The sequence below is a fragment of the Delphinus delphis genome, chromosome 7 (assembly GCF_949987515.2).
Source record: "Delphinus delphis chromosome 7, mDelDel1.2, whole genome shotgun sequence".
NCBI lineage: Eukaryota > Metazoa > Chordata > Mammalia > Artiodactyla > Delphinidae > Delphinus > Delphinus delphis.
The window spans coordinates 45,027,447-45,315,804 of record NC_082689.1 but is presented as its reverse complement, the minus strand read 5'-3'; the positions used below and the strand labels follow the sequence as shown (position 1 = coordinate 45,315,804).

General features: G+C 35.6%; 2 protein-coding genes and 1 pseudogene across 2 annotated transcripts; 1 reads left to right on the top strand and 2 right to left on the bottom strand.

The window, feature by feature from the left end:
- Nucleotides 1-40,305: 40,305 nt before the first annotated feature.
- Nucleotides 40,306-40,643, bottom strand: LOC132427858 (large ribosomal subunit protein eL33 pseudogene; annotated as a pseudogene).
- A 5,771-nt stretch (nt 40,644-46,414) lies between these two features.
- Nucleotides 46,415-85,145, top strand: COL3A1 (collagen type III alpha 1 chain). The gene is made up of 51 exons (XM_060016454.1): nt 46,415-46,592; nt 56,397-56,599; nt 56,845-56,895; nt 57,332-57,445; nt 58,696-58,773; nt 60,561-60,614; nt 61,077-61,130; nt 61,893-61,946; nt 62,604-62,657; nt 62,814-62,867; nt 63,779-63,832; nt 64,261-64,305; nt 64,445-64,498; nt 64,948-64,992; nt 65,568-65,621; nt 66,033-66,131; nt 66,677-66,721; nt 66,868-66,966; nt 67,168-67,221; nt 67,344-67,451; nt 67,640-67,693; nt 68,300-68,398; nt 68,735-68,788; nt 68,947-69,045; nt 69,372-69,425; nt 69,538-69,591; nt 69,923-69,976; nt 70,535-70,588; nt 70,920-70,964; nt 71,543-71,641; nt 71,729-71,836; nt 72,246-72,299; nt 73,813-73,866; nt 73,961-74,014; nt 74,737-74,790; nt 75,538-75,645; nt 76,093-76,146; nt 76,429-76,482; nt 76,677-76,838; nt 76,948-77,055; nt 78,015-78,122; nt 78,864-78,917; nt 79,006-79,113; nt 79,591-79,644; nt 80,020-80,127; nt 80,424-80,477; nt 80,570-80,677; nt 81,539-81,833; nt 82,441-82,628; nt 83,009-83,251; nt 84,014-85,145. Exons 1-51 carry the CDS (start codon nt 46,514-46,516, stop codon nt 84,158-84,160), a joined length of 4,395 nt encoding a protein of 1,464 aa, XP_059872437.1. The 5' UTR covers nt 46,415-46,513; the 3' UTR covers nt 84,161-85,145.
- A 10,985-nt stretch (nt 85,146-96,130) lies between these two features.
- Nucleotides 96,131-241,052, bottom strand: COL5A2 (collagen type V alpha 2 chain). Its single transcript, XM_060016451.1, has 54 exons — nt 240,518-241,052; nt 172,692-172,916; nt 168,241-168,254; nt 163,885-163,917; nt 162,472-162,504; nt 160,771-160,824; nt 155,668-155,778; nt 154,444-154,521; nt 152,749-152,793; nt 151,697-151,750; nt 151,226-151,279; nt 149,945-149,998; nt 146,955-147,008; nt 145,906-145,959; nt 144,948-144,992; nt 144,276-144,329; nt 135,750-135,794; nt 134,595-134,648; nt 132,238-132,336; nt 131,849-131,893; nt 131,633-131,731; nt 130,316-130,369; nt 129,975-130,082; nt 128,864-128,917; nt 128,179-128,277; nt 126,897-126,950; nt 126,072-126,170; nt 125,912-125,965; nt 125,764-125,817; nt 124,701-124,754; nt 123,920-123,973; nt 122,291-122,335; nt 121,652-121,750; nt 120,526-120,633; nt 120,195-120,248; nt 117,861-117,914; nt 117,594-117,647; nt 117,123-117,176; nt 116,597-116,704; nt 116,431-116,484; nt 115,841-115,894; nt 114,871-115,032; nt 114,102-114,209; nt 112,855-112,962; nt 111,371-111,424; nt 109,306-109,413; nt 108,677-108,730; nt 106,473-106,580; nt 106,028-106,081; nt 104,866-104,973; nt 102,669-102,960; nt 100,839-101,026; nt 98,562-98,801; nt 96,131-97,876 (listed from the first exon to the last, which is right to left on the bottom strand). Exons 1-54 carry the CDS (start codon nt 240,612-240,614, stop codon nt 97,730-97,732), a joined length of 4,500 nt encoding a protein of 1,499 aa, XP_059872434.1. The 5' UTR covers nt 240,615-241,052; the 3' UTR covers nt 96,131-97,729.
- Nucleotides 241,053-288,358: the final 47,306 nt, after the last annotated feature.

The window sequence follows — 288,358 nt, the reverse complement described above, 5'->3', positions numbered from 1 at the left end:
TCTTAGCATTTTGCTTACCTTACTGTGTTTGGGGTCTCCTTTTTGCAGGCTGCAGGTTCATAGTTCCCGTTGTTTTTGGTGTCTGTCCCCAGTGGCTAAGGTTGGTTCAGTGGGTTGTGTAGGCTTCCTGGTGGAGGGGACTAGTGCCTGTGTTCTGGTGGATGAGGCTGGATCTTGTCTTTCTGGTGGGCAGGTCCACGTCTGGTGGTGTGTTTTGGTGTGTCTGTGGACTTATTATGATTTTAGGCAGCCTCTCTGCTAATGGGTGGGGTTGTGTTCCTGTCTTGCTAGTTATTTGGCATAGGATGTCCAGCACTGTAGCTTGCTGGTCGTTGAGTGAAGCTGGGTGCTGGTGTTGAGATGGAGATCTCTGGGAGATTTTTGCCGTTTGATATTATGTGCAGCTGGGAGGTCTCTTGTGGACCAGTGTCCTGAAGTTGGCTCTCCCACCTCAGAGGCACAGCCCTGACTCCTGGCTGGAGCACCAAGATCCTTTCATCCACACGGCTCCTTAATTCGGGATGATTCATTGTCTATTCATGTATTCCACAGATGCAGAGTACATCAAGTTGATTGTGGAGCTTTAATCCGCTGCTCCTGAGGCTGCTGGGGGAGATTTCCCTTTCTCTTCTTTGTTCTCACAGCTCCCAGGGGCTCAGCTTTGGATTTGGCCCTGCCTCTGCGTGTAGGTCACCGGAGGGCGTCTGTTTTTCGCTCAGACAGGACAGGGTTAAAGGAGCCGCTGATTCAGGGGCTCTGCTCACTCAGGCGGGGGGGAGGGAGGGGCACGGAGTGTGGGGCAAGCCTGCGGCGGCAGAGGCCGGCGTAACATTGCAGCAGCCTGAGGCGCTCAGTGCATTCTACCGGGGAAGTTGTCCCTGGATCCCGGGACCCTGGCAGTGGCGGGCTGCACAGGCTTCCCGGAAGGGAGGTGTGGATAGTAACCTGTGCTCGCACACGGGCTTCTTGGGGGCGACAGCAGCAGCCTTAGCATCTCCTGCCCGTCTCTGGGGTCCGCGCTTTTAGCCGCGGCTCGCGCCCGTCTTTGGAGCTCCTTTAAGCAGCGCTCTTAATCCCCTCTCCTCGCGCACCAGGAAACAAAGAGGGAAAAAAAGTCTCTTACCTCTTCGGCAGGTCCAGACTTTTCCCCAGACTCCCTCCCAGTTAGTCGTGGTGCACTAACTCCCTGCAGGCTGTGTTCACGCCGCCAACGGTCCTCTCCCGGCGCTCCGACCAAAGCCCGAGCCTCAGCTCGCAGCCCCGCCCGCCCTGGCGGGTGAGCAGACAAGCCTCTCGGCTGGTGAGTGCCGGTCGGCCCTGAGCCTCTGTGCAGGAATCCCTCCGCTTTGGCCTCCGCACCCCTGTTGCTGTGCTCTCCTCCGCGGCTCCGAAGCTTCCCCCTCCGCCACCCGCAGTCTCCGCCCGCGAAGGGGCTTCCTAGTGTGTGGAAACATTTCCTCCTTCACAGCTCCCTCCCACTGGTGCAGATCTCGTCCCTATATTTTGTCTCTGTTTTTTCTTTTTTCTTTTGCCCTACCCAGGTATGTGGGGGGGGGGGGTTTCTTGCCTTTTGGGAGGTCTGAGGTCTTCTGCCAGCTTTCAGTAGGTGTTCTGTAGGAGTTGTTCCACGTGTAGATGTATTTCTGGTGTATCTGTGGGGAGGAAGGTGATCTCCGCGTCTTACTCTTCCACCATCTTCCCGGAAGTCCACTCTTCTTTAAGCTTCCTTTCACCACCTTAGTATAGTCATCCATTTGCCCAAGACTTGATTTCTGAATTGCCTAATGATTGATCTCTTCATAGTCACTCTTATTCCAATCCTTTCTTCATATTACTTCATGAAGCTAATATTTCTTCATGAAACTGATGTTTTGAAAGCTAAAATTTCGTCATTTTTTCTTCTTTGCTTAGAAACTCTTCAATGGTTTTTCACTGCCACTGAGAATGAAGACATAGCCTTTATACAGCACAAAATAATACCTTACGTGGTTTCAACCTCACCTACATCTCCAGCTTCGTCTTACACCATCCACCCTTGCTCTTTGCTCCAGCTTTAGTGGCATTGTCTCACTTTCTCAAAATGTCATGTTCTATCTCATTGCAGGGCTTTTGCTAGAACTCTTCTCTCTGCTTAAGATATTCTCTGTTATTGTCTCAAATTTGAAGAATAGTAATTCAGGTCAAACTTCACTTCCTGAGGGAAGAATTCCCAAACACCACAGAGCAGATCAAGACCCTTTTATTATATATTCTGGTAGCACAACATGTCAGTTCTTCATAGCACTTAGCATTATGTATTAAATAAAAATTTGTGCCTTAATATGATTAACGTCTCTCTTTCCCAGTACCTCTCTGTGATGGCAGACACCATGGCTGCTTTTGTCACTATTGCATACCTAGAGTCTAGCACAAGTCTTGTCATATAATTAATGCTTAATGAAGTTTCATGGGATGAAAAACCAGATGAACTGATTCTGTAGAGATGGAAATTGATACAGTGAAATAATCGAATGTCTGTCTTTTCAGTTTTATACCTCTGATCTACATGGATAGATCTTGATCAAGTAAAACTGACTCAAAAAATGCTAATTTGGGCTTCCCTGGTGGCGCAGTGGTTGAGAGTCCGCCTGCCGATGCAGGGGACACGGGTTCGTGCCCCGGTCTGGGAAGATCCCACATGCCGCGGAGCGGCTGGGCCCATGAGTCATGCCTGCTGAGCCTGTGTGTCCGGAGCCTGTGCTCCACAACGGGAGAGGCCACAACAGTGAGAGGCCCGCGTACTGCAAAAAAACAAAACAAAACAAAATGCCAATTTTGTCACTGATGTACATATTAATGTTTCTGAATGACTCGTTGGCAGAGAGCAAGAAAGAGTGATGTAGAACTTTGTACTTGTACCACTTCTGCAGTTTCATGATGCAAAATTCCAGCTCCTATTATTTATATATGAATTGAAACATATTGTTGATATATATATATGTAAACATATTTTTATCATAAAACATAGTAATACAATATTTAAGAGAGCTGGATCCTCCCCATCTCTAACAGTGAAATTTAGATATTGAGTGGTCTTTTTTAAATTTAGGAAGAGATATTTTTGACATCTTCTTGATACCAGTAAGCCCCACAGTGACAGGACATCATACTTAAATGTGACTGGAGAGAAGTAATGGGAATTCTCTGGCCAATGCTTTACTATGCTTTTCAGAAAGCATCTGATTTTAATTTTGAATGGTAAAATTTGAACATAGTTGGCTAATTTACCGGCCACACAAGGAAAGAAGAGGCTTCATTTTAAGTGGTTTATACCATTTAGGATGGTTACTGCCAACTTTGAGCTGAAAAAATTGGAGGCCACTGACCGAGAATGTATATCCACAAAACTATATAGCTAATAGCCAACCATAATCAATGCTTTGGAAATTGATATATAAATTCAATGCATATGTAATATCTATTAAAATACAAATATAACTTTTAATCATCACACGAGATCTGAAAATTTACTTTATACCTTTATTTTATTAGGTATTCATTGACTGTAAGATTACTTATTTGTCATAAAATGTTCAGTTCAATGAGTCCTATAATATAATAAAGAAATTATTATGTACCACTTTACTGCTAATATCACTGAATCAAAATTTGTATAAGACAGTCTCTAACTTCTTTTTTAAAAGCTATAAATATGATTACACAGGAAGAAACACTAAAACCAGATTCTGAGCACTTTCAAATGAGAAAAATGGCAAATGCACATTTAGCTTACAAACTGAAGACATTTCCTCATTCATTCAGCAAATAAATCTGCCAGGTACTACATTGACAGTTAAGGATGTTCCTAACTTCACAGAGCTTAATCTAATTTCTTCCCAAAGAATCTTAATCTTAATTTTGTTAAATCCCATCATATAGAGATTTATTTTTTAACCTCAGTCGTTGAGCTTGTATATGATTCTTATTATATCCAAATATTATGTGAAGTTGATAGTTAATAGTTCATATTATATAAACCAAATAGAGACAATAAATGTTTTGATTTCTCGCTAGTTGATTGTGTTTTTTTCAAGTATTAAAAAAATTTTTTTCATATGTACATACAATATAATAAAATAAAAAATAGCTACAGCACCTAGAAGTTAAATTGTTTTTTTTTATTCCTTTCAGTAACAGAGGTTTCATATTTTAAATTACTCTAAGTCATTTATGAAAACATATTTCTCATCTCTTCCTCATCACTATTTATACACCTTCCAGATCCACCCCACAGGTTGGCAAGAATCTGCCTGGTTATGTTCTTGGAGAGAAGTGTTCATGCGGCTGGAGGGAAGCATGAATGAACAGGGTGTGCTCAGGGATAAGCAGAAGTGTTTTTCTTGAACTCTATTGACTGTTCTTTAACGTCAATTGACTCATTGACTCATACAAAATCACACGCACTTCCAGCACAATGAGGGAGGAAAGTGTCTATTCTCCATCCATGTTATTTGAGTGAATTTGGAAAACCAGCCGTCCTATCCAAGAACTGTTTTCTTTTAACTGTTCGTCACAAAATGATATACTACATCCAGGTGAACTATATCTGGATAGATAGAAATGCTCCATGCACAACTAGTACTATAGATGAATAATGTCAGTGGGCAAAATCAGCCATGCATGCCTCGTCTGGACAATCTTCCCATTGTCTTATAAGCTTCATTGACAAGAATGCCTCCTAATCTGACCCCACCATGACAGGAAGTTCCTTAAGGACAGGGTATACATGTTATTTGTATTTATATTAACGGTGTTTAGCAAATATTTAGACTTTTAGTAGACAAATAAATTTGTAAAAGTAGGAGCAAAATGTGCCAATTCTCCATTTAACATTCTGATCAATTAATAAAGGAACTCACAAGATATGGAAGAACTCACAAGATACGGAAGAAAGACACCAGAATTGTGTTACCCGATAGCTTAGATTCTTGCCATCAACCCTGCCTACTTTGTTGATCTTGCAGTGGTTCTCAATTTTACCCTTACAATGGAATCATCTAGGGAGTTTTTTTAAAAGATCCCACCCAGATCACATCTCAGATTAAATAAATCAAAATCTCTGAAAGTGAGATGCAAGGACCTGTATTTCTTAAAGCCCCCATGCTGATTTCAATATGCAATTAAGTTTAAAAAACACTTTTGTAGAGAAACCTGAAGAATACAGTTATTTCATTGATATACCTTAAAAAGTAAAAGCTAAGCTAATTTCAAGATTGATAATAATGACAATAACTACTTTAAACAGACTTAGAATGTCTTAGAGGAGAATGATTAATATTTCAGTTCCTCAATCCTAAACTGCAGGATATTTTCAGATCAAAAAGTGAAAGTTATGTGTACTTGAAAAGTTGCATTATGTGATACAATATATGTTAAACCTGGAGGATGTGTCCTGGGTTTTCAAGACCTTCATCCATAAATTAAGCTGTGTATCTCTGTTTCCTCACCTGTAAAATAACCAGGTTGGGATGAATGATCTCTATGATTCTCTCCAGCCCTACAATTCTATAACTGGTTTGAGGAGCATCCTGAATGATTATTTTAATGTTTCTAAAATGTACAACTTTTCATTTGAGAGAGTATCCTTTATAATTATGATGAAGTAGGCCTTTTGTGGCAATGAAAGTTCTTTGTTTTATACTTAAGAGCTCTATTAAATAAAAGAAAAAAGAAATAATAAATCTGGAGTCCTTTGATTTTGATGAAGTGTTTTCCTTGGATCAAATTCATTAAAGTTGAGTCCAAATACCAAAATCCCTGCCCATAATCCACATGAATAATTCCAACACTGCTGGCTATCATCTTCTGCAAACCAGAGTTAATGGAATAAGGTTGATTCTGACCAAGAAAGGGCTTTGCCAACTAAAGAGAACTGTAAGAATTAATTCTAGCTATCACCAGTGTGCAGAGAAATGATGTTAATTATATTATGATAAATATATCAGAGTTAAGCATAAAATTAAGTCCATTGTTGAAAGTTTCATTCTGAACCTTAATATCATATTTAATCTTTCATCTTTCCTTCATACTTTCATAATTGCTCATGGGGTTAAGTGCCAACATCTGTGTCCAAAGTCAGTCAGTGGCAGAGCCAAGGCTTGTATACCATGTTCTTGACTCAAATCTTGTGTTTCTTGCTATGTCTAGCTGTCATAACCAGGCATGTTGTTAGTCATGCTGTTCTTTTAATTTTTATTTTAAATGGACTCAATTTTTAATTTGGTTTACAGTGACTACTTCTTCAGCTCTTTTCAAAGCAGAGGAAGGGACTAAACAGATTCTCACACTCGTGCTTCGAATCCAGTTGGGACGATGGCATGAGACAATGAGGATGTCAGTCATGTAAAGGAGTAGCAAAAGAAACAAAGTTCTGGGATCAGAGATAGGAACTGTAGTCTCAATTCTGTCATCAAACGACTATATCTTCTTGGGCAAATCACAATCTCTCTGGATCAGTTTCCTCAAGAGTTAAATAAAGAGGTGTAGATTGAGAATTTCTTGTACTTTCTTCTTCAATCCCTAATTCTAATATAAATGTAATTTTCTCAGTTGCAAACAATAGATGGTACTCAAAGTGACGAGGTTGTCACTTTTAATTAAATTTGTTTCCTTCTGTGTAGTACAGACTTCAGCTAAATTCTTTGTCTATAGTGAATACAGTATAGATCATCAAACAATTTTTCCTTGAGTAGTTGTTTAATCAAATAATTAAAATGTCTCATTATGTCTTTCAAAACCATAAGTAGGTTAATTGAAATCTTTTCTCAGTAGTTTTGATTAAATTGCCAGAAATGAGTACCAGGTACCCGATTTCCCTATTTACATTGCATTTATTTCTTTACTTATAATATATGTTATATTTCATTTCCCTTGATCTTATAATATTAAATATTGAACTAATTTACAAATTTGTAGAAATCACATTCTAATACTCTAATTATATAGGTATTAACAGGCCTGTCTGTATCTAGAGATCTATGTAAAAATATCACTGTGGTAGACGGAATTCTAAGATGTCTCCCAAAATATTCTATCCTAATCCCTAGGATTGTGAATAAAACAGATATTACTCCTATGATTAGGTTACGTTATAATGTCATAATTGACTCAAGTAAAGAGAGATTATTGAGGTGAGCTTGACCTAATCCCAAGAATCTTTTAAAAGCCAAGAGTTTTCTGGGCATTCCCTCGTGGTCCAGTGGTTAGGACTCTGCACTTTCACTGCGTAGAGAGCGGGTTCAATCCCTGGTTGGGGAACTAAGATCCCACAAGCCATGTGGCACAGCCAAATTTTTAAAAAAAAAGAAAAAAAAAGCCAAGAGTTTTCTGAGGCTAGTAACAGAAGAGGAAGTCAGAAATTCAAAATCCAACCATTGCATGTTTGAAGATGGAAGAGGCCACTTGACAAAGAATGTGGGTGACCTCTAGAAGCTGAGAGTAGGTCTCTGTTGACAGCAAGGGAATGAAGACCTCAGCCCTTCAATGCCAAGGAACAAGAATGAGCTTAGAAGTAATATTTCCACTGATCCTCCAGATAAGAACTTAACCAACCAATGTCATGATTTCAGCTTGTGACACCCTGAGCAGAGAACCCAGGCACACCAGACCAGACTTGTGTCTGACAAAACTGAACTAATAAATGGACATTGTTTTAATCCATTAAGTTTGTGGTGATTTGTGAAACAGAAATACAAAACTAATACATTCCACCTCGGCCTCAATTTTCTTTAGGTAAAGCTAACAATTTTAGATGAATGTTATACATAAAACTATCATTCAAAAATAAATAAAACTTTTTTTTTATGAGAGAGCTGTGCTATGGCATTTATTCATACTTTCCTTAGCAAACATAAATCTATTCTCCCACATGATAAATCATTTTACTGCTAAGCCATTCCAAAAAGGCCTTTCGTAATACATTCTGTGCTAAACAATTCATCATTATGAAATTTGTTCTTAGTCTTCGTTTCCTCCAGATAGTGAAAATTAGTGAAATTCATGCACACTATCTGTTGCCCCTACTGAGGCATATTACCCTTTATACAATAATTTATACATGCTGTAGTTAAAAAATAAAAACACATAAATAAACTTCTTGAAGTTGTTAGAGATGACAAGGGAAGGACTATAATGGGAATCATAATGGTGGTAAGTATCCAGGGAATATTAGTGACCATGTTGTTTTTCTTACGAGCTACTGGATTTTTCTCTTAATGCATTTTTCACAACCGATTTCCTCTGATTTCTCATAATTTTAGTTTTATCTATATATGTGCTATGCTCACATGTATAGCATTTTTTTCAAGTTTTGTCCTTTTATTTAATTGGTAAATTATTTCCATAGTCTGATCCAGAGTTGTAAGAGGGAACCTGACTGGATTAGTACACTATTTCAGCAGTCCATTGTTAAGACCAGTAGCCAGCCTAAGGATGGCTGCCACTGGATCCCTGAGGCAAGAGAGGGGTGAGGTCACAAACTGTAACATGTTTGTCTACACAGGCAGCAGAGATAGCAATCCACAAGAATAGACTTTGTCCAACGATCACTAGCTCTAATAGAAACCTCAATTTTCTTCCTCTCTCTGACTTACAAAATAAAATGAAGGGGACTTCCATGGTTGTCCAGTGGCTAAGCCTCCACACTCTCAATGCAGAGGGCCCAGTTTCCATCGCTGGTCACGGAACTAGATCCCACATGCTGCAACTAAGAGTTCTCAGGCCACAACAACAACAAAAATGATCCCGCACACCGCACTGAAGATCTTGCATGCTGCAACTAAGACCTGGTGCAGCCAAATAAATAAATAAACATTTTTTTAAATAAAATAAAATAAGAATGAAGGATGAAAATTTACCTTATCTCCTCCTACCGAGATAAAAGGAAACCATACTTATCTAATAGGTGGGAGGTGCAGGTACAAAAGAACAATCTTTTGAGAAATTACACTGCAACTAGTTTTCCCATAGAATATGTTACTCAAAAAAAATTTCTGGAATGTTACTGTAGCTATACTATGATTATATATCTATGGAAGTAGATGGGAAAGGATACTAAGGCAAAGTCAATTTTGAAACCATCAGATAATCAGAACTGAGCAAGGAATAAAGTTATTAAATTGTGCCTCTCAATCCTTCAAAAAATATTTACCAACAGATAATAATTTTGATTGTTACACAGTTTATATTAAGATAACCAATTTGGTCTTGATTAGAGACCTTTCTAAATTTCAAGAATACAGTAAATACCATATGAGCTCAAAGGTAGATTAATGATATCACTTCTTTCTAAGGCAACTTATAACAACCTGTGAAACTGATCTTGCCTTTGGGTGATGTATAATTCCTGGATGCATGCAAATAGGTGAGAAATGAAGGGATCATAGTTTGAATAAAATGATGACAATGAAGAGAATGACATCAACTGCAATAATATCAAGACCTGGAGAAAAGCATTCCTAAAGTGTTTTAGAACTTGATTTGTTCTAGATGGGGCCATCAATACAAAGGAAGTCTAGATAGAAAGATGGAAAAGAAATGGTCTTAACAATTTCTTGAATATCAGACAATGAATTTAATAATAATTACTAACAGTTATCCAGCCTTTACTTTTACTTTAGCTATATACCAGGATCTATTCTCTCTCTCTCTCTCTCTCTCTCTCTCTCTCTCTCTATATATATATATATATGATATATTTTATATATTGATATATATATATTCATGTAATTCTCATAAAAATCCTTTGAGATAGATGTTGTTTTTTTCAATTTTAAGAAAATTGGCTATATAAAAAAATAATTGGCTACAGTATATAAAGAAATCCATTATATTCACATGTATTTGTGGAAATGTATATGAGGATATTTCTCTGTTATAACTTTGAGTTAATAGAAGAGAAAATGGCAACATGCAAACATGTATTGGACCTAGCACAAACTTAGTGAACTAAAAACAATATTCATTTCTTGGAAATTCATTTGAAAAACTAATAAGCAACAACTGTTTTGTGGGTAAATTTGCTTGTGAGCCCTTTTAAACCCTGAAATACTCTGAATATCCAAGGCAACATTCAATATGCCATTTATTTCAAAGAGCATATAGTTTATAACTCTGAGATGTCGTTTATCCCTTGTTCCCACAATTTATCACTCAGAAACCACAGACTTGAATATTCTTTTCAGATTTAGCTGGGGTTTCTTTAATCTGTTTTTTATTTTGTTGTTGTTGTTTTAATTGAGATCTATAGAAATGTCTTGTCAGTTTGTTCTTTTCAGGCCAATAATTTGTGATAGAACTAACCATAAAAACAAGATTAAAAAGCTGATTATTGTAAGAAAAAAAAGAAACAGCATTTTATGTAGTAGTTGCCTGTGATTCTTGATTGTACTAAAATGGAAAAAGAAACATCAAATTGATAAGCAAAGTGATTTTTTTTTTCTAAATTTGTGCTTAGCTGCTAATATACATTGAACTTGTTTCTTTCATCAGTCAAGTTCAAAAGCTGGAGAAGCATACTTCCTGACCACTCCATTTGGCCTATCAGATACTAGACATTTATGTATTATTGATGTATTTTATTCCAATGATAGGTTTACACTCTTCGTTGAAAGAGAAAAATTTTCATTATCTACTTCTGTACTGAATTTAACTGAAAGTTGGAAACATCTCAAAGAAGTAAGACCACCAAAACTTGCATAAATATTTAGAGGTACTGACCTATTTAAATGACAGTTGTTTGTGATAGTAAATTAAATTTTTATTTAAAAAACCTATGGAAATGAGTAAAATTTGAATAATTTGTATTTCTCAAATGAAAGTTATTTGAACATAAAAACTTCTATAACTTGGTTGAATTTGATGGTTTTACTTTGACTCAGGAAGCCCCTCATGTGGTCTTCTCATGTTTTCCTTGTCTTTAAGTTCACTTGAAATGTCTAACTGAACCAAAGAATTCGGCAACTTTAGAGGAAACCACCATGGTTTACATGGTTTTATTAGACATTCCTCTAAAATTGTTTTGTTTCTAACGACCTTCACTGCATAAGTCACTTTCAAAAGGCATATTTGTTTTCCTTCATCTTTCCGCCTTCTTAAAGGTCTTATGATTTTCTAAGATGAGTATCTAATGATTACATTACAATCCAACACCTAAAAGGAAAGCTGAATGCTTTAATGTTTTAGACTCAATTTCCTGCAAAGATGGGAAGTAGCTAGTTTCCTATACCATGAAATATCTACTTTTACTTATGCAGTGTTCAATAAATGTCATCTAAATGGCCTCTCAGTGGTCTGTGCATATGTAAGTAACCTGATATGGAATATTTACTAGTTTACTGGAAAAAAATTTCCAGTGTTTTCTTCTGGAAGTTTTCTTCTGAAGGCACACCTCAGGTAATATTATCTTCTTTAGCCCATGAAAGATGATCAGAAGTGGCATGCCAATTACTAATGAGAACACTTAAAACTTGTCCGATTCTCCATATTCTCTTCAGCTGATGGGGGAACCCTGTCTCCTGTGAACAGCAAAGGCTCCATTAGTCTGATTCCTTGAGCGACCATGATGAGCAAAACCCCTACCAATCTGTATTGAAATGTAGCATAAGTATAAAATAAATCTGTTGTTTTATGAGTTCTTTGCCTATTCCAGGTTCGAGTCTTTTATCAAATATGTGATTTGCAAATATTTTCTCTCAACCTCTAGCTTTTCTCTTTACACTCTTAACAGTATCTTCCATGGAGCAAATGTTCTTAGTTTTAATAAAGTACTATTTTCTTTCATGAATGGTACTTTTGATGTTGTATCTAAAAATTCATAACCAAATACAAGGTCATGCAGATTTTCTCTTATTTTGCTTCTAGAAGTTTTATAGTTTTTCATTTTACATTATATCTTTGGTCCATTTTGAGTTGATTTTGTGTAAGGTGTGAGATCTGCAAGTAGGTTCACATTTTTGAATAAGGGCATACAACTATTTCAGCACTATTTGTTGAAGAGACTAGCCTATCTTCATTGAAATGCTTTTGAATTTTTGTCAAAAATTTGTTAGCTCTATCTGTGTGGGTCTACTTTTGGGCTTTCTATTCTGTACCATTAGTCAATATATCTATTTTTTGTCAATAACAGACTGTTTTGATTCTAGTTGCTTTATAATACATCTGGTATTGAGAACACTCCAACTTTATTTTTCTTTTTCAGAATTGTGTTGACTATTCTAGTCCCTTTACCTTTCAACATAAATTTTAGAATTTTTTTTTCTGTCTACAAAAAAGCTTGTGGGGATTTTGATTGGGATTATGTTTAATCTTTAGATCAGGCTGGGAAGAACTAACATCTTAACACTGTTGAATTTTCCAATTCATGGACATGGAACTATCTTTTCTTTCCATTTACTTAAATATTATTTGATTTCTTTCATCAATAATCTGCAGTATTCCACATGCAGATTCTTACATATTTTGTAGATTTATAATTGTTTTATTTTTCTTTTTGGTGCTATTGTAAATGCTATTTTTCTTTAATTTCAAATTCAAATTATTAATTGCTGGTGTATAGGAAGGCAACTGCCTTGTGCCTCTGTTGCTTTAAACCATTGGAACATTTGGGTTATTTTTTACCCATTAATTATCTTGATGAATATGAAGGTTGTACCTAAAGCATGCTGATTCCCTAATAAAAACCTAAAATATGTCTTACTGTCTTAGGGATCTAATAGCTGCTGGTGGGGAAAAGTATTGGAAACTGAGAAGATGGAGATTTGTGCTCTACAGCATGGTGAAATATTTGCTAAGACCTATAAAAACATGAAAGGTAGATTATGTTCCCGATGCACTTGTAGCTCTAGGGGAGTATATTGGAAAGCAAAACGTTAATTGTGTGTTTTGGTTACCACTGGATAGTTTGGCAATAAATTGCAAGATACAAATGAACTCAGAAAAGAACTAGACAGTTTCCAAAACAGAGAAAAAGGGGAGTCGAATGAGTCCAGAAACTACTTTTCCATCTCAAACTGTGAAAGATGAGATTGAGAAATGCTTTGTGAGATCAAAATCCATTAAAACCTTTCAATTGATTAAATTACCTCTGGGCCAGGAGCAAATTAGGAGTATCATGTTCTTAAGTCCTTTAAGTTAGGAAAAAAAATTATTAGATCCCAGGCCTCAAAGTACCTGACACTAAAGAGAGAGAGAGAGAGAGAGAGACAGAGAGAGAGAGAGAGAGAACATGGAAGAGAAAACTAAGTAATGTAGCAGTTCTGGGAACTATGTCTTAAAAAATATCGTTGGTCAGTTATTGGCCCAAGGAGCTGACTAAAAGCAGAGAGATGATAATCTTACTGAGTTTCTGAGGAGTCTGTTCCTCTTCCAGACTTTAAATGCTCTTTAGGCACCCAACCATATATAGGCAGGAAATGAGTTAAGAAAGCAGAAATGCATATTCCCCAGTGTCCACTTAAGATGTGGCCAAGAAATATATTGGAAAAGGAATACTCTCCCAGAGGGTCTAGCTAGTGACTTAAAAAACAATGAACAAAGTTCCTCCCAAGGAATAGAATCAGGGCATAAACAAGGAACATTCCATACCCCCAGGGAAGGGAGTCTCATAATATCTTCCCATTGGAATTTTAGAATTGCTGTGAGCCAGAGTCTGTAGAAAGTCCCCATTCTTCCTCTTTCTGAATGGAAGTAATTTTTTGTTTGTTTTTCTTTTCCACCATTGCATATTATGGGTGTATCTGGTTGGGAAGGTGGTGCATTTTAGCTCCTTTTAGCTCACTATTCTCCAGACCAAGGGAAGCCACATTATGACCTGATGGATAAACCAATGCACATTACTCAGAGATCTGGATTTTAAATTCCATACCATGACTGGAATAGGCTTTTGGATTTTCTTTTTTGAGGCGATGATGTCTAAATTCTCATGTGGGAAGGAAAGTGAACATAATACTTGCTGATGAAAAGAAAGCAAGTTGTGATAAATACTACTATTATTCCCAGAAATTTCTGTTTCTCCTCTCCTTCCACGAAGATTCACTCTAAGTTATGCATTGCTGTGGGACTTGTTTTGGCCAATGGAATGTGAATGAAATTGATGTGTCACTCCTGAGTGGAAGTACTTAAGAAATTCAATTTTCTGTGTTCTTTGATCCTACCATGTCTAAGCCTGAAACCTCAGGTTCAGATGACAACAACACCTTGATCAATGTGGTCTTCTGAGCAACTCCAATAAGCAGCTTGCCCTTTGCCAACCTGGATAACACATGTAACATGAAAAAGAAATATATTTCTTCTCTTTTAAACCACTAAAGTGTGGTGACTCTTTGTTTTGCAGCCTAAGGTAATCTACCCTGATTATTGCACCAGGTAAATTGCTTAACAACATTTGATACTTTGATGAATTAAAACTCAACAACTTTGTAGATAAGTTAAAAATGTCCAGATTCTGCGTGAAATTCTCAGAAAAAAAAAATCATTATTTTAGTCAAGTTTCTATATCCCTCCAAAATGCAGTAGCCATAAGTATACAAGAAGAACAAGATATACAGATCTGGAAAAAGGCAACCTTGTGAAATTTTGGTTTTTGAAACTTTCTGCTTCCCCTCCCTATGGTTATTCAGTCTCCAGAGTCCTAATCTCCACCCACCTACCCTAACCTCTAAATACATAATTGTACACAACTTAGAGCACAGTAATGTAAAAGTGGTGCCATTTGGAGTTAGTGCAAATTATCTCTATTGTTTTGTTTGGAAAGCTTGGAGAAAATGATATGGGATGTGAAAAATAATGAACAGGTTTATACACATCTCCAGTAGAAGCAGTATTCAATCATACTCCCCCCTCTTCTTTTCTTACCCTCCTTTTTCCTTTTCTCTTTTTCTCTATTTTTCTTCTTTTATTTTCCTTTTACTATGCCTCAAAAAAATGGAGTTTTAAAATAAAAAGCAACAATTTGATGTCATATCAGGAAAATATATGTGTTGATGTGTTCATTTAAGGTTTATTTTCTCAGAAATTTATGTTTTAAGACATCTTATTTACATATTATATAAGAATCAGAATAAATTCTATTTTAGAATTTGAGAATTGAAACAGAGAAGCTCATTTGTCTGGAGTTTCATGATAACAGGGAACTTAGGGTACTCTCTAACTGGTGGAAAAAAAATACAACTAAATAGGAATGCAGGATCTCAGATTTTATAGGCATGAGGTTTACTACTCATTATACTGAACATTTTCACTAAATGTTAAAGGAAATAAGTATTAGCATTTTATTCTGAAATGAGGGCAGATATTTTAAGAAATACATCCCAAGATGTTATCCTATTTCCCAAAATATAATTAAGTATTACCCACTAAAACATTTTCTTGCAAGTTGTTTAACACCTAGATATGATCTAAATTTCCCAAAGTCTTTTGGGTATAAGAAATTCAATGCATACTATACTAATTTCCAGTGACAAGAAATTAACAAACACATATTTGTGAACAGTATTTTTTCAATATGATGTCAGCATTAAATGGAGTACATATTGATTTCAAGAAAATGATTTTAAAAGTATGAATTTAAAGAGCTATAAAGTGTCAACACAAAATACATACAACAAAGTAAGATTTTTAGTGTAGAAGGCATTTGAGTCTCTTAGGACTTTGTTCCCAGGATCAGACTATCGACTGAGGGCTTTTTTCCATGGCTGTGATGAGACTCAGCTGGACCGCTAACAATCCCCTCCAGGGAGCTGGCAAGTCCGAAGGAGAAAGCTGCAATTGGCTCCCCTGCACCCACCCTCACTGTGCTGCCCTCGGTGAAACTGACTGTCTGGGAAGACAAAAGTATACAGACAGGGAATTTGACATCAAGTTTAAAGCAGTGCCAAAACCCACTTTATTTAATGTAAGCAGTGGCTTTCCACCCACAGCTTCCATCTCTTCTAAATGTTCCAGTCATGTGGGCTCATGAACAATCCTTTCCTGTGGACCAGTGCCAGCTTCTTGATTATTATATTTTCTTTTCTAACTTTGAACTGAATTATCTTTCACTGGTTGAAAATCTTTCAGAAATGTTCCCCAATAAAAGTAAACTCTTTCTTTTAATCTTTCCTTTTATGTATGGAAAACGTAAGCATATGAGGCCAGCCAGCGCTAAAGTGAAATTAGATTTAGAAAAGTAAAATTGAATCTACATATTTTATTGGCAGAGGGAGGAGACTGGTTAGTTAAAGAAAAGTGATTCATATTTTATGCTATATATTACTTCTTTCATTGTAGACCTAAAACTCTGATACTATACTTTTTTTTCAACTTTTTAGAAAGTTGCATTTAATTTCTTCTCATATTCACTAGTATAAGCCCCACAGAGGCTGGTTTTCTCTCATCCATTTTTTTTCTTAACATTCTTCATTATAGCTCATCTTACTTCACTATATATGACTTTATATATAATTCAATATGGCTGAATAGAGTGAATTATATAGAATTCAATAGTCAGAATAGAATGAGAAAGTGTAACCAAACTCATTAAAATCTTATTACTACCTAGTAAACTTGATAATAGGGGATATGGGAATGGTAATGAGAAACTTCAAACACTGGATATATTATCAAATCAAGAGAATACACATGAATGTTCTGGAATTCTCATCCTTCATGAAAAAGTACAATAAAAACTAATCACCAGGGACTTCCCTGGTGGTGCAGTGGTTAAGAATCCACCTGCCAATGCAGGGGACACGGGTTCGAGCCCTGGTCCAGGATGACTCCACACGCAGCAGAGCTACTAAACCAGTGCACCACAACTACTGAGCCTGCGCTCTAGAGCCCGTGTGCCACAACTACTGAAGCCCACGCGCCTAGAGCCCGTGCTCCGCAACAAGAGAAGCCACTGCAATGAGAAGCCCGCACACCGCAATGAAGAGTAGCCCTTGCTTGCCGCAACTAGAGAAAGCTGGCGTGCAGCAACGAAGACCCAGTGCTGCCATAAATTAATTAATTTAAATAAAAAAACGAATCACCAGTTCTAGTTTACCTAGACCAACTGGTTTTCTACACAAAGAAAATTCCAAATTTTTAAACTATATTTCATTAAGAAAGTATTGTTTGAGATGCAAATCTCAGGAGGGGTTGGTAAATTGCTGGTTTCTTTAGATATGAGTATAAAAACTGACCTATATACAAATATATCCAACCCATATGAAAAATACTCTCAATATGTCCTACTTTTTATGTGAAAAATTTTAAGAGCTATTTCTACAATAGCAAAGGGTATGTTTTTTGGAATAAACAACATTTCCATCCACCTTCCCATAAAAAAACACTCCTTGGCTGTCACATCCTAATGACACACACCATTTCTAGTTCCCTTGTAAATGCTTCCATTTCATTTGAGGACAGGTGCCATATGAGGTCAAGAGTACAGTGGTCAGAGCACGTATTGCATATTGGCGGTGATAGTCATGACTTCTGGATAAAAGAATGAAAAGTTAATATATTTCCATTCAGAGTGTCAGTTAAAAACTCACTCTTTGGTGGTGAGGACTAGTTGGTGGGGAGGGCCTCCTATGGTTTTCTTTGTCTTGCTAAGGTTTTAGAATATTTCAAAAATATATACACTGTTCCAAAATAAACCACTTAGTTTTAAATAAGCTAATTGGAGAATTTTACAAACTTTAATGGTGCTCTTGACTTTCATATAAAAAAACTCAGAGGAAAAACATTATGGCTTTCTATGGGTAATTGAGGCATTAAAGTAGTAGTAGTGGTAATAATAATAATAATGTTGTATTTGGCAAAGAGAAGCATCATGGAAGTTCTAAACAAATTGCAAGTGTCACAGTAGCAGATCTCTGTCCAGTTGGGAGGTGACAGCAAGATTTATTTTTCATTAAAAGTCAAGACTTCTTCCCATGTTTTCTAAAGACCCTTTGCCAAAATCCACCAAAACTATTAAGAGCACTAGGTATAATGTTCCATTAGTTAATAAACTAACAGATTTCTGAAGTAATATCGATTAATTGCCATTTTTGTCTCTTTTTCTTGGCTCATACATTTTAATTTGAGGTAACTAGTTTAATCTTGACAGGTACAGAGAATATTTAGTTTATTCTGTGACTTAAGGAAAATTGTCTTTCCATCCATTCATTTACGTAACATCAAAGCCCAGGATGATAATGATAATGTCCTGGTGGGCAAAGCCACAGTCTTTTATATTGATTGAAAGTATGGTGATTGTATTAGTTTTCTACTGCTGCTATAACAAATTACCACAAACTTTGTGGCTTAAAACAACACACATTTATTAGCTTACAATTCTGGAGGTTAGGTGTCAAAAATGGGTCTCACAGGCTAAAATCCAGACAGCTTGCATTCATCTCAGGAGGCTCCAGAGGAAAATATTTCCTTGCTCTTTCCAGCTTCTAGAGGCTGCCTGCATTTCTTGATTTGTGTCTTCCTTTCATCTTCAAAGCCAGCAGTGGCTGGTGGAATCTTTTTCACATGATATCACTGTGATACTAACTCTTTCGCCTCCCTCTTCCACATTTAAGAACCCATGTGATTACCTTGGGCCCATGCAGATAATCCAGGATAATCTCCCTATTTTAGATAATCTCCCTGATTAGCAACCTGAATTCCATCTGCTTCTTTCATTCTTTTGTCATGGAAACCACCATATTCATAGGTTCTGGGGAACTAGGATATGACGTCTTTGGTAGTCTGTTTTGCTGCCTGCCACAGAGCTATTCTGTACAGATTTGTGTAAAGGAACATCTTAAGTGGTAATTTTCAATGTGAAACATGTGGTTATTAATATAGTTTTATGAACTTGCCCAGCAATGAAAACCAACTGCTTCTTTTCCTAAGGCCACATTTCATTATATCTAGTATATTCTTTCTTTGGAGAAAAAAATAATTACCAAAAAATTCATTTTCATTAAATGAGTTACTTGTTAGAAATACATTCAGGCCTACAAATTAATTGAAAGTTTGTAGAAAAAGTTATGAAATGTCCATATCTTAAAAATGGCATGTAGCTCAGAAATAGTTTCAATAGCATGAGCTCCACATTGTGGGATCTTAGTTCTCCAACCAGGGCTCAAACCTGGGACCCTGCAGTGAAAGCTCAGCACCGTAACCACTGGATCATCAGGGAATTCCGGAGTGAGTTTTTAATAATGACTGATTCCTAAGGAACTACCCAAATCTACAGTACTCTCCTTTAAAACTTTGCCCAATTTACTAAACTGTTTTATTTTGTACATGAGAAGAGAACTTTACCTAGTGAAATGCATACAATCTTGTTTTTTAAATATTGGCAATAGCAAATTTAATTTATAAACACGCGTGTGTTTATTGTTTTATATTCTCTAAAGGTGCTGTACCTACTTGTTTCAACAAATCGCCAGATATAATTGGGCAAACAAGTGTGTCACCATCCTCCCTTGAAGATGAGGAAATGAGGGTATTAGAGCCATCAGTGATTTATCTAACATTACTTATTTGGAAAATGGCACAGACAGCCTTCAAACCCAGGGATTCCGAAGACTTACAGTGAAGGGTGCTTTGAACCCTGGCATTTGTTATCTGGGAAAATCTAGTAGGAAACACTCAAATCAAAATACGAACAAGTTAGAATCCATGATCGTAAGACTGAATTTTTGAATGTTCAGTAGAAATGAATTTATATAGGTAGGTTTCAGCTTTCCAATATAATAAGCTCAGTCACTTGGTATTATTTCTCTAACTTTGCTTAGTATCATTGCATGACTTGAATCTGTTGTGAACCATCGTATTTACATGTGTATATGTATCCTTATATTCATAATCGGTATGAGCTGAGGTATGAACATGGTCAAAAATAACACTGATTTAAAATTTATTTTCATGTTAAAAAAACACAATGTTAACATGTTTATGCAAGATAGCTTCAGGAAAATTGAGTATTAAGGAGTTTTTCTGAATCCCTTGTATTTATAATGCTGAAAACATTGGTAGAAATTGACGAACTGAACTGCAAAGACACAGATAGAATTTTTCCCTCAATATGGATATTTATTTGGAATTTCAAAAATTTTGCCTAAGCTCAGAATTAAATTTTAAGTCACTTATGTTTATTTAATTGGTCTTTTCTCTGTAACTGTACAGTCTTCCTTTATATACCTAAGAAAAAATCCCTGCCAAAGTTGCTGATCACATCTTATCCATGTCCAGATACAGCTCCTGTATTTTCTATATTATTTCTAGAATTTATGAAAAATAATCATGACCTCTTCTCAATTTCTCTAATCCTCATCCCTTCTGGTTTTGTTCTAATTTCTCGCAGGAGTTGAAAAGTTCAGTTTTCTCATATAAATTTTTCCCTATGTACACATCACGCTTTTGTAGCACTCTTTCCATTTATCATATACAATTAACATCATTCAAAGAGATACGGTTTGATGGATCTATTACTTCTCCTGAACTCTTATGTTACCAACCTATTGTCACCCACATAAGCAAATCTACCTCTTCACATGTACTCATTTGCCTGTAATACATATCATATATTAGCATATGCATAACCTCATGCTTTTGATAACATGAAGACATAATTATAAAGCCAAAACAAAACAAAACAAAAAGTAAGAAATAAATAGTCTAACTACTAATTAAAGTAAAACTAAAAGCGCATTGGCATTTATCACAGGCACCGTGAGGATCTATTCTGAAGATGAAGGAAGAAAACTGAAAGAGGGAGAAATTGTGATTTTGTCCAGATTATTTTATTATCCACCACTGCAGTTTTATTTTTTCACTCTTCATTGATTTTTCCTCCCTTTAAGAGTAATGTGTATATCACAAAAATGAGATATTTTACTAAGATTAGTCAAAAGGCTCCCTCACCTCTGTCTATTTGCTAGATAGTGTACAAAATTTAAAGCTAGAACATTAGGGTGAGAAATAGAGGCCAAAAGAAACTAGGAAGAATCTAGGATGAGATTCAAAAGAACTGTTTTCAAAGTGTGAGAGGCTCATTTAAATTGCTGACTTAGGGCTTCCCTGGTGGCGCAGTGGTTGAGAGTCCGCCTGCCAAAGTAGGGGACACGGGTTCGTGCCCCGGTCGGGGAAGATTCCACATGCCGCGGTAGCGGCTGGGCCCGTGAGCCATGGCCGCTGGGCCTGCGCGTCCGGAGCCTGTGCTCCGCAACGGGAGAGGCCACAACAGTGAGAGGCCCGCGTACCGCAAAAAAAAAAAAAAAAATTGCTGACTTAAACTGTCATGTGCATTTAGATATTGGTGTGGTAAAAGTAATTCTGTCTTCTTACTCCATTAGTTGCTCAAAATCATACTATTCTTTTATTTGATCCATGACTTTCTGGTGAGCACTGTATATTTCTCAGAGTAAATTGCCTTCATATTTCTGTTTATATGTTGCCTTCATATTTTTGACACAAAATAATGTGCCCTTTCAACTGATCAGTTTTTCAACAAAATTGTCTTGTTTTCTCAAACACATACCTCCTGGAGGCCTCGAAGTTGTTTTGCACACAGACACACACACGCTAATCTTGATTATTCCACATGAGAGCCCCACAAATCACTTTTCTCTTTGTATCTTCAGGAACCAAGTCTCCCCATGGCATTTCTTGGACAATTAGACTCTCATCTCTACCAACATGCTCAACTCTGTCATTTATGAGATCCTGAGCAAGAGAATGAACAGAGACCCATGTAGCATATGGCTAAATTTTTAAAGATTATAAACCAAGTTAACAAACTGCTAATAAATTATGATTTATCCCTGTGCCTTACAAATATGCATTCATAAAAATGTATTTAAAGAAATATGTGTAAAGCTATGCTTTGTATATTACTGAAAGTCAAAATAATATCAAGGGGCTTCACTGGTGGCGCAGTGGTTGAGAGTCCGCCTGCCGATGCAAGGGACACGGGTTCGTGCCCCAGTCCGGGAAGATCCCACATGCAGTGGAGCGGCTGGGCCCGTGAGCCATGGCCGCTGAGCCTGTGCGTCCGGAGCCTGTCCGCAACGGGAGAGGCCACAACAGTGAGAGGCCCGCATACTGCAAAAAAAATAAATAAATAAAATAAAATAATAATAATATCAAGGATGAGTGAAATCAATTATTATTGTGCATGTAGGCATTCTGCTGATGACGTGACATATTTCTTGGAGGAAAAATAAAATCGAAATGTAATAAATTATTGTACACTTATTCCATAACATTTTCTTTTATTTATTTTCATTTTAGCATAATGTTATTATATGATAATCTTAATCTTAAAAATATGAAATAAAATATAATTGAATTAAAAATGTAAATGTAAAAAATCAAAATGACTAAATTATACTTATGTATTTTTCCAAAAAGTTATTTTTCTAAATTACTTAAAATTATCTGTTAGAATTTAGAGACAAAATACAATTATAATCAATAAATATCTAAAATTTAAATCAAAATTATTTGAAGTTAAATTTGTCATAAAACTTTGTAAATTAAGTTAAATATTGTTATATCACTTAATGTCCATATACTTGCTGGTCCAAAGGACAAATAACACACTTCCAGTATGGTATGGCTAAACCCCAGAAAGACAGTAAAAATAATATGTTTACGATTGCAAAAAGTAATATGTTAATTATTTAAAATTGCAAAATATCCCTCATTGCCATGCACAGTACCCGTGAATATCATGCTAATTTGTGTCACCAAAACCTCAAAATGGAGCAAAAAGAAAAGCAAAATAAAGTAGATCTCAGCACTACTGGGAAAGGACACTTCATTATGCAAGAAACTATGGTGATCATGCTATTTAATGGAAGGATATGATACATGAATTTATTTTTTCTCTTTAAGCAATTCTGCCACTCAATTCCTCTGGGCACGTGTAAGCACTGTCAGTCTCCAGCTTTGGCATCACACAAATTAAAATTTTCACAGCATTCGGACTACATTGACTTTAGCTTCTGAACATTGGGCAAGAGAAACAGAGATTTCCTAGGGGTCAGAATGGTGTTAGTTCACAGACTGTGGATGCTTACAGTAAACACTCATTGGGTTGCTTTGCTTTGGTGCCAAGGGCTGGATCCTGAGTGACAGAAACTCGTGCATTCCTTAATGTATAGTGAAGAATTAACTTTACCCAAAGAGAGGTCTGGTCTTTGTCCTTAGCTACTGGGAAGTGATTCCAAGCTCCTGGAATGTGTTGCTGATAAGCACATCTTTGTTTATCAGAGGTTTTGGCAACCAGACAACCTAACAATGTAATTTGTAATGGGAGCTTTAGACCACACCATATTAGTTTGGACTTCCAAAAGAAACTGGACACTGAAGGTATTAGCCAAACCTCTGGAGGGAGGGGTGTACTGGAGACTAAAGGTCAGCCGTGTGGATAGTATGTGAGCCCCAGTTAAAATTCTGGACAGCAAGCAAAGACTAGAGTGAACTTCTCTGCTTGAAATACTCTGAGTATTGTCACACTGCAATGCCAGGAGGATAACTTGTCCCTGAGAATAACAGGAGCTTCATGTTCAAAACCCTCCCAGATTTGCCCTGTGTGTCTCTTCTTTTGGTTAGTTCTAATTTATATACGTTCACTTAAAAAAGAAAAAAGAATAGTGTAGTTGTAAATATAGTGCCAAGTTCTGTGAGCTATCTAGAAAATTCTCAAACCTAGTGGGGTTCTGGGAATATCTGAACTTGTGAGTTGGTCCAAAGTGAAGGTGGTCCTGCAGCCCCCAGACTTGTGGCTGGTGTCTAAAGTGAGGACAATGTTTTGGGTACTATTCCCTCAGACCGTGCGATTTGCCCAAACCCCATTGCACTTAGAGTATTTGCTTTTTTTTTAATTTTTATTTTAATTGGAGTTTTAAGATGAGTTCTTATAATAAACTTTTAGGGAGGGATCTAACTTGTTCTTAGGCTTTCATATTATAAACACAAATACGTACATTTGTTTTTTGTGTGGATAACAAATTCTATAATTTGTGATCCATTGATCTGCTGTTGGAAATATGGATTGTTTCCGGTTTTCGGTTATTACAAATAACATTCATGAACAAGTATAAACATACGCTTTATTTATATTGAGTAAATAGCTAAGAAGGAAATGACTAGGTCATATGATAATTTTAACTTAAGAAAATGAGAAATTGTTTCTCAAAGCCGTTGTATCATTTTACATTTGTGTGTGAGAATTTCCGTTGTTATACATCCTCATCAGCACTTTAACATCTCATCTACACTTTAACTTTTGACTTTCTAATAGATGTGCAGACTTACCTTATTGTTGTTCTAATTTCCTTTTCTCCAGAGACTAATGATGTTGAGCATCTTTTCATGTACTTGTTGCAATCCATATATATTCTTTGATAAAGTGTTCAAATCTTTTGCTTTTTTAATTTGGTTGTTGGTTGTCTTATTCAGTTTTGAGAGTTCTATATATGTTCTGGATACAATTTCCTTACTAGTTGTGCAATTTGCAGATATTTTCTCCCCATGTGTGGTTTCTCTTTTCAATTTCTCATCATTGTTGTTCAAAGAGCCAAAGTTCTTAATTTTAATAATGTTCCATTTATCAATTATTTCTTTGATACATTGTAATTTTGGTGTTATATCTAAGAAACATTTACCCAACACAGGATCAAAAAATTTTCTGTCACATTTTCTTTGGTGAGAGAAATCACTTTTATGGTCTTTGGTGTTACATTTAGGTCAATATACCACTTTGAGTTTATTTTCGTATATAGAGAAAGATATACATTTTACATATAGAGAAAGAGAAAGAAATTGGTGAGGGAGATTAAGAGGTACAAACTTCCAGTTGCAAAATAAATGAATCACAGGTGTGACATGTACAGTGTGGGGAATATAGTCAATAATTATGTAATATCTTTGTATGGTAACAGATGGTAACTAGACTTACTGTGGTGATCATTTTGAAATGTATAACAATATCAAATCACTATGTTTTGCAACAAGAGCTAACAGTGTAGGTCAATTATACATCAAAAGCAAACAAACTCATAGAAAAAGAGATCAGAGTTGTGGCTACCAGAGATGGTTTGGATGAAGGCAGTCAAAACGTACAAACTTCCAGTTATAAGATAAATAAGTACTAAGGATGTAATGTACAAGATGATAAATATAATTAACACTGCTATAAGTTATATATGAAAGTCGTTGAGAGTATATCCTAAGAGCTCTTATCACAAGGAAAAAAATTTTTTTCTATTTCTCTAATTTTATATCTATATCTCATATGATCTATATGAGATGATGGATGTTCACTAAACTTATTGTGATAATCATTTCCTGATGTATGTGGTCAAGTCAGTATGTTGCACACCTTAAACTCATAAAGTACTGTAGGTGAGTTATATCTCAATAAGCCTTGAAGGAAAGAAAAAGAAAAGACCCTGAGTCTAGTAAGGGAACTTACAGATAAACTTTAATTAATTAACTAAAAGAATCAATTAATTGTGGTTTCTGTGAAAGGATGTGGATGGAAAATTCCCTTTAGCATTTGTGTGCGTCGGGAAGTTCTTATTTAACCCCAACTCTTGAATAAAAGTACAGCTGGACATGAAAGGAGAGAAAATTATGGATCAAAGTTCACCATTTTTTTTATAAATGGATATTCAATTGTTCTCATACAGTACGAGAATTGTATTCTTTCTTTGTGAAATTGACTTTGAACCCTTGATGAATGACCGTGTACAAGTATGTCTATTTCTATAATCGCGATTCTATTTCATCAATCTGTTCATCCTCACACCATCATCACACTATATTGACTACTGTAACTTATAATAAGTCCTAAAGTCATATTCCTAGTCATCTAAGTTTAATCTTTTTTTTCTAAGTTGTTTTGTCTATTCTAGCTAATTTGTATTTCTGTACAAAACTTAGAATGACCTTGCTGATTTCTACAGTAGAAAACCTGCTGTAATTTTGACTGAGATTGCATTAAACCTATAGCTCAATTTTAGGAGAAATGACATCTTAACATTATTGTGTGTTCTAATTTGTAAGCAAGGCATATATCTCCATTTATTTAGATTTTCTTTGAAACCTTTTATCAGTTTTGTAATATTGAGTGTACAGGCCTTGTACCATATTTTTCAGATTTGCTCTTAAGTATTTTATATTTTAGTGCTATTGTAAATTGTATCTACTTAAGTTTCAATTTCCAATTTTGTCTGGCTAGCATATAGAATAAAATTAATTTTAGTATATTTATCTGGTCTCCTGCACTGTGCTAAACTCAGAGTGAGTTCCAGTTTTCATTGTCCAATCTGTATGCCTTTCATTTAGTTTTCTTGCCTTACTGCACCTACTGGAACCTCCCACACAATGCTGAATAGAAGTGGTGAGAGTAAACTGTCTTGACCTCTTGCTTCTCTTAGAGGGAAGGTAATCAGTCTTGCTTCATTACGTATAAATTTAGCTGTAGATTTGTCATAGAAGCACTTTATCAGGTCGAGAAAGTACCTTTCTATTCCAAGTAAGCTGAAAGTTTTTCGTCAGGACTAGATTTGGATGTTGCCATATGCTTTTTCTGCATCTCTTGGGACAATCATGTGTTTTTTCTTTTTTTTCTACTCTGTTAATATTGTGAGCTATATTGGTTGATTTTCAAACTCTAAAACATTTCATTCCTTGGGTAAAACTCAGGTGGTCAGTATATTATACTGTTAAAAGTATTGTTGGATTCAATTTGCTATCATTTTGTTTAAATTTTTTTTTTTTTTTTTTTTTTTTGCGGTACGTGGGGCTCTCACTGTTGTGGCCTCTCCCGTTGCGGAGCACAGGCTCTGGACGCACAGGCTCAGCGGCCATGGCTCACGGGCCCAGCCGCTCCGCGGCATGTGGGATCTTCCCGGGCCGGGGCACGAACCTGCGTCCCCTGCATCGGCAGGCAGACTCTCAACCACTGCGCCATCAGGGAAGCCCTGTTTAAAATTTTTGCATCTATAGTCACAAGGGATGTAGTTTGCTATTTTCTATTTGTGTATTATCTTGATCTGGTTTTAGGATCATGGTAACAATAGCCTCATAGAATGAGTAGGGAAATATCTCATCTTGTTTATTTTTCTTGACAAGATAGAGTAGCATAGATACTGCTACCTCTTTACTGTTAGAATTCACCTCTTATGTAGAACTAGATTTTCTTTCTACAAAGATTTTAACTGCAATTACATTTTTTTAAAATAAATTTATTTATTTATTTTTGGCAGTGTTGGGTCTTTGTTGCTGCGTGCAGGCTTTCTCTAGTTGCGGCGAGCGGGGATTACTCTTGGTATTGTTGCACGGGCTTCTCATTGCAGTGGCTTCTCTTGTTGAGGAGCATGGGCTCTAAGTGTGCAGGCTTCAGTAGTTGTGGCACGTGGGCTCAGTAGTTGTGGCTCGGGAGCTCTAGAGCGCAGGCTCAGTAGTTGTGGCACACAGGCTTAGTTGCTCTGCAGCATGTGGGATCTTTCTGGACCAAGGCTCGAATCCGTGTCCCCTGCATTGGCAGGTGGATTCTTAACCACTGCGCCACCAGGGAAGCCCTGCAATTACATAATTTTAAATAAACCTATGGCATTCAGGTTATCTGTTTCTTCTTGAGTAAACATCGTAGTTTGTGCTTTTCATGTTATTTGCTTAATATAAATTTTCAAAGTTATGACACAAATTGTTCATAATACCCCCTTTATCTTTTTAATAACTGTAACATCTGTAGTAATATTACCTCTCTCATTCCTGATATGGGTAGTTGGCTTCTTTTCTGTATCTTTTTTTTCCTTTTCTTAATTATCCTGACTAGAGTTTTATTAATTTTATTGACCATGTCAAAACCACCTTTGGTTTTCTGATTTTTCTATTTTGTATGGTGTTCTTATTTCCTAATACACTGATTTTTACTTATTTATTATTTCCTATATTTTGAGTTTCATATAGGCAGTATCTAGTTGAGTTTATTTGTCCCTGTAGTGTGGTTATGGTATTCAGTTGAAACACAATTAGGTCCTTTTGTTTCAGTGTTCTTTCAGTTTTTGAGTTACTGTTTTCCTTTCCCATTTATATTAATTTATATTTAAAATATGTAGAAATGTAAAACTATGCTTAATAATAACTTTAAATATAAATGGCCTAAATTTCCAACTAAAAATAGAGCTTTCAAATGTCAAAATTATACAAAAGCATATACTCAAGAAAGTGTCATTCTCTCTCCCTTATATTCTACTTCATTCTCTGCTCAAGTTTTCCATCATTTTTGTCTTTTCAAACTACGGTGAAACTCTGATTCATCAATCAAGCCATGACAGCATTTGAACTTGGGGAAAATACAACATTTCTATACTAATTATTATTTTGACTCCTGCTGTTTTCACTGTTCTCTTAGCTCAACTCAATTAGTATAGTTTTATTTGGCACCCAAAAGCTGTAAACACAAACGTAAAGACAAGGACTATTGTTTGGCACCACTTGATTACAGAAGTGCCAAACGTATTATCCAGAGCATACATATGTGTGCATGTGTGTTTGTGTGTATCATCAAAATGAGAGCACAATAATATAATATCTCATGGGGAACTCATTGACCTCTGAGGAAGCATCTGTGGGTCCAAGTACAAGTAACACATATATTTGTCCAATTCTCTCTTTTTCAGGAATTTTACCATAATTCAGGGAAAAAAAGAAAGAAAAAAGATAAATCCTACCACTTTTATTAGTTTATGTACACTCCATTGTTTTTTTCTCTTCAGTGGTATGTATTTTTCATGGGGTACATAAATAGAGAGTGTTTTTTTTTAATAAGTAGTTTATGTAGGTTTTATTAAATACAACATGCCCATGTTCTTCCTAATGGTATGAATGGTAAATGTAAGGAAAACTCTGAACTGAACTGACAACTTTTTTTCACATTCTTTATTTGAGTTTTGGTAGGAAATGTACTCTTATACAGGATTACTTATTAACTGAAAATGAATAGAAATTTAATGATAATAATTAAATTATGGGTATAAAAATAAGATAATGTTTGCCTAACTACCTTTTCTTACATCTCTTTCTCCTTTCTTCTATTCCACTCCTAAGCTAGCCAGCATGCTTGCACCTACGTCACAAACTTGCTCAGTACTTTTTCCATCTCAAAATTTCAGTCTAATCAATTCCTTTTCCAAATTATGCCATATGCTAATTTCACATTCTTTTCTCTCACTTCTCAGATCTCACTTTAACATACCAAGACTTGTTCGTTTCATATTTCTAGAAATCACATTGCAGTAAATTGACAATTTTGTGGTGAATTCATATCCAACATATTATTGAATCACTTTGCTAGTTGAAGTTAAAGCAGAAAATCAGGAAGTAACCAGAATTAATATCCAATATTTGGCTTTAAATAATGACATTTGACAAGATCTCATTTTCTTAGGTTAATATTTATTAATTTTTAAGTCCTCTCTCCCACATTTTACTCCTTTATTCAGTTAGGAAATGGTTGTTATAGTCATAGGTGTCTTATGTAAGCAGAACCAGAAGAAAAGCGTTACATTAAAATGTGAGTTGAGTATATTTTGATGAAAAAAAATTCAAGGCACAATGAAACAAACAAGGAATAAAATGTTCACAATGTTCACCTGTAAAATTAATCCCTGTAATTTTTTAATTTTGTTGTTACTGTTGTTAGGTTTTTTAGTGTGTGCTTAATTTTGCCAACATGGTATGAAAGAGAAAGTTCTACTTAAGTTCTACTTAATAGGAGCGCCACATCAGCATTCTTGTCTTAAGCATGAAGATAGAGTTTAGTCCTCTGAGACCAGGTGGTGGACTACCCTACAGCATTAGCTCATGGTCTGAGGAGAATTATAACACATGAAAGACTCAGCAAAGAGATGGATTCCAAAGCCTTAGCAGAGCTCTGAAAGATGGCAATAATATTTTGACAAGGAAAAATCAATACACATGATGGCAGCAGTTTCAAGCTCAGACTGATTCCACCCTTTTTCTTCACCTACATTTCTAGCTTTGTTTCAGAATGGTTATTGCTGCAGATTTGAGAGGAGTGGACAGACAAGAAGCCTCTTATCAGGCTATGGATGTGTGAGGATGCACCTGGCCTTCCCTACAGTGAGGCTTCTAGGTCCAGGCAGATTGGATTTGATACTTGTCTCAGTATCCTTGAAAGGCAAGAGCAGATAAGAAATTTGATCAAAGTTAGGGGAAATAAGAGGGAAGTTAATCATTTGGTGGTTTGGAGTGGTTCGAGAAGTCTGGCAAGGTTAGAAGTACTGGGCACCCTAGAAAGCTTTGAATAGGTAGTGTTAGAACAACTGAAAACATTTATTTAAAACAGTGACTGATAATTTGTGGAACTTGACTGACCAAGGGTTAATGTTGTTTGAAGATGGAACAATTTAATAGCAATTTTGGGGAATATATAGATAATAAATTACAGTTAGTTTAGAAGAACTTGATTAAAAATCCATTGCACAGAAATGACCTCTGAGAGGTCTCCCATCCAATTCTTTTCATGGAGTCACTGTTAGTCTCATGGTGAACTGGGGTGGGTGCACCAGGTCCTGGCCTGGAGGGCATTTTAAATTCTCTCACTAAAATACAGTAAATTTATTGAACAAACATTCTGTGTATATTCACAGAGATTATGTCTTATCTGGCTGAAAAAAAGAACAGTCTTGTGTGTTATTTACCAGATATTTATTTAGTACCTGTTATGGCCTGGGGAGCATATTGGATTAAATAAGAGAGTGAGTTAAAGATAACATTGAAACATTTTCTGCTGGATTTTAAATGTGTTTTTATTATCTAATTAAAATGTTTAAGATAAGAACATTTATCTCCATGGGCAATCTAAGCTTGTCTTCTTTTAAATACAGAATAAAGTCTAATCCTCCCACCTCCTCCCTTTCCATTTTTCCTTATTCATTCTTTCTCTCTTTTACTTGCAACAAATATCAAATGCATACCATAAGCTAGGCACCATAATAAGCTCTAGGGATCTGGATGTGAGCAAAACAAATGAGATGACTATCTGCATGGCACTTAGACTCCAGTAGAGGACACAGAAGAATAATCAATTTAAATAACATGTGATGGGGGCTTCCCTGGTGGCGCAGTGGTTGAGAGTCCGCCTGCCGATGCAGGGTACACGGGTTCGTGCCCCGGTCCGGGAGGATCCCACATGCCGCGGAGCGGCTGGGCCCGTGAGCCATGGCCGCTGAGTCTGCACATCCGGAGCCTGTGCTCCACAACGGGAGAGGCCACGACAGTGAGAATCCCACGTACTGCAAAAAAATAAAAAATAAAATAAATAACATGTGATGACTGCTTTGAGAAAATGCCAGTACTATGTGGTACTTATCAGGAACAACTGGCTTTTCTGTCCTTTAGGGAAAGCGTCCCAGGGCGAGAACATCTGACACTGAAGAATGCATAAGAGCTAGGCTAATAAAATGGGTTGTGAAAATAGTGTGTCAAGAAGAATGTCGGCGAAGATCTCGAGGTATGAAAGTAGGTGGTGAGTTAGAGGAACTCTAACACCAGTAGTTTAGGATGATCAGAATGAAGACTGGAATGTTAGGACCTGAGACAGCAAAGTGAGATGAGGAAAGCTAACGTGATTCTTCTTAAAATGTAGGTTTTTCTTCTAAGGGTGGTGAAATCCATTGGAAAATTATAAATTGGTGAGTGACAGGATAAGATTTGGACTTCAGAATAATTTCTCAAGAGATGGTATAGAGAATAAATGTAAAAAGAAGAAAGACTGGAAGCAAGGCGAGAACCTAGAAGGGTCTTACCTGAATCCAGGCAAGAGGTGGACTATAGTGCTGATCTCTAGAGTAAAGATGTGTGGCACTCAGGAAAGAGGTCAGAGGTGAAGTAAATGTTTAGGGTTTATTTATTCATTCATTTATTTTACAAATATTTATTGAAGATCTACCATGTCCAATACTTGGTACTTGAGTATTAGGTGCTGGCGTTGCAGGAAATAATAGAAGAGACAAAAGCCCTGTCTTCATGGAATTGATAATCCATTTGGAAAGACACTAGCAGAAGAGTAAGTAAAATGTATAGTATATCAGGGGATCTTAAGTGGTGAGAAGAAAAATAAAGCAGGAAAGAGAAGGTAGAGGGATGGTAAGGATGTGAGATTTTAAATGAGACAGTCAAAGAAATACTCACTGAGTGATATTTGAGCAAAGGTCTGCAGAAGATGAGGGGGCAAACCATGCAGATGTTGGGAAGGAATGATCCAGGATGAGGAGGGGAAGGAGAAGAAGAAGAAGAAAAAGTAAAGAGATCTTAGGATAAACAATACCTAGATTACTCTAAAAATAGATGTTTAGATCTCTTTCTCAAATGCATTACCTAACCCCTTTAATAGAATATAGAATATAACATCTCTCTCTTACTGATAAACATTATTGACAATACTACAGAATATGGCTTGTTTGGGGGCTAATGGCTTTTGTAGATGTGTTTGCTCCAACTCTGAATGTTTTGAGACATTATGATCTGGAAATAAGAAAGAGTAACTAATCTGCCTTTTAGATTTCTTTTTTTTTTTAATTTTTTGGCTGCTTTGGGTCTTCGTTGCTGCATGCAGGCTTTCTCTAGTTGTGGAGAGGTGGGGCTACTCTTCTTTGTGGTGGGCAGGCTTCTCATTATGGTGGCTTCCGTTGTTGCTGAGCACGAGCTCTAAGCTCATGGGCTTCAGAAGTTGTGGCACACGGGCTTAGTTGTTCTGCAGCATGTGGGATCTTCCCGGACCAGGGCTTGAACCTGTGTCCCCTGCATTGGCAGACAGATTCTTAACCACTGTGCCACCAGAGAAGTCCCTAGATTGCTTTTATCTATCCTCTTTCCTACTTTCTTTCCTAAAAAAGCTACTGGGATGCACAACCTGAATGCAACTCTATTTCTTATCAAGGAGAGGGAAGAAGTATTACGAAAGCCCTTTGGTTGTCAGAATTTTTCATTGCCCAATTTCACATTTATAAGAATTTTCTGGATGGTTGTGGAAGTTAGAAATGGTACCATGTTCAGTCTTTCCCAGGTAGTGTAGAGGAGGGGGAAGGGTAGCAAGAACATTATAGAACAGTCCAAGGTTGGGATTTAGATGTAACTGGATGAGCCTCTTTGTGTAAGATTTGTAGAAGATAGAAGCAGAAGCAGTATCATTCTTGAAATCATTTGCTGTGGAAAACTCATCTTGACCACTATAGACTGATCATATGGTCTTCACAAGTTTCATTACCACCTTTTTCATAGTATCTTTCACTCTGAGTTGAAAATTTCTTGTCAATCTTTCAGACAAGACTGTTTGTAGATTTATTAAAGATGTGGATTAGGTCTATTTCATCACTAGCCCCATGCCAGGCATAATGCTTAGCACACAATAGGTACTCAATAAGTATACATTTAATTCATAAACAAGGGCATAGACCAATTTAACAGCCATATTTCCCTGTTAAGATTGACTAAAACCTATCAACTTTTTTTGGTAGGTTTTTGTCACATCAGCTACTATTATGCAGCCATGTCTCTTCACCATATTCTTCTGTAATCAGTTTTTGATAGATGCTTTTACATTTATCTCTTACACAACTTTTTACACAACTTTATGATGTTGATATCAGCCCACCATCACTAAATTCTGAGATTTTAATTTTAATCCTAATATTGCCATGCAACATGTGGTTTTTATCACCTACAAATTTGATTAAAATTTCTGCTATGTCCATTAATCATAGGACCATTGATTAAACTGATTTCACACCTTTTATTTCAATATCAGCCCACCAAGACATCTTCACTTATCTGGCACAGGATAATATGAGAGACATTGCCAAAATTCACTAACATGAACTCTGCAGAATCAGGAAGAAAGATCTAATTAGCCCCAATCATGTAAAATTGTCCAATTGGAAGATAGTAATGTTGAGATTTTTGTCATATTATTTTAAAGTATATCCACTGTTCTCTACACTAAAAAGCTTACATTATTGTCAGCACTTTCCTAAGTCAGAGTGAAGCATTTGATTAGAAATGTTAGAAGAATGCATGCTTGCAAGGCCTTAAGCTTTCTATAGGAGAGTATGAATCAGACTCAATTGCTATGACTAACAAATAAAACAATGTGACAGTCAGATGACGAATATGCTTACCATGACTCAACAAAGCAGTCACAAAAAGGCTAACCACCCCATCTCTGGATCGTGGATATTAACAGTCCCTATAGTTATTAAGCAGTTAATACGCTTTTTAAAAATGCTACATATTTTGATGTGAATTTCTTTGATCTCTTGGTATAAGAAACATTTTGGTTGGATTGAGAAAGTAAGTTTCTTTTTTCTTTTTTTCTAGGTTTATTTCACTAAAGTGTATACAATAGAAAAAAATAGATGCTACCTACTAATAGTTAGAGTTTGTAAGCTTATTGCCTTATTCTGAAGCATCCCATTCAAAATTAATACATCAATTAATCAGGCTACTCCAACTAAAAACAAAATGAACTCAAGTGTAATAAAATAAATAACAAAAAAGAATTAATCTAGAATAGGTATCATCTCTTATTTTAAAGTACAAAAAATTCTAGCATGAACTTTAAGTGAAAAGCATCCATATATCAGCTCCAGAGAGAGCTTAAGTAGCTCATAGCTCAGAAAACACTTCATGTGCAATTTTTTAAAAACTTATGTTTGCTTCTCTTTACCTGTGTTTTACAATAATGTGTTTTAAGAAAAAGAATGATATACTGTTAAGTCCAGAGAACAGATGCATCTATTTCTGTGAGAGCTATTTGGAAAACAGAAACTACTGTAGAAATAAAAAACATATTACAAGAGGGAGAAACAAGTATGAGTAAATAATTGAAATATTTTTAATTGGGGAAAAAATAAGTACGCTATGATTTTTTTAGAAAATTGTCAAATTCTTAAACTAGAATAAATCTCAGTCAAATTATGTTTAAACTTACCACTTCATAGATGAATTTATTATAAGAGTGCCCAATGGATTTTTTCAATATTAAGTAAATTATATAATCTCTTTAAGACTAAGAATCATATTACTTTTCTGTTTATACCCTAACAAACTTAGTGCGGTGCTTTGCACACAATAGGTATTTAAATAGCATAATTAATTAATTGATCAGAAACTGTTAGAATCATCAAGGAGATACGCTCTACACCTAGAGGCAATTACCTGAATTGTTGGAAAGTAATTTGGAGACAAAAATGTGGAAAGCGGACAATGTCCCTGAAAATCCAAATCTATAAAGTAAGGGAAAACAGCACATCTATCAAATGATTAAAGTGAAAATAAAATAAAATAAAAATTGGAATTTAGTTATCTGCTTTAATTTAACTGTTAATAATCCACAATGTTCCCCAGCTTAACTGTTTTTCATGTTCTTCAATTGCTTCATAGCACTGAAACAACATGTACATCAAAATAAAATTGTTGTTTGAATAAAAAATTTTCTTTGAAGAAACTGAAAATTAATCAAGCTTTTAAAAAAAAATGATAAAGAGAGAAAGTGATAAAGAGAAGGCCAAGTTGAGAAATGCTGTAAGCCTATGAAATACTGTTGTAAAGGAAAATCTATGATCCTTTTGGAAATATTTGTCTAAGTATGTCATTTCGGGACAGCTCCCTGCCACATATGTAAGTTTTGTTGGAAACTGTGTTCATTTCTGCACTGTCAGGATGGGATCATTTTGTATAGTTTACAACGTGGACAGGCCCTCAGGGGAGGGAAAGCCTAATTTTTCACTTTCTGGTTTTGCTTGGCTAATCCTAGATTAATACTGCCTACAATAAAACTTGGGTTGTCCTAACAGATTCTGAGAAAAACAAAAATCAGATTAAAAAATATAATTTAGTAGAAGAATGAGATTCTACACAAAGACCTCTGCATTGCAATGTACATTCACCACCCCAATTCAAGACAATAGACTTCAAGGACTCTTCCATTGACTTTTAAATTCCATAAAGCACTGAGATTTTTCTTTTCTATTCTTCTCTTTTTACTAATATAATAGAAAGAATACACCTTTGACTATATCTTCACATTATACATTTTTTCAAAAACACTTTTGGATCTAATCTGTGGGATTGTCTTTACAATCATTTTATGAGACATGAAGGAAAATTGGAATCATTACTTTGTATTCACATTTTGTTTTTTGATGCAGTGTCACACAATTTTACTTATTTAATCCTACTTATTCACCAGAAATTGCAACAAATCGTTTTTGGCAGTTAAAAAAATTAAACCTACTCTCAATAGGTTCACCAGTGGAAACAGTGAAAATAATGCTTCAAACAAATATGTAATTGAGAGGGAAAAGAATGAACTAAACCTAGCTACTCCGATGTTTTCATTGATGAGGAAAACACTCATTTAAATATAAAGTTTCTGATCTGTTTGAAAGCATTCAGGGCTACTAAATTCAACTTAATACATGGGGATTGAAAGAATGGGTCCTGGAATCAGATTTCCTGGGTTTGAATCTTGGCTCTGTGTTCACTAAGCATGTGGTCTTTGGGAAGTCATTTTACTCATTTGCAAAACAGGTATAGCATTAGTCATGCTCACAGGGTTGTAGTGAAGATTAAATAAATTATATGTACATGTTATATATTTTACTTATATATTCTATTTTTATATATTATATTAAATACATATAAAAATAAATACATACCAATAAAACTTAGAATAAGGCTGGCACATAGTAAATATTAAATAAAACCTGCTATTATTATTATTATTATTCAGGGCTTTCTTTATTGTTTTAATTATGGACAATTGTCCACAATTATTTTTTCATGAAAATAACCTTCTTCCTACTAATAAAATCAAAACATGAAAACCCAATTCATAATTGAGCACCTTATGTGCCAGGAACTTCATCAGGCATTAGATATTTATTATTTTTCAAATTTTATTTTGAGATGATTGAATCTCTCTGCATTAACACTCTTTAGGGCTAAGCACTTAAATGACACAGTCAGAAACAATTTCTGAGAATATTTTAATTGTGGGAGACACTATTCCTCTTCCTCACTCAACCCCATTCCTTGCCTTTATCTATGCAAACTAACATTTATAAGCCAAGCATTTTCTTATAAGCTTTAAAAAAAATTATCTTTTGGATGGTGATCCAAAATAAACAGTTCAAATAAGATATCCTTTGGGAAAATGTTAATAAACTTGCCCTGGCAAATTATTTGAGTTTCCTTGTATTACTTTCATTTGGCAGGGATTTTATTTGGGGATTTAAAAAAAAAAGAAAAGAAGAAAAATATCATAAAACTTTACAGATGCATATTTTTATTCTAAAGTGATGATTTTCTTATAAAACCACTATTCCAGGTTGAGAATTAAGAAGCCTTTAATTTAAATTTAGATTATATAAATTAGACTAGGAAAATAATGGCATCACCAGAAAGCTTAGAATAGGTCAGTACTTCCTGAGCACTTACTTACTGAGTGAGTACCTTCTCTTTGAGACTACATGCAAGGTACCAGAGAAACAGTGACCACCAGAACAGACACAGCCCTTTCCCCGTGGAGCTTTCATTCTTGCAGAAAATATAAAATAATAATTATGAGTAATCAAGTAAATTATCATAATAAGTAAATAACTACCAGAAAATAATGAGAGAAAATAACTGAACTAATGGCCACTTCAGGAATGTGCCCATTCAATATGACCCATATCTTGGCCTTCTTTTGCAATATTTTAAAATTCTGTGTCTTAAGATTTCTTTACCCCAAACTCTTGATGCCCACTTCCCCTAAGTTCTAAGCTGTTGAGAAGAGGAAATGAGAAGTGTTCTCTTCACCTTTTTTAGCCAAAGAGAACAAAATTTAATTACACCAATGTAGTGTTGGACAAAAACAACTAGGAAGAGAGCTAACACCATGGTTAGCTCTTTTTGCTAACTAGTATGGCTGCAATCATTAACAATTTGGTGAGATTCCAAAACCCACAGCCCCTAGAAGTTTTCCTGGATTCCCTACTTGGAGAAACACTACAAGCAACTTACAGCACACTAAATCAGAAAGGTTGGCCTGGAAAACCATTTATGTAATTTCTCTGCCTTTGTTTTGGGGAATCTTCCAAGTGAAGTGTCTAGAGAATCAGATATAATTTTGAGCAGGGTATGCTAACGTGGCTTCAACAATGATTTTACTTTTCTTGTAATTTTGCACCTGACATCATTTTTTCCAGTGGTGTGTCATGCTGTCCCAATTGACTGTCTGGCCATATTTTGCTCTGGTGTCTGCTATAGCAAAAAGTGCAGATATAAAGTTACCTTCTTCAACCTGATGTTAATTTCAGTGAAATCTCTCAAGATGCATCCTCTCCCCTTTTCCTCCGCTAAAGCTATATGATTTCAAAGAGTCCATCAGTTCTTGATTATATTTTGAATAGGAAAGAGTAACTCTCTGATATTTTAAAATATTTCAAGAGACTTATTTTAGCTTAGGCTTTCTTCTTAATTAGTTAGTCATCACAATTAATAACTAGCTAACATATTTCCTTCTTATTTCTTCCGTTCCCCACCATAAAAATATGTTTTCTTTGAAACGTACTTTTATTTGAAGTACACCACTTCAAACTGGGAGATGGAGAGGGCCAAGGAATTTTCATACAATCCTATGCAGTTTGATCACATAGTGCCTCCAACTATAACCTTTAGCTGTTGGCCTCTCACTGCTAGTCATACCCTAACTGATATTTTAGGAGTGACCATTTCAGCTCACACCAAGCAACAATCAAGAGTGATACAACCCAGATGTTGAATCTAGGTCAATGAGGCTGCTCACTTTGGAGCTGACCTTGACCCAAACAACCGAAAACTGGATTCCAACTCCTACACACAGGGGTCCTCTCAAGAATACTATTACCTGCTTCTATATATTCCTTGGCATACTCAACTAACCCAACTGGCATTTCTATACTTCTCCGGGGAATTTAAACCAATAAAGCAAGCAATACGAAAAAAGGCATTCAACATTTGTCTTACATTATGTGTGGGGTGCCTGTATTTGTGGAAGAGGAGGAAAATGTCAGTATTTTGATGACTTGATTATTTTACATTTTTTTTTCCTTTTTAGAATTTTTACTGCAAGGAAATTGAGTCAAGGGAAGTGAAACAGTTCAAAAGTGTAAGAACTCCTCGTTGAAGTATTTTCTTCTTATGATACTCACTTATATGTCATTTAAAAATTTTTATCCCCAAAATAAAACAGATGAAAATCATGATGCATTTCTAGCTCAATTATTTAAATTGATTTTGAAATTAACTTTTGACTTTCTTGTCATTCTTTCTTATCATCCTTGGCAAATTACCTGTGTTTCTTTCCATTTAAAAAAATTTTTTTTTTTTTTTAGTGGTCTCTTACTTGTGATACTTGTGGTAAACACAGAGTTTGACTGTTTTCAATTTGTTTGCTAACTAGTTCTATTGTTTACTTTTTTTTTTCAATTTTAGAAATAAATTCATAACATCTGGAAGTCTTAAAAACCAATTATAAATCCAAAGACTTCCTACACTGGAAAGAATGACCTTCCTTTATTCAGAGTGATGGAAATACTGGGAATAATTAATTTATTAAAAATTACATGAGTTCTAAAGGATACCAAGGAAATAGATTACTTCACATGCATTCTGTTGGATTAAGTGTTTTCTATTGTAAATCATGACACTTGACACTTATTAATTGCATACTCTATGTAAGGCACTGTAGTAGTTACTATTGGGTATAAAATGATGATTAAACCTGAATCTTGCTTTCAGTAGCTTTCAGTCTAGCAAGAGAGATAAAACACCATAAATTAAAAGAAACTAAGAGCCATGGGAAAGCTAAGGAAGATTAGAGGAGGAGGAGAATTATCTCAACACGGAGAATCAGAGAGATTTCCTAAATTAGGTGATGTTTGGGTTGGGTGTTAAAAATTGAGTAGGACTCGACCATATGGAGTTGAGGAAGGCTCGTTTCAGACAGGAAGGCAGCATAAGGAAAGGCATGGATACAAATAAATATGTTAGGTATTGGAGAAAGAGAGCCATTTGATTCTCATTAGTCAGATGTTTTGACCTAATCACTTCATGAAATGTACCTAAGATCTGTGAAATGATGAAGGGTAGAGGCAGATTCTTGGTATGGGTCCTGTAAATTTTAAGAGATTCTTATATTATTAAACACTTAACTTTTCCCACACACTTTTACTTATTTACTTTTCAGTAAGTCTAAAATCTCAAGGGGCACAGCATCACGTGGATTCTGTGTCCAGTGGCCTTTGCAGGAAGATTGCTTCAGAATTTGGCACAAACCATGCCACTGTTTCCATGAGCACAAGTGGACTGACTTTTCCCCACATTTTTTTCGGTTTTGTCTGGTCTGCCACCAGGAGTCACTGTGTTCTTTGCTTTGTATATAAAAGAACATTTCTTGTCAAAATAGGATTCAGTTTTATTTCAGGTATTAGCGTCTTCAGTTTTAAGAAAAGCTGGGTGGTACTCCCTCTTGTTCTGGAGATCCCACTTACGCCAGCAAAAATGGCCTTGGACCACAACCTTCCAGACATATCTGCATTTTAGAAATTCTATTCCCAGAGGGCGTCCACATGTACCAAGATGGCAGAAAGAGAATGCCTAATATTTCAACTACTTCATTCCAATCCAGTCATTCTTTTTTTATATTTATGACCTATTACCTATGATCTACACAGGACTGTTTGCTGCTGTGCATGATTTTTACAAGAGTGGTTTTTTTTGTTTGTTTGTTTGTTTTTTTGCGGTATGCTGGCCTCTCACTGTTGTGGCCTCTCCCGTTGCGGAGCACAGGCTCCGGACGCGCAGGCTCAGCGGCCATGGCTCACGGGCCTAGCCGCTCCGCGGCATGTGGCATCTTCCCGGACCGGAGCACGAACCCGTGTCCCCTGCATCGGCAGGCAGACTCTCAATGTGCATGATTTTTAAAAGGGGATGGGAATAAAAAATAAGAATATCCTATATGCAGGAATAAAATAAATACATAAATAAACATAAATATAAAGCAAAGTTATAAAAATGGACATTGTCACATGAAAGCTAAGACTCCCGAGGGCAACACATCCTTTGGAACAAAAGCAGCCTATTTACCATAGCTTCCTTCCACCAAGGATCTAATATTGGAATTATTCCATATACCAATAACATGCCTAAATATAAAGCTTCTTTAAACATGATTTAATGTATAGACAAAAATGCAGTCTTCAGACAATCAAGCAGAATATCTGTTACATGAGCAGTAATGCTGACCTGAAGAGGGGTTAGTTGTACAGAGTAACAGTCATAATAAGTTACACCTGGAAAGGTCACATTTGCCTCCATTTACTTGGTGAGAGAGAAGCAGGTGGCTCTAAATTTCTTTGTCCTAAAGAATTATTTGGATTAAGAGACCCTACATATGGCCCCCCATGGAATATCTGAATATAAAAATATTGAGAGGAATTAAAATCACTCTCCATTTGAAGCATGTAAATCCAATAAATTTGGCTTTGGCCTATCTCATGCTTCTATCAGAAGATCGTAATTTGGGCTTTCTTTTTATCTTCAGACAGAATTGGCTTCATTTGAAAAGCTATTGCAGCTGTGTTGGATACTGCTGAAAATTCCTAAGTATGACTCAGATGACAAATTATATTTGATAGAGAGTCTGGTGGGATTTGCAGAGTGGAGCTTCAATCCTGAGAATGATTAAGTTAACTGAAGACCCAACAGGGAACTTCTGAACTCCTACAAGACGTTACTCCCAGACTCTGTGTCACCTTTGTGACAAAATTTATAAAGTAATCACACTGTTCTGAAATGAGTCAGTATGTTAGGTAATGAGATAGATTCCAATTTTCTGTGAATTTTCAAATATAATTACAATAATTATGATGGCAAATAAATATCATTGAAACATAAGTATATAAAGACTTCATTCTAGGAGGACATAATCATAATACTTCATAAACTTTCACAATTCAAACATGTACATTAAAGCAGTTTCCAGGGGACTTCCCTGGTGGTGTAGTGGTTAAGAATTCACCTGCCAGTGAGGGGGACACGGGTTCCATCCCTGGTCCGGTCCCTGGTTCTGTCCCTGGTGCCACATGCCACGGAGCAACTAAGCCTGTGCGCCACCACTACGGAGCCTGCGCTCTAGAGACCGTGAGCCACAACTACTGAAGCCTGTGTGCCTAGGGCCCGTGCTCTGCAGCAAGAGAAGCCACTGCAACCAGGAGCCCCTGCTCACCGCAACTAGAGGAAGCCCGCGCACAGCAACAAAGATCCAATGCAGCCAAAAATAAAAAAATTAATTAATTATTTTTTTAAAGCAGTTTCCAGGAAATTTTACTTGCTCAAATTTTAGTCAATCTTTAAAAGTATATGTGAATATATTAAAAATATATTTGCATATATATAAGCATATACACAGACACACATATAGACACACAAACACAGATGTGAATTCTCTTGCATGCCCTAAGATTGAACTCCATCATTCAGTATAAATTAATGAGGATTTACTCAAAACTTCTAAAATTACAACAACACTGGAAATTAAATGATGATCCAAAATCAGAATATTTCTTTTTAAAGACTAGTGATGAGCTGAAATCAGAATATTTCTTTTTAAATTGGTCATTAACTCTACAACTGTATTCTCTCTCCATCTTTTTACAATCCCTCATTAGAAAAAAAAAATGTATTCACCCAATTCCTAAATTGCATAAAAATATTGTTACCACATCAGTGACTAACTCAAGTGGAAAACATGGTGAAAAAAAGTTGGAAAGCATGCTATTTAATTCCAATGAGTAATTTTGAGGTCATGTAACCTCATTGAACTTTCTGTTCAATCTTGGGGTAGTTTTCAGCTGAAAAATACCAGGAGAGAAATGCAGAACCTCAGGCTTAACAGCAAACGATACAAAAAATAGATAAGAATAGAGATACTTAGTGTTTCCAAAATGAGTACGTGTAGCACACTTCATTTTACTAAACATCAAGGAAATGTGAGTCCTGTCCAAAAGTAAAATTTCTAGGTTAAAGAGAAGTGGTTATCAATATAGTTCTATAGGAACAAAAATAAGGGGACAATTAACTCTACTTTAGGGAATAAGAGGAAATTACAGGGTCTTGAAGAACTGATCATAGTAATCATTCAGAAATTTGCCTGTCATGTCCCACTACCAATCTCATTGCCTCAATCTTAGATATACCTGTGGTTAGAAGCGCCCCAGTCATTCAATACAACATGACATTTGCAACCACATTTTGGCTCTACTACACACATATTGGTATTTGTTTACATTATTTTAAAGGGAACACATCTCTCCAAACATGTTTTCACCACATAAAGTGAACTGACCCACCTCTCTAGGAATAGCAAAGAAAACTTGCATTGTATTTTACAATTGTAAATTATCCTATTTTAGGCTGCAATTCTGCTATGGATTCAGTATATTTTTAAGTGAATCCTACCACAGATACATTTTAAATGGTTTTACAGCGATTTGAAAGCATATAGAAAATGTCCATTAAAAAATGCACCTCCTTTGCTTAAAGAAGAAAGTTATATATGAAGCAGTATGAGAGAGAGAGAGAGACAGAGAGAGAGAGAGAGAAAGAGAGGGAGAGACTTCTCTTCCATGTGTTTTTCGTGATGGAGATAATTGATTTTCTTATCGCTATTGTAGAAAGCACTGCTGACATTCACTGGCTTACTGAATTCATCACAGCTGTGTTTATGCATCTCTCCCAAGCTCCATTTTCCACTGAACTGGAAAAGATTTGAATTTTTGTTTGATAATCTGCCACACCCTTGCTTTCCCTCATCTTTTCAGTTACCCTCTTCGTTAAAGGAGAACCAGATTAATCAGTGCTTTAGTTGGTGCAGGTGTTTAGATTTGTGTTAAAACTCTAAATGTGATCCAGACAGCAAAATGACATGTCTCTGTGAACTGGTTAATATCAGGGAAGTCAGGGATGTATAGAAATCAATGTGTGTCTAGATTACTACAAGGACATCAGCCCTTGGATTGCATAATAGAATTCAACACTGTCTGTATTTTGTCCAGTTGTGATACCAGCTGAGATCCACATCCATCTAGACACCTTATTAGAAAACATTTTGACATGAAGAGGAAAATAAGATCTGGGACATAGAATACAAAGGATCCTGGTGCAGGACCTCCAGATATGCTTGCGGTAGTGAAGAATGCCAAATCAGAAAATCTGGAGTATGATATTTATCTCTGGATCTCTCATGGATACCTTAAAACACAACAATTATTTTTTTATGCAAAGTATCAGCTAACTTTTTAAAAATGAGTACATCAATCATGAATTTTTCTCATGAGTATAAAACTTTTATTTGAATAGATAACCAAATTAAGAATTTTAGGACAAACCAAAAATACAATAGAAATTGTATATGTAATGCCTGAAATAAAGCATAAAAAGCATTATTTAAAACTAATGTATCTAATTTTCCACATTGGAAACCAATTCTAATGAAGAAATTTAATAAATTTCAACTTTTATTGATCATGTACATAAGATAAGATAATGAATACAGATATATAAATTATTTTATGCAAGTGTCAGAGACACCAGGAGAAAAATGAATCATGTTTCTGAATTGGTTTGAACACAAGGGGATTTTTTTTTAATATAAAGTGAAGATGATTGAAAGACAGAAAAATGTATATAACAGTCTTTTCCCCCAACAACTCCACTATGATCCAATAGCAAAGCTTATTTTCATGACTGTTCAATTGTTACTTTTTTTCCCTCAAATAGTGTATCTCTGGTCTAAAATCAGAAGATGTACAAGAGATTGGTCCAACTAGTTTTCTTTTCCTGTCACCAGATGATGTCATCTACACTTGGACATCTTTGTGCTTTTAGTAGCTGGGCCTGTAGGGAGGCAAGTGTACAACTGTCCTCTCTTATAGAATAGATGTACACCTACAATTATACAAATAACATGTAAATTGAGTAAAAAATTATGTAACATGAATTGGGAGAAAGAGAAAGAAGAAGATGAAAACAGTTGTAACGGAGGAAAGTCTTGAACTGGGTATTAGAGAAGTGACTTCCATGAATTGGTGTGAGATGGGGAGAATTTTACGTGCGCATACATGCATGGAGATGGGCATGGCTAAGTTGACATGGAAAAAATAAAATAAATGCATGTGACCTTGATTAGAATTGAATAGCTCATGTAGAATAGAGAGATGAATGAAGGAACTATGGACTGATGATTAGGGTATAAAGAAATATAGTGATTAATAGAAATAACTTGGTACTGTGGACAAGCACATTTTTCTTGCAAAAATTTATCAAAGACCTATAAATAGTATTTGCCCCTCTTTAAAATATGACCCAGAAATTACTCCCCATATCCAGAAATACATTGAAAATCTATGTTAACGTGGCCTGGAAATTATACATACAAAAGTCTAAATTGAGAAATATTTATACTAATATTTATACCAATCTAGATAAAATGAGAACTTTTGGTACTCTTTTGATATTTCATGTGATAAGCTCTTTCTCTTTCTGTTTCTTACAAAGTCAAGACATGAAGGGCTAAATTTTTCTCTAGAAAAATCCGTTTCAGCTTTTACAAGCAGTACAAAATTTGCACTCTCACAAGGAATTACTCTTTGGCTGGCTAAAGAAATTTGTGACAAATAGAAACAGCTATAGATTAGTAGCTAACTTTTAAGGTGCCATTCAAACATATCTTAGATACTTAGTCTTTTGACATTTGCCTGAAACTGAATTTCCAGGACCCAGAGTGGGTGGACAAACAGAGGCTTTTCTTCCAGTTAATCTTTTACAGTTCCCTATTTAAATTGAGTTAGGGTGGATTCTGGCAAAATCCCAATATAAAAGTCTTCTAGGAAGATCAGGTTGGCAAATTAGTCATGCCCAAGAAAAGGGCATCAAGAAATTTCTCAAAATGATGCAGTTGTTAATAAGGGGAGATAAAAAAATACCCACATCTAAGTCTTTTATTAAAACTCAAGGCAGAGCTTTTTGATATACATTCTTAAGTTGTGCAAAGACACGTATGACTAAAATATGAAACAAACTTATACACACACATATAGACACAAGCTCCAGATGTGCAATTTCTCCTAAGTTGTGTGTTGTGTCTTCCATAAGGGAAAAAGACATATTAATCATTTCTTTTACTGCTCAGGGGATGGGTGCTGCTCTCATATTTCAGAAAGGGGCTGGAGAGCGAGGGAAGCCAAACTTTTTCCTATTTAAGGCCAAAGCACAGGAATCTCAGTGGCTGAGTTTTATGACGGGCCCGGTGCTGAAGGGCAGGGAACAACTGATGGTGCTACTCTGAGCTGCTTTGCTTTTCTCCTTTTTGCACAAAGAGTCTCATGTCCGATATTTAGACATGATGAGCTTTGTGCAAAAGGGGATCTGGTTACTTTTCGCCCTGCTTCATCCCACTGTTATTCTGGCACAACAGGAAGGTGAGTAGGTACCGATTTCAAGAAACTTTATGGGGTTTTTGCCTTTACTTCTCTTTACAAATCAGTATAAAGGGGAAACCAGTCTCCTAAAAGCTAATTTCCTCTGTCAGCTCCCAGCTGTGAAACATAGAACCGACCAGGGTGGTGCTTTTTACATTTGCTTAAAGAGAATACTGTCCGTTTTGTATTTAAAAGTTCTCTGGTTGTTGAAGATAAAGATGTTCTTGTACTAACTTGTTTTCACGTTAATGGTACTGGAAACTTTTTTAAATGGCTTTACAAAGTTCCCCTCCTGGATTGTTAACATCGTGGAATGCTTCCCTAAGCAGTCTGGAAGTTATTGGTCTCTTGTTATACCTTTATGCTCTCCTTTGTATGCTGGATTCTTTGTCAGCATAGAGCATTAAGCATTGTTTACCCAGTAAGATAATGCATCTGAAAAATAGCATGCATTAAGGATAGTCTAAAGGAAAACACTACACATTATTAGAACCACTGAAATATATTTCTGTAAAATGGCAACAAGGTAATATCTGCAACGTTCTTTAAAGGTTCAAACTGTAAAAAAGTTTCATTGTTCCTGTTGGTATTCAGTTTCAAGCACTTACATGGTTGATTAATACGTATCTTCTAATAATTTATTGTTAAGGGCCTAGTGTTTTCTGCATGTTCTACATTTTAACTGCATTTACATTGACAAAGAGAATATTTATGAAAATATTTTCAACAGGAATGTTTGACTTTTCTGCCAACAAGGTAAAGATATTAGTACTCTTTGACTTCAAAAAGTTGATTTGTTCTATTTTCTAATAAGTGCAAATGATGGTTCTCATGTTCTAATTTCCTCAAAACCATGTTTGGTTCATTATCTTACTGTGTGAAAATATTTATTTTAATTCATATGTTTCTCAGAGTCATTAAAATACCAGACATATTGGAATTAAACCTTTCATAGAAATAAGTCTTTAAATGCTAAGTTTGAAGATACTAGAAGAAATCATTACACATTCATTTCTATGTGCACATAATACAAAAATGCTTACATTTAAACCTATAGTTTTTGCAAACATAGTGTCTGAAAACAGTTTTTCATTTTTAATGTCAGATATCTTTAGTGTCCTATAGGTTGTATATGGAAGTAGGAGGGAAACACCCAATGATATTTCTTCAGTTATATTCAGACCATGGCCACAAACGAAAAGAAACATCCATATTCCTTGTTCCCTTAATTTCCTCTCCTCCTTTTTCCTCTCCTCCCTTCCTTTCTCCACCTTCTTATCTCTCCACCCCTTTTGACTCCTTTAGACCTCTTCCCCCTTGTCATTCCTTCACTCATCACCCCACCCCCTTCCTAGGCAAGACCATCTCTCCTCCTCCTTCCCCACTTCCTCTATCACCCCCGCCCTCATCCCCTAGTGCCCACCGTGTGGCTTCATCTCTTTTCTTTCTTCCCTCCTCTTGTCTCCTCCCCCTTTCTTTCCCTTGAATTCTCAATTCTCTTTCTTCTGTTCCTCTCCTCTTCTCCTCCCCATTCTATTCTCCCAGAAGATGCCACAACCCCTAGTCCTTCCTTGGCTAAAATACCAAATGACTTCTACCACACCTCCACCTCAATCAAGACTTTTACCTTTTTAAAACTCCTTAAATTCTGCTAATTTCTGGGAAAAAAATCACAAAGTTCTCATTTGTTGGAAAGACTGCAAACATTTAATGTTTAGTTCAAAAGAGTGACAAAATATTTGTGGTTGCCTCGTGGTTACAATCTTTTATAATCATTATGACTATTTTTCTTCTCAATCCCACTTCAGAGGGGAAAAAAGTGTTTGATACCTACAGGATCTTTATATCACATAAGTTCTTTTTATTTTCCCTTTTCCCTTTAGCTGCAGAACATAATAAAAAACTATGAAATTTTGCTGATCCATTTGTATGCTTTTATGCTCAAAAGAAGTTGTAAAGGATTTTGTTCAGTTTGCTGCTTTTGTTTCTCATGAAAAAAGATGTTTAAGTTTTTTTTGAGATAGTAACATCTTATGTTCCCTGGAGGTTTTACAAAACAAGGCCAAAAATTGCTGGTAGATTAGTTTTGGGGAGGTTACAGGAGGTGGTTGAATATACAGCACATTGAGAATAGTCATATATAGTTCTGGGATATGGGTTTCTTATAAATGCCCTGAGAATCCCAGAAGCAGAACAGCTCCAATAAGCACTAACTTCTAGTCTACTCACAAGAATATTCTAGAGCATAAAACATGTCCTCACAAAGAATTTTGGTCTTTTTACAAATCTGTGAAAGTTCTATCTAATTCATGTATTTTCTTCTACCAATGGAGAAATATGTTCTATTTTATATTTCCTGTAGTTTATAAACATGCCAGATTTTAAGCACAAAGACTTGCCACCTGACAGACAGTTACCATTTGCATAACCAATGCCAACATAAATGTTACACAGCTGGATTCCGTACTTTATAATGAGATTTTTAAAATATCACGTGTGTGAATTTTAAATATTAAACACTACTTTCCTAAGAAAATAGGTATATTACTGATAAAATATTGTCAAACACACATACTCAAACACAAACACATGGTAGCAATATTCAAAGACTTTTAGGAAATGGGCTTGAATGTTATGACCATTTTCAAAATTCCATATATAACTATTCCACATATAATATATAACTATTTTTGTGAATATTTGTCAAGTTTCTGATTTTTTAGACTATTTGACATATTTTAGTTACTGCTTATTAAATAGATAAAAGGATAAAAAGTTATTACTAAGTAATATTGCTTCATTAGGGCAGGGAGATAAACTTTATTTTAATTAAAAGTGTTCTAATGTTTGAGCTTATATTTAGTTACTCGGCTAATTACACTGTGATAATGAACTGTGGGCATTTAATTGTTTTAGAATTAAAGTCCACTGTAAATGGACTCAGAGAAATCAGTTCCTTATCACAGGTTATGAGAGTCTATTTTCTTTTACATTAATTTCCATTATGCTTTAAGAGGGGGTTTGTTACTGATCAAGCACACTTTGAATTGCTAAATCTACTTTTTAAATAGGAGGCTCATCTAAAATTTAAGCAGAAATTATCTTCAGCTCTGTAAAAATATAAATTCCAAGAAAATAAAATATTGGTACAAAATTTTGTGTTTTTCATTAATGATACCTTGCATTTCCTCCCCACCTCTAGAGTATTCAACATCAGATGATCTAAAGGCCTCTAAGAAAATAGATATTCTGATTAAATTCTGAAATTAAACATCTCTGTATTGTAAGAGAAAAGAACAAAGCCACTGGAACAATTCTGGAAAAGGAAGACTGTGGTTATGTGCTTCTAACTAATTCAGATTCTTGGGTTGATGTCTTATCTACAGGCTCATTATAAAAAATCAAGAACCACTGGATATGAGTTTTCTAGGAGTAGAGTTGAGACTAAAAGCCCTCACAAAAGTCTCTGTTCCACACCTACAGAGTTGCATACCAGAACTTGAGTAGTCACTCAGGGAGAAGAGTGCCATCTACTGAAACCCCATGGTTTCCATTGTGGATGACTGGTGCAGCGTTCCAAAGATTATGTAGCTCAGTTCTTTCATTCTGTAACATCAGATGATCTCACCACCTTGAAGTGATTAAAGTGGATTGCTTAAGAGTTAAAGTTTTAAAGATGAAAGATGTTATTGCCTTTGCTGGACATGAAGAACATTTGTAAAGTTTCCAGGTCTACAATAACTTTCTGGAAACGTCTCAGTGAGCTGTTTCTCGTAAAACAATTTTTCTTGGAAAAAAGTGTAGTGCTGTTGTTTTCTACATTCAAAAGAAAAAATAAAATGAAATAGAAAAGAGAGGGGTGGTATGATGTAAAAACATCTAGAGTTTTCAAAAGGGAAACTTGGCCTGTTTCATGTCAAGATGACAACGGAAAAAATAAGATAGCAATTCTTACACAAACCATTTGTTAACTGCAGTTTGGGGAGTTACATTAAACACTAGAATTTCTGTCTGTGCCTAATGAAAACACAGCAGAAATGGATTCCTTTCAGATTAACTAATAAAACCGTTGTATTTTCCATGACTGAGGTCAAGAACTGCCGTTTAAAATGTAATCTTAGTGAACAAAATGAAAAGTTCAAAGAAGAGGGCAAAAATTAAAGTGCCCCAAAGATGTAAACATTGAACATAAAGGATTCAGAACCTATTAAAAATTAAATTTGCTTTGAAAAGTCACATTAAGAAATTACTGCTTCAGTAAAATGGCATTTATTTTTCCAAAACTTTGTTTTCTGTAGTATTTGGTGTGGAGGATAGCAAACAGGGACTGTGTTTCTCAAGTTAATTAAAATCAGAGAAACACTCTGGAGCTGCCTGGTATGTTCATAAATGTCCAGGTTCAGAAGGGAAGCTTTTAATGTAGTTAGAAGTTCATTAATATGAATCATTTAGTAACTATATTTTCTGAAAATCAATCTTAGACATCCTAAATATGTTGTTTTGCACTGGATACATAAGCCTTATCTGTTTATTGTTGTTGCCGCTGATAGGACCCTGCTTCTCTGTATCTAGTAAAATGTATGCTGAGTTCCCAGTCCCAGTTAATCCTGTTGGTGGTCTGGATGTCATTAGGGTGGTCTTGGAGATTAAAGTCTTTTTCATAAGGTCAGGAGAAAATAAACAACAGAATTCAACTCCAGATAGTATCTTCTTGTTTTGAGGCCAGATTGAAAAGATATTCTGCAGAAAAATGTTATTCCTTAAAAAAAACAAGAAATAAACCCATCTTTTTAGATTCTGATTTTAAGCATGCAGTATTTAGAAACCATAATGGGACAGAGCTTTGAAGTTAACTTCTTTAATCCCACCCTGCCCTTGAAACTGCAGAAAGGGAATCGAATGTAGTAGTTAAGAGTATGGAATTTAGAGACAGCTTTCCTAGGTTCAAATATTAGCTTTACCTCTTACCATATAAAACCTTGGGAAAATCACTTCATGTCTCTGTATCTCAGATTTCCCACCTGTAAAATGAGGATTATGACAACACCCACCTCAAAGGGCCTGTGGAAAGATTAAGTAAAATAGATATATGAAGCGCTCAGAACAGGGCTTGCAACATAAGAGATACAGATACAAACTCTGCCTAGTATTAGTTTTACTAACACTGGAAAATAAAATTACTGTAAGGAAGAAATTAAAGTACTTAATGATTTAGTGATAAGGAAGGTAAGAATAACATGTTGGTTATTAGACATAAAACTTAAAGATGTTTGCCAACTGTAATTATACAAGTAGAATATATTTTCCTCAGTAATCCTATAATTGATCACTAATCAGATTATATTATAATGTAATTGCTGATTGTTAGGTATATGATACTTTTAATTCTAATTCTCTAATATTTTTTATTTTTCACAGGGCAAAATATTAACCACCTTAAAGGAAATTTCTAATTGGAGACATAAAAATCATATAACTATAAAGAATAAAACAAGGAAACATCTAGAAATGATGATTCATAAAATTTCTTGGTTTTGGGTTTTTGTGGGTTTTTTTGTAGGGGACAAGAATAAGAAGAATCTACCTTGTCCATGCAAAACATTTTAAAATTGAAATTATCTATCTACTTAGGTCTACAGATATTTCCTTCAATCCTTTTTGTTAATTCATCTAACATACTTTAACATACTCTGATTAATAATAAGCAGCCAAAACATATTTATTAAAATGTGTGTTCTTCAAACATAAGTATCATTTAAAAGCCAAACATATTTCAGTTGGAAGCTATATGAACTCCTTTTGCTCACACTTACAAAATGTTCAACTTTCTACAGTAAACAGGAAAATAATGTTACGATAATTTGCATATCACATCTGTTATTTTTAGATTTTCAGATTAAAGAAAACCTACTCTCTGAAGAGGATTCAATAAGAAGAGAAGAGAAAAAAAATTAAACTTATCACTCAAGCTAAATTAACAATTTGATTGGATGCTTTAAGGCATATTATTTTTACTCCAAAAATGTAATTAAGACAAACATAACTTGCATTATTTTTTAGTCACTACAGTAAAATTCCATCAAATCAGCATAAATTAACATTTGAAGAATGGAAACCAAAACAACAAAAAGGAAAGTTTTTAAGAACATCTGAAAATATTAACTTATGTTACTTGGTTTTATTTTTCTCTAAAGTTCCAAAGCAAAGAGCTAGGAAATAAAAGAGTCAAAGAGTGGATTATGTCATACACTAGCTTCATTTTGTTTTATAACTTAGATGATGATTTAGTCTAATGCATTGTTTGAGTGACCACAGAGAAATTTATTTCAGGACAGTTCTTTGTACTAAGGAACAGAAACACTAAGTGACATGAGAGGTGGGCTTTAAAATTAATTACACATTGGAACAGGGAGACTTAGTTTAAGCAATAACAATAAAGGAAGTAATTGGGAGATCTATTACTTGTTCAGCAGTAAAAATGAGATTATTTACTTTTTCTTTAACATATTTACAAAAGTACATATCTTATTTTTTTCATCAAAGCTGCTCTGAATTTAGATATCTAAGAAAATAAGGGAATAATATGAGATGACTACTGTTTCTGAATTCCATTTTCTATTTTATTTCTAAATGCTGCAAGTGGCTAACTAGAGCATTTTATTCCTCTTGAAAACAAAACATTTTTTTCCTTGACTCTGCCATGATTTTCTCATATATAACTAGGCTATAGTCCTAAAACTGAGGACCGTGAGACATCTGTGTAATAGGTTTAGCTTCTGAGAGAACATATTGCCAACCATATTTTGTCATGCACAAAACACAAAGTTAGAGGCAACTACATAAAATTCTCCATTCTTTCAACAAGGGTGACTGAGGTAGAACTGCAGAGAAAAGTCTGACTTTCAGCTACAAGTTTCTACAGGAACTGACTTTTCAGGAGAGCCAGATTTCTTTCAAATGAATGTGAGATAAGTTACGGCAATAAACAAAAGTGCATTAATTCTTACTTTTCAAGCATTCCACCTTTCTTCTTTTATTTAGAACAACATCACCTTAAAAAAAAAGAGAAGTACACCAAATTAACTCAACCTTTATATTGAGACCTCTATGTTTTAAAAAGCATAACACACATGGCTTCTAATAAAATTTGGAAAGAAAAGGCTAAATAATTTTCATTTATGTAACACTGAGTTTAACCCCAATTCTAAAAAAGGCATTTACAACTTTAATGTCAATATTATGCTCATTTGTTTAAAAGTTTGCAGAGCGAATGTAAGATACCGTATCTCTAGGTTGTGATAGTACCTTCAATGAGACACAAATATAGGAGGATGAATACACAAGGGAAAATGTTTTATGTTAATTTTAAAGCAGAATAAGAACATACGAAGACAAGATATTTAAAATACAACATGCTTGACCCTAGTTTTAACTGTTATCTTCATTTGTCTTTAATATGCCATCAGTATCCAACAGCTAATTTTTATAAAACAGGTCCTATGTTAAATATAGAAAGATATTCTTGACCCAAAGACAAAGAGCTAAAAAAAGTATTCGTATAAACTGGTCGTATCTTTTTCTTTTTTTTCTCAGCTTTATTGAAATATAAATGACAAATGAAATTGTATATATTTAAGGTGTACAACATGATGAGTTGATATATATACACATTGTGAAATGATTACCACAATCAAATTAATTAATACATCCACATAGTTACGTGTGTGTGTGTGTGTGTGTGTGTGTGTGTGTGTGTGTGGTAAAAACACTTAAAATCTACTCTCAGCAAATTTCAAACATATATTGGCCTATGGTCAATATTCTTTATACTAGTGATATCTTCAAGGAAGCTGAGAAGCCTGATATCCACATTATTAATGAGAAAAAATCTTGAGCTAAAACTAATCTGTTGGGACACTTCATATAATGTTAATTTAGAGAATTTTTTTAAAAATAATTCACCTTAAGAAAAGGGAACCAGTGTTAAGTTTGAAGAGTGTATGTCATACAATTTTATTAAACAACCTTCCATCTCATCAAAATTTTCATGCCTTTTCTGAAAACCAGTGAACTTAGTTCCTAAATATGTCATTTCTGCTTAGAGAACAAACTTAATGCCTAGATCCTTTAAATTACTACTGTTCATAATAATATGAAAAAGATTGCACTTCTCTTAAGCATATCTTTCAAAACACCATTTAAATAGGCCTACTTCATTCACATGAGGTAAGCATTTTGGCATTCAGCTTTTATGCTCACAAAGTATAAAGGAATGCTCCTTTAAAAGCTTAGACAATATTTCTTTCCAATGTTCTCATCTGTTTCAAACATGGAGGAGGAACTATAATAACTTTTTAAAATAAGCAGATTCTTTCTTGCCTATTTAAAATTGCAGTGAAACAATCATACTTTCTTTTATTAGCTGTAAACACATTGGGTAATTGTAACAAGAAAAGACTTTTAAACTTCTTGAATCCATCAGGGGTGTGGCACAAGATGATTAAAGTTGTATCTGCACATATAGATGGAAATGAGGAGAGGAGGTATGCTGTAGAGTCCCTAGATTCTAAAATTCTCCTTTTTCTGTGAAATTTTTTTACCGAATCAGCCAAACCTCTATACTCAAAATATTTAGCATTACTTCAGGTATGGAGAGGATATAAAAACAGGAACTTGAAGAGGTGATCTTCATGGCTGTATGTAGTATCCAGGTGGAAAAATCTCAGGACTCTCTCAAAGGCCTCTTGGCCACAAGGCACCAAAAATTGTTCTTAAATGACTTGCCTTCTCCCAAGCAAGCCTCTTTCAACAGACAAAAGTTCAGGCTCTGAGAAAATAAAATTTTACTGTTTCACAAAAATATAAATACTGAACAAGTACGTGATTTGTTGTTGGCAAAAATTTTTGCAGATGTTTAGAAACTTGTAATTTATTTTCTCAGTTACTGGCAAGCTATCAAAGTAATCCTCAAGAGCTAAAGTTGTATTCAAGCACAGTCCACAGCTAATGCTTTAAGAATTGAGACCTGGTTTTATTTTGGCAACCCCTAAGCTGATTCATTGTTAATAGCTGCTGAAATTTCAGTATCGTACATAAAATTAGGAAACAAGTCTAAAATTTTCGTTGAAGCAAATTTTTGACCATTTTAAGCCACACATACACATGATCATGATTCATATTTTTCCTTATTATTCCTTGCCAATTTTTGTTTTAAAAACTTTTTTTTTTTAGTGATTTGGAAACCTCTTTACATCCATATGAGGTATACAATATATTATATTATATCATATTATGTTGACCTACTAATGCCCAACAGAGCTAGCAGTGATATTCAATACATACAATAAGACTTGTTAAGATTTTCCCAGGAATCTGGAAGAGTTTTATGTTGCCAAGAGTAATTCAGTTTTCCCCTGAATTTCTCAACTAGGTTAATAAAATCCAGAAAGTCTTCAGAGTTAGTGACAAAATCATCTTTATAGTTTAATGCTCCCATCTATAGTTGAAGCAAAGAATAGAAATTAGATAGCAAAACTTGTTTTCAATTGCACAATTAATAAGTAAATGTTTAAGCGATTGTCAGATTTCCACTGGTATTAAGTTCTCACTACAAGCAAAATACCTACCGGCCCTAAGGAAAATTTACCTTGGTATGCCAATTTGTTGTTAATAAACAGATTTGGTATTTAACGCAGTCTCTTACTACTTAGTAAATTATGGAGGAAGACCATGATATTCTTCATAATTTAATTTTTGGATTTTTTTGAATGTGCAAAATATTACATCATCTCTCTTATTTTTCAGTTGTTGAAGGAGGATGCTCCCATCTTGGTCAGTCCTATGCGGATAGAGATGTCTGGAAACCAGAACCATGCCAAATATGCGTCTGTGACTCAGGATCTGTTCTCTGTGACGACATAATATGTGATGACCAAGAATTAGACTGTCCCAACCCCGAGATCCCATTTGGAGAATGTTGTGCAGTTTGCCCACAGCCTCCAACAGCTGTGAGTTTAAAGAAAATCTGTACATACTCAAGATTCATATTTAAACACATGAATAGTTCCTATGTCATAGGAGCCTGAAAGGAAGTGAAAGTAATGTCCAGCAAATAATCACATGGGTATTACCAGTAAAAACCTGTTAAAAACCAGGGATTGGATGCAATTTAGGATAAGAAATTGGGACACACTTCATGGGAAAATTGTTCCTATCTATGTCTTGTTTAATCTATATCTTTTCCATTTATTAGCCCACTCGCCCTCCTACTGGTCAAGGACCTCAAGGCCCCAAAGGAGATCCAGTAAGTAAACATTCTACAGTGAAAGGAAATTAGTTCCTTGATGAGTTTGCTTTCTTTTTTTCCCTTCTAATAACCTTTCCATATTTGAACTTTCATCATGTATACATTTCCTTTAGTACCACATATTTAAATAATGACACATGATAACTCAAACTGAGAATCCATAATTGTGCATGTAAAGACTCAGATTTCCCCAACTTTGTATAATGTTTTCATCCTTATTATTGGTTTGAAAAATAACATATAGGTCAATATACAAAGGAATAAATTACACTGAAATTATACACATGATTTGGGTACAAATGTATAGATTCCTGAGAAAACGTATCCCTTATGTTGATTTCTTATAAAGCATAGAAGCTACAATTTAATAATGATTCTAAATCACTAGGACTTTTCAGTGTTTTGTTTATTTTTATCTCTGATTTTTTTTTAGGGTCCTCCTGGTATTCCTGGGAGAAATGGTGATCCTGGTATTCCAGGACTGCCAGGTTCCCCTGGTTCTCCCGGCCCTCCTGGAATCTGTGAATCGTGCCCAACTGGTAGCCAGGTAATAAATTCCAGGACTAAAAGAGTGTCCTATTTAAAACTACCTGGTTCATTTTCTTTTCTTTAGTCTATATGACATCTCACTTCTGTGGATTTCTTATATCTATTCTCTGATTTTATGTATCTTCTAAGTGCTTTATAAATATTCACTTTTCCTCATAATTCTAATGCTATTGCTACTATATCTTTGCAAAATTTCCCAGCTTCTAAGCAGGCATATAATATATGCATTAGGCTTGAAAAATGAACCATCAACTCCCCAAAGAATTAACCTAGAGAACTTAGGAATTGCTGTAACTATTCCCCTTATAATCCTGATGGTAAAGCCTCTGAAAGTCTGGACAAAAGCAGTTGAAGAGCTATGAGCACTCCTTAATGACTTCAAGTCCAGAGGATTATTCAAGCCTATGCAACTACTCTTGCCAAGCCTTCAGAGCATATCCTGCTCCTCTTGAAAAGCATGGCAACTCCCTAACTCTGCATGTAAAGCAGATAACTAAACAAATAAATAAGACAACATTTCTACTGCATGAAATTAGGAGAAATCAGAAAACATATATACAAATCACTGTGGGTTGAAAAAAAAGATTTTCAAAAATCAATTTGTTAGGAAACAAAGGATATAGTCTAACTTATTCTTATCTTGGTACCAAACAGAATCCATTGCTAGGCCTAGAATTCAAAATAAAATAATCTCCAAAACAATCCAATAAACACATGAACCTTTCTATTAAATCTCGTGCTTGTTTTCTATGGGGATGTTTACTTTTTGGCGAATCTGTTAGGTACATTAACTAAAAACTGGAGATATCAATTTTACTTGTATCATTAACTTTTGAGAAAGTAATTTGACATCTTCATTTTTTTCTGCTCAAAGTAAGAAAGTCAGATTATACGATCTCAAGGCTCTTTCAGCCTTCGTCTACGATCTTATGTTTCTAAGGCTGTAGATATCACTTAGAAATATTTTTAGTAAGAGCATGTAGAAAAAAATTATTTAGAAACAAATTGCATACAGTCAGTTGAAAGATTTGTGCATTGCCTAGGCAAGTATTTCTGTAAGACAGCTAATATCTAAAGTTACAGAGATAGAATTAGCAAGATAATTAAATAATACATACCACACTCTCTGGCATGCAGAAAACTTTCTATCAGTGAACAGATGTTGCATGCATTTCTTCTAAATGTTTCTGAAAAGAATTATGATCTATATATCAACATGATCTTATCTACCTCGTCTCTTTGCTACAGAACTATTCTCCCCAGTATGAGGCATATGATGTCAAGTCTGGAGTACCAGGAGGAATCACAGGCTATCCCGGGCCACCTGTATGTACAAGTGTTTGTCAGTATTTAGAGAATAATTTAGCCTTCCACTCTGTTAAATCTTGAATGGTTGTTCTTCTAGTAATACAGTGTTATGACAGAATTGTACAAAATAGCTTATTCTTTGTTAAGGCGGGAAAGAAAATGGTAGGTTTATCATGATCCTTCTTTCCTAACTCATTTTTTTCTTCACTGCCTCTTATTTCATGCTTGTTTTGCCGCTCCTTCCTTCTTTACAAAACCACCTATTCCAGGGGCACACCTGCCTTCACACTTAGGTCTCACATTCATATATTTCCTAATTTTAACCAAATTTTGTTATTTTTCACTTCCACTTTTCCTTTTTCTCACCTGAGAAAACCTTCTTTCAATGTCTGCTCACTATCCAAATGCTACTTTCTAGATGACAATCCACTTGATGGCAATCCAATATCACAATTCATCTCACCTCAAATCCTGAAATACATATATTTCCAGAATTTATCGAGTATTGAAGTTCACATTGAAGTTCAATGTGAATTGAAGATATCAATTCACATTGTATGCAAAAGGTTCCCTTCAAGGTAAATGACTTGAAGTTTTGATAGAAGAAAAGAGCAAAAAAGCATTGAAACCTAGGCACGTGTGCTTGACGCATGGTGTCCCATGTAAATGACCCTTATTGAAGAATAGCCGTTAGGAGGAGCAGTACTATGGAAGGTTATCATTTTACTGCCAGAAACAGGTATGTATGTGTAAATGAGACATGAAGCTGGATTCCCAGGGATTATGGAAGATTGCTGCCCAGATCATTGGACCCCATAGTTGTGACTTCTAAAACTAGGGAGGACAAAATTTCAGCTATTAGATCTAAATGATCAGTTAAAGAAAGACCCTTAATTTGTAAAAAGTAAATTGTAAGAAGAGAATTTTATTCATCTTTAAAGTTTTAGAGCCTGTGAATTTTTTGTGTATATTTTAAAACCAGAAGGACAATTGTATTAACTATGTAAATGTAAACATCTGTTGTTACTCAGCTACGTTCACATTATGAATCCTATTTTTCAATCAGATATACTGTTTTTACTAAAAAGAAAAACCAAAAAAACTAAAAAATCCACTACTTATTAAGATTCCAGAAAAAAAGTTACAAGATAAAATTTAAGAAGAAACTCTAGTTTTATAAATTTATTATCAGTATTTATAAATAGTGTGCTACAAAACTGAAGATTTTCTAGTTTAACCTGTATTTCTGAACAATGATAAATCATTTACAATTTATTGTTGTCCCACGTACGATGAATCTTACACACGCAACTAAATCTTCATATCAACACAACTCAGTGATATAGTTAAGAACTTTTGGGTTGATTTACATCATTATTTTTAGAAACTGGGGTTTATACTATGCAGATCAATATTTTTCCACATTGAGTTGAGCTGCCAGGCAAAAATATGCTTCTTCACCAGTTCAAGTATCACCCTAATGTTGCAGAGATTCTCAAAGCATTTTGTACAGATTTTTCCAGATTTTGAAAGCACCTTTTGGGGAACTCAGGTCAACATTTTATAACACCAGTAATTTTTATTGACTCTGAGAGAATTTCATCTAGAGTGAAGTTTTTGTGATGAGATTTTCATTTAAAATTAATAAAATTAATTAATCCATGAATAGTTATCACATAATGAGGTATGCTGTTCTCATTTTTAAAGATGTCAGTATCATTCAAAACAGAGACATCTCTGACGCCTGGATAAAGTATATTTCAGATGCATTTATTTTGTACTTATCTTGCAAATTTTTGTTCCAGGGTCCGCCCGGCCCACCTGGTCCCCCTGGTACATCTGGTCATCCTGGTTCCCCTGTAAGTATAGCCATTAATGGTGATTTCTTCTTCATGCATATTATATGAATCAAGTTAATACAGACCTTGCTGTAATTTTGCCATTCCAGCAAGCATAATACCAATTAAGTAGAGAAGTAGCAACCAAGAAACTATCATTCCTTCAAAGATGTTGGAATTTCACATTTAGTTCCTTTTAACTATTAGCAATTAAAACCTTGGTAAAATTAAAACACATATTTAATTTGCATGTCATATGGCTTCAAGTCTGAAACAATTCAGTTTCAGTGGAATTAAGTGTGTAGAATGGAATAAATTAACTCTATTTTGATCTGAAAAATTGTAGTTTCAATATTTATAAACTAGAATAAAATTCGCTGACTACATTCACAAATTCTGATTTCATACTGTCTTCACGACGTAAATGAATCATATGAAGATTAAGTTAGTTTAAAAATATTTATGTATTATTCTATCCACTAGGGTGCTCCAGGATACCAAGGTCCCCCTGGTGAACCTGGGCAAGCTGGTCCTGCAGTAAGTAACAATTATATCTATATTTAATAAATTAACAGTTCTAGATAGAAACCACCTTCATTTTCTAAAACATAACCGTCGAATGCTACAAAATATAGATCAAATTTATTTAAAATAAAAAATTGTACTTTTATGATCGTTGAACTGGTTTCAAAGATCTTTTGGACTCAATGGTTTCGATATCTTAAGAGACACTTACTATTTTAATCTAGGAATTTCCTGGCTAATTAGCCACCACCACAGTCCACTTCTTAGTGAGAATACAAATCGTCTTTGTCTTAAACATAGATTAATTATCCCGTAGCCACTCAGTTCACCTGCATGTCTACTCTTCTGAAATATAATTTTAAAATTAATTTAGTAGAAATAAGCATAGTCTAACAAAGTCCACCAAGAAAACATGCTGTGTAAATAAGGTGAAGTTAGTTTAATATTTCAAAGTATTTGAAAATACCTATACATTTAAAATTACAATATCTCAAAAAATGTAGAAGTGCATTTGGGTTTATAAATACACACATGTGATATAAAATACTGATACATGGTACTTTTAATTTTCATAAAAAATAAGTTTAATAAACAGTAACAACTGGATTTAATATAGGTATATTATTAACTTGGTGTGTCATTTTCATGATGAGAAACATAGATAGTATTTTTTAAAAGGAGTTTTTTTCTAGAAATACACATAGTTAGAATAATAAATTTGATTGTAACAGAAAAATCTACAGATATATTTGTTTTTTATTTCCTTTTTTTCAGGGTCCTCCAGGATCTCCTGGTGCTATAGGTCCATTAGGTCCTGCCGGAAAGGATGTAAGTTTTTAAGAATTGAATGGGGATACAGCAAAATTCAAGTTGGAATATTCTAAATAGTATATCCCATGTTCTAGAATCTCAAAGAGAAAAACCTTACTCAAAACATTGTTGATATCTTAATAACTTTTTAGCTCATATTAATCTCTGAAAATCTACATAGTATTTGCATGGCTACATATACCATTTTCTGAATTCCAAGCCAACAAAACCCCCAAATGTGCTTCTTGACTCTGTCAGGAAGAGTCATCCAGTGAATACAACACTTAACTAGAGAAGACGCTGCTTCTCTCTGTCTCTTGTAATAAAGAAATTTGTATCTGTTCTTTATGAACTTGAAAACTTAAAAACACAATTAATATTATGTCAGTCTTTCTTTCCCATTTAATGTCCAATGGCAAATTCTTCCCACTGGATTGAGAGGTGGTCATAATACTTGTTTGGAGTGATGCCTGCATTTTTTATAAGTTTATATCAAGGTGGGAGAAGCTCTCCCCATTCCTTTTACTAGGAAAGCTATTCTCACAACCATATGTTTAGTCCAACCATTTTCATGAGTCCTTGGTGAGAAAAATGCAAAATAATCAGTTCACTAATTGGTTACAATGAGTTTTCTCTTACACAAGCTCCCATATATTCTTTTATTTCTCCACCTAGGGGGAATCAGGAAGACCCGGACGGCCTGGAGAGCGAGGACTGCCTGGCCCTCCAGTAAGTTTTCAGCATGCAATGAATTAGTTGGAGTAATCACAATGATCTTAGGTTGAAAATTATTATATAATTAAATTAAACTTAAAAAGGATAATACTACTGGATTGTGAGTCTATTTGAAAGTTCATTAGTATCTGTTTTATTCCTTATTTTTAGGGTATTAAAGGTCCAACTGGCATGCCTGGATTCCCTGGTATGAAAGGACATAGAGTAAGTACAGTTTCTAAATTGACTCTAAGTTGTTGCATTTGGCTATGTTTACTTACCTAATTTTATTACCAATTTACTTACCAATTTTATTGGACAATTGAGTGTGTGCCAAAAATGATTGATTCTGACTAGTTGTTTTGATTTTCTAAGTCTATCAACTTTATTTGTTGATCAAATCAATTAGTTATTTTAGATAAAGTAATAAAGCTGATTTTAAGTGTATGGAAAATATTTGCAAAACAGTAAGTTTCGGGGCTTCCCTGGTGGCGCAGTGGTTGAGAGTCCGCCTGCCGATGCAGGAGACACGGGTTCGTGCCCCAGTCTGGGAAGATCCCACATGCCGCGGAGCGGCTGCGCCCGTGAGCCATGGCCACTGAGCCTGCGCGTCCGGAGCCTGTGCTCCGCAACGGGAGAGGCCACAACAGTGAGAGGCCCGCGTACAGCAAAAAGAAAAAAAAATAAAAATAAAAAATAAAACAGTAAGTTTCGTACTGCCACTGTCAGAAAAGATGAAAATATACTATTGAGAACTATTCTTGACTTAGTTAATATGATTTACAGATCGAATCAAATGACTTATTCTATGCAAAACATTAGATAGAGTAAACCAGCTGAGCCAAAAATGGATCACATAGACATAAAAATCTATGAAACTGATACTTGCCTAATGCTACATTTAAAGCAAATTCCTAATTGCACTAAATTGTACTTTCTAATTATTTCATGTTTTTAACTGTGAAATCAATGTCCAAGGTCTTCAATGCACTTAAAAGAGTTTTAAATTATTCATGTCAATGTTGAAAATAGTGCTATGTGGTAAAGCTAGCTATAAAAAATTTAATGTAAAGTTCTTAACTGTTCTGAATTGTTAACAGATCTTAATATTTTTACTACTTTTATCTATTTAAAAGGGCTTTGATGGACGAAATGGAGAAAAAGGTGATCAAGGTGCTCCTGGATTAAAGGTAAATCACAACAAAATCATATTTTCATAAATAAATTTATTTAAATATTATAGCTATATTTAAGATTTATATTTTAGGGTTTGCCTTTTTCTAAAACATACCTGAGTTTTGCATTTTAAGAGCTAAATAACAGCGACTAATTGAGATGTTCTCTTAAAACTTCCATGAAAGCTGATAACTTGAACTGTCTAGATTAGAAATGACTGAGCGCCCCTGAGTAACACGTTGATTACTTCTGTTTAGTCTTCAAGTTTTTAAAATGCAAAAACTGAGATTTATAGCATATAAGATTGCTAACAAAAATTTGGTATTGTTAAAATGTAATCTTTTTCTTGGTTCCATATGTTTTTTATAATATGCTGTGTTGAAAAAGTTATAAATTTCTCCTCCTGTTATACAAAATGGTGACACATTTCATATGTTTCTAGGGTGAAAATGGCCTTCCAGGTGAAAATGGATCTCCTGGAGCAATGGTAATTATGTTTCTTATCATGCAATTTTCAGTTTTACTATTAACTTCCACCTAACGCAAAACTTGCCTCGCTCACTCTGCAACCATTCTCACACATATCTAGTATAAAATAAGACCACACTTTTAATTTTATTCTGTAGGGTCCAAGAGGACCTGCTGGTGAGAGAGGACGACCAGGACTTCCTGGAGCTGCAGTGAGTATTCTTACTGACATTACACAATTACAATCCGAGTCACCGAGAAGTGTCTCAGTCAGTTTTCAGGCTGTGACAATCTGCAAGAAGTTTTCTATAAAATTGCATTTAAAGTCACCTCCATAAGGATTTTAGCCATAACGATATGCAAACAAATAAGTGTTTTATAGTTATTATCTGTTGAGGATTTTTTTAACGTGTTAACTTGGCATATTTATGCATTAATTTGCCTTCAGTTCTGTAAAACACAGAATCCAATCTTCCTACATCAGACCATTGCTGTGCCTATCAGAATTTCAACAATTTCCCTCTAAAGGTATATAATTATCAAGCAGATTTTAATACACTTGAGGAAAAGTCTGACTCAATTGAGTCAGACTTTTAATTAAAATATTACTTGTGACCAGCCTTTCAGAAAGAAGATATTTGAGACCAACTTCTCTTTTTAGGGGGCTCGAGGTAATGATGGAGCTCGAGGAAGTGATGGACAGCCAGTAAGTAACTTTTCACCTAACCCTGATGGGCTTAGTGTAATGAGAGATTATGGAATTTTGGAGTAGTGGAATAACATGGATTGTAGACCTAAAACTCAACGTTGTTCATAAATATCTGATTCAAACTGACACTAATCCCATAAACAAAATCTAGAAACAATCTAGAAATGGTAAGCCCATAAACAAAATTCTGATACTCCTTATTATACTTGACCAGTTACTAACATCTGTATGGTGCTTATAATGTTAGTTAAGGAACAATATTGGGTATGACAATTAAAAGAGTCCTGCAAAATAGATAATAATGCTATCTGTATTTTATAAATGAGAGCTCAAAGCTAAGTGACCTGCACAAAGTCACCAGAATTCATGGCATAAGTTGTCGGGCATGGGGGATCCAAATTTTCTTTTTATTTTACCACACTATTTCTCCACATAATGTTCATCACTGATGATAAATACTGTTTTTATCTAACTTTCCTTTGTATTTTGTATGTACCCACTTATTATTTACCAGTAGTGTTAGTTTTCTTTTACTTGATTAAGAGCTCTTGAAATGCTATTTATTTTTTTAGGGTCCCCCTGGTCCCCCTGGAACTGCAGGATTCCCTGGTTCCCCTGGTGCTAAGGTAAACATGTATTTCTGTAGAAGAATGTAAAATATATCTTTGAGACAACAGAAAATCATTGGGCTGCGTCTTGAAAGTGATTTTTTTTTAACAGTCAAGTGGATTTCTTTGAGCTATATAGATCTTTAAAGCCCTGTTCTTGATTCCAAAAGGGGTTTTATCCCTGGCCTTTTGCTATTCTGATCTCTTCTGTTGTCTTTTCTTTTTTCCCAGTCTCTTTCTGCAAACAGAGATAACACAGTCACACACATAGTTACCATTTTTCTCTGCCTATATGATTAATGAAACTTTGCTTTAATTATCATACTGCTTCAGCTTTTGGGAGATGGGTTTAAACAGGACTGACTAGCAAACTGGCCAAGAGATTAGAAGTGGCAAGGGAGACTGACTACTTAGGGTTTTATCCCTTAGGGTGAAGTTGGACCTGCGGGATCTCCTGGTTCTAGTGGCTCCCCTGGACAAAGAGGAGAACCTGGACCTCAGGGACATGCTGGTGCTCCAGGTCTTCCTGTAAGTACCAAATATGGCTGATTAAGGGAGAGCATTGCTACACTTTATTTCATGAAAGCATATGTTCTAATGTTGCTATCAATTAAAATTACTTTTTTGCAAAGAAATGTTGCTTAGTGCTCTGCAATAACTCTACTATTGATTTGACTAGTACCGAAATTAGTTTTGCGGTCTGCACTTTTCTAGAATTTATGAATTTTATGGTTATATGACACAGAATAAGTAGAGGATGGACAGTTATCTGATACTTTGAAGACTGTGCCCCAAACTAATCACCAATCAGAAAAATTTGGAAAAGAAACAAGACAAAAAAACCTCTTCTCTATGTACTTATTTAATAATTTAGACCAAGCGCATATTATCTTTAATTTATTCAGATAATGATCATTTTTTGCGACATTTTATGTGTTGTGCTGTAGTTGGAAGAATCACCTAATCTCTATAAAGCACAACACCCATCAAAAAATTTATTTTAGTTATATAAGCAACTTCAAAAATATATGTACTATTTGCATTCTTATTAATATGCTCCTTTCGCCCTCTAGGGCCCTCCTGGGAGTAATGGTAGTCCTGGTGGTAAAGGTGAAATGGTAAGATGCCCCCACCACTCACCCACATTCAGCCACACACATATTATTGGCTTCCTCTGCATTTTGCAGGACAATACATTTAAGTTAGCTATTTAGAAAAGAAAGTTCAAGTTTGCCTAATGTTAATGTTCTTGGATTGTTTCTAGGGTCCTGCTGGCATTCCTGGGGCCCCTGGACTGATAGGAGCCCGCGGTCCTCCAGGACCCTCTGGTACAAATGGTGCTCCCGGGCAGCGAGGTGCTGCAGTAAGTTGTCTATTTTTCCTTTATTGTCTGAAAGGTGTGGCTTATTTCTCACAGTAAAAAAAGAAATAGCAGGTTCTTTGTTCTTGTTCCATTGAATTTATATTGATTTCACTCTGGTTTTATAATTGAATCAGGTGTGACTGGTGATTATTTTGTTAGTCTATTTTCCACACTTTTAAACCAAGATTATGTCCAATTTAGGGTGAACCCGGTAAGAATGGAGCCAAAGGAGAGCCAGGACCACGTGGGGAACGCGTAAGTATCGCCCTAACAGATTTGATTATTTCTTAGAAATGTATACCATAATCAGGAAATAAACAGGTAAAAAATTAGCAATGAAATTCAGTCATTATTTCTTTATTGACCTCCTTTCACAGGGGGAGGCTGGTTCTCCAGGTATTCCAGGACTTAAGGGTGAGGATGGCAAAGACGGTTCTCCTGGAGAACCTGGTGCGAACGGACTTCCCGGAGCTGCAGGAGAAAGGGTATGTTTCCCACGGGCATCGAAAAGGAAAACAATCATAGAACTTCACCTTCACTGTGAGGCAACCGTGTTTGTTCTTAATTTGAGTAGTAGTCAATCCCAAATATTGTTCTGAAGCATTTCATAATATGAGAATTATGAAAAAGTTTTGACACTTTGGACTTAAATATTTGCCTTTCACTATTTCAGGGTATGCCTGGATTCCGAGGACCTGCTGGAGCAAATGGCCTTCCAGGAGAAAAGGTAGATAACTTTAGTTTTCAATGTTCAGAAATGTTGGTGCTACACATAGGTATATTCTTCTATATAGTTTCCCATTAATTAACACCTATCTGAATGAAATATATTGGAGTTAAAAAAATAATAATTGCCAATGTAAAACAATGATTGCATTCCCTGCTGAGCCATTCTCTTAGCTTTGTAACTAACGTTATTTAACCTCTATGAGAATTCTTTAATTTGTCTGTCAATTGGGAACTATTTATCTCAGTATCATTGCAAGAATAAGTTAGACTAAAATGCCTGAAAGTTCTTTGGAAACTCTGAAGTGCAGTGCAAATCTGATTTCATAACATCAAAGATATTTGATTTTATATGCACCAAACTATACTGCTAAGCCCACTAAATATTGCTTTCTTCAGCATGTGATGTTCATCGAAGTTGCCTTAAAATATTTCCAGTATGACAACCCAAGCTAATAGGTAATGGTGATTTACGCTGAGCATGCCAGCAACACCCCAACTCTCTTTAAGGGACCAAAAGAAGTTCTCTAGTTGCAACTTAAGTACTGTCAACGTCTAGGTCAATGAAGGCTCTTTTACATACATGTTGATTTATTTCACCATGTAGGGTCCCCCCGGGGAGCGTGGTGGCCCAGGCCCTGCAGGGTCCAGAGGAGCTCCTGGAGAACCTGGCCGAGACGGCCTCCCTGGAGGTCCAGGATTGAGGGTAAAGAGGAACATTGTTTGCTTGACGCTGTCATTTACTAAGAGGAAAAGCAAATGAAGAACGTTCAAAAATAACTTAAATCAGACTATACATTTTGTAGGCTCAAAACAAAACAAAACAAAATTCTCTGAAGAAAACTTAAGCTAGTATAGATTGAAGAACAGAAAATAGAATGCTTGACGAAGATATTTACAGACAGAAAAACATGTGTGCAAATATGAAGCTCATATGTCCACATATGTCAGTGGAAAGCTCAAAATTTTACAGATAGGTGTTTTTAGTTTTTTTTTAATTATCATCTTAAAATCAGCTGACTGACTGAATTCTTCAATTTAGGGTATGCCTGGTAGTCCTGGAGGACCAGGAAGCGATGGGAAACCAGGGCCTCCCGTAAGTACATATTTAGCATCTCATTTTACAAGTCCAGAGAATAATGAAACACACAATTTGGACTAGGCTTGATGTGTATTGTATAGCCTTGGTATGTACATTGTATATTTTGATCAGATTTTTATGAAACCTCTATTAATATAATTTTTTCTCATTAGGGAAGTCAAGGAGAAACTGGTCGACCAGGTCCTCCAGGCTCACCTGGTTCCCGAGGTCAGCCTGGTGTCATGGGTTTCCCTGGTCCTAAAGGAAATGATGTGAGTTCCTTCCTTCATTTCTTCAATAAATATTTGACGAAAGGTCTTTTACTTTCTATATGGGAGTGCAGATAGCCAAAAATTGATCTCCACTTCAAAGCACAGAAGAGTATATGAAAATCAAAATACCATGTGAGAAGGGAGCTAAAGTATTTTTTCTGGAGTTCTGGGCAAAGAGTGGAACATTTATGGAAACCTAGTTCTCGAAAGTAGTTTTCGGTTGTGGATGTATGCATGTGTGTGTAGGGGACAGATCAAAAACATGAGAGAACACTATAATGAATAATTTCCTTTTGAGAATAAGTAAATACTGGCTACTTCTTTAGGGCGCTCCTGGAAAGAATGGAGAACGTGGTAGTCCTGGAGGTCCTGGCCCTCAGGTATGTAGCTTTCATCCACTCATTTCCAGTCTTCTAGTAGAAGCATTTCTCTCCAACTCTATGACTTCTATTATCTTTATCTCTGCTTCCATAACTGCTTTTTTTTTTTCAGGGTCCTGCTGGAAAGAATGGCGAGACTGGACCTCAGGGTCCCCCAGGACCTACCGTAAGTTTACTCACATAAATTGGAAATGGAAGTGGATGGGACTGGGGCCAAGGGAAGACTTTGGGAATTATACAATCTCTGACACTATATCATTATAGTTCACCAAAGCAATTACAAAACTTGTTTAGTTAGTTAGCTAGCTAAATACTAATACTGAGTAAAGTTTATGTTGTACATGTCTCCCTTGCATCACTTCCACAAGCCAGACTCTGACCTCCTTTACACCATTAATTTTTTAATTAAGCAACTGGCCTGATGAAATTAAAACTGTGTGAACTAAATATGAAAGGATATCTTATAATGAAGCATCTCAATATTTTTTTGTACATAGGGGCCAGGTGGTGACAAAGGAGACATAGGAAGCCCTGGTCCACCAGGATTACAAGTAAGAATTTGTTACTTAAATGTCATTGGGCACCTACTTTTATCAGTACTTTCCTTTGATAGTTGTATTTGTTGAGTTAATCAGCTGTTCAGTTTTTTGTGACACTAAAAGATTATAATGCATCTTAAGCTTAAAATGTGTGGATCTGACTTCTACCTTGAAATAAAACAATAGGCAATGTTAATAGGCATAACTTCCATGCCTATTCTAGAAGGAGTGCATTAATAATTTTTTTAAAAAAATAAAGTTCACATAATTCTATATGCTTATACTTATTTTTATTGTAATTTAAATGTATATAGCTAAATTCATCTCACCACATTCATCAATTCATTTTTATATACAGCAACAGAAAGAATTGAGGGAGATGAACATAGGTTTGTAAGATATGACTATCACCTCTCTATCGTTGGGTTTTGAGAGCTACATATTTTTTACACGTAAAAAGACTGCTAAAACCATTTTTTGAATACTTTGCGGAAACATACTTACATGAGAGAAGCTTTTCTATAAGCAATGTTTGAAATGATTACACAATACAAATATGATTCTTTGTAGGGCTTGCCTGGAACGGGTGGTCCTCCGGGAGAAAATGGAAAACCTGGTGAACCTGTAAGTTGCTTGCCATTTTTTCAAAACTCAGAAACCAAAAGAATAAATACGAATCATTTATAAATTATTAACTTCTGCATTTTCATGCCATGGTATCTGAGATTTAACAATTAGTTTTGAAATATTCATTAATAAAACAAAGAAAAATTATTCAGTCATAACTATTCCATGGAAAGTTTGAATTTTACCATAAAATAAAAGAAACTCAAGGAAGAGTATACAGCTCAAGATTGGACAAATTATACAGTATGCAAGTCAAGTGTGTATTTTGCTTATACTTATATAACGTATATTCTGATAGAGGCCTAATCATGCAATGCCAATCTCCTAGGGCCCAAAGGGTGAGGCTGGTGCACCTGGAATTCCAGGAGGCAAGGTAAATATTTCCATTTATTTTCTCATTTCTTCAGCATGTTATAGAGCAGTTGATTAGTGACACATTTTTAGTACAGCAAACCAAAATATTCCTTTTTTTAGAAGCACGACATTGCAAATGTTTGGTGAATACACTTAGGGTAACCCGAGACATTTCCAATACATTAAACTTGCATCATCTGGAAAATGAAATTTTCTGACATGAATAAACACTGTAGAGTCAACTATGGACCTGAAATTTCAAAAGAAAACTTTTCTAGTGCATTGGCTCTCTACAGAAAAACTGTTTTGGTAGAGGAACTTTAAAAATTTGCCTTTGTGATAAAATAATAATAATATTGTCAAAGCTAGCTCATCAGACCAGCTATCCAAGTTTCCTTGTTTAGATTAACTAATTTTGTGTTTCTGTTTCTCACTCAGTTGATCAAATGTCTTTTATAATTATAAAAATTTCTAAATTGTTCAAAAATGTAAGTTAAGAACCTTGTAGTCTATATCAAAACAATACAATTTAGGGTGTTTTTGCTTTGTTTTTAGCCTTGGTTTTCCTAACAGGGATATTCCATTTTCCTACTACAGGGTGATTCTGGTGCCCCTGGTGAACGTGGACCTACTGGACCTGCAGGGCCCCCTGGGCCTAGAGGGGGAACTGGCCCCCCTGGTTCTGAAGGAGGAAAGGTAACTCCACATAATTCAATTCACCTAGATTTTACAAAATGCATTTCATTTCTTTCTTGTGATTTACTATTTCTCCTTTAATTTCAGGGCCCTGCTGGTCCCCCTGGGCCACCTGGTAATGCTGGTTCACCTGGTCTGCAAGGAATGCCTGGAGAAAGAGGGGGTCCTGGAGGCCCTGGTCCAAAAGGTGATAAGGTACCAACTTATTCTCTGTTAATTATGTAATAAAACAGACTTTGTTGGTTAAAGGAAGGCAACATTTCTGGAAAGTAATCTATTTTCAAAATTAATATTATCATTTTACTTATTTATTTATTTATATATATATATTTTTCATTGGAGTAAAATTGCTTTACAATATTGTGTTAGTTTCTGCTGTACAATGAAATGAATCTGGTTTATGTATACCTATAACCCCTCCCTCCTGGACCTCCCTCCCACCCCACCCCCATCTAGTAAGTGTAATTTGAGATGGATTTCTAAAGCAACTTTTTAAGCAGAACACCTACTATACGTTGCAGCTAATCTTGAGAGTTTGTCCTCTTCTTGGCATGTTTTCAGTGAAAATACCTCTAATCTGATGACACTGGGTTTTATTTGACAGGGTGAGCCCGGCAGTTCAGGTGTCGATGGTGCTCCAGGGAAAGATGGTCCAAGGGTGAGTACTTGAATTGGGGAGAAACAGAATTTATCTGTATGTGATATGGAGTAGTCCCTCACCTCAACTTCTATTTTTTCCAAAAACTCCTCATGATAAGTTAGACCATACTTTACCACCTTCTGGGCATTAAGAAGACCCAAATGACATGATTGTTAAAATTCCTGATTTCTATCACTAATAGTTCAACAGTGACCTAAGAATGGAAAAAAATCTCAAAAGTATGATAAATGTTATAAGCTGAAGTCATAATAAGTCACTAAAATTCAATGCTGATAAAGGAACTTTTTGATTTTAAAAAACATTGAAATTCCATGGTACATTCATACCATGGAATATTACTTAGCAATAAAAAGTTGATACATGCAACAACTTATACAAACACCAAGGACATCATGCTGAGTGACAAAGGCAATCTCAAAAGGACGTACTGCATGATTCCATTCATGTAACATTTGTGAAATAACGTAATTATATAGAACAGCTTTATGGTTGCCAAAATTGAGGAATAGGGGAGAGGGAGATGGGTGTAACTATAAAGAGGTGACATGAGGGAGTCTTTTATGATGATTGTACCTTTGAATATCTTGATTGTGGTGGTGGTCATGTGAGGCTACGCATAATAACATGTCATAGAACTACATACACACACACACACACACACACAAATGAGTGCATGTATAACTGGTGCGAACTGTATAAGCTCTATGGGTCGTACCAATGTCAATTGCTTTGTTTTGATACTATATCATAGTTGTGTAAGATGTAATCCTGAAGGAGGCTGGGAGAAAGATGCACAGGATTCTGCTGTATATTTCTTTGCAAACTTCCATGAATCTATATAACTATTTAACTATTATTTAACTATTTAACTATTATAAATAAAAATTGAAAAAAAACACATTACAATCAATTCTATTCACATTAGTAAACACCTAGATATGACTGTAGCAAATAAACATAATAACTAAGCCGTTAGATAGACGTTATCTTTACTGTAGTTGCCTTAAACAAATTCATAAATGCTTCACTTTTAACAGACTAGATGAGTAAGCCATCATACAATTTTTTTAAAAATCTAATATTTTATTTACGTAATATAAGTAAAACTTTAATATTTGAAAACTTCAATGTGAAAACTGTAATATATGTAACAATACTTTAAGTGGTTAAATGAAATATTTTGAATTACCATACAATTGAATAAGGCAATGCACTTTAATTTTAAAAGATACGACTGTGAAATCTTATATCACATCTTATTTATCTTCTGCAATAGAAAGGAAAAATGAATCTATAACTTGCCACTGAATTATATAATCCATAAAATCTTATATTTACTAAGCTCTGCAGTATTTACACACTGAGTGAAGAGCATATCATTCAAGCTATCAAAGCAATCATATTATCTAGTTTATTAGATGAACAGTATGTCCTTATATATGCTCTTTGATTAATAAGGAAAATGGTGCTTTTTATCTTCGAAATTAAAGTATATTTCTATTTTCTTTAGGGTCCTACTGGTCCCATTGGTCCCCCTGGCCCAGCTGGTCAGCCTGGAGATAAGGTAACGCTTGACACTATTTAGAAATGGAAAATGTCTTTTGTCGTCATTGTTGTTTGGATGCAGGGCAATATAAATTATTTTTCTCTTTTTTAAGGGTGAAAGTGGTGCCCCTGGACTTCCGGGTATAGCTGGTCCTCGTGGTGGCCCTGTAAGTGTTTAAGACATTTCAACATAATTTTAAGCCCACACAGGCAGCAGCTACCTGTGCTTCCCTCTTTAGCAATTCTGCTTGTGGTCCTGAGTCTCAATGATGGGATACTGTCTTTAGGCATCATATGACATGCAAGGCAAGGTTAAAGTTCTTAAATCTAAAATTCAGAAGAGACCATTTCAAGTCTTACCATCTTTCCTAAATAATTCTGGAAAAAATATAAAAATTGCACAAGTAATATGCATCTGTAAATGAGTATTTCTTAAAGCTATAGGATCTTTGCCTGAGCCTCCTTCTAGATCTAAAATTCTCTACCTTCAGGGTTTGCAGACTCAGGAGAGATATTTAGTAAATGCTTTTAATTAATTAATTTAATGATTGATTTCTCAAAACTTTTACCATATTTTAATTTTTTTAAATCCTTACATTTTAGAAGTTATACAAGTAAGTCTTTTAAACACTTCAAAATTCTTAAATTATTTTTCTTGCAAATAATATCACAGTCAAAAGCAGAAGGAATCAATGGTTCTGGTGTTGTCTACTTTGAATTTTATTGAGAAATGGAAAAGTCTTCAGAGGTTAAGCTACATTAGTTAGCTTTGCACACTAACACTATCTTTTCTTAGCTTAAAGGAAAGATAAGATGATACAGAGGATGACGTGTGCTCCCAATGGGAAGATGTCTTCACTGTGACTAATGAGTATATTTTTCAATTAAGGGTGAGAGAGGTGAACATGGGCCACCAGGACCTGCCGGCTTCCCTGGTGCTCCTGTAAGTATGAACATTAAAACATACATATCATACAGCCCAGAATCACTATCTCACTGAAAAATAGCAGAAGTATAAGTCAAGTCTGAATTCTAATCTATCTCAACCACTCATTCCTTATGGGGGTTCATTTATCCACCTTTTTTTTTTTTTTACACATTATCTCTATTCTTACTGTTTAAACGATGGAGATAAAAACACCTGGCCTGTCTTTATGCCAGGTAAATGAGGCTAACATTACCCTAGACCTAAAGCACTCTGAAAATTTGAAAGATTCTTCCATTATTAGATGGTACTAATTAAAATTTGCTCTAAGCCCCATCTTTCTCAAATGCATTTACTGGTGATTGCTTTGAAATGCGCAGTCCTCGGAGAGAGGTTCTCCTTTATGACAAAGAATGTATATCTTACCACTTTCTTGATAATTTTCTTTTATCATAGAAACTCTTTTTGGGTGGTGGTGGGGCACATAATGGGGCATGCGGGATCTTAGTTCCCCAACCAGGGATCGAACCCACACCCCCTGCAGTGGAAGCTCAGAGTCTTAACCACTGGACCACCAGGGAAGTCCCTGTCATGGAAACATTTTCATTGTCTTTGTTTCTTCCATGTCTTCAAAGACTCTTCTTTTCCAATTTTATTTCAATAGCTCTCCACCTGATGAATTCTATTTTCTGAAGGAAAATAAGGACAAGCCCAGTGTATTGTGAAGGATGTAAGCTCACAGGCTGTTTTTGTTTCTGAATGCAGGGCCAGAACGGTGAGCCTGGTGGTAAAGGTGAAAGAGGCGCTCCTGGTGAGAAAGGTGAAGGTGGACCTCCTGGAATCGCAGGGCCCCCCGGAAGTGCTGGGCCTTCTGTAAGTATTTCTCTTTCTCTAAGCCTTCTAATGGAAAGCACTTAGATTTGTCGATACTTCAGTATTTCATACTGAGAGAGCTTGTCATGGTGACAAGGGTACAGTTTTCCTAGGAATACAGTTCTGAGTTTGACGCTTGACTCCAACAATCTAGATATGACCTCAGTCAAATTATTTTAATGTCCTCATAGAGTTACTGGTTTTTGTTTTTTTTTTTGATGTAGCTTCTCATTTCTGTAGTAATGTTTTTCCCCCAGTTCTACTGAGATATAATTGACATATAACATTATATTGTATAAGTTTAAGAGGTACAACATAATGATTGTATGTATTACAAGATGATTATCATGATAAGTAGAGTTACTGACTTACAAAGGCTTAATGCTTTTCCCAAATTTTGATTTTGGTGCTATTCTTATAAACCATTTCCATCTCCCTTCCATATAGGGTGCCCCTGGTCCCCCAGGTGTCAAAGGCGAACGTGGCAGTCCTGGTGGTCCTGTAAGTAATGATCCTCTTAACTATTATTGAAAAGCATTAATTAATATCAATCTGTATAAAAACTGCTTTGAAAGCACTAGATCCCTAAAGAGAGTATAAAATTATAATCACTCATTCATATGTGAGTTATATGTAAATTCCAAGAGGAAAAAACAAACCACAAGTGATCCCAGAGTAGAATGCAGGTCCTACCACATTTCTTACAATTTATATTTGTTTTTAGTGGCTAATTATTTGTTTTCCTTGATTTTTGACATCCAAAATATATTTATAATTTCACAGGGTGCTGCTGGCTTCCCTGGTGCTCGTGGTCCTATTGGTCCTCCTGGCAGTAATGTAAGAACTTTTTAAAGTATTTTTTAACCATATATTCCATAAAAAGCATTCATATGTACATAGGGTGAGAAACTTATCCATTGCTACTTCTCTTTGTATTAAATCCCATATAAAATTATTTGAATGCAGGTAAAAGAGGGGAAAAAATTACTTGTTCATTATAAAATATTCAAATTTCAAACATTTCTTTGTAGGGTAACCCAGGCCCCCCAGGAGCCGGCGGCCCTCCAGGCAAAGATGGCCCCCAAGGTCCAGCTGGTAATAATGGTGCTCCTGGCAGCCCTGGGGTGTCTGGACCAAAGGGTGATGCTGGCCAACCAGGTGAGAAGGGATCACCTGGCGCCCAGGGCCCTCCGGTGAGTGGTCTCTATTGATTGACAGTAGTTTTATTTTCAATCACAAATCCAACAGAGGAAAACATAGTCACATAAAGAATAACTAAGGTTTCATTATCTGTCACAACAGGGAGCTCCAGGCCCACTTGGGATTATAGGGGTTCCTGGAGCACGAGGTCTTGCAGGCCCACAAGGCATGCCAGGTCCTGCGGGCAGAGCCGGCCCACCGGGCCCCAAGGTGAGTATAGCTATCTTTCACTGGACTCTTGTTTCCTTTGATAGTCTTCAGACATCACATAAACATAGCAAGTATGTAATGATCAAGTTTTCCTGTAATTAGATGCAAATTCTTGATATTTTCAAATTTTCAGGAAGCATGCATATTATTAAAAGTCTCTGGAACACAAAAACAATGCACATAATAGACCTGCCTTGAACATCAAAACAAATAGATTGATATCACAGAAAAATATCTTGTCATCTCAAATACCTGTTAGGAAACTTGTCAGCATTCTTCAGTTTGCTGACTGTCAATCTTGAAGCGGGAAATAATGTCAGGTTATAGACCTATGAAAGCCTTTAATTGATACCAATTATCCATCAACTCAATTCATTTTATACTCCTGACTTTCTTTCACTGATATTACTATAACATCCTAGTGCTCAACATCTTAAATATTTATTTAGGAAATAGGGTAATAAAATCGTATTTTATTAAGGCGTACCTTTTTTCACTTTGAGCACCTCTTTAAACTAAATGTCATATACGATTGTAGTGAAATTACAATATAACATTTAAGTCTAGTCAATTTATATGAACATTCCCAATAAATGTATATATTCTTTAAATAGAGCCAAATGTTCAATATAACCTAATTCTAATGGGTACCGTAAACCTATAGTTTCATGATGGCTCATCATTATATTTTTCTTACAATAGCCATGTCTATTTATGTACCTCATATTAAGATGTATTCTAATATGATAATCAATGTAATTACTCAGGCTTTTGGTATCCAGGTTCATTGGGCAAGTTAGAAAAGACAAGAAACTTGCTTCCCCAAAGCTTTTCCCCTATGGCAGGGATAGTTTTAGGAACAAATTCGATAGAAACTGGGAAATAAAGACAGCTGATAATATCATATTAATTGATTTCTTAGGTTAAAACACAAATTTATTTTATTCTTTTGTACACAGGGTGAAAGTGGGAAGCCAGGACTTAGTGGTCTCAATGGAGAACGTGGTCCTCCTGGAGCCCAGGGTCTTCCTGGTCTGGCTGGTGCAGCTGGTGAACCTGGAAGAGATGTAAATACTAGTTCTTAGAAAATACACAATAAGCCGGGTAGTATTTGATAATTTATTTAAGCAAGGGTCAAATTGAGCCATTGAGTTTCTATGATAAAAGAAAATCATCAAGAAAGTGGTAAGATGTACATTCTTTGTCATAAAGGAGAACCTCTCTCCGAGGACTGTGCATTTCAAAGTTCTCCTTCTTTCTCTAGTAATAGATATTCTTTCTATTACAACTTAGAATAGCCTTAGATGTTCATGTTCTTTAGTATTTACCCAATGAATGATCATTAATGGAAAAGAATATGATATTTAGCTAAATAAGAAAAACGTTGCGGATGGGGAGAGCCCCAATTTACAACATTCCTTCTGGGTAAAAATATACTGCGTGTTATCTGTGATTAGTCTTTCCTTAAATTGTAGATTTCCGTTATCAGCTTAAATTACAGTGTGTCAAGATTTTATTTATTGTTTCTCCCCCTAAGGCTCCTTTTTAGACTTTTTTTCCTAGTCACTTATTGCTCTCTCACCCTGTGAAACTTGAGTACCATAGATATACTGCATATCTGTTTAGGTATTGTCACTCCTTGCAGGGCCACACCCATTGTCATATCTAAGATTTTTCACTCCCAAGAACCAATTTTTATCCTCTTTAGGATGATATTTTTCCCATTGAGAATACAGGGCTTAGATGGTATTTAAATGGTTCCAAAGAATTTGATTTCATTTCTTCCTCTTTGTTTTTTCTTTAATCAGGGAAACCCTGGATCAGATGGTCTGCCAGGCCGAGATGGAGCTCCTGGTAGCAAGGTATAACAGGCACACGTACAATAGGTTTGTGTAATTAGAACAATAGCTGCTGATCAGATTGATTTTGGAACTGTGAACTTGTCCACAGGGTGACCGTGGTGAAAATGGCTCTCCTGGCCCCCCTGGTGCTCCTGGTCATCCAGGCCCCCCTGGCCCTGTCGGTGCAGCTGGAAAGAGTGGTGACAGAGGAGAAACTGTGAGTTCTCATGAACTCCATCTTTCCCTACTCATCTATCTTCCTCAATAAGTTCAGTAGGTAGAAAATAGAATGTCATATCTGCCAACCAAAAGATCTACTCTCAATTGTTTCACAGTTTTGCATGCTAGTCAGTCCTTAGGCAACTGTGGTAATAAAGATATATGAGAATTTCTGGCAGTAGTCAATGAAGAATTCATTATTAAAATTCACAATGGCATTAATCACACCAAGTGTATATCCACTTGGTCAATATAAGCTTGAATTAACAGGGTTTCCTCAGCTTTCCTATTCAGACCCCCTGGTATAGCTATAAACAGGTAAAGGATTTTTAAGGAGAAAATAATACTAATTTTCAATAATAGCAAACATATCATTATTCCCTCACAATGAAATTATTAACGTTTAAGTAAAACAAAACTGTATCAATAAATAAACACTTCCCTGTGCGTGTTCATTTGTTTATTTTTATTTTAGGGCCCTGCTGGTCCTTCTGGTGCTCCAGGTCCTGTTGGCTCAAGAGGTCCTCCTGTAAGTCTTTTTTTTTTTTTTTAACTAATTCTACAGTGTAGGAAATATTCTATTTTCTGGCATGCTCAGCAAAAAGGGATGACTAAATACATAACTATGGAACCAAATTTAAACTTTCCTTTGATGATATAGAAAGCAATTTAGAATCTAAAAGTTCCTTGGGGCTATGAGATTACACATCAATTAATGGGGCTGCATACAATTCTCAGTCCAAGATCAAAACAACCACAAGAACAATCTTTATTGTTCCAAGTATGCAGTGTTTGTAGATGGGATTTCTAGCTTGTAGAATGTTATAAAGTGGACTTAGTTGTTATAAATCCTATTTTGTTTTTCCAATGTGTATGTGTGTATGACCTTAATGTGTTTGTGAAGGGTCCCCAAGGCCCACGTGGTGACAAAGGTGAAACGGGTGAACGTGGCATTAATGGCATCAAAGGACATCGTGGATTCCCTGGTAATCCAGGTGCCCCAGGTTCCCCAGTAAGTGCATCCATTTTGTTAGAAAATCCCCTCAATGCATTTTAACTAATGAGATAGGCAAATCTTAGAGACCAATGGTAGAAAATTGTTCATCTGTGCAAGTCTATGCTAAAAGAGATTAGAAATGGATTTGAGGGCTTATTTGAAATAGTAGTTGGCATGAGACAATGGGGATATTAAAGGAAAAGGAAATCATATTTTATCATGATCCCCATGTTTCTTGATCTGATCTTGAAGATACAGTTTCCTAAGCCTTTTTGAAGTCTTCACTCATATTCACCTTCCTTTCCTTTCAGGGTCCCTCTGGTCACCAAGGTGCAGTAGGTAGTCCAGGACCTGCAGGCCCCAGAGTACGTACCACAGATATTGGGAGGTCCATATTTTAAAATGTTAGCACTGCAAGAAAATATTCTAGCATTGTGATATCATGATAATTTCTTAGGGACCTGTTGGACCCAGTGGGCCCCCTGGCAAAGATGGAACAAGTGGACACCCTGGTCCCATTGGACCACCAGGGCCTCGAGGTAACAGAGGCGAAAGAGGATCTGAGGTAAGACATCACTTATAAATATGTGTATTTAATTTGTTTTAATTTTCACATTTTCAGAAACACTTTGCAATATTTTAAAACTGAGATAGTGAGTTAAACACGATGCAATTACCAAACCTAATTTAGGACCTGAACAATAACTTTAAGACATTCTCTCCCACATGAAGACTTCCTCATCACACTATAATGACAGGGAGAAAAAAACCTTTCTTACAGTTTATGAGGTAACACTTATATCAGAATAAAGACATAGCCCAATTAATAAGATGAACTCTGCCAGCACTGATCTCATATTAGACATCTCACAATTATGATAATCTTAATGATTTACAAGTGTAAAGTACATTCCACTTCTCAAACGGCTTCCATGACTCCTGTTTTTCTACTGATACCATCATTCCTAAAACATTACTATCCCACACTTTTGGAGTAAAAAGAAGAAAAGCTATTATCCCCACAAGTTACACAATTAAAACACAAATAAGTTAAGTGGTTATCCCCAAAACACAAAGTTAGATTCCAAAGTTGGGACCAGAATCTAAGTTTCCTGATCATAACCCCTCTGTCATGTCAGCATTAGAATTGCTTACATCATTTATACAGAAGGAAACATGTGAGATGTGTGTGTTCCAACACCAATTCTTCTTGCACACTGGAACACACTGTCATAACAATGAATTATAGTTATCATAAATTGGTTAATATTTGATCACAAAACAACCCAAATAAACTTTTACTGAAACAATTACTATGACACAATATATTAATTGTTTGTAATGCATTTTGGGGGGCTAGCAACATATTTTTTCAGTGGATACCGAACAAGTGCCCCTCAGTGATGTATGTTCTTACCCTTCCTAGGGCTCCCCAGGCCACCCAGGACAACCAGGCCCTCCTGGGCCCCCTGGTGTCCCTGGTCCATGCTGTCCTGGTGGGCCTAGTGGCATCATTAGCGTTGGAGGTGAAAAATCTGGGGGTTTTGCCCCATATTATGGAGATGAACCAATGGATTTCAAAATCAACACCGACGAGATTATGACGTCACTCAAATCAGTCAATGGACAAATAGAAAGCCTCCTTAGTCCTGATGGTTCCCGTAAAAACCCTGCTCGGAACTGCAGAGACCTGAAATTCTGCCATCCTGAACTCAAGAGTGGTACGCTGGGGAATCTTTCACACTCATGGCAACAGGATAACAAAGAAAACTGCTTATGTTAGAATTTAGGGGAAAGGAAAATTTTACTGGGAATAGAAAATATTATATAGCAGAGATCGTACTTAAAGAATGTTAGTTGAATTGAAACTCCTTGATATTCTGAGTAAGAAAATATGAATTTTGTAGGTGTACTTAAACTGTAATGTAAATTCAAAATATGCCAAATGTAGGAAAATCTAAAGACAGTTTTATAAAAATTTTAATACAAATTATAGTTTGGCATGTCTTTTCATATCATCACAAAGTTGTTTGAGTAATAAACAACATATATCACTGTGTTTGTAATTTGATGCAGACATAATTTGTAATTTAATTATTGCAACATTTATTTATTGAAACAATTTTTATAATAAATCTAATTATCAATTTTTTCAAATTAAGAAACAATCTAAAAGTTCCTCTATTCTGCTACACTATAAAAGTACAAATACATAAAGTACAAATACATTAGCAGTCAACATTATGAATGCCTTACAAAATCATTTTGGTCCAAATCCCATTACTGGATATTATAACCAATTCCATTGTCCTTTTTGTGACTATTCAGGAGAATATTGGGTTGATCCTAACCAAGGTTGCAAGATGGATGCTATTAAAGTATACTGTAACATGGAAACTGGGGAAACGTGCATAAATGCCAGTCCTTTGACTGTTCCACGTAAGAACTGGTGGACAAATTCTGCTGCTGAGAAGAAACATGTTTGGTTTGGAGAATCCATGGATGGTGGTTTTCAGGTAAGAAAAGATATACCATTTTTCTTTAACTTTAATCCATCTCTACTTAGCTGACATTTTTGTTCCTCCCATTTGCTCATCACAAAACAAATTTAGTTAATAAATAGAAAAGTGAAAATTTTTATATACTCAGGTAACTACTTTTATAACTTGTCTCTCAAAAGCTAAACTAGATTAAATTATTCTTCGTAAGTTACCAACTTTCCTTCAATTCTTAAGACCTTCTTTACTCTAGCATTGTATGTTATACATGCAATAAAGACATAGTCATACATAAAATATATGAACAACTTACACAATGACCATACTACACTGCATGAATCCCTTATGTATAATTGCAGCTATAATGTTTGACCAGCCTTATTTGTTCCGTATTACAGTTTAGCTATGGCAATCCTGAACTTCCTGAAGATGTCCTCGATGTCCAGCTGGCATTCCTCCGACTTCTTTCCAGCCAGGCCTCCCAGAACATCACATATCACTGCAAGAATAGCATTGCATACATGGATCATGCCAGTGGGAATGTGAAGAAAGCCTTGAGGCTGATGGGCTCAAATGACGGTGAATTCAAGGCTGAAGGAAATGGCAAATTCACCTACTCAGTTCTGGAGGATGGTTGCACTGTAAGTAACAGCATTTTTATAAGCATGCATCATAATGAACTTAGCATTTCTCATTTAATCATGCTACTTTGAAAAGAAGGAATAAAAATAATGAGGGTGAACAAAAGATGGCATTTGGTGTGAGTTATATTGAATCTACTGATCCATTCCAGGGAAGGTTAAATCACACAAAAAATGACTATATCGTCTCAACCTCCAGGTGAAAACCAGCTGATGTGAAAGCAATTGAAATTTAAATCCATGATATAAACTTTGCCAGATAATTTAGACAGTTACTATCCACTCTACATAATTGCCATCATATGGACTCAATCTAAAATCTCTTTTTAATTTTAAAGGTTAACTTTAAATCAATCATTTATTATTATCATTCATGAACAGAAGGAGAATTCACTTCTAATATTAACAGATTCCAGTGTGAGAGACCTATCCACTTCTAAGTAAACCAGCTCTATACCTAGTAACAATGACCAGAACCAAGGTTTCTGAGAATGGACTGGCCTGTGGCAATCTCCTTGTTGGGTTTACCCTGAAGCCCTATAAAGCTTTTGGTTAACAATATGGTTTATCGACTGGGAGAATTATCACTTTGGACTGGAGCAGGTCTCAGATGTATGGAAGATAATATACATGGCGAGTTGGCAACTTCCTTCAACAAAATTTTTTTTTTTAACTTTGTCAAACAGAGAAACTGTCTAAGTAATTGTAATGTCATGATCACTTACTTTTTTTTTTTTTTTTTTTTTTTGCTCTTTTTTACAGAAACACACTGGGGAATGGGGCAAAACAGTCTTCGAATATCGAACACGCAAGGCCGTCAGACTACCTATTGTAGATATTGCACCCTACGATATTGGTGGTCCTGATCAAGAATTTGGTGTGGACGTTGGCCCTGTTTGCTTTTTATAAACCAAACTCTATCTGAAATCCCAGCAAAAAGTTTCACACTCCATATGTGTTCCTCTTGTTCTAATCTTGTCAACCAGTACAAGTGACCAAGTTCCAGTTATTTATTTCCAAAATTTTTGGAAAAAGTGTAATTTGACCAAAAAAGAATACATTTTAAAATTTTATTTTATTATTTTTTTTTTTGCTGTTACACCAAATACAGTTCAAATGCTTTTTGTTCTATTTTTTTACCAATTCCAATTTCAAAATGTCTCAGTGGTGCTATAATAAATAAACTTCAACACTCTTCCAATAACACTGTGTTACATTCTTTGAATACTAGCCCATTTGCAGAGCAATGACAGTGCTTACTATCAAAAGATAACCTTTCTTCTGAAATAGTCAAACATGAAATTAGAAAAGACCTTCCTGTTTCAACTACCTCAACCTGGTCAGAAACACAGATGAATTCTATAAGCCCCAGAAGATGAAAATAATTGTATAAAATACCAAAACTTATAAATTTCACTGATTAAGTTCCTAAAATATTGGTTAAAAGAAAAAGAGTAAAGTGTAGTACAAGAATTTAAAGAAATATTTTTGAAGCCATAATTATTTTAATCTTGAATATCAACTTCTTTTAAAGGTGCTTTTCCTTTTTCTTGTCATTGCTGGTCAAGATTACCAATATTTGGCAAGGCTTTAAAGACACATGTTCTGGTGCTAATGTACTTTCACTTTTAAAACTCTAGGTCAATTGTTGCTTTACGTTCAAAACACAGATGCACACCATCTGTACGTGTCTTCGGTCAAAAAGATTTCCTGGTGTGTCACTGCCGGGAACTCTTTCTCTGCAACCTGTAAAAGTCAATAACAACAACAAAAAATAAATTTTGGGGCTGCTTTTGTCACAATAACAGAGAATGTGTTGAAATTAAACTTTGTAAGCTTGTATGTGGTTGTTGATCTTTTTTTTCTTACAGACACTCATAATAAAATATCATAATAAACATTCCTGGTTTTTGTCAACTTTTCATAGATTTAAAAAATGCAAGTTTACAATCTAGTAATTTTTCTTGAAAAAAAAGCATATTGAATCCTAGATCTCTGGCTTAATAATGCAATGACTTTCAGGAATATGAGATAATATAACTCATGCTGGGAACAGAGATAATGCGCAATGGGGAATCTTGCAGATTTTTAGATCATATTTAGTGGAACTCCTTGGGACATATTGAAAACTGAGGGCTTCTATATGACACAATCCCTGGAAATAGTAACATAGTAAATTAGGAAGTCTCCAAAGTGGTAGTAATCAGGGAGGAAATTGCTGGTAATTTAGAAGGAAGTAAGCAGGGTCTGGCAAAACAGACATTAATATTAAGAACAATTGCAAGCTTAGGCTTTTTCTACCACCTCTAAACACTGCCTCATTTCCCTCTTGGGTCAGCCCCTTCTCCACCAACAAGTTATTAATCTTTTAGTTACTGCAAATGAAAATAGCATCGTCTTGCATACCTGACTTTATAGTTTGAAATGTATTCACTCTATATAATTAATAACAATAATACTTTCAAAAATAAAAATTCCATCAGTCAAATGTCAAGACTCTTAGTCTACTTATCCTCCAAGCTAGAGGCAACAAATGTTAGCAGTTTCTTGTGCATATTTTCAGAAATATTATCTATCTATCTATCTATCATCTATCTGAGTCTATTTGTGTTATGCATCAGAAATTAAATTCCTTGCAGTTTCATTTTAGACATATTCAAAGCCAGCAATATTTGGTCAAGTCTTTCTCACATTGTATCACTCTGACATTGGCTCTCCTGCCTCATCTTTCATTTATAAGGACTCTTTTAACTACATCAGCCCAGCCCACAACTAGAAAATTCAGGATAATTTCCCCATTTTTAGGTTAGTTGATTAGCAACCTGAATTCCATCTGCAACCTTAATTCCTCCTTGCCTTGCCATGTAACATAACATATTCCCAGGATCCAGGGCTTAGGATGTGGACACATTTAGGAGCTATTATTCTGCCTACTTCAACAATGATGCACAGAAGTAAGGAGAATGGTGGTGGTCATAGCTGTAGTGAGGGCAGTAATAGCCAGGTTTCCAAAGAAACTTGGCCAGTAGTGCCAGAAATGTCATCCAGTGCCCAGTTCGTTGGTTTCACCAGGCTGCTTCTGGGGTGTGATTTTGAAGATGGCTCTGAATGTCAGCATTCCCTTCATAGCTGTTCATTTTATGAACCTGGGTTCTATAACTTGCTCTGAATTTCCCTGAACTTCAAATAAAATCTATAAATTGCATTTCTTAAATCAGCCCAAGTTGGTTTAGGTTGTTTGCAAGAATCCAAGTGTTTTGGCCTGAGTAACTGGGAGAAAAGTTGCCAATAGCTGAGATAGAGGAGACTATCAAGGTAAAAGATTTGAGGAGCTAAAAGATTTAACAAGATGGGGCAAGTTAAATGTAGAATGCCTATCAATCATCTAAGTAAACGTGCTGAGTTGGAAGTTAGGTATAAATCTGGAGGTCAGAAGAGAGGTCCAGGTTAGAAAAATAAATTTAGGAGTTTCAGCATATATACGGCTTTTATATCCATGGAAGTAGATACAATCATTAAATAACTGAGTATAGAAAGAAAGGAGAAACTGTATAAGAACTGAATTCTGGGATATTTGAATACTTACAGGTTGGAGAAGTGAGGATGAAGCAGCTAAGGAGTTGGAGTAGGAATAAAGGGAAACCAGGAAAGTGTAGTGACCTAGGTGTGAAAAAAAAATGTTTGCTGTTTAGGGCTGCCCTGGTGGTGCAGTGGTTGAGAGTCCGCCTGCCAATGCAGGGGACACGGGTTCGTGCCCGGGTCTGGGAAGATCCCACATGCCGCAGAACGGCTGGGCCTGTGAGCCGTGGCCGCTGGGCCTGCGCATCCGGAGCCTGTGCTCCACAACGGCAGAGGCCACAACAGTGAGAGGCCTGCGTACCGCAAAAAAAAAAAAAAATGTTTGCTGTTTAAATTTTAAAATTATAGCATATTAAGAGGATAAGGATGCTTAAGGTTAATGTATTACAAGGCCACTAATTGCGTATTTTAAAAAGTAAGGTCACGTGAGGTTATATCACTATTCCTATGTCCTATAGATGGCAAATAATGATATAATTAAATCTTCTAATTCACAGTTATAGTATCACTTTTTTAACTCTTTGTTGATGGAAGATTGAATACAACTCTCTTTATCTTCAAGCTGGCATTTAAGCAAAAAATATTTCATTTATAAAATTTATTTTATAGGTTTTGAGGGTGAAATTTTTGCAGTCATAACAGCATTTTTGGAAAATGGAGAAAAGTAGGAAGAAAAATTAATTATCCATGTCTCACATCTGTGGATACTTCCTTAAAGTCTTCGTTGTATATGCTGACATAATTATGACAAAATACACGTGTAATTTTGTATGCTGCTTATTTCATTTAACACAATACCATTTTATCCATAAGATTTTTTTTATTTTGTTAATAATTAGGAAAAACATAAAGAAAAATAACAGTAATGGCTCCAAAGTTAGAAATAACATCAAAGTGATTGTGCTTTTATCTAGTTTATATTAAAATTTTACTTGTCTGAGTTCTATCTTAGAGGAATGTACTTATTTTTAAAAGTGAATCATAAACTGTGAAAAATATTTTCTTTTCAGGCAAAACTCTCCATTGAATCATAACTCACTAAGTGAGCTTGATACAACATTGGTGAAAATATTTTATATGATGGAGCATACATGAAAGCTCTCCCTAAATCTTTATGTTTCCCAATTTACCACACCTAAGGTCTTCAGAAATTTTTGAAGAATCACTTGTTGAGTTAATGTCATAAAGAAAAAAAGGCAATCATCTATAGCCAATATTTTTTTAAACAAATTCTTATCTGATCATATTTTTCCTCCTTTTTCTTCTCACCTCTTTAAATCTTGTTCAAAAACTATTTCCCTTTAAAATTTCACTAAAATACACAAAATGACTTTGGCATCTTTTAACCATATCTAACATGATGTTCATTAATAGAAGAAAGGCTACCCTATGTAGTCCATAAATTTATAAATGGGGATTACTATATTTCACACCAGTTTAGTGATGATGGAAAAGCAATGATACACTTGCTTCAATTTTGAAAAGGAGTTATTTCATAATTAAATAGGTGGGAGAAATAATAAAAAGATTTAAGCTCTGTCTTAGATTGGGTTCCCTGGAAACAGACTCTATGGCAACTTATGTGAAGATTTACTGGGGAGTCATCTCGGGAGATACAGAAGGTCAGGTTTGGACAGAAGGAGAAGCTGACCCACGCGCAACTGACATCGAGGCTTTGGGAAATCCTACAAGAAGCTCTGGAACTGAGATGGCCCTTTAGAGTTGTTATAATTCACAGTAAGAGTGAAGGGTCTGTGTAACCTTGACTCAGACGGTCATTGACTCTGGGCCAGAACCTGGAAGGGGTGCAGAGTGGGAGAACCTTCTGAAAGGCAGTCTTGGTGATTGAAGGAAATTTTTAATGAGGGGCATGGCTGTGAGTCCTCAGTAACAGATATTCCAGGAGCTGATGCTTTGGCTTTGAAGAGAGAATATGGGTGGAGCAACACATTTTCTACTAGAAGCTCCTACTCAGCACTCTGCCAAACACTATAGGGAAATATAACACATGATCACTCCTTGTTAGGAATGTGTTGTCTAGAATAGATAAGTTGAACCCATATGAAATGGTACAAAAGCCTTCAGATGGTGAACAATTAAGTGCTAAATTATGCTGGGCCAACCATCTGAGATATAGGTAGTAGATGAGAAAAGGAATTAGCCAGTGGTGATTATATTGTCATAAAAGTCTTTAAGAAGATAAAACTTGAGTTGTGTAATAAAGAAGGGGAATAATTTTGGTAAATTGTGGCAAAAAGGAAAGCCACTTTAGAGTAAGAAACAAAAAAAGAGGAGAAATCGAAGCAGGGATAATTATTCCATGCTCACAGGACAGTGAAGAATCCAGGCTACCTAAATCTATTTATTTCAACAACAGTACTGAGCAATTATTAAATGCAAGCCTCAGAACCAAGTGCTCAAAGAGGTTCAAGGAGAATGAGATTCCATGAAATTTAGAAAATAACAATGTCATGAGATTCAACGTAGTAAGTTGTATTAGAGAGATCCAAGGCACTTAGAAAGGCCCAAGGAAGGAACAGTCATGTCTGCTTGGAGGTCCTCAGGAAAGGCTATGTGAAGTATATTTGGCAACTTATATTAGCCCAGTTTCAGATGAAGCATGGATTTCATGTGGTGGTGTAAGAGATAAGGCTGGAAGTATAGTCTGGACCAGAGAGCTTAGAAGAGTCAGGTGACAGGTTTTTGTCTTTTTTTTTTTTTCTAATCTACATCTCAGTGTAGACCCATATAAAGGTTTTAACTATTGGAAGGCTGTTACTTGAGGAGAGCCTTGAGGTCAAGGGAAGTGTAGTGAAACAGCATCAGATTTACAGGAGATGAGGAGATACCTACTGTGGAAGAAAGAAAGATGAATCAACATCTTAGCGAAGAAGAGGATGAGACTGAAGAACCTGGGCAAGGGATCAGAACACATTTATTTTCAAAGACTAGACTGAGGAAAGAGTCACAGAGTATACACATAGTTGCTGGGAAAATTAGGTTAAGAGGGGACAATGGGGACAGCAAGAGGAGGACATCAAAAGTCAGGCAAAAGATGTTTCTATTTAACACAGAAGAACTCAGAGGAAAGTTACACAACTCCAGTCTTACTCACAGCTCTCTACATGGCAGTTCACCATGACAGTGATTCCTTTGGAAGGATAGCTGAACATGATAAAATGTGTGACTGATTGGCGAATACTAGGTCAGGGGCAGTTAAGTAGATTTGGAAAGTACCCTTGTACAGATGGTCGATGAAATCATCTGGCTCCAGAATGAAATCATTAGGGAGCAAAACTTCCAAAGGAAAGGGGAAAAGGACAGCATGCTGTGCCTGTGGTGGGAGGGGTTATGTGGAGAAAGCATCATCAAGCGTTGGATTTGGCATCCTTGGTTTTTAATGGATTAAGAAAAGGAGGGTTTAATTTTGAGGGCTAAGGTTGTGATTAATTCAAGGGTTATGAGAAGAGAGAGGAGACTAAACAGAAGGAGGGTTATCATTTGTGCTACTGATAAAAATGATTGGGGTCTGATTTTCAAATCTTGTCTTGAGTTTAAACCACCTGGAAACTGTCCTCAGTGGCATCAGCAAGAGCACAGATTTGAAGGAATGAAGGCTGTAACTGCCTGTAAGAGCCCACAGGGCACAGCATTATTCAGAGAAACTTGCCAGATGTCTCAAGGAGGGGCTTGGACTGCATCTGCCTATCTGAATCTTTAGGGCTTACATTTGGACTACAGATGTCTTCAATTTTGTTGCATTTTTCTCATTAAAGTGACTAACAATTGTGGTCATTCTGTATCTCCAGCTGCCTTTCGTTATAAGATCTATCTCATAACAGTTTCAACTCTTGGGAAAATTGTTCACATTGCATTTCTACCTTCCTCTATTTATTACCATCTGAATCCACATTTTTTACTTCACATATGTGCAGACCAATCTCTTATAGTATTGATGGCATTTAACTGTAATTGCTTATATATGTAGGCTTTTGTTACACACTCTTTAAATTGTGGTGGATTGTATTCTTAGATAAAAATAAACGCACTCTTCGTGTTTTTGTTTTTGCTTTTAACTTGTAAGATAGTACCATGGTAAGGCATTGATGTGAATTAAATATCATTTGAGGTGTTTGTTGATGGCATCAAAATCAAATCCAGCAGAGAATTAAAAGTGTAAGTTGTACAGGATTATGCTTAATTAGTACAATTTCATCTTTAGGGATCCTTATTATAACAGTCTCACTGGTATCTTTGCTTAGCTTGATTTTAAACCAGAATTTTCATCTTTCTTCATATTTCTTTCTATTGGTCTTCTTGAGTTTAGTCATGAAAGGGCAAAAATGAGAATAGAAACTGCATTATTGCATGATGTGATGGCTCACATATCTTTAGATATAACATCCACTTTATCTCCAGAGAGATGCTCCATACACACATCAGTTACATCCTCAGCCTGTTTCCTTTTCTATTCCCCATGTTAGTAAATGTCATCATCTTCCATCCAGGTACCTAAGAAGCCAGAAACCTGAGAATAATCCTAAATCTCTTGCTGTCTCACCCTCTCACTCTTTCATCAGATTTTGTTGATTCTATTTCTTCAATTTCTTCAAGTCCATCTCTCTTTCTCCATCCTCAGTGGCATTGACTTCTCATTCCCTGTTACTTTTTCTCCAAACTTGTTCTAACTAATCTCTCTGTTGTCAGTCTCACTCACAGTAAAAATTCTCCCTGAGTATTGCTGCCGAGGTGATCTTTCCAATATGCAAATCACAATATGTAACTTCTTTGCTTAAAACTTCGGTATTTTGCAGTAAATGTTCTATTGATATTTTGGATGGTTCAGATTTTGTTCAAAGGGATTAGCTTGCATGCAAGATATTCAACATCTTTGGCCCATCCATAAAACGCCTAGAATATTTCCCAACTGCTATAATCACAAACACCCTCCTCACACATTTCCAAGGGTTCTCTAGAGAGTATGTTCACACTCCCAGCTTATAACCAAAAATAGCTGCCGGAAAAAAAAAAAAAAAACTTCTTCAGAATAATTTTCAATCTCTTTAGCTTGACATACCTTCATGGTACCTCTTTCTACTTTAACTCCAAACAATCCCTTGTAGGCAGTCTACTGCCATGTCAGCCCAACTGGGATTCCCTGAACAAGCCACAGCTCTTAAGAACTGCATACCCTAATTTATGTTGTTCCTTATATCTGGTATGCCTTCATTGCTCAAGACACTGTCTTAACCCCTCACAACTCATTAAGAGAAAACCTTTTCCAGGTAGTCTTCTTTGCTCTCCCTCCTCTCCAAATCCCAGCCTCCTTTAGAGGGCTTAGTTCTGTGGTTCCACTGTGCATACTCCATTTAGATCAGTTATAACCATGTGTTTATTCAATTCAGTTGGTATATTGGTCTGTTTTACCCACAAAATGGTAAAATGGTAAAAACAGCCTATAAAGCATGGAATGACTTCCTGTAGCATCAACTGGATACTATATTCCAAACAAAAAATATACCAATATCCTTACATGAAATACACAAGCAAAACATGCACTCACAACAGATTCTTAGGCTATAGTGTAAATTAATCGGCCACCATTGTGAAATTGGTTTTGTTATGTGAATTTTAAGTTCCATTCTATTTTATATTTGTATCTGCAATTTTTACAAATGATATTTTAAGTTACTCATCATCTGTTAAAATTCATAGTTCTGGAAGATCTCCAGTGTATCCTCTTCTTTCTCCTACCCCCAGGTCACTTCTGGTGGCACTATCTACTCACATTTACAGGAACTCTAAGTAAACCAATTTGGTAAAATGACTGTAACTATACTTTCCACATCCAGTGGGAAAAACAGACAGAAAGTGTATGTGAGTGTTTTCCTGCATCTTCTTTTACACCTATTACAATCAAACATTTTAATATTTGTCAAATTCTGATAGATGAAATTTAATATCTTACTGTTTTGGTTGCAGTTTTTCTTTCTAATGACATTATATTTCTTCCACATGTTTATTGGCCTTTATATTATGACTTTCTGAATTATCTACATAGGATTTTGCATAATTTTGCTTTTTTGTACTGATTTTTAAGGGTTTTTTTTTTTGCAAGTATAGCAAGTCTTTTCTGTCATAGTTATTACAAAAATTTTCCATGTTTAAACAAGCTCTTATGCATGCTCATTGAGTTTTATAATATAGATTTAAAATTTTAGAATCTGATATTTCAACATTTTACTTTGTTATTTATATATTTGCTTTCATTACCATTCCAAGATTATTAAACTACTCAAAATAATTTATGCAAATACTACATTTAGAGGTTTTTTAAAAAGTGAAATATTCAGTCCATTTGGGAAATGTCTTGGTTTAAGGACCAAGGAAGGAAACATTCTTTAAAATGATAAATGTCTATCAAGTAACTGTAACACCATTTATTGAATTAATGAGAATTAATTTAATTATACATTAAAAATATAATATAGACATGTATTTATATATATAAATCTAATATAGATATATAGATTCTTGTCTAAATACTCTTCTTTTACCATGGTCAGTAGATTTTTATTATTTTTTTCATATCTAATAGGAAGAGTGACCCATCTTTACTCAGCATTTCTGTTTTGGGGGGGATTCCTTAACATTTTTCTTGCATATTTTTGATTCCAACGAGCTTTAAAATGGTTTTGTCATGTCCCATGCTTTTAAGATCCTACAGGGATTTTAAGTAAGATTGTACTAAACTTATATTTTAATTTAGGAAAAAGAATTACATTTTTCAAATACTGAGTTTCCCTATGTGAGAAAAAGGCACAATTATGCCCATTTTATCTTATTTTACATACCTTGGTCAAAAGTTATGTTTTTTTTTCAATCAGGTTCTATAAATGTCTTATCATGTTAGGTCCTTAGTGTTGTATGTTGTTATTGCCTTTGTGGATAGAATCACTTCTTCTGTTATGTTTTCTATCTAGTAATACAAATAGAAACAGTAATCACAATACAATAGTAATAATGACATGTGCTTCATGCTAGTACGTAAATCAACTATGAATATTCTCTAAATATACTTTTCCAGTTACACAGTAGATATTTTCTCATCATTCATTCAATGAATGTATTTTGAACAAACACAAATATCAAGCAGTATGTTGGATCCTTGTAAAGAGCCCCTGCCTTTATAAAAAATACAATTAATAGAGAAGATTAAGACTAATCAAATAATCATACAATTATAGAAAGCATCATAATTTGTGCTATAAGGAAAAAATACAAGGTGCCAAGAAAATTTATAACGGGGGACGTTATCTAACCTGGGAGGTAGTGAAGGGTGAGGACTCTAGGAGGATTTCATGAGGATACAGCATTGAACAGAGCTCTAAAAGATGAGTACTAGTAAACTGGGCAAAATAAATGCAAATGCAGATGGCCTTTGACAGGATGGGGAATCTGGTTTAAGAAATGGACAGAAATTCATTGTGTGTGAAGCAGAGAATAAAGCGGATGGTGGCAAAATGAAGCTTGAGAATTAGGCAGGAAGTCAGGTCATGCCAGAGCCTCATAAAGTTTAAGTATTTTGTCTTTATCCTAGAAGCTACCAGTGAAGCTTTTTAAGGATGTGTGTGTGTGTGTGTGCGCGCGCGTGCACGTGCGCGTGCATCTCTGTGTGTTGTGTTGGATGGTGGCGGAGAGTGAGGTGACATATTCAGGTTTATATTTCAGATTGATCGCTCTGGTTCTCCTGGGAGTAATGGATCAGAAGAGGGTAAGAATGGATGCCTAAAAACCTTTTAGAAGGCTATTGAAGGAGCCCAGGTGAGAAATAATGCTAATATGAGCTAGGATAGTGGCAGTGGAGGTAGAGCGAAGGGTATGGCCATAAGGAACATTTAGGAAGCAAAATTGAAAATACTTAGCAATGCCAGGGTTCTGGCATTGTAAGGGAGAGAGAGGTGACAAGAATGACTACCAGGTTTCTGGCCTGCCTAAATGGATGAATGATGAGGCTCTTGCCTGAGATAGGGAACACAGAACATAAATCAGCTTTGAGATATAAGTATCGTAATTTTTTGAAACATAATGAGCTAATCATCCTACTGGCATGCCCCACGCTCCATAGGCTTTTGGTTGTCTTTGCAGCATCATTGCCTTGGTTTGCCACTGTTGGACCTCAGCCCCCAAATCAGCTTTTAAGTGATTATTCTTAGTCTCTCCTAAAATTTTCATAATTTCAAAGAAAAGTGTTATCTTGAGGTGTTCTTCTTTCATGGTGGGATAGGAACTCTAAGTGAGGTGGTTCCAATGATTTTTTTTTTTCCAGATTTTTCTTGCACTTGCTTTCTGCCATATAACAACACTGATGTGAGTAGAAATGTTCTCTACAATTTCTTTGAATCTTTTTTTAATTTAAAATAAGTTACATTGAAACTGGCTCATTTGCCAAATTTTGTGTTAGGAGTCTGGGACTTTTTCAGCATTGTCTGTGTTTTCTTTACTATTTTTCTTCCTTTCTGTTCATTTGGGGAACTTTCATTTGTATTTTTAATAAAGTAATAATAAATTAATTTCACCATCCTCCCCAGCTGCAGATTATTTCACTTTTGATTATGCAGAGTTTGGGGTGTGCGTTGGACATGACGGAAAGAAGTACACTCGTCTAATGAAACCTATAGATATGGAACAAAGGCAAGAAATTTGAGGGATTCTGGAATGGTCTGGGACAGCCTTTTATTTGTAACATTCCTGAGGTTCAAATAAGAAGTGGTATTTCTATAGTTGAAAATTATCGGTGCTTTTGACTTAAGAGAATCACCACGCATTTCTGGCTCATCTAGCTGAACTTGTACAACTTGTATAGGTTGGACTTGGAGGAAGTGTTACTACAAACAAAACTCACAAATCTTTAGGTATATACATATTCAAATATTCAAAATCAAGACGTGGAGCTCAAATAATAACCAATTTGGGAGAAAATATTGTGAAATAAATATTGAAGGTAAAACTCTGCAAACATTTAGGCTAAATTCATATGTGATACACTGGGACATACGTTTTATTATCACAGTTTATTCAACCATGAAAAATAAGTTGCTTTTCTCTTGTTATCAATAGTCAGTACCCTGAGATTTTTAAGGGCATAGAGAGTGATAATTAGTGTCGTGTTGCCTTTGTGAGTGATGCTGCAAATTGATTTTCTTTATAAGCCAGTATCTACATGATGAAAGGTATTTGTTGTTTTATCTTTTAAACAAATGGCAAACAAAGAATACCACACCACCTAACTTTTCACTACTGAAAATGAAATGGATCTAATATGTTCAAAGGAATTCCACGAAACGAAAACCATTGACATGACAAAAGCGTGCATTTAATTCAATGCTTTGCAGAGATACATCACTAAAGTTGTGTGCATGGCTTGTCCTTTGGGATGGTCCCAGATGTTTATTTTTAAAGAAAAAATAAAAATGGAGCCAACAAATGCAATTAAGGAAAAAAAATCCTTGAGACATAAGGGGACCTACATGTTCTAGTCTAAGAAACATGCAAGTATTACAAAACATTCCAGATACAGTATGACAGATGAACAGTGAACAGGCACTGGAACAATGCTCCTTCTTTCAGAAACGGGAAGTGTAACAGTTATGTTTTCACAAATGGTATTGATGAAACCATCTTTATTTTTAAAGAATTTTATAGAAGGAATTTTAGCACCATTATTAAAGGAAAAATAATAATACACTTTAGCCCTGCCTATCTCCAGTCTTGGAATAATCACAGAAGCATAGCACCTTTTAGTATCTAAAATATAAACAAGACTAGTAAGTCCATCCCAGCTTGTAGAGATGAGGTAGCTCATGCTAAGAAATGTTGGGTCATTTTTCCTATGAGAGTTCAAAGGCCAAATGTTCTAATTCCAATCATCAGATTTGATTAGAATCAGCTGCACAACTCTGAGTTTCTAAATCTTTTTCTTCGTTATAGGCCTCAGGAAGATGAGATTGTACATGTGGAAGACTCTCAACTTTGGGTCCTGAACATTCTTTTTTAAAGTTATGTGGAAATTATTTAGCATTCTATGTTTTCTTAAACAAGGAAGTTCAAATGTATTCAACGGTATACTCATTTAACTTCTACCTATATTGATAGATCGAGTCAAGAGGGAAAGGTAGCTTTAAAATTGAATGAGGAAGAAGTCTAGATTCACCACACTTTACAAAAATTTAGGATTACTTTTTTTTCAGAAATTCCATTGAATATATACTATTTTAACATTCCATTTAAGACAGTGAGAAACTGATATGTTTTTCATGGTTCCCTTTAAAGAGTCTCCATGTTAGTTATACAATATCAAGACATGCATGTGGGTTTCAATCACAAGGATAAACATTTTGCTTTCATTTTTAATTGATAATCTGGAAATGAGAGGTCACAAAAGGGCACTACTTTCTATTTTTCCAACTGCAGCCACGTGAAATAAACATGTGTTGTGGTTTTACATACCCCACTCTTTAAGCTATCTGCCAGGAAGAAAGATTTTCTTATAAATACTAAGCAATTTTGTCATTACATTGAAATAAATTGAAGAAAATGGAGATTTATTTATTCAAACAGTTTACTTTTTTTAAAGGTTGTCATAATCATGGATCATCTTAAACCTAAACCGCTTATTGAAAAATATTTTAAATCAATTAAGACTTGAGGATTGTAAGTAAAATAAATATTCTGAAGGATAAGGAGGCCAGGCACTTAAGACCATATATACAATGCTGATGCAGGATCAGCCATTACTTCAAGAGTCTCAGGATCAGCTTCAAACAGTCAAAGTCCTGTGAATGGTGGTGGTCATTGAGGGTCGGGGTGGTGCTCATTGTTGATGTATCTCGGCTTGCTTCACACAAAACAAACTGGCCCAACTTCGATGCCAAATTCTTGGTCTGTACTGCCGACATCCACAGGGGCAAGATCTATAATGGGCAAGCGTGCCACATTCTGTGTTCTATATTCAAAGATGGTCTTGCCCACATTTCCATTTCGTTTCTGGAATTAAATGGTACAACGGGTTAACAGCATATACAAATTACTCCAAAGATTTTGGACAGCAGCTTCCAAACCAGTTTTTATAAGGTAAAAGCAATGATTTTTAGAGCACTATTTAAAAGTAAGAGCGCTGCTAACATGAAGTGAGATACTGGCATAACTGGCAGGCATTTCTCTCATTCTTTAAATTGAGAAAATGACCTTTATTCTTTTGCAGCTTCCCAAATGGTCACTAACAATATAAATTATGAAAGCCTTTTTGATTTTCACAAGTGAAACCATAATTCATCATTAACTATTTTCCTTTTTTATATCTAGATATGCAAGGGGGAAGACATATAAATCAGTGAAAAATGTAAGGTAACTCAGATTGATTGCATATTTTAGAATCAGGAAATCATAAGCATGGAATTGAGATTAAATAAACTAAGTAACTTGCAGGAGAACCAAAGTGAGTTTGCAAAAGAGCTGCAAGGATCCAGTCCTTTATTGTTTTGTATTAAAATCTCTACCGGTATTTCACGTACTAACACACATTCAAATTTACCCTAAGGAACAACTATAAACAAACTGCTGTTGTGTTTATATACAGGGTAAAATTGCCCCCACCTCTAGTGCCAGGGCAGTATTTTTAACAAAATGATTTTTTTCTTCAACCAGATCAATATGGATCAAAAGTACTTACAGAGCAAGTATCATGAAGAACTACATATCTGAATCTAACGTTTCCCTCTGCTTTGATTTCTAAGTCATTTGACCCTTTGAGAACCACAGCTTTCTTGAAGTTCTTAGCTTGATCATCCATGTATCCTACACTGTTTTTACAGATGTAAGTAATGTTCTGGGAGGCTTCTTTCGATAAAAGGCGCAAGAAGGTCATTTGTGTAATGGCTGCATTAGGTGACTGGTGGTCTCCATAAACAAACTAGAAAAACAAAAAGAGTCTTTGTTATATGTGTCTACCCCTCTTGAGTTCTTATGGTTGGACTAATAAAATTGGCACAAGACAGATTAACAGGAGAAAAAGAAACAACTTTAAATCAGGACACAGAGGTCTCATAGAAATGGAACCTAAGAAGTGGCCAAAGCAGGCAGCTTTTATACTTTTTAGACAAAAAAACAATAAAACAATAAATTTGAAAGGAATTGACAGGACAAAGAAACCTAGGTTTGGGTATGTAATTGGTAAGGAATTTAAAGTTTGGGCTTGGGTAGTAAATTAATAAGGAAATAACAAGGTTTGTTTATACAGGCTTCTTGGCTCTAAATTCCCTGTCTCTGATGATAAAAATGTCTTTCTGTCCCCCAGTACAGGGACGGTACCTTTCACAAGGGAGATTTATTTCCTGCTTTCGGGGAGACAAAGAGCAGGGTCAAAGTGTCCCTCTTGCATCAACCGTTACTTAAATAACTTTAATTCAAAATAATCAACATGCCACTGAATCATATTTTGGAGCGGCCTGCCCTGGGCCCCAATATATGTAATACTGATTAGTTTTATAGTGGGGTGTGTGTGTGTGTGTGTGTGTGTGTGTGTGTGTGTGTGTGTGTGTGTATTGATTTCAGACAAATTAATTTTGAAGAGTATTACTTCTTTTGAAGAGTATTATTCTTTCATATAACAAGATAGTATACCTATATACATAAAAATATCTTAAAATTTCTATGAATATTCACAAATAAGAAGCTTTGTCCTTACTACCCCAAACAAGTGGTGATGAAACCAAAGCTAATTATAACTCACCAGAGAAAGTTTAAGTATTTTTAAATTTGCTTCTCTATTTGTTTAAAAAAAATCTTGAATATTACTTTTTAGAAGAAGTTATATACTTGGGCATAGGTTTGGATATTCAATCATGTAGCAAAAATAACTCACTGTTTTTATTGTTAATTATAATAAGAATTAGGACTTAACTATTGGTATAAAATCTTTTTTAACCCGACTGTTATATACTTGTAGGAAATATGAAGTACGAGTTTTCCATTAGCTAAAACAAATAGTCAAAAATAACTTCCTACAGGATATTTCCTACCCATCTTCTACTTTGAGCTTTACTTTCAATGCTCCTATATGAGCTTTTTACATAATATGCTAACTAAATTACATTTCACTTAGGTATATTTAAATTAAAAAATTTTCCTTTTCATTAAATAATGGTTGATTCTAGTATATCCTGCATATACCCATAATGTCCTCCTACTATGTTTATTATGAACAGGAATTCTGAGAAAAGGTCAGGAGCAGAGTTGAGAAGAAAATTTCAGAGTTAGGCTGCCATAAAGAGATCTGGAATAGAATTAGAATCTAAACACTGGACCATGAAAGAAACATAGAGGGGACTAGACTCAGAAAAATATCAATACAATTTACATAATCATAAAAATGCCTTAAGTTTAAATAATACTAAAAGGTTTGCAAAGTGATTCAATCATTAAAAATAATATTATAGTAATTATCTAATATTTATCCATAACTTACCAAATACTAGACACTATATTAAGCATCTTATATACACACAGAAACTATGAGATAAATATTATTGCCCTCACTTTAAAATGGCGAAACTGAAGCTCCAAAAGGTTAAGTGACTTCCTAAGGTCCCAAAGTTAGTAAGACATCCAGGTATGAGTCACCTAGGTCTTCTGACGCTAAATATACTTCCTGTCTTTCAACTATGGCAAGATCCCTTCAAGTCTACACCACAGTCAGTGTCATATGCATTAAAGGAGCTAATATGAAAAAATAATTACTTTTGTACATTCCATCAATGGGAAAATTATCATTCAAAATTTATGTTAATTTAATTCATAGTAATGTTTATGCAATGATACCGCAGTTGTAACTAATGAGAATATATCACTTCAAAATAAACCCAGTCAAAAAATAATAGCACAGTCCTAAATACATACAATAAATAATGACAAGCAATGAATACAATTTTAAGTAAATATATTAAATTACCTGAGATCCTCTATTCATATCAAGACCATACCAAACAGGTTTATTATCAGGAGATTTGCTGGCCCACCAGGTTTTACGTGGTACACTGGATGGGTTTGCTGAAATACATGTTTCTCCTGTTTCCATGTTGCAGTAAACTTTGATTGCATCTTCAACAGATCCCTGGTTAGGATCAATCCAGTATTCACCTATTTTCCAAAATAAAAATATTTGCTAAATGAAAAGAATTTCAAACATGATTATGAGTCTCTAAAAGAATTAACAGAGGGTTCGAAAATATGAAGTCATTGATTAAGGACTCTTTGAAGAGAGAATCACAGTTAAAGAAACACTCTGCAGCTAAGGAAGAAGTAACTTCTGCATTTGGGCCCTTTCTACATGCCAGGCACCTTGCCAAAAGGTGCCTAAGGCTCAAAACACAAATGTGAAGAAAATATCATTATACCCATTTTATAAATGAGAAACTAACCCATTTTACAAATGAGAAACTATACCAAAAAGAGAGAATCCACAGTAAGTAAGCAGCTTTGCCAAAACGAACGTGTTCCCACTTAATTTGTAAAGCCAATATTTTAAAACAAATAATGATGGAAATGTAATAAAATAATGTATTCAAAACTATGAATAAAGTAAGTAAATGAGTCAAACTACAATTAGAATGCTATGAATTATCTCACTGGCCTTATTTAGAATTGATCTTCTCATGTAGAAGAGATCCTTGAAGCAGGATATACCAAGATAGTGCTTGGTGCTAGAGATACAGTCAGTAAACACACAAACTAATAAATTTTTGTGCATATATGTCTATGTACACATCTGTGTGTATATTTTGTACATATATAAAATATATGTATATATATTACATGTATATTTATATATGTATATATAAATATATACCATTTATATAATAGTATATGTAATATATGTATAAAATATATAAATATATGTATGTATATATAAAACATATGTATAAAAAATATAAATATATGTATGTATACATAAAGTATATATATAAACTATGTAGGAAAAACTGCATTTTAAATGAAATGAAGGGGCATTTATTTGATGGTGGGATGTAAGGTATAGAGTTAGTAATCGAATTGCTTATTCTGCAAAGATAACAATTTTAGCTATCCCTGTCAATATCATTTCAAATTTAACTGAAACTTTTAAGCATTTCATAGCTCATTCCTATGGCCTAGGATCTTTCTTTTCCAGGTCTTATTAGATTAATCAAAATGATAGAATTTTGCAAACTTCAGGCATGGTATATACAACTAGAGAAAAAGACTATTTAATTCCAAAATATTTTATAACATAACTATAACATAATCCTGCAGCAGAGATTACTGAAGTGTGATTTGTAGAACAGTAAATGACATGAAAAGAATTCCATATTCAAATAAATTTGGGAAGTAAAATTTATACTTTATTCTACTCTTGATGATCCAACTATATGTTAGCATATTAAATCCCTGAGAATTACTGAGGTAACCAAATATATTTAACCTTGCATAAGCAAGTATTTTGGACATTTATATCACCACAAAATTATCAATATTTTAAGACTTCTGGATGGAAATGGAACTACCACCGTGAAACTGGATCATGAATAGGCTACGTCCTCTATTAAAGCGCTTAGCTTCTCACGCCCTAATTTTTCATATCATTGGCCATTCCCACCACTAAACCACAAACTCTGTGACTGTCCACCATTTTCTCTCTTGTGTCTATCACTAAATAGAGAGTAAATAAAATATTTTGGAATGCATTGGAGAATTACACATAAGAAGCAATGAGCTTTGCTCAAATGGGCAGCTGTCTACTCACCGCTCTGCTTTGCAGAATGGCAAAGCTTTAAGTCATCACAAGTTCGGGCTGGGTGCTTTCTAGAGCCATCAGGGCTGCGCATGGTTTCGATCTGACTACTGAGTGACTTCAGGGTAGCATGCACCCCTGGGTCCGTTTTATTTTTGTCATCAGGAGCTGCCTGATCTTCAGTAAACTCTGGAAGTGGATCTGGCATGCTCTCATCATAGTGCCCCATGATATCCCCAAGAGCAGCTGTAAGGTGGCCAGGGGGACCCGGAGGGCCCGGGGGACCAGGCTCGCCAGGAGGACCCTAATTTAAAAAAAATTGGAAATACATTTAACACATTTTTTTGGTTTTTGTTTTTCTGTTGGACGCAAAGGCATTGATGGGACTTGGTGCAGAGAGAGTTACAATGCAACACCCCAATGTGATGGTACTTGGGAGATCTGTGACTCATGCCCTTTTTAAACTAGATGGTTCTGGCCTGTGAACCTGTAACATTCCAAGGGTGAGAAATGATGCATAATGGCTTTTCAGGCAACATATCTGCAAGTTGGCATCTGAGGTAAATAAAGAGCAAAGCACAAAATATTTGCTTTGATGTTTACCCTTGAAGATGCAATACACTTTATGTTAAGAATATATAGATATGCACACTCATTTCCAAACTATTCTGGGCAAGGCACAACTAAGATGTTTTAAAAGGATTTATGGACAGAAGCTGAATGAGGATATGCAGAGGAATTGTGGGTGCTAGTTCTATAAGACTACACATCAACGCCAAGGAAATACACACAAGAAACACCCGTAAGAGAATTTCCCCGTATTCCCAAATAAGGGGGAAAGCACAGGAAGTCTTTTTATGTGCATTAGTTAGTGTGTAGGTCAAAATCCTCTCTATACTAAACAAAACTGGAGGAAGTTCTCTTTGCCCTTTTTATTAGCAAAAAATAAAGAGCTGTCTTACTTTTTTTTGCCGAACAAGAACTACTAGAGCAAAAGGGAGATAAGCACAAAAATTGGCAGAGGCTAGAAAAGTGGATCCTCTCTATTAATGTCCTTCTGCATTTTCTCAAGGAAGAACTCAGCAACTTGAGAGAATTAACCGACAACCTGAAGATATGTGTGGTCCACATCTCTTGTGGGGAGTACAGTCCTGGCAGGCAGAAGGCTGGAGTTCTGTTACTGGCTCCACCACTTGTTACATGGCTCTGGAAAGTTGCATCAACCTCTAGTGCAAACATTTCCTCACCGTCAGGAGACTTTTAAATCTGTGTGTTTTTTTTTCTTTAAGATCATATCATGATTCCATACATTCCTTTATGCTAATCTCAGGGGAGGAGATCTTTTTTCTATCAAGGACCACTAAAACACAAGATGAAGTCAATCAAGAGCCACATAAGTCAGAGGTATTCCAATTCTGTGGCTGTTTTCCATTTAAAGATAGAGAAATAAACAAATAGAAAATATTCCTCTTGGTGACCACAGGAAATGTAAAGCTATTCTTTCCATGTAATAAGTAATAAATATTTGGCTTAATGGTATTGACAATAAAGGGCAGAGACAGAATAAGAAAAGGAAAATAAAACCAAAGAGGAAGAAACACGAGGGAGGGATGCATAAACTCATATACACACATGCACATATATACATACAAGCATGACAGATAGAGGAGACTTTCTCAAAGTTTGTTTTCTAAGAAGCCAAAGTCTAACTAAAGCAATTTTTATAGCTTTACATAATCCTCAAGTCAATACTACTGAAATATTTTATTAAAAGTTTTCATTGAAATCCTTTCCGAATTTCATTTTCAGTAAATAGCTCTTCGATTTCAGAGGCTTCACTTTCCAGCATTTTCATGAATGAATGCATTCATCAAATCTCACATTTAGTCTATTGCCTTTTAAAGCAAAGCAACATTTCCATAACTCTAATTATAATACAGTCATAACTTACTATTTGCTTTCATTGATATCACAAGAAGTCAAGGCCTAAGTAGCTTGGACTCTGATTTTATATACTCTGAATAATCTGCATTAAAATGTTTGAAATAGCTACTTATACAGACAAGCTCTTATGTGACTTTCAGACTTGTTTTCAGGGTTCCCTGAAGTCTTTTGTCCATCATGCTGCACAGACATTCTTTAGACAGAATCCAAGCTATGAGAATCAATAGAATCAATCAATCACTTGCATACAAATCTGTGATTTTACCTCAGGGCCTGCTTCTCCGACACTGCCTCGTACACCAGGAGGCCCGATGGGCCCAAGTGGCCCAGGGTTTCCTTCTTTACCTGAAGGACCAACTGGGCCTGGAGGACCCTGTAAGCAACAAAGACTGCATTTTAGATTCTAGGAAGAAAATCTTTACAATACCTTTCTCTGATCAAAGAACTATTTCTTTATGGAATTATCAGAGTGATTTCTCATATTCGTTTTCCTAATGACTAATAAATGGAGTTCTAGCACTTTCTAATGTTTACTACTTCATCACACATGAATTTTCCACCATCCATGCAGGTAAAAGACCATCCAGGTAAAAGACCAGTGTCAATTAAAAGCGTTAATGGACTAGTCATCTACTTTTACTGGTAGGCAATGTTTCATCAAATTTCATGTATTGTACTCCTAACTAGAAATTCAATTAAGTAGGTGTAAGAAAATGACAGAAGGAGTGTCTGATATAAATTAAATTTGTGCGCCTATACCCCAGAATCTCATCACATCCTAGTAATTTTGATACTGTTCTCAATTTTATGTGTGATTTGTTTGCACTGTATTGAGATACAGAAATACACTAAATACACTGTATTTAGATGCAGAAAGTTTTTCTAATGATTTTCCTAAGTAATTATGTGTGTCAATTGTCTTACGGCATTAATGACCTATTAGAGGCAGCATTAATACTAATGTAGAATTTCTATAAGCTTCAAATATTGGTTTCATTTTATGATTTGCTTCCTAGTTAGCCTTATGCCAACCATTTCTGAGGAACTATTACAATTACTTAAGGGAAAAAAACAAATACAGCTTCAAAATCTATCTCCACTTCATGGTAAATCCTATTATATCATTTCAAAGAGTACAATTAAATGGAAATTTCAATAAATACAGAGTAAGAAAATGAACTAACAGATGAGTATATCCACCCTAGGTAAGAGATTTTAATGTGGGCCCATGAAGTAGTATGTCATATTTCAGGATATTTCTACTTAAAGGTAAATGTGAATGGTTTGTCTCATATGTTTGCTGCCAGCTTCAGAGAACCTAGGCCAACTCCAACTTCAGGACCATGAAAATGATACTGAAGCACTAACAGTATGCCACCAGGAGCATTATTATTTACATCTGCAACGTATTACGTTTTGTTACTTACTCTTGGGCCAAATGGTCCTGGGATTCCAGCACTGCCTTGTTCACCATTGGGACCCTTAGTAGGAAAAAATAATGATGCCAAAATATTTATATCCTACGTTTTACCATTCTTACCTTTTTCAAATGTCCCGTCATTGACTTTAGCAACATAAACTACTTTCATAAAGTCATCAACCTCTATAATGTTTCATGAGTTGACCAATACTAAAGACAACTGTAGGAGTAATGGTGCATATATCCTTTTGCTTTATTTCTTTCCTACAAAATTACAGCAAATATATGAACAATTATATTGGATAGCTAGGTAATTAGTTATTCATCGAGATATTCTTTGAAATGAAAATAAGATACAAAAAAAACCCATCCATTTTATAGACAAACGTTCATGTCAAGATACCTGTGTATTCTCACATGCAGGGCAAATAATACTTAAAGGGATAACTTACAGGAGGCCCAGGAAGACCTTGAAGACCAGTAAAGCCTCTGTGACCCTTCTGACCTCGGTCACCTCGGTCTCCATGATCACCTTTGTCACCTCGAGGTCCTTGGGGTCCCTAGAAATGGGGTCATAGCATAGATATTGCCTGTTGAGACTGCAATTTACTACAATTTTACTTTGTGCAATTGTATTTGCTACAATTTTGGGTACTGTATTTTATATGAACTAATATATTTACTTATCTAAATAGTATTAGACCTAGGAATTTTTGTCTCTTTTTCTCAAGGAATTAAGGCAATCATTAAAATCATAAGATGTATAATAACGCTTTCCTAAAGATTCAGTTTTTTTATGTTTATCCTACATTCAGACTAAAATGAGGTATTTTAAAGTTTGATCTAGCCTATCTGAGACATTTTCCAAAGATTATATTTCACATATTTAGCTGATATCATTATGTAAAAATACTCCCACCATATATAGATTCTTTTAAATTAAAACGTGAGTTCTTATTTACTTATGTTACTTCTAAGAATAAAATGTTTATTACATTTGCATATGCAGACAAACTAACTAGATATGAGCTGGGACTATGTTAAGAAATTGGCCATATTTGAAAGTTGCAGAGGGAATAGATCTTAAAAGTTCTACCACAAGAAAATAAAATTTGCAACTATGTGGGATTATAGATGTTAACTAAACTTACTGTGGTAATCATTTCACAATATACACCTATATCAAATCATTATTACCTTAAACAAGTACAGTGTTATATGTCAATTACAGCTCAATAAAACTGGTGGAAAAATAAGAAATTGGCAAAAACTTGTTTGAACAAATGAAAGAGGAATATCATCATCGAGCCACATCCAGCCAAAGAAAACACAAAGAACTCTATGTTATCCTCATATCTGCAATATCTGTACCCAAATCAATCAACCCTGATCCTGAGAAACTAAAGAAAAAGCAATAGTTGAGAATCTAATTGTGGGACAGAAACTACACCAAGAAGTGAAAATTATCTGATCAATCTTATCAGTCACAGACTTTTTCTTTGTAAAAGTCTCGGGTAGTAAAGGCAGCTCCAAGGGTCTAGTGGTTCACAGTAAACTGACAAGTAACACAGGGTCACCTACTACAGGGAAAGCTTCTGTTGTCTTTAAAGTTTTTCTAAAAGAGAATTGAAATTCTATCAATCTGACTTTGGAGAATGGAAGATACTATCAAATACACTGGCTCTCAGGTTAACTTTTCCCTTATTAGTTTTTTGTTCTTATTTTGTTTGGTTCTTATTTTTTAAATTGGATATCCTAATTGTCAAACAGTACGAGAATCTTCTTTATAATAAAAACAAGACTAGACCTCAGTAACTTTTACATATTGTATAAAACAATGTAAAGTTAAATACTAAAATCAGTTTGAATGTTTTTATAATGTCAGAAAGGTTATTTTAATTTAGAGATGCCCCCAAATTTCATAATTAAAATAAACTAAACCAGAAAGCACCTATTTAAATTATTAGAGTTCATTTAATCATGGAAAACAAATTGTAACTGGTTAGAAAACCATTCACTTGACATGCCATGTAACTATAAAATCTTCTCTAGCCTAGCTCAAATCAAAGCTGAGAATGATGATTTAATAATAGGTCATAATTTTAAGGCTATAATTGTTCTTCATGAATATAGATATTGATATTGAATACAGATATTGATTTATATAATGGGTGTGAAAGAAACATGCCCGTAAGAGATGATTCACTCATGATAAGACATCAATATAATAATCATTAACGTCGAAGCAACTGCAAAGAGCAAAAAAATCAGAACATGGGCAGGGCAGTCTAGTTGAAAATAAAATATATTTGAATAGTACTTTTCAAGTTTACAAAGAGCTTTCAAACCCATTTTCCTATGTAATTTTTAGGAAATCTCAGAGAATGGCACTATTTCTCCTGTTATTTTGGGAGAAAATTGTGACTCTAAAAGTCTTAATTGATTATTGAAATAATTTTTAGTTAAATTCAGAGGAGCTATATTAACATTATAAAAACAAATATAAACTCCTGGGTATCATTTTAAATCAACATTTTGTTCAAAGCTTGAAGAATTTGGTAATTTTCACTTATGAGTCTTAAATTGTACTTCTTCTTTGGGAGTATATTTTATGTAAGAAGACATATATTTTAAAAAAAAACAACAGAGAACTTACAAGTAAGCCACGTTTCCCAGCTCGACCAGGTGGTCCAATAGGACCCCGAGAACCCTAGAAGAAATTTTCACAGATATTAATACAAAAATTTGGATGTATTATATAGACATAGAATTCAAGAATATATGTTTGTAGTTGAATACTTATATATGTGTATGTGTGTATCTAAGTGTATAGTTCTATGGCTAATTAATTAAAACCAGGCTGAAGTCCCTAGGTATAAGAATGTGCTCACTATAACCCCAATGACATTTCTATAGTCAATTTTATCTATGGTCTTCACTGAATGAAGATCACCTTAGTTGTTTACATAAGACATTACTTGCTTAAATTTAACATGACACATCCTTATTACATTTCCCATAAACAACAACATTTTTAGATGATAAAAGTCAAAGCATCAGGGTTTTTGAATACCTATTACCTATAGAATACCTATTACCTATACCTAATACCTATTAGAAATCAAATTTTTAAGACTAAAAAAATTAATTCCTAATTGACTGTTTATCATTCTTTGTTTAGACTCCTTAATCAAACACACATGTCATTGAATGCAGGCATATATGTAGCTCATAATACAGTATGTTGATGTTTATAACTGTCAGTGTGAAACTGACTCTCCTTACCGGATCTCCTCTTTGTCCTGCATCTCCTGGGGCACCAACGGGACCGGGAGTTCCAGGGGCACCCTGAGAGCCTGGCAGACCTGCAGGCCCAGGGTCTCCACGATCACCCTGACAAGAAAACCATGATATTATCTTTTTAATATTAATTCTAAAACAGCTGTATTCTATATGCTCATGCTATTCATGAGAAGGAAAAATATAACTTTTTAAAACATATTTATTATTTTACTAATATTTTACTTAAATATTTTAACTATATTTGCTTATTAATAAATCAAACTGAGAAGAATGAGATATTTTCCCCCAATTTCATCCCTCCCCTCACTCTCACCCTATTATTCCCATAGTCAAGATTGCTGGACTATAGGAGTGGTCACCTCCAGAATTCAGCATGTTTCTTAGACCAATAAGCCTTCCAACTGGGGTATCCGTGCACTTGGTATAAACAAAAACTTTCCGAAGAGTGTAAAAACAGGGAAAATTCTAAGGAAACCACTTTCCAGATTTTCAACTTCATATGTGTTCTTTCAGAAAACTGACTTGGAGCATCCTTCCCTACTTCCTCTTTAATAATCACCCTTCTCTCATTTTATGAAATAAAGGCAGATATCATACAATCTGCAATCTTATTATGCTGCAGTGCTTCGAAGAATAAACACCACTGGGCATCAAACTAAGGGACTTTTCCAGAATGCACAGTTCACTTAAGAATAAAGCAAAGAGGTATTCGGAAAGAAAGAGGCGGCTCCTTATTTTACCCAGAGGACCCCATTATGACAAGGCTCTGAATCTTACTTGTCTCTTTAAGTCAGAGATGAGATTATTGTTACATGAACATGTATTAATATAATTATTTGACTCGAGAAACGGAGTCAGACCTTTTTTCTGACAGAAGTTAAGTCTTATTTGACTGATTAGTTTGGCAACCAGGATAAACTCTGGCAATTAGGTTGGAGAATTGATACATAATATATTGAATAAGCTGAATTGGCAACTCCAAGATTTTGAAAAAAATATATTGAAAGCACATGTACATTTAGAATTTACCAAGAATTATCTCCTTTGCAACAATTAAAATTTGTGATTAAAATAAAATGTGATGGCAACTTAAATTATGCATAGGGGTTCATAGATTTTCAAAATTATATCAGGGGTACATCAGCAAAATCTTTGAAGACTACCACACTGGACAATGTATTACCAACCGAGGGAAAAACCCAGATGCCAAGAGAATTTGCATTCCTTGGCTTTACCCCAAGATTCTTCAAAACTCTTTCTTCCCCTCTCTTTGAGTGCCTACTAGATACTTTAAACAAGTTATTTGAAACACAAATGCCCAGTGGTATAGGTACAAATCATATTTAAAGTATTTGAAAATTGAGGTTCAGAAAATATGTTCAAGATCACATAACTAGTTACTTAAAGAATCAAGATTCCAACCAGGTCTCTCAGGTTTCAAAGCCCATTCTGCTACATGATGAGCTCCTGGAGTGGAAAGAGCCTCTGCATCATAATAGACAGTAGAGAGGGTTTTTGTTTTTGCCTTCCATTTACTACTAAGTAGTCTGAGACAACTGTGTGACTGCCCAAAGGGACTAGAGTTTCAGATAAAGTTGGGGATATTTTCAGTTCAGCACATGTCTAATTTAAAAACACATCATGAAATATACAATATTTAGAAAGACATGGTTTATTTCCTCATGGGGCGTTCACTTTAGGAGGTGAGTAGAGAAATTTAGATGTTACACAGCTCTATTTGTGCTGCCATACTTTTGTGAATGAGTTTGAAATTCAGACTACTTCATATGTATCCTCATCCAAAGCCTTCATGGTGCACCTTTTCCTACTGTTAATTAAAAAAATGCCATCTCACTTGGCTATGTATTCAAACTTTCATTTATAAGATCTACTCAAATTATGACATTACAAAAAATATTGTTACAATCAGAAATTTCAGGGCTGCATTGGAGCTATGAGAAGAAAGAGTAGCTTTTTACTCTTTAGTATTACAAAGATTTCAAATTTACATTACTCCAGATTCTTTAATCAGTGAAATTGCCCTTACACGTTCTCCAACAGCACCATCCCGTCCTGGAGTACCATCATTACCAGCTGGACCCTATAAAGAAGCATATTTGAAAAATGAATTAACTGAGTAATAAAAAATCACATTCCAATTGCCAGAAAAATTACAGCATGTTTTCCACCTCTCTTCCATATCATAAATTAGCATTTATGGAAATTTCAGTAGAAGAAAGTCTTCTGCCGTCTTTCTATTACTTTGATTTGCCTGTAAAATTATTAACACATTCTTACATTTTTGGTGCCAACTTTAAATGCAGTTTTGTTTAAGACACTATTTTCCACTTACAATTCAGTGCTTATAAAGTGCAATGTTATTTCCTTTCCCCACATACATATTTCATATTCAAGTATTAAGAATGCCCAGTTATTTACTATAGCAGCTCAACTTTAAAACTGTCCTGGCATTTGCTACAAATTTGGGCTCTTCAATGTTTGGTGTGAAACAGTACTAAATCTATGTTCAGGTTGGCTTAATCAACCTCTTCAATGGTGGGCCCAGAGGAGATACCACCAGATGGAGGAGCTCCACCACCAGAGAAGCCCCCAGACATTCCTCCTGGTGTGCCTACTGCACCAAGTCTAAATTCTTCATTTCTATTTTTTATTTTTAAAAAAGAAAAAGTATTCAAATTCTTCTAAATAAATAGACAACAATTACATTCCCGGTATTTTATGTTTTGTTTATATTATCAGTGAATGGTTTTCCTCACATTTACTTACCCAAATAATATTCTTAAAGTTTAAAGTAAAATATCTGTGTTTAGATATTAAATTACTTTTAAAAATATATAGTCTTCTTTTCCTATTTTATTTTGATTTTTTTCATAACTAAATTTTTACCATTTGAGCAAAAATTGCTTTGAAAGGCATTGATTGTTTCTTTCAAGAAAATGTGACACTAAATGTTTGGTGATTGACTCATTAAAGCACTGAACAGAGGAAATTCCAACCTATAACTTCTCAAATCACCTTTCAAAAGCTGATTTCCTCTCAGAAGAGACTAAGGGAACATGATCTCCATAATGTAACTTTATAGGGATATGTAAGTAAAAGCATCCCTACTTACTTTGCCCTCTTCACAAGCTGTAACAATTATATTAATCCTATCACCATAAAACTTGGCAATTTTGACAAATATGCCATTACAGAATGAAATACTAATAAGAGAAAAGGTAAATGGTTGTGTCCTTTCACCTTCAAAATAATTTGGCAACAAAACAAATCAACTAAAATACTTGGCTCCAGACTAGATGAAAGTCAGTGCAAGACACAAATCTTACTACTTTTTCTTATGTCATCATTTAGTCAACTCTCTAGGCAAGAACACATCAAGACACATCACTAGGAAACTTCCTTCAGGTCAAATGTACAATTTCTAAATTTCTAAATTGACTTCTAAATTTAAAAAATGTCCCCGGAACACCCAGATGAGGAGGGGAGAGGGATTTTCACTGTAGTACTCACTTCAGGTCCTGGTTCTCCCACAGGGCCATTTGAGCCTGGGGGCCCCACTGGTCCAGGCGGGCCTTTATCTCCTGGTGCACCAGTTGGTCCTACTTTTCCTGGTGTGCCCTGAAATAAAAGTACAAATATGTCCACCACTTCTGAAGAAGTTTAAGGAGGCCAGTTCACATAAAGGCTACATTTATTCAAATGGCACCCCAGTCCCTCCTTCCATAGTAATAATTGTCCATTATCCCACAACACTCATGTCACTGTAGTGCCTTCCCAGAGGCATGCGCACTTCTTATCACAATCATCCTGACATATCAAAGGGAATAAAAAGCATCCTTTGCACCAAGTCAGGTTCATTTTGGTTTCTAATCGGATGTATCATTGTCATTTCTGGATGCCCTTCTTGAATCTGTGTCACTAGTAAGATTTGCTCATCTTTATTCATTTCTGCTTTGTCTGCTCACTTTACTTCTATATCCTGGCACTTTGGTCTCAGTATTGGGAGATTTTACTTCCAGGTTCCTTGGCTCACTCCTGATAACAATAAGACAGCCCTTAACTCCTGGTTTTCTGGTTTCACATCTCCACCCACATGTCCCCAGCTCCAAGGTCCCAGCAGTAAATCTCTCTGTCTACATTCCATATAAAAACACCATTTTTTCCTCAAGCATGTAAACTTTCAGCAGTAAAATTTAGTCTCTTCAGAGCTAACAGTGAGTTAAACTTTTATCCATACTCCAGGGAATATGAAATTCTTAGCACCCTCCAGGGAACGGGAGATTACTTTCAGAATCCTTCTTTATTGTTCACCCCACTTTCACCTCCAATATTACTTTAGCTCAACTACTTCTTCCCTTTGATGGTTTATGAAAACTTACTCTCTCAACTGTGAAATATGAGTGTTTCTGTTAGGCATGCTTATTTAAAAAGAGGCTACCTACTCACCAGGAGATTATCCCCTTTCTCTAGCTCCATGGATATTTTTAATCTTTGAAGAAAGATTTAGAGTCACCAAAATCTATATCCTTATTTGTCTACTTCTCTAGTCCCAGGGTTAAATAACTATATTTTTCAAGGACTTTCTAAGGTACTTAAGTAAAGAATTTGACATTTAAAGTCAAAAGGTTTTTAAGATACTCAGAATCTGTGTCTAAAAGAGACTTCAAATCTATTAAGAAAAAAAAAAAGATAAATTTTCCCTTCACAAATTTTATTGCATATAATCAGATGAAATATCGACCAGCGCAGCTACTCACTGCTGGGCCTGGAAGGCCGGGCATCCCTCGCTCTCCACGCTGCCCTGGCATGCCGACGATTCCTCTTTGCCCAGTAGTTCCAGCTGGACCAGGGGGACCATCTGGACCCTAATTTTGAGGACAAACTATAATGAGGAATTCTCCAGGGAAAACTATATGCAAGCACTTTACAATAGATCACAGCTTTACAGGTTTTTTGGTATGAGAAAAAGTTCTCTGTTCCATAAAACCATACTATGTATGAGTAGTCAAGATGTGTAATCCACACTGAGCCTCTAACATTATTTAAAGGTGAGAATGGCCCATTTAGTTGGAAAGGAACTTGAAGATTAATGTGAATATTAGTAGAATAAAAGAGGTAACTATTCAGGCAAATATTTTTCCTCTTTTTAAAATGACTAGAAAAATTTTCAAACAAAGAAATAGGGCTCTATCTAAACATATTAATGTTGAGGCATTTGGATATTAAATAAAATAGTTCGGTTTAAAAAAAGGTTCTTCATTCAATACAGATATTTAACAAAAAATGTTTCCTTGTTTAGTTTCTGAACACCATATCCATGACTATTATATTTTTATATCTGTACATATACTTTTTCCTAGAGCAGAGAATTATAAATTAAAAACCTATAGGGCATAATGCATTTAAAGGATTACGAAAGTGCTCAGGATAATATATAAACAGTTTCTCTGTGGCAGTAATTCTTATGAATTTTTACTAGTAAATATCTCAGTTAGAGGTGGTCTAGAACAAAAATTCCAAACTTACAGGTTGCCCATCTTCTCCTGGGTCCCCTTTGTCTCCTGGGCCACCAGGGGGGCCAGCTGGTCCTCGATCTCCTACTCGTCCGTGAGAGCCGGGGTCCCCAGGAAGACCTGGAGGTCCCTCCTTCCCAGGTTCCCCTAAGGGCCCTGCAGGTCCTGGAGCTCCCTAGTACAACACAGAAAGAGACCCGGGAGGGCAAAGTGGAAGCCACGTTAGAAGACCTAATGTGATGGTCTCTGCCTCAGAGGCAGATTCCCAAGCCTCACAGGCCCATTTTTCCTGTTAGATGATCACTCAGTGGATTTAAACAAAAATAAAAAACACAGCTGCCACACAGCTGATTCATTTCCCAGAGGAAAATCTAAATTATTTGCAATTACCTTTTAGTCATTATTAAAAGTGTGCTGACAATATTGAAAAATCAACTATACTTCAATTAAAAAATAAATAAAAGTAAAGTGATTTGGAATTGCAAAAAAAAAAGTGTGTTGAAGTTAACTTGCATTTTCAAACTCCATAAGGCTCTGCCCCAACAATGACTACATAATATTGATATTTCATTGTCTGACCTGATCTTATAATGAAAGAATAACTTTTATTAAAGATAATTTCAGAGATTCTTCCTAACTGAAAGAAATGATTATTAGCACACTATACTGTTACTATTTAGTGCCCAAATGAAGTAACAGTCAAACATTGGGGCTTAAAAGGATTTGCAAATAAGCTCCTCCAGGAAACACTGGATGATTAAAGAAGGATTTGCTCGACAGCTTACCACTATGAATTATTGGGACAAGAGTTGTCAACATGGGATAACAACTAATTAAGGGATTAAACAAAAGAACAAATAATAACTCAATTAACTATATGTGTGTATCATTATAATATGTACATATGTATGTGTTTGTGTGTATTTTTATGTGTGTGTAAAATTACTCCGCTATCAATGATTTCAATTACTGAATCGACTTACAGTAGGACCTGGAGGTCCAACTCTGCCGGCAGAACCAGGAAATCCTGTAGCACCCTAGAAATATAATATCATAAAAGTAATTTTAAAATAAACATTAATTCTATACACTTTATAGGGATTATTAATTTTACAGGGATACTTAGGCCTTTATATTCCTGTTATGACCAATATATATTTTTTCTTGTATCCTATGTTTTTGGGAATGGATCTGGATTAACTAGTAGGAAGGATACTATTTTTCTCTTTCCACTTTCCATTTCTCTTGAATACATACAAGTATATTGAAGGCAAGGGCTAGAATCACATTAATATTTTATATAACAGAATTATACAAAGTACTTTGACATTATTCATTCCCTCTTCCATAGGTAATATATTATTTATGTTACATATGAGGCAGTTGGGTCTCCAAGATCAAAAAACTAATTTTAACCCAGATCTGCATCAAAGTTAAGCGCTCCTTCCACTACTGTATAGTTATACAACTAAAAATTTGTTGTTATGGGTTCAAATGAACTTTAAAATGGCTATAAAGTAATAGGTATCTGTGGCTAGCTGTGTGTAATTCCCAGAGCTTCAAACCAACTTACAGGTGGACCCTGAGTTCCTCGACCACCTTTTAGTCCAGGAACGCCATTAGGACCCTAAATAGAACGAAACAAACAAAAGATCGCTATAGGTTAGAAATATGGTCTAAACACAAGGTCAAACAGTGGGCACTGGACTCAAGTTGTGTCTTTTTTATTTGAAACTTACATGAGGGCCTGGGGATCCTGCTAGACCTTGTGGTCCAGGAGAGCCAGCATCGCCCTTCTGTCCTGGCTCTCCAGGTTCACCTTTTACTCCAGGTTGCCCATCAGGACCCTACATTAATTGAACAAATAAGCAATTGATCATAACACTTATAGATATATTATTTCATGATAATTATTCCTAACATATCATTTATTCATATATGGTATAATGGTGCTTTGAAATCAGTATAAAAGCATAGAAGAAAAGAAAAAGCCCTGATAAGATCTTTGAAGACAGTCTGAAAAAATGTTACACCACCACATTTTTATTATAACAAATAGGTATATAATTCAATATAATGCAAATTCATCCATTCTGGGGCCAGTTCATGAAAATATGTATTGAAAATGAGAATATTGCCTAGAAAACTATGTTTTCCAGAATCTTGAATATACCTTCAAAACACATGACAATGATAAGTAATTAAGTTCATTGCTGTAACAAGAGGAATGTTCGTTTGTAAATTAGGGATATTTGAAAATCATACCTGGGGTCCAGCAAAACCAACGGCTCCAGTTGGGCCATTTTCACCACGAGAACCCTAGAAGACAAACATTACTGTAGCTTTCACATATTATTCTAAATAGGAACAGTATTTTAAAATGCAATTATATAAATTTGTAGTGTCTTGAAATGTACATATAGAGAAAGTAGACATATTGCTTGAGGAGGACTCTTAAGCGTGATGTAAAGGGTCATAGAAGAAATTTTCCAAGGCCCAAAGTCTCAAAGAAGCTTCTAATTTCTTAGTAAATGAGCTGCCTACCTAGACTTAATAGATTGTATAGAAATAATGCAATGATTTTTTTTAAGTTTAATGAGAATAGTAAAAGGTGAAAACCAGGAAGTTAAAAGTAACGTAATCCAACAGGCATGGTTTTATAAATATCAAGACAAAATGATGAATCGTTTTACTGCTCAAGCTCATACTAAAGCACATCAAAATACTGTCACTTACAGGATTCCCACGGGAGCCAGGTGGGCCAACTAAACCTCGAGGGCCAGGTTCTCCCTAGAAAGCAGATTTTAGATTGTTATTGTCCAAAGCAGTGGCAAAACAGTATAACCGTAGGATTTGGGCCCTATGTGTAGGGCGGATAGGAGGAGAACTCTGAGATGATCTAGTCCAACTGTCAAATTTTATGAAAGAGAAAACATTATGAAAAAGATCCAGCATTCAAATCTCAGGATTTTAAGTCCACAAAATAACAACTTGTGACATTACCTTTTCTCCAGTAGGACCTGCAGGACCAGGAGGACCCAAGGGACCCGGAAGACCCTGCAATTAACATAACATAGGCATACTGAGGAAAAGAATGCACAGAAATCTCCATGTTTAAACAAACTAACTAACTAAAGAAGGGACTATTTTGTTACAGCTGACTGCTTTTGTAAAACATTACCTATAATAAATGATATAACTGTATATTCTCAATATTTTATATAGTCTAAAACAATTTCCAATGGATTTTCTCCACAAAACGTTTTAATCTCTTTCATCCAACTCAACTCCTCCATATATAACACTGTCTTCAAACATTAGTATGAAATTAGCGCTACCCTTCAACAGTGTTTCTGTGTTTCTTAGCTTATTTAATTTTGCTAATACCTATTTGAAATGTGACAATAGATTGAAGAGGCTTTTCTTTTTTTGTATAGAATACTATATTCTTTTTTTTTTTTTTTTTTTTTTTTTTTTTTTTTTATTTTTTTTTGAATACTATATTCTTAAATTATACTAGTGAAATATCACTCCTTTATTTTTTTTAAAAAAGTGAAATTCTACTAAAGCACTCAGTTTTCCACATTCCCCTGAGATGAAAAGGAGTTGCACTACCCTGCTACACTGAAGATGACGCTGTTCTCTGGCTCAGAATGTAGGGTGCTACCACATGGGGTTTTCTTGACATGAGGTTACAATCTTTAAACTGCTGCACTGTATTGGAATCCTTCCTAAGACAGGTTTTTTCTCTCATATTTGTGTATTGCCTCTTCACAAGCTTTTGTCATTTAATTTCTGTATGCATTACTGCAGAAACTTAAGGAACAAAATAACTTTTTAATTTTATATCTGTGACAAGAACATAAGAAAACTGTGACCTTAAATTCTCTAGATCTCTAATGGAATAATGTTCTGCCATCCGTTTACCTAATATACTTCCTTAAAGGATTCGATTAAATATAAAGGTGACTTTATTACATTCTCATTTTTTCATACAGAAAAAAAGTGATTCATTTTTTTTCCTTTACCATGAGATTACAGCAAATGCTCTGCTCTGCTTCTTCCCTAAAACAACATATTTCCCTCACTAAAAATGAAGCAGTCATTGCTTAAATCTTGATCCTACTGCATTGCATTTTCATAGTTCAAAGGAACAATAGATAGGTATTTCAGCTTTCTCCTTAAAATAAACTGTCAATGCATCATCTCTCCTTCAAACAGCACTTCACTACTTACTGTGCACTCCAGACCAACCATGATGTGGAATACAAACCATAAACCAGATTTACTTAGACCACTTTTTTAAAGTATTAAATCAAATATTAGATTTAATTAAAAGGCAAGAGATATTTTGAGTTCATAATTTGTTAAACTAAGTGTTTCACCCTTAATTAGCTTTCCAGAAAAAGAAAAAAGGGATAATTATCACTAAGGCTAAAACTTTTCTATAATTTACTTTATTTCTTTAATCAAAAGTTAATATAATCAATGTATTAACAGTGGCTCAATGGACAGAATCAAAATATTAACAGTGGTTCAGTGTCATCTCTTTTTTAATAGTATAATGGCTATTGTCAGGACACAGCATGACAACTAACAGCAAACCATGTCATACTGAACCAGAAACTATTTACCAAATATCAGGAACTATTTCCAGGAAATGCTGACTGACTGAGCAACTGTAACTACCTGCTCTTACCTGAGAGGATCATTCATGTCTGAAAATATATTTTCAGTCTGATTGTCTGATTATCCTTAGAATTACAAATACATTCCATTTTTAAGGACATAAAGTTTGTTAAATGTCAATTTCTGGAAGGATATTAAACAATCCTTCTTTACATTTCACTTATTCAGCCTCTTTATCAATGAAAGCATTAATGACGATTCATCATGCAGTAATTTTCTCACCCCTAACATCTAGTATATTGAGAAACATTTGTCACACCTTTGGCTACTCTGTAAAACTCTACTTGCCTGCACTGGAATGAGGTCTAAGGCAACTCACTAGAGCAGCATTTTAATAAAAATAAACATTGCCTATGAAATAAAAAGATAATAAAGATAAAGAGGGCCCCACCGCTTAAAGCACCAATCTCATATGCACAATAAAAATGTGTCTTACTTCATTCTCTCAATAATGACTATTTTTTGGCTTGTTCTAATTCAAGGTAAGCAAAATGAATATCTGTGGTCCATCAGTGTCAAATCTCATCATTCTCCTAATCCTGACAACCATGGAAACATGAAACTTATTTTAAAAAGTTCAGGCAAATTCATATGATAATGATGATGTTGATTCCTAGCCCAGCTGCTGAAAGGAATGATTTCACTTACTCTTGCTCCATCATTTCCAGCTGTACCTTCAGAACCTTTCTCTCCTATGCCACCCTGGGAAAACATACAAAACACCATTTAATCATTTAATTGTCTTTTTCCTACACTTGCATGGAAGCTTCATGAGAGCAGGGACTTCTCTCTAATGTTCACAGCTGTATCCCCTTGAGCATAGAACAATGCCTGGGACTGAACACTTTCTAAGTACACATATACTGAAAGAATGAATGAATGAATGACTTGTGACTTAGGGTGGTAGAAGTAAAAGTCTGCCCAGGAAATCATTATCAGTAGAAAGTGTAAATGGATGAACTAAACAAACCAAACTTACTCTGTCACCCTTGGGGCCAGGAGTTCCTGCAATTCCTCTTTCTCCTGGCATACCTTGAAGACCTGGTGGGCCTGTATCTCCAGGGGTCCCAGTTGGTCCTGGACTGCCCTGAAATGAACCAACAATAAGTAAGCTCACCTATATTTTAAGGTTGAAACTATATGAAATTCCTGTTTTGGTAAATCAAAAATAGTAGAATCTTGGCAATTTCTTGTGGTTCAACCTAGTGCTTATATTTTTCATTTGGGAAAATTGACTCTGAGTTCATTTTAAAAAAATCAGATCTTGCTGTTTTGATTGTTGGTTTGTTTTCAACATTCTCTTTGGAGAAATTGGGTACCAATTCAAATAAAAATGATAGAAATGCCTTTTTATTTTCTTTTTTTGGCAACATCATAGGGATTCTAATAAAAAAAAGAAGACATCACATTTAGAGAGTATTCCATTCTCTCTCTAAAGAACCCATGATATGAAGCTGGCTTTCAGGCTCATTCAGTAATTAAATTGAAGCAGATCTTCTTCAATCACTCTGGCCTTTGACGGTAATAAGGGATCTAATATTATATGATCATGAAAAATTCTACTTCAGTTGTTTGCACTGAAGTTGGCCACACAGTCTTCTACCAATTTTAAAACAGCACCCAAAAGGAAATGGTACTGATTTTTGCCGTGTAATGTATTGTAATTTCGGATTTCAAAAGTGACATACTTTCATATATTAAGTAAGCAGAACTGTAGAAACTGAGACAAGGAAAATGGAGCATATGATTAGGAAGACATCCTAATAAATTACACTATTTTCGATTTATTGCCTCTGCTTATTAATAGAAGTCACTAATAAAAGTTATATAAATAAATATTAGAAACAGGTTTGTATATGAGAATGTATCACTACTTTATGTAGTGATCAAAAATCCCATCAAAGAAGAGATTCTTTTTTAGCTGACTCTTTAGTGCCAAAGAAAAGCCAAGAAGGTGTTCATTAAATATTTGTTGAAGAAATTATATAATCAAATATTTTGTAAAAACAACAGAAATAAATAATAATAAATCCTAGCACCATTACGTGTTTATTGAGCAGTAATTTTAGACCATTTTAAACTACTGAGCTCACTACCATACTTACTTTTGGACCATCAGGACCGTGTCCTCCAGCCATTCCCTTCTCACCAGGAAGTCCGGTTATTCCTGGTTCTCCTCTTTCCCCTGGATTTCCTCGTTCTCCCTACACAACATAGGAATGTCAAACAGTCTCAGTGCTTGATCTGAAAATGGGTTAAAAGTGCTCCTGGGTGGGCTTCCCTGGTGGCGCAGTGGTTGGGAGTCCGCCTGCCAATGCAGGGGACACGGGTACGTTCCCCGGTCCGCGAAGATCCCACATGCCACGGAGCGGCTGGGCCCGTGAGCCATGGCCGCTGAGCCTGCGCGTCCGGAGCCTGTGCTCCGCAACGGGAGAGGCCGCAGCGGCGGTGAGAGGCCCGCGTACCGCAGGAAAAAAAAAAAAAGTGTTCCTGGAAATGTGAAAAATGACTTCTACTGGGGAAAAATTTAGAAATGAGCAACTAATAAGACTCAGTTTTCTAATTTAATAAGAAATGAACTTGAAGTAAGCATATACTAGTTTCACAGCACAAAATATTTCTCATAAGATTGATTTTCATTAAGTAAAAAACTGTAACAATTAAAGCCCAGTTTAAGATAAAAGATGCTTTTTCAAACTGAAGCCAATGGACACAAAGTTAATCATGAAGAAGAAAATACTTACTCTAGGTCCTAATGGGCCAACTGCTCCAGGATCTCCAGGAACTCCCTATAAAATACATTTTTTTAAATGAAAAACTTTCAACTGAACTTTAGGTATTTATTAGAAATCTTTCCAGATCATATACCTAATTTCTTCTAACATACTATTAGAAGTCTGACTAAGCCCATAATATTGAAGAAAGAAAAATATGTACAATTTTATAAACAATGGGATATCATATACATTGGATGGAAATACTTTTCCAGAAAAGTTTATATTATACCTGAATGATTGACTTTGGGCAATGAGTTCATTCAAAATATTATCTCACAAAGATATTACTTTTAGCAACAATAAAATAAAAGCAAAAGGCCTTTTATTTCCTAATGGAATGTGAAAAACTTAACAGAGGAAAGTGAAATTAAAAGCAATGAAGTACTAATCTTTTAAATAGAACCAATTCAATTCAATTTAATAAATATTCCTTGAACATATAATATAGACAACACACTGTACTAGGAATTTTGGGTTCAAACTAATGCTGTCATCACTACATTAAAAGTTTGTTCTTAACTAAAGGAAAATTTGTCATTTAAAACTTCTCTGTTTGATAAAGACAGTAACTACATCAAGTAGGCCTCCAGTCTTGTCCCTTGAAATGTATTGTCTTCATTGTGGCATGATCTTCCTAAAACCCAAATGTAATAGTATTTCTCTCTACTTAAAAGCCCTTCATTAGCTTCCCATTACTCTAATAATAAGAACAAACTAGACTCAAATTAAGACTTTCCAGGATCAGGCCCCTGTCATTCTCCAGCCTCTTCTTCACCCTCCTCAACCTGTATTTCACATTTCTGACCTACCGAACTTTTTTCAGTGCCTAAATTTGATCATCAAGCCTTTGCACTTGCTGTTTGCATTTCCTGGAGTATTTTCTTGCCTTCCCTCCTCCCCGCTTACCATCATTCTTCCTTCAGATCTTATAAAAGATACTATTTTGTCCAGGAAACTTTTTCTAAACCCCAATGTCTGAATTAGGTGCATCTTCTAGGTTTACATACACACAGTGCCTCTCTTACCATAGCATTTAGAATATGCTACTGTTGTAACTGACTTTCTATACTCTCTGTCTCCTAGTAAAATAAAATATAAGGCAAGGTCCATGTCCATCTTGTTCAATTGGTTCAGGCCAAGGCTTAGTAGAGCTTAGCACAGAGTGCTCAGCAAATATTTCTGAACAGTTAAATGAATAAATAAATCACTAAAAGAAAAATAAATTACATAAACCTATGTGCTGGTAAAATGACAGAAATAAAATGGTAAGTTTCTGTTCATAACCGTTTATGAAGCCTCCAGTAAAATGTACAGTAAGACATATTTAGTGATTAAGAACACAGTATAAGCACATGACCTGGGTTCAAATCACATCAGCTGTGTGACTTTGGGAAAATTACTTAACATCCGTGTGCCTTATTTTCCTCATCTGTAAAATGGGCATAATAATAATAATAGTACCTAGTACATAAGAGTTGTTTTGAGGATTAAAGGAGATAATTAATTTAAAGCAAAGCAGAACAGAGCCTGACACATAGTAAGTGATATTATGTTAGCAATTTTTAGTATTGCTATCCTTATTATTTAAACACTTACCTGATCACCTGGCTTTCCACCTTCCCCAGGAGGCCCTGGAGGACCAGGAAGCCCCTAAAGCAAAAGTAAGAATATAAAATTGTGACTCTGTGGAAATTTAATAGGCCACCAGTGTTAACAGTTCACAATTCACAGAGCTCCCTGACTGTATTTTCAAGCAAAAGACATTATTTAAACACAAGTTAAGCAAAGCAAAATGAGAAACCTACATCCTCTAACATAACACAGCAGCTAGTCAGTTCGTAGGTTTAGATTTTCATTTGCACACCACTTAGCAAAAAAGAGGTAAGGATATAACAGTAGGTTCTTTATATTTGTGGAGCTTTTAATGGCTTTGAGAACAATACTTTAGGCTACTAGAATAAATATTGAAAGTTAGTCCTGACAGTTTTTTCCCCAAATTATGATTATCTATGCTATTAATATACCATCATATTTAATTAAATAAATCATGAAAATTTGTTCAACAAAAAATTTTAGACACTGTGTCAATAAAATTAGATAAGCCTCAATATAGTTAAATAAATCTTATTGAGATATTAAGAACATTTTATGATTTATAATTTGTTAATAGGTTTGGGGTTTGATCAGTTGTTCAGGGGAAATCTGTTCCTTCTCTTTGAGTAAAAATGTTTGATTTTGTCCAAATGTCTATCTTATTTACTAAAAGAGGAATGACCCCTTTGAAAATTGTAGAATTTCACGTCATTCAACCATATCTTTTTATAAAAAAGCATTTTGCTTAGGGGAAGAAGAAATGGAAGACTGAGTCAGTGCATACCTGAAAGCCAGTGGGGCCTGGAGGGCCCTGTTCTCCTCTCTCCCCAGCTAGACCCTAAGTCACGAAGGAAAGAAAACCATGAACATCAAGAGCCAGATCCTTATGTCTGCTTCCCACTTGTGTGAACCACCAGAAGTATTTATATTTATATTTTATAAAGAAATATTTATATTTCTTTGTATTTCTTCCAATCACAAGTTTTTCACTTTAGCAAGATAATAAACTAGTCCTAAATGTCAACTAATTGTACCGTTTTAAGTCCCTGATGGTGAGAAAATATCTTCTAAAGCCAGTGAAGAAACTGATAACATGTGTTCATTTTTTATCCAAACATAAATGTCTGGAGCCAACTGTAAAATTTTGGGGGAAATTGACTATTGGCATGGAAAAATCCATTACTTTTATATGTCTAATCTAAAAGGTAATTAATGTTTCCATTGTAGTTTGTTTCTCAGTGTTATAAAAATTATTAATCAAACCTTCAAAACTAGAATAACTAAAGAAAGCAAAGCTAACATTTTAAAAAAGATATTTAAATTGCCCCATTCCAAAACAAATAAACATGCCATAATATTTCTGATTAACACAATTTTAAAATCCTAGGATGAAAATATACCTCAAAGGATAAATATTATTCCTTTTTAGTCCATCCAAAAAAACAAAACAAACAAACAAAAAAAACGCTTAAATAAATTTCTATAAGACACAATATTAGGAAAAAAACCCTGGTATAATCGAGTATTTATATATTTTAAATAAAATACAGTATAAAATATTTGTCAGACACTACTTTCCTCATATAATTTTCAACTGTGATAACATAGAGATGATGAGGTAGCTTTTACCATCAGCATTTCATAGAAGTTTAAAATGAAAAGACCAATAATTCTACTTAAAAAGGCAGAAGATGCCAGCACAGGAATCAAAAGAAAAGATATAACTGAAATTCTTCCATCTTGCACTTTTTTATTTACTTCCCCCCAAAACCTACCCATGAGTAAAGTCTCAGACAAACATCACTGAAGAATGCAATGTGAATATATTCTCACTAAAACTTACATACCGGGGGGCCCACAGGACCGGAAGGACCAACTTCACCATCTTTTCCAGGAGCTCCCTAGCATCGCAGAGAGATAATTTATGAGGTGAGACCATGAGAATTTGGGTAATTTCATATATATTTTTTTCTTTAGCAGAAAATGTGTAGTTACCCTCTGCCCAGGAACACCAGCATTTCCTGCTTCTCCAGGTTTTCCAGGGTCACCCTAAAGAATCAATGCAAACTAATTTAAATTTCAATCAGTTTGCTATAAACATGTCAGCTCCAAGTGAGGATTATGATGAGATGGCAACATTATACACTGTACTCACACTGCTACCTTTGGGGCCTGGAAGACCCATACTCCCAGGCTGCCCTCTGATTCCTATGGAGCCTGGAGGACCTGGCCGGCCATCCTCTCCTGGAGCACCCTACAAAATTGACAGGAGCAATGTAAGTTTCACATAAGTTCTCTCTGAATGTTACATCACCCAAATTGTCACTTGCCTTTCCTTACTACAAAAGTTATGTAAGTTTTAAATTAAGCCACGTTTTTATTTCAGTGAATCAGGACAGTTGAGTGTTTTTAAAAACAACTGCTGAGGTATTTGAATGTTTAGAACGGAGACTTTATTCTTATTCTATACACAAGCCTCATCTTTATGTCTCTTTACATTCTCATATTAATAGGGGAAATCTTCCTTCTTTCATTTACTCTTGTTTGTGGTAATGAAAACTCAGGACTTCCATTTCACATTTGCTGTATAAGGAAAGGGCCCAGAATATATGAACTTTCAAATTTATACCCACTTATCTCTTAAATGTATAAAATTGGAAGGATATCAAGAAATGAGAATGTTGCTAACAAATTCCACTAATATTAATAAATACATCATGGAAACTTTTTCACTTATGTCAGAGAAGCAATTACAATCTCAAGCATTTATTTCAATACAACGTTATCAATTTTTGGTCATTTTGAAAATACACAGATCCTTAATATTTACTTCCAGGAGAGGAAGGTACATTTTAAACATGTAAACATGATCAGCATCCACCTGATCAAAAATGTTAACCTTAAATAAGCATCTTACCATGTAAGTTGCATGTCTATTGAGAAATATTAATGGTGGTGGACTTCTGTTTAAATTACTTACCAAAGGTCCAAGTTTTCCTTCAGGACCTTGAACACCAGGATTTCCTGTCAGACCCTAAAAATTAAAAGCAATTGTCAGTTTGTTGCTGACCTGCAACTGGAGTAAAGATTCTAAAGAGTAAAAATAGCACTGCATTAAAAAGATCCAGTTCCGCTTTGCAATGCCCACTCTCAGTAGCCTTAGGTTCCTCTAGACAAACTCACAGGACCATCATGGGCCCCACTCAACCTGGTTTCAGGATACAGGGCAGGATACAGGGCAGACAACACAACATGCAACAAGGCATCACATGTGGGACTTCCCACTGGGAGGAGTCCTCACAGCACAGCCTTCAGGGCCAGACTCTAAGCCTCCCACAATGGGAGGCCCGATGTGAGAGAATCAGTCTATGTGGTGGGTGCAGGAGCCACCCTGGTTTGAAATCTCACATAACCAATATTTGTAACAGCACCTTGGACATACTATACTGGTCCCAGCAAGGTGAATGCCCAGGTACAAGTCCCTGCAAACTCAGGAAATCCAAAGCTATGCCTCCTACCAGTTTTTTTAATTCATTCATAGTCCTCCAAGTCCAAATGCAGTCTACAATCAGGGATCATTTTTACTAAAAGTAATTGAATGGTCATTCAACTGGCATTCCACCTTTATCATGTGTCTAGGGAAGAATATCGAAGATATTTATCGAAGATGAACCCAATGCCTCTTTCTCACGTAGAAGGAGAAAGGGTTGTAGGAGACTTTTACTCAAATATCTAACGCTGGGTTCAGGACAAAGAACTTATGTTGAGCCAAATGTATCTTTCCATGAAGCTTTCTGTATAATCCTTTTCTCTTTAAGGGGCATTGTTGACAACTGAATATAAGGGTAATTCCATAGTTCTAATGAATTTTCAAGTGACATTTTGTTAAAATGAAATTTGTCAGGAATTCTCTGTGCTAAAAGTCACATAAGTTGTTCATCAGCAAGTAAAGAAAAATCATAAAAATTGATAAAAAGGATTTTCTTTTCATATCAAGTGGTAAAATTATTAATACATACCTCTTTGAATAAAGGAGACTAGAAGTTTTTTTTTCTATACATGATAAAAATAGCAAACCATTCATTATTTCAAAAATAATGAATCAGGTCAAACCCAAAGAAAAAAACAAAGAAATGTTCCAAGTCGCGAAAGCAAGCTATTAAAAAAAAAAAAAAAAAAAAAAAAACCTTTAAGAAACCTTTAATGAATTCTCAGGAGCATATCTCCTGGGTTGATGTAGCAAAAAACTGCTGTGTTCTTACCCGAGCACCTGGAAGCCCAGGTTCCCCCGGACGTCCTGGATCCCCCTGACCTCCTTTAGGTCCTGAAGAACCTACAGGACCCCTCTCTCCTTGAGCCCCCTGTTCCAAAGCAAAGCAGAACATATCAGGAAAAAGGGAGTGCAGGGAAACAAAAGCAAGCATATATAAAATCCTTGTTTACAAATCAAACCACTGGTATAACATAAAAGAGTTTGTCAAAGTAGTTACAAAGACTTCTTTGTAAACCATGTCACTTCACATTTTGTTCTCATTTGGATTCCTTGTAGAATAGAGGTTTTTCATCATTAACTAATGAAAGTTGTGTTTAGAGCCTCACTCCAATAACTTAGATTTAGAAACCCCCAAATTTTGAAACAGTCTGAATTTCTAGATAAAGGAAAAAATATATATCGGCTAAAGGAAAGATTTATGGCCTATTCTTCTCAAGAATGTCCCTGGAAAGTTTGAAAACAAACTCCAATACACCTCCAACCATCATCCTTCTCCCCTAGACCTCTATAATGAAGAAATTGCACAAGAGGGATTTGGCAGTAGGAGTAACATCTGTGTCCAACTCTTTTCTAGATCTGGACCCATGTGGACCAAGGCTAGATCACCATGCTGGACAATGGCATCTTTTGCAACACTGCCCACAGGAGTGTCAACCTTGATAGGATAACCTTACCTTTGGTCCAGGTAAACCATCAGAGCCTGGAAAACCACGATTGCCAGGAGCACCCTACAAATGACCAAAATGTGATTCTTAATTGTGGATGTTTTTGTAATATATAACGAGTGGGTGATTTTTATTCTTAGTACTATAAGGTTTTAGGAGTTATGATCAACCCAACACAGCAATAGATATGTATAAGAAAAAATAACCTGACTATACAGAAAGACATTTTAAATTTTGAAAAATATATGTAAGTACTGAGCCAAAATTATTCAAATCAAAAAATATTTTACCACTTCATTGTAAAATTAAACATAGAGAAAAACTGATACATAGATATAGATACGAGAGGTAAAGAAATGGTACCATCTACCACAATCAAAATGTCAGTGATTGCAGGCATTAGTATTGTCTTTGATGTGAAGCCCTTTGCATTTTCTGAGGTTCCATACAAAAGTAAGGTGATATTGTTATTCTCCCTTTCAGACCTGTTTCATTATAGTCCAGTCACAGCAACCTTTTCTGGTCTTCAAAATCACTAAGCCCTTTCTGGCCTCCTGGATTTGCATTTTTTGTTTCCTCTGCTGAAAAATGCTTTTTCTCTCAAGTTTTCTTGCTGGCTCATCTTAATCTTCAGATCTTAGCTAGATGCCATCTTCTCAAAGAATCTTATTTCCTAACCACCTAACCTAATGCCACACTACCGTCATAAGTTACTCTCTACCACATCACCCTGCTATTCCCTAAGTGTATATGGCACTTATTAAAATGTGTAATTATATTTTTATTTACCTGTTAACTTGTTTATTGCTTACCTCCCCACTAAACTATTGTTTACTAGCCCCCGCATGAAGGCTGGACCCATAGCATTCTTGTTCACTGATGTATCCCAAGCACCATATACCAAATTGGCATAGAGCATTTGTTCAGTCAATATTAGATGAATGAATGAATGAACAATGATTAGACAGTTGGCTCCCTGAATTCAAAGATAGCCATACTGAACTGTGCAATGCACCTGCTAGCATTTCTCTTAATTGCTCTAGTTTTCCTCACTATTCCAAAAGTTATTCATGTACTTCCCCCACAACTATAAGAATTTATTCAATCATTCAAATTTTACCCTTTCTCCCATGGGGCCTGGAGGACCAACTGTTCCTGGATCACCTCGGGGACCTCGTTTGCCTTCTTCACCAGGTGGGCCTATTGGACCCTGAATACCATGTGGCCCCTATTGAAAACAGAAGGACAGATACCAGAAAGAGCCGTTTGACAAGGGAGTTATAGTCAAAAGATTCATTTAAATAAGTCAGTCACAAATTTTAAACTATATTAAGCAAACTCTTTCCATCCAAAAGTATTATAATTCTCATTGTCATTATTTGAAGTACTTGAGTATTTTGGGCTTACATTTCTGGATAATATTCATGTTCTTCTTATCATTTAAAAGAAATAAAACCTTACCGGTTCCCCTTTTGGGCCAGCTTCTCCTTTGAAACCTGGAACTCCTGGATCACCCTAAAATAAAAACATTGATAATTTTAAGAACCAAGATATTTATCCAGCCCAACCTGCTTTAATTATTACAGTGAATGGGCCTTGAAAATTTTCTGCAGCTGAATCTGTACTGAATCAGCAGTATAATAATTTTTTTAAATTATGCAAATCTTGTAGAATGTGTGTGAAATTTTATAAAATCCAGTACAGTTAGGTAGTAGTTTGTATATTTTACAGGGGTCTTCAAAAGATTTACTTTTAAAATCTTGTTTTTAATCATGCATAGTAGGATAATTAGAATTATTCAGTTATTATTACAATTTGATAATAAAAATTAGAACTAACAATGACAACTTCAATAGATAAATCTATTTAGAGTCTATTTTAGGCAATAGATTTCTTCACCCAAAATCAAAATAATTTTATATTTATGTTCTATTTATTGAGATTTGACAACATCAAATAGGGTATTTTATCTTTAGAGTATTCAAGAGTTTTGGGTATGTATGTCTTTATAATGCCAATTGTACTATAATTTGTGGGAACCAGATTGCTAAATTGAGAACATGATAAAATCAAATGTAAAATACCAACAACACGCATGTTTTTATAAATTCGTCACTAGCATTTAAAAAGGATTTATCAGCATAATCAAATTACTTAGATCAGGATCTAAAATATTTGTTTTAAGTAGTACTAGGAAACAAAGTTTTGTTATATATCAAGCTAAAAGATACATAAGCACAACTTCTCAATGTGTTTATTTCTTAAGAACTAACCGTATATTTTTACCAATAGATAAATATATGAATATAAAACATACAAATTTATACAAAATGTGGAAACTCATTCAATATAAACAACATGTTGGAAGCACTCTTCAAGAATAAATCTTAAGAAATAGCTGTTGAACCCATTTTAGCCAAGTTGTCATTATAACCCCCCATGAAAACTCCGTATTTCCCCATACTGGCTTGCAAAGTGTCTCCATATTTGTTATGTAACTCTATAAAATTCTATGAGGTGGATCATGAAGTTATGACCTTACTATTTTAAACAAAAGAACACTAAAATTTAACATAGTGCAATAATTTTCCCCTTTGAATTTAAACATGTAAATTGTACATTAATATTTGGCTTCCACTTTACAAAAATTCCTACCTTCTTTTGTCTCATTCAAATAAGTCACATTATCTATGTTTCACTGTATCTCATTGCATATTATTTCTCTGGCGATCTTAGTTGTATTATACTAATGGATGATAATTCTTTGATGGACATTACCGGTTGGCCTCGAATTCCTGGAGGTCCAGTGCTACCCTGAGGTCCTGGAGATCCAGGGGGCCCTGCTAAGCCAGGAGGACCAGAGGTACCCGGAGAACCCTATTGGAATGCAAGAGTAACATGATGAGCAGAGACCTAGGCACAAGTCTATGGTCACTGTTCAAAGGATTGTGCCCATTTGAACCTCATGTGGCATAAATGAAGTTAGTTACTCACTGTTGGGCCTTTGGCACCAGGCGTACCATCAGTTCCCACTGCACCCTAAAAGGTACAGGAAAAGTTCATGAAATATTAAGCCATATCTAGGGTGGTATTCAGATGTCCACCCATCTCACAAAAGGAGGCAGAAAAATTACCAAAAAGAAAGAAAGGAAAAATAAATCAACCACCATTATATTATAAAAATCACTTTTATGACTAATTAATTCCCTTTTCCATAAAATAGACAAAATTTGCAGAGTTGACAAGGGACATGTTTTTTTTCATGAGTTCTAAACACTCATTCAGAATTGAAAGAGAATATATTAAAATACGTTGCCTTTGCTCAATAGTTATAAAACATGTCCAGCTTTCAGTGATAATTTCTAAATATACTAGGAACTTACAGGAAGACCTTGAGAGCCAACAGGACCCGGTAGCCCAGTTTCACCTCTTTGCCCCTGAGGACCTTCAGGGCCTCGTGCCCCAGTGGGACCTGCTTCTCCCTAAAGGGGTACGAGGAAAACGTTAATTTAAGAAAATATCAGTGTGGTGTGTTTCAAAGCTGACTGCTTATTTGGAGTTTTACATTTTACACCCAATCATTTAAACGAGTCAAGAACACAAAGTAGTTTCCAGGGGTGTGTGCCTAACTTAGCTTAAGGGATGGACTCACTTCCCGCCACTCTGGATGTGATGATGCCCACAGCATGCAGAGCAGAGCAACCTGGTGAAGGTCACCTGATAGCTACCCTTGTTTCAACCCAAGATAGGGATCCAGATAGTAAATAAAAATACAGGATGCCTGGTTAAGTTTTAATTCAGATAAACAACAAATGATTTCAGAATAAGTTTGTCCCATGCAATATCTGGAACATATTTATCCTAAAAGATTGTTCTTTATTTATCTGAAATTCAAACTTAGCTGAGTTTCTGCATTTTATCTAACATATTAGGTACCTAATGTAAATCAAATCCTAGAGGGAATTCCTATTATCCTTCACTGAAATACAAAGAACTAGACGTGAAAGTTTATTCTTCATCTAGAGAGCCAGACAGCCTGGAAGAATATTACAGGTATAGCAGAATTTTGGCCAAAAACAAACACCAGGGGTGGTGGTCTTTATGTTGGGGGTGGTGGTAGGACAGGGAAACGATTTCTGAAACAGTTTTGTGAGGTGTTTGACTTTATTGAGGAGTTTTCAGTAGCCAACAGCCCGTATTAGAAAAACCCAGGAGGAGAGGGAAGTATCCAGAGTGAACTACTGTATAAACTATGATGGCTAGTGAAGTCTTAACTAGAGGCCACAGTAGGAGCAGAAACCACTTCCTGCTAAGTGAGAGTCCGGGGCATTGTGAGTATTCTTCCTTGAATTCTCTAGCCAGAGCTTGGTGTGAGGGTGGAGAGTCTTACAGAGAGAGAGAGGGAAGGGATTTTGCCTATTTTGATTGAGGTACCCAGGGAGTTTGGGCCTTCCCATGTCAGAGTCAGTGGCAGCAGACTTAGGACTTCAGGGAGCAGATCAGATACAGAGGGGAATTGAAGCAGGTCCTACTCAGGGAGCAGATCAGATACAGAGGGGAATTGAAGCAGGTCCTACAGTGAGTTCTCAGTTAACGGAGGGACTGGTTAGTGAACCAACGGAGTGAATAGTGAACCATTTTAAAATAAAGCAGGCACATCCCTGTGGCACAGAATTTAAAGTCAGCGTTAGAGACAGCCGAAGAATAATTTGACTTGATGACTCTCACATTTCAAAGAATACTTGAAATGTCAACTAGAGATATTTTTGTTTGTTTATTTGTTTGTTTCGAAGTTCAAATCCAATCTGAGTGGCCCCACTAACAAGAAGCGTGGGCCTGTACTGAGGGCATCCTCTGCCTCAGGCACTATGCTAAGGGTTTGCATATTTTCTCACTTAATCTTCAATAAAATTCCTTGAGAAAACAAGATTTAGAGAGGTGAGGTGACTGGCCACGGTTATTTTTGTACAGCAGAATCTTGTGAGCAAATCCCTTCTTCAAGATGAAGAAAATTATTGCCAAAGAAAAACCGGGTGTGAGAAAATCAAACGTATTGTGTTGTTCAAAGTTTGAAGGTAGCGTTCTGAGTTTATTCACTAATTTAGCTAATATAATCTTAATAACCTCCCACTGTAATACATGGATTTATCATCCAAAGTGTTGAGAGAAAGAACAAGTTGTGACTCACTACAAATGTAAATCATCCCAGCAGAATACTCCAATCCATTTCCACATGGACAGCCAAATAGCCTCCCCACGCATTCCATCAATGATTGTGTAAGTTGCGGGGGTGGAGGTGGGGAGAAGGGGAGCAGAAGTGGAGGCCAATATTGTGTGGCCTTTTGATCACCTCGGATTTATTTTACTCTCCTATTATTTAGAACATTCTGCTATTTATTACTGCCAGGCACTGTATCCAAGAATAGAGTTCAATTCAGATTAAACCCTTACCCCTCACAGCCGTTACAATTGTCTGGTGTTAGAGTCCTATTGCAACAGACTCTTTGATACTACAAGTGCATGATTATAAGTAATTCTCTTTTAATTACTTATTATATAATAATATCATATTTTTCATTTTCTTTTTTTTTTCCCCTACCATAATGGACACTGAGAATACGCTAGGCTCTTTTCCTTAGTTAAGAGCGACTTCCACACTCTTCAATGAAAGAAATGACATTCTTTACTTTGGGATTCAGGTAATTCATGTCATCAAGAGCTAAATATAGTAACATCTTACCTTCAACCCAGGATTTCCTGGAAAACCAGCGGAACCAGTTATCCCAAGAGGACCCTATTAAAAGAAACCAGAAAAATGATTAGACGTGTATTTTAATTAACATGAAATCTTTTATTCTGTACTTTGACATATAAGAGTAATCCACTTAGTACTTTAAAATCACAAAGATAATAATATAATTTTATCATAAGAACCTTACAACACTGATATGCAATTGTGCTAAAACACATGTCCAGTGGTATTAAACATAACAGAATTTCCTAGTTGTAGCATACGAGAGTCAGTCACAAACACAAATTGTTTGAAACAACTGCTTCTAGAGAAATTACTTTCTTTGTGTTAACCAAGTAATAAGGATAGTTTTTAGAAAGTTACACATTGTACCAAAATCTAGGACTTCACTTTATAAAAATGATGATTAAGAATCATCTGGATATTTTGAAGTGATTTTTTTCAGGCTAATAAAAAGTGAATATGTGTCACTATACTACATTTGGGAAGGCATGAATAGAGTCTAAACCACTGATTTAAAGCTGGATTTAAAGGAAATGAGTGTAAGAGGAATTTCATTCTAGGTTATCCTGATTCTTCTTTGAGGACTGTATTTTAAATCCATCAGTTTTGCATTAATAAAAGCCCTTTTAAATTACACTTATTTTTCCTCCCATAGTTTGTTTCCTTTTTATGAGTAACAAGGAAGAAAAGATCTTAAGGGCAAGTAATTGCAAATCCGATTTACCCTCCTAGTACTGAATATTTCCCTGAGCTCATCATGTTTTTCACCTATCCACTGTACGGACCATGTTGTATTCTTGTTCTTTTTATATACTCATCTTTCAAGACTAAGCTTAAAAGTTGTTCCTCTTTAAGTCTTTCTTGACTTCTTTGTCTCACTACTGGTGTCGGTACAGGTAGGTTCCCATACTTCAGGTTGCTTTCCCTATCACAGAAGTTAGCAATAGCATTATGCTACAATATCAATTGATATATCTCTCTTCTTTGACAGGGCAGGTTTCAAAGACAAGTACTATGTGTTTGTTGTCTTTCTGTTCCAAGCACCTGGGACACAGTAGGTGCTTTGTAAATGGTAATGAATGTACAAATGGAAGAATGAATGAATAAGTGAATGAATGAATATGAAAGTAATACACTCACCATTGGCCCAGGTTTTCCAGGCATACCATGTGCACCTCGTTGTCCCTAGTTAGGAGAAGAGGCAAGATAACGGTGCATTTTCTACTGTATTTGTTGACAATTCATTTACGTTATAAAAATGTCTATGTTAAAATTGGAGAATGAATATTAAGGTTAACTGACAACTTTAACTAGGTTAATAGCAATAAAAATACATTTATACAACATGCGTAAAGTAGCAATAAGCACATCTATCCTTACAGCAATAAGAGAGAAAAATCAAGACTGGAAATACAAACTGATTAAAATGATTCTTTTTACTTGAACGTGTCACCTTCTATCAAATGAGCTCAAAGACAATGAAACTTTGAACACTGGGCTCTTCTTAATAGAATAACCCAGAGGAAGGAATGCACTCCATGTAAAACAAAAACCTAGAGCACATGTGCACACACATGTACACACACACAAAGGAAATTAAGTAGTAGTGAATGCTGCGGGTGTCACCCAGATCCCCCTTCAGCACAGAAATAATCATTCTACCACTGCTGGAAGTGTTATAAGCTGTGATGGCTCCCAGTTGAGACCCTCCCCACAAATTGCTGAAAGGAGTTAGCTATCCCAAGGTTATGCGCTTCCCTGGTCAATGCAGTGGTACAAAGGATTAGCCCCCATTCAAAACAGTCTGAAGAGCCATCCCAGCTCCACTGTTCCCATGGAATGGAAGGCTCATGAAGATTGAGGTCTCTGTTGCAAATGTAACACAGTTTGATTTCTCCCTATGGCAAATCCTGCTTATTTTATTAATTTCTTCATAGGTGTAGTTTCTTTATTTTTTTAATAAATTTATTTATTTTTGGCTGTGTTGGGCCTTTGTTGCTGAGAGTGGGTCTATTCTTTGCTGCGGTGCACGGGCTTCTCATGGTGGTGGCTTCTCTTGTTGTGGAGCACGGTCTCTAGGTGTACGGGCTTCAGTAGTTGTGGCACATGGGCTCAGTAGTTGTGGCTTGTGGGCTCTAGAGAGCAGGCTCAGTAGCTGTGGTGCACAGGCATAGATGCTCCACGTCATGTGGGATCTTCCCATACGAGGGCTCGAACCCATTTCCCCTGCATTGGCAGGTGGATTCTTTTTTGAATTTTATTTTATTTATTTTTTTATACAGCAGGTTCTTATTAGTCATCAATTTTATACACATCAGTGTATACATGTCAATTCCAATTGCCAAATTCATCCCACCCCCACCCCAGCTTTCCCCCGTTGGTGTCCATACATTTGTTCTCTACAACTGTGTCTCAATTTCTGCCCTGCAAACCAGTTCATCTGTACCATTTGTCTAGGTTCCACATATATGCGTTAATATACGATATTTGTTTTTCTCTTCTGACTTACTTCACTCTGTATGACAGTCTCTAGATCCAACCATGTCTCAACAAATGACCCAATTTCATTCCTTTTTATGGCTGAGTAATATTCCATTGTATATATGTACCATAACTTCTTTATCCATTCATCTGTCGATGGGCATTTAGGTTGCTTCCATGACCTGACTATTGTAAGTAGTGCTGCAATGAACATTGGGGTGCATGTGTCTTTTTGAATTATGGTTTTCTCTGGGTATATGCCCAGCAGTGGGATTTCTAGATCATATGGTAATTCTATTTTTGGTTTTTTAAGGAACCTCCATACTGTTCTCCATAGTGGCTGTTTCAATTTACATTCTCACCAACAGTGCAAGAGGGTTCCCCTTTCTCCACACCCTCTCCAGCATTTGTTGTTTGCAGATTTTCTGATGATGCCCATTCTAACCGGTGTGAGGTGATACCTCATTGTAGTTTTGTTTTGTTTTGTTTTGTTTTGTTTGCGGTACGCGGGCCTCTCACTGTTGTGGCCTCTCCCATTGTGGAGCACAGGCTCCGGACGTGCAGGCTCAGCAGCCATGGCTCATGGGCCCAGCCACTCCGCGGCATGTGGGATATTCCTGGACCGGGGCATGAATCCGTGTCCCCTGCATCGGCAGGTGGACTCTCAACCACTGCGCCACCAGGGAAGCCCCCTCATTGTAGTTTTGATTTGCATTTCTCTAATAATTAGTGATGTTGAGCAGATTTTCATGTGCTTCTTGGCCATCTGTATGTCTTCTTTGTAGAAATGTCTATTTAGGTCTTCTGCCCATGTTTGGATTGGGTTGTTTGTTTTTTTAATATTGAGTTGCATGAGCTGTTTATATATTTTGGAGATTAATCCTTTGTCCATTGATTGCTTTGCAAATATTTTCTCCCATTCTGAGGGTTGTCTTTTCGTCTTGTTTATGGTTTCCTTTGCTGTGCAAATGCTTTGAAGTTTCATTAGGTCCCATTTGTTTATTTTTGTTTTTATTTCCATTACTCTAGGAGGTGGATCAAAAAAGATCTTGTGTGATTTATGTCAAAGAGTGTTCTTCCTATGTTTTCCTCTAAGAGTTTTATAGTGTCTGGTCTTACATTTAGGTCTCTAATCCATTTTGAGTTTATTTTTGTGTATGGTGTTAGGAAGTGTTCTAATTTCATTCTTTTGCATGTAGCTGTCCAGTTTTCCCAGCACCACTTATTGAAGAGACTGTCTTTTCTCCATTGTATATCCTTGCCTCCTTTGTCATAGATTAGCTGACCATAGGTGCGTGGGTTTATCTCTGGGCTTTCTATCTTGTTCCATTAATCTTTATTTCTGCTTTTGTGCCAGTGCCATATTGTCTTGATTGCCGTTACTTTGTATTATAGGCTGAAGTCAGGGAGTCTGATTCCTCCAGCTCTGCTTTTTTCCCTCAAGGCTGCTTTGGCTATTCGGGGTCCTTTGTGTCTCGATACAAATTTTAAGATTTTTTGTTCTACCTCTGTAAAAACTGCCATTGGTAATTTGATAGGGATTGCATTGAATCTGTAGATTGCTTTGGATAGTATAGTCATTTTCACAGTATTGATTCTTCCAATCCAAGAACATGGAATATCTCTCCATCTGTTGGTAACATCTTTAATTTCTTTCATCAGTGTCTTATAGTTTTCTGCATACAGGTCTTTTGTCTCCCTAGGTAGGTTTATTCCTAGGTATTTTATTCTTTTTGTTGCAATGGTAAATGGGAGTGTTTCCTTAATTTCTTTTTCAGATTTTTCACCATTAGTATATAGGAATGCAAGAGATTTCTGTGCATTAATGTTGTATCCTGTAACTCTACCAAATTCATTGATTAGCTCTAGTAGTTTTCTGGTGGCATCTTTAGGATTCTCTATGTATAGTATCATGTCATCTGTAAACAGTGACAGTGTTACTTCTTCTTTTCCAATCTGTATTCTGTTTATTTCTTTTTCTTCTCTGATTGTCGTGGCTAGGACTTCCAAAACTATGTTGAATAATAGTGGTGAGAGTGGACATCCTTGTCTTGTTCCTGATCTTAGAGGAAATGCTTTCAGTTTTTCACCATTGAGAATGATGTTTGCTGTGGGTTTGTCATATATGGCCTTTATTATGTTGAGGTAGGTTCCCTCTATGCCCACTTTCTGGAGAGTTTTTATCATAAATGGGTTGTGAATTTTGTCGAAAGCTTTTTCTGTATCTATTGAGATGATCATATGGTTTTTCTTCTTCAATTTGTTAATATGGTGAATCACTTTCATTGATTTGCATATATTGAAGAATCCTTTTAGCCCTGGGCTAAATCCCACTTGATCACGGTGTATGATCCTTTTAATGTGTTGTTGGATTCTGTTTGCTAGTATTTTGTTGAGGACTTTTGTGTCTATATTCTTCAGTGATCTTGGTCTGTAATGTTCTTTATTTGTAGTATCTTTGTCTGGTTTTGGTATCAGGGTGATGGTGGCCTCATAGAATGGGTTTGGGAGTGTTCCTTCCTCTGCAATTTTTTGGAAGAGTTTGAGAAGGATGGTGTTAGCTCTTCTCTAAATGTTTTATAGAATTCACCTGTGAAGCCATCTGGTCCTGGACTTTTGTTTGTTGGAAGATTTTTAATCACAGTTTCAATTTCATTACTTGTGATTAGTCTGTTCACATTTTCTATTTCTTCCTGGTTCAGTCTTGGAAGGTTATACCTTTCTAAGAATTTGTTCATTTCTTCCAGGTTGTCCATTTTATTGGCATAGAGTTGCTTACAGTAGTCTCATGATGCTTTGCATTTCTGTAGTGTCTGTTGTAACTTCTCCTTTTTCATTTTCAATTTTATTGATTTCAGTCCTCTCCCTCTTTTTCTTGATGAGTCTCGCTAATGGTTTATCAATTTTGTTTATCTTCTCAAAGAAAGAGCTTTTAGTTTTATTGATCTTTGCTATTGTTTTCTTTGTTTCTATTTCATTTATTTCTGCTCTGATCTTTATGATTTCTTTCTTTCTGCTAACTTTGGGTTTTGTTTGTTCTTCTTTTTCTAGTTCCTTTAGGCGTAAGGTTAAATTGTTTATTTGAGATTTTTCTTGTTTCTTGAGGTAGGCTTGTATAGCTATAAACTTCCCTCTTAGAACTGCTTTTGCTGCATCCCATAGGTTTTGGATTGTCGTATTTTCATTGTCATTTGTCTCTAGGTATTTTTTGATTTCCTCTTTGATTTCTTCAGTGATCTCTTGGTTATTTAGTAATGTATTGTTTAGCCTCCATGTGTTTGTGTTTTTCACGTTTTTATCCCTGTAATTCATTTGTAATCTCATAGTGCTGTGGTCAGAAAAGATGCTTGATATGATTTCAATTTTCTAAAATTTACTGAGGCTTGATTTGTGACCTAAGATGCGATCTTCCTGGAGAACGTTCCATGTGCACTTGAGAAGGAAGCGTAAGCTGCTGTTTTTGGACGGAATGTCCTATAAATATCAATTAAATCTATCTGGTCTATTGTGTCATTTAAAGGTTCTGTTTCCTTATTTATATTCATTTTGGATGAAATGAGGTGTTAAAATCCCCTATTAGTATTGGTGTAAGTGAGGTGTTAAAATCCCCTATTAGTATTGTGTTACTGTCAAGTTCCTGTTTTATAGTTGTTAGCAGCTGCCTTATGTATTGAGGTGCTCCTATGTTGGGTGCATATATATTTATAATTGTTATATCTTCTTCTTGGATTGAACCACTTGATCATTATGTAGTGTCCTTCCTTGTCTCTTGTAACATTCTTTATTTTAAAGTCTATTTTATCTGATATGAGTATTGCTACTCCAGCTTTCTTTTGATTTCCATTTGCATGGAATATCTTTTTCTATCCCCTCACTTTCAGTCTGTATGTGTCCCTAGGTCTGAAGTGGGTCTCTTGTAGATGGGTATTGTTTTTTTGTATCCATTCAGCAAGCCTGTGTCTTTTGGTTGGAGCATTTAATCCATTCACGTTTAAGGTAATTATCGACATGTATGTTCCTACGACCATTTTCTTAATTGTTTTGGGTTTGTTTTTGTAGGTCCTTTTCTTCTCTTGTGTTTCCCACTTAGAGAAGCTCCTTTAGCATTTGTTGTAGAGCTGGTTTGGTGGTGCTGAATTCTCTTAGCTTTTGCTTGTCTGTAAAGCCTTTGATTTCTCTGTAGAATCTGAATGAGATCCTTGCTGGGTAGAGTAATCTTGGTTGTAGGTTCTTCCCTTTCATCACTTTAAGTATATCATGCCACTCCCTTCTGGCTTGTAGAGTTTCTGCTGAGAAATCAGCTGTTAACCTTATGGAAGTTCCCTTGTATGTTATTTGTCATTTTTCCCTTGCTGCTTTCAATAATTTTTCTTTGTCTTTGATTTTTGCCAATTTGATTATTATGTGTCTCGGCGTGTTTCTCCTTGGGTTTGTCCTCTGTGGGACTCTCTGTGCTTCCTGGACTTGGGTGGCTATTTCCTTTCCCATGTTAGGGAAGTTTACAACTATAATCTCTTCAAATATTTTCTTGGGTCCTTTGTCTCTCTCTTCTCCTTCTGGGACCCCTAAAATGCAAATGTTGTTGCATTTAATGTTGTCCCAGAGGTCTCTTAGGCTGTCTTCATTTCTTCTCATTCTTTTTTCTTTATTCTGTTCAGCAGCAGTGAATTCCACCCTTCTGTCTTCCAGGTCACTTATCCGTTCTTCTGCCTCAGTTATTCTGCTATTGATTCCTTCTAGTGTAGTTTTCATTTCAGTTATTGTATTGTTCATCGCTGTTTGTTTGTTCTTTAATTCCTCTAGCTCTAGGTCTTTGTTAAACATTTCTTGCATCTTCTTGATCTTTGCCTCCATTCTTCTTCCAAGGTTCTGAATCATCTTCACTATCATTATTCTGAATTCTTTTTCTGGAGGGTTGCCTATCTCCACTTCATTTAGTTGTTTTTCTGGAGTTTTATCTTGTTCCTTCATCTGGTAATAGCCCTCTGCCTTTTCATCTTGTCTGTCTTTCTGTGAATGTGGGTTTTGTTCCACAGGCTGCAGGATTATAGTTCTTGCTTTTGCTGTTTGCCCTCTTGGCAGGTAGATTCTTAACCACTGCACCACCAGGGAAGTCCCATAGGGTGTAGTTTCTGAGAGCATTCTGAAAACAAATTTCCTGCACACAACTCTGCTTTAATGCCATTTCCTTGGAAAATTGACCCGTATATCATTTGTGCCAGAGGTAGTCAAGAAAGCCGACGCTAAAATGGAGTTTTTAACCTGGATTCCTCCTTGGCCAGCTGGCAATAGATGGAGTATGGATTTCTCTTGGCATGCTGCAGTGATGCAGTAGTAAATATTGTCTCCAGTAGTGAACTCAGATAGGGTACAAGTGTAAGGGAATGGGCTATGGGTGCAATAGCTCAGGCATTTGAGAAGGTTTAGGGGATGTAACAATTACAAAGTTAATGGAACTGCATGGGTCTTGTCAAGTGAATCCATTGGAGAAAGATGTTGAAAGGCTGATGGTAATTAAACATCAATATAAATCTCCTTAGCAGCATTTAAAAATATTGTCATCTTCTACAACCAGAAGGAAGAAAAAGTTGAAGATTAGGCCCAGGACTTTATGATAAAGGTTTAAGTGCTCTTGAGAAGGTTGAACTCTAAAATGTGGAAAGTCTGCTATGCCATGGTCAGGGCCCTTGATTGGAGGGAATGGGACCTTGAAATTTCGCATTGGGATATCTTAAGAACTTTGAAATCTCAAATACCCTGAAGCCTCTGGGCCTACAGAAGTGCTCCTTCCCACCATTAACAGCTTATACTTCTCTCTTGCTTAAAGATGAAACAAAGGCCTCTACTTTATCAGACAACATATGCCACCACCACCACCACCTGCTCCTCCCCCGGTCACCAGACCAACAATTAGCATCAAGTCACAAAATAACTGCACTGAGGAAATGCTGTTTCTGATAAAAGAGTGAAGAGACTCTACACTAAAAAATCTATAAGTCTTATACATCTTGTAGAGGCAGAATCCAAGAAAGAATGTATGGGACTAGGTCCTGAAGGTACTGGATCAAGAGGGACAGGATATAAAGCTGGAGAATTTTAATGATTTGGAAGCACTCTCCCATAATACATATTTAACACCCTGATAAACACCCTGGGAAATGTTGTTAACAGGGACAATAGTTCTTAGAAACTTGGAAAGAGCAATGGCACACACTAAGTGAAGCAGAAATGCTGGAACTTCCCAGGCAGATGGTAGAATAAAGCACAGAGAAGTGAACACAGTAGATTGGACATAATATGTATGTCTGGATAAGGCAATAGCTGACTATATTCTACAATATTCTCTACACTTCCAGAGGATACTCTGCCTGTAAGTGATAAAGAATGGCCTAGTGAGAGGGTCTCACTTCTCCTGAATCAAGGCCCTGACTTTGGTATCACTGAGAAGCACTAAGGTGGTTGTCTTCTATGGGATAATAGTAGGGGATGCTATAAACCTGGGAACTTTAATTGTAATGGGGATGATAGGATATCAAAATAACAGAGGCCAGGTGGCAGTCTTTAATTGTCAAAAGAAAAGTGGGTGAAATATAATGAACTGTAAGTTTGAAATATTAGCAAGTATAGCCCGACTTTCAGAGAGATGTGATGAGAATGAACAAAATAACGCCCCCCTCCAGGTTCAATGTAGATGGACAGACAGCAAGAGAATTTCTCAATCTGTACAACTAGGGACGATGATCAGGAGACTCTAATCTTTAAAAGGGTTTATTCATAGTACTTACCTTTTAGGATTGTGATGAACAAGAGATAAAGATATTCAGAAGAATGCTTGGCAGATAATAAGTGCTTGATAAATATTACCTGTTATTATAATGTGATTACTATTCCAAAGTCTATGATTCTCCATGCTGCTAAATGTTTTTATTATTTCTTAAATTCTGTATTAAAATAAGTAGGCAACAAATGTACTTTGGTTATGTAAGATGTTAACATTAACAGAAGGTAGGTATAGTGTACAAGGGTACATGGAAACTCTCTTCTATTTTTGCAACTTTTCTGTAAACCTAAATTTGTTTCAAAATAAAAAGTATAAAAATTACAAAGTAGGCAACCAGTATGTCATTCTCATTTAAAACACATATTCAGTAAAGCATTTGAGAGAGTTGAAATACACATACTTACAGGAGCACCCTGTGGCCCAAGTCTCCCTCTCTCTCCTGGCATTCCTCTTGGGCCCTGCAGATGATAAAGAAACATCTCTTGAAACATCTTACTTGAATTTCTAGGGTAGATTGATTTCACTACTCAAATCGAGCAAGACTCATTATAATTGGCCTAAATAGATTTCACTTAACCTAGCTTTAATGGCCTAAATCTACAATAATCCTGATTTGATCACTGGTTACTGAAAAAGAATAAAGGCATTCAACAAATAAGAAAAACAATGTAATGCAGGAAGCCTTTTCTATTTGAAGGGGCAAATTTTTTTTTTTTTTTTTTTTTTTTTTCCGGTAAGTGGGCCTCTCACTGTTGTGGCCTCTCCCGTTGCGGAACAACAGGCTCAGGACGCGCAGGCTCAGCGGCCACGGCTCACGGGCCCAGCCGCTCTGTGGCATGTGGGATCTTCCCGGACCGGGGCATGAACCTGTGTCCCCTGCATTGGCAGGCGGACTCTCAACCACTGCGCCACCAGGGAAGCCCTGAAGGGGCAATTCTCATAGTGTGCTTGCCTTTCAGCTGATAATAAAGGATTATTTCACCAGCTAACATATGTTCTCTAGGTCTTTTTTTTTTTTTCATTTAAACATTCTCTTAGTATAATCTAAAAAAGCAAAGAATTAAATTTTTACGTACCATTGGACCCATGGCACCCATTGGACCAGTAGGGCCAGCTTCACCCTAAAGCAAAAAGGAGATCATATTACAATATGAGAAACCTTCAGTTGATATTCATATCATTCTGTTTGTTCCATGTGTGTGTTATTTTAAAGGTTTATTTTTCAAAGTGAGCATTTGAAAGGTATACTTTCAATGAAGGACCTCAGAATTCTGCTGTAACACCTTTTCTCAAAATACAATGGAAATTTAGATTCTACAGAAATAAGTCTAAAATAAAATTGGGGATTTAAGCAAGATTGATAGAACTATCACACCTAGCCACATTAATTAGAATAAAAAAACTATTTGTCTATGTCTGATAATACTTTAGGTCAAGTAAAATTTAGAAAGCTAAAATTGACTGTAATATTCCTTTAAGATCTCTTATAGGAAGCTTAGAAATGACAAATTTAAAGCCAAATGCTTTTCCACATATGTATTTCATCGTACTTTCTACTAAAAAGTCATCTGTACTTCCTGAATGTTCTCTTTCCCTCTAGAAGCATAAATAAATTTGGGAAAGAAATGATGGCCAAAAGGCCCTAGAATTAAAAGGGTACTAAATAATGGGACTAATGAACCATCTAAAACTCTCAGATATTTTTAAAGAAAACAGAAAGAGTAAATGTGTTTTAGAGGGTGAATTCATAGTGCATCTTTATATAAAGATAACAGCCATCCTACATTGGTAGAAACCCAGTGCCATGGTGGCTGTTCTTGGTGGCAAAATTAAGTCATGTTGTGTACCCTGCTAAATCTATTGCCACACATCCATGAAAGATTATATTTATCTATTAAATTTATCTACTTAACTATTCATTTTTTATACTCCTCTTTCCTCCAGAACTATTTAAGGTGGTCCTGAAAAAAATTTTAGACTTGAAGCAGAACAGAAATGCTATAGCGAGGTTGCATTCAGATACTATACAATTACCTTGGAACCGATTGCTCCAACTTCACCTTTAGGGCCTTCAAGACCTTTGTGTCCCTGAGAAGAAAAATATAAATTTGTATTTTACTGCTTTTTTGAGCCTCAGAAATGTAAAAGAAGAACCAAAAATAAGCTCACAGAAAGTACCTTATGAAAACGGCTCTCAGATTTACAGTTGTTACTCAAAATGTTTCCAAATTCTCAACCTTTTTTGAAAGTCTATTCAAAGAAAATTAAAGTAGGGTTTCCCTCTTTAAATGATGTTTTCAATGTGCAATGTTCTCACCTTTCAAATTTTTGTGACTTCATAGAAATTTATTTTATAGCAACAAATAAAAAACCTATGGTGGCCTTAGAGAAAACAAATAATTATAGAATTTATATAGTTATAAAATATGGTTTATATCCAGGAGTGATGTTCAAAATATTTAATAACTAGTATAGAAGCAAGCATTCTAATCATAAGCTCAACCACTCAAAACAGAGGCCAGTCAATGTACACTGAGTGAATATCAACCATGCTTTCAAATAGATAGATAGATATGTAATTTCTATATATGTATGTAACATAATAGTTACATATTAATTATCCTGAGTTATAAAGAGAGAAGCATTCTATAGACTTCCATGTCTGAGTTGGGCTGAGCTGGCTAGGCACCCCCTGTGATCTAGTACACTTTATAGTATTGTGTCATTTATTCCACTATATAGTAATTGCATATTTTCTTAACTGAATATCATTAGCCTGAAGCTGAGAGTCAGCTTTGGGCATATCTCATTTATCACTGTTTTTTCTTTTATAGCACAGTATTCATAGTATTCACAGTATTACATAGTAAGAACTCAAAATACATTTGTTTATAGAATCAAATGAAATTCAAAGGAAATGTAAAAAAAAGCATTGTGATTTTGATAACTGCAGATGACTACTACAACCACAGCCAGTTAAGGGCAATTGACAAATGGAATTGTACCGATTTTGAAGGTAAAGCTCCCCAGACCCTACTCTATAAGCCCCAGTATCTAAAAGGATTACAAAGGATTGAACTTACTCGGTGACCCTTCAGGCCTGGAAGACCAGGAGCCCCAGGAAATCCTCGAGCTCCCTGTTGAGGGTAAAAAAAAACCCAGATAAGGCATTTCAGAGTCATTAATTGCATAATACACTTTTTCTTCCAAGAAACATCTGGTACATAGTTTTTCACTAACAAACCTAAGAAGAAAAAGGAGAAGTATATTTTTACCTGTCAAAATACATCTAGGTGATCAAAAATTAGCAAGGCAAATGGAAACATGTCTTACACAGAGACACAGATTAATGTCAGGTATTGATTTGATGACATTTTTAAAATTTCAAATTATATCACTGTATTATAATTAATAAAGAATAAACAACAAGAAAATAAACCTGAGTCAAGCTGCTCAGTGTCTGAATCAAGTAGCTCAAGGTATAGGAAAAAAAATCCGAAGAACTTAAGGAAAATTATGCTTTCCCGCCTTTATATCGTGTTTTATTTGTGGTAGAAGAATAAATGTATGTGTAGCAAACCAATATGATTTATTTTTTCTGAACTTCTAAGTATTAGCAGCAGAATATGATTAGAAAGATTATATTAAAATGTGATCAGAAATTTCTCAAAATAAAATGTTCAGGAGAAGCTTGTGGATTTGTGATTGTTTAAAAAACTGAGAAAATGAAATATCCAACAGAAAAGAAAGTCAAGAAATACGAAGAGAATGGGTTGGCTCCTTGACTCAGCTTCTTCATTTCTGTTAATTCTATTCTATTCTAATTCTATGCATCCTTCACCTAAGCATATCAAATAAAAAGAACAATAAAAATCAAACACTAAATAAAATCCAAATGGCATGACTATTTTGAAATTATGCTTGAAACTTTTTCCTCATACCCTCTTAAAATAGATAAGGAACCAGTGACTTAATTATTCCCTTATTCTGGTTGACTACATTGATTAGGTTTAGAACTGAATGCTACTAATACTGCCACCAGTAGACTGAGCACCTTGTTAGCACAGACTGATGCTATTAAATATTATCAATTATTATTATTAATCTGCATATCCCTGGCACTTAGCCTTATGCCTTAGTAGTGGGCATTCAAGAATAAGCATTGAATAAACAACTGAATGAAGAAATGGTTTAACATTCATCATCTTTTCCATCTTCTTGACATTCATAGTGCTTTTCCTAAATCTTTCTTAAGGAACTTCTCTTGTACTAGCACAATCTAACAAGTAAAATCCTTCTGTTCTGTATTATCATAGACTTTACTTAAAGTTAATTGAATGAATAAATAACTCAATAAATGAAATTTGTATGATAAAAGCAAAGCAATAATTCCTCTGCGACCTCTTCCAGGCAAAATGTTTCTGTAGTGTTTTCTAGGGGGTTATCATAGTAAGGGCACATCAAACCATGCTCTCTGAACAAATAAAGTTCCACTAATTCTTCTGTTTACACAGCCTGACTTAGGAATTCGTTCACTTCAAAAACTCCCTTTAAGTTTTTCCACTGGAATGCTCCCCTTTACTGAGATTCGACTCCCCTCCATCCTGAGCAGAAACTCAGTATACATCCATCTAAGTCTATAGGGGAATTACTGAGCTATGTTATTTCAAATAATTAGTTAACTTTTGAGTTTTTGTGGTCTGCAAGGGAATTCTCATATGATTACATATCTCTCATATAACAAGAAAATAAACCAGATGTACTAGTGCTCATAAAATTTTTCTCATTCTGCTGACCCAAGACTGTCATCACACCCCAATCACACATTGTTGCATTGCACTCACAGAATGCATCTGTGACATGCTGGCAGGGCACGTTTCCTCCCCATGGAGGGCCCACGCTGTGAGTAGGTGCAAGAGTGTAGCAGGGCAGGAGGTTCAAGCCTGGATTGGTTCATGTGGACATCTGTGCTAATGGCTAAACCATATGTCTTTGTCTGCATGGACTTGTCTGCATAGACTTTTCAGGGGGAGGAAAGGAAGGGGAGAGCGGGGAGCTGGGGAACTGGTTTTGTGTTTGTAACGAAATAATCCTTACAGCCTTGTAAATTCCCTTAAAAGATCAGCATTTATTTGCTTAAAAAAATCCTAGCATTGAACCTCATCAATCTTCAGAAAGTAAAGGGAGAATAATTCAGTATTGTTGGATGTATTGGGTGGTAGAAACATTAGGATATTATCGGAAGTATAATAAGAAGGAGGCCAAATCAGTTTAGGGGATTTTGGACAAGGAAAAAGTTTAAGAGCAGGAATGTTAGAACATTTTTGCTTGCTTATCATTTTCTAATTTTCCCCATTGTCTGTGTAGTGTGTCCTAGGGGAGGACCTATCAAAGTAATATGAGTGAAGAAAGAAAGGTGGGGTCAGAGTGTGGCCAAGTGGCCCAGGTCTTGAATTCTGGTGGAGCCAGTTGCCAGGGACTTCTCCCTGTAGTAAGCCAAGCGGGAAGAAAACAGCTGTATTAGGAGAGCTGGTGATCAGTGCACCTTGTCATAAGATTTTAGGGGCCAGAACACCAATCAAGAATTCCAGTCAACAATAGGGTTTGGGGAAGCAGCCGAAGAGGAATCTTGTCCACAATTTATTGTTCTAGGATATAAAAAATAAATCAATAAACTCTTTAAAGCAGTTGTTTTCAACATATGAATAATACAAAATTAAAAATACTAAAAATATCTTTAAAAGAAAAATGGGATTGATATGTGGTGAAATTTAAGTAAGTCAAGCTGGTGACTTAAATGAAAATTTGATACTCATTTTGGAAAGAATCCATGTTAGGTTATGATATAATTTTCTAGCTCTAGGAGGGTCATTCATATGGTGCCAATGCAAAGCAGGCAATTGGAATTAGCTATCACCCTGGCAAATCGTCCTGTTTCAGAATGACAGAAGAGAACATATCTTGGTGACAGTGCCTAATACATGTGCAGGCAATGAACTGCGAGGTAATTTTAAATGTTCTTTATTTTTTGAAGTTTGTCTTTACATTGTTGTATTGATCAGTATAAACTTACCGGAGATCCTGCAAATCCTACTTCACCAGCTTTTCCATTTCTACCAGGCTCGCCCTTTATGGAAAAAAAGCAAAGTAGAGGGAAGCAAAGAGGAATTAAAATGTTCTCTCCTGAGACGAAATGACAAATCAATTGCAGATAAAAAGTCTTACTTAGAAAGCTCATGCCCAATGCTCTAAGCAATGTAAGAACACAGCTCTATTCCTGATGGCAATCCATTAGAGCAAGTCAGTTTGTGATTTCACTCATTTATCAGAAGAAGAAATAAATATAAATTATACTGGTCTCACCTAGCTCACCATTTTATGAACATCAAAATTTACACACACACATACACACACACACATGCTATGAAATTCTACATCAACATGTAGCACTGAATTAAATAAATAGTGCTTCTTACAATGATATGTGCCATTTCTTTCTTGTGATGAAAAAAAGTTTAAGAACTACCAGAGATATTTTCTTTATGGCCAAATTCATTGTAATCCACTTAAATAAATCTCATGATACACAAAGAGAAAATATTTTCTTGAAAATATTTTCTAGAAATATTTTCTAGAATAATATTTTCTAAAATATTTCTATTTTCTAAAATATTTTCTAGAAAAATATTTCTACCCATAATTTTATCCTCAACTTTGGTACAACTAACAAAAGAATCCAGAAAAGCAAATCTGTTGTTATATCCTGTTCTTTGCTCTTTGATCAAAGAACAGGGTGTTCTTTGTTCTTTGATCACATGTTCTTAATGTTAAAATCTGAAGTTTAGTCATAACTTTAATTAAAAATTCAATTAAAGAAATGTAGCATTTCTTCAGTGCTCAAAATGAAGCATTTTGAGCACTGGAGAACAATATTGACACTATTTTACTAACACATTTTTAAAAATCCATTTAATGAGGGCCTCACAATGATGTTTTGGGATCAAAGCAATGTATTTTTCCTTAAGATCACTTCAAAAGCTCTACTACCAAAGGTTGTTGCTATTGTGACAATTTTAGTATCTCATGGAGAAACCATAATGGAAAACATTAAGAATGCAGGCAAGGATACAGTACCTATTATATTATTATTATAATAATATAATACCATCAAAATTAAGAGCACTTTTAAATTTTGTAAAATTCCATTCTGACTTCTCCAGTTTTTAGTGACTTTAATGACAGTTAGAAATGGAGGAAATGAAATGGGAACCAATGAATAACATTCATGCTAACACTGTAGCTCCTTCTTAGCCTCTTTCAAACTTTCAAAGCAAAATGAAGAAAGGTAGCTTACATCTTCACCAGGTTTTCCAGGAGGGCCCTCTGGTCCACGTGTACCAAGTGGACCCTAATAAAAAAATGAAACAACACAAAAGGAAAAAAAAGAACATTTACCTATATTTACCCATACCCATCAATGATATAATCCAAAATATGGCTGCAACAAATGAAAAATATCATAGAAAATAACTTTATTAATATTCTGAATTTTATGTTGTATCTGTCAGATTATGTGCTCAACAGGAAAAAAGTTCACAAATGCAAGTATCTTAGCACTTTCTGCTGACCACATTCAAAGCCTCTGAATTTAAATACTCTGCCAAAAGAAATGTATAGCTTAAGCACAGTCCATAACAGAGGGCTCCTGAATTGGACTGGAATTTCTTGCCACATTAGGAAACAGCTGGTAATATAAATAACTCATGACATCATTATAATGGTGGACCCATATTTAACTGGGTCTACATGCTTACTTGACATTTACCATTGGTCCAGGGTCACCAGGCTCACCAGGAGGTCCTGTAGGGCCAGTACCACCCTAAAATTGAAAATAAATTATATATCTATGTATAATTTATGTATAATATGTAAGTTATATAAACAAACCAAAGAAAAACATAATACTAAATCCTACACTCTTTGCAGTATAATGCAATTGCTCAAAATGCTGGCTCTACCACTCTCCACCTGTGTGACTTTGAGTGAGTTACTTAATCTCTCTATACCTCATTTCCTAATCTCTGAAATGAGAATAATATGGTGCCTACTTCATTAGGCTGCTATAGCTCTTCAGATAACTAATGCACGTTAAGAACCTAGAATAGTGCTGGCACAGAGTGAGTGTTCAATAATGGTAGTTATCTCCCTCTTCTCCTTCTTCTTCATCAACTACAGTTGCCATTCACAATGGCAGTAATATAAAATAGCTTGAAGTAAAAGTCCACACACATGATAATGAAAATACAGTATCTTTGATTGAGCTAAGAATTCTTTTCTTTCTCTCTTTTGAAAAATCATTTCCTACTGCCTGTCAAATTGCTACAAACATTAAAATAGCTCTACATCACTATTTTATTGGTATTTGATAGGCTATAGAAAGAAAGTACAGTATTATATTCTTTTTGAAGGTTCGATGGAGTGATCATCTTCACTGTTATTTTTAATAATACCACATGGTGATGTCCTATGATCTGATTTCAGAGCTCCAGAGTTGGCACATAACTAATTATGAGAATTTTCACCATGACATGAGATAATGATGTGTTATTTCAGAAGCACAGGCACATAAAAATTCTTTGTATTGGAGATCAGTAACATAAAGAAACCAGATAATAAAACTTTAACATCATAAAGAATCTATGAAAAACATACTGCATATATTTCTAAGTGAGTGAAAATTAACTGAATACATCCCATTCAGTGAGCATTAAAATATGCAATTCAAAGGCCAACCAAAAGCAGTCATGTCACAGAGACCTTATTTATAAATTTTTCTTTTTTTGCTACAGTATGTAATTTAATTATAAGAATACTTACCTGCTGTCCTTGTAAACCTTGAGGTCCCCTTGGACCAACAGGACCCTTAGAAACAAATGAGAAGAAAAGTTGCATAGTGTTCATGACAATTAGTTGAAACATTTCAAAAATGTTGAATCAGCTTTAGAATCTGGAAAAGTAAAGCTCTGACAGTGAAAAGGTGATGACGTCCTTCTGTATTTACCTGGAATACAGCTAAATTCAAAAAGATTAAAGCTTGGGCAACATTTGGGATGATTTTACACACACCCTCAGTGTCACACCAAGAAATAAAGAATGTGCCTGTACACACCCAGTGTCTTTGGGACAAGAACACTTGCATTGCTTAAGGGGTGGTTCTATTAAAGCAGAACATCCAACAAAGAAAAACCTTGGCAAGCATAAAGTCGTTATCAAACTGTCTATTTCATTCTTCAGCTTCACAGCAGCTAACTCTTATAACTTAAAGTGAGCAAGTTGAACTAAAGGCTTATGAAACTATCAATAATAATGACTAGATTATTTTAAATGTAAGTTTAAAACAATCTGCGGCACTAAGTTTTCTGGGTTATTTCTTTCTTTCACAACATACACTTAAAGTATCCACACAGGCTTTCCCCATTTAACCATGAAATGATTACACTGAGGCTTAACCAAAGGAAAAAAGGAAAATGCAATTTTAAAAATTATTAACAAACGTCTATGTAATTTTTTAAAATGTCACACTTTAAAAGGTGAAAGCAATTAAATCAAAATCTAGTTTGTTCTTATGGCAAAAACTTAAATTTTTGTTTTGGATTGATCAGATATTTAGCTAGTAAGAAAATAAAAGCTTCATTAAAAAAAAATAAACACATATGTAATTTCAACTTCAAACGGTTAAAAACTCATATATTTCAGAAAAATATCCCAAGTTAATCATTGAATGAGACCATACTGCTATTGACTTAGAATGTATATAAACAAACCATGTTTAAGTGACTTAAAATATATACAAATAATGTTTAAGTTATTTGCTGGCCTTAAGGATGGGTAGAAGGGGTGTTTATGCAGTCTGACTTTACATTGTCTGAAATGTCATTAATCTGGGATGCCTTTGAATTATGTTATGAGCAAAAAAGCATGGAGAAGTTGCTTTGAAAAGTGTTAATTCATTCAATGAAATTGCACTGCTCCAAATACCCAGGTTAAAATACTTACTCAGAGAAAATGGGAATCTTTACAGCTGCTGAAGAAATTCAAAAGAGAATGGGGATGGCCCAGTGCATAAATTTTAGAGTTGTTGGCATAAGGCAACCAGAGAGTATTAAATAGGAAATAATAAAAACTTAAAGCGGTAAAACTTCTCATTTCAAAATTTTTTCAAATAACTTTCTAACAATACCATAAAATTTTTTTTTTAATTTTTGAAAAGTACAGTTTTTGTTGAGGTGGTGGTGGTTATATGTTTTAAAATTCTTTATTTTCTTCAAATACTAAGTGAAAAATACAGACAGCCCTTTATTAATGTAGACAAATATTTTGCATAGTTAGGAATGGAAAACCATTGGGCTTTTAACTGGTACACACCAGGGTTTGATAAATAAATTGAATGAATGAACTGATGGATGGATATGTTTTAAGAAGACATATATCACTTCTTAACTAGCCAACTCAAACCCCTCTGCACAATGGTTTTTCCAAAGTACTTTGATTATCAGTAAAATCCGAACTTACCACAGAGCCAGGCATCAGTCCTACTTGACTCCCAAGTCCAGACTTTTCATCCAACCCAGCCATCTGAGCTGAAAACGGCTGTAAAAGCAATGTATTGACATTATTTCCACAGTAAAAGACATATATCAACATACTTTTTAAACTGAGAAGTGTACATTCTCTGGGATTCTTAAAGAATGGCTCTTCTGAGAATCATTTTATCTGATTTTCTTCCATGGTTAGAGCATGCCAAGCATCTGAACAAAACCTAAAAGTGCCTTTAAAACATTTGTCCTAAAGATTCCAGATTCCATTTCAGAATATTTTACTTAGATGGTATTCTTCTTTGTTTGTGGCCAACTTTAAACTGTACTTATATAAGCTGATTACAATTTTACAATCCTTTTAATGAGTCCCTGAATGTTCCAAAATTGGCAACAGTTTTACCTACTCTCTTTCATATCTAGAAATCTCTGGTAACCCAATTGACCAAAGCTGCCCATACTCATTCCAGGAGTTCTATTAATTTCCAGATTTTAGTGGGAAAAGAAAGTGCATATTGTTTTAAAAATAAACTGGCAATTCCTTCTACAATGTGTTGAAAATCAAATGTAAAAAATTGTTGTAAAAGAAAAATCATATTTCAGGGTTCCATAAGTTCCCTTGTTGTGCTATGCAATCTACTTATAAATCCCCTGTCTCTGCCACTAAGAATTCAAAGAGGCAGGTATAGAAAGACACTTTGTTTTATTTTACTTCCAGCAGGAAACTGATATTCAGGAAATAACCAGGTAGCATTTTTAGTGTCAACTCAGTGGCTCTTTCATATACATCATCCTTGATGTGTCATCCTCCCTTGGTGTAGAGGACATGACACAGATTTTGTCAGCATTCTGAGCCTAGAGAACAAAGGATAAGGACATATTTCTCTTATCAATTCATAGTGGGAACAATATTACTGGTCCTTCAGAATCAACAGAAAGTACAAAATTCCAATGACCAGAACTGACATTGAGAAATACAAATAATTTGAAGCAGCACTTTTAAAAAGTGCTACTTCGAATTTTCCAACAATTCCCTGTGGATTTCCTAGTTTTATTATTATTCATAGCAGTATTGTGTTCACTTAAGCTTCTCTTGCAGTCAAGGGTCAACATCTGAACTAACACAATTTAAAATCATAACAATAAATCAAAAACTTAATATTTTATCTAAAGATGATATTGAACAATGCACACATCTCACCCTGTTCATGCCATCGGGTCCTGGGTGAGATGGATGTCCAGGAGGTCCTGGGGCACCCGGTTGACCAGGAACACCTGGTTCTCCATCGATTCCCTGAGGACCACGAGGACCCTGGAAAAATAAGCCAGTAGAAATTAGAACCCATTGCCAAATATGTACTTAATTGAAAGCAAAAACCAGACTTCTTGATGGAGATAAAGTGTTCATTATTTTTTTAAAAATAGCAACCCAGCCACCTACAGTAATTTCATCAGCTATTCCAACACTGCGGATTTCAGCCCTGGTCACAGCCTCTACCATCGGGACATGGTACATTCTGGATAAGAATTTTACTCTTGATGTGTTAAATCCCCAGTAATGAGCCTTCTTGAAATAATTATAAGAGTGTATTCAGTTCATCAGTATTCTAGTATAAGCTTCCTTATTTGGTTGAGTTTTGCTGTTCAGGGTATCTCATCAATGATTTCTAAATTCACTTGTCTGTCTTAGATTAAATTAACTGTGTATGTTCTTGCTTAACTTTCCCCCACTTAAAAAAAGAATGTGATGGATCCTTGATTGGGGTTTGTGGTTTTTCTCATCTTTCTAATTTTTTAATGCTTCACATAGCTCCTGGCTCATAGTAGACACTCAGTATATGCTTATTACATTTTCACATTTCAATCCTTTACTCTAGTACTTGAAGTCTGGCACACTTTATTTTCCATACTACTCCCAAAGGTAGTCCAGACCAATGAGAAGTAGAGGGAAAGGCACGGGGACTCAGCCAAGTCTACTTCTCAGGGCAGTGAGCAATGAGTTGTAGCTGCTGAATTCCACCCTCCTCCTAGCCCACATTCTGCAGGCAGGTTGGGAAACAGCCACGTCCTCAGTTCTGGAAATGCTCCGGCCCCTAACCTTATCATTCCTACAAGCCTTGTTAACTATTTTATGGCTTTTTAACCCTAGAGATTCTTAACAGGACCAAAGAAAGGAAAGGGAGGATGAAAAAACTCAATATACTTTTACTAATTAGAAGCAGGGATCAAGAAAAATATGGTAAGTGAGTTAGAGTTTAATAGTAAAAGAATCTTCTCATGCCTAAGCATGAGGATATCTTCCAGCCCACAATAAGCAAATATAAGCTGGTACGGCAGAGGGAATAAATGCAGGACAAGCAGAGGGGGCAGACGGGGCAGTTTGCATACAATGGTCTGGGGGAGGGTGGCATAATAGCTATTCAGAAATTTAATTAATATATTTTAATATATTTAAACACTCATGTTTGACATGTTTACTTCCTGGAGTAGTGGTATAATTAAGCAAATTTATGTGTTCAAATAGAAGTAGATCGCTTAGCCTAAGAAAACTCACATTTTGAAAACTAATTTCTCAGAAAGTTATTCTCACCCTTTAAAAATCAAACCCCTTCTGACTCCTAAACCACTAACCATTCACTGCACTCTTTTTTCATTTTACACAATGGAGGCTAATTTTTCATTGCTATCTAGGACTTCTGGATCATATGAATGTGACACCGTGAGCTGGAAGTGTATATTGTCAGTGGTGGCATAGAAAACATAGTAGTCTGACCTCCTCAGACTATTACATGTGGAAAACTCTTAATGTATTTTTAAAATGTGAAATTGTTAATTGATAACCAGGTTTGGTTAATACAAAAAATGAGCTAAAACATTCTCTCTGCTCCCAAAGAGATTTCCAAAGAAAAACCAAAAACTACATTTAGTTCCAGTGCAAGTAGAGAGAGGTTTGGGCAATATTAATCCTCAAAAACTTGTGTCCTTCCCCCAGCCCTCTGTGATTAAAAATCATGTTTCAAAGTCTGCTCTGAAGACAGTTCACTTTTTCATTGACTTAATGATGCATTCTGTGCCTTCATGGTATATCCTCTAAATAGCCTACATGATTTACTTTTATACAAATTGAGATTAAAATTAATAAAAACTTGTGAAAATTATCCAAAATTAAGTGAACATAATAAGCAAGATTATAAGTGAAAATAAGAAAAAATATTATAATACATATTTTGCTGGTAAATATTTAAAACAAAAATTATAACTTTAGAATACATTAAAATATATATTTTCATATTTCCAAGTGTGCTGAATCACATAAGTTTTATATTAAGGTAAGTATTCTATTTATAATCATTCCTTCCCATCCCCCAGGATACTCCACTATCTCAGGCAGCAAACCACAATAAAAAGTACTTGTACATTGCCACTAGGTGGCAACATTTAAACATTCACAAATAGAAAGGAATAATAATGACCCCAAATTGTAAAGAACTTAATTCACTGATGGTTAGTAGTATCACACACACACACACACACACACACACACACACACACACACAATGAAATGTTAGAGTTGGTAATAACTGGTATATTCCCCATTTTACAGATGAGGGAAGAGACCTATAGAGGTTGTGTCTTGTGCAATTAGAACTCATCACACCATTGACTGTCTACCTCCTGACAGGTTTGTCACTATGAATTTACCAGGACAATACACTTAAAACTAAGGATATGTGATGAGAGACAGTCATTATGATCATTGGCTAGTAATGAGGGCTTCAAGAGAGTATCTCTATATCAGTAGTTCTCAATCTTAAGCAATTTGCTCCCCTCCCCCACTCCCCACTGCCAGGGGACATTTGGCAACACCAAGGCACGTTTTTATTTGTTCCAATTGTATGAGGGAGGGGGGCAGGTGTTTCTACTAGCATCTAGTGGGTAGAAATCAGGAATGCTACCAAACATCCTACAACGCATAAGGAATGATCTGGCCCCAAACATCAGTGGTGTTAAGATTGAGAAACTGTGCTCTACTTCATGAGCTTTTGTAGTGTTTGATGGTAATGAAGTAAGGGGAGAAAAATGGTATTTATGACTGCAGTACCAGCCTATATTGTGTCAGCCACAGCTTTTGTCCAGGTAAGCATCTCCTGCAAGTCTTGGGACCTGAGGCAAAACATTCTACCTATAGGTATCTTATGACGTCATGCCAGTATCTTGAAAACAGCCCTGGTGGGAGTATTTACACCAGGGAAATCAGCAAAAGCTACAGGCATATTCTTTTTTTTTAAACATCTTTATTGGAGTATAATTGCTCTGCAATGGTGTGTTAGTTTCTGCTTTATAACAGTGAATCACTCCCTCCCACCCTCCCTATCCCACCCCTCTAGGTGGTCACAAAGCACCGAGCTGATCTCCCTGTACTATGCGGCTGCTTCCCATTAGCTATCTATTTTACGTTTGGTAGTGTATATATGTCCATGCCACTCTCTCACTTTGTCACAGCTTACCCTTCCCCCTCCCCGTATCCTCAAGTCCATTCTCTAGTAGGTCTGTGTCTTTATTCCTGTCTTGCCCCTAGGTTCTTCATGACCTTTTTTTTTTTTTAAAATAAGTCAGTCATTAAACATTTACCATCACACCACTGCTTGCTAGGATTAAGAGAGGAACAAATTTCCTACTTGGGTATCTGCCAGGACTGTCTTGCTTGATTCCAGGTAAATAACTACTCCTCGAAGTTTTACACACACACACACACACACACACACGCAATTCACATTGATTGTCTCAGACTTAACCAAGATAGGAAATGGAGCATATAACATACTAAGTTGAGGAGAGAAGAGTAAGAGGACTGAGGAGTAGATTCACTGAATCCTAACAGAAATTCTGGAATTCCAGCAACTAATTCCACAGCAACTTCTACCTAGACTTAGGACTCAGTTTTATCAATTATTCTGGGCACAAGTACATTGATACACAGTGTTTTCTGCGTGACCACCCACCCTCCACCCAACTGAAGTCATCTTCCACCTGTCTCTGTCATCCTAGACCCTGGACAGACATCTGAAGATCTACCAACAGCATTTAAGCTACCAACACCGGTGAGGTAGCTCAGCAGAACAGCAAAGGAGAATGGGCCATAAGGGAAGGGAATTGGGACACAGCTTTGCTGCCCACCTACATGGCTATGAACTCCTTCCTTGGGGCCACTGTCATTTACCTGCATACCTGCAAATACCATCCATAACTCCAGCTGTGGTTTGGAAACAGTACTGGCGTCACCCTATACTTGGTGAAATGTGTAGAAGCAAAAAACAGTATCAAAGATGAAACCAGTGGCAAGAGTTCCTAGCGACATGATCTAAAAATATGTTTTATCCTTATTTATATATTTAAGGTTGTTTTTTCCTTCCTGGCTCATCTATTTTTCCCATTTAGATATGGATAAATACATCTTTGGAAGGTTAAAAATCCATAGAGAGTTAAATTTTAGTAGATATCATTAGACAGAAAATTAAGCAGTAGAAATTTTTCTGATTGTAACACGGATAATGACAGCAATATACAAATTCGTCTAGGTATTTAGTACATAAAGGACATAAGTTTTTGAGGGTGAGATATAAAAAAAACAAAAGAATTGCTACAGTAGGACTTGGTAATAAGAGAAAAATCTGGCACGTATTATATGATAACCTCATGTCTTATCTCAAGAATATAGAATTGATTATTTAAATTTAAAGATGTTCCCTTTGGTAATGAATTTGTTGATGTTTAAAATTACTCCTTTGATAGCTCCGCAGCAGCCGCTCAGTGAAAAAGCCAGTGTTACTTGGGAAATAAATTCATTACACAACCACTTGAAAGAAAATTTTGTCCTCTAATAATTTCTTTTTCCTTTATCCTATTTGGTTATTCCTGTAGCAACCACAGATCACAGAACTTGGGTGTTTTATCTCAACAGTGCATTCTTGGCATTGTTAAGTCATGATTTACAACCTCTGAAAACAACATGAGGTACTCATTATGTTTCCTTAGATTCTACTTTATTTTAATTTGATCCCCTAAAGGACAAATAAATATCATCTGTGTTATCTAAGAAGATGTTAGGTAATTATTAGCATGTGATGCTTTCCTCTGAATCAGGATCGATACGCAATTACCGCATGACCTGAATTCTATGTCACATTTAATAGAAATGAGAAACGAATGGTGCCACTGGCTCTTTGCTGCATCCAGGGAGTGTAGACGGGCTTATGCAGTACACAGTACAATTCGCGAAAAGGGAACTCCACTGTCAACTTACAGGTTTTCCTTTTGGGCCTCTCTCTCCTCTTGGTCCTTGTGATCCTGGAGGTCCCTAAAACAGAAAACAATGGTTATGCCTGCAAAACACATATACTTCAGACATTTTTGTTTTAAAGGTTTACCGATATAAGAAAATTGGAAAACAGAAATATCACATTTTTTTTAAGTTTAATTCAGTTGAAGACTACAGAAAATAAACCCATGTGTATATAAAAGCTCTGTGTGCATAGAAAGGCTGTTTTTTTTTAGCACTGAAGCTTAAAGACTTGAAAAGAAGTGTAAAATCGTGGTGCCCAATGAGCTATATATACTAGTTTGAACAATAACTGTAAATTTGTAAGGATTGTTTCATTGCTGTCTTGTCTCAGACACAAAAACTTACGATTCAGATTTGAGAACTACAAAATCATACAAACTCCAGATTTCCAATTTTCTGACGGAATGTATGAGTTCATATTGGTACATGATATCCCAAACTGTTCATCACTATTCAAGTTGCTGATGAAAGCAACGGAAAGAAATGCCTCTTATTCTACTATTAATTTGTGTGCCTTCAAGTATCTAGTATCTTTTTTTTAACTTGATTTAGAATTGCATCATCTCCATCGTATATTTAAAATCCACTGAGAATTTTCCAAATGGTAATTGCAGTTATTTCTCTATTAAAATAACAAATGATTGGGACTTCCCTGGTGGTCCAGTGGTTAAGAATCCGCCTTCCAGTGCAGGGGGCGCGGGTTTGATGCCTGGTCGGAGAACTAAGATCACACATGCAGCGGGGCAACTAAGCCCGCGTGCTCCAGAGCCCGTGAGCCAGAACCAGAGAGCCCGCACACCGCAACTAGAGAGAAGCCCACGCACCGCAATAAAGAGCCTGCGCGCTGCAACAAAGGATCCCACACGCCACAGCTAAGACCCAATGCAGCCAAATAAATAAATATATATTTTTTAAATAACAAATTATTATATTTCAAAAGTGGCATTTTGTGCTGATATCTTAAATTAACCTTTTTTTCCCCAGAAAATGACAGTTGCCAGGAGAATTTTATTTCTCTTCAAAAGAGTTTCAATCAAGTTGTAAAAATTAGACTGTTCATTTACTCAAGTCAACATACAGTATTGTTTAAAAGCAAAAGCTTCAGAAGGACTATAGCAGGTCTGTTAAAGTGTATCAGTATTTCACTTATGTTAATTTACTGTGTTTTAAAATTTACAGGAATTGTGTGTGCGTGTGTGTGTGTGTGTGTGTGTGTGTGTGTCTTATCCATCTGGTTACCTGTGAATGCTACCATTAATCCAAACCTGAAATCAATAGTCTTTTACGCTAAACCAGAAATATGCTATCTGATGCATAATTTCTCAAACTCTAATGTAATATATGATTTAATTTTATAGTAACAGATGAAATTAACAGTTTGTTTCATTAAACAGATAAAAGGAGTCTAGCCTTAATCATTGTCAAACAACAGACTAATATGCCCTAATTTCAATGAGTCCAGTTAACCTAATTAGGGTTCATCAACATCATTCACTGCTGCAAAGGACTTCTTAAACTTGAGGATGTTTCAAAACAAAATGTTTCAAGAAATCAAGCATCATTATTTTATAGTCTGTTGTCTTTTCATAGATATAATATCCATAAAGATTCAGTATCTCAAAGAACTTAAGAGTACCATGAATATTGGAGGAAACTACTTACTGAGGGTCCTGGACGTCCACGTATGCCTGTTACCTAAATGATAAACAAGATAATATGTAAAGATAAAGTTTCTAAAGAGTTTTCGAAAACTTAATAGTCTAACAAATAAGAACAACAAAAGCCCAGTGAATTTTTTTAGAACAAATAGATGTTGATAGTTGATGCCCATTTCCTCCTAGCCTATAAAGCTAAGACATTATCTAATTTAAACTCTAATATAGGGAGGCAGTACTGGTATAGTGATTGAGAGCACCAATCCTGGAGCCAAGAGGCCTGGGTTCAAATCCTAACTCCATCCCTTCCCTTACCAGTTGTATGACCTTGGACTAATTAATTACCATCTCTGTACTTATGGTCCCTCTTCTGTAAAATGGTGATAATGATTATGAAATTACCTCCCTCTCAGAGTTGTTGTGAAGACACACAAATAAATATTTGGAAAGCGCTTAAAACAGCACCTTAGACATTGTGTTTTTAAATGAAAGAAAACAATATGAACGGTTTACTTTTTAGGGAATCTTTGTTAAAGACAAGCCAATTGAAAAGCAAAGCAAAAATGCAAATATTGTCAAATAAATCAACATGTTATACTTCTGTCTTGACAAAATGATGATAACTCCTTTAAAATCTAGGAGAGTGGTGAAGAACTTTCATCCTCTTTAATGATACACTTTTTGATCATCTACAAGTCTAAATAACTCTTACGAACTCTTACACACTATGGAATTTAAATCAGGATAATGGCATAACATATTTCCAGAAGTGTGGCACATTAAATCATGCCTTTCTGTTTGAATTATATGGCTATTTATACTATAAAAAATGTATATCTTAACTATCACTTTATATTCACACACATTATATTTAATTTTGTAAAACCCTAATTTACACCTTTAGTCATGCGACAATAAAAGTCAGGAAATTGTGAAAAATAAATATGAAATATTGTATTAAAGAATTGATCTAGGGGCTTCTCTGGTGGCGCAGTGGTTGAGAATCTGCCTGCCAATGCAGCAGACACGGGTTTGAGTCCTGGTCTGGGATGATCCCACATGCCGCAGAGCAGCTGGGCCCGTGAGCCACAATTACTGAGCTTGCGCGTCTGGAGCTTGTGCTCCACAACAAGAGAGGCCGCCATAGTGAGAGGCCCGCGCACCATGATGAAGAGTGGCCCCCGCTTGCCACAAGTAGAGAAAGCCCTCGCACAGAAATGAAGACCCAACACAGCCATAAATAAATTTAAAAAAAAAAAAAGAATTGATCTATTTTGGTTTGCTTCTTTTATACTAAAAACTTGGTCATAAATAAATTCCCTGTTTTTGAAAGTATGTATATAAGCAATAATATATCAATACAAGGCTATAACTAAGTTTATCAATGGTACATGAAAGCAGTATATACATATATACTTACAACAGGCACTAATCCTGGTTCTCCTTTTTGTCCCTATGAAACAAAATAAAAGTTCAATTAGCAAAATATGTGGCTTGTTGAGCATTAACATGTCATATTAGAATATTCCACATAAACACTGGAAATTTCTGTGTAAGAAAGGTAAAAAAATAAATTGAGAAAAAAGTTAACAATCAATCTTTAAAATATTTAGTCAGACATTATTCATGAAAAAACACTAGTCTCAAAGACATGAAAAGAAAATTAATCCAATGTGTGAAATGTGTAAAGTTGTTTCCCTTCAGTTTTTACAGTAAACAAACCCAAAGAGAAAATCCAGAAATGTGGACATATTTGAATTTTCACACTCATATTACATGCCACCTAGCTTTTAGTAACCTATCAGATGCCATTCCTGAAAAACCTGCCATCCCTTTTTTTTAACTCATGGAAGAATATGAGAAATAACAAGAGATGTATGGCTGTCTTTTAAGAAAAAAAAAGGAAAGAAAAGAAAGGACATAATAATATTAGTCAGGTAATTCTCAATATCTGTGGAAAATCTAGAAAAAACATTAACTGAACAGGAAAGTAAAAAATAACACAAGAAACTATCAGAACTTAAATAAAGTCAGGAAGTTTAATTTGCTCTTATAATAGATGTAGCTAACACAACAGATATAGATGGAATTTCTTTTGATTCTTAGAACTTTAGATTATCAAAAACTGCATTCTTATAGCATGATGTCAAGTATATAGTTTAAATAATATTGGATGAATTGAATCTTTATATACCTCTACTGTATCACGTACTTGCTTGCATTATTTATTTCAGAATTTGTCTTCCAACAGATTTTGGTCTCCTCAAGGTCATGATTATGTCTACTTTATATTCTCAGCTGGACACACAGAAGTTCTCAATAAATTAATTAATATATTAATTTTCATTAATACACTATGAAAAATGTTTTTTCCTAGGCAATTACAGAGAATGAATGCATTGAGGCTTATATTCAAACTATAGAAAATGCAACGATAATGAATTCTCTTTTATTAAATTTCTCCTTTTACATATACTGTTCTTATATCTGATTATATAAAGAACATGAGTTCATAGTAGGGAATTGTTAAATAGAGGAAACAGAGAGATAAACTAAATATCATACTCATGCCCAGGAGATAATCACTGTTAACATTCTGGTAATCTTAGTTTTCCATCATGTACCTCATTTGGTTTACCTAATCAATGCCTCAGTATTTTACTCTTAGATGTTGTCTTCATTTAAAACATTATTTTACAATCTTGACAGTCTTAATGGTGGACTCAATGACAGAACAGTACCCTGATCGTACTTGCCGATTCTAATGCTGAGGCAGCTAATACTCATGAAGTCAGGAATAAACTGAGAATTCAGAAGTATTGCAAACGCTTTGCAGCTCTATTTACAATAGCCAGGACATGGAAGCAACCTAAGTGTCCATCAACAGATAAATGGATAAAGAAGATGTGGCACATATATACAATGGAATATTACTCAGCCATAAAAAGAAACGAAATTGAGTTATTTGTAATGAGGTGGATGGACCTAGAGTCCATCATACAGAATGAAGTAAGTCAGAAAGAGAAAAACAAGTACTGTATGCTAATACATATATATGGAATCTAAAAAAAAAAAAATGGTTATGAAGAACCTAGGGGCAGAACAGGAATAATGATGCAGACGTAGAGAATGGACTTGAGGACACAGGGAGGGGGAAGGGTAAGCTGGGACGAAGTGAGAGAGTGGCATGGACTAATATCTACACTACAAAATGTAAAATAGATAGCTAGTGGGAAGCAGCCACATAGCACAGGGAGATCAGCTCAGTGCTTTGTGACCACTTAGAGGGGTGGGATACGGAGGGTGGGAGGGAGACACAAGAGGGAGGAAATATGGGGATATATGTATACGTATAGCTGACTCACTCTGTTATAAAGCAGAAACTAACACGCCATTGTAAAGCAATTATATTCCAATAATGATGTTTAAAAAAAAGAAAAGTATTGGAAATGGCTCTACAGAGGCAGGAGGATGCTTCAAGGTAGACTGAAGCACACCTACAAAAAGACTAGAGGAATAGGGGATCAACACATATGGGAGGCAAAGTAGAACAGGCTTATCTCTGCACTAACTTCTAGACTAGGTTTTTCCACTTTTAACATGAAAGTAATACAAATTAAGAGCTAAAAGAGCTTTTAAGAGCTAAAAGCTAACCTTTTAAGAGCTAAAAGAGCTTTCTTTGAAATATTAAGAGCATTTTAATTGTTCAGAGATGGTATGCAAATCTGTGTCCAATAAATAAAGGAGTTTATGAGAATGATACTGAAGAAAATGTTCCTTTTAGGAACAAGTCTAGAAAAACAAGTAAGAAGGGAGGAGAAATTATTTCAGGCAAAATTAGAAAAATGAGCCTCCTATTGTTCCACAATACTTGATACGGGATTAAATGTTCTCTTATCAGGTTCTGATAACAAATTTATCTAATGATTCTATGATTTTTCTTATTTTGGAAATAAGCCATATATGTAAATATTTGTTGCTTTTGTTAATATGGGCTTTGAATAAATCAATTTATGTGGAATGATAATTTTACTAAATTTGATTTCCATACCCCTGGGAAACATAAAATTCAAGTACTCAGATTCAGATGAGAATTACAGTTTATTTTACTTCTCATCTGTTATTCATCACTTAATGCTCTGTGGACATGCCTCATCACTTTTATAGCATGCCGTTACCATGGAAGCAGTCACAGCATTTTTCCCAGCATCATGTCATCTGTATTATTTGCCTCCCACAGGATTTTAACAAGGGCTCAGTAATTATTTGGGGGTTAACATGAATGAATGAATTATAAATAAAAATCAATTTTATAGAAACCAAGCACAAAATGTATTTATATAATATTACTCTGCTCTCATATTTCTGATGACGCTTGATAATAAATAACAGGGTTATGAAGACAGTAGCACATAACTAAAGCATGCTAAATTAACAGCTGTTTTGAGTGTGTCCAGCTGTCCCATTCCACCTTTGGGAAAAGGCAGTAAACTAAATGACATAGCCTGACAGTTGTCCCTCAGCAAATTGGGTGATTACTAACCAAATCAAATTGATTACATCAGGGCAGTTCTCACCGTCATTCTTTTTTTATTTCACAGATTGTTTATCTATCTACCTACCTATTCACCTATCTGTTTAGTTTGTTTGAGGCCTCTACTCAAACCTTTATGTTTCATATTTTTATAGCTTTCAGATGTAAATTAAATGTGAGCTGGAATCTGTAGTCCTTCTCCTTTAACATATATTCAAATGTAAATAGCTTCACTGATATTTATGTCAAATAAGACAAATTTATGGTGCTGCCCTCTGAACCAAAAAATGTAAAGGTGACAAGGACCCCCTCTTGATAGACAGCATCACCTTCATTTACCATGAAGGTATTGCATTGCATTATCTGATTATCACTTTACCAAAGTTCCACTGCATGCAGAGGCAAAGAATTTAAATTTGCTGTCTAAAATCTGCCATGAAAATTGGAATGACTGCTCATTTCCATTCTTGATTCCTGTGCCCAGCGCATCTGGATAAGACCAGAGCAAATTCCATAGTTTTCAACATAACCAGAAAATGGAGAGCACTTCCAAGGGAATGGAACTCTCTTCACTGACTGGGATTACCCATGTCCAGATGACAACTGGCTAAACCACGGCTATACCCCAATATTGTCCTCTTGAGTGTAAGGCTGTCTCTCGGATTAGATTTTAGGCTCCTTGAATGTGAAGAAGGGGAGAGAAAGGAAGGTAATGTGTGTTTGGCAAAACGTTCAATTAATTCTTTTAAATGAATCTTTACTTCCCAATCAATGGGCAAGAGACCACGATTCCACTGAAGTAGAACTAATACCCTCCCTTCTCTTCCTTCCTTCCCTCCTTATTTCCTTCTGTTAGACATTCATTAGACATTTAATATATTAATTAGACCTTAATAAATAAATTAATTAGACATGAATTAGACATTTAATATATATATAAGGTATATACTAAGTGCTGTGATAAATGCAAGTAATACAAAGGTTAATATGACACAGTCTCAATTCCTAAGGGATTCACAATCTTCTGGAAGAAACATCTATAAACAAAAATTAACAAAGTGAATAAACCAGAGGCATCTATAATCTATAATCAAAGTAGTTAAACTGTGCTCATATATTTATATTTGTGTGGTACTTTATACTTTACAAAAGGTTTTCAAACACTTCAAAGCACAGTCCTATGTGGATAGCGTTAGAATTTTAAAAATTTACAAAAATGAAACTATGCAAAGTAAAACTTACCTTTCTTCCTCTACCTATAAAAAGAAAAGAATAAATATGTTATTTTATTCAGATATAGTTACTGAGAATCTCCTAAATATTTATTTCAATAATTATTTTTAGAGTCAGAATTTAACTTAAACAGCTTTCCCTGTCACCAGTAGATATAATTCAAAAGTTGTTTTGGATCAATATGTTCGTAGGAGGCAAAATAATACATCCCTTTGGAAAATTCTGACGTTATGTGATTATTCTTAACATCCTTTATATAGTATTTAAAATTCATTAAATTATAACATTGACCATTAAAATTATAACTAATTATCTTCAATCAGTATGCTCTGTTTTTTATACTTTTTTGAGTAGGCTATTCATTCACATGGTTAAAAAAAACAAACCCAAAATATATTAATAAAGGTATACAATTATACAGTGAAAAATCTTCTTGTCCCCTTTCCTCTAATTCCCACATTTCACTTCTCACAGGAGGTCACTATTATTAATTTTTCTATTATTAGTCTTCCTAACCAAGAACATAATAGAACATTACATTTATTAAAGTCATCATTTGAGTTAGTAGTGTTTTAAAGTTTTCTTCAGATAGGTCTTGCAAATTTTGTATGAAGTTTATCCTTAGCCACTTTATCTTATATATTGCTATTATAAATAAGACAGTTTTATTCCTATTATTTATTCTATGAGGTAATTGTATATAGTATATCTATTTGTTAATTTTATACTGCACTATTTTACTAAATTGTTTTGTAGTATTTTTTTACTCTATTCCCTCAGGTTTTGTAAGTACACAATTGTAACAAAACACTGTTACTATAAAGATGAATCATTGGACCAATTCTGAGTTGGCCCTTAGCATTAAAGGTAATGCTTCTATTATTAAGTATAATAAAGCTTCTAAGCTGAGATGTAAATCTTTTATGTTAATGAAATGCCATTTATTACTAAGTTACTAAGTATCTATATCAAGAATATTTATTTGCCTTTGCCAAATGTCTTCAATTATGGAGAAAAGCATGTGATTTTTTTTTAATAGATCTGCTAAGATAATTATTTTTAATTAATTATTTTTATTAATAGCTTTCCTAATATTGAATTATTCTTTTACTTAAGGAATAATCTCTACTTTTTCATGGCTAATTATCCTTTTAATGTGCTAACAGATTTAATATTTTATTTATGTTTTTTAATAAATTTAAAAATATTAAGTAAATTTATATGATTATAGTTTTCTTTTTTGTGCAATTTTGCCACATTTGGCTATCAAGGATGTACTTCATTCATAACAAGTCATTAGAAGTATGCCTTCTCTTTGCATGTTCTAGAAGAGCTTAAACAGCATTAAAATAATCTGTTTTGTAATGGTTTAGCACAATTGTGAAATCATCTGCTACATTTTGTAGGTCTATCTGCTTTACAAATTTTTCTATTTCTTCTAGGGAAATCTGTGTGCTCACTTTTTCTCCTTTTACCAGGGCTAGTTTTAGCAAATTATATTTTCCTAGAAAGTTATCCATTTCATATAGGTTTTCAAATTTATCAGCATAAAGTTGTGCAGAGAAACCTTTTATTATTCTTTTATGTTCTCTGTTTTCATTTGGTCATTTCCCCATTACCATTTCTTATTTTATGGTTAATTTATTTTGTTGATTTCCTGTAGTACTGTCTTTTGAATTTACATATTTCTACTGTGTTTCAGTTTTCTCACTTTTCAACTCATTTTTTCCTTATGAATTTCTTCTGCTTATTTTCAGCTTATTTTGTTGTTCTTTTTCTAATTTTTTGAGATGGATGCTAAATGCACATAATTTTATTCTTTCTTTTTCAATTTTTTAAGAATATAGCTGTAGATTTTTCATTATATTTTAAAAAAATGTTTCATAATGTTTTCAAGAACATTTGTATTGTTTGGTATGTTAGTCTTTCTGATGTTTGAGAAGATTCATATATTGGCTCTACTATTTAACATTATTCTTTTATATTACTCATATCTTTATTTAGACAGTTTCTGTTAGCTCTATTAAAATGAGCAGTGATAAAAATTACAGTGCTTCCTATTTGTTCTCTGACCCCCACACTTTCTTCCAGCACGCAATTTAAGACAGAAAATGCCCTAGTATTTATCTCTGTGGTGTTAAATGTGCTACTATACTTCTTCTATATGATTTGTCAGCTTTGAATGATATTCTTTGACTTCTGCCTCTTAAAGGTGAGGAATTAGCAAACTCAACTCTACTTTGCCCCTTTTTGTCTTCTCTCATTATTTATTATTAGTTGTATTATTTCTATATTGTCAGATTCAGTAACATTTACATTCCCATCGTCACCCTAAACTGCACTTTTGTTTTAGTCTCCTTCTAGAGTTAAATATATCAATGCTCATGCCAGTTCTTTGACAATTTCACCAATTAACTCTTGGTTGTCTTGGGTTTGTCCCATAGTTAGTTTCCCTAAGAAATTTATGGAAAGATTCCCAGAGTTCCTGTGTGTTTTACTGTTTTTTCCATAACTTTTATACTTGAAGGAGAGAATGGATTTATCTTTAAACTTTGGTTCCACATATTGTTTTCCTTGAGAAACATGTAGATATTGTTCCACTTTCTTCTGGTATTGAATATTATTACTATGGAGAAACCTGTGACTAATCTGAATAGTTTTTCATTTTAGAATTTATCCATTCTTTTTCACTGATTTTCCAAAAGACTCTTTTTCTTTAAAGTTTAATAACTTTACTAAGATATGTCTCTATGCTGACTCTTCTGGGTCAATTTTTTTAGCCACTTGGTTTCCTTTTTCAATATCAAAAATGAAAGTTTAATTTTACTCCAGAAAAGTTTTATTGGATTATGTCATTATTTGTTCTGCTCTATTGCATTTATTTTTTCTTTGGGATTCTTCTTTAGGGCTATCCTTTACATATCTTCTATATTATTTTCTTTCAAATCCTTTTCCCTATTTTTTATTTTTACTTTTCTCATTTCTATTTTCTACATCCCTTATTGTATTTTCTGCAGTATCAATTCTCCTTGTGCACCTTCCTATTTCATCTTCATTTCCCTATGATGATTTGGTTATCCTTCTACTTATTTACTCATTATTTCTTCTTTTTGTATTTCTAATTTATGACGTTCTTTCTTTCAATTACTTCATTAAGTTTTATTTAGTTTATGGTTAAATGGTCAGAATTTTTATCTGTTCTGTGATAGTATATTTACTAGTGTGTTCTTTATCTCATAAATTTCGTTAAACTGTCCTACATTTTTCCTTATAGTATCTTTGTATCAATGTTGTTGTCATCTCTTTTTTTTTTCATTATTCATCTTGGAATAAATTGGGCTTCCGTAAACCACCTATTTGTAGGAAGTTGTGTATTTTGCTCTGTTTTTTGATATTTGCCACCATTGTCCCAACATACTACTTGCTTATTCCCACAGGTTTAATTTTGCTTTACTCCTGGGGATTCTGTGCAGATTGTATCTACTTCAGGTAGCCCTTTGGTGTCTTGTTTTTAATTCTTCCCATTATATCTTCCGTATTACCTGGCTAGAAATTAAGTTTGGGTATTTATTCCAGGCAAATTGTCACTGTTGAAAGATACCCAAGAGGATAATTGGTAAATTACTGTGTAATGTTTCCATGAAAATACTTTTGAATACTTCATCATATTTGTTGTTATTTGCAGTGAAATTTTGGGGAAAAAAAAATAAAGCCTTGGCACTGTCTTGACAAGGATGCATGCAAGTCTCCATTCATGACTGCTAAAACAAATAACCTAAAAGTTTAATATTAATCTTACCTGGTTCACTAAAACACATAAATATGAACTTGTTTCTCTTATATGGAAGTTTTTCTAACATGTTACTCAAATACACAGGCTATGTTAAACACAGACACTTTTCTCCAAAAAAGAAGTTTTAAAAACCAGTAATTTATATCATTGTTTTCTCAAGGAAATCCATTTCATTCTCGTCTTTCTTAGCCAACATTAAAAGCATTCTGCATTTCTGAGCCACTGTAATAGAGGGTGCTGTGGCAATAAATTACATTAGAAATTATTATTCCATTACCAAGGTCAAAGCTGGCACCAGGGAAGAGAAATGTGTTTCTAGATCTCCTCTTAGATATTAATGGACTTCACAGAAAAGCAACAAATATCTTGGAGGCGCCCAGCATGGATAGGGTAACAAATGACCATCTTAAGTACTACAAGGAATTCTCAAATTAGACATAACCACTTAAAATGCAGCCAAAAAAATTCCCTGGTTTTTAAGAAGACAAGAAATAACTTTATTTTCATTACTGTTAGATAAAGTGAGTGAGAGAAATTATTAACCCCAAAGACCACTGAATAGTGGCTTGATTGTTTTCTTGGGTTGCTGAGTTCTGACAGCAAAAAACACTGTTACTATAAAGATGAATCATTGGACCAGTTCTGAGTTGGCCCTAAGTATTCTTACCAAAATTGGTATTGCTACTTCCAGTTGTATGTGGACAGACAGGACAGCACTCCCCAGGGGGAGTTACGGGGTCAGCACATTCAAGCACATCCTGGCACTGTATCTTGTCACAAAGAATGGCGCCATTGTCACAGACACAGATCTGGCAAGGGGCAGGTTTCCAAATGTCCCTGTTTAAGTACATCTGACCATTCTGAGTGCAGGCTATTTCTTCACCATATCCTTCTAAAATAAGAAGAAAAAAAGGAGGTTAGTAATCTTCTGAAATTTTGAAATCTGGGAAATATTTAAGAAGGTGAGTCATCTTGTGGGTTCTAAAAAACTCTGGGCTAAGCAATAACTTCCTAAGGAGGCAAAACACAGATGAACTTACTTCATTAGTATTTAAAGACAAAGCATGTAATTCACAATTAAATTATTATGATACTTATATTCTAGCATGATGGGGGGGAAAAGTGATCCAAAGTTAAGTATACTAAGTCAGAGAGGCTTCCCAAAGTCATTTTTGAAGATACAAATAACCAAACGTGGTAAGATCATGTCAGAAGGATCAAAATAAACCATTTGAAAAGCAGGAAAAGAACAGTTCCAAAGAGAATACAAAATTTCAGTGTCTGGTGAACCCTATGTGACTTTAAACTGACCAGAAATTTTCCATTAGTAAATCCCACAACAACAGAAGACAATATATATTCTCATACCATGAGGAAAAACTTAAATTCATTTTAAACATTAAGGTAAAAAAGAATAATGGTGACCCATTTCATGGAATAGATTTCCACTAAACATCCGAAACTAAAGGTGCTTCCTAAACTGTAGTGGAAATGCAAAGCTTATACAGGTAATGCATTCATTATCTTTGCATCAAAATTAATTAAGGAAAAAAAATTAATTAAGGAAAGTCACAACCAAAACAGTATGGTAAGCTATAACCTAATATCTGCCAAATACTTTTCTTATATCTAGATAAAAATTTAATGCAGATTTGGAAAACATAAACACAGTTATACACATCGTAGTTCTCTTATACATTTACTATAAAATAAACACATATATTACATCTTTAACTTTGTGATTCTTAAGAAACAAAACTATAGTATTTTAAAACATAATGTGGATCATATAATCCTTGCTTAATTCCTTCAGGAGCTTTCCAACTACTTCAATTCAAAGCTCCTTTTTCAAGCCCAAAGGCCCTCCCTCCCAGTCCTTGTACAACTTGACCCCTTTGCCTAGCACTACCTTTCCATCCCTCAACTCAGACTCTGATAGCTCACTATCATGGTTTGCTTAATTGTCACCTGCCCCCCACAATTCTTCTCTGACTACCCTATAAAAGTAGACTTCCTTCACCGAATTGAAATGCTTCACAGAACTCCTTAAAGAACCCATTCACCCATCCATCCAGTGATTCATTCATTTTGTATTATATGCAAGGTAATTAAATATTTACTAAAATGGAATGGCTAGGCAAAAATCACTGCCTTCATAAGATTTATCACAATTAGTATTCATTTTTTTTCCTTGTTTATGTTCTTATTTCCACCACTAGACAGTAAATTTTATGAAGGTAAGAACTAGTGTGTCTTGTTCGTCACGGTATTTCTAAACCTTGACATCATACCTTGCATAGAGCCAACATCCAACAAATACTTGTTCAATGGGTAGATATGAATGAATGAATGAATCTAAATTATGGTTCACTAATTTAACTGCACCAGCACTAACTTTGCACTTTACAAAAATAAAACTAAAAATTTAAAAATGCATTTACAATTAGTTTTTGAAATATATTTAGTTATATTTATATATTTATCACAATAAATATAGTCAAATGCTAATATAGAACTACGGATGAAAATGATTTCAGTTTAAAGACATTAGTCCAAATATCCATCTTCTTAACTTCAGAAAGTTTTTCTTGGATAGCATTCTTCTCACTGCTCTATGGAATACTTTGCCTCACATATTTAGTCTTTCATCACATATTTGGTAAATGGAAAATTGTTTTCAGAGCATGACACCACATCCTGGCTTCTGTGTTATTCATAAGAAGAGCACGAAGTTTCTAATCTGTTTCATTTTCATCAAAAGATATTTATCACATAATATATAGCTACTCAATAAAACAATATTGGCTCTGTCTATCCAGCATTACTATAGGCATTTTAAACTAAGGAGAAAATAAGTATCCTGCTTTAATATGCTTTCATGCAGAACTATTTTGGAAAACATAAGAAATTTGTACATCAAATAAGCAGTGTTACTTTTAGAAGAAAAATCACTTTGAAACAATGTAGTTCCATGGTGAATGTTTTCACAAAACACAACCTATATAGAAATGGACTTACACCCATAGTCCATCGAACTACTCTATTAAGTAAAAAAAGAATAACTTTGTTCATTAAATTTTTTGATTGAGAAAGAAATATCCAATCACAAGCACTGAATACCATTGACTGAAAATGAGATACACCACAAGTTCTGTTAGCTTGCTTCTCCCTTCCCCCACCCTGGGAGGTAAAAGTGTTCACACGTATCTACTGAGGGTTAAGTGGGTATGTGCCTAGGACTGCATGTGCAAAATATTGGAAGTATATTTATTCCGTTCTCAAAAATATATACTATCATTGTGAAGTAGATCTCAATTTCACTGATGAAACAATTATATATGGGGAAGTAGTGAATGTGAAAAACAAAAAACGAGATGACATACAATGATGTTGTTGATTAAACATCATTAAAATATGTGAGAGACTCTTCAGGGGTGAGTTATCCTGTTCTCTGTGGCTCATTCATGGTTGGAATAAAAAGACACATTCTCTCAGTCTGTGTTAACTCACAGAAGGTCAGTTTCTTCCTGAAAGTTTAAGACAGCATGACCTCAATCCAACGGGCACTATATTACTTGCTTTAAATGACAGTGTTAAAAGTTAGTTTTATACTCTGAGTCATCACTGGTCCTTTTCTCCCTGAGAATTTATAATTAAATTTAATATGATGTGGAAAGTTAGTTGGAGTGCTTTTAAATGGCAAGGAGATGAAAAACCACATTCGCTGCTAAAACCTGCTCTCTCTTCCCCGGCACAGAATCCATGCACATCACAGAGGGCACAAAAACTCAGTGAACTCTAATTTTTCGTGTCTGAATGAAAGACATGTACAAAGAAACACTGGGTAGAAAATACAGGGTGTCTTGCAGTTCTCAAGTTTGTACGTGGTAGTTGTGTACCTTATGATTAGGTTGCCCCTTCTGTTTTCTACAAAGATGTTTATTTAAATGAAAAAGAAAAGTAAAATAGGAAGCAAAATTGCAGCCAATTTACAGTAAAGTAGTCATGACATAATTATTTTATGAATGACAATATTATTAAAAAATAAGTAAGAATTCTCATATGACATTCTGAGAGGGTCAATACCACCCTCCTGATTCCTCTATAGAAATCATAAAATAATGCAAGCTGACATTAACCTTAATTGAAGGTCCAGAAGTTTAAAAATTATTTCTTATAAAATCTGAAAAAGAATTCCAAAATCAAAATACTTTGAAACTTGTATTTTTTCTATGTATGTTTCTTTAATTTTCCTAAAATTGAGGAAGCCTATAGATATCTGATTGTATTGCCATTATTTTGTAATCTTCCATGGTGTTGTAACTTCCAAAAATTTTATCTTCCAAGCTACATGATTCTTTCACCCTTATCAAATGTTCCAACAAATTAAACCAATCCATTGCAAAGTCATTACCACAAACATCTTGGCACTAATCTCTTAGAGAAAAGAGATGTATTTTATCTGACCATGTTTTGTTTGAGAGTAACTCAATGTCCTGTGTTTCTCATATATCCTCAGAGATTTGTCTTCTCACAAAGATTAGGTGCTTTTAAATTTATTTGTAAGAATTCAGTTCTTAATCACTAGATGGCAGAACAAATCCACCATCTTATTATAATAGATAATTAGAAACTCAGACATCAGAACTGCTGCTGCTTGACAACTATGGCCCACACCCTAGGGCTACATTCCTTCATATAATTATACTTGTGCAAAAAAGTCTGTATAGAAATGGCCTTATTCAAACCTTTGACTGTCCAAGAGAGATGTGATTCTATTTTTAATATTAAATTATTGGGGTCTACCTAAAAATTTTGAAAAAGATATGAAATAAACGCTCCTAAGCCCATGCTGGACATTCTGTAGACATTAACTAAAGATCTTCCTTGTAGAAATAATGTGCTCGCATATCACAGAAATTTTAAATCTCTTATTCAAACAAGTGTTTGTTCAGACCATTTTCTCTCACTGGACTGTGAGCTCCTTGGGAGCCAGACGTGTTCATCTCAGTAACCTTCACATCCAATGTCATATAATTAGTCTTTGATAAACATATTTGCTGTGTGGGTGAATGAGTGAGTGAATGAAGGAAGAAAGGACTAGTTCATCAACGTGCTTATTAAAAAGATAGCACATGAAGCTCTCATTCCTCCTTCCCTAAACTTCCCAAAGAGGATGTGCACTGAGGACCCCTATTTTGAATGATAGGGAAATGGGTCACTTGATTGTTCTTGTTAAGTATGCCCCTGACATCTAGACTTCTGTGTGGCCAGAAAGGAAGAAAACTGTGTCCGTCATAGCCGCTCACATTTTGAAAAAATTTTCAAAAAGCTATAGCAGCCCTTCAGCCTTCCTGGCCCAGTTGGTCTATGTCCCTTTGCTGGTTATGAAGGTCTGGGTTAACATAATTTAAAGTTTCTCTAATTGTAAAAGTTTTTGAAGGGTTAGAATCATGGCACAGTCAGCTGGTGTCCTCATGAAGTGGGCAGAGAACGCTTTATGGGACAAGAGAAGCAGCAGCAGAGCAGCTCCACTGGTCCCTCTGGACCAGAGCACAGATGCTGCCTTTACCAATGCACAGCACAGCCCCAGCTGCTGGACTCAGTTCCAGAGAATGTTCCAAGGAAATCCCTCCCTTCCTTCTGCGCTCAGGCACTGTTTATCCACACAATGGAGAGATGATGAAGGGTATTCAGCTCTTCCTTTAGAGCCTTCTGACTCAATGCCAACAATTCCACATTGATCATTTCTTTTTCCTTATCTGATCCCCAACATTTAAAAAATAAGATACATATGAAGCCACCAGGGATAGCTGAGGGGGATCTGTTACATACTTTGACAAAATTTTTCCACTGCAGCCTCAAGGTCTGTGAGAGAGAGGGTGGGTGAGTATGGAGCAGGCCTGTGAAGCTTTGCATCTTTTGTTTCTTCAATCCACTTATACACTTTCACTTTCCAATGAGCCCTCTGAATTTAAATCCCTTTTTAGGATGGTTACTCAAACTAGTACTTTTTTTGTGCCCTTCTCTATTTTTTTGTACCAATTGAACAAAAGTAGCCATTTGATGATTATTTGAGCTGAGTTAAATTTCTGTTCCACTAGGACAATCATATTTAATATTCTAAAGCAATATAATAACAATTAATTTTGAAAGCTTATCTTGAAATCTGAGAAAGTAAAAAGAAGACAATGTATACATAGTATGTCAGTGAAACATACAAATAATGAGATTAGACAAACTGTACAAAGGTAGTTAGTTTCTTCAATACAGTCATGAAATGTTTCTCAATCTCATATGCAAAGGCTTTCCAGTTAACTAGTAAAACTGCTGTTTTTCCTTTACTTAAAATGGAAAAAATAAAAAGGAAAATCTTTTATATTAGGTATTACTTAAGTTTCTTTCCATGTATCATTGGGAAATCCAAATGATTGTGGCCAAAATGTGAAACTAAAATTATACACAGTGCACATGCAATGCTCATCTACAGTTTTGTCTGGAAAACCAACTTTCAGTCTGCTAATGCATTTGACATAGTTTTTTTTCTCCAACCGAAGGCTCAAACTATTGACTAGCTGTAAAAACACCACACAGAGAATTGAGCCTGCCTTATATTGAAAACACTAGAAATTTTAGTAGTAATATCTATAGCAAACCCTAGTTCTATTCTCAAATATTGATCCTAAATGAATAATTAAGTACAATTTGTGCTATGCCAAATGTATGAAATGCCTGCCTAAATACATGAAAGGTTTCGAACTGTTTTGAATGAAGTCTGTCTGCTTAATCTCTCTCCAGCAATGACATTGCTTGAAATAAAGAAGAGAACCAAAAATCTGCCTAGCTATTTCTCTCTTCAAATGGGTAGTATCATGACTTTTATGTAGTCTGGAGATAAATTAAGTAACAAATTCCGAGCAACATGTAGTACCCACATTTCAGATTTCCTTCATCTCCTTCAAGTCTTAGCTCAAATGTCACCTTCTCCATGAAGCCTACTCTGACCGCCTTACAAAAAATTGTCACCCTCCATCTACCAATTCCTGCTTTTTTTTCTTTTAATGTGGTATTTAGCACTTTTGAACCTACTATATTATTGTATTTGTGTCTATTTTGTGTCTCTTCATGATAGATTTATAGCTTTATAAGGACAGATACAACTTGTTCTGGCTTGTCCATTGATATATCCTGATATTCTAGAATAGTAGTCAGGATCATAGTAGATGCTCATTAAAAATTTGTTGAATTAATTTGTTAATTGAATTGAATATTAGTTGTTTGTGTTAGCAGCTTTAGATGGTGGAGTTGTTTTGTAATTATAGAGTTATTATGTAACTAAAAAGAGTTATTGTTATATTATAAGAGAATATTTACAGAACTAAACTAGGGATATTTCATTATCCTATGTTTGGACAAGAAAAATACAAAAAATGGAATCCAAGATTTTGACCTGTAAAGCCAAAAGCCACGATTTTGACCTGTATTTAAAGTAAATAACTGTAAATACAGTTATTTAGAATAACTGTAAAGTTATTAAGGGTAATAACTTCTCAGTGCTTCTGAGAAGTTATTACCCTTAATAAGTAAATGAATGGAGATCAAATTAAAACACCCTTATGTAGAGGAAAAGAAGATATCTATAAAGGAAAGGAACACACATTATTTTCTTAAAACATTTCTTTCTTAAAACATGTTTTAAGAAAGAAGATTTAGAGTTTTCAAAAGACTTTTCATTATTTGTTCAATCCCAGATAGCTATGGAACATTTTTTTTGTGCTAACACATTGGGTTATCTGGTGTTGAGATCAGAGAAGAATGTAGAACATTTGCTAAGCTGTAGAGGGTAAGATTTAGGTTGAACAAGAAGACATTAACTAGGTTGTTTACTTTAGTAAAGGATATGTGCCTCAGTTTCTCTACTCATTAATGTATAGGAAAAGATGAACTATGAGCCTTCACTTTTGGGTGGGATGAAATATACTAGGAGATGACAAATAAAGTTGCCTTAAATTGCTGCTGAAAGTTAATCCAAATAAATTAGTCAATCTGGAAAAAGGAATGGAGGCATTATTTAATCCATTTAACCAGTATTTATTTATCCAGAAAGTTTTAGTGAATACTTGTCTAGTACAAGAACACAGTTTAGGTGGTGGAATGAGACATTTGGAGTCCAGCTTCCTTGCCAAAAACAATCAAAATATACAGAAGTTGCAAAAGGTAATGCAACTTTCTTATAGGAGAAAAAATAAGTTTGTACACATGTATATTTCAAGAATTCATTTTGGAAAATCTGCATACACGTTGAAATTTTTATAAACTTAATTCTATTTTCTCATTAACCTACATGAGTCCCAGCTCCTTTTGAATTATTGGTTCTTATCCTGGAAATCTTCCTCTGTGTTTTCAGAGGTTTTTGCCTAATGCTATTTATTTTAAATAACTAAAACTAAATTCTCAGGAATATCAACCTGAGGGCTTTCTAGAATCCCAAACAAAAACAATCTTCAATCATTTGGGAAAAAAAAAAAAGTTATGTTTATAAAAGCAGGCTGCAAATAAGCTAGGAGTGAAAGGAATGCAGAATTCCAAAAGGCATTAATTGAAGAGTAGATTGGTCACATACTGACTGTCCTTCAATGTCCTCTTTGGTAAGAAAATGGACTTTGAACCCTAGGATAGTCTGAATGCAGTGAGAGAGCGGAAAGCCACAATTCACACCATCCCAGCAGCCCCCATGGTGCAGCTGCTCCACTGTGTGTTTTTCAGGCTTCCTTGGATGTTTTAGTCTTCCAATAGCTTCGGCATTAAGAATAGTTTCAAATTATAAAGTAAATGCGCTTACTCTTGAAACAAACATCAAAGTAACATAACGTATGCATTTTGATAATATAGTTTATTTACTTAACAAATATTTATTATCCATCTGTTACTTTGCCAAGCAAAGGTCAAGTTACGAATTCCTCCCCATCCTCAAGAAGCTCACAGAACAGTTAGGGAACCATTCCAGCAATAGACTAGAAGGACACAGTTCTTTAAGTATAAAACTAGAGGCAAACCCAAGTTGTGGGAATATTTAAGAGAGGCACTTCACCGAGGCTAGAGGTCAGAGAAGTCAAAAGGGTTCTGTAATGTCTTTCCTTTCTTTAACAATTTTTTAGTTTTTTTTTTTTTACGTGCTAAAACTAATATCCAAAATGATTTCTTCCAAAAATTCACTTCCAGGCTGTATAATATTATCACTCCTGGTTCATTGCTGGTAACAAGCAACGAACACTTTCTTTCTACCAACTAGCTGGGATGGATCTGAAGGAGCACAGGCACTTCCTCTCACTCATTACTTCCTGTTTTCATCTCTTTGGCATCTATTCTCTTGTCTGAGGGTAAAACAACAGCACTCTTGTTTCTAAACCTCCTGATGCCTACATAGGTGGGTGTCTTAGAGGGGAGTAGGGATGTGGCTCTTCGGTGCTTGGAGCTGCCTGACAGTGCAGAAACCCGGGACAGTGGCACACAGCAACACGGGAGGAATCAGTTGCCACCGATGACTAAGTCTGGCAACACTGTGATGAGCTATAAATGCATTTTTCCAGGTCCAATTCTACAGCCATTTGGAAATTCAGCAAAGTCAAATTAAAATACCATTCCTCCAATTTAGATACAGAATTCTGGATTATGCTGCCTTGAAATTTTAGGAAGTCAAAAATTGTTGTATTGTGTAACATTTAGCTTGAAAGACAATGAGTTTCAACCATGGGTGCCAGTTTATAATTTAGAAAACAGTGAGAAATAAGGTATCAAATATCTGTGCTAGAGGTTCACTTATTTTATACTCAGCAAATCTATTCATATCCACTTTCATAGATTACATAAGCATTTATCAAGAGTCTGTGACCATATCCCATGCCAGAGAGATACAAAAGTAAAAGACATATAAGCTACTCCAGAAGAGCTTTTAGTTGAAACAATAAGAAGGAAGTTTATAAAATCATGCTTTTATAAACTTTTACTAAATATTTACTAAGGACTTTTATAAATATTTACTAAGGACTATCTAAATATAAATTATCTTCTATCCAGCTATTTCTCCAATGACCACAATTCGTCAAGGAAGCACATTGTTTATGTAAGACACTAGGTTCAAGGAATTATGGGTAAGAAATCTAAAGAGCTGAGATCACGATGAGGTGAAATTATCTGAGGAGGGGTGAACAGAAGTTGTGTCTAAAGTAGGTCTTGAAAAATGCAAGGTATTTGAAATGGTGGAGGTAAGGAAGACTCTGCCTGGGATGGGAGCAGGAACCACCTAAAAGAGGCATGGAGAGGAGGGCAAACATGTCATAACAGGAGGGAACGGTGCCGTATATGGAAAATTCTTGCTATGAATTCTTGCTATGAGTGACACTTCTTCCTCTAGGAAGGTTTTCATGACTTAACCCTTTCCCACATGTAATTTGGTCACTATCTTCTTTGTGCTCTGATTCATCTTGTCCATACACCTGGCAAAATACCTGCAACAGTCTATTGTTTTTTTACATGTAAACTCTATCAGGCTGTACATTTCTTGAGGGTGAACACTCTTCATTTCTCTCTGTATTGTGAATGTAGAACAGTGCCTGACACATAGTACATGTCCAGTAAATGCTTATTGAATAAATGAATAAGTGAATAAATAGGAGAATGTATAAGTAGCTTTCAGGAATATTAATCTAACAACAGAATTTAAGGTGAATTGGAAGCAAATGAGACTAAAGGCCATTAGTTTAAAATGTTATACTGTAGTTAGGAGAAATAGTTGTTCTGGGAATGAAGAGGGGTAAATCCACAAGACACCAGATAGAAAATATGTAGAATTTGATTAACTGTGGATGGGATAAGGCATTGGAAAAATTAAAAAATAACTTTCGAGGTTCAGGATAGAATGGAGGAAGTAACATTTATTGGATACAGTTGTGGGTGGAATTGTGTCCCCCCAAAAGATATGTTGACCTTTTTTGGAAATAAGTCCTTAGAAGATGTAATTACTTAAGATGAGGTTGGACTAGAATAGGGTTGGTCCTTAATCCAATATGACTGGTATCCTTATAAGAAGAGGAGAAGAGAACACACAGAGAAACACAGGCACATGTGATAGAGGCAGAAATTAAAGTGCTGCAGCTACAAACCAGGGAAAATCAAGGACTGCAGGCAACCACCAGAACCTAGGAAGAGGCAAGGAAAGATTACCCCTTTACAGGTTTCTGAGAGATCATGGCCCTGCCAACACCTTGATTTTGGACTTGTAGCCTCCAGAACTGTGACACATTACATTTCTGTTTTATTAAGCCACCCAGCGTGCTATACAGCAGTCCTAGAAAACTAATAACAGATATCTGCAGGATAGGAGGATGGTCTGGACATTGAATGAAATTCAAGTTTTGGAAAGATAAATAAATTTGATTGGAAAAAATTGTAAACCCTATTTAAGGCATATTGGGATGAATACTAAGGAAGAACAATCCAGTATAAATATTAACAGCTACTATTTATTGCGTTGTAAGAGCTATGCTAAATTCCTATGTACATTTTATATTTAATCCTTAAACCACCCTGGTAGAGGCTTGGAGTCAATCAGGATCACAAAGTTAGAGAGCAGCAGAGCCAATATCTGAACAAACACGCATTCCTAATAACTATGTTCTAAGTTAGACAATTGGACTGCTACTTTAGAGAGTATTTAAAAGAAAGACAACTTTGAATACATAAGATTTACAATTCACACTCCAATTGTGGATTTTGAATGCGTGAGAGTAATAACCTGACAATCCACATGAAGGATGAAGAACAAGAGGAGTCTGGATTAACTTTAAAGAAAAATTTAAAAGAGTAAAGCATTCTTAGAAATACGAAAAGGGAGAGATCGGTTTTGTTTTTTTTTTAATGAATTTGTTTTCAGAGGGAAGCAAGTGAAACATACTAAGAATATGAACTCTATTCTTTCTTTCTATTCAGCTCCCAACTCTAAATGGTCAATATTTCATTTCCTGATGCTATGCCTGTATAGCCACCAAATGTTACCATCCTAATATCCTGTGAATTTTCCCCTAAGCTTTCCTGAGGCTTCACAGGATATTGATGGGGAAAACTAGCTCCATGACACAAGTAAGCTTTCAGGCATTTTGATGAGTATGGATAGTAAATGACTGCATACCAACTGTTATTCAGTTCTTTTTTAGATTGGTTTATAGGGCACAGGAAATGAAATTTTCCCCCAGAAAACTCAGCTTACATTGTATAAATGTGATTCTCCTCATAGCAAACAATATACTTTATTCTATCTACTTTATTTAAACTAAAGAGGTGATGCTGAAAAAGCCACTGGGGAAAAGTCAATGAAATTCAACATTAAAAAATATAATTTAAAAGGAAACCATCAAACACCTGCTTCTTAAATTACATCATATTCAGTTCTTCATTTCCTTTCATTTTTCTGAAGTCTGAACTAGACTTTACAAAAGTTAACTGTTTTCCTTTTTATAACATTTAATCTTCTGTTAAGAGCTCTGAAAATAGAAACTTTCTCCAAGAACCAATCTACAACTTCAATTTTTTCCTGTTTAATAATTATCAGTTCATCATAATCTATGTGACTGGCAATAATGATTAGAAATAAAAGTAAATAATGGAATAGATGTGATTGTACATTTTGTTTTATGTTAATAAAAGAGGGAATGTGATCTAATAAAAATGTAAACCTGACCCGTATGCATCCTAATTTAATGGAAACTAATTGGATGAATTGATATTCTTATGATGTTAATGGAACAGTAGTGATTAAGATTTATTTAATGGAACTTTTTGGCTAAATATCAAATACAAAGGCTGATGGGATTTATCATGAGCTCAGCCAGACTTTTCATGACTGGATCATATTATCAAATAAGATAATGAGATGACAAGGTGGGCTAGATACAAAAACAAACAAATAAACAAACAGAAAACCCTTACAGTATGTCTCCACCAATAGAAATCTCTCCGGAGTAGCAGAGGTCCAACTATAGGGGAATAAGGTCATTCTCAACATCTTAATTGCCAAACAGAATACATTTAGAGGCATTATTTCATGCCTATCTACATTTACCAATGACTTCTCTTAGAGTTAGGAATTCTAAGGCATAGACAAAATCATTCTCCATATCCACACAAAACTGTAAGTCCTGTATAGCAGAATTTATATATTCAACATTCTATCTCATCTCATAAAATAAGAGGCTTTTCATCTCTTATAGGCTCCCAGGTTTTGGAGTCCTTAAACTGTCCATGGAGTAAATGAAGAGTTTACCCGGAACAGGAATATGAAATATGCAGTGATAACCCTCTCTCAGCCATGACTTTATGCTACTTTATGCCAGCCCATGTATGGTAGATTACAAAATCCACCATTTAGAGTGTTCTAAAGATGTCATAATTTTAAAAAATAATTCTTATATGGGAACTAGATTATACTTTAAATTATTGGGGATTAATTTAGTTCAACAATCATTCAGTTTGTCAACCTTAAGAGTGAAATAATTTAAAAATTAGTAAAGAAAAAAGCCAATGTGACAATCAGGTAGCAAAATGTATATTATCTAATAGTCAGTATATATGGATTGTTTACATGGCGGTATCTTGTGTGATGGAAAGAGACTATGGCAAATTTCCCTCAGTTATGAATATTAACACCAAATTAATAATTTCTATTTCAAGAATGTTGTTCATACTTAGGAACTATTTTATAATCAAAGAAGTATTTCTCTTCCTTGTAAAATTTTATTTCTTTCCACGTTGCTAAACAAGGATGGAGTTCAAGAAAAGTGATATATTACATTCTGCAGAATATCTTAAGAGGAAAGAGGAAATCAGCTCTTCAGCAGTTATACTAAAATGTCAAAAAGTCCTAAAACTCAGGAAGAATAAGTTATATTTCTTAGTGAAGCATGTAAATAAAATAATGTAAATCAAATCTAATTTCCCCTATAGAGGTAGCATTGTAATTAAAATGCATTCCAAACCAAAGGCCTAACAATGGCAATGACAAAGATGACCATGCTTAGTAAAATGAAACATATACAACCCAGTGTGCTACATACGGGCCTTGAAAGGTCTTGGCAGAGTAAAGGTACGAACTGGAGTCTCCAAAGAAGTATCCACAGAAACACTCCAAGGAATGCTAAGGCCATGAGGAGAGGCAATATGGTCTTTATCCAGCCAACAAATATTGAGCACCTACTATGTGCCCTTTCTCTACCATGTACTAGAGCTGAACAAAGCAAAAAATGCCATCCTAATTCCAAATAGCTACAGCCCAATGAGGAAGACAGTCAGATAATCAAGCAATTAAAGTATGTAATGATAAGTATCTTGATAGAAATAAATACAGGATGCTAAGGGAGCACACACAAGCATTGTTTCAGGCATTTTGTAGTGGGGGGGGGTTAGTCTTTCTGGTGGAAGCTGCGTGTCAGGTGCGAACTGAGAAATAGAATTTAACCAGTTGCTATATGTAACTCACTATGGTTGGAAGGAAGAGAGGGAACGAGAAGAGAAAGAAGAGGAAATAGAAATTGAATGGCAGTTTAAAGGGACAGGGATGGACGAAGTGGCACCTCTTTCTTGGCTCCACCTTCGGGGTAAGTAGTACTCTGCCAACTCAGTTCAAGACAACAAGGAATGAGAGGGCAAACTTGCAGCTCTAACTGATGAAACTTTCAGATGTAGTTTGACTCTTAATCCAGTCATTGGGAACCTCTACAAGGCAAAGTGGTACATGGGGAATGAAAATTGAGGAGCTGAGGAATGCTAAGCTTTTTGTTTTATTTTGCTTTTTTGACCTTGGCAGTAAATATTACTTATGTATTAATAACTTCTGGCAAATGACAACTTTTTTGATCCTCAAGGTTTTTCCTCTAAAAAGTAGGGTAATATACTACCCCTCACACAAGGATGTTTTGAGAACTAAATAGATGTGAAAGTGCTTTAAAAAATCAATATGTTATTCAAACACAACCATTATTATTATTTAGCACAGAGGTTCCCAGACTCCATTTACATGTATACCAAAAGCAAATTCATGTTCACTCCTCTCCCCCTCATGAGTACCTGTCAGAATCTGGCATAGTTAGGAAGGAGAGAGAAGTCCTGCACTACATTATATTGGCAGAAATCCATTCATACAGGGCTATGATCACAGTGGAGGAATCCTGTTTCTCCCACAAAGCACCCCGAGGTCAAGTATTTAACAATCAGTCTTCTGGTCTGTCCACATAAACAACATCACAAAACAGAAGCACACTCAGATTTCAAAGAAGAGCAGTGATAAGACAAAGGGAGGAGGGGGAATGTGATTTCTGTAGGGCAAGAGGAATTTTTCTAGTTAGCATATGATACCAGACAAAGCTGTTATAGCAGTTAGTTGGACCTGTTAATGCCACAGAACCTGAGCTACCTGCCCACAGCAGTACTCCTGTGTTTAATGTAATCACAGCTAATTATGTGGCACTTTGACAAGAGGCTTTTTAAGTCGTCGCAGAATATTTTGTGATTTCAGCCAATATGACCCATACCTTGCCAGTTATGTTTTTTGTTTTGTTTTTTTGTTTTTTAATAAATTTATTTATTTATTTTTGGCTGTGTTGGGTCTTCGTTTCTGTGCGAGGGCTTTCTCCAGTTGCAGCGAGTGGGGGCCACTCTTCATCGCGGTGCGCAGGCCTCTCACTGTCGTGGCCTCTCATTGCGGAGCACGGGCTCCAGACGTTCAGGCTCAGCAGTTGTGGCTCACGGGCCCAGTTGCTCCGCAGCATGTGGGATCCTCCCAGACCAGGGCTCGAACCCGTGTCCCCTGTATTAGCAGGCGGATTCTCAACCACTGCGCCACCAGGGAAGCCCGCCAGTTATGTCTTTAAAAAGTAAGTGGTATTGAGCCTACAGGGTTGAGAGGCAAACCCCAGTATCATCTTTCAGAGCCATTTAAAGCTTCAGGTTACTTTTTTGTCCATAGTTTATAATATTTCAGTTCTTCCTTCAGTCAAAGATTTCACCCAAAATCAGTCCCATAAAAATTACATGGGTTTTGTGACTTTAAATGCTATGTATCCCTCAAATTGAAGGGTTTCTTTTAAATTTATTTTTAATTTCAGCCTTTATTTTAAGTTGGTACATCAGAATCTACTCAATTTTTTTTGTAATGCCAATTCCTAGACCCTACCTCTTGTGATTCTGATTCTGTTTTGCACCTGGAAATCTCTATTTTTTAAATGCTTCTCTGTATTTTGATACCAGATTTGGGAATATTACTACAGTCATCACAATAAGCACTGCCAATGATGTACTACTTTCTTTAAATGGAAGAAACAACAGGAAAACTATTGTTCCTTAGTGTAATCATGCCCATTTAGGGCCTTTCCTTCCTTATGTACAAGCTGTTAAAGAATATATTTTCTGCTCCTTCATTTTAACAACACAGATAAAAGCTAAATGCCATTCCCCTCCATAAATGATTTACCACAAAGAACTACCACAAATCTGAAATCTCACTCTATAATCATCTTTTTAAGGTATAAATGCTCTTAAAAATAAATTGATTTAATCATTATGACTCTTTGGTATTTTAGTAATAAATTTCCCTCCATTCCCCTCCATAAATGATTTACCACGAAGAACTACCACAAATCTGAAATCGCACTCTATAATCATCTTTTTAAGGTATAAATGCCCTAAAATATTAATTGATTTAATCATTATGACTCTTTGGTATTTTAGTAATAAACCTCCCTAGAAAAGTGTACAATTTAGATCAGTACAGTGAGACTCTGTTGTGAAGGTAAGAAGTTGCAAAGCTCCCTGAGAATCCATCTGTGCCTTTATGGTCCACTAGTGAGTTGTATCACTAGGTAGAATTCAGACCAGAAAAAGAAATCTCAAGGAAAACATTTCACAGGGAGAATTTAACAAGAGAAAACAATAACTACCTTATAGAAAACAGATGGCTGGCGTTAGTAAAGCTGGAAGGCTGTCAGCTGTGCCTTCGCCTATTTTCTGTGCTTTTATAAATTGGCAGGAAAAATCCCTCACATTTCACCAAAAAAGGCCCAGCTCATAAACAGTTTGCTAAAGAAATCTGAAAATCCATATTTTGAATATGAAAAATGTAAAATGATTGAAGAATATCTTTTTAGTTCCTTTTATTTTGAGAGGTAATTCTGAGACATTCCATAAATATTCAAGAATACATAGAGAAAAATGGTGTAGACAAAATAATAGTTTATATGACAAATATCATTTTTGTTTTCATTTTTTAAAACCCTCTTCTGTCTTTTACATTCAAAAACTACTAGGTGATGTTTATTTTCATAAATCACCTATTTAATCTCAAAATGGACAAAATTTGTGGTCTACGAAATTATTTTCACGTTAGGAATCAAAGAGTGACTTAACTGTATTGTGTGCATTCATTCAAACTTAATTTATGCTAAGACTTAGGAAAAGACATTAGATTATAATTTAGCCATTTATTAAATACACATTATTATACAGTTAAATTATAGTATATAGTATACTGGGAGGTTTATAGTGATGTAAAATAAAGTTCATGCCCCCAGGGGGCATGAACATTTGACTTGTTTTAAATTATGCCCTTGTAATGGTTCTGTCTATAGCAGTTATGAATTTTATGACCATAACTGACATTGAAGCAAAGAAATATGAAAGAAATGAGCAGTTAACTGAAGTAAGATTTATGTATTGTGATATTCTAGAGATCTTTTTTGGCCACAGAATTAAAATACTTTTCCTTCCTTAATTCCTTCAGTTCAATTCGACAAAAATGCATTTTCTATCTTCTCTGTGCCAGACACTTCCCTGGACACTGGTGATACAGTGATGGGCAACACATGCCTGAATACTTTTACTTCTGATCAGGCTCACCTGGCTTTGCATGATAATTTTCCTTCCTCTAGTAATTCATGGAAAGATGGCAGTATTTTGTAGGAAAAATCCATGTGTGTACTTTCGGATAATTTACTCCAAACCTTGTTAATCACAGAGATATTGTGAGAGGAGAGTCTATGAAAAAAATGTTTGCTTTTCACTTATAAGTGAAAAGAGATTAAATTTTGCTTGAGAATTTTAAAAAATTCATTTACTCACTTATTGAACAATTATTTATTGAGCACCTAATATGTGCTCAATTTCAAAAGGGTACCTCTATAAAAAGCTGATCATATTCAACCCTAAGTTTTGCTTTACTACCTCCTAGACTACACTCTCCACTGAGGCAGGGTGTCTCTGTTTTGTTCACATCTGTATTCTTGACATCTCTAGTAGGTGATGTCAGGCACAGTAGGTGTTCATTACAGCTGCATGGTTAACTAAAAGGGAAAGGGAGAAATCAAATCAGAGGAATGCTACCATATATAAATAGCCACTTTGGCTCTGAAAAGATTTCATACATATCTTTCATTTCTTCTAAAGGGATATGTCCACTTCATTTTATAGATGAAGGAGTATTTAGAGGATCAACCAGTCTACAATCTTAACTTTTGCACAGTAACTGTTAACTGTGAGTCCAGATTTAAAATCCCAAGTCACATCAAAAATCTCAGTAGATTTCTTTTTCATTCATTCAATGCATATATACTGAGTACCTGCTCTGTATTGACACCATACCAGTGTTAGGAAGGTAAGTGTGGACAGAACATAAAAAGTCTTATCCTCAAAGAGCTTACGAACTAGTGGAGGGAAACAGAAAATAAGCAAATTAAATACATTATCATATGATCTCTCTAATAGTGACAAGTAAAGAAAACTGCAGCAAGGCAAAGACAAGGAGTGCTGGGAGAGAAGGGAATTGAATGGGAAGGGGAAACCAGGGTTAATTTTGAATAATCAGGGATGATCTCACAGATAAAGTAGAATGTAAGTAGAGATCTGAAGGAAATAATATAGTATTTTAAAATGACCATTCTTATTAGGAGAAATGTCATCTTTGAAAATTATAATCATGAACAGTGATTTCAAGTTCATTCTTGGTTATAGGAAATGACTTTGACAGTTAAGTATATTGTAAAGTTCATATAATGGGACACTTTTGTGACTTAACAGCAAATAAAATACAAAGCATTTTAAGAATTCTGTTTTGCCCTTAAATTGGTCATGCCATGTCAAAAATTTCATGAAAATATGACAACCATTCAGTGAGAAAATTAACTTTTGCTTAAAGAGTTCTCAGGTGGAAAAAAAAAAGTTTAATGAACTAGATTGTCTTAAGACACCAAAATAGATGGTTTTAGGACACTTCATTGGACAAAAGATTTAAGGGTCAAAGGTTGGGTTTGAGCTGCTGTTGGATACTGAAGGCAGCTTTAAGTACTATGCTTAGTTCACAGAGAAAGGTGTGTGTGTCACAAGCAGGGGGATTTCTGTTGAGCAGAAACAATAAACAACTAGGCTTGGAGCTCACTAATAAGATGCTCAGCCTGTCTGGACCTGGGGGATAGAAAAATATATGATGATTCTTGATGCAATTTGGCTTCAGAAGAACACACTAATGATACCCTCTTTAGCCCCAAAAGGTGAAAATCTAGCAACGCTAATGAAGTGTGAATTTAAAAACCAAATTGTTGACAAGAATAAAAACTATGATTCAATTAGTTTTACAGTCTCTCCAAGAGAATTTCTTCATATATATGTAAAACTTTTAGCTAAATTTACCTCTTGTACTTGGCAAAACAAATTAGAGGGGAAAGGGAGAGACTGTATGTGTTAATCATATTTCTCATAATAATATTTGAATTTTGAACATAACATTTGAATTCTGAACAAAATACTTCTATGTAACATAATTGATAAAATAAAATATGAATACTAAATTTTGGGTTAATTCAAAAGATATTAGATTTTGATTATAAGGTATCTATAATTCACCGACTGAGGTTCATATTTTGATTGTCTTGTATTAAAATGTCTGTTATTGGAAAGGTTAACTCATTGAATGTACGGACATGTAATTAAACATGCACATGGCAAGGTTCTTTGACCTCAAGAAGCCAGAAGAGCCACGTTTTACATCTATTTTTATGATATGTAGTCATGGCCTACTTTTTAGAGACATAAGTAGAAGTTTCCTACCACATCAACATTCCAGAGTAACAGTATCATTTTGGTACAGACAACTTCCTAAAATCAGAGAGAATAAAATATCGTTTTTGGTACAGACAACTTCCTAAAATCAGAGAGAATAAAATATCGCGTTTTAGGAAGAGTTACAATCTTGATTATATACATTTTTAATTAAAAAAACCTTTTTGTTAATCAGATAAAATGAATTATGCATGTTTAAGGGTGTTGTGTAACTAACTTTTTAAGCCCTGGCTTCAAATATTAAGTAGAAACTATCCTAACTTTCTAATAATTTGACTGTCCTTTTATTTAAACCAAATACCGTGAATCATTTTTAAAGCATAATAGAATTAAAAAACAATGAGTGATATTCAACTAACCAAAACGTAATATATAGCAATAAAACATGTATAATTTTTAACTACCTATCTAATTTATTGTCAGAACTCAATCAATATAGCAATTAAGTAATCACTGCCTGTGAGTGCCTGGCTGTGAGCTTCAGAAGTAACAACCGGGGAGATACTTAAGCAATTACACAGAGATAAGGAGTTAAAGATGGGGTGTGCTTGGGGAGCATTCTAGAATTTGGTTTGCCTGATATTGAGTATTCTATATAGGGAATAAGTAGAAGAAATGCCAGAAAGTGTGAGTTGCGTCCAATCACAGAAATCCTGAACACCAACTAACAGTGTTGTATTTAACTTGGTTGATGATGATGTGACAGCACTGAAGTCTTTTCCTTCACTGAGCAGAAAAATGAAAGGAAGATTGAATCTCCTGAGATTGTAGAGTAAACTGGGAGAATCATAGAGGAGAGAAAGTTGCCAGGCAGCAAACAGGTAGGTGGTCATTACTCTGGTCCTAGTATGTATTGGGGAGGGTTCAGCCTAAGGACAGAGGGAAAATAACAGAAAGAAGCTAGAGAGGCCATGTGAAGCCAGATAGATGTTGGTGACACAGCCACAGGAGTTCAGAAGTTATGTTTCTTACATGGTAATGATTTTTTGGAGCAGTCTGTCCTGCCTTGAAAAGTGGAGCAACTAATTCTTCTTTTCGGTGTCTATTTCTGAACAAGAGACTGGGGAGATACATAGGAAATCACTGCCCTGCCCTCACAGACCTTACAGTCTAGTGAGGACACAGGCATGTAGAATTAATTGGTTCACCATCCCTGAAAGCTCTTCTTTCACTAATAAAAACAGAAACAAACACTGGAAATGATATGCTCATCAATGTTCTTCAGTATCAAGAAAGATTCCTAGATCTAACATTCTCTCCATGCTGCTCTGAGAGTTTTTAGTACCTCTAGTCCTCCATTCTGTTCCATAAGCCACTCACTTAGAGCTTATTCACTCACCAGCCAGGAAGCCCTTACAGAGTTGATAGTAATTATAGCTTGAGCTTGAATATCATTCTATTAAAGTAGTTGACAATATAAACATAATAATCTCTCAGCAACTTGCTAGACTGTACTGGAGTGCATCATTTTCAAGAGTTTTGTATAAAGCAAATTCAAATTTGATGAACTACAGAGTAAACAAAACTACATAAAAACACCTTTTGGAATTGGGGAGTTGCCAAACACCAAGAAATAAAGGGCAAATTCCAGGAAAGTGAAGCAAATTATATAATAAATGGCAATGCAAAAGTTTCATTTATTTCTCTTAAGCCTGTCTGAAAAGGAGATGGGGTAGATAATCAGTTTTAAGATTTACAAAATGAAATCCCCCTAGTCCCAATTATTCCATCATTAGTGAAAACACTAACTCCTACATGCCTTATTAACCACATGAAATTAATACAATCTGAGAAGTTACAAGAAGCATTAGTTTCAAAGCTTTGGAAAGTCATCTTGCCCTTAAGAACAGTAACAATATCTTCAGCTCCACAACCTAAGGTTATTGGGAATATACATATAATGTATATAACAAATCTTTAAGTCATACTTTTTATTTTTGTTCTCCTATTTCTATTTTCCATTTCCACTTACATTTACAGCTGAAGTCAAATAATAAAGTACTAGCTTAATTAAAAAACCCATAACTTCTAATTCAAAGCAACCAAACAGCAAAAACAGAACCTATCACAGGTGGTCATAGATTTCTAGGGTATTATCTCAACCCCTTTAGCAACTTTTTTCTTCCCAAACCTGGATAATAACGTGTAATACATAATTTATGATGAAGATGTTTTCTGACAAAGTATTGCTACACAGGCAATTGGGTGTTCTGAACAGCAACCCAAGTGTTTTCAATGCTCCATGAAGCTGCTGGGTACCTGATAAGAGAAACACTACCTGAGCTTGCAAATGAGGTACTACAATGATTTCTAACAAGTCCTAATCTTCTGTGTCATAAATATTGGTTACAAACAGTGAACTGAAAAACAGAAGGTAGTATTCCACTTGGCAGTTTCTTGTTCATGATAATCTGTAGGCTAAAGCGTTTCAACTGTTTCGGCTTCAAACAATTGCAAACACTATGGCCATACCTACACACTTAGGAAATTTCCAGATTAATGACAATGAACTGGTGATTCAGCATTTTGATGTTGATCTTTTTTGATTTTCTAAGAGTTATTAAAATAAAAGACAATTCAGTTTCAAAGAACTTTATGTAAATTGATAGCAGTCACAGTAATGGTAGCACTAGAAATAGCAATAGAAGCTTATATTTATTGAATACTCGATATGTGCTAAGTACTGTCCAAACTGTTTTATATTCTTGATCTCATTTAATCCTAAACATACTTTCATCCCCAGGAGGTAACAGACAGTAGCTCACAGTGATTAAACAATTTGCCCCAGGACAAAGATTCCCACACCTCAGAAGTGATAGGCCCTGGATTTGAAACCAGACAGTATTACTGCAGGTGTAAGCTTTTTCATGAAGAATGAGATCAGCAGAGAAACAAGATTTTATTAATCATACATTCTTTATCAATCACATTCATTCTCTGGATGGGCTGTAGTCAGGTGGTTGTTAGTATAAAATGATTGGCAGCATGAGAGCTGCTGAGATAGGGTTCCTGACTCAAGCTCTGGTTTCTCAGCACTGAAAGTCCAGAATCTTGATGGTTAACTTAAGCTGTATTCATCAAATTTATTTCTCTAAATGTTAATTTATGTGGCATAAGTTCATAAGAAATTAATTTATATATGATAAACCAACATACTGTTCTGCAGACCAGAAGTTTCCATTGAATTCACCAGCATCTTCTAATAGAGATATTACTATTATATATGTAAAAATATCGGGTAAAAACCCTACATCACATATATCCTTGTATCGGGTAAAAACCCTACATCACATATATCCTTGTATGTGTATGTATTTACAAATACACACACATATATATACATATATATATAAAACATAGTTTTATATTGTGTATTGTGGTTGTAGATATTTCCTTTTTTACAAATGGTTATACACACTCATATTAGGCCACTAATTTTTTTATAAATACATATATACCTAATATACATGAACAAACATGGTAAAATCTTGTGGTTTTATATTTATATATACAGACAGACATGCATAAACACGGTAAAATCTTGTGTTTTTATATTTATATGTACAGACAGACATGCATAAACATGGTAAAATTTATGATGCTGACAATTATGCAATGACATGGGGAGAGGGAGGTGGTCAAATTGCTAAACCTGATTTATTTTATATACTTTTAAATTTTGTTTTTACTATTTTTATACTTAAACTTGATTTAAACCCACCTTTATTCAGGTAATTACAACCTTTTTGTTGTTGTTGTTCCTGCCATAAGTCCATTGTCTTGCCAAATATATCCAATTTAGTTCAATCAGTAAAACATGGCAAGCTACAAGCTTGCTTCATTTGCAGCTACTTATAACCTGGGCTTTATTTTTATTTTAATTGTTGATGGCTCAAACTTTTTATTTTCTTGTAATGTTCATCATTTTGAAAACAGAAGATAAATGTAAAATATGATGCTGAATTCATATTCTATATATTTAGCATACCAGAAATCTATATTCTACAATTAATAAATGTGTTCTTTATTCATTTCCCCTCTGAATAAAACTAACTGGACTGATCTCTGCATGCAAAAATACAAATATAGTGCTTTAAATATAGCAATAAGATATAGTTTATAGATCATGAGTAAATCATTTATCATTGGCCATTTACACAAAATAACATGGTTCAAGATTTATAAAAATTGTCACAAAAAATAAAAGACATTAGAGATATCTTTTAAAGATTTAAAACTAGGCCATATAATACTGGTATCAAGGTCACACCAAAATCCAAACTCTGTGTTGGATTGTATTACTTTATGAAGTCGTTTTTTTTTTTTTTTTTTGTGGTATGCGGGCCTCTCACTGTTGTGGTCTCTCCCGTTGCGGAGCACAGGCTCCGGACATGCAGGCTCAGCGGCCATGGCTCACGGGCCTAGCCGCTCCGTGGCATGTGGGATCTTTCCGGACCGGGGCACGAACCTGTGTCCCCTGCATCGACAGGCGGACTCTCAACCACTGTGCCACCAGGGAAGCCCTATGAAGTCATTTTATAGAAGTGGCAGGAAAACATTTCGTTCTGATCCTCACTGGAGAACCAAGGATTGGGGCAGACATCCAAATTTAGTGGGCAGGGTTCATTTTGCATATTAAGCAAATAGGGATACTTCTCACTCACATAGAGGAATATGCTTTCTTTCATTTTACTTAAAAAACATATATGTCATAGACAACCCTTTGTTTTCCCAATGTGCTAGTCATGGGTTCAAGAAGCATTTTCCTCTTTTCCTTACTATGTGAAAAACAACAGTGCATGTAAGGTGGAACCTGAACTGTTTCCTCAGTGTCCAAGAGAAAGTGAGGTGGAGGTGGGGATGGGTAGAGGGCTTATGGTAGACTGGAGGCAGTCCCCACCAAGATTTCAACCACCATTCAATGCCAGGTGATTGGTACATGAATAATGTGGGTCCACAGTTTCTCGGATAGGATAAATTTTTAAAAGAAACTAGAAATCAGTATTTGTATTTGACATCTCTCAATTTTTCAGTGTTAGTTTTGTAATTCAAATAGTTTTAAAAAACACTGTGTGGACCAAACAAAACATATATGCAGGCCCATTCAGCCTGTGAACTCCAGGTAGGGAATCTCTGGTTTAGAGTATATATTTAAGATATTGTATCCAGCCTTTACTTAGCTCTACCATTAAGGTATTCATTAATATGTCCTAATTTGCCTCTATTTTATATGATATCCCACACAAGGAAAGTTTCAGAAGAAATGCTATAAAAGCTAAGGTTATCCTACTTCCAAGCTGTCGTTGTTTCCAAAATATTTTAAAAATTCATTTATACATATACATACACACACACCCACACCCACACACACACACACACACACGTGTTTGTATACACACATATATTTCCTTGCTCTGTCAACTGAGAGGGTGTAAAAAGAATGACTTGTGGGCTTCCCTGGTGGCGCAGTGGTTGAGAGTCCGCCTGCCGATGCAGGGGACACGGGTTCGTGCCCTGGTCCGGGAAGATCCCACATGCCGCGGAGCGGCTGGGCCCGTGAGCTATGGCCGCTGAGCCTGCGCGTCCGGAGCCTGTGCTCCGCAACGGGAGAGGCCACAAGTGAGAGACCCGCGTACCGCAAAAAAAAAAAAAAAAAAAAGAATGATTTGTTAGTAGCAATGAACACACACCTAGGTCCCAAATAGTGGTTTCTAATGCCATACTGCAATTTAAAAAGCCTCTTTGGAGAAATGACTGATTCTATGACGGGGGTAGGAAATACACAGGATAAGCCTGGAATGTCTTATAACGCTATGAAGTAATAAAATACTCAAAAAACCCCCATAATGATAGGGATATATCAAAGGGACACCAGAACCAAGTGAAAGAACTCCCAAAAGCCAAAGCTAAAACAATTTGACCAAAAAAATAAGCAAAGTAGCATTGAATTATTACCCAAAATTTAAAATAGATACCCATGAGTCCATACTGAAATAAATGCATGAAAATAAATAAGTAAATAAATGGAATAGACAAATCTCTGTGCAGAATTCCAAATAATTTTTGTAGATACTACACTCTCAAGAAGATAGAACATAACTCCAACTCCTTAACTGTGGGCTTCACATAGTGAGTTTCTTCCAAAGAGTACAGTATAGAAAGGGAGAAAAATAATAAATTTATGGTGGAGACATCTGACAAATACTACCTTAGCCAGGGGATGAAGTTTAACATGAATAGTGGTAAGGTATGTGGGTAGTTGAGGATGACACCCACCTCTCAGGGTGTCTTCCTCAATATACACAACCCCAGTTTAATAATGTAAAAAAAAATCAGACACATCCCAATTGAGAGATATTCTATAAAATACGTGGCCAGTACTCCTCAAAACTGTCAAGGTCATGAAAAGCAAGGTAAGTCTGGGAAACTGTTCCAGCCAAGAAGAGTGTAAGAAGCTTTGATGACTTCATGTAATATGGTATCCTTGATGGGATCCTGGAAGAGAAAGAGGTCATTGGGTAAAACCCAGGGAAACCTGAATAAAATATTGACAATAAAGTGCCACTATTGGTTCATCAGTTGGTAATGTAAGATGTAAAGAAGAGGGGAGGGGCTTCCCTGGTGGCGCAGTGGTTGAGAGTCCGCCTGCCGATGCAGGGGACACAGGTTTGTGCCCCGGTCCGGGAGGATCCCACATGCCGCGGAGCGGCTGGGCCTATGAGCCATGGCCGCTGAGCCTGCGCGTCCGCAACGGGAGAGGCCACAACAGTGAGAGGCCCACGTACTGCATAAAAAAAAAAAGAGAAGAGGGGAAATTGGGTCTGGATATAGGGGAACCCTATGTACTAACTGCATAATTCTTCTGTAAATCTGAAACTTCTAAAATAAAAAATATATTTTAAAAAATGGCCAGAAGTTAAAGTATGCTGGAGTACAATTGTTTAGCATATTTATAATTATCTCGCTCTAGAAAGTGAGAATAAAAATAAGCATCAAAATTTAAAAATAACTCATTTATACTAACAAAGAGGACTCACTTTAACATATGTACATAGTCCATAGAGTACCATACAGAACAAAGAACGAAACAAAAATTTCCCAGAACATTAAAACACAAAGAACACGCCCAAGGCCTCAAAGATGAACACAGCCTTCTGAGTCTCACTCTAGAGCTCTTTCCCGGGGAAGAAGTCGCCTTCGCCTTCTTTCCTTTATTCTGTCTTTAACAGATTAGAGTACCATTCTGAATACCAATACATTTTAAGCCTGGAGGCACATTTGTCACGTTATTATGAAACAACGATATGTTTATAGAACAGATAGATAAACACAGAGATACCACTGTGCTTCAACAAAGCTAACGATGAGGATACAGAAATTTTATGTATATATGCGTATGTGCACATATATACAAAAAGGAAGAGAGAGAATGGAGAAGTTTGTCTTTGCTCAAAATGCATAATGCTCTATTGTCAGAGCTTTAAATATCCGTACTCCTTTCCTTTTAGGATATTATCTTTACCCCTTCCCCTTGTTTTTATCATCTTATTTCTCATTGTAGAAGTTTAATGTATACTAGAAAAAACCGTTTCTGGCATCAAAAGACTCAGCTCTAGAAATTACTAGCAGGAAGACCTTGAGTAAGTTATTTATTTTTCTAAGCCTCAATTCTTCCAATTTAAAAAATGGGTTTAATAATTCTCACCTCAAATCAAATGAGATAATTTACATGAAAAAAAAGCATTGTAACCTGTTAAGTGCTACACAAATATTCCTTGTTAATTTATAAAGATTCAAATATTCTATTCTAAAATGTACTAAAAAATCATACTTTGCCCACTTGAAATTTAAAAATATTTTAAATAATAAATCAACATTCTTTTATTGAAAGGACCTAGAAAACAACCAGATGTATTCCTTATAATAGAGATGTGCTGAAAGTGAAGCATTCTGGGAATTAAAGCAGGATTGACAGGCAGAGATGGGAGATGAATGACATGAGCTAAGGATTCCAGATGGTTTAGTGTGGAGCTACAGTGTGCAACAGACCAAGGAAGACAGTGGTTAATTAGGATGCTTAAGGTCACCAGTAATAATAAGAATTACTTATTAAGTGTTTACTTTATCCAAGGCATTTTCAGATGTTATCTGATAAATGCTCACAATTATTTGAGGTAGAAATTATTTTCCTATTTCCCCATTTTACAGATAAAGGGACTGGGGCTCACAGAGGCAAATGATTTCCCCAAAGTACTGAAGAGCCAGGTTTCAAAGCTTACTTATGTGACTGCAGAAGGTGTGTTCTTTCTGTTACGTTAGCCAACAACTATGTCATTGATATACAGTAGAATGCCCATCTGTCTAGGATGATTTATTTGTGGCTCTAGTAAAAGATCTCCTCTCACTCAATAAATAAAATAAGTTTACACAGTCGCATGGGTCACATAGTTAAAGCAAACTTAAAGTTAACATACTCTCTTCTCTCAACTTTCCCCTGAATTCTTGATATTTACCAGTGCTGCAGGGAAAGAGTGAAATGAAATGCTGAATTTCCCCTGGATTCTTAAGGTATATTCTGACCTGTAAACAAAGTTAACTGGCCAGTTAATTGGATCAAAGAGATTATAGAGCTTAGTAGTGAAGCCATCTCTTCTAAACTTGAAGTAATCCAGTTGTCCAATATATTTCCCTTGCTTAACTTCATAATGAAGTTTATGTCAAAGACCAAAGACCAAAAGTTAAGCTTCATGATACTAAGGAAAAAAAACTGAGATGTTTTACGGATAGTCATTTTATAGATACTACCAAACTCTTCTGGAATCTCTTAAGACTTACGCTAACAGATTATATAAATTTGATGTATTTAACAGCTAAATTTTCCCCTAATCTATGTAAATATTGAAAATATTGTAAAGACTTGACAATCTACAATTGGAATAGATACAGACTATTCTAAAAGATTTAAATTAAAACTATTTAAAATGTTTTGATGTTATGATTAAAAATAATTTTAAACCAAAAATTTCATTAAAATAGTAAAATTCCTTCTACTGCAAAACAGGTTTTCTTTCCAATTAAATATGTCTAACATTTATAATCCCCCCCAAATTCCTTTTTTTCTTATTTTTGAGATAAATTCTTAAAATTTATAAGTAAACTGTAGATTAGTATTTCCCCAAAGGCAGTCAACTAGTTCACCATAATTATAAATTTTCTATACTTGTTTATATTATGTACCATTGTTTTTGTGTATTTTCCATTAAAATTCACTTTAAGTTGACTCTTCCATTTTTGAAGCTTTAAATTTTTAACCTCAGATTTGATAAGCTATATAGTTGGGGTTTTTTTTCTAACATACAAATAAGCACATAACTTGCAAAACATAAAATGTGTGCTACCTGAAATTATCCTGTGTATCACTACAGACTAATGTCCTATGCTTTGGGAAACATTCCCATAAGATCACAGAATTTTAGAGTGTAATTTTTAAAGTTACATAAAATCATAAGCAGATTATCAATTAAGGAAAACAAATGACCCTCTATTAAAAAAGAATACTTTAGACCTATACTGAGGAGATCATATTTTTGAATGCCAATTCAGTACTATGTTCTTGCTTTATTTAAGAATGCTTAGGGCTTCCCTGGTGGCGTAGTGGTTGGGAGTCTGCCTGCCGATGCAGGGGACGCGGGTTCGTGCCCAGGTCCAGGAGGATTCCGCATGCCGCGGAGCGGCTGGGCCGGTGAGCCATGGCCGCTGGGCCTGTGCGTCCGGGGCCTGTGCTCCGCGGCGGGAGAGGCCACAGCAGTGAGTGGCCCGCATACGGCAAAAAAAAAAAAAAAGAATGCTTAGTAACTGAGTGCACATATTAGGAACTCAATAAATGTTGCTCTCAAAATAATAATAATTATTATTACATTCATGAATATACATTAAAGAATAATAATTTAAATCATTATTATCCGTTCCATCTCCTCAACTTTCAAAGCACACATCCTTAGATTTTATACCCACATAGAGTTAACCAGAAATTTTTCTCCATACTTTGTCTTAATCATTCTCCCTTTCTTTCTTCTTTCAATACCACAGACATCTTGCCAATTTCTTTGTACTCATGCTATCCTGCAATCTGTTTTAAATGTAGCTACTAAAACTGTCTTCTTAAATGGCACCTCAACCATGCCACCTTTCACGAACCTCAGCGATAGCCCTCAGTTGCACTCTGCCCCAGTAACAAATTCGTCCACACCTTCAGAATTGTGTCATTTTCTTCACTCTGACTGTTGCTCACTCCCTACAAACCTCATCTACTGCTTCCTTACCCACATATCCATTCTCTGGCCTTTTCAATCTCTTAAACAATTTTGAACACCAATTTAAAACCTAGATTCTTAAATAAATCTTTTTCACACGAGCCATGACTACTCACAACTCTCTCCCAACATGCAACCCATAAAATTTCCTAGGTTCTTAGCCTCTAGCTTCGTGCCACACAGGGTATACCACACAGAGTAGGCACTTCCTAAGCTACCAAACTTCCTTTACTTGCATGCATCATCTGTGCCACTATTTGGAGGGCTCCTATGTATCATTTGCATTTTGTACACTTCACAAAGCTCCAACTGAGGGGGCCAGTGGGAGGTGAAATTCATTCCAAGCTCCCTTTGTCTTGCTATGAGCCCTAGCTTGAAGGCTGCACCTACTGGATGAAGGGAGGCATTTTTGTTTGCACAAGGGTACTGTCCACTTGCCTAAGATCACACAGAGGTGACACCTTCTCTAATTCACACAAATCTATGTAAAGGCTAGACCTCGCCCTGTAATTGAGGTTAATATTTCACATTGTACAATTTTTTCCTAACTTAATCCCTTCCTAATACAGTCTCTCCCACATTCTGTATTAGAATGAGGCTTCTTCAAAGGCATTACTTAGTATTCATTCAACAACTAGGTCTTGAATATCTGTTGTGCCCCTATACTGTCCCTTACACTTTACAAAATAAACAAAAAGAATCTTGTTATCAAACAGTTTACACTCTGATTGAGGAACCAAAGCACACGTGAAACATTTAAACTAACGTACACCATGATATGATGTGAAGACAAGTGCTCCAGGCAATGAAAGAGCAATGCATAAAGGACGGATTAACTAGGAAAGACTTCACATGAAAAACAAAATCTTAAACCAGCCTTTGAAAAAGGAGTAAGATGTAGCTAGGCTACAGAAAAGAAATGAAGACGTTACAGCACCATGGAAAATGTCCTACAAATGGAGTGTCATAGGTAGTGTGTGCTTCATCTTTAAAAACACATATAGCTAGAGAATTGAATTCCTGAAGAATCTGACATGGTAATGAAGATTAATATATTAGGGATCACCAGGGTAGAATTTTAGGTCCAATCTGTTTCCCAGATCGTTAGGGGGGAAAAGAAAACACCCTAGCGCTTGTATTTGTCATCTGCAAACCAGATGGTATGGAAAGGGGTGCGGGCTCTCAAAGACATTCTTCCCCTGCAAGAAACATGCTGCTGTGATGCAAGACTCTGGAGTCTCTAAAAACAGTGAACTCAAAAGTACTTGAGAGTTTTCTCAAGAATTCAAGAAATCAAAATACAGATAAATAAAAGAAAGGAAAGAAACATGCAGTTTGACACACATGAAGAACAGGAATCTCAGTTTCAATAAGCAAGTACATAGTTGGGAATTTGCTTAGCTTTATCTAGTTAGGGGAACAAAAGTTTTATTTTTGAGCAAGGTTTTTCTTAAAGGAGAGGGAGGAGAAACAAATAATCAGTGCTTGTTTATTGTAAATGTTGGATTAGAAAATTGGACTGTGATTTTATAAATATATCTTTAGCTTCATAAAGACTCAGAAGGCTGCAATGTCCTTGTTGTAACTGCACAATACCAAAAGATTGGGACCAAAGAAAAACAGATGTACATGATATGATATGTAATACTCTTTCAAAAAATCTGACTAAATGAACTCCATGAGCCATCTTGTTAAATTTTTAAAATATATACATTTTTATCAGAGTCTTTAAAAGTCATAATGAACTTGAGAAATGGCAAATGCTTATTATTCCAACAAATAATGTGAGACACTAGCGGGACTAACTAGTCTGTATGAATAGAATATGCTGAGCAGGAAGTATGGCTTGAGCACTGAGCAGTCCTGACTTGCTGATGTGGATGATGAATTCTCCATTTGGTTTTGAGTAGGAACAGATGCCTCACTTTCCTTTAGAAAGGAAATTACTTTCTACATAAGAGGAACTCAGCACTGCCAAATTAATAAGACAAGAGATTTCATCATCTCCTGGAATACATTAGCACGCAATTTTCCTCCTATTACAATGATTCTTACTGAATTAGCCCTTCTTTGAGTTTGGAATCTCATGGAAAGCTGAACTCTAGTCCACAACCAGCACTGCCTTCAGAGCACTGCAGAATTCTTTCTAAATTCCTACATTATGGAACAATGGAAGCCATGAGTATTTCTTTATTCTCATAAAGACTTCCTAACCCCAGACTCTCAAAAAATGGGAGATGAGAGAATATAAGAATTCTTGATTCTATAAAGTGCTAAAAATACTATATGGGAACTATGAATCCAATATAAACCTTACTCAAATGAGTAAAATAATGTGAAAAATCATTTACATCGGAAATTAAGAATAACTTATTCCTTGAGCATCTTTTCCTTGTTTAATGTTCTTACATTTCAAGGCAGTGTTCATTGAATTTCCTATTTAATAGTAAAAATACAGTAATGAAAATATACTATAGTTCACTAAAATAATGAAACTAAGCTGAAAATATAAACGATTCATTCATACACCCCTAATATTTATTAAATACTTATTACAGTAGAGCACGATATATATAGGTGCTACACTTAACTCCAAGAATGCAAAGTGAATAAGACATCATCCTTCCTTTGCGTTTACAGACTAGTACAGTAGATCAACCCATAAATAATCAATTATAATAATGCATGGTTACATGTAGGAATAGGAGTGTGTATTGGATGCTTATGGTAGCCATAGGAATGGCACAAAATCCAGCTGGGGATCCAAATCAAGTAATTTGTAACGATGCATTGCTGTTTGGATCACATGCTAAGTTAGAAACTCCAAGAAGGTAAAAATCTTATCTGCACTTTCACCACTATAGAATTGGTGTCTACTACATTGCCTAGATCGTTGTGGGCACTTTAAAAATTATTGTTAGGTAATAAGCTGAAGAAGATTTTATTCAGTACAATTTCTATTGGGCAAGCACAATATTTTAAAAGAAAGAATATATTTGCTAAGTTGCTTAGAGTATAGAGAAAGCCTGTATGAAAGGTGAGGTCAGGCTACAAAGATGTATGAAATAAGGAAAGATGTTTTTTTTCCTGAGAAGGAAGGTAAGGGAGAAAAAATAGATAGCAATAAATACAGATAGAGATAGAGAGATGGAGACAGAGACAGAGAGGATTGAGGAAGGATGAAGAAAGAAATTGAGATCTTAGTCCTTAATAACATGACCCTTCCTTAGAACCCTAAATCTTCAATTAAATTATTAAATTATCACAGACTTGACATGAATGGTCTTTATCATGTTTATGAGTAATGTGCTGACTCTCACATCTGGACTCACACAGGGCAAGACAGTAGAATTACACAGAAAGCAAAGAATCATGGATTTAAGGAAAGTTACATGAATTTAATTGAAAAGTGGCCTATAGGTAACATTTTGATTATAGTGGACATCGTGATTACATTTGAATATATGAACAATGAAGAAGATAAGGAAAGATACTCCAGGAAGATCTGGGAGAAGGTACAGAGTTGTGAAATGATACCGTTTAGTAAGAACTTTACTGGGAGAGAAAAGGAAGAGTTCATGTGGGAAGTAGATCAAGTAATCAGGCACCAAATTAACAGAGGCCTTGTTTGTCAAACTAAAGAATATGAACCTTATTCTGAATGTTATAGAGAACCACTGTAAGTAAAATAATCAGAATAGTATATGACAATTAAGAAAGTGAAAACTTGATAAATTAACGATCATGTGAATTTATATTGCCATTCTCCCATAGGCAGATATGCAAGAATACAAGAGATTATAGACATCTGCTTGGTAAAACTGAATTTTCAGAGTCTAGACAGATTTGAGCAGGAATTGATGCAGGCTGTATCATGAGTGCCCATTTCTGTCTACTCATTATTTACAACAATTAGGCTCAGCATTTGGGCAAAAGAAGGAATGCCATAAAAAATAATTTAATTTTAGGAAAGAAAGTATAGGAAAATGTGGCCATGATATTAAAAAAAAGTAAAAAGAATAGTTTAAAGTAACATAAACCACAGAAAGTCTGGAGACTATTTTAAAATACAGCATTAGAAGCCCAAGATGAATTTTCTGTCACGAATCATAAAAACAAGCCAGATGCAAAAAAAAAAAAATTTTTTTTACAGCAAATTGTTACAGAACAAGCTGACTTCACAGAGAGTAAAGCAATAAGCATAAAATGTAAAGATTTCCAAATCAAGGGAGAAAAGGGAAAATTCCAAAATGTGACAGATAAGATACAAATAGAAATTAGGCAGATCAGAAAAATATCTGGGAAACTATCTTACAAGGAACATCATAGCCACTAATGAAAAGTATCCTTAAACTTGTCAAAGAAAAGGAGAAATCCAACCACAGAATCCAGAAGAATCCTAAATATAAAATGGTATATTGGGGGAATACTCTAAGAATAGTTAGCTGTTTCTGTTTAGATGTATTCACTTCATGATTTCAACACTTAAACTGTATACTGAGGTAGGCACATCAGAGGTACTAGATTCAAATTGCTAAAAATACATCAAGTGTTTTATTCATTAGAAAATTGGGCACAGATAAATATCTGTGATGCTGTAGCATCTACACAAAAATTATGAAAAAATTTAAGAGTGAATGTTGAACACTGAGGTAAGACATGTGACCTGTCAATAACAAATTACATCAAGCCAGAAAAGGTAAACTGTCAATAATAATCCTCACTCATAAACACAGAATCCAGTGAAGACCTTGGAAATCTAAGACTCATTTCCACCCAGGCAATCTTATGGAATCTGTTATAAAGTGGGTCATAACTATGTACTTAATACAACAGAACTCACAGAGGAATCATGGTTCTGGAAGGGGAAATGGTGCTTGACTAACCTATTAGAGTTGTCAGGTTAAGTAAGAAATTTGGACAGGACAGACCTGGTGGATGTAATTTATTTACATTTTCAAAGGGCCTCTGACAAGGTTCATACCAAAACTACTTGAATTTTGAGTCACCGTGAGACTTAGGAAGATGTCTTGACATGCATAAGGAGCTAGCTCAGAGTCAGGAAACAAGAAGTAGGAGGGCCAAATAAGTATTTCTTCAGGTATAGAAGTTCAAATACTGGTGCCTTCCAAGGAGTGGAGTACTGTAATTTCTTTAAACAAAGCAGTGCCCAGAGACTTCTCTAGAATCATGAGAGTGATTTTTACCTTCAAATCCATCTACAAGTCTTCCCCAATATTCCAGCACCCCAGCAAAATCTCTTGGGTAAGGAGATGGGGGGTGGGTAGAAGAGACAGAGGAGAAGGAGAAGGAAGAAAAGCCTCATCTCCTCTCTCAAGCTTTCTGGACCTCTACCAAATGAGCTGGTAGAAAAAAAATTGAGCATGTTATCACAAATCCTTAGAATTGCTACTAGACAATCCTAAACCCTTCTGGGGATTGAAAAACCAAATTGTGAGTAATTGTCAATGAAAAGTTCTGTGATGCTCTTAGTAGACACATAAAAGGGCTAATGAACTTATCTGTGGAAAATATAGTTATATTTACAGAAAAACAAATTTCCATTCATTGGGGGAAGAGGGATCCTTAGATGACAAGCTACACTATGATGGGAAAGACTCAGAAAAATAATCTGAGCTTTTGCACAGTTATCTCTGAAGATATTCCAGCAAGATGCTAGTTTAAAAAGGCAACATATTTGTGAAGAGAGAAAAGTATATAAACAAAGTAGTATCTGATACTTAAACAAAGTCACAATGTAGCTGGGCCTGGAACATGTCATGTAGCTTAGGTTGCTGCATCTAGGGAAAGATACATAGAGGTAGAAAGAATCCAGCAAAAGCCAAACACAGACCCAAGGGAGGTTGGCATCTGTATAAATAGATACAGAAGAAATGAGGCTTCCAGGCTGAGAAGAGTGTGACAGGCCAGTGGCCTCTACTTAGTCATGGAGGGTGTAAATTGAGACTTGAAAGATGTAAATATAGGTTTGAAAAGAAAAGAACATTATAAAGTTGATAATAAACATAAAATCCATATTTCCGTCCTGTATAGGATTAGAAAATTATGAAGTACTGCAACAATCAAGATTTAGCGAAATTTAGGAATGCTAGACAAAGTACAAAGATATTTGGGAGTACCTTTAAAGTCCTTCACCCCCACCTATTCTAAAATCATAGATCTAGCTGAATCTTCATTTTGCCACAAAGAGTCACTGCACAAACTTGATCCCACATAGAGATTAATAATTCATATAGACCATGGCCTTAACCAAAGATGGAATTCCTAAAATATCTGAGAGGTAATTAAGTTCATTTTAATTGTAATATGATCTTCTATAAGAAATACGAATTGCTCTCCAATGAAAGTTTGAAAAGTGGAAAATATTACTCCTCCATCAAAGCCATTTCACTCTCTTCTCATCAGAAAGAAAATTTGATTTGTGAATTTTAAGATAAAGATTTTCTCACCATTGTATCTTATATGTTGTTTCAGAAACTAGTGGTGAAGACCACTAGGACTAAATTCCTGCAAAATTCATACAAGATTGTTTCAGAAAGTGAAATAAATACAGTAACACTTGCTGAACATTAATATTTAATTGGGTATTTAAATTTTTGGCTTTCCACAATCTAAAATAAATTACTTGTAAATATTTTTAATATTGGGCGTAAATTTCATTTAATTCTGAAAGTCTATGATTCTTTTATTAGTCAGATGAAATGCAATTTCATTTGCAGACACATCTAATAGAATAAAAACTAATGTGATACTTTACATTTAAAAAAAAAACCTTTAAGTTTCACAAGGTCCCATTTGTTTATTTTTATTTTCCTTTCTCTAGGAGGTGGGTCAAAAAGGATCTTGCTGTGATTTATGTCATAGAGTGTTCTGCCTATGTTTTCCTCTAAGACTTTTATAGTGTCTGGCCTTACATTTAGGCCTTTAATCCATTTTGAGTTTATTTTTGTGTATGGTGTTAGGGAGTGTTCTAGTTTCATTCTTTTACATGTAGCTGTCTAGTTTTTCCAGCACCACTTAATGAAGATGCTGTCTTTTCTTCATTGTATATTCTTGCCTCCTTTATCAAAGATAAAGTGACCGTATCTCTGGGCTTTCTATCCTGTTCTGTTGATCTGTATTTCTGTTTTTGTGCCAGTACCATACTGTCTTGATTATTATAGCCTTTTAGTATAGTCTGAAGTCAGGGAACCTGATTCCTCCAGCTCCGTTTTTTTTTCTCAAGATTGCTTTGGCTACCCGGGGTCTTTTGTGTTTCCATAAAAATTGTGAAATTTTTTGTTCTAGTTCTGTGAAAAATGCCATTGGTAGTTTGATAGGGATTGCCTTGAATTGGTAGATTGCTTTGGGTAGTATAGTCAGACACTATAAAACTCTTAGCGGAAAACATAGGCAGAATACTCTATGACATAAATCACAGCAAGATCCTTTTTGACCCACCTCCTAGAGAAATGGAAATAAAACCAAAAATAAACAAATGGAACCTCATGAAACTTAAAAGCTTTTGCACAGCAAAGGAAACCATAAACAAGACAAAAAGACAACCCTCAGAATGGGAGAAAATATTAGCAAACGAAGCAACTGACAAAGGATTAATCTCCAAAATATACAAGCAGCTCATGAAGCTTGATATCAAAAAAACAAAAAACCCAATCCAAAAATGGGCAGAAGACCTAAACAGACATTTCTCCAAAGAAGATATACAGATTGCCAACAAACACGTGAAAGGATGCTCAACATCACTAATCATTAGGGAAATGCAAATCAAAACTACAGTGAGGTATCACCTCACACCAGTTAGAATGGCCATCACCAAAAAATCTACAAACAATAAATGCTGGAGAGGGTGTGGAGAAAAGGGAACCCTCTTGCACTGTTGGGGGGAATGTAAATTGATACAGTCACTATGGAGAACAGTATGGAGGTTCCTTAAAAAACTAAAAATAGAACTACCATACGACCCAGCAATCCCACTACTGGGCATATACTCTGAGGAAACCATAATTCAAAAAGAGTCATGTACCACAGTGTTCACTGCAGCACTATTTACAATAGGCAGGACATGGAAGCAACCTAAGTGTCCACCGACAGATGAATGGATAAAGAAGATGTGGCACATGTATACAATGGAATATTACTCAGCCATAAAATAAATGAAATTGAGTTATTTGTAGTGAGGTGGATGGACCTAGAGTCTGTCATGCAGAGTGAACTAAGTCAGAAAGAGAAAAACAAATATCATGTGCTAACACATATATAACACATATATATAACACATATATATGGAATCTAAAAAAAAAAAAAAAAACAAACAAGGTTCTGAAGGACCTAGGGGCAGGACAGGAATAAAGACACAGATATAGAGAATAGACTTGAGGACACAGGGAGAAGGAAGGGTAAGCTGAGACGAAGTGAGAGAGTGACATTGACATATATACACTACTAAACGTAAAATAGATAGCTAGTGGGAAGCACCCGCATAGCACAGGGAGATCAGCTCATGCTTTGTGACCACCTAGAGGGGTGGGATAGCGAGAGTGGGAGGGAGACGCAAGAGGGAGGGGATATGGGGATATATGTATACACATAGCTGATTCACTTTGTTATACAGCAGCAACTAACAGAGCAATGTAAAACAATTATACTCCAATAAAGATGTTAAAAAAAAAAAGCAACAATGATTTGCCATACTATCAACCAAAAAAAACAAAACCCACATATGATAAAGGTTAATTATAAAATTAAATTGGACTTGGCTAAATATCAACATATTCTGATAATACAGAAAATAAAGTGCATTAAAAATGGCTCTTTTCAATGGGTTAGGATCTAAAATTCTACATTTCCCTTTTCCTTTTTAAGTATTTAGTGGTTTCAACACAGCTTGGAAGGCTAGCATTAGAAATTTCTGTTATCAAGCCATTAACCTCCAGAATAAAAACGTGGGCTTCTATAAAGACATTCCTCTTTCATAGCCAAATTTTTCTAGAGAAAAACTTTATGATAACACTTATTAAAATAGAACCTTTTATTTAGTGTTCTTTGTGAAGTCTTAGAAACTTAAACATACCCTTTGCAAAAATGATATATGTCCTATATGGCTACGTAATTACAAGCTTAGTGCAAGGGCTTTAAAATCCCTCTGTGAGGTGTATTTTATGTGTACCCTCAGTTGTTACGGTTTGCTTTAATTTATGTAATTATGTATGAGGTCAATATGGAAAACTAGCCCTCACTCATTACTGGCAAACATTCCTGAACAATGTGTGTGCCTTCAGGAATCAAACAGGCTCACAGTCCGTAACAAGGTCAAATGAAAGCAACCAACTGTTTAGCCACTAAACGGTTGTGATGTCCTAAATTACAATCGTACTTTGCAGATGGCTTAACAGGCAATAAATTATGTCCAGAATGCTCTCAGATGACAAGCAACAGCACAGGAAGTGAATAGAGTTCATGCTAATTGTCACATATCAAGGCACAAACACAAATCTTCTTATGTTATGTCAATATAAAAATCCTTGAGATATGGTGCATGGAAGAGATTTCTATTTGAAATTCAGTCAACTAGAATTCTTTGAGACACAAATATTTTCAAAGACGTAAATTTTAAAGCCCTTTAAAAGTTCTCAAAGATTGAAACGTTAGTTTGAAATGTCAATGTGTTTGTGGGCTATGAATATTTTCTATCTTTTAAGAAATAATCTAAACCAGGCTTGGGTTTTATTCCTCCATTTAAAAAAAATCCTTGAAAGATAAAGAGTTTTGTATACACAATAAATGTTCCCTGAACATTTTTCCAATGTTCCCTGAACATGTTCCCAATATTCATTGGTCTGCTTGGTTAGTTCAAGAGATGGAGAATTCACCACCTAAATGGGAGCCCATTCTATTTTTACTTAGGTCAAATCATTAAAAAGATCTTCCATAGGGAATCCCATGTGGCATTTTAGAATGTTCCTATGTATAAATACAGAGCAGAGCAGTCTTTAACGTAATTCAATGAGCATATCACGGGTTATGTGGCAGCCAAAATCGACCTACCTATACTTTCTACCATATGGAGCTACCTTGGCCTGCCAGAGTTGCAAGAAATAAATCTAACTCATTTCCACACAGATGATCCCAGCAAATATTTTAAGATGCACTAACAAGGTCCCCACCTTGTTATCTTCCTTTCTTATCCTCTCTGATACTCACTCAATCACTTTACCCTTTGTATTACAATAGAATTACCACATTCTTCTCTGAACATACTTCCAAAATGTACCTTCTTTCAACTAAAATGGTCTCTATGGCAAATGGGCTTATAGTCGATCGATCCCAAAATGGTTTTATGGTTTATATTTCATAAAGGCAATAATGACAAATGAAGCAATCTTCAGAGTGAAGACACTCATAATCAAGATAACAGATCCTCTCAAGGAAAGCAACAGTGAAAATAACTGGGCTTTGACTGTCTTTTTTCTGTCTTATCCATGACTGAAGACATGAATATATGGCAAATGCTTAAAGAGAAGTGATGGCCTAGACAATCTAAAAATCAAATAAACATCTGACATCTAGCTATTCCTTTTATAAGATTCCTTTGCAGTTGGCTTATTCTCCTTCCACATTGAGTTTCAAAGGTGTGTTTAAATTAAACACACTTTACATATCCCAGTAAGAAATGATATAAAAGCTGTTTTTATTTTAAAAACCACTTTGCTTTTTTAAAAAAATCACATGACTATGGAATTCACCTGAAAGTTGTATTGTTGGGTCTATGATCCTAGCTTTTATATTAGAAAGAGAACTGTTCTGCTCCTTTGTTTACTTAAGAGCCTTAAAAAGATAACTTCTTATAATTCAAGGCATAACATTGTTTTCAAATTTCTAGGAGAATAAAAAGCATAATCATCTAATCTAACATAGAAGAAAATTTTATTTCAGTAAAGAAAATCTCATTGGAAACATTTTTTTTAATTGTTGATTACCTACAGTAAAAATTAAAACTAAGGAATTTTGTAAGTTTAATCCATACGACACATTGCGTTAATTGCTGTAGGTATGTTCTCTTGTTTGATACATGAATTAGATAAGCAATGACTTTCATCCCATTTTACAGATGAGATAACTGAGGCTTCACGAGGTTAATTTCTTACTCAAAGTCACAGGGATCAAGGCAGCCTGAGATTTGGATTTGCAGCTTGACTTCAGAGGCCCCACTCAAAAATGCTCTATGTACCTCCCCTGGACCAACCAAGTGCTAGATACTGTGGCTGCAACAAATACACAGAAATAAAAATGATCTCTATCAGTCACTAAGGAGAGAGAGTCAAATAAATCACAATGTCAACAGAAATATTCAAAATCTCAGAGAACTGAGAAGGAGTCATCCACTCTGTTTCAAGCACTTCAACACATATGTATTCTTTTTTTTTTTTTTTTTTTAGAGCAAGTATTCTTATCTCTACACTTTATAGGTACAGAACCTGAGGCTTATATGTATGATTTAAAATAGAAGATCATGCAGCTAGTCAGTGGAAGAGCTAAGATTTATACTGACAGTTTCTAACACCACGTGTAATAATAGGTAAGGTCAGCACCCTATGACTTTCAGGCTACACAAATCATGATACCAAGAAATTCTGAATTGTATCTCCGTGATGTTTCTTCAGAGAAATCAGGATGGCAACGGGCATTGGCAACTAATGTGCTAAGTTGAAGTGGCAGGAAGATCAACACAAGGTGTAGCTCAACTCAAAATTTAGACGTCAAAGCTCCCGCAGCAAATTCACAGAGGAACTCAGCCAAATGCCCAGGTGTGGAAAGAGCTAGTTCCCCACAGGGATCTCTTCCTGTTATCCTGGCTCCCGTTACTCCGCCCCTTGGGAAAATAGTTGTGGTATGAATTAGGTTTTTAGGTTCCAACTCCTGCAGAGGCTGGCCTTTTGGAAGAGCCTGGCTTTTTCTGGCCCAGGACCAGGCTTAGCACAGAGGTTGGAAAAAAATCTCTATTTCAGAAAAGATCTGGGGCAGAGAGGATTGTAGAGGGAAGTGGGAAAATGAAAATGATTTAGAAAGGGAAGTTCAAGGTCTCACCAAGATGTGAAGCTAGGTGGGAAATTTTATCTGTCTTGAACTGCTTAGAACTGGTTGACTAGTTCCAGATGGCAATTACTAGCCTGCATTTTAAAATCAACACACAGGTTAAAAGAATGTTGGAGTAAAAGACGCATCGTGGATATTCAGTGTGTAAAAAGAAATTCATCAAGGATGGATTTTTTATTTTCGTATTTTCTTCATCTTTTATGAAACAATTCCAACAGGGTTCCTGATATGTAGAGAAAACACCTGGTTGCCTGTGTGATTCTACTACAAGAGCTCACAAAAAGTCAACCTGGCTAAAATATCCAATCTGTGAGTCTGCCAACATTACATTCAATTCTCAGATGTCTTCCGAAAGTAGAATTTTTTCTAACTGGACAAAAACATAATGCTAATCCTGGAGGTTGGTTGATGCAGAAAAAAGGAAGAAGAAATTCATTCATGCATGCACTTCACATACGTTATTTCATTTGATTCTCACAACAGATCTTTGGCAGTGATATTATAACCTCCATTCTACAGATGAAGAAACTGGACGGTTTAGAGGTTAAACAACTCAGTCAAAGCCACTCTGGTAGTAAATGAGGAACCCAGAATTTGAAGACAAATCTGTTTGACTCCAGTCATGCAGGTTTTAATAACCCCATGATATCTAATAAACATATTAGTCAGGAAGAGGTTCCTGATTAACATATTGACAAAAGTAGTTATAGGAAAGATAATGAAGGTACAGGAAGGGGTAAGTGGGGTACACAGCAGCGATAAGCTTGTGTGTGCATCCCAGGACAGAGGCAGACATACTGCTACTATTTGCAGTTAATGGGGCACCAAAGTTTGATCTCTTGGCTCAACTATCTTCCCTGTACTTATACTCTCTGGGTTCTTCTTGCCTTGCCTCCATGTGCCTAATCCCTCTTACATCAGTGCTTCACATCCTTTCTGGTTGTTCTGGCAGGACATGCTGCAGTTTTTTGGAGCAGTTGCCAAAACAAGCATTTCAACATCTGGAACTCATCCTCCATCACTTTCCCTGGTAAGATGCATTTGCCTTAAAAGGTAGTACCCATATAGACCCCCTGAGATTCCACATTACCTTTGAGTAACAATTTTCCAATATTCCGTGGCTGTGGAAAATTGTAACCCACTGACTGCAAACTCTGGCACTTTCTATCAACTTAATAATGATGTATTTTATAAGTCAATATTATAGCATCCTAAAGTAAAATCGTTTTAAAAGAAAAAATTAAAACAAATGATCAAGCAAACAAAAAAGCATACACCACACACACACACACACACACAAACACACACACACACACACACACACACCCCTCTGGATTCCTTAAAGGAGACAACCATACCAGAAACTCTATTTTTTACCCTATAAAACATGACAGTTGAAAGTCAATATCACTAATATAAACTGCAAAAGGACAATGAAATGAATACAGAGCAGCAACAACAAAAATACACTATCAAGATAAAGTCCTAGTTCAAGACTTACTAATAGAAGGACTTAAATTTTACTGAAGATGATTCTCATTTGCTAGGGGAGCCAAAATTCATGATTCCTACTTCTGCTTCTTCCACTGATATGATTTGTGTTTTTGGCAGGGATAAATCATTTCCACAAAATGACCAGGAAGATGCCTTTGACACTGGACAAGTGGGCAGTCCCCAGCATAGCAGGGCAATCCTGACTGTCCCCCTCTTCCTTCACCCTCCCTAGAACAATGCAAAACTGCAGTTTAACTCTCTGCCTCTAGAATCAATGGCCTTCTGAAGCCATCAAAGTGAACCATAATTTTTCTTTTTTCATTTTTTTTTCAGTACGCGGGCTTCTCACTGTTGTGGCCTCTCCCGCTGCGCAGCACAGGCTCCAGACGCGCAGGCTCAGCGGCCATGGCTCACAGGCCCAGCCGCTCTGTGGCATGTGGGATCTTTCCGGACCGGGGCACGAACCTGTGTCCCCTGCATCGGCAGGCGGACTCTCAACCACTGCGCCACCAGGGAAGCCCGAACCATAATTTTTAAAAGGAGAATTCTACCAAACTGTGAATTCCATGAGTTTAGCATCTCTGTCATATCATTTTTGCATATATGTTACTTGGCATAAAATCTGACCCAAAATTAGGCTTTCAGTAAATGCTTGCTGAATGAATGAAGGGCCTAATGGGTACTTAAAATGGTAGGCATGTCTCTAAAGCACACTGCGAGGTTTTTAAGTGCTCTACATCCCATCCGTATATTTTATTTATTTTATAGCACGTATTGCTCTGCATTTTGCTCTTTCTGCCAGGAATGCTCTTCCCTTGGCCTTTCACATGCCCAATTCCTTCTTCTCATTCAGATTTGTACACAAACTAAATCCACCTTATGTAAAGGAGCATCACTCTCCAGCTCTCCTGAACAGCACTGTCGAAGAGGACTTTCTGTTATGATGAAAATGTTCTATTATTTGCACTGTCCAATACAGTAGTCACTAGCCACAGTAGCAGCACTTAGATTTTAATTAATTTAAATTAAATTTAAATCGTTACAAGTGGATAGTGGATATTAGACTGGCCAGCACAGCTTCAGAACTCTACTCTGTTTTACTTCCTTTGCCACTTAGTAACTGAAATTATCTTTTTTAAAAGACATATTTTGCTCATATATTGTCTTATTCCATTGTATTAATTTTCAATTGCTGCTATAACAAACTATCACTGACTTAGTGGCTTAAAAACATCACCAATATTATTTTACAGTTCTGGAAATCCCAAATCCCAAATGGGTCTCACTGACTAAAATAAAGGTGTTGGCATTCCTTCTGGTGACTCTAGTAGAGAATTTATTCCATGGCCTTTTCCAGCTTCTGGAGGCTCCCTGTATTCCTTGACTCATGGATCCATTCCAGCTTCAAAGCCAGCAACCACAGGCCAGTTGATCCAACGTTGCCATCTCTCTGTTTCTTTCTTTCAATTCCCTCTTCTACTTTTATATTGTTGAATTTGTATCTTATTGTTGCTGTAACAAATTACTACAAATTTACTGTCTCAACCACACAAATTTATTATCTTGCAGTGTTGGAGATCAGAAGCCTGAAATAGGACCCACTGGGCTAAACTCAAGGTGTCGGCAGGGCTGTGCTCACTCTGGAGGCCCTAGAAGAGAATCCATTGCTTTGCCTTTTCCAGCATCTAAAGGCCACCTGCATTCTGTGACATGTGGCCCCTTCCTCAATTTTCATAACTAGCAATGTAGCATCTTCGTGTGTCTCTCTCTGACTCTGACTCCTGCCTTAGTCATCACATCTTCCCTGACTGCATCTGTTCTGTCTCCTTTCTTTCTCTTATAAATATCCTGTGATTACATTGGGCCCACTCAGTTAATCCAAGTTAATCTCTCTCTCTTAAAGTCAGCTAATAACCAACCATAATGCCATCAATAAACCTAATTCCCCTTTACTGTGTGAAGTAATATATCCACAGGTCACAGGGATTAGAGCATGGACTTCTTTGGAGAGCCATTATTTGCCAGCCACACCCTGGAATAAAATTCCAGTTCCATGTGGTCAGAGACCCACTCATCGCTGCATTCCCAGAGCCACAGAATTGTGTCTGTCACATTGCACTCAACAAATGTTTGTTAGAACTACCATACGACCCAGCAATCCCACTACTGGGCATATACCCTGAGAAAATCATAATTCAAAAAGAGTCATGTACCAAAATGTTCATTGCAGCTCTATTTACAATAGCCAGGACATGGAAGCAACTGAAGTGTCCATCAACAGATGAATGGATAAAGAAGATGTGGCACCTATATACAATGGAATATTACTCAGCCATTAAAAGGAACGAAACTGAGTTATTGGTAGTGAGGTGGATGGACCTAGAGACTGTCATACAGAGTGAAGTAAGTCAGAAGAGAAAAACAAATACCGTATGCTAACACATATATATGGCATCTAAAAAAAAAAAAATGGTCATGAAGAACCTAGGGGCAAGATGGGAATAAAGATGCATACCTACTAGAGAATGGACTTGAAGATACAGGGAGGGGGAAGGGTAAGCTGGGACAAAACGAGAGAGTGGCATGGACATATATACACTACCAAACATAAAATAGATAGCTAGTGGGAAGCCGCCGCATAGCACAGGGAGATCAGGTCGGTGCTTTGTCACCACCTAGAGGGGTGGGATAGGGAGGGTGGGAGGAAGGGTGATGCAAGAGGGAAGAGATATGGGGACATATGTATATGTATAACTGATTCACTTTGTTATAAAGCAGAAACTAACACACCATTGTAAAGCAATTATACCCCAATAAAGATGTTAAAAAATAAATGAATAAAAATAAATATTTGTTAAATAAGTGAATTCTAAATTTCCCTTTTAGAGAATGATTTTTGACTGTGTATACTGAAGATTATAGAATTTAAAAATACAAGAATAAAACATACCATAAAATCATAATTTACATTACATTTGAAAACAAACCAATATATTATTTCTTCATTTCAACATATTTTCCTTTTATAAGGACTTGTCAATACTTGAAAGTTTCAAATATACTCAGTTTTCTGATACATATTGATGGTCTTGTCCTCATGTATTCATTTAAAAAGAGTCTGGCTATCCTGCTTTGTTGGAGAGATTGCCCCCAATGAGTCATAGGCATTATATAAGTAGAACATTATCACACATGGATGCACTAATAGAATAAAATTAATGTTACTTTTGCATACCCCAAAATATATATTGATGTGCCTCAATTATGCTTTTGTGCTAAATATTTGAGTTTGTTATCTAAGAATAAATTCCATTAAATTGCCAGTGTTAACATTATCTTCTGAAACTTTCCAAATAGCTAGTGCAAAATCCAGTGTTAATTCGCACTAGGGAATATAATAAGCATATGGTCTATTAAGTTACTCTAATAATTTGCAATAAAATAGTGGAAATATGATGGAGGATTAGTTGCCATGGTAGATGAAAAGTAACATCTGGTAACAAAATGGAAAAATTCAGCCTAAGCAACTGTTAATATGACTATGTAATAGCTTTGACTATGTATATATTTTTCACTCATCTTCCCAGTGGATAGCCCTCAGCACTCAGGCTGTAATGAAACAAGGAGCTAAATGTTCTGTACAATTTAATGAAAATTAGAGAGATAGATAGATCGATAGACCACAAAGCACAGCACCATGTTCTAAATGAGCTTTTGAGATACACAAAGATCTGAATACAAATAATGCTAAAACTATTAGATCACATTAAAAGTGAAAGTTGTGTAAATTTGCTTTCTTTTTTAAATTTGTTTCTTCCATGTTTATTAAAGCATATACAAATGATAACACATCTGGAAGCTTGACCCAAAACAAAAGTTAAAAACAATACAGTGGTATAGAAGAATGTAAAATATTCATTGAGATAACAGGGCATGCTAAGGACATTTAAGTAAAACGGTCCAAAAAGAACAGGAATTCAATTTCATCAATTATCTTGAACAGTAATCACAAACAGGGGATTCTGTTATTTCCTTATGCTAAAGGAAGTGCTAGTTGCACTACTCTGCCCACCTGACAGGACACAGTAAACAACATGGAATCCCAACCTAGGCTATTGTCTAAAGTGTATTTCACACATACCAGTAATAGGAAGTCTGGAACATAATGAGCTTTGGATGACAGAAATAAAATGTGGGCTAATTCTTCAGTGGAACTAAATATTTTGTGGTATTCTTGCTTGAAATAAAACTTTGCCAAGAGTTGGGTCAAAATGCCCTACTCCCTCTGGTATGTCCTGGTTTGAAGAAACAATATCTTTACCTTCAGTGAAAGCACTGAAATAATAAACAATTTTTATCTGATGTCAGTTATATATACATGACTTTTTCTTAATCTAAATAGAAAAAATATGTTATTTGTGACAATTAAATTTTAAAACATTCCCATTCTATGTTCTTGTTTTTCTCTCTCTCTAGATAAACCATGAGTTCAATGAGAGCAGGGACTGTGTCTTATACACTGTGGTATCCCTACCTGGAACACAGTAGTGTCCAATAACTGTTTGCTAAATTGTAATTAGAAAGTCAAAATTTTTAGGTAATCATACCAGTTATTAATAGATGAGTCTCTGAGAATCAGCACAGCAATGGCTGAAGATATGTGCAATGACTGACTCCATAGTAATGACTTTATTGAGTAATTTATGGAAATTTCTGTTATTTTTATGGTAACAACAAGTATTCTTATCACATTAAGGTTAAATATCATCAAGCCAAAGAGAATTTTATGCAGCTCTCTATCTAATCCATTGATCACCGTTCTCTACTTTTGTATAATACCTCACCAGCACCATAAACATTTCCTAGCACTAAAAATATTAACATAATGGAAACGCCAACAGATCACATCTATCATTTCATTAATAATAGTCAGTAGCTCCTTAGAATTAGAAAACAACGTAGAACTAAAATTAGCTGAGTACAATCTAGTTAAATATATGACCTAAATGACTACTATGTAAAATTAGTTCAAAAATCAGTATATTAGAATATAAAAACTGTCTGACCTCTGGAAATTTTGCTTTGGTTGTTTACTGCCTGGACAACCACTCTCAAAGGTGAACAGGAAACTCCACACTGCCAGATCCAGTAGCTTTTCTCCATCACCCCTCCCTTGGATCTCTGTGATACACACAATTACCACTGACTTCTTTTTAGAACACTTCTGATAGCTTCCACAACACTATATCCTCCAGTCTGTTTCTTCTCTGAAACCTTCACTCATTTCCTGACAACTCCAGCTGATTTTCCCCTCTCCTGAACTGACTCTAGGCATATTCTGAAAAGTTTAATGTATTTTTAGTTCATATTACATATCCTATTTCTTAGCCTAATTATTTCAAGTATTTACTTTCCAACTAAATTAGAAACTTCCCATGGTTAGGAATCAAGGATTCTACTTCCTAATTTATTAATAAATATATAGGTTAAGTGCACCATAGCACTTGACTTGGTACACAGAAGTCAAATAAATATTTCTTATTGGCAGATTTAGTGATTATCAATGGCAGCATTTACACAAATTGGTAGAACACTTCTGCAGGTGACTAAATTTTTTATGTGGGATCTTCCCGGACCGGGGCACGAACCCGTGTCCCCTGCATCGGCAGGCGGACTCTCAACCACTGCGCCACCAGGGAAGCCCAGGTGACTAAATTTTTAACTCATTTGTAACTACCTTCATGGAAACTCTTACAAATGTTTTGACCAAAAATGTACTATAGCAGGAAGAAAAATATTTTCTTAGCAAATAAACATTTTCATTGCAGATCTTCCCATTAAAAATGTTTGCTTCAGGGCTTCCCTGGTGGCGCAGTGGTTGAGAGTCCGCCTGCCGATGCAGGGGACACGGGTTCGTGTCCCGGTCCGGGAAGATCCCACATGCCACGGAGCAGCTGGGCCCGTGAGCCATGGCCACTGAGCCTGTGCGTCCGGAGCCTGTGCTCCGCAACGAGAGAGGCCACAACAGTGAGAGGCCCGCATACCAAAAAAAAAAAAAAAAAAAAAGTTTGGTTCAGATGTCTGATATTTATAACTTTTGACTAATTTATTATTTTCTTTTACATCTTTATTGGAGTATAATTGCTTTACAATGGTGTGTTAGTTTCTGCTTTATAACAAAGTAAATCAGTTATACATATACATATGCTCCCATATCTCTTCCCTCTTGTGTCTCCCTCCCTCCCACCCTCCCTATCCCACCCCTCTAGGTGGTGACAAAGCCCCGAGCTGATCTCCCTGTGCTATGCAGCTGCTTCCCACTAGCTATCTATTTTACGTTTGGTAGTGTATATATGTCCATGCCACTCTCTCGTTTTGTCACAGATTACCCTTCCCCCTCCCCATATCCTCAAGTCCATTCATTAATTTATAAACCAGCTTAAGATGGTCTACATGCATGTTGGTGCCTATACATCCATCATTTCTCTTCACAAAAGTATATAACTAGTTGTATCTCTCATATTGGGGTTCTTAAATATGAAGATCATTTCTTATCCTTTCTACTTCCAATTTTTAACATGGCACTTAGGATTCAGGGATCATGGAAGCACTCAATAAATATTTGGCCAATGATGGTTTCATTAATTTTATAATCAGTGCAGTATATAAAGCCAGGTCAGAAAGCCTAATAATTTGAGGGATCTCACTGAACGCTAAACCAGCATTAGTGTTTCTTTCCAAACGTTCCTTTTGGCTCTTGCCCTGTAACACAACCTGTGATTGCGTTTGTTTTCACTGCTATGCAGATTCCAGGTTACAAGGTTTCCTATTTCACCTCAAGTAAAAAATTTTATTTGTATAAACTAAAAGTTGTATGGTTATTTCCTCCTCACTATAGTTCTTCATGATAATCTGTAACTTCCAGGTCTAAAAAAAAAAAAATCTAAGCTTCTACAAGATTGAATTATACTTTCCCTAATCATTGTCTGTCTCACTGAAGTCTCTAAGAATGCTGTCACTGAATAAAAATGATTTTCATATAGTAGTGTGGAGTGCTCTTCTTGATAAATAAAACTGTCTTCCTTTTTCCTTTTCTTCTCTCTGTGAGATACAATTGAAAGAGTCCTGGACTGGGAGCCAGAAAACCTAGGTTCTCTATCTCTATCCAACATCTGCTGCATCATTTATCCCTTGTGCATCTCAGTTTCCTCATCTGTAATCGAAGGTGCTTAGGTTTTACGTGAACATCAAATGAGTGAATGTACTTTGTGAACTGTACAATCCTACTTATATCTAGTGTGATATTATTACTAATAGAGGCAGAAAACTCTACAAATAAATGTCAATTGAATATAGACCACTGGCCAGCACAGAAAACCTTAACCTTGCCTATGAAAAAGTGAATCTTTTTTTATCGTTGTGATTTAGGAACACCTGACTTTTAGTGGGGGTGAGGTGGGGGTCAGGGGGAGTTAGAGACTGATGGAAGGTTGAACCTGACTATCCAAAGGCACAACACATTGCCCAGTTGGAAAAAGAAACATCATGTATCATGATGCAAGCATTTTGAGCAACTATTTGATATTTAACCAACATTCACAATGAAAACAAATGACTTACTGATAACTTAAATCTTCACATGATGCTAGCACAAACAGAGCAATAGGTGAGACAACTGGTCTCAAAGGACATCCAGTATATATAATTTGTTTAAATTAAATTGATTCCATTTTAATTTAATATTGATGCATCAAAATGATTGAGGCATTAAAATAATTGAGGCAATAAAAAGACTTGATGTATTCAAGCATGAACAATCACACCCCTACCTCTTGTACCCCAAACGTATTTATTTCACCTGAAGCTACAACCGCATCTTTGCCTTCCTGCATCTGATGTCGAAGATACAACAGCCAATCTCCTTTTAGAGGCTAATTCCTCTCCCCTTACACCCAGTGTTGCCCTCTCCTATATCCTGGTCAGTCTTTTCCCCCTTTCTTTCTTCTGTATCTTCGACATCTCTCCCTCCATGGGACTCTTTCTCTCAGTCTGTGAACATCCCATCCCGTCATCTGAAAACAAAACAAAAATCCTCACTTGACTCTGCCTAACTATGGTCCTATATCTCTTCTTCCCTTCACAATTAAGTTGCTTAATAAATAGAGAAAGAAAAAAAAACAGTCTACACCCACTGTCTCTACTGTTATTAAATACTGAATTTTTAAATAATTAGTAATAAATTATCCAAAAAAGTCATCTCTAATAATAAATGAGATCATCCCTCGGTCCATTCTCCAAGCATCAAAGTACTTGTAGTTTCCTGCAAAACAATGTTAAATAACACTTCTGAGTATTACAAATATTTTTTCCTATCTACATGCTATTTACTTGCTCCTCTTGTCTCATTTCTTCTGGTTACTGCACATTCATCACTTATATTTTGGATCTGTCTCCTCCAGGAAACTAACCTTTGCTCTCACAGGTGAACTGAATACTCCTATGCCATTCTTTTTCATCATATTTATTATATTGTTTTATAATTATTTGTTCATATGTCTATTCCCCTCATTATGGATGTCCCTTAAATACAGGAGAGTGTGTCAATCATCTTTGCATCCTTATAGCCTGACTAAAATCACTATAAATAAAATGGGTAAGTTATAAAATTAACTTTTGTTTGTACATAGTAGCCAATTAGTGTGCTTTGAAGTATGTATTTTTATGAGGATTTACCCAAAAAGGCGCTAAATACAGCTAACCTATACGTAAAAGCCGGCTCCATTTTTTTAAGTTTGCTGCTATGTATGTAAAAACAAGCAAGATTGAGTAATGTAATTAGGCAACAATCTGACAATCAATGGAGAGAAGGCATTTGACTTTAAACCATCAAGGGAAATATATTTTGTTCAAATTGTTGATCACAAACATTTATTGAAAACCTCTTATATGCATAGCACTGAATCTGTATCTGACGTTTTGGGTTTGAGAAATGGTCTTTACACTCAAGGAGCATATGACATAAGTAAGAGATCAATGACATTTATTAAGTAAAACTAAAACAATGGGCGATGCAGAAAAGGTTTTATTAAGTGCTAAATATGTCATAGAAAGGAGAAGTGCTGTAGTTTAGAGAAAAAGAGCAACGATATCTGGGATAATCAAAAGTTTTCAAAGATGACACACACCAGACTTGATTATGATTTGAAGGGTGTGGATGTGTGAAGAAGAGGCTGGAATACAGATAGAGGAAATAATGGGGTGAATGCAGGGAAATGACTGCTCAGGTGCTCCCTCCTCTGAGACCTTCCCTGGCCTCCCATCCCGCCTCCACCTCTCAGGCTGTGTGTCGGCAAGGACTAAATATTTGTTTCTGTATCATCCAGTAAAGGGCCTGGTTTACAATAGGTACTGAGTAAATATTTACTGAGTTAATGAATAATGAAGGAATGAAAGTAGGTTGCAGGGTGGGGATATACTGCCCTGTATAGAAAAGCAAGTCAAAATCATCATCACTTGAGATCAGAGCACTATTTCTTCTAAAAAAGACAAATTTTTCAGAATCATCTGAAGCAAATTCTAATGTCACTAAAACAGTTTTATAATGGTTTTTGAGGGTAGAATGGGATTTATATTCCCCAAAGAAGGAAATTATTGTCACCTGCTTTAAGATGACTGAGTATATCTCATTTATCAAAGAGTCCATTAACCTAGAACCTGACAGTTTTCTCCCACTGGCATTTCTGATTTTACATGAATGTGAGCATTTGTGAGTGCCTTTTTAAAATCTTGTCAGATTTTTAATCTAAATTTTTCATATGCCCGAATTAGACACACGTACTTCTAGTAAAGACATTTTTAAAAAAAAGGCTATTTTCTATCCATAATGCCTGGGAGTGAAATTCTAGCAGGACTTGGGGACATAAATGTTTAGAGGACTAAATCAGGATCAGTGAAGTAGGAAAAGTGGGAAATAAAACACAAAAATGAATCCCTCATTTTCCCTGAAGAAAATGGGAGACAAGCAGCATGTTCCAAAAAGTTCTGTGCTCAAGAAATATCAGTGGAATAAATCAAACCTTCTAAATATTCAGACTAAACATGTACATATCTCCCAACAAACATTATTGCAAAGAAAAATGAGGGCTCAGGAACAAGTATAAAATAAGGAATCAAGAACAATCATGACAATCTCATGATCTACTCCTCAGGTAAAGCTCATAAGTTTTTAATTCCCCTTCCTGCCTCCCTCCCTCCCTCCCTCCCTTCCTTCCTTCCTTCCTTCCTCCCTTTTTTTTTAAAGGCTAGATAGAATAGCAATTTAGTACATTCAGCAGATTGTCAGGAAAAGTAAGCAGTATCTTCATTGCAAAGATAAATCCATCAGCTTTAAGGGCGAGGGTCTAGGATGCCACTAACCTCTGACCACCATCCCACCAAAAAATATTTAGAGAGCACCAAGTCTTATGGTTGTAATAGTGTAACACAGCACTGAATGCATTTACGTATTTTCTAACTGGGAAATTCAAAATTAATCTGAAATCTACAAAATTTAATCCCAGATTATTCTGAATTTTTTTCACAATCACCTTTTACAACAGTGTCTAGAAACTTTGTTGTAAAGTCATTCACTGAAAAGCAGATCATTTTGGAAGTTGTGTTTCTTAAATGAACCATGAGTCAGGTAAATAACTAGAAACCTGGATCAAAACTTCAAATCCTAACTTAAAAGTACAGAAAGATATTACCTACAGAAATTATGCATAATGCTTCAACCCACCAAAATGCATACATGAGATTCTTCACAGTGGTATAGCACAAATCTGACCTATGTGAAGTAAGTTTATGTAAACCTTCTATAGTCATAGAATTTCAGAGCAGAAAGTGGCCCTGGATAATACACCACAGGTCTTACAAAGGAGGAAACTGAGGCCTGAGAATTTAAGTCACTTCCACAAAATCACCAAGTTAGTTCATGATAGAGCTACAATTAGAATGCACATTTCCTGTGTCCTGGTCTAGTTTTAATTTAGAATTATTTCAACAATTCATTCATGAAAGAAACAGTCTATTTAGTTGAGGCCCTCATCTCGTTAACTGCATGTTTCTCTCTGTACAAGTAGAGAGTCTTAAAATACACCAGAAAGTAGACAGGCTTGAGGGATGATGGAGCCTTTTTCTAAACACTTGGCTCAGATTGCTGTGGCTATTTATCACCAGTTTAAACTTCTGGCTCCAAGTCACCTTCTGACCCAGGGAAAAGGGATACCATGCTACAAACAGGCCCTTAGAGCTTAACTTTGATTTTGAGACAGGCTTCCTGATGAGAGATGAATAGGGAAAAAGTAACAATAATAGTGGATTCAGCCTTCTGACAGGAAGCTACATTTTTGCTTGTAGAGAGACTGCAGTCCAGTTATATTAGAAAAATCACGTTTTGTCTTTCCATCTGTTCTGTTTATCCTCAAGTCAAAGTCTCTATTCTCATTTTTTTCCTATTTAATTCCTATTTTGGGGCTTTGGGAGTTTTCTAGATAGATATGTATGTAAACAAGGTGTTTTACTCTCTGAAATTCAAGGTTTAAAAAACCCCACTAATTTTGCTTTCTTTCAGTTCTATGAAGAGTCTTATATTCCTTTGGATTACAAATATTCTCATTTACCTAAAATAAAACATTTATTTTGTATTCATCTAACTTTTCATTACAGTAAATCGTACTAAAATAATAACATTACCCTTATCGAGGCTTTTAAACCTGACACAGAATTTCCTCAGATATCATGAATTCTTCATTTTGAATCTGTGAGGTAGCAAAATAAAAAGTATTATCCCTGTTTTATAAATGAGGAAATTAAGGTTCCAACACATTATAAGGAATTTATAAGGAAAGAGTCAGAACTTTACTGGAGTTGTCTGACTCAGGGCCAGTGCTCTTTGCACCCTGTTGCTATGTTGAGTCAGTAGAAGTTGAATCAGCTCAGAGAGCTCCTTCCTCTGCATTGACCACCCAGGTGGAGGTGCATGCCATCCCTCATAAAAACATTGCCAGGGTCCAAATAAGTCTGTCTTGAACCAGTAAAATATCAAGAAAGTAAACAAATGTTTTATGTATTGAGCATAGTTTCACTTTTATTGAACTCTACCTGAAACAAATGGGCAAACAACTGCCAAAATCATTATATTAGAAAAAAAAGAATAAAATTAAATGAGTATATGTACCACTAAGTTTGCAAAATGCATCCTAATACCAAAGTATAACTTTCAGGAGCTGTGCCAGTTTGCTTTTCCTGACTTGCTTTGTGAATAATCTGGAGCTGAGCACAGGCCTGGCCCAAGGGAAAAACATGAAATTAAAAAAAAATTCCTTATTGCCATTTCAAACCTCGCAATTATACCTCTCTCTACTCCTCTCCCCCATTCCTGGCCCTGTTCTGTCCCAGGGATTCTGCTCCCCCCATCAAAATTTGAATTCAATTCTTCAATATGCAGATGAGAAAACTGAATCTCAAAGATCAGTAACTTGCTCAAGGTCACAAGGTTGCAAATGGCAAACTCAGGATTCGAATTTGAGACTCCAAAACCCAGGCTCTGTTAATTGCTTTTTTTTTTTTTTTTTGCGGTATGCGGGCCTCTCACTGTTGTGGTCTCTTCCGTTGCGGAGCACAGGCTCCGGACGCACAGGCTCAGTGGCCATGGCTCACGGGCCCAGCCGCTCCGCGGCATGTGGGATCTTCCCGGACTGGGACACGAACCCGTGTCCCCTGCATTGGCAGGCAGACTCTCAACCACTGCGCCACCAGGGAAGCCCTGTTAATTGCTTTTTGAAAGTAAATGGAAAAGAAGAAGTTCTAAATGTAGAAACTGCTCACTGTTAAAGGTTCTAAGTGTAGAAAAATGGTAATAATTGGGAACTGAAGGAATTTCCCAGAATTAAAAAATCTCATTGTGAGATAGTGCCCTATTCCTACAGCCTATAGGCCTAGTTACGAGTATCTATGCCATTAGCTCAAAAGAACAGAGATATAGTATTGTGGTTGTGTTTATTTATTTATTCATTCTAAAATGACTATGTTTTAGGAATATAGGGTAAACAAAAAAACTAGAGAAATCAAAGAACAAAAATTAAGAGATATCATGAACTTCCCCAACCTCTCTAAAATTCTCAAAATAAATCCCACAAGACATGATACAGGAATGGTCAGGGAGCCCCACATTAGATTGGAGCCTTACATTTTAATGTATGATTTCAATGAGGCTATCTGAGCCAACTGCTAATTGGTATCCTTGTGTACCCACAGAGAACCCATCTTCCCATGCATGTATGCTTTCCATATGATGCACAATCATATGGTTCTATCCTGAAGAAACTCAGAAGTCCTCTTCAGAAACAGTCGGAATCCTGTGGGCAAATTTCCATTTTGATTATACTAAGGCAACTTTCAGTTTCTATTAGAATAGGTTTGAAGTGATTCTAATGTCTTGACTGTAGAACCCTCCACAGACAAATACAGGATGCCCATAACAGCTGTGTTTTATCCACCTATAGTGCCATAGAGTCCATCCGATACTGGGACTTTCACCCAGAGCTATGATGTCAGCTGATCCTGATGGCCAGAGAATATTGGGGAAAAAAATCATAAAAGGCAAATTACCATATATAATATAGTCAATTACAAAGGAGTAATATTTTTTAAAGGGTGCACTGGAACAATGACTAGAGAGGGCACGTGTTGTAGACTAGTTTCCCAAGGAGTAGAGAAGAAGAGGACACCAAACAGGTAAGTTTTGATAGGAGGTCAGGTTGGAAGAAAAATTCTGTAATTTGAACCAAATTTGGGAAGGAGACATGCAGATAAAGCTTCAGTGTGTGACCTTGATTCTCAGGCAGATTTCTGAATGCCTTTCCTTCAAACTGAAAGGAGGTTGAAAGCGTATTTCCCTAAAAAAAAATTTAATTTAATTTAAAAGTCACCTACTTCAAAACTATTTTCTTAAAACTGGACCTGCCTACCCTCCTGGGACTTTAGCAACATGGAACAGATGTGGAAGGGGTACAAGGTAGCTCAGGTGAATATAGCTCTGGCAAGTTTATGAAATATTTATATTCTGAATATACCAAAATACCATAAAAATACTAATTTAATTATCATAAAATACTGATTTAATTTTATTTCATCATCCTTCACATACCCAAACACAAACACTGCCAATGGAACTTTGAATGTATCCACGGATTAATCTCTTTAGAACTAATTGTTTCAATTTTGATTCATTCTCTACATAAAGGAATTAGCCTACTTTTTTAAAAAATAAAACAGATTCAAAGTATCCTGAAATCTTCCCAGGCTAATAAGCACTCTGCTGGTTCAGGAATTTATCAGTTGTTTCTCAGCAAAATTCAGTTCAGTTTTACTGTGCTTAAGGGAGAAAAATAAAAATACAGACAAACACATGCCTAATCTAATGTGTAGAGATCAAGATTTAAGAGGAAATGGGGAAGGGCTGGAGAAAGAAGTGTTTTTTTGTGAACACTCAGAAAGACATAACACTTGCAGCACCTGAAAGCTTAAACACAAGCTCTTGATGGAATGTTCAGTTGTTCCTCCTTCATTGCCCCCAAGTCTCCTTTTCTTTTTTTCTGTACAAACTCATAAAAGAAGATTCTCATATCAGAATCACTCATTTGCCTTAGAATTGCCAGTGCCCTTCTGCCCTCTCAAATGAAAGTATAAGCCTTCTTTATAAAACTTCAGAGGGTTTGTGTTTTTAGCCAAAGACCAGAAAACTAGGAACTTTTTCTTTGTAGTTCATCTTCCCATGGTAACCAGTTAACCTCACTGTTCACCCACCAGTCCATCCTACCGGAAACTCTAGCTAAAAATTTAGCACTAACATGAGAAGCATAATGCTCTGAATTAAACTGTAACTTAATTATTTCTTCAATAGAAAGCTCTGGAAAGAATGAAAAAGAAAAATTTAAAAATAATTTCAAACTAGCATAAATAAATCTGATAGGTTCTTCTCCCTCGGGAGAAAATAATAAGTATATAACTGCTATTTAAGAAATACTAAATGAAAAATAAATGAAATGAAAATATTAAATCTCTATAAATAAATTGTATTTGCTAAGGGAAGCACCCATACTTTAAAATTCCATAATGAAAAACTCTAGAGCTGACAGCCACAGAACAGCTATATTGAATAACAAAGATTTAATTAAAGGAATTCATAGCTACTAATTATCTGGTGAAATTCCATGTGCACACCTCCTGCCAAGTCAAACCCATCATTCTGTTTAAGTTTGAAAAACTGAGAAGAAAGAAAAGTACAGCAAAGTAAGGAAAGTGTGAGTATAAAGAATGTGCCTACATCCTACACCAGTTTCTGCTTTCTGGAGTCAATTTCACAAAAATCTTCTGGGAGCGAAGGGAGTGAAGAAACCAGCAGCCTTTGGAAAATGAAGAGACTTGCTGCAAAGTCTGAGAAAAGACAGTCACTCCCTCTACTGTATCCAGATAGTCCTGTGAGCTGCATTGTAAATCCCTGTGCAGTGAAGCAATTCCTCTCATTCCAGATACAACACAGGGCAATGCAGTGTGGAAAATAAGCTTCCAATTTTTACTACAGACTTTTATGACTATCATATTTTCAGAAAATAAACTCTGAAACAGACAGAGCTGGTAGACAGACATGAGGTAGCACTGGGGCATGGAACGGATCGTGCTTGGCTTGCTTACATCCTGGGAACGACTACAGAGAATGAAATGCTGTGGCGGTGAGAAACAGGAGAGCAGCAGTGATGCTTCAAATCACAGGGTCATTAGAAAGTATTCAACGGAAAGAGCTTTTTGTTTCCTTTGTTTTTTCCCATATAAACCTACACAAGAAGACGCTACAATAAAGCTCTGCTATTTGCAGCGTAAAATTTATAAATGGGCTTACAATATAGGCTATTTAGATTTAGATGAAAATACTGAGGTATTGTCCAAATGACCATAGTAGAACAGTAAATAAAATTTGCATTTTAAGTTTACACTAATTTTAATCTCTTTGAGAGCAAAAGTTGTTTATTTTTTCCATAACATCTAACATTTTGGTTCTTATAATTACCCAATAAGCATTTATCATTATTGCTATACTACTAAATAGTAATGGAATAATAATATCAACTGGATAATAATGTTGGATAATGATATCAATAATCATTTGATGAGCTCCTAGTATTTGTTGGGAGCCATACTACTATGTAGGTGGTTTATATACATGATAGTCTTCAAAATAATTATTTAAGGTAAATATTACTATTCTAATTTTATAGACAAAAGCACTGGGACATAGAGACATCAAGAAAATTGCTCAAGAATATGCAAATATAACTTGAAAATCCTGAATTTGAAATCAGTTCACTCATATTTGAATGAATAAATAGTGGGAGAGATATTTTTTAGATTTTCAAAAATATTCATTGGCATATATGCATGGAATAACTATCATATACTTAATACATAAAATAAATTTATGACATGAAGTGGAACCTGGGAAATAGACTTAAAAAAAGGAACCATGTGTGTGCACGTGTGTAGTGAGAGGTGAGAACTACAGGCAATTTCTATTTTGAGGCAAAGAATGATAGTGACTGTGACTAAAATTCTAGAAATGGGCCAGATCATGGAAGGTCTTGTATGCCTTGCTTAGGAGCTTGAACATTATTCTTTCCTCAAGTTATGGGAGTCAATGGAAGATTTTAAGGAAGGTAATGAGGTAATCAGATTTTAGTTTTATATCACAGTGGCAACAGAGGAGGTCTCTATAGGTGTGGCTGGGAAGTAGTCACATGGGAGGCAAGAGACAAAGTTAGATGTTACTGCAGTAAATTGTAGTAATACTGCAATATGATGATGAGAGCCTAAACTTAGGCATTTGTAGTAGAGAGAGAGAGGAGGTATATATGAGGAATATTTAGCAGGTAAAATGGTAGAGTTTAGTGACTGATTAGACTTTTGCTTGAATAACCAGGTAGGATGATCTTGCCTTTAACTGACATAAAGAATACATGAGAGGGCTTCCCTGGTGGCGCAGTGGTTGGGAGTCCGCCTGACGATGCAGGGGACACGGGTTCGTGCCCCGGTCCGGGAGGATCCCACATGCCGCGGAGCGGCTGGGCCCGTGACCCATGGCCGCTGAGCCTGCGCATCCAGAGCCTGTGCTCTGCAACGGGAGAGGCCACAGTGAGAGGCCTGCGTATCGCATTAAAAAAAAAAAAAAAAAGAATACATGAGAAAGATGATCCTGTCTTGGAGGGAAGATAATGAATTGAGTTTGGGATACACTGAACTTGAAGTGGTTATGGACCATCCAGTGCGAAACTGGGTATTCTGAAGTAGATGTGGACGGTCAAGGTTGGAGAGAGAGATTTGAGAATGATCAGCAATTAGCTGTTAACCAAAACCCTGCAAGTAAGATTCCTAGATACTCTAGGGAGAGAATATACAGAAAGGACCAGTGGACAAAATCCTATGAGAAAACAAAGTGCTAAGGGATAAATAAGGAGAAGGAGCCCATGAAGCTGAGAAGGAAAGGTCAGGAAGGTAGAGGGAGAATCTTCAGAGCACCGCCTTTCAGGAAAGTTGGAGTGGTCAATGGTAGGTGAAAGGAGCCCACTGTAACATCACACATTACCAGAAGAGCATAAGTGGAATGGAGGGGGCAAAAGTCAGAGTGCATGGATGAGTGAGGGCATGGAGGCAGACAGAAAACTGTTCTGCTCCTTTAAAGCAGCTGGGCTAAGAATAAAGAGAGGGTGGGAGGCAGACACAGACCCTGGGAGAAAGGTGAGCTTGTTTACAGGCTAAGGGGAAAGAGCTCATAGAAAGGAAGTTGTTGGAATTATGGAAAAGAGAGCATGATTAATGGAGCAACTTCCTCCAGGAGATGGAGAACAAAGTACAGAAGGAGAACAAATCTGGAAGTTTCTTCAAAACATATTCAAAGATTTGGCGAGGGCTTCCCTGGTGGCGCAGTGGTTGAGGGTCCGCCTGCCGATGCAGGGGACATGGGTTCGTGCCCTGGTCCGGGAGGATCCCACATGCCGCGGAGCGGCTGGGCCCGTGAGCCATGGCCACTGAGCCTGCGCGTCCGGAGCCTGTGCTCCGCAACGGGAGAGGCCACAACAGTGAGAGGCCTGCGCACCGCAAAAAAAAAAAAAAAAAAAAAAAAAAATCACAGGAAAAAAAAAATTGGCAAAAGTAAAAAATATACCACCAAGGTTTGTATCTGTGATGACTGAAATCAGATTGTAATATTACTTTCTGTGTCTCATTTAAGTGCTCTAAAAGTGCCTTCAGGTAAAGTTCCCAAATGACCCTTCTAAGAGTCCCATCAGATTAACAGGAGTGTGTATAAATTCTCCAGTTTCAGATGAGGACCCAAAGGTTTGGTAAAGTTAAAGGACTGTAAAGGTATCAAGACTGCTAAATAGCAGAGATGGACCAGTACTAAGGTGTTCTCCCAATGATGGTTGGACTGTGGCTTACTTTACTTACTAAAGTATATAGACTACAAGGCTGTGATGCTTATGTTGCAAGCAGTGTTTCCACTGAGAATACTGTCATCTTGGAACTGAGTTTATAATTCTGATTGAGCAGACACCCAGAAAGGAAAAGAAAAGAAAAAAAAAAGGAAACCAACTGTGAGACAGTCCTTCCTCCTTCTCAGATCTAAACTAAATTTTTTTAAAAAAAGCATACAAACATTTTTGAGTTTGAACATTATACCAGAAAGCTGATAGGGACAAAGTTCATTATTTATTAATATTAATTTATTAATATTGTTAATATTACTGTCTTCTCTGTAGAAGGCAACACATGAGTAAGGAAAATCTTGTGCTATTGTAATGTCCCTGATATACTGTTCCTTAGAGAATATACTCAGTATATGATGGAACCATCCTGATTTCTGTTGAGGAGTTTAGTTGTAAACATATCAATAAAATAAAATAAAATAAGAACACTAAGGCCAGCAATGTAGTCACAACTTTAAGGCAAAATTTTCCACTGGATAGACTACCCCTCACGCAAATGCCAAGGATAGATACTCTTTGTATATAACAGTTCTTCAGCCTTAAATGAAATTTAGAAAAAGCCACATGAAATTTACATGGAAAGAAATTTAGAGGAAAACTGAACCGTCCATATGTTCCAACCATTCCATTGTCTTATATGAACTTGTTCAACTTGCCAAAATGTACACAATAGGTCAATTAATAATTAACAATTTTAGTCTTTCTTTCCTACTATCATTATATCTCTCATGTGTAAATTTAAACTTTTCAATGTTGTAATCTCAGAGAAAAAAAATTAGTCAAAAAGTGACTAATCCATTTTTAAATATTTTATGAATTTCCATATAAGGCTAAGTGATGATGTATGAATTATCCTTCAAGTAGGAGCAAGCTGTTTGATTAAAAAAAGAAAAAAATAGATTAACATGACTTCAGTCTTCTAAGTCTCCTCCTCTCAAAATAAAGCTTTCTCTTTATGTTTTTACTTTACATACTGCAGTATGTGCATTTCTAGAATGATCAACACAATGAGTTTTAGGCCTGTGTTGATATGATAGAAGTGTGAAGAGCAGGAAGTAAAAGAGAGAAAAAGAAAACCATATATTCACCTGCAAATACATTTTAATAGTCTGTGTCCTTTGCATAGTAGAATGATTCACCTAACCTGCCATGAGGAGGATTTGGGCCTTGAGATGTTTTTCCAGAAATGATGGTGAATTTGCAGTGGTTTATATACAAACTTCAATTAAGCAGCCTTATAAGTGAAAGGAATGACTAGAATAGCAAGCTATTGCCAAAGTCACAGTGTGTAGCCTTAGAACAGGAAGCCAAATGGTGTCATATCAAGACAAGAGTGTTAGGTACAGATCTAATACAGTGGTTCACCAGCATGAATCAGAATCACCTGAAAGCTTCCCGGATCCCATCCAAATCTACCAAATCAGGATATCTGGAAACAAAGGGAGCCTAGAATCTATATTGGCAACAAGCTCTTCACGTGATTCTTTATGCAGCCAGCTCAACACTGATCTGTGGATCGCTTACCAACAAACTTAAAGAGTCATGGTCAAAGTATACACTGCATTTGTCAATATAAAAATTCACTATAACTATCAATCTACCAATCTACATATATAGAGAGATACTCTTCAAAATAAAGCCTCGTTCTAATTTGAATAAAAGTTATAGGTACTTCTAAATTTATCTGAAGAGAATAAGGAAAGAATTGCAAAGAATTACAACCTAGTATTTAAGTGCCATCCCGTGTTCTTGGCTTTGTAGTCTGCTCAGAAGTGAACAATAACCAGGGTAAATCAGGTTACTCAACTATATTCTGTCCATTGAAACCAGATCTATTCCACTAGTTGACAATTAAGCTCATTGTGGCTGGGATTATAGTTGCCTCCTAATAGCTATTCTCCCTTTTATATCCTTCATAACATAACTCTGTTCAGTAGAGTACACTGCCAGTGCTATCCAGCTAAGACTACATTTCCCAGCAGTCCTTGTAACTTTGTATGACCATATGACTAAATTCTAGCCAACTTTCAAGTAAGTTGAAATGATATGATGACTTAATAGTCTCCATTAAAAAAGAGGGAATCACAGCCTTTGTCTCCCATTCTCTATCCAGATGCCAGGAAAGTAAATATAATGGCTGGGATTCCAGCAGCTGTCTAGGAACATAACATCAAGGACTGTACCCTAGGGATAGGAGAGAGCTAGAAAAAAATTGAATCCCTGATGACTTTGTAGAGCTGGTATACCAGCCTTTCACTACCTAACTAGAAGTATTTTATATAAGGAAAAGAACCACTTTTTTTGTTTAAACTACTGCATTCTGCTATATGCAGGTAGACCTAGATTAAAACATCCACTATAAAAGAAAAGTTTGCATATCCTACATGATTCAAAGTATCTATTCCAGTAGTAAAGAGTTTAAAACAATTTATGAGTGAAAAGTATCTTAAGCTATGTATTTGTATTCTGTACCTCCTTTAAAATCATCCCATCCAAGTACTGCTGAGTGTTAAGCATTAGTTTCTTCATATTTGTATTTTAACAATGAGATAAATGGTAGACATAATATAATAAAAATGCAGGAGACCATGGTATGGAAAGGACTGTGAGCCCCTCATCTCTTAGTAATCAGAAGTTGGCTTGGGTCCAGGATATTAGTGTAGGGTTGCCACAGAGGGTTGCAAATTTATGGTCCAGGAGCCAAACCTGGCACTCAAATATATTGCACTCGGCTTAGGCAATGCTTTCTGAAAACATTAGATGTGACTGTCTTCAAGTGGGCATGCATCTTCAGTTCTCCACAGGCCCACCATCTCCTGTTGACGTACAAACACTCGCTTGCTTCACTTATTGATGTTACCTACCTTCTCAGTGCCTCTGAGAAGCACTGACATTTATAGTCTCTGGAAATAAAATGGTACATTTCTGCACCCTCCCTTCTCTCCATTTCTTCTCTGTTGTTGAAATCAATGATTGATATCAGCGATTATTTTCCAAGATTAAGTATGTCCACTTCTAATAACAAGAATGTATATAAGCTCACTAGGTGTTAGACCTTTATTTAGGAATATAAAAATTACTATAAATGCACTAGTATTTTCTCCTACAAAAAACAAATGGGGAACCTCTCAAAGCACCCCCCCTAATAAACACACACACACAAAAACTCATGAAAAGCTGATTTTGTCACCTTAACTCATTTTTGTTACTTAATTTTACTTAGTAGTCTCAACTAAAGTTAGCCCAACTCTCAAACTTTCTCATTTTTATGAATTTAAAAAATCAATTCAGTTCTTAAAATTTAGTGAGAAGTAGTAATGATTTTGGCCTAAACAGCCTAAAACTTATTTACTTTCTTTTATCATTCATAAGTATTTTTATCAGACAGGTACTGTGTAACTAAGTAAAATATGTTTTAAATTTCCAGTAAAAATAATCACAGTCAAACAGAAGAAAAATATACCTTGAAGTCCTGAAAAGAAAAAAATAAAAGCTCACAAATATGTACTTACATATGATAATAGGTCTCCTCAAAGGGGACATATTTGCACACAAAATCAATACCACATTATATGACTTAGAGCTAAAATTTGAAAAACATACTTGTTTTGCATGTGTGCCTTAGATATTTCTTTAGTTTAAAACATTTACCTGAACTTACTCTTCCCCAAACTTAAAAATCACACGGAGTTTCAAAATTCTGACACTTCTATTAAGCTTGTGACAAGCCTGAACAGGGAAATTAAGTATTGCCAAGTACCACACAATATAACTTAAACCAAAATATGCGTGGTAAGTAAATACAAGTTATGTAGCTCTGAATATTCTGGATTCTGGAATTCTTTTCTACATCAACTTTAATTAGGACCATAACTATTTTCTTTTGCTTTTGAATTTTTATTACATATATTCTCTTAGCTTGAGTTATAAAACTGAAGAATTTATTTTTTATAATACGTATGAAAGCAATTACCCTTTTTCTGTAAAATATAATGTTTGGAATTCCAGTTTCTATGCTGTTTGGTTATACTGGGGGGGAGCAGAGTTGGTATGGAATCAGGGACTTTTTGCATCAAGCCTCACATTCCTAACATTTATGTAAATTAGTATTAAGGAAAATTGAACTCTGCTCATTTTTCAGAAGCACCTACAATGTAATTACAACTATTTGAGAAAGTCTTTTAACATATGGCCTACTCCATATGCTTATAGGAAACATTTATTTACATGTTCAATTATTTTCATACTTTATAAATGTAAGTTATTTATTTTAAAATATATTAATAAGGAAAGTTGTGTTAATTAAGTTTTAAAAGTAAGTTGCTGGTTGTTTTGGTGGGGGAGGGGAATCAACTACTTCTTTTATGTTCAGATTTTTCTATTTCTATTGTAATTTTTCTGTATTTTACTTCTCCCCTTTCCTGACTTCTACTTCCTATTAAATTTTCTCCCCAACCCTTCCAAACTGTACATGCTCTTCACAACATTACAAGGAAACTGAAGAAGTTTCATCTTTTATAAATTGTCTCATTTTCAAAAACACAAAAAGTAACATAAAAAGATCCAAGATTTTAGAAAGTGCCCCCTCTATGGGACTCTGGACAGATTGTTGGGTATTCATCCCAGATTCTTATTTTCACTTTTTAAATGCTTTTTAGACCTCGTGGCCTCTATATTAATTTTATGAACATTTACAGAGCAAAAATACACAGAAGCAGGTATTAAAAAATATATATACACGCATACATATGTGTATATATACACAAAAAATATATGAACGACAATAACAAAAGTTTAATAAATATGCTAAGTTTTAAAAGCTTGAGTTTGATGTTAAATTGTTATGAAAATCTATAATGGCCTATTATGAAACAGTACATGTCCGTATTTGAAACTTCAGGCCTGGACGGGAAGGATTTAATAATCAGTGGAACCAATTTAAATATTTTCTTATATTTTATAGCAGCCATGCATTTTTGCTTAACATACCACAGAACCCAACCCTAACATATGCAAATTTCAAAGGAAAAAAAATCGATAACCAGTCAAGATTTGTCTCACATTTTAAAAAAAGAAAGGAAACTTGTGTCTAATGAATAACGCCAATAAAATACTCCTTGATAAATAAATTATATAAGGCATGTGGATTTCCTGCCTTCCGCCATCCAACAGGGAACCACCACTGTCCTGATAATCAAGTCAGTAGGGTGGGAAAATAAGAAATCTGGCTTCTATCAACTTCTGCCATGGGGAAAGAAACAAGACTGCCTCTCAGAAAGCAAAAGTGATTGTAAGATCACAAATGAAAATGGGAAAGACGTAGAAGTCTGTAAAGAGAGAAAAATAAGGAGCCAAAAACAAAGAAAAAATCAGTTAGCAGACTGGCTGCAGAGGTTTTTCTAAACAAAGAATTTTATGAAGCAGCTGAAGTTCAGTACAAAAAGGACTCCACCCTACCCTGCTTCTGCTGCGACTTCTCCTTGCTCTGAAAACTCCAGCCCACAGAACAGAACTCCTCTCACTAAAAGTGCCTTTAGTGCTCTGTTTTAAGCACTCTCCTTTCCTTTTAAACTTCCCACTCTCCACATTCAGGCAAAAGGACTTATCCTAGGCTTTCCCAGAAATATTCAGTAGTGTACTCTTCGAACCGCAGATGTGGAAGCTCCGGATTTACAAACATCCCGATTGTCTTCCGAGCTGTTTCCCAGGTGCAAATCTGTCAGCCCCCTTCTCAACTTCAAATCAGAACCTCCTCTTCATGCTCTTCCTGAGGCTTAACATTCCACCTATTTCCCAAACTATGCAATAAACACCACAAGGAAAGCAAACGGCAAACTCACCATCCTCATCTTCTTCCTGGGCTTTTATTGAGACAAATTGCCCTAATAAAATAGTAAGAATGAGGAGAGGTCTTGCTTCCACCCAATTTGCCATCATGTCTAAATATTAGACATGTGGGTCCTCCTGGGAGTGAAAAGTAGATTCTAAGGTTATTGTAGCACCATGAAGTCAGCTGTGGGCTCTTCTTTCAGCACCAGCCCCAGGGCAGCCTCTGAAAACCCCCTTTTTCAGCACCAGCTCCGGCACAGTCTGCGAAAACTTTTTTCAAGCGATGCAGCTTTAAATAGGAAGAATGCTGCCTCCACTTCTTTTCCTGCCCCTTTTCAGCTTGTTCAGGCTCATAACCATCCAGTGTCTGCCAAGCAACGGTCTGATTGATAGTAAACAACCAAATCAGAACACGCGCCTCAGTGCCTTGAACTGTCCCGATTTCATTTATGTTTTAAACATAAATGGGGCTTAATCACAGAAACAAACGTTTGTTTCTCTTTCCTTTTTTTTTTTTTTTTTTTTAAAGAAAGCCTGTTAGAAGGAAAGAGACTTATTCTCCCCTCCCTACCCTTTTCCCAGACACACACCCCTTCACTTTTTCCCTATAGGGAGGAAATACAGACTTTCAGCCTAGTTTTTGGTATCTAGATAATTCAGGATCCTTGTCCACCTTAAACTTTCAAAGCAACAAATTTTAACCCTTTCTTTTTACTAAAGAGGACTCATTCTTGTCCCCTTGCTACATTCTGTTTCTTTACCCAGATACTGGAAGGGGACCGTTAAATGTCCAGGTGAAGAAACTATTTGACAAATGCATCATACTTTGAATTAAGATCGTCTCCTTATCTCTCCATCTCTCTTATTTAGAGAAACACATTTGCAGGTCCTTCTTGTCCCAGAGAGTTTTATCATGTAAAAAAGCAGTCCACTATGTCAGTGTGGAGTAATGGGAAGGACACTGTATTTGGATGCAAAAAGCCTCGCTTCAGAAATCAGCTCTGCCACTCACCCATTTTGTAAACACAGAGTCCTTTATCTCTGTGCACTCCAATTTTCTCATTTGAGAACAGAGTTTTGCCCTGACCAGTGGACAGCGTTTAGTGACATTAAAACAAGTAATATATTATTAACTAAGTTCTGAGTTGCAAAGAGCTACATAAAAGTAGATGTTGGTATTATTACCCCTAAACCAGCTTTTCAGGGAATTTGGTAGTTCCAGTTGCAATTGCCATTCAAGAGCATTATTCATGAACTTTTGTGCCACACTCATGCTTGCCAAGATCCTAATGACCTCCGAGTGTTCCACATAACCTAATACGTTTGCTACCTTGAGTCTACCCAGAATCAGAATGTCTGTTCTACACAACACAGGTGAGTCAATGGTTTATAATTACTCAGCAGTGATCAGGAACCCTGCACTGCACTAAGCACTGGAGGGAGAGGATGACACAAAGTAAGTGAAAGGCATACCCACTGTCTCCAAGGAACACGTGCAGACACTAAGAAAAGAAATTTACATGAAACAAGAAATATAAGCGAGAGCATATACATATGTGTGGGATACATTAAGCCTAGGAGAAATTCAGAGAAAGGACAGATTATAGGGTAAGATTAGGTAAGTGATGTATTATCCTCACTTTTCTTCATAGAAGAAATCCAAGAAACTTTGAATTTTTGCTTTGGAGCTAGAATCTCCAGAGAAGTGTTCCAGAGGAGGTCAACTCTCCACGCAGCTGTACCCCTCAGTCTAGCTTTTCACTTCAACACGTCCCATTTCAATTAAATACTTCTGGCACCACCACACTTAAATGCCCTGCTCCCACTTAAACGAATGGGCCGAGTAAGAACCAAAAATCACCCTTCTGCTAATTCTAACTAGAATATCTGAGAGAGGCCAGAACTTGAAAAACCCCTTGCTAAATATTCAAAAAGAATAACAGGAAAATGCAGAGAAAAAAAACTTCACCCCATGTGCTTGCCACTTCTATTCTACTTTGAAACTGTTTTAGACATCAACACCCCAATACCAAAGGGTTGGCACAATTTGCAGGCATCTTGTGTGGAATCTTTACTGAACCACAGAGACTAAGGACATTTATGGAGAATCTGCAATTCGCAGAAAGTATTCTAAATGCTGAGAGCACATAGATGATAACTAAACAGGAACAGGACTTGTAGCAGAATCAGTGCACATAAACACTCAGTGCTTGCTCAGACCAGCATCTTAGTATCTGTTATTAAAACAGTTATTATCAGCAAATCAATAGTTATTTTAAATTTAAATGTAAACACAGCTTTTATAAGAAAGATTTAAAATCCAAGGCAACCTCTCACAGTTTCCTCCAGTCCCAGCCTCCTCTTTCCATCATACCAAAAGCACATGGTATGATAGAGGCAGAGCAAATATTTTCAAGAGAGCTGAGATAAATTATTAGCATTCTCTCTTATCCTTGCTAGATTTGTGACTTGGGCTTTTTTTCTATGTTTGGCTTTAGGATTCTACATTATAATTTGGAAAAAAGTAAAACATACACAGGTATTGACCAGGTGTGTCTGTTTAATAGATGTGGCTGAATTCAGGAAGACTTGACCATTTCTCAGTCCTTGAAGAACTGATTCTAGGCCTCAGTGCTTGGGTGGAGAGCTCAAAAATCTGTCACAATTCCGATGAATTGTGCATATTATAATAATATGGGCCGAGTGGGTCAATTTTTACTAATCCAATTTCTCACAGCAACTCTGAAAGGGTATTATTTTTTTTTTTTTTCCGGTACGCGGGCCTCTCACCGCTGCGGCCCCTCCCGCTGCGGAGCACAGGCTCCGGACGCGCAGGCTCAGCGGCCATGGCTCACGGGCCCAGCCGCTCCGCGGCATGTGGGATCTTCCCAGACCGGGGCACGAACCCGCGTCCCCTGTATCGGCAGGCGGACTCTCAACCACTGCGCCACCAGGGAAGCCCTCTGAAAGGGTATTTATTAATTTTCTCAAGTCATATATAAAGGGATTATGCTTCAAAGAAGTTTCAAGTTTGCTAAGCTAATAAGCGGTAGATTTAGGTTTCTGTTACTCCAAAGTGAGTGTTCTCACTGCTTCCTAGCTTTTAGATCTACTTGATACCAATACTTACAATCTCAGAAGGTGTCTCAGCACCCTTCAGGGTTAGTCCCTCCCTCTGCACTCTTTATCCCTTCCCTTTACATTTCCTTCGAGACATTACTCTGTCAGTGTCTTCCTCAATTTCTTCAAAAAAAGAAGCAAAAAACCAAAGGTTTCCCTTGACTCCACATCTTCTACCATCTCTTTTTTTCCTCTCCTTCCCCTCCTGGTTATACTTCACCCTGTGCATCAGGATGTCATCACAAGCACCACAAGAGACACCAATACCCCTTTGTTGATAAACCCAAAGATCTTTCCTTTTTCCTCCTGTTGTGTTTGATACTCAGACTACTCCCTTCTTCTTACTGAAACTATTTCCCCTCATGGCTTCCTGGTCCCACATACTCCTCCTCCTCCTCTGTTTTTTGGGGTCAAATTTCCTTTGCTAATTCCTTTCAGAAAGTTATTGTGCTCCCCAGTATTGTACTATCAGCTTTTTTCTCTCCTTGCCCATTATCTTGATCTATTTTAACTACTAGACCCTTGACTTTGTTTCCATTTACATGCTAATAACTTCCAGTCAAGGCTTCCCTCCTGAGTTGTGGACCTGTATTTCTAAGTGCTTGAACATCTCCCTCTGGACAAGTCCATGTAGCTCAATACCAATGAACACTACCACAATTACCCTAGTCCCAAAGATAAGACACAGAGGACACTCTTCCTTCTCCTTCAACCCACATCAATTGTTCACTGAGTCTTGCTGGTTTTATTATGTGCTTGCATTTTTTTTAAATTGTAGCTGATTGACAATATTATATTAGTTTTAGGTGTACAACATAGTGATTCAATATTTTTATAGCTAATACTCCATTTAAAGTTATTATAAAATATTGGCTATATTCCCCGTGCTGTACAATATATCCTTGTAGCTTATTTTATGCATAGAAGTTTGTACCTCTTAATTCCCTACCCCTATGTAGTCCCCCCTTCCCTCTCCCCATGGGTAAACACTAATTTATTCTCTATACCTGTAAGTCTATTTTGTTTTTTTATATTCACTAATTCCTAAGTACTTACATGATATAGCAACATGATATTTTAAAATAATAGTAACAGTAATAATAATGAAGGAGGAGAAGGAAAATGCCTATTTCTTGGTCCCATCTCCCTCTACTTTCCTCTTTTGGCTTTAGCCATTGGAAACACAGATTTTCCCAGGAACATAAGCAGTTTCACACCTCAAAATTTATTCAGGCTCTGACCTTTGTCTGAAATAACCACCTCCCCAGTTTAATTCATTTTCTCATTCAACAAATATTTGTTGATTGTCTATTATTTGCCAGATTCTAATCAAAGCACTAAGGATGTAGTATGAACAACACAAACAAGGTCTGCAGTAGAGCTGTGAACAACACAGACAAGGTCCCTGATGCTATGGAGCTTAAAACAGAATAAGTGAGCAAACAAGGTAATTCCAGACAGGGATACGCCATGAGGGAAATAAACAGTGTGTTGTTTTAGAGTTGCTCAGGAGTCAGTGGTGGGAAGGATCCTGCAGATAAGGCCATAAGAGTAGACTCTGTAAGGAGGTAATAGTGAATCTGAGACCTAAAATTTGAAAAGGATCTGTCCCTGGAGAACTGGGGGAAAATGGCATTCCAAGCAGAGGGGACAGGGAACATGAGTGGCCTGGAATAGTGTATTAATTTTCTAGGGCTGCCATAAAAATTACCACAAACTTAGTGCCTTAAAACAACACAAATGTATCATCTTACAGTTCTATAGGTCAGAAGCCTGGGTCCCATTAAGCTAAAATCCAGGTGTCAGCAGGACTGCACTCCTTTTGAGAGGATCTAGGGATGAATTCATTTCTTTGCCTTTTCACGCTGCTAGAGATCACCCACATTCTCGTGACCTATTCCTCATCTTCAAAGCCAGCAACATAGCATCACCCTGACACTACTTTTGGGGTCACATCTCTTTCTCTGACCCTAGCCAGGAAAGGTTCTCTGCTTATAATAGCATATGTGGCTGCATTGGTTCCACCTGAATAATCCAGAATAATTTCCCCATCTCAACATCCTTAATCACATATCACAAAATCCTTTTTGACATGTAAGGTAACATACTCACAGGTTCTAGACACTAGGCCATGGACATCTTTGGGAGGTCATTATTCCTCTTACCAAAGATAGGAATAAGCTTTGAGTGTGAAAGAGTAGAAAGAAAGCCATTATGGCTAGCCTGATATGATGTAAGGCTGGAGATGAGGTCTGTCAGTAAAGTCTTGCAGGTCATGTATAGGAGTTTAGATTATTTTCTAAATGCAGTGAGAATCCAAGGAGGGTTTTTTAACAAAGGAGTGATGTGCTCTAATTTACTGATTTTTAAAAAATCTGAATGGCCTGTGAGAAATGTATTATAGCAAGGCAAGAATGGAAGTGAGGACACAGGTTAGGAAGCACTTTTAGTCCAAATGAGAGATGATGGAAATAGAAAAAAGCAAAGAAATTCAGACCATACTGTGGAAATAAATTCACTGATGACTTATGAGAAGCTGAAGTGCAAATTTGAGGAGAACACCTCTGCCAACTAAGTAGATGATAGAGCCAGCAAAGCTCAAGTGTTGCCCCCCTGACAAACCAGTCTGCTCCTTCATAGAACTGACCAACGTGTTCTGTATGGACCTCCCTAACCTCACACAATATTTATGTCTGATTTCCCTGCCAGACTGAAAGCTCCCGAAGATTACGGATATTGTTTGGTTATTTATATTTGCCTAATAGTTATTGTTGAACCCATATTGTTTAGTAAAGAATCAGTAGAACTTGATGATTGAATGGCCATGACAGAAGAAACAGTGAGCATAAATAAAAATGATTTATTGACAAGATGTCATCCCCAGAGGACTAGGAATATGATGGTTCTAGTCAAAGAAATACCTAAGCAAGGAACAGAAACATAAATGAGTAGAAGGAGGACACATAACTGATTAGGTGCCTGTCTACACATATTTGCTATAAAACAGCAAAACCATAGTTTCTGAACAGAAAAAGACTGCATATTGTGAATATACTTTCTTTCTGGCTGAAAGTCATTGTAAAAATAACTATAACAATAAAAATAATGATGGCTAGAATGTATTAAGTACTTACTATGTGTCAAATACTATATAAGTACTTTGCATGTACTCATTAACTTAATCCTCAAATCAATACTATGGAATAAGTCCTCTTATTTTCTCTGTTTTACAGATGAAGAAAGGAAATTGAGGCTCATAGAAGCTAAATAACTTGTATCAAGTCATACTAGACAAGTCAAGAAATGACCTACTAGTCAAGAAATGGCTAGGTCCAGGTTTGGAACTCTGCTTTCACAGTCTTTTCTCTTAAGGAGCTGAAGTTCAAGGAAATTATATGATGTTTATTTCTTTACCTTAAACGCCATCACTGATTTTTTTTAAACAAATGACAATACTTAGAGAATCTCTCAAAATGCCTTCAGTATAATAGCTTTTCAAGTAAACAAATATATGAACCAATTAATTTAATGGTATCTATATCCAAACTTTACAAATATAGGTTAGCTCTATCTGAATATTTGTATTGTAAATATATCTTTTTACATTTAGGCATAACTAGAAATATTTTCTTTTTTAAAGTCTTAAAATATGAACTTTCATTTTAATCCAGATGTTTATATTTTAGCATGTCATATTTTGAGAAAAGTTTGCAATTTTACCTTTCAAAATATTATCTTATCTCTTAAGGCAATCAACAGTCACATTTAGAAGTTATGGAGAATGTGAAAACTTTTATCTATTACTTTGTAGTCTGTGCTTTTTGTGTCTTCTTTAGGAAATCCTCCCTACTCCTGTATTTTCTTCTGGAAGTATTTCACATTTAGGTCTTTAATCCACCTGGATGTTTTGTTTGGGTTTGTTTTTGTTGCTCTTGGTTTATAAGTTAGAGATACTTTTTTTTTTTTTTCATTTGAATAGCTATTATTTACTGACTAGTCCATCCTTCCCCCACTGATTGTGATGTCACTGCTGTTAGAGGGTCTGCTCCCGGGTTCTCCAGCCTCCTCCCTTTGTCTGTTGATGTATCCCTGTGTCAGTGGCACCGTGCTTACTTACTGTTGTTGTCAGTAAACCTTGATAACTTAATAAGTTAGCTCTTCCCACTCCTCTTAATCATGAAAATCACTTCCACCCTTCCTGTTCCTTTACTCTTTCATATAAATTGTTTACTGAGTTTGTCAGATTCCAGGAAAAGGCCAGTTAATATTTTTATTGGACTTACATTGAGTTGAGAGATTAATTTGGAAAGGATAGATGTGTTAATGATATTGAATCTTTCTCCTAATAAAAATGGCATGTCTCCACTTATTCATGTCTTTAAATGTATTTCAATAAAACTTTATACATCTTTTAAAAAAAAAAGAAGTTATGGAGAGTCCTGTCAGCCAAAATTATAAATGATCTGATAAATCATGTTGGCTCATATAGCACCCAACTCTTCACATACTGTTTGAGCACACACATACTCTTTGAGACTCACAATAACCCAGTGAAATAATATGAGCAGAATGATCATTCCCATTTTATAATGGGATTCAGTGAGATTAAGTGACCTTTCAGACAATGCAAACAATAGTTTCAAAAATGGTTTCCAAGTCCTAGCACTCTGCACTGTACTTCATGATTATTAAAGTATAATATAATTCAACTTTACTAACTAGGAAGACAGCATCAAAAGAGTCCTCAGGCTGGATAAGAGAGTAGGTCTTAAAGGTTCTCACCACGCACACACAAGAAAGGTAACTATGCCAAAGGTAACTATGCCTTTATTAAGGCACATTTTAGATAGAGTAAATTCACCTTTTGAGATGTACTCAAAGTACAGTCCTTTGAGTATGACAAAGGTATATAATCGTGTAGCCACCATCGCAATCTAGAGGATATTTTCTTTACCCCAAAAAGTGCCTCCATTTGGAGTCAACCTTCTCCTCCCAACCCCACTCCTGGCAACAGTGATCTGACTTCAATGCCCATGGCTTTCCAGAACATTATATAAATGGAATCAGACAGTATGTACCCTTTTGTGTCTAGTTCTAAGATTCATCCATGTTGTTGCATGTATCAGTAGTTCATTCCTTTTTTAAAAAACACTATGTTTACATTTAAAACATTTATTTCCTCATTCTTAACCATGAATCCCTTATTTATTAAGCCTAATAAATCCTGAAATGTGGATGACTGTTTGTATTAGAATAGACAATTCTCTGTAGCTAAAATGAGAGTCCATGAGTCAGGGCTTCCCCTGAGGGAAACTTTTTAGATGGCAGGAGTATGTACAAGCTACAAAGGGGAAGTTGTCCAGAAACTCAGTGACACCAAAGGCCATTTATACCAAATGAGCTTGCCATGCTCCGTATACTGCTTTGAAAAAAATTAAAGTCCTGAGAGTCTCAAGTTATTTCTCAACAAAATAAGGAGTCATTCAGCCCATCAGACTTTTGAGTTCTTACATTGTTCAACTGACAACTATGTGGTGACCAGAGGTCTGGGAAATTGGTCCTTGGCTTGGAGAGGGCAGTAGAGGGCAAGGAAATCAATATGAGACATCTTATCACATTTCATACCTCAATCAGTATTTTGTTTAATGTTTTACATTTTCCTGTGTCTTGGGACAAACTACTCCTTCAGACCCTTTAGTAACTTCATTTTAGTTTTACAGAGCTGTGGAATTCTCTGCCTTTGTGAGGTAATAAAAGAAATTTTTGTAAATTGGCTGTTGAGAAAGTATAGCATTTTCTATAACCTGCCATTTCAAGTGTCATTTATGTTGTAGTTTTGTTTTACATTTTACATTTGTGTCCAGTGTTTGAATATGAAAAATAATTACACCAATAATTACATCAGTTATCAATATGTCAGGAGTATTCAATGCCAACTTTTTAAAACACTTTTTTAGACAATCTATGAGTAATAAAAAGATTCATCCCTATTTCCCTCTGATATACATATATCCCTCCCATATGATATGCATATATCAAATGAGAAATGGCCAGCAGTGGTCAATTCTTAATGCTGAAAAGCAGAAACTTCTGCTCACAATCTCTATTATCACAATTATTTGTCATATGTAAGTACTTTAATAATCATGAAAAAGCTAAAATATATTACTGATTAAAAAACATACAGTGGGGCTTCCCTGGTGGCACGGTGGTTGAGAGTCCGCCTGCCGATGCAGGGGACACGGGTTTGTGCCCCGGTCCGGGAAGATCCCACATGCCGCGGAGCGGCTGGGCCCGTGAGCCCTGGCTGCTGAGCCTGCGCGTCTGGAGCCTGTGCTCCACAACGGGAGAGGCCACAACAGTGAGAGGCCCGCGTACCGCAAAAAAAAAAAAAAAAAATACAATGCATTTGGATTATAATTTTTATTTAAATATCTCCAAGTAATCAATGAGCTCACTTTGGTATAAATATACAAATATAAATTAAGATAGGCTCTTACCACAGTAATTAAAGTTAATTAAATATTAAAATTAGTCACTCTGTAGCCAAGATTTTCAATGCTTTAAATACCACAAGGACCCAGTGGCTCATTGATTATATGGCTTAGAAATCAGGAGCATTCTCTATATTTATCACACATTGCCTTAATTACTATTTAATTAAAATGTGTAGATATCTATACACAAAAACATACACATACACAAAAAGAGTGGGCAAAAAAGCAATTTATAAACTTGATTTTGAATATGTTCTTAGGTTACTGTAGCAACGTAAGTCTGAGTCCTCCTTGACACCCAAGGATAAGAAAAGCAAAGACTCCTACGACCACTTATTACCAAAAAAATGGGTTATTATTCCTAATACATAGAAAATACTAAGGCAGGATTTCACTCACCAGTCGAATAGTGTATTATTTTAATTTTTCTAAGTATGTGAGTGATACCATCTCATGAGATTAGGAGGAACACATGGATCTCATTTTCTTGTTTTACAAAGACTTACTTCTGTTTTCTCTGGAATAATTGCAATCATAAGATATTATTGGATGAGTGAAATTTTATAAATGTGCCTTGTCTTCCCTTTCAGCATCATCTCCACTTCCATGATTCTGGAATGAGAGGAATCCAGAAAACTGTTCCTGGGACATCTGAAATCTCTTCTCCATAAATACACAGTTAAAGCAATCAAGGGACACTTAAACATTTGGCAATTTCTCTCCCTGTTAAACTAAAATTAATTTTACACACATTTATTTGTAAGAGGAGACCCTTTATTAATTCACATCTTGTAGTCAATCTCTAAGGCCCATCAGTTGGCTCCAAAAGCCACAATGTACTTAATTTACTAAACTTCTCCTGGATTCTGTTCAATTTTTATGAATCTCTCCCAATTACTTCAATTATTTGTGACATGGAAATCATCAGTAATAGGAAGAATTAATAAATAACTGCCTAAAGGCATGAGCGCAAAACCTCATTTCAAATATACCTTGCTCATCCTAATATGTCCATCCTACTTACTTAAGGAAGAGGAGGTTGTGGCTTCAGAAGTTATATGCAATTCAATACAATGCACATTTGTCAGGAGATTACTTTGAGGATGCAAATATGTATTGGACCTAGTCTTGGTTCTTCATGGGCTTACCTGGCGGCGGAGCAACTAAGCCCATGAGCCACAACTACTGAGCCTGCGCATCTGGAGCCTGTGCTCTGCAACAAGAGAGGCCGCGATAGTGAGAGGCCCGCGCACCGCGATGAAGAGTGGCCCCCACTTGCCACAACTAGAGAAAGCTCTCGCACAGAAACGAAGACCCAACACAGCAAAAATTAATTAATTAATTAATTAACTTCTACCCCCAACATCTTCTTTTAAAAAAAAAAAGGCACTTAGAATCATGAGGAATCTGGAAAGAAGTTATGGATGTGGTGGAATTTAAGCAGAGCATCAAAGAATGAATAGCGCTCCAACAAAGATTGGCTGAAGGGAGGTTAGGGAAGACACACAGGAGAACACTCAAGTGACTTAGAGAAACTGAAGGTAATCTAGCAGAGTTAAATCATAGGCCACTTCACACTACAAAGTGGGGAAGTAAAAACTCAATGTTTTAAAAAGCATGAAGTATTTAAGTAAAACTTATATTTACTTATACTTAAAAACTTATTAGGTAAAACAATATTTTTAAAGTATAAAGTATTTACAGTAAAAGAGATGGGAAGAGGGGGCAAAAAATATTTAAAAGCTAACTGCAATAAATCCCAACCTTAACAATACCTTTATCTTTTAATGGTCTAGTCAGTATTTCAAGATAATATCTATGGTAATTATTATATTTCAGGGTACAATGATTTTTTAATGATTTCACTAAACTAATAAACTACTGTACTGGATTCTTCAGAACTCTCTGTCATTAGAGAGGCACAGAAAGATACTGCCAATATCCCCACATCTTTAGTCTTGTAGCAAAAAATAAAAGCATTTCTAATACTCGGCATGGTTTTGTTTCTTGTAGAACCACACCCATATCTTAGCTTCCAAAAGAAGACATAGCTCAAGAAAAAATGTGCATGAATCAGTAACCATACATAGATTTGAATTCTGTTTTTCACATAGCAACCTCATCTCATCTTCTAAGCTCACTCCAAAGTGGTTTTTCAGAAGCCTGAGTCAACATAGCAAAGAGAAGTAGAAAACACTCATCTGTAGGTCCCTATCTTATCTAAGCCCTCGAGTGTTACTAGCCCTTTAAAATATCTGGAAAGATAAATACAGTTCCAAATTCCAAATCTTGAAAAGAGGGAATGAATAGCCAGTATAATCAAAATGATTTTAGGTTAAAAAAAAAAAAACTACAAAAACTCATCTTGTTCTACAGAATATTATCACTGGCAGTACTGGGCCTTGGGAAACATGAGCTCTGGTCCTGGGACAGTCTCTGATTAACCTCTTGACCTGAGGAGGACCTCATATATCATCAGAGCCCAGTTCCTTGTTTGCAAAAGGGGTTAGTAAATGTCCCTCCATATTTCCAAGTATTGTTACAGGGACTATTCATGGATGAGCTTCATAAATTCTAAAAATTAATAAAATATAAGCTATCATTCTCATTATTACTACTCTTAAAAGGTGATTAAATAGACTGTTTAAGAAAAACCTTATTCATTTCTTTGCTTAAGAATGGACAGCGGATACTGAAGTTATTTTTAGCCATTAAAAGTGTATTTTCAATGGGTAAAAGGACAAGACAAGTGAGCAATGTAATATTCCTTGGTTTGGCAGGGTTCCATTTAGATTGCCTCAACTCAGAAAGAACTTCCAACTTGAACACTGATATAACAGAATGTGCTAAGAGGAGAGCAAGAGTTTGGAGACACAGGATGGGTAAGAATAATGACAAGGACAGTTTGATAGCCTTCTGCCTTCTGAAAAAAAAAAAAAAGACAGATTTTCCATTTGCTTAGAAGTCATGCACAGAATTAAAATATTATTCCTTTACCATTTATGACTATGAAAGCTGAAAACATAACTACTACTATAAAAGACAGTATCTGATTAAACAGAGAAAATAGAAAAATGACATGTATTGGATCTCAAGTCTTTGTTTTGATACTGCAAAGGAGTTCCACAATGACAATGACTTTTCTCAATGGCACAGTGGGATACAAATCTCATTTTACAGATAACTAACATTTAGTTCAGTGGGGTTTCATGAAATGTCAAAATTACACCACTAGTAAGTAAACCACGCAGGACTCAAACCTAGATCTGACTTCCAGTTCTTCCTCTACCTCAGAGAAGGGTCTAAGTACTCCTGGGTGCTCCTAAGACATTCTTTTTTTTAGGGGGTTGGGGGTAAGGGTGAGTCTGTGAAGTTTTCTCTTTTCCAATCACATATCTGTATAAGGCCAGGTTTTTTCATATACTTTAACCACAACAAAATATGGCAACAGATTGAAATCAGATGTAAATATGAGAATCTGCTGTATTCTATTAAGCCAGACATTTAAAGGATTTGCAAAAATTTTAAATAATGTCACTCTTCTCATTACGTTCTTGTTTTGGTACATACTATTTTATAACAATACATCGTTGATGGTAACATAAAATGGGTATATTGTCATTTTAAATGAATTAATAACTTTTTAAAAATTTCTGAGATTTAATTTCTAAAATGATAAATATCAATAGGTGTAATCTACTAAATGCTATTTGGGGTCCTTGATAATTATAAAAGTGAAAAGCACTCCTGAGACCAAACCACAAGTCTGAGAAACACTGCTCTACACCATGATCTAAGCATGTCTTCTACATTTTTAATCTAGTATGTAATTTTCACGTTTACAAGAGTAGCATATGCTTCCCTCATCCCTAGGAAAGGGAAAATGCAGAAAGTATAAAGAAAATGATTTCGCTTAATAATCCCTGATATAATCATTGTTAATACAATATTTATTTCTCTTCAAAATTTTTTCATTTGAGAATACATTTTACATGTAATCTCTTGCTTGATGTACCACTTTTTTTCCCAATTAACACTATGAGATAGCATTTAATGATATACTAAAACTTCTATGAACAGCCCTTTTAGTGACTATACCATATTCTATCATAGTCCAATCTATAACTTATTTAGCCATTCCCCTGTTGTCAGATACTTAAGCTGTTCCCCAATTTACAATATTATAAATAAAGGAAGGTAGAAAGAGTTCCTGGAAAGATTCTCTGTTTCTGGGTGGTGGATAAGACACCTGGAGACGTGCATGTGCTTTGTTGTGGTTAGGAAAAGATATGTTAAAGCTGTTGAATTGGTTTAAAAGAACGTTTATTTAGGTTTAGTTAGTTTACTAATGATGTTTAAAATGAGAGCTAGATGACAAAAAGTTGCTAGCCATGAAAATTACCAGAGGAAGAAAACTCCAGCAAAAACGCATACAAATGCATTAAGATAGGATCTGCTTGATATTCGTAAGAAACAGAGATGACCAGTTTGGCCAGAGGCTTCAGATTACTGTTCTTTTATGTGGCAGAAATTTCTCATAGGCCCTTGCTATTTTTCATTCTGCAAACTTGACCTTTAATAAGATATATATTTAGATCTAGGAGTACATCACTCTTACCTGAAAGAAGTGTATATTACTCTTTATCATCAGTTTTCCACATGGACACTGAATATATAAATATTATTATCTTTATATAATAAAGATATATAGATATAAAGATAATGAATACACTTTCAAGTATAGAATCTAGTCTGGCAATCACTCATCTTTGGCAGTGCTGCTGGAATAAAGTGAGATCTTTTACCACCAATCTGTGATTACTTGGTTATCAGCAAAAACCTTATGAAAATGAAACAGTATGAAGCTCATCTTAAATGGATAAAATGTGGATAGCAACAGGGGAAACATGGCAGCAGGTACCACTTTTTGGAAAAATCCAGTGAGAAAGGATAGGCAGGGTAGAAGATTTGCTAGAAAAATGAGAGGAGCTTGAAAAAGTTTTAATTGTTGGTTTGTTGACAGATGGGAGGCACATAATGACCAGAGCCATTTATTAATGATATGTCTGAGAAGTCAATTAATCATCCAGAAATTGCTTTCATAATAGTAGATGGAAAAAAATTAAAGGTCTGAAAATCAACCCCTTACCTACTGTTATAGAACATATATAAATTGCCCTCTTGAGGGATACACATAAGTGATAAAAATAAACAATCATTAGAAATGATGGTCAACATCTGGCCACCCATTTCTCAACTTGAGATATAAACTAATTTTTCTTTTCAGCAATAGTCAGTTTTTAGATTCCAAGTTGGAAACTAAGAGAGAGTTGTTGACTTTTATTTTCAGAGTAACTCGACTCTAATTTATAATTTATTAATCAACTACTTTATGTATTCATTCATTCAGCCATGTTAATATTTTTTCTTTTCTAAAATTATGTTTTCACATGATGTTCTGTCTTTTCAATAGATTATGGTTCAAGAGAAAGAAGCAAGACCGATTCTTTTTGTAAATTTTTGTGAGCTGGAGTCCCATAAACATGAATTGTTGAGCAGGCCCATGATGAAAAAGCAAGATTGGGCACTTTGTTAATTCTATTCTTATTTAGCAAAAATTTATATAATCCACATATAAGTGGTCATTAAAAACTTAAATGTAGAACTATCTCATAAATGTTAGCAAGAGGGATGAACCATGGGATCATGCCATAAGCATCTACAGAGTAAGGTTTATTAAGGTAGTATTTAGTCAAGTTTTTTTGTCTTCTCTTTAAAATATAGAACAACCCACAAAGGTATGTTTACTTGTTTTTATTTCAAAACACAAAGCAGAGTGGCTAATTTAAAAAAGAGCCAGAACTCTAAAAATTCAGGTCAAAAAGATGTTCAATTTAAAGTCTAAATTATGTACAGATATGGCTCTACAGAATTTTCTACAGTTAGAATATTTATCCTGATTTAATAAATTCCCAAAGAAAGCAACAAATGTACTTTGTTTTCTCCGTTTGCCCCATCAGATTCATTCTCCATCTTTCTTTGTACATCTCTTTGCCCCAAGAGGCTGACATTTACAGGTTATACCTACAGACAGCCTCATCCTCTGGTTTGGCCTGTTATGGTCCGGCCATTGGGAAGCACAGTAGGGGATTGGGAAGCGGGAAGAGAATGAGGTCAGAGTATTTATTCCTCTGGGCCCCGCCTGCCAGGCTGTGGTTAGAAAATGGCTGCATTCCTGTGGGGTAGCTTTTTCCTATAGCAACATCTCCCCAGGTTCCAAAAACTGCTCTCCTCTTTTCCTTTTCCAGGCCTAAGAATGATAAACACAGGTCTTGGGTGCTTTACCATTGGTGTTGACTACACTTTCCTTCCCACTTGTTTGTAAATGTTTTCATTCATCATCCTCTATTATGCCCCTAGAGGATCTCATCTCTTTCTTGCCAGGATCCTGGTATATACAATCTATCAAAAACAGAATGCTTCCAAGTGTTAGATACGGAAGAATACTGGTGAGAAAAAGAAAAACGATAACTAAGAAAAGGTGAACCAGATGAGATTAAGGAAGATGTTTGCTGTAGCAACTTGTAGGTAAGGATTTTGCAAATTTATAAGTAAGAAGGAATTAGTAGTTAAAAGCAAAATGATATAATAAAAACAAAAAATTAATCATAGTAATAATAATAATAAAATGTACTGAATACTTTTTGTGCCAGGCATTCTACTAAGTGTTGTTTGGGCCTTATATCATTTAATACAAACATGATGCATGAAATAGCTTCAAAGTTAAGAAAACCAAAGCCTAGAATGGTTAAGTATAATCAGGTGAAGACAGTGGTTAGATCAGAGTTTCAGACTCTGGTACCTTTGACTCCAGAGTCCATTCCCTCTCTGAAAAAATAAGAAAGGAAAAGAGAAAAATAGGAGAAAAATCAAAAGAATGAGATGCAATGTTAAAACTTAAGACATAGGAAATGTAAATCAACTGAATTATGCAGTTAAAAAGCCATAGATTGTGAGACGGGGTCTTGAGAAGAAGCTGGATTTAGAATGAGTGGAAGAGAGGTGAGGAGAACAAGTGCAAGGCAAGGTGGAGGATGGAATAACATTTATTTATTCAAGTTGCAATAAGTGAACAAGCAGAGGTTTCATATTCAGAAGCAGTAGAAATTAATTTCTACAGGTTTAAAATTAATGTAGAAAAGTGAGAGCTACTGAGCAAAAGAAAGAAATGACAAGAGTAGTATATAAATAAACATGTAAGGTAAATTTAAGGAGATAGATTAAAATATGAGATTCCATAACTCACTTTGAGGAAAATGATACATTCACGGTGGGCATGATGAATTTGAGAATCCTCATAAAAATCATTATCTTTGGTGGAAGATTCAGCCAGAAAGTAGAAATGAGGATGAGGGGAAGGGAAAGAGGGATCAGAGACATAAAGCTCATTTATTAAACTTTTCTCAAGATCAATTTCAATCATTCATGTTTCATTACTTGTTACATTTAAATTTACCAATATTTAAATGAAATTCTTTATTCCTCAAAAGAGTTTTGCTTAACAGCTCAATTATTTCTAGAATAATATTATTACTGATAGATTTCAAGCCTCTTCCCTGATAAATATTTTTTCCTCTAGTAGCATGGAAATGTTAAGAATAAAATTCAAGTTCAGTAACTTCCCACTAGTACAGATAAAGTATAAATCTGAAATGGAGTTTTTAAAGGTATATTTTGGAAACAAGAGAAAATATGAGTTCTTCAAACATGTGTACAAGTCAAGGATATATAATGAGGATATATCATGACCATAATATAATTGCCCTGCCTTATTTCTTTGCACTCTTCCAAATCTAAAAGTGTCATTGCTTTCAAGTTCCAACCAAAAAAACATAGAATGAACTTAAGTACAATGTAATCAAGAACCAAACACCAGAGCTTTAACTTACAATCAACACACCCATCCCATAAATACAGGAGAAACTCTGGTGGCGTGGTAGAATTACAGGGAGCAGACCAGTATTTGCTTTGGCAGATTTGAAGTCTGTGCAAACAGGAACACATCTGTATGCCGAGTTTTTACTGTTTCTAAAACTGCTGAATCAGACATAAAACCAGATCCAAAGTTGTAATGTATCAGCAAGTTTAGAGAACAGTATTTTAAAAATTTTTATAGAATAAGTGACTTGTATTAAGTATTTTTGTCTCCATGTCATTTGTAACATAGTACTTCCATCTTCAATATTGAGGGTCATCTCTTACATGGGTACAGTTCTTGTTCCAATTTAGATATTTTACTATTTTCCTCAAATGTAACACAGGCAAACTCCAGAGGAGCTAGTGACCCATTCACCTAAAAGAGACTTAATTGAATATATAATTTACATATGTATGAAAATTTTAATACAACTGAAATACTTCACATTGAAATTCTGAAAAGCAATACTGAAATACTGAGAATAATATTGAACTTGGTCCATGACTATCCCTGTCTAAAAAATGAGGCATTTTCACATAACACACTTTTAAGTCTCCAATTTAGTAAATTATGCTATTTTATGGAGAAGTCTAGGTCTCTTTAGCATTTCAAAAATAAAAATGAAAAAGAAGCACCTTTTTATTTACCAAGTAGGGCTTTGTCCAAAGATGTTTGCTGAATGAATAATGACTGAATGTCCCCTTAGTGCCTTACTTTTCCCACTGTTGAAAATATTTAGGACTTCTTTCTGGACTAATTAATCACCACCTACTATAACCTATCTTGCTTCTAAATTACATGTTCATGTGTGTCTAACTCCCTACTCATTTAGAGTTTTAGACCAGTTTGTGTTTCGGTAATTGTTATTGAACTGACTTAGACTTACTTTCAAATTATCAAATTCATTTTATCTTTAAACTTTAATCTCACCACACTAGGATGGTTCCCTACTTTAATTCATTTTCCCTCTAGATTCCTTGTCCCAATACTATTTAAAAAGTGAACATTCCACAAAGACTACAAATAGGTTTCATCCTGTGGGCTGACTCCTGATGGATTTATGATGACTACCTGCATCATTTTACTGGGAAGAGCTTGAGAACAAATCTATGAATTTAACAGGAAAGAATGCTGTGTTAGATTAATTATGTCTGCTATGGGTTTAAAATAGTGGGATGAAAAGTGGTAAAATAGTTACCATTTATTTAGAACCCCAGGTCTTGGTATTTATCTACTGGTAGATCTTAGTCTTACTTCAGAGTTCTAAACTAGTTAAAGCCACTACACATCTTACTGCAGAATTCTCCATTCTCTGTAGTTTTTCATATCCTGAAAGAGGAAAGAGAATCCTAACACTGTTGTCCTAACCACCATGACACGTCACCTTTGCTTCATTTAAGGATTTTACGGATGGTCACCTCTACCTCCCACCTTCAGGTTGTGGCATCCATAAAGAAGCCAAGAAACACAATTCCTCCTCAAAGGAATATGGAAACTCTTGCCTCAAACACATAGGTTTTTTGGCTTCCTATTTTATTAGCCAAATGGGAAGAAAGCTATTTTTTTTTTTAAAAAAAAGCCAAAATGTCCAAACTAAGAAAAGAACTATTACTTTATGTTTACTCTATACCAGTCACCATGCTAACTGCTTTACACGGATTATCTCATTTAGCACAGACAATCCTGGAAGAAAGGAACTATTATCATTTTTACCATTACCATCCCTAACCTAGAGATAACAAAATTGAGTCTTGGGTATGTTAAGTGATGTACTCAGAGCCTCAGTGCTGGTGAGTAGAAGAAAAGGGATAGAACCCGGGAAATCTAATTCCAAATGCCATGTTCTTAATTACAATGGGAAATTACGTCTCTAAATGAGACAATAGGCCACATTTAGATCCTACTAAAATAATTGAACTGAATGTTAATGTTCAGAAACAGCACAGTTTGCAGTTGACCTTGGCTTAGATACCTGTGTGCATGCCATATTTGCTACCTGTGTCTCATAGAGACACTCTTCCCTTGTGTATAATATGGAGATAATGCTCCCTAAATAGTGAAATAATTATGAAGATTAGTAAAATAACTGCATGTAAGACATCTGGCCAATAGTAGATGTCAATAATTGTTGGTTGTCTATACTCATATTTTAATTTCTTACAATTCCTAGAAGATCTCTAGGTTTAAAAAGGGATCTATAATTCATTAGCTAGCAAAAGTAATAAACATTTTTTGGTGAATTACAAGTTTGTGTAGTACGCTAGAATCAGGATATCACATTTATTACAAAATTGGTGGAGATTTTAAGTAATAATATAGCACCAATTTCATATTATCCCACCAAAATTCTAGTTGCCCAAAATGAATTGTTTAAAGAGCAATTACTCCCTTTCTTCCCCAAACAAACTACTCTTAGCAGCTCTTCAGTCTCCAATAAACTTTTCCAATGATTACTAGGTGTGTATGTCACATCACAGCCTGGGAGTAGAGGAACTGAGTAGGGCACGGAGGAGGGATAACAGGAGGTGTGTAGAGATAATGAGCCCCTGACATGACACCAATAATAGGAAATTAATAGAGAAAGAACTGGTTCGAGTGAGTTCAGGCTCATTGGTGAACTCCATAAGAAGGGCAAGTGGTAGAAATATGTCAAGGCCAGGGACGTGATTATAAGACAAGCAGATGGCAACAGCAAGAGTATCCAATCTTGAGGCAAATGCTGAAAGGAGCTTCAGGGGAGTTAGTTCAAAAAAGGAGTACAAAATTTTGTGGAAGTTGCTTAAGACTGGGAAGCAGAGAAGGGAAGAAGAGCCACAGGGGATGACAAGGCTATGAAAGGTGACGCTGAAAGGTTTTAATAACAATATCACATATTTGAAAATTTTGTGTAGAATTGGGCCCAAAGTCCTCTGATAATTTGTTTTCAATTGTATTGTGAGCAACAATTCAATAAAAACATCTAGGAGATATTAAACTTGGAAGCCTAAATTAAAATCCATTGACTTGTAATATTGCAGATATTTTTTACACATAATTCAAATTTATACTTTTAAAAATAGCAAAAGTGATTTTGTAAACATAAACTTGGATTTTATGCAAATTAAAGACAAAAATTGAGATACTTGCTCCTATAACATTGGAGAATATATGTTGAAAGAAACTAGTAATACCACTGCAGATCAAACAAAGCTTAGTTTTCTTCTTGCATATGTTAAATTGGAATTAAACTAGGGTACACCTATGACTTTTCAAACTTAACAGGAATGTGGATTAGAGTTGTGAAGTTTATTGCACTGTGCTATTTTCAAAAAATTGGCTTTATTTTCTAATCAATTCCTCTAACTTCTATTTTTACCTTTTAATATGCAAGATGTTTTTGAATCATTGAAACATATCTTCAAAATTAGGCCAAAAATAACTCAAGGAAAAAAATTAACAAACATTTTAGCTTCTATTCTATTAAACCTAAGCCACAAAAAGCTTGCTCTGTGCTATGATCTGAATGTGCATAACCACCCCAAATTCATATGTTGAAATCCTAACCCCTAAATGTGATGGTATTTGTAGGTGGGGCTCTCAGGAGGTGCTTAAGTAATGAGGGTGGAGCCCTCATGAATGAAATGAGTCCCTTATAAGAGGCCCCAGCGAAATCCCTAGCCCCTTGCTACCTTGTGAGGATACAACAAGAAGTCTGTGACCCAGCAGGGGGCCTTCACCAGACGGTGACCATGCAGGCAAACTGATCTCAGATTTCCAGCCTCCAAAACTGTGAGAAATAAATTTCTGTTGTTTATAAGCTCCTAGTCTGTGGTATTTTGCAATAACAGCCCAAACAGACTAAGACACTCTGTTATTCTACAGTTTAATTAACTCCCTTTAATAATCTTCATCAGTCATACAACTCCTTAACAAGCATCTAGTAGGTGCCAGTTTCTGGTCTAAGTGCTAAGTTTATAGAAGTTGCCTGCAGGAAGTACACACTGTACTGGTTAGAAAAGCTGGAAAATAATACAACAAAATAAGTGCCCTGGGTCTTTCTTCTTCAAGTCAAATTCCTCTTAACAAGTTTTTTACATTAGCTGTCTCCGTTTTCATTCCCTCATTCTTCACTCTATTCTATGTGCTGGTGCCATTGCTCCACTGAAAAAGATCTGCTATGATCACTATGAGGTCATTAAGTCCAGTGCAAAAGTCTGCATGCTCATCTTACTAAACCTCAGCAGCATTCAACACTGTAGCTACTCCATCTTTTTGAAATGTTTTTCTCACTGCTTCTGTTTTTAATCCTGCCTCTCTGATTACTCATTCTGCTTGACTTAGCCTTTAAGTGTTGAAGTTATTAAAAACTTAGCCATTGTCTTTTTCTCTTTCCTCTCCTCTCTTCCTAGGACTGTGATTAGAATGTGTATGCTATAGAGTGTCAATGTACTTTTCCAGTTAGCCCGTACTTCTACCCTCCACACTCAGTTATACAACAGTCCTCTCAATTCTCTTAGATGTCTCAATCCCAGTTCCCTCCAATCCCAGCTCAAAAATCATTTCCTCAGGAAACTCCATGTAGCAAATACCAAGAGCATTTGGTTCATCATTGTATGTACGATGCTTTGCACAATGTCTATAACATAATATGGAGTCAATACACACTTGATTTGAATGAATGAACAGATCATCTATGGAAGTACCGAGGAATGGGTCAATAATTTTGTCTGGAACTCAGTTTAATGGAAGAGTTGACTCTTAAAGGATGGACACAATTTTGTCAAAATATAAGAAAAGTCAGATGAGGCAACAGACTAAGACAATGGAAGTATTAAATGTTTCAGGAGAATGAATCAAGCACTGCACAGTAAAGGGCATGGTGAAGATGCAGCTGGAAGTTAGGAGGTGGGGTGGGGATAGTAATAAGGGAAGAAAGGGAGGATTGAGAAACGAGCTGAAAAAGTAGATTTTGACCAGAGAGTGAGGAGTCTAAAACTCTAGGCAACGAGGAGCCACTGAATGTTTTCAAATTGAGGAGGACAGATTGTCTGTATTTCAGAAAGCATACAGTATTGGTTATTAAGTTACTGACTCTCATCTCCAACACATCCTGCTATACTCTCTCCTGGGATGCTAGTGCTGGAACTATGCAAATAACTCTCTTTTGCCAGCTGGTTCTGTTAGATTCTGTCAACAGGGGACTGTAGAGGGAAACTAGAAGACTGGGAAAAGGGACAAGGGACTGTCTCCTTTCTGGTTGCTTCATGATTTTGTCAGTCACTCTACCATGGCACTCGGGCTTCTTTTGGCTCTCCCAAACCTTCCTCATGAGGCCCCTTGGCGGTACCAGTACCTTCCAGGTAGTGCCCTTTCCCCCAAGTCTGAGTCCCTTTCACAGGGCCTTTCCTTTATTCATCCAGTTTCTGAAAACCCCAGCCTCATGCCTCTCTTTCCTCAGCCTTAGGAGTGGTAGCAGCTTCTGCAGTTATTCCTCTGGTTACTTCTTTTTTTTTTTTTAGTCCTCTAATAAATATTATTCAATACCTTTTCAACTCTCAATGTTGACACACTTAGTATAACTTCTGTTGTTCTGACTGGACCCTCACCTACATAAACACTTTACTCAGATTAGGAAATTGAGTGGTAAGAACTGGAGTTAGAAGGCTACTTAAAAGACCATTTCAGGACTTTCCTGGTAGCACAGTGGTTAAGAATCCGCCTGCCAATGCAGGGGACATGGGCACAACTACTGAGCCTGTGTGCCACAACTACTGAAGCCCGTGCACCTAGAGCCCGTGCTCCGCAACAAGAGAAGCCACCGCAGTGAGAAGCCCGCACACCTCAACGAAGAGTAGCCCCCACTCACTGCAACCAGAGAAAGCCCGTGCGCAGCAACAAAGATCCAATGCAGCCAAAACTTAATTAATTAATTTTTTAAAAAGACCATTTCAATACTCTAGACAAGAGATAAAAGTGAGTGAAGCTATGAAGATGATAATGATGAAAATAGTAATAACTAATATTTATGGAGTACTTTACAATATACCAAGTACAGTTCTAAATCCATAATCCCTATGATATAGGTACTACACTTATTTCCTCTTCATAGACAGAAAACTGGGGCCTAGAGAGGTTTTAACTAACAGGCTAGGTCACACAGATAGTAGTGGTGGAGACAGGATTTAAACCTGGTTCCAAAGTCCTTCCTTTTAACAATTAAAAAGGGACTGAATTCTTGAGTTATTTCTGAGAAAAAAGCAATAGTATTTGAACACTTATTCAATAGGAAGGATCATGGAGAGGGAAGAGTTTAAAAAATACTTCAGCGACATAGTTCTGGTGAGTAGGTGAACGATGAAGCTATTAATATTAACAATGAAAAATTATTTTAAAAATCAGGTTTGGGTGCCCAGTAGGAATAATTAATTCAGTTTTGAATATTCTGAATGTTTTGAGTTAAAGATGTTTGTGGGACATCTGAGGAGTGCTGTCAGCTGAAAGCTGAATTTGAGTCAGGTCCTTTAAAATGGTTCGTAAAAAGGTAAAGTTTTCAGAGCTCTTAGAATAAAGATGTTAGATAAAGTCATAAAAGCAGAGAGTAATGCCAGCCCTGAAAGGGAGGCTATAGAAAGAGAGTGAGCAGAGTTTTCAAGCTGCTAAGTATAAATCTTATGGCTCTTTTTCCTACATAAAGCATAGCAAACAGTTTTCAGAAGAAATATATATTAAGCAGTGGAATGGAGACACAGGGGATGAAAGGAAATATATGTGGTATGACACACAAGCAAAGTATGAAATTATTCAAGAGGTTTTTTAAAAGGAAACAAAAAAAGAGGAAAAGGGGAGATAAAGAGAGTTTAAAACAATGCTTTAGTTCCTGCACTGAAATGCAGGATCCCCTTGGTTGATTTTTTGCCTTAGAATGATTTGGCAGCAGAGAATGGGATGACATCAGCAAGCCAATCCCTAGTCGAGTAGAATGAAGTAGAATGAGTCACATTTCGTCTGTTTTCACTTGATTAAAATATTTTACATTTGTTGAGCTTGAAAAAAAAAGATAGAGGAAGCCAGGAAAGGAGAAAATTGAAAGTCCAAATATGGTTTGTTTCTGACTCACCAGAATTGCAGCATCATAGGAACTTTGACTTAGAGACATTAAAAAAAAAAAAAATGCTATTCAAGAAATAACTCTCCAAATCTCATAAAAGTGCTTTACAGTTTTCTTAAACTTTTAACTTAATACCAAACAGAAAAAACCCTATAAAAGGGTGATCTTCTTTAATACTTTTAAAATATAAAGATCTTGTTAGCTATAGAAAAAATGGGTAATATTTAAATATCATCTGGTCTTTATAACTTATTTTGTACAGATTAGTAGAAACTGCTAGTTTTGATGGTTCAAATGTGTCTAAACATTTGCTTCTTTGGAACAGAGCAAGCAGGAAAAGAGCAAGCAGAGTAAAGCAGAGCAAGCAGAGTAAAGGGGTGGGGGGCAGATTTGCTTGTTTACAGGGATTTGCCAAGTAATCTGCAAACAATCCATTTCCTGGCAAATGTCTGCTAACTAATTTGTCCATGACTCTTTTTTTACTCTAGTTGCTAATACTGACCTTCAGATCCCTTAACAACAAGAGAGATTTATAATTAGGCAGAATTCACTTGGAAAAGAAATCCATTGCTGCTGACTTTAGGCAGTTATTTTTCTAAGAATGTGAATTATTGTGAGGCTCAAATTATATAAGTGAAAGGAGTCTTTAAATAATGAGGCACTGCAAAAACCTTAGTTATTTTTTGTTTAATAGATCAGAACATGTAGAAATCATCTATGAATAGGAATAACACTGTTTGGGACCATTTCCCATTAAGAAAATGTACTACTTTCTAAGATTTCATTGTTTTTCACCCTAAATTGACATTAATTAAATATTGTTCATCAGTAAAACTTACCAAGCTCTTTACCAACCAGTGGGTGGGTCTCTCCAGTTTTTTTTTTTTATTGAAGTATAGTTAATTTACAATGTTGTGTTAATGGGTCTCTCTAAATATAACCCAAAACAACATAGAAAAAAATTGAGAAATTTATTCACTTAAAACTATATTATGTAAAAATAAATTTAGATGATAAATGCCACACTGTTAAAAATTATTATTATTGTTATGTGATAGACAAGAATTAAGATTTATATCTTAAGAAGAGTTCTTACATATTAAGAAAAAGGCAAAGACTCCAATAGAAAAATAGCAAAACAGTCCATATAGAAAAGAAAAAATACAAATGGCCAATTATAAATACATACATAATAAAATAATTATCAGGCTTACTAAAAATCAAGTAATAAAAAGTTAAAAACAATGAGGAACCATTCTCACATTTCATATCAACAAAGATTAAAAATGAAAATACGCAGGGGGATTCGGGGAAGATGACAGAAGTAGAGACAGCAGAGTTTTTGGATATTCCAGAAAACCTATATGAGAATGGACAGAAGAGCTAGAGAGTAAAACCAAAAACCCATGGACAACATTTACAACAAAACTAGATGGCAATATACAAATGTGTGGGAACAAACCACCAACAGCCTCAAACCTGCAAGAGATGGGAAGCTGTGCAAGAGAAAATCAAGGGAGGCCAAGAGGACTTGACCAACAAGACAATCCCCAAACAACTGCCAGCAAGTAATCACTGAAAACTCCAGCAACCCGATTTGAGATCAACTGCTTAGAGGAGGAGGTGGCACAGTGAGAGTGATCCCTCCAGGTGGAGTGGTTTATTTTGTCATTGACATTGTTTAGAATTGCCAGTGGAGGCTGATAATATAAAGCCGACCAAGTTTCAGTAGCTCATTTTGTAAAATTCTCTATAGACAATGTGACCCTTTTGGATCAAGCCACTAATCTCTACTGGCTACTGTTAGATTCATTCAACAATTAACTAACTCATTCATTCATTCAGTATTCTTTTCTCTAGGAGTTAGGGGATGAGAATTCAAAGATGAGAAAACTAAATACCTGCTGCCTTGGGATCTCAAGATCTAGTATGTAAACAACACAACAAAAAGCTATAATGTGATTATAGTTACACTTTGCTACAGTAAAGATTATACTGTACATGTCACTAGGATAAATTAATCAGATTAAAAGTAGTCACATTAAAGAGCAGATAGTTGGATTCTAAACAAATAATATGGTATAATATGTTAAGATCACAAATCTGGAGTCATGCAGCTCTAAATTCTAATTCTGAACACTTACTAGCTGTGTAAACTTGGGTAAATTATCTAGGCTTTCTCTGTCTCCATTTCTTCAAATAGGGAAAACAGTAACAATACTTCAGAGTGTTATTAAGGATTAAATAAATTCAGTAGTACTCTGGGACCTTAGCATTGTCTCTGATACATTGTGTATACTGGAAAATGTACATTTTTATTACTATTGAATGGATCTAATGAAATCTAAATTAGCTGGAGGGAAAGGCATGGGCAGACACATGGATATTTCACTGATCAATGAGGACCAACATGAAGAAATAGATGAAATTTACCTTGAAAGAGTGTAAAAAAGAAGAGAGGGGGGAAACAGACGGCAAGCATCTATGTGACAATACTGCATTGGACCTGCTTGATATAATAAAATAATTCTTAAAAAAAAATTAACACCTGTTATTTAAGAATGAAGATTCATTAATTACAAATGATATTGAACAGCTCCATACAGTCTTTGCATTTATTTACTTCCTGAAATAAGAATGGCATCAGCATCCTGTTGTCCCACAAGTACACCAATACTGGAAATCAGGAATTCCTTAAAGAGGACCATGTTGGTAATCAGTGTAAGAGCTGAGTAGATTTACCCTCCTGAACTCTAGGATGTGCCCTAGCAATTTGTACACATAATCATATTTTTGTAAAATCTACAAAGATAAGCTATTTTAACTGTAATCAATTAAGGTCACTTTCCATCTGAATTCCTCTTTGTCACACTTTCCCTCATGGTCCAGTAGTGTTGGAGAGGCCACAGGCATTTTGGGGATCCAACTAAGAAGCTGAGTTGGGGATACATTTATTTTTGATTTGGTGTGGTATATTTATGTGGTTCACAGTCCATTCCACATATAGTTAAGATACTGCTAGCAGGCCTAGCGTAGGGATAGCTTCCAGAAATACACCTACCCAGAGCGCTGACTTGATCCAGCATCATAACACAAAGGTTCAAGACTAAAATTTATTTATTAACATGAACATATCCAATGTGCCTTGTAATGAAAATATATAGGTAGTGGAGAAAATACAAGATTTGAAATGTGTGAAACCAGAAACTAGTCTGTGGAAAATTCTTCCAGTCATCAGCTGTGTGCAACTGAATGGGAGCATTAGGTTCTCACTGATGCCTAGTCAAAATATATATTGATAGAAGTTCTCTTCTGTCAGTCATGTTTGATGAGACAGTGCACACAATTGTAAATAAACCATACATTCTTTTTGTTTTTCGGTGGGAAGCACATTAAATAGAATTGTCAGTTACCTCTACTTATAGAATACAATTTGTAACTAGTAAAAACAGGAAGTACTTCAGGGTGTGAAAATGCTTGCTTTATGCATATCAGTGTATTGGATTATATTTTAGCATATCTGTTTTATCTTATTCTGACAGTCTGGTGCTTTCAGAGCAAACAAAATGCAAAATTCCACCAATGCAGCAAAATTGCTTGAAAAAGCTAGTATTCCAATAACAAAACTACCGTGCACATATGCATCAGTCAGCATATAAAGTGCAAATGCAAAGCTCAATATGAAAGTGCAGCCATTTAAAAATGCACTTAAATTGCTCTTCTTTATGCCTTAATTTTAGGTTAGTTGTGTATATTTTTCATAATTATTGATCATACCAAAATTCAAATATAACATGAAAAAAGTATGCTAGTAGAAGCCAAAAACATTAACTTTAAAAAGATTGGTTAAAACTGGGTTGAAAAAAAATTTCTATATTTATGGCATTTGTCAGGTTTTTATATTTAAATTTATTACTTCTTTCATTCTAAGTAAATACTAACACACATACCAAATTTGTATTTTTGATTTCATAGTCTTTTTCTTATACAAGACCTCTCAAATTGAATAAGTTTCAGGACCCACAGAATCTGGAAGTACCCCTGTGTAAGGACAAAAACGAAATGGATGAATAATCACATTCATGATGACTTAGGTAGGAAAGTGGAAATTACTGTAAAACATTTGGATATAACTTAGATAAAACTGAATGACAGCAGAGTTGCTCATGTCATGGTATTTAGAGCTATAAGTGAATCTGAAAAGTACGTAGTTTAAAGTTTTTATTATAAAGTATTTGAGATTTAGAAAAAGTAAGCAACTTGCTTGGTTACACAACTAGCAAGCACAAGAATGGGCTTGGAATCCAGGTTGAACTGCAACGTAAGTCCCATGTTCCTGGGCCTGGAACACGCGGGGCTGTGGAGCCAGGGTCGACTTGGGGGCAGGGGAAAGCCTGCGTTCGGCACGTGCGCAGATGGCCCCACTCGCAGAAGCATCCCGCACTTGGTTCCTTACTCTGCCATCATCTTCATGAAATTCTTAGTAAATTTTGAAAAAAGTGGTCCACATTTTCCTTTTGTGCTGGGCTCCGCAAATTACGTGGCCAGTTCTGTGTAGAACAAGTGTGGCCCATTACAATGGCCCCCATAGGGCTGAAATGGTAAACCTTTACTCTGCCTGGATGTCACTAGTCGTGGGCTGCCTCAAGAAGGACATGACCCAAGGTGGGGAGACTCTGCAGCTGAGACCCAACCCGAAAAGGAAGACGAAGGAGACTTCCGGAGGGAGATCAGGGTATCACCTCCGTGACCACCACTGGAGCCATTTACTCCATGTTGTGTTAAGATCTTATCACAAGACTTTAAAGATAACTTTAGTTGCCCAATTTTCTCCTTCCTCATTGTAAGTATGTAAAGATTCCCAGAGGCTTAGTCATTTTCCAAAGTCACTTAATTTCTTAGTGAGAAAGTTTCTTAGTGAGACAACTCAAATTTGTTTGAAAATTATTCTTTCAAAATTATGTTAACTGTACTTTAACTTTACAACTTTAACATTAATTCCGTGCATTCAAGAAAAAAGACAAGGACTAATTTTCTACAGGGGTTTTAATATGCCAATCACTCCCACAGTAGCCAGTACAAAGAGACAATTTGTCTTTTTAAGTCAAATTTCGCTCACATTCCAAATAGACTCTCAGAGAAGGACATATTTTAGGAAGATCTTGAATTTAGGGGATTCTAGAAACAAATCAGTAATCTTGGTTATAAATTAGGAAATAAACCACTGGCAGCTATCGTATATAAAGTGAAAGACCCAATGCAAACAATATTTTGGCATACCAATGTTATTTCTGATGCTCTGGGGTAGGTAAGTGCAATCATAACCATGAGGATCATCACCCAGCCCTCCCCACTTCTCTTACCCTGCTCACTTTCTCCATAGCACTTATTTCTTTCTAACTTACTATTCACATTTGTTATTTTCATTGCCTGTCTCCTCCCTCTACAACATAAGCTCTATGACGTCAGTGCTTTCTGTCAGTTTTGGTCACCATTGTATCCCCAGTATAAAGAAGAGTGGCTAACTGACAAGAGGTGCTCTAAAATAAGTTGTTGAATGAATGAATAAGTCCATAGAAATTTATAGAATTGTGACTAAAAATATAAAGTCCCTAAACTCACATTTGCATAATTAGCAAAGGCCAAGTGCTGTCATACTATAGCTTAACAAAAATTAACATGGAGATGATAACGTAATACTCATACCCTTAAACACCCCACATTATGAAAATTACAGCATATACCCGTTTGAAGTTCAGCTTGTTTGTGAATGATTTAACTCTCCTCAGGATCATGTTTTTGTTGCAATCTAAAGTGTATCTTAAATATCTGAGCAAAGTATGAAGAAGTTATTCTGAATTTTTTTTTTAATAGAGTAAAACCTAGAGAATAGTATCATGTGCTAGTAATAAAACTTTGTTTCTGTTTTGCTGATCAGAATATGGTTAAGATCTTATCTTTTGCTGGGGGGTGGAAGGGCAGGGGAGAGTGAAGAAAGAAATGCTAAAGAGAAAAAGATATAGTCAGGCTAACATTAACACTGAAAGTACATGTTTGGTATGAAGCTTATATCCAAACATTACAACTTCTTTATCAAAAGGTATTTATTCAAGAAATGTAATTAGATAAGCTTACAATTAGGTAAAGAAAAAAAGAAGGCACATGAAAGTTAGACAGGAGCAGCTCTTGACTCTTGTAAACAGGGGCTTCCCGTTCTAATAGATCATGTTCTTAAGAAAAATTCATTTACTTTTTTCATCTTCTTCTCTCCCCATCTGCTCCTCTATGGCAGCAAGGGTGAAAAATAGTGTATGGCAATATTATAAAAGTTGGACTAGAATTTGGCAAACTCATAATGCTGGAAGCCCACTATAACTTCATTGTCTATAGAATAAAATTTTCTATAATGTGGATTTATTCAAGACTCAAAGGACATTTAGTTTTGAAATATGAACATGTTCATGAGACACTTACACCACACTCAGTACATTCTGAGTTATGGCCTTGAGGCTTTGGAAGAAAATTCCTAGAGTATTACTAGAATTGAGCATAAATAATGCTTAACTATTTCAGTTGATCCATGTAAATTACCTTCATTTTGTTGCCATTTAAATTTCCTCTTACTCTCAAATGGATTCTAACTAGTAGAATAAATTCAACTGAGTATGCTTTAGGGTTTGAGCCAGATGTCCACAAACATTAGTGTACATCAGAATCATCTGAGATGACTGATAAAAATGGAAATTCTTAGGCCCCTTCCCCAGAGATTTGTAAATAATAGGACTGGAGGCGTGGTCCACATACTAAGAAACATTGGAACAAACACCTGTGAATTCCAAGCTTTTGCTAGAGTTAGAAATAGTGTTAGAAACACTATTATATAGCAAAGATAAGGAACAGTTAATGGATAAAAATATTATTAAGTATGACTTTTCATAATATATCCTCTAATACTTCTAGGTAAATGAAGAATATTTCATACCTTCTACCAGTTGTATCCTCCTAACCAGGAAAAGTGCCAATTCAAGGTTGTTCTCCTACAAACTCAAAAGAAACATCTGCGTACTAATAAATGCCAGAACAAAAATGATTGGGTAATTTCCTTCTTAGTCTACCAAGCAGACTAATCCTCAGAGAACCTAGACTGGGCACTTGAAAAAGCACTTAAGGGCTTGACTCTGGGCCACTGGACTTTGGCCAAGGCAAATCTGTCTGCTTTCCTCCTCAGAAGAGGCAGTTGTGTTTGTAGTTTAGGAAAGGAAATCACTGATGCCCAGTAGAAAGCCTCCCAGAATTCCAAAAGTACAGTTCTGCTTCAGGCCGAATGCAGAACGTCACTGAGCATATGAAAAACAGATCTCAGGACCAGAGTAAGTCAGCATTGGTCCTGAGAGCTACTTTACATGAGGTTGCTCTAGTCTCCTGCCCTGAGAAATCCTCACTCACCCAGCACAAGTATTCCCACGATGTATGTCAGAATAGTTCATGGGTAACATTCAAGGACTATAATAAATAAATTCTAGATTTCAATCAAAAAGGACAAATATCTGGGTTTTCTCCAAGTCATCCCAGGTGAAAATGTGCTCCTGTGAGACAGTTCTGTACTATAATATCTTACTATCTTGTGTTCATTAGAAAATAAAGTTCTCCAAATGACTTAGCACACAAGAAACCTTCCCCAAAAGAACTTCTAAACAAAGCCATCTTTAAAAAGGCCTCTTTCTTATCCAAATTTAGAGTCTTTTCTTCATCCAGACTCTTTCACACACAAGATTGACTGCAACAAAATGGTATGTTTGAACAATATTTTACGTATAAAACCAGTCTGGACTACACTTGCCTAATCTATAGTCCCTTCCTGTTTTTCCAAATTCAGATTATTCTCTTCACTCGTGGGGTCTCTGTGAATACTAGACCAAGCTAGGCAGTCAGGTCAGAAATAAGCCCAGAAATCTAGAAAAAGCTAATAAGGTTGTACTGAAGGTATGTGTGTGTGTGTTCACTGAAAGGCATGTATGAAAACAGCCATACCGGAACTTATTCCTAATAGCCAAAAACCATTAGCCACCCAAATGTGTATCAACAACAGAATGGATAAATAACTTTACGGTTATAATTATACAGCAATGAGAATCAATGATCTATAATTATATGCAGTTAAGTGAAAGCCTTACAAACATAACGTTGAGCAAAAGAAGTCAATATCATGTTGTTGGTACATACTCTGTATTTCTATTTCTGTAAAGTTCAAATTCAGGGAAAATTAATCTATAGTGTTCTAAATCAAAATAATGGTTAACTTGAGGGAGAAGGAGAAAAGAGATGGGTTGGATGTTGGCACAGAGGGGCTTTCTGGGTTGTTAAATGGTTTCATTTACTTATCTGGCTCCTGACTACATGGGTCTGTTCACTCTGAGAAAATTTATTGTGTGTATTGTACATAAAAGATATAACACTTTTCTATATGTACATTATACTTCAATAAAATCTTCATTTAAAAAATCCTATCATGTTGTGTAACCTCTGAGGAAAATAACATAAAAGTGGACTAAAGGAGATGAGAGGTAAGGGCAGTGAAGGGTTGTACCAGGGAAAGCTAGAAGAAAAAAGGAATAAGATGGAAGAAATATCTCAGAAAGTGACTGCCAGGCTTCTTAAGGGGGAAGGTATGGGAACTGAGGATAAAACCTAAACCAAAATGCTTTGAGAACACCAAAGATCAAGCCTCCAAAAACCCCCAAGCTAGTTTCTCCCTTAATAAGAAAACACATGTCAAAAATCAAATGCAACCAAGAAAAATAAATGGCATTGTCTTCCCTGACTAATGATTTAAAAAAAATAGTGAGCTGCTTAGCTCATACCATGCAATCACCCCAGAAATCAGTTGTCCTTTCAATTTAGATGAGATAGATAAAGCATAAAGAAGGAGAAAGATAAAATATAAAAGGGGAATCAATTTTTTTAAGGAAGAAAATGTAACTTTGAAGCATGAGTTACTCTAAGCATAATACCATAATTTTTTCAACTTGAAAAATCAAAAACATCTATATACCCAAAACCATAACTGGAAGTAAGAAAGATTTTAAGAAATTTGGGGAAATATCTGCAACTTATTTGAAAGGCAAAGAGTCAATATACGTAATTTGCTAAGAATACTCACAAACCAATAAAAATGTTTTAACAGAAAAGTAGACAAAGGACACCATCAGGCATGTCACAAAAGAATACAAGTAAATGAAAAATGAATCATTCTCAATGCGTATCAAAATAATTATAGCATTTTGCAATTATAAAATTGGCAGGGGCTCTTATAAATATTAATAACCAGTGTTGGTACAATGCAGAGATACGATGGAGATATAAATATTAAAACCATCTTGGAGGACAGTCAATCAAAGTGAATCAAAACACTGTATACTGTACATACCAAGTTCAAGCTTGACCCTCAGCAATCTTCAAAGAGAATCAGGAAGAGGTGGTTATGTATGAACAGTGATGACAGCGACTCTAGGATCCAGAAGCTTGTTGGGCTGTTCTTGGGTATAACACCAATGAGGAAGCAGATGGCTGGGCTTTTAGGGACTTTTGATACATCAGGAGCTGGTCCATGAGGAGGCTAAAAATGAAGACAAATATTCATGACAAACGGACCCAAAAGGACCAGCAGCAAAATGACAAAAAAACCTCTCCTATCTTGAAAATAGTCTCTAATATTATTTTAACCTAAATATCTCTTACCACATCTTAATTATCACAGTCAGACTCTCAAGGAAATCTGTATTCAAATTTGGCAAAACACTAGTTGTGTTCCCTTTGCACCATTTTCCTAAAGAATAAAGCTGCTGTGGGTCTTTTCTCCTATTTACAACAAAGAGAATATAATCAGTGTTTTAAAAATAATTTTTTAAACGAAAAAGATACTTTTCAACTATGAAAAATAAAAAGAATTAACTGTTTTAAAACAAAACCAAAGCAACAAAAACAAGCAAAAAGAATCCTTCACATATAATACATGTTCCAAGTTAGACACTGAGTTTTGGGGATATTCTGGGTTTTTAAAATTTCTATGTTGTTGTGTTGTTTTGTTTTTTCCTATTGTGTTTTACTTTTAGAGTAACCACTGAGTTAAGCTACATAAGTATGACAGTTACTGTGCACTGTCTCTGACTGCAGGGCACAGGTTCTGTAGTTAAACTGCTTGGGTTCAATTTCCAGCTCTTCTGCTAATAAGCTGCACAACTTTGGGCAATTTAAATTTTTTCTCTGTGCATCCATTTCCTCCCCTGTAAAATTAGGAAAATAATAGTAACATACCTGCAATGTTTTGTGAAAATTAAATATCGCTGCATAAACACTAAGGATAATTATTGAGGCAGTAAAAGTGCTACATAGTGTCTGTCATTACATTTATATCTCTTAGCTGTTTCCACTATTACAGATAAAAAGCATCGAGCATGATTTATTGGTGATAACATTTCCAAGAACTCAAACCAGAAAAGCATATGTAAGTAACAAGAACTAGTACTAAACAGAGAAACGATAGAGGAGTGATGTCAGCAAGATGGTGGAATAGGATGCCCCAGACCCTTCTCCCTCCCACAGAAACACTGATTCAATAACACACGGACCAATTCCCTTTATGAGAAATCCAGACACAGTTAAGAGGCTCCTGTACCCCAGGTAAGCACAAAATCGGCCACACTGAAGCCAGTAAGAAAAGTCATGGCACTCTCTTTCCATAATCCCTCTCCCTGGCACAGCACCACACAATTGGGAGGAAACTCCCATCTCCTGGCTTTTCCCTGGGAAGGAAAAGAGAAGACTAGACCACACATCTAACATTCTGACTTTTCAGAGGGGCTTCCATGGGATTGGCTTCTGCCTCACCTGTCATGGAGTGTTAATGGAACCCCAGCTACTCTAGGCGGGCCACTGGGAATGAAAAAGCTGGGTGGCATATTGATGATCCAGAGGACCCACAGTACAGCAGACAGAGGCGAATACAGCTCAGCAGCCTCTCTCTCTGGAGGAAGAGAAGAGTGGAGCATGTGATCAATTTTCCAGCTTTTTGAGAGCCGCCCAAGGCACTGGTTTCTGCATAGCCCAACTCAGGGCTCTGACAGGACCCAGCATACTATGGATGACACTATAATAGAAAACTACAAGCCAATATTCCTGATGTATAGATACATAACTCCTCCACAAAATACTAGCCAACCAAATTCAATAGCACATGGAAAGAATCATTCACTATGATTAAGTAGAATTTATCCTAGGGATGCCAGGATGGTTCGGTATATATTTTTATACATTATCAATTGCTATGGTACACCATATTAACAGAACACAGGGTAAAAGTCACATGATCATCTAATAGGTGCAGAAAAAGCATCCGACAAAATTCAACACCATTTCAAGGTAAAAACACTCCATAAACTAGGAATAGAAGGAAATTACCTCAACATAAAAAAGACCAAATATGAAAAGCCCACAGCTAACATCATACTCAGTGGTTGAATACTGAAAGCTTTTAATCTATGATCAGGAACAAATCAAGGTTGTCTACTCTTGCCAGTTGCATTCAACAAAATACTGGAAGTCCTAGCCAGAGAAATTACGAAAGAAAAAGAATAGGCATCCAAATTGGAAAGAAAGATTTAAACTGTCTCTGTACACAGATGATAAGTAGAAAACACTAAAGATTCCATTAAAAAACTGTTAGAACTAATAAACGAATTCAACAAAGAAGCAGGATACAAAATCAACAAACAAAAATCATCTGTATTTCTCTGCATTAACAACTAATAATCTGAAAAGGAAATTTAAAAACTAAACCCATTTACAATAGCATTCACAAAAATAAAATACTTAGAAATAAACCAAGAAAGCAAAAGCTTGTACAATGAAAACTATAAAACGTTACTGAAATAAATCAGTAGGATGCAAATACATGGAAACACATCTGTGTTCCTAGACTGGAAGACTTAATATTGTTTAAATGTCCATATTACTCAAAGTGATCTACACGTTCAATGTAATTAATCTCTTTCAAAAACCCAATGATCCTTTATTGCAAAAATAGAAAAAATAACCCTAAAATTTATGGGGAGCCACAAAGGACCCCAATAGCCAAAACAACGTTGAAAAAGAACAAAACTGGAGTCCTTACACTTCCAACAGGATAGTAATCTTTAAAGTATTCACTAATTTAAGATGAACTCTTGCCTGTACAGTGCAGAGGTGCATACTGTCAGTGTTTTATGGCATTACCCTTCTTCTTTCTGAGCTACTCTAGCCAATCAGTGCCTCTTGTGATTGGCTTACCTGGGTTTTACTCCAGTCTTGTAGTCATCCAGTGTCTTTAAGATAGCTTTATAGATCCCTTTTCTGAAACATTATGTGTTTTTTCCATAATATGACTCTCAGAGGATATCCTATTTCCCAGTTCTCAGAGGAAGCTACTTGAGGTAACTCTCAAAAGCAGTCAATATACGATATAACACATTAATATTATTAACATGTAATGGAAAATTAATGGATCAATTAATCAGTCAATAAATCTGTGGAGGGAAAATCTAAGCCATAAAACTATACTCAGAAGTACACATCATGAACAGAACCATGTTCATAACATTTTGCCTTTTCTATGCATTGGTATTTGCTCCCTCAAATTGGACTTCAAATCATACAGTTTTATCATTAAAATCAAATAGCTTGCCACTCAGATAGGAAGATCCATCAATCCCCCATTGTATGTTACCAATATTAATGTTTTGTAGAATTTGCATTTTCATTCTTCAGTTTTCTACAGGGTTCAGTGGTGCCCTATTTTCTTCCACATCAAATATAATCATCAACTTTCCTCACCATATACCCTCACTATTCTCTGAAATACAACACAGCTTTTGAAACTGAAGCTTAGAGAGGTGTGTTGCCTTGCCCAAGGTTAAACAGCTAGTAATCAGTAGATCCAGGATTCAAATACAGCTCTAGCCAACACCAAGACCTTCTTTTCACTGTATATAATATGCCTCACAAACAAACATGCCCTATGGGATCCTACTTCACTGTGTTCATTCTTGACTGAAAACCCATCTGTTCAAATTTCACCCATCCTTTATGGTCTAACTCAAACTTTGCTGCCTTTCTTTCAAAGATACATATTTTTTGTGAGAAACATCATTACTATAATGCTGAAAAATGTTAAACTGCAATATAATATTAACTTTAAAATATGCTTTCAAACATAAAATACAAAGCGGAAAATTTGGTAACTCAATGGAACAGGTTGAACTTGATGATGAGAGGAAGGGACAATGGATAAGGGAAGGGGGCTGCAGAGAGGAACCTATCAGTTGATCCTGGAGATTCTGGGAAAGTGGGACACAGATGTCTCAATTCCCAGCAGCTTCCAGAGGAAGTAGGATGGAGCAGCCTGACCAGTCCAAGTCCTCCAATCTTATACTCATGGAGACAGAGCGCCAAATGGAGACACCAGAATAGATCAGCCAAGGAAAATAAGTGAATAATATGAGAGCTTGCCTTACGTATTTTGATGGGTTGGTTAGAAGGGCAGATAATAGAAACACAGTGAGCCCCTGAATGGATCAGGAAAATGTCACCACTCAGGGAGAGAAAGGTAAAGAAAAAAGCAGCATAGGAATGCTGCAGCCAAGTGAGTGGTAATCAATCCTTTCCTATTTGGTAAGAGGAATAGAGGGCAGAAGAATATTAGAAGTTTAGAGGAAGGAGAAGAAAGTGAGGTGGATATGTCAGAGAATTAACACAGCCTTTTCTGAAGGGCCAGATTTATCTTCATTGGTTTGGAGGGAGAAAAAAGAAAGGTGGGTAAGGAAGATAAAAAGGAAAGAGAGGGAAGGAAAACAAAACAAAGGTGAAGGAAGGAAGGAAGTGGGGAGGGGGGAGGAGGGAGGCATAAGAAGGTATTTATCTTGCAATTTTTCATATGTTCTAACATTGAACTGTAGGATTCATGACAATACTGCTTCTCATAACTTACAAGAATTCCAGGTTTCTTGAGAACTGTGTTCATGCTTTTTTTCTCTATTCAAATAATTCAGCAGACCACAATAGAGCCACAAAGAAGCAATATTTTATAAAGGGTGTTACTTCCTTGCTATTACCCACTCCATACACAGAAACTTCATTGTGACAGTTAGATAAAATCTATACCTGGAAGAGGTGCTTTAAATCAAAACTCAGATGGATTATTTAAGATGATGAAGCTCAAACTATGGTATGCTTACTATATGTGTTTTATTCTAAGGTTAATTTAGGAATGCTTAATTTTTTTAAAAAACTAAATAATGTATAGTTGGGAATCAATATGAACTTTTTCTTTCTCCTCACCAATTAAGACAGGTTCAACTCCTAGCCAAGGTAGAGTTTTCTCTTAGGACATCTAAGGAGAATGCCTATTTCTCGGCTTCCCAAGAAGCTCCTCTGTGTGCACCACTCTGTCTAGTGCAATATGGGCCTTGTGGAATGTCAACTCTGCCACTGGACTAGAGTTTTTAGTCTCAGACATTCTTTAAGACATTTCTCAATCTTAAATATTTATGAGTTGATCTATTTCAATATTAGCTTTCTCTAAAAATCTAATGTCCCAAAGATTTATGCATTTTTCCCAATTTCTCTAGAGATGTATCCTTTTTCTCTGATTATTCTTTCCTTCCTTCCATTGGATATATTTTAATCTTTCATATCTTAACTGTAATATGGTAAAGGAATATTTTTAGAAACAATTTTGCTAGGAAGAATAGTTCACCATATGATAGAGTCAAAGTTGAAACTGTATTTTCCCTATTGATGACATTACAACTTATGTTTAGTGTATTTCCTTTTGCTGGAGAAACGTATGCCATGTACTATTGAACTATTTCATAGCTAATATTGTGGAAACCACAAAAGCACTTAGCTTAACAATGAAAACAAATTAGACTTCAATGAGTAGAATTCTGTTGATACTGCTGATTTTACTTATGGATCATTGCAAATACTTATGATAATATATTTGGTTATTTTAAACAGAATACATCATTTTATTTCTGAAAGAAATTTTTAATCTTTCTAAACAAAAAGCATATCATATGAAACTTTCCAATCATTCATAAATACCTGAAAAATCCATTTCTAATCCAGAAATATAATCCAAATTATACCAGGTCACACGTTAGTTAATTACACATTAGTTCTAGTTTGGTATCTTTGATTCATGTAATAATTTATTGAAAGACCTGTCCCAGCTATGTCAGAGCTGAGACTGGAAACTGTAGCAAATGGAAGCAGGTGATATCCCCGATAGCACTTAGCTACATGCTTTGGCTACAAGAAGCTAAGGAACCACATAGAAAGGAAACTGAACCTGTCCACATTTGGGCTTTAGTTATATACAGACACATGATAGACTGCAGTATGGGGATGTGGTAAAATGTAATCAAAGCCAAATAACAGCCGATAGAGAACAAGGCTAGTCTTAGAGAAAAATCAGCATAAATGGTAAATAATTTTGTACAATGTACCAGATTTAGCAAAACATCTCCTTGGTGAGAGAGACTGACGGCTGAAGATAAAACCTTAAGCAATGTTTGAATGCAACAGCCTTAAGCAATGTTTGAATTCAACAGATCTAGCCTTCTGGACTGGAGAGGGCTGCCTGTGGTCCTTGAGAAAGAGAAAACTATGGCGCAAACCTAAAACAATTCAATTGCTTCTTCCTTTTTTTTTTTCTTTTGAGCTCTTGAATGTCTGAACACACCTTTAATTCTTCTTCTTCTTTTTTTTTTTTTTTGGCTGTGTTGGATCGTCGTTGCTGTGCACAGGCTTTCTCTAGATGCAGAGAGCGGTGGCTACTCTTTGTTGTGGTATGAGGGCTTCTCCCTGCGGTGGCTTCTCTTGTTGAGGAGCACAGGCTCTAGGCGCGCGGGCTTCAGTAGTTGTGGCTCGCGGGCTCTAGAGCACAGGCTCAGTAGCTGTGGCTCACGGGCTTAGTTGCTCCGCGGCATGTGGAATCTTCCCGGACCAGGGCTCGAACCCGTGTCTCCTGCATTGGCAGGTGGATTCTTAACCACTGCACCACAAGGGAAGTCTCTCAATTGCTTCTTAACTGAAGAAGAAAGCAATTCATCAAATCAATTCTTCTGAGGAGTAATAACTTCTCCTCCGCTTCCAAACAAAACAAAAAAGCAAGACTGAGATGGAGGAAATGTTTCTCTGCCAGTTGGATAAAAGATCAACCTCAATCCAAGACAGGTAGAATAGTGAGGAGATCCAAGCACAGTAGCAGAGAAGCAGTCTTTGCACCCTAACAAGAGGCCTATGCAGGTTGTGGCTCCTGTGCAAATGGGCCAAGGAATGCTGACAGCATCACAGATGGTGAAAGAAGCATCAAAGTGAAGAGCAGAGTGATGGACAACAGTCCAGAGAGATGGCAGGTACAAAAGTAGAGGTGCAGGACTGTGGAATGAATTAAAGAAGAGATAAGAAATGAACCTTCTCTGAGAAATCCCAAACAGCCAAAAAAAGAGATAAAATATTTGGCAGCTGATGGCTCTTTACCTAACAGTCTTACTTAGTGCCCACAAACCAGTGTGTATTTTTGCATATTAATATGTGAATATGTTAATAGGAGCTATGTACCCCATCCTCTCTCCCCAAAAGAAGCTCTGTGGTTAAATAGGATTGTGAAACAAGCACCTATAACCCCTCTTCAAGATTCACAATACATATTAGAGTCAGAAAATTCCACAGTACAATTTATCTGCCCAAAAGATGCTGTTTTTGCAACATACTTACTATCACACTGAGGATTACACGACATATCGGTTAAGAAATCCTAGTTTGAAATTTTTAAGTTTTAAAATGCAAGTAACCCAATGCATGGAACAATGATAGGTCCTGAAAATATATTTGATGAATATTCAAAACCTTTAAAATCAATACATATTCTAATTTTTCTAGGAGTAAAAATAATTGTTATAATTTACTTGGAAATATTTTACTCCCAAAATTGTTTAAGCTGCACTTTTAAAACCAACATTTTTTAGCTAGTTCTTACTATTTGAGCTCCAAAATATCAGAAAAAGGGAATGTATGTATTCAATCTACGAAATGTCACAATTTCTAACCTAATAGCATCTTTAAGTTTTGGTTTTATCAATGTCACAAATTAGTAGTTTTCATTCTCAAGATACAGCGGTGTATGCCATAATTTATGTTTGTACAACGAAGTCTGACATTTCAGAGAAGTTTCCCTTATCTACAGCTATTTCAATGTTTTAAAAAATTGGAGAAGAAACAGATGTTAAATGGTGAAATATATTCTAAACTATTTCAAAAATACTTGGCAGCAAGTGCTGGAGCATTAGTAGAAGAACAGCTCTGTATAAATGGCCAGTTTATTTTGCATGTACTTTTCTTGAAAGAAAAATAATTTTAAAAGAGACAAAGGAGAATTATTGATGTGTATTATATAAACATTTATTAATATGGAAAACAGCTTTTAATATTATATTTCATGATGTTGAGTCTCTATAAAACTCTACATACATACTCATAAATATAATATATTTAAAATTTTTCAAGTTCCTTCTGCTTATTACAACTTGTGATTTTTTTTTTAATTAGCCCTGATGATCTTACCCTTCCTTCCTACCTTTTAATTTCTACTATAGCTTTTAAACTAATCTTTGCTCAAAAAATAGACTAATCCAATATTGCTCTACATTAATTTCTGAAAGATTCTTGTGGTCGAGTAATAACTCAAGCTTCCGGGCATATCTGGTCATTTTGTGTAATATGTTCATTTTATTCTTGGTCATCAAGCTATGTTTCTACATCACTAAATAGCTTTAAACTATCTTTAATGCTATTTTAGTGGATAGACTAAAAGATGATTCCACTAAAAAGAAGGTTGTTATAAGATTTCAAAGAATTTGGGGCAAAAAAGCATTAGTTGGCTTAACTCAAAGTTTTTTAATGAATTTTTTCTTAACCATTTGTCCCAGGGATAGCCAACTCTGTAGTTTTCTTTGGCATGCCAAGAACAATTTTATTAAAACAAACTTTCAGGGAATGAAGCTAGCAATATATAGGATAAGCATATACTATCCCAGATTATTTTTCCTTTTGCTAAAATTCTCTAATATGGCTGCTGAAATTGATATCATTTTACCACTAGTTGCAATCATTTACCAAAATAGCCAAAATTCAGAGATTGTCTATATTTCATATCAAAAGAAGGTAGCAATTTTAAAGTTCAATTAATGAAACTGTCATTAATGCAAAGCTTAAATTCTTTTCCAGTTGGCCTTGAAGTTTAACGTTGTGTATGATGTGGCCAAACTCCAGCAACTGACTAATTTATGAATAAGTAGTAGACTGGCTACAGTTTCCCATGGTAATTCAAGATCCAAAGTTTCTTTATTCAAAAATAATCCAGAACTCATTAGACAATTTTAGCATACTTGAAGTACAAATAAATTATCTTTGTCTTTATCCCAGCATTCCAAATTTAGGTTTATAAGTAGTCCTTTTATCTGTGATCCCCCTGATTGGATACTCCTGCTTAATTATTTAATTAAAAAAATTCAAATAACAAAGACATCACTCAATCACTAGCTATCAGCTGGATTAAGGCCATTGTAGCTACCTTTATATCATCATGCACATGAGTATGGTTGTAAAAGTAGAGGAAAGAACAGCATGTTTCACTTCTGGCCTGCAGCCAAGCCACATCTTCCAATGAAAATATATACTATATGAAAAGAATGAACAATATTCAAGATACTTAGGGTGCTAGGGAACAGGAACACATAGCAGCAGCAGCTCCCACTTACATATAGGGAGCCTTCACTGTGCAGAGTACATTTCCTAGAGCTTTGGCCATGTTAGCTCATATAATTCACACAGCAAACCTATGAAGTTGGTACTATATTACCCCATTTTACAGATGAGGACTAAAATGCAGAGAGATTAAGTAACATGCTAAGATCATGCAGTTGGTAAAAGGAGGAGCTGTGATTAAAATCCAGACAATTTGACTTCATAACCCACACTCAAAACCAAGTTGATGAAGCTTAATCAGGCTATTCTGCAATTTTAGAGAGTGATATTTTAGCCAACTGCCCCAAAGTTTTTGTCCAAACAATTTAGAGTCACTTTAGCTAGAAGCTTCAACAGAGTGGCTAAACTTGCGGATATGATTTCCTGCAAACTTCTTCCCTCCCCTACTTGTAGAGCACTCCTATTTTCTCTACTTTTCTCCTTCATTGAAAGAATAAATATCTCTCTTACTTTCCAAGACTAACTAAAGGTTCCACTTTAGCACTTAATTCCATCTCCTACCTTTTTAGGGGTAAAACCATACCCTTTTAAAGACCATGACGCATAACTGTCCTCACACTGCTGCACAGCATTTTTTCCTCCACTCAAGACTATAACATATTCACATCTCTACTTCCTTTGATAAAATAAATCTTCCCTCAACCCCTCTAGAGCTACTATCCCATCTTCACTCCTTTACCTCATGCAATTTTTATTTTAACTAAGGAAAGGTGGCTAAAGCAGGGCCAAATTAGTCACCATGATTTAGTCAGAGGCCAAAAAGAAATCACAATACAAATTGTTCAACTGCTTTGATATAAAGAGATCAAGACTTGGAGCCAGAAATCTACTCTGCTTAATGGTGTGAATTCTGGACATCAGTCATCTGCAAAATATGGACAATGATACCTACCCCCATTATGCTCTTGGGAGAATTACATGTGACCAAGTGTGAGAAAACCCCTCAAACTCATCTTGGAACACAATAAATAATTAGGAAATATTTGTTGAATAAGAATTATAAGTAATAATTAAGGGAAAATTATTTTATATTAAAAAACAAGGAATGAGATCAGAATGGATAAAAAGGAGAGAGCACTTGTATGTGAGGGAGAGAGACAGAGGTCAAAATGGAGAAAGAATGAACAAGATTGTGTAAGCACTAATCCCCAGAAGGTGCTTTGGAATTCATTCATTCAGCAAATATTTATAGAGCACATACTATGTTCCAGGCGGGGTTCTTGGCACCTGGGATTCATCAATAAACTAAGCAAAGAGAGTCTCTCTACGTCTGCTTTTGTCTACTCCAATAAATTAATCCTACTAAAGAACCACCACGTTATTTCATTGTTTGAAAGTCTTCAGCAGAACTTCACTGTCTACTTAATAAATTCCAAACCGCTTAGCCTGTCTTTCAATGTCTTTTATTAATTTTTTTAAACTCCAATCTATTTCTTACTATTTCAGCTTTTCCCCTACATGTACTCTCAGGAGGCATAAAAATAAGATTTTAAAGGGACGCTAGAGCTCTTCTAGAGTTTTGAAATTGAAGCATATTTGAGTGTAGCTGGGACATCTAAGAGACTTGAGGAGAGGGTGGAGTTGCAGAAGATGGGGCTGTGAAAGAAAACTGGACTAGAGCCAGATTATAAAGGACATTATAAGCCACGCTAAGAAGTTTGAGTTTGTTCTTAAAGGCAACTGGACACTGTTTTAACAAAGGAGTGACATGATCAGATCTGTGTTTTCCAAAGGTAATTCTGGAGGCCGTGGTAGAGTAAATTTGAAGAGGAGATGTCTAGTGGCATGGAAGGCAGCCAAGAGTATTGCAATAATAATGAGAGACGCTGTTAGCTAAATTATACAGTGGAGCTGATGGAGTGAAGGATTAAAGAAACATTTCAGAGTTATTATCAATGAGGTCAGGGGTAAGGTGGCAGAATGATTTAATGGTTATGTGGCTCTGCAGTCAGACTGCCCTTGTCTGAACCCTGTCTTCCACACTTCTTAGACATATGACTTAGGTCAAGTTAACACTGAGATTCATTTTTCTCATCTGTAGGGTAGAGATAACCAAAGTATCTATCTCCACAGATGCTGTGAAAATTAAAGTCAATAATTCACACCAATTTCTTGGCACCATACCTGGCTTATTAAGGGCTCTATAAATTGTATCCCTAGAATGTAGCAAAGCATCATTCAGCCTTTAGGTCTCCCTCTCAGCTTTCTGTCTTCAAATTTGTTAAATTTTCCTCATATTCCCTACATAATGCATTTTTATCTCTATTGGATCATTCCTCATGCCATCTCTTTCACTCTGGTTTCCATCTACCAAAATCCAACTTAATGTCAGAGTCTATGGTTTAATCATCTTTGAATCCCCAGCACTTAAGTTAATTAGGCTGGAATTAAATTTGTTCAAAGTTCTCTGAAAACCTCTCCCAACATGATTTTTCCAGCCCCTGAACTTTCATAGTACTTTATATCATCCTTGACTCTTACCACACACAGTCTTGCATTTGAGGACTTGATGTAAGTAACTAAGCTCCCCTCATTGCTCCATGAGTCATTTCCCCACTCCAACTTTTCTGGGGCTCTACACATGATCAGATTGGTGTCTTAGTCCAATGCATAACTATTTAATGATTTTCTCATTCACTCAATGACAAATAATTCCAAGGAAGCCACCAACTAGATTATAAACTCATTATTGCCATAAACTGACTGTCTTTGTAGTTAATACTTACATTTAATGTTTCATTATCTTGGAACCTGTTGCTGGAGAAGTACTAGAAGGTGCTCATTAAGTAATCTTGAGTTCACAAGATTTGATCTTCTGTTGACCGCCCTTGGGTATTTCATGATTCTCACACAATCTTTCCAAAAAGTAAAACTCAAGGCTTCTCAATTAGGATAATTTTAACTTTTAGGCACATGCTCTGCTATAATTTAACAGAAATGATTGTTGTTTGTCCAGCTTGGGTCACATTACATTTCATTGTGTGGGCAGGCATCTGAATGTTTCACAAACAGCAGTTATAAGGGGTGTAAATATTGGTTGGCTTATACTTAGTTTAGAAACTCAAGGCTGCTATGGCCAGTGATCTAAACCAGCATCACTAAAAGATCTTGGGCAGGGCTTTCAAATGTCTTGGGAAGGCAGTCAGCGTAACACATGTGCCATCCACATTTCCAAGTCTGGGGATATGAGCAAAAAGGAAATCTGCCTGAGCATGCTCAGGGCAGATAGTATACCCAGGCCACTTCTCCTGTCCTCTGGTGTTGTGCTCCCACCTGAGGCCTTGAGAGCACTCCCACACTGCCTGCTGCCATTCCAGGCCCTGCGGCACAGAACTACCCCTGACATTACACCAGAATCAGGCTGCCTCTGCTTGTCACCAGAAGCCAAGAGACAGTATTCTACTGCATTCGAACCAAATGCTGCTGAGGGATGCCAGGAAAAATGTGAAACTGGAGCCAATTTGGGAAGTAAACCAACTCACAGATTCTTGCTCAACTTAGCAACAAAACCCCTATCATTTGAAAGCATCAGTACACACTCCTTTCATTCCAAAGACACCATAATAACTCTGTATCTTACAGACTTTATGCTGCTACCTGCAAATAGTTGTTATGCTTATTCATCAAATGCAAAAAGAAAGTATCTGCATACTGCATCCTATGTCTTTTCCCAAGGGATAGCCCTAAGATTGTAAAGGACAAAAGTGATGCATCACTCCCACTTCCACCAATCAGAAAACAACCTAGTCAGGTTCTTTCCCATGTATTAGAAGCATATGCTTCTGATCCAAACACTTCGGTTGGTAGGAGTCAAAGAATCAAAACATAAATTCCAAATGTTGATTAAGAGAATATGCAATGAAGTTAAAGAGTTAAAATCCAAATATTAAAAGTCTAGTTCAAATACATATTTCATGCAAGTCAAAAATTTGCATTCCCCAATTAATTATTAAAACAGTCAAATTTGTGTAGTCATTTAACATTCTTTCCAGTGTGCAATAAAATTTATAGGATAATTTTAATGCCATCTGTAATTTTACTTTTCTCCATCTAAATGGACACCTTCTTTTCCCCAACTTCAATCCCAAAATCTCTTTGACGCTGGAATTCTGTTCTGAAACCCACTATTATTTGGATAAGTGTTTGAAAAATGCCAATATTTTCACAAAACAAACCAAATTTATATTGCCCATGATATAACTATTTGTACATAAAAAGTGTCACTGCTGGGCTTCCCCAGTGGCGCAGTGGTTAAGAATCTGCCTGCCAATGCAGGGGTCATGGGTCCGAGCCCTGGTCTGGGAAG

Bases quoted from the DNA above. Each gene is read 5' to 3' on its own strand.
- COL5A2 (XM_060016451.1), bottom strand. From the start codon at position 240,614: ATGATGGCAAATTGGGTGGAAGCAAGACCTCTCCTCATTCTTACTATT. The intron at 132,337-134,594 runs GTAAGATGTTAC...GTACCCCTTTAG, and splicing joins CAGGAAATCCTGGGTTGAAG to GGAGAAGCAGGTCCCACTGG. The intron at 111,425-112,854 runs GTGAGTACTACA...GCTTCTTTATAG, and splicing joins TGGGAGAACCAGGACCTGAA to GGTCCAGCTGGTAATGATGG.
- COL3A1 (XM_060016454.1), top strand. From the start codon at position 46,514: ATGATGAGCTTTGTGCAAAAGGGGATCTGGTTACTTTTCGCCCTGCTT. The intron at 57,446-58,695 runs GTAATAAATTCC...TCTTTGCTACAG, and splicing joins CGTGCCCAACTGGTAGCCAG to AACTATTCTCCCCAGTATGA. The intron at 80,678-81,538 runs GTAAGACATCAC...TACCCTTCCTAG, and splicing joins GAGGCGAAAGAGGATCTGAG to GGCTCCCCAGGCCACCCAGG.